Raw genomic sequence first — 258,354 nt, 5'->3', positions numbered from 1 at the left:
CTTCTACATTTTGTTTTGTTACTAAGCCAAGGCGATCCTAGTTTGATTCCCGGCGGAGTCAAACCCTGATTTTTTCACGAGTAGGCAATGAGGCAGACATTGCCGTAGCCTGTAGGTTTTCTCTGGGTTCTCCCGCTTCCTCCACCAATTCATTCCATCGCTGCTACATACCACATCTCACCTTGCGCATTCTTCAGGCTGGCCGGAACGACATGTCTGTCCCTCGGGTAGGACAGCCGGCTCCTGTGAGTGTCAGCCCCGTCCCATCCATGCAGACCCTGTCTCAGGCGGGAAGCTTCACTGTTGCCTATAGAAGCTAGTTTCGAAACACTGCTGTTCTGCTTGCTGTCTCCCATTGGTTTGGCGGCTTAGGTGGAGGGGGGGAGGAGATATCAGTTGACCACTTGCTCTCTGCATGAGTGATGAGACCACCTCATGGCCTGGCTTGGCTCTCACATCCAGTCTCATGACCTACTGCCCTGCATTGTTATAGTCATGTATCATTCATACAAGCATATTAGTCTGAAAGGAATCACCAAGGCCTATCATAAAGATTAGTCCCAGCATTTGCCTGGAATGATTTCAGGAAACTTTGAGAATCCAAATTCAGTTACGGCAGACCCTGATTTTGAACCTGGGTATTCGATTGAAAGTCATGCCAATGTCCTATTTTATTCTGTGCACTGCTGCTTATCAATTAAAAAATATCCTTCTGCGTTTAGGCCTCATTACTGTCAACGTCTAGTTCCTCGTCACCTCCTACTTGTAGTAGCACCCCTCATCATTGTTCTGGGCATCTGTTCTCTGAGAATAGTGTGTGAGATTTGAAGTAATTGTTTGACACGTGCCTGAGGTGGCAGTTGAGAGCTAGAAGGCATCAGGAAAGTAAGCTACAGTCCACTCAATGCAAGTTAAGTATGTGAAGGAGTTCAAGGTTGCTACGGGTATAGAAAACAGGGAAATTAAAATAGTTGGGACATACCTGGAAAAGTCAGGGAAATTGTCAAATATATCTGTAAAATTACAATTTCTGCCAACATTCGGCAGCACCTCAAAAAATGCTCAAACTTTTATTAATCACAAAATTGCATTGATTTCCCTTGTCTTAAAATGCTGGTCTTTTTTACTGTTAACACAAAGGGGGTGAACTTATTTCCAGATGCTTGCATACAAGTTCAATAGCCTACATAAGTGAATCAATACCTAGCAATTGTATACAAACACGTGTATCTATCTAAAATGGTGTTAATTTTACTAAGGTGACACATTTGAAAGCACGTACATCTTTCCCCCAAAAAAAAGCAACATCAAGTTAGCTACGGGATAATTTATGTCTGGAAGGTCAAGGAAACTGGTTGATTCAGATCTGAAAAACCTTTAAACATCAGGGAATTTTGGAATATAAAGCTTTTAGTAACTTTGGAGTGGAGCTTATCTTCCTGAGATGCCCTCTTCCACGTCTCCCCTTTACCATCGTTCTTGAGTAATATGTCACTAGCAGTGAGTGCTTGTATATTGTTTCGTGAATCTAGCTTTCAATGCATTTTAAAAACTAAAAATAAGGAGCATAAAGATTGATGCTAGTTGCGTAGGAGTGGGAAAGGATAGTAAAACCCTCTTAATAGAATTATGGGATAACCAAGCAAAATATTCTTCTTAAGAAGGAAAGAATTATTAAGGTAAATAATTGAAAGTAAATAATAAGTTTCTAATTAAGTGTTTTAATTGAAATTTGGTTGAGAAGAGGGAAATAAAATAAGATGGCTTTTAGAGTCAACTCAGATTAATAAGCCAGTGAAAAAATTGTAGTACAATCATTTGGGGTAACTTTGTACCACAATTCAGCATTATTAGATTACATTTTAAGTAGCAAAGTGTACCTATTTTAACTTATGTTTTGTATAAATTGTTATAAATATTTTGACTAAATAACTTCATATAAATAGTTTAGCAATACATACTAGATTATCATACAAATTAATATATATAGTAGTAAAAAGTTACTCTGTCATGGGAATCTTTGTACCTGTCAGCAAAAATACATTTATTTTTTAGGTTTTGTAATCAGTCAGACTGCTTAACATTCAACAGCGCCGCTAGCGAAGGCAGCACGTGCGAGCGGCACAGCACCAGGTCCCCAACAACAAAAGACTGAGCCTTACGCACATGGTTGTAAGCCGTGGCCACCGCCTTCCGCGCCCTAGCTAGGTTACAACTAACGTCATTACACATGCGGACCAACTCCAACGGCGAGAGAGAAGAATCCAGCGGGGGCAATCCCCACTGATTAAGGAGCGGATGAGACAGCTCCCTTCCCAGGAAAGGAACCGAGGGCTAGAAGCTAGGTGCCGAATGCACGGCTGCATTCAGGCCCAGATTTATGAACTCAAGGTCCAAGTTCCACAACATTTGGTAATCCCAGTAGAAAGACGTAAGGATCCCCTTTAGGACCTTATTAACACGTTCGGATTGATTGCCCTGAGGACAGTACGCAGAGCACATGTCATGATAAAAAGTGCTCTGGAAGTAGCTCGCATTGTCGGACACAAGGATAGAGGGTGCGCCAAAAATTTGCCAAACATGGTTACTTAGGACTCTAACAATGGACAAGGTCTTCATGTTCTTCAGTGGAAAAAGCAAAACAAATTTCGAAAATACGTCTACCAGAACTAACAAACAAACATTGCCCTGACGTGACCGCGTGAGGGGCTCAAAAATGTCCAAATGGGCCGTATGCCATGGCGCGACGGGAGGATTCGCACAATATAAGCCAACTTTAGAAGACTGAGGGGGCTTCGAAATCTGGCAGTCGTGGCAACCACGAACATGTTGACGTACGTTGTTGCGCAATTCCAGCCAGTACAGATGAGCGGAGATTTTGCGGAACGTTTTGTCAATCCCCAGGCGGCCACTGATCAAGGACCCGTGAAAGTATGACAACACCATGGGCCTAAGTTTAAGGGGGACGACGGCCTTGTGTGCTTTTCCCGAGCTCCCCAAAAAATACAAGGTTCCATGCTCCTCAGCAAAAGGGACAGACACGACCCTAAGGTCCCTACGAACCTCTTTGCAAATTTCGTCATCCTGCTGGTAGGACTGAAGACAAGTATGACTCAGGGAATATCTTGCAGACGCCTAAGAACTCGACTCGCTTGGGACTCTCCGGGTTTTCCACAATGAACTCATCAGGTGAGAACATATGTGACAACGCGTCCGCCACCACGTTTTCCACTCCCTTAACATGGTGTATCTCGAAGCGGAAGCGAGACAACCTAAGAATCCACCTCCCAAGCTTGCCGAGCTGGTGTGGGTGGTTATACAACCAACTCAGTGCCTGTATGTCGGTATATAGATCAAATTCCCTGCAATCGAGGTAAGTCTCAAACTTCTCTAGCCCGAACAAGCAGGTGAGCGCTTCCTTCTCGTAGACCCCAAGACGCCGCTCAGAGTCCTGTAAGGTTCGGCTGGCATAAGCAATAGGGCACAATTTACCATCTTCCATGTGCCCTAACACCGCCATAGTGCAAGGGAGGAGGCATCCACCCAAACGGCGAAGCATTTCCCAAAGTCAGGCAAAGTTAAGATCGAAGGGGCTGCCATGTAGAGTCTCTGAAAGGCGGCTTCCTGGTCCTCACCCCAGACGAAGGGAACACCCTTCTTCCTCAAGGCGTTAAGCGGGGCGCAGAAGGCCGCAAAGGTGGGAATGAACTGGGAAAAGTAGCCCAACATCCCCAAGAAACATTGAACTCCCTTAAGGTTCCTGGGCTGAGGAAAATTGACAATGGGCGCAATTTTCTCGGGATCCATTAAAACCTGCCCCTGACTGATGACATACCCTAAAAATGTGACATGATCCTGGGCCAAAAATTTTTATTTGGGTTGACAGTCAGCTCAACCACCCTCAGTCAGTCAAAAACTTTCTTCAGGTGTTCTAAATGCTCATCGAATGACTCGCTGTACAAAATTATGTCATCTATATAATTGAACACTCAGCAGAATTTTAAATCGCTGAGCACGTGGTCCAGCACGCGACTAAGTGCCTGGCTGCCAAAGGAGACACCCATAGGGATACGATTATACTGGAACTGCTCGAACGGTGTAGAAAATGCTGTAAACTTGAGACATCCCTCTTCCAGGAGAATCGTTCAGGTCGATAATGGAATAAATGTGTGCTTTACCTAAGTGCTGAAGCGCACTCTCTACAGTGGGTAACGGCCACAAATCATCCACGATTTTCATGTTCAGGAGGGTGTAATTATAAACCATTCGCCACCCCAATCCGCCCTTTTTTGGTACCAAAAAAGTGGGGGCACAGAAATCTGATTTTGACGGAGAAATTACGATCGCGTTCAACAATCGCTGTATAATGTCACGCATGGCCTGTAGTTTGGGGGGCGAAACTTTATGATACTTGCTTCGCACTGGAACCTCATCCTTAAGGTAAACTTATACGGTAATATGTCACACCTGCCTATTCTGCGCGAAATCACATCCGGATATGAATGCACTAGCTCCCCAATAAGTTGCTTTTGTTCATTGGGCTGCGCTTCGGCACCTAACATGGAGATGGGCATCTGTTTCTCGGGGCGCAAGTGAATCCTAACAGTGGGCGCGAACCCAAAGCCCAATTCATGCCATGACACAATCAACACGCAACGTGTTTTGCTCAAAAAATCCAACCCTAGAATAAGATCCGGTGTGAGTCCACGCAGCACCACAAATTTCCAATTCCAGGAAAATCCTTGAATTTTAACGTGAATAATCACGAACTCATGGGCGCGCATGACGCCGCCATCAGCGACACACACAACATTACACTCGGGCTCGGTAAACACGAAAAAAAGGCAAGCAGGAAACTGGTCAAATAATGAATCAAGAAATTGTTCGCTAATCGCCGAGCGGTAAGCTCTAGTGTCGATTAGATCAGGAAAATGTCTATCCAGAATGCCGACCGGCAAATAATGCAAATACGTGGGAACCAAGGATTTTCTCAGCTGCCGACTAAGGCGACCTCGTTTGCGACCAGTCCGTGTCCGTTTCCTGGACACAGTGCGGAAATGTCCCGGCCTCCTGCAGCAAAAGCATTGTCGCTGGTCGGGAGCTGCACGAAGATGCGGGCAATTGACAGCCACGTGTCCAAAGGTGACACAATTGGAACGGGGTGACTGAAATGCTGCCCCTTGGATGGGCAGCCCTTCAGGATTTTTCTGACAGTGGTTAGTTTGTAATGCGACTGGAAGGACAGCCCTTCCAGTATCTTAAAATGTGTCTATTTTCGTAATTTTATAACCCTGAATTGTTGCCCCTTGGAAGGGCAGCCCTTCAGGATTTTTCTGACATTGGTGTTTTTGAAAGGTTGTCTGAATTGCTGCCCCTTGGAAGGGCAGCCATTCAGGATTTTTCTGACAGTGGTTAGTTTGTAAAGTGACCTGACCTAACCTAACCTAACCTAACTTAACCTAACCTAAACTAACCACTGTCAGAAAAATCCTAAAGGGCTGCCCATCCAAGGGGCAACAATTCAGACAACCCTTTCAAAGACACTACTATCAGAAAAATCCTGAAAGGCTGTCCTTCCAAGGAGCAACAATTCAGACAACCTTTCAAAAACACCACTGTCAGAAAAATCCTGATGGGCTGCCCTTCCAAGGGGCAAGTTTTCAGGATTATTTAAACACTTAAAGAAACATGTTTTCAGAAATTGGATGGGCTGCCCTTCCAGTCGCTGTACAAACAAACCATTGCCAGAAATATCCTGAAGGGCTGCCCTTCCAAGGGGCAACAATTCAGCTCCCCCATTGGAACACCTGCCACTCCCACTAGCGAGAGAGGAGAGCGCGCGACCTTGAACTTCATTCAAGCCGGCAGGCTGGGCGGAAGCAGGACATGTTGCACGAGGCTGAAAACAGCCCCGCGAGCTCTCCGCGCCCTGCCGACCGCGCGAGGCGGGTGACATTGCCCACGCATCCATGTGTTCCCTAGTTCCACTTAATGCCAAAGCCACGAGGGGAGGGGCGGGCATCGCCAAGGTCACCAGAGGGAAGCAGTCAGGGTTAGAGGCCATAGCGTCACTCCGAGCATTATTCACACAACACGGCAACTCGGGCGGGCAGACGGAGGCGCCTCTGTAAACTTGTCACACCCTAGCCTCATACTAGCGCCATTGCACCTCACCGCCCCACTCATGCAACTCCGCAAGAGAGGAAGGCAGGGCCAACATACTGCAATTTTGAAGTACCTCGGGGCTCAAATTTCCCAAAATTACTGGGACAAGTTCGCCCTCTAGGAGGCTTATGCCCAACGCCTCGGCATAGGCAGCTACCTCATTGCAATATTCCACTACGGCTCCTCTGGTCGCTGGAATCGAAAAACTAAGTCACGTTTCAGCCCCTCCAAAACACGTTGGGGGCACACAGAATGCACTAGACGCTGCTTGTATGCCTGAAAATCCAGGCCCTGCCCTATGGCGTCCGACAGGAGCGACACATCCGAGCCGACGCACTTGCTCATAAGTGCCTTCAAAAAGGCAGAAGGGCTCTCTAGTGGGAGCTGGGCCAGGCATTCAGTGGCCATGGCGAACTCCAGCACCGACCTGGGCACATTGTTGTCCAGGAGCGGGAGGAATTTCAGCGAGGAATAAAAGTTTGTGATTAAAAGATGAGCCCTCAGGCTGACTCACGGCACTGGAACCAGAACTCTGCCGCGGATGCTCGGCCCCAGACTTGGAGCACTCGTCCCGAACCAATTGCATCAGATGTGCCCGGAGCTGCATGACAGTCTCCTCAGTGGAGACAGGCAACTCAATGTCCTAGTACGCGACAAGTTCCGCCTTCCGCAAGCAGTAGATCCAAATGGTCACTGGAGCAGCCATGCCTCTGGACAAAACACACAGCACGAAAGTCCTCTGCGCAGCAGATTAGCGCAGAATGTTGTAGTGGCGTGCTAATTGGAAGCAGCCCCACAACACAACCTGCGGACGAATGGGTCCCATTTTGGTAGGGGAGGATTCAATAGGACGGGTGTGTGCGGGCAGGTGTCCCAAAAGGCAGTAAACACCAAAACCAGCAAAACAGAAATAGCGAAAATTACTTTATATTTTTACTATCAATAAGGCTGATGCAACCACACAGCGAGGAACCCACATACTGTTTCCTTTCTTCGTTCGCATTCATATGAGTTTACAATAATCTTTGCAATCTGCCGTCACCCGACCTCTGTGAAAGGCCCGGGGGTACCTGACGGGCGCTACGGGCGTCGCGATGCTCTTGTTGTCCGGAGGGGCGCAAGCCTAGCGGGCTGCTAGGCCATTGATGTTGGGTCGTGGGTACTCTGCCCACACGTGCCCCGCCAGGTACACGACTTGAATCTACCCTGAATATCTCTCCCTTGACTGTGAAAGCCGCTCGGCCGTGTGGAGGACGGGAGACTACGGAAAATTAGTGTACACGAGTTGGTGAGAATTACCTTTAATTCAGTCCCGCTACAAAACACTCTCACCAACACTTGGCGACGTCTAGCCGTTATACAATTAACACAAAAAAAAACAACACTATGCGACACTAATAGTTACCACTGCTGTCTCGCGCGGCGTGGGTCGATGCTCGCTGGAGACGGCCAGTGCCGAAAGTTAACGGGTGCAGGGGGGGGGGGGGGGGTCGATGAGCGGGCTCCTAAGTTCGGCGAAACACTTACGTGAGTGATACGATACGCAGCGCGGTATCACGATGAAGACGGTCGGGATAGGCCCGGTTCCGCAAAATACGCGCCGAGTCGACGTGGGCAGCGATGAATTAATAAAATGATTAAAATTTGAAGGTGTGGTGCAGAATAAAAATAATCGATGAAAGAAACTTGGATGCTGCCTCGGACACACGTCTGTTCCCAGCGCGGAGTGGTTGGAGACTGTAAATTTACTAACATATTGTCCCAATGCGAAAAGTTTTAGAGGGATTTCTCCTAGTCTGACTTGATCATAGTCACGGGCATTTTAATTAAGGCCAGTGGCCGCAGTGACTGTTAATGAGGTTTGTTGTCTGCTCCGTGCGTGGTGTACTCGCCCGGAGTGGCTACGACGCACTTATTACATGTTGGGTAATTAGTAATTTCGCACTAATGGCTTTTCACTTAATTGAATTATGGGTTCGAGCCTCCGGGGTTCCGTACCTTTAAGTTTCATTACGTCTATTGGGGGTACGCCCGAGGCGCTCGCCTGACTCATTCCGGCTGGGAAAAGGGGCGCGCTCCGAAAACGGGATATGGTACTGGCGGTGCGGAGCACGGGCTTAACGGCCATGGTCGGTACGACGTCAAATGCCCCCCCCCCCCCAGTGGAAGCCCGTCACCGCCCTGTGTACCTACTCCCGCGGTACGACGACCCCCTAGCACAGCCGGCACCCTTCGACACGCGATCCCATGGCGCGCGGTGCCTTAGCGCCGGCGGCGCATGAGGTGCTGGCGCAGGCGGACGCCACCTCGGTCGCTGCGTGGGCAGCTGGGCTGGGAGGCGACGCCGCGGCGCGTGGAGTGTTGGTGCAGGAGGACGCCGCCTTGGTCGCTGCGTGGGCAGCTGGGCCAGGAGGCGGTGCCGCTGCGCGTGGAGTGTCGGTGCAGGAGGACGCCGCCTTGGTCGCTGCGTGGGCAGCTTGGCCGGGAGGCGGCGCCGCTGCGCGTGGAGTGTCGGTGCAGGAGGACGCCGCCTTGGTCGCTGCGTGGGCAGCTTGGCCGGGAGGCGGCGCCGCGGTGTGTGATGTGTGGAACGGCGTGACGAGACTGCCCAGGACGTACTCGGCCAGGTGGGCTAGGGGTCGGCGCTCCCGCAGGCTCCTCTTGCCACGGGGAGGGCTTGCTCTCGGGGGCTTCCCCCCGTGTCGGGGCTGCTGTGGAGCAGGGGACCTCGCGGGGGTCATGTTTGGTGTCCGTTTCCGGTCCTCCGGGCGGGTGTGCATCGGGAGGAGTCTCAAGCCCGTCGGCAGCTGTGCTGGCATGTTTGGGGGGCAGGATCTTGTTTACCTCAGCCCGGTGAGCAGGCGGGACGTCGTGGCGCACGTCCACTAGGGCCAGTACCGTGTCCTGGTGGAGGGGCGTCTGTCCTAGGGCGTACACTACACATCTCTCCGCCCGTCCCAGGATGAGGCGGGGAGGTTCCAGCGCTAAGACCGCGTCTTGCTGGGCTAGCCAGGGGAGTCCCAGCACCACCTCCTCGCGCAAATCCTGCACCACCACCGCAGATACACAACTGTCTGATTCTCTGGTACTCACCGCGATCTAGGCGTGTCCCAGCATCCCACCGGTGTGCGTCATGGTGCCAGGCGTAGCTCGCCATTGCCCGGTCGTAACGCGCCTGCGGGCACGAACGATGGCCTCACGAAGACGTCGCTCGCTCCGGTGTCGATGAGCACGGCAGCCGGCCGTCCGTTGACCTCCACGGGGATGCGGAACAAGTTGTCCAGCGGGCGGCCCAGCTGTCCCAAGGTCGGGAGGGCGTGTCCCTCTCCGAGCGCGTGGCTGTGGGCGGGTGCGGGGGGAGGGCGCCCTAATCCTGGGGCCGGCGGGCTGGCGCGTTGCGGCTGGGGTGGTCTCACGTGCGCCTCCTGGCGTGGCGGCGTGGCGAGTCGCGCCGCCCGGAATCCCCGCGGGCACTCACTGTGCCAGTGACGTTCGCCGCGCGGGCACCCCAAGCGACACATAGGGACGTGTTCCCGTGCAGTGGTATCCTGCGGCGGTCCCTCCACCCGCCAAGATGGCGGCGCCTCAAAGGCTCGTTGTCCTCTGGGCTGGTATGGGGGCGTGTCCCGTGGTGCCGTGTTCTGCCGGGCTTCCGGTGGTCTGTCATTACCTCGGGCGTTCGCGGCGGGGCCGCGCTTGCAGGCCCGCTGAAAGTTGCTCTCTGTCTCATGTGCTTCCTGCACGTAATCTGCTACGTCACCGGCGTGGTAGCGGCACAGGAAGGGTTGCAGCTCGTCTCTCATCAAGCTCGTGATGACGGGCAGGGCCTAGACAGATCGGTGCCGGGTGAGATGCGGCGGAACAGTCGAGTTTTCGTGGCTATGAACGCCTCGACTGCTTCGTCGTCCCTCTGCCGTGTCCCATAGAAGTGGGCGGAACACTCGACACGGGGCGATCCGGTGTCGAATCGGTGGCTGAACGCGTTCGCGAATTCGCTCCACGGCATTGCGAATCTGCACCACATGCTCCACCAGCTCCAGGCGGTTCCTCGTAGCTGATCGCTAACCTGCTCTGTCCATTCGGATTGGTGCATCCGGCACCCGATTAGGCGCGCTTCGCACAGCCTCAGGAAATCCCTCGGATCCTCATGCGGGGCTCCGGTGAACTCCAGCAGACTCACTCTGCTGGGTAGCAGGGCTCGTGCCAGGTCCTCCAGGGCGTACCACGCGCATTTGGCCTCGGTCGTCTCCGGCACGTGCGTCGCATGGTCGGTGTGCGAGCTCCAGTCGCTGGCGCAGGTGGTCGGTGGTGCGGGGGTCGCCGGTGTATGGTGGACCAGCAAGGGGGTGTTGTAAACTGGTGGTGTTCTCGCATGTGCCGGCGTCTCCGTGCTGTTGTGCCACAGTTCCATAAGCTCTTCGGTCTTGATCCTGTCCGCCATCACGTTGCACGGGGCTTTGATGTGGATATCTAGTCCGCGCACGTGGCTCTGTTGACAAACAGACTCCTGGCGGTGTTGAATGAAGAGGGGAGTTGGCGTGCGCGCTGATTCGGGCCGCTGGCTGAGAGGCGCCCGGACAGCCGCATAAAGCGGAGAGCGCGAGGATGTGAAGGTTGAAAAGGGGGGTGCTGAAAGGCCAAAGGGGAGGGGTGGGGGTGAAAGTGAAAGTTGGCGAGGGTAGGCGCGGGCTGTGACGCGCTCTTCCAAATGGTCCCTTTGTCACTGCTCCTCCGAGCACCAAATTCCACAGCGCACGTCCAAAATGGCCGTCTTCTGTCCCCTTTGTCTGAACTTGGTGCATTTTTCGTAAATATTGGCTGTAGTTAGGCCCAACGCAAGGGCGCCATTTGCCGTCACCCGACCTCTGTGAAAGGCCCGGAGGGTACCTGACGGGCGCTATGGGCGTCGCAATGCTCTTGTTGTCCGGAGGGGCGCCAGGCTAGCGGGCTGCTAGGCCGCTGATGTTGGGTCGTGGGTACTCTGCCCCCACGTGCCCCGCCAGGTACACGGCTTGAATCTACCCAGAATGGCTCTCCCTTGACTGTGAAGGCCGCTCGGCCATGTGGAGGACGGGAGACTACGGAAAATTAGTGTACACGAGTTGGTGAGAATTACCTTTAATTTAGTCCCGTTACAAAACACTCTCACCAACACTTGGCGACGTCTAGCTGTTATACAATTAACACAAAAAAAACACAACACTACGCGACACTAATGGTTACCGCGGCAGTCTCGCGGGGCGTGGGTCTATGCTCGGGGTGCAGGGGGGGGGGGGTCGATGATTGGGCTCCTAAGTTCGGCGAAACACTTACGTGAGTGATACGATACGCAGCGCGGTATCACGATGAAGACGGTCGGGTTAGGCCCGGTTCCATAAAATACGCGCCGAGTCGACGTGGGCAGCGATGAATTAATAAAATGATTAAAATTTGAAGGTGTGGTGCAGAATAAAAATAATCGATGAAAGAAACTTGGATGCTGCCCACGGACACACGTCTGTTCCCAGCGCGGAGTGGTTGGAGACTGTAAATTTACTAACATATTGTCCCAATGCGAAAAGTTTTAGAGGGATTTCTCCTAGTCTGACTTGATCATAGTCACGGGCATTTTAATTAAGGCCAGTGGCTGCAGTGACTGTTAATGAGGTTTGTTGTCTGCTCCGTGCGTGGTGTACTCGACCGGAATGGCTACGATGCACTTATTACATGTCGAAAAATTAGTAATTTCGTACTAATGGCTTTTCGCTTAATTGAATTATGGGTTCGAGCCTCCGGGGTTCCGTACCTTTAAGTTTCATTACGTCTATTGGGGTCATGCCCAAGGCGCTCGCCTGACTCATTCCGGCTGGGAAAAGGGGCGCGCTCCGAAAACGGGATACGGTACTGGCGGTGCGGAGGACGGGCTTAACGGCCATGGTCGGTACGACGTCAAATCAATTTATTGACATAGGGAACAAGTAAATTTTAATATAAGTTTATATCTGTTAGCGATTAATAATGGGGACAAGCAAAATTAACGTCCTCATATAATATGAAAATCGCCAAAAATCAGCTCTACAATAGGTGGATGTAATACCCAAAAAAATATAATAAAAACAATCCACGCGCGGGTCGTACTACCCCCTCGAACCGCGGCCGCACGGTCAAACAACGCCACTCAGCCCACTGAGATCTGAGACTAAATTAAAATAACAACAAACAACTCAGGTTTGACAAAACCATCCACGACCGTGAGCTAGAGGTGGGTTGTTACAGCAATTTTCGGTATCTGTTCCAACCTTATACTGATACAGTAATGTACCTAGTTACTAGTCTCTGATACTTTTGTATCAGAGAAGTAGCGGTCCCAGGAAGCGACAAGGTATCAGCATTCTCGTTACAGGGTACACATCCTCCGTGCCGTCATCACCAGCGTAAAAAGGTATCGGTGTCTCTGATACATTATTTATCACGCCCGGTAATTCTCTACCTCTGTTACTCTTATGCCCGCCTGATACAGCCAGTATCAATTAGTTCAACATTCACTGCAGTTCGTCCTGGCCGTGTATTATAATTACCACCATGTACATTGTTGCGGGCTGTCATGCTTTGTAGTTAGTATCTTTATAGTGAAATAAGGAATGGATAAGTGCAGGAAAAAGACTTCATTTGTGTGGAATTTTTTTACGGAAAATAATGAGTTTGCTAATTGTAATTTGTGTAAACAAAAACTGAGTTATAAATCATCATCGACTAATCTGAAGAAACATTTGAAACGTAAACATTGATATAGTATGCTCACTAATGTACGTATCTGATTTTGTTTATTTTTAATTTTTGATAAAATCGTAATCTTTTAATGTATGAAAACACTAGTTACTAATTGTTTTCGGAAAAAAAAGTCCATATGTTGATTATATCTGTTATTAGTGTCAACTGAGAATTTATTTGCATTTTCATAGCTGTTAGGTGCACAAATCTAAATATTATATCTTGTATTAATGTACTTTTTAATATTAAAATTTCATTAGTTTTATTATTGAACGAGACTGTGCACGCACTGCGCACTGAGCGTACTTTTATGTGGGACAATAACCAAACGACTCGTAACAATTTCGCTTTGCGCCTCTCCTTTAACGCCTTCCCCTGCGCTTCCTTCCCTACATTATTTCCCTTCTATATCCCTTATTCGTCGTTCCTGCTCCCTCCCCTTTCACAAGCTCCGCCCAAGTGACCGTCATCTGCCATCGGGTTCTGCGCACATTAGCCGTGGTGTTGTTCCAGGCGAATTCTGAACTGATACTAAAGTACTTGATACTTTTCAAGTGTACTCGTTTGCCGTTCCTGATACGGGCGCGTATCAGTGACATAGAATCAGGTTGATACTTTTCGACCCACCTCTACCGTGAGCGGATTCTCAGTGGCAGGCGGAGAACATGGCGGTAGACCGGACAAGAACAGCAAAGATAAGAAGCATAGTCAGCTTGCCATAACGGCCTCAAGGTCCAATCTAATAGGGGTGATCCGGAGTGCACGATGCTTCTCAAGGCAAGGACAAAAATGCAGGTTAAATTTAGATAGTGGCAGCCAAATAATCCATACTAATAAAAAAGGTTTACATGAGAAGGCACCATTTATCTTTAACTTATTATAAACCTGCGGCCACTACACGGACAGCACAATCAAGTCAAGTACACTACAGGTAATGGAGAGACATCACGAGAAGCAGCAGTTGCGACCGCATCCGAGGAAGGTAGCTGGCGAACGACCCCGCGAGAGTACCAAGAGCCGAGCACAGCACCATAGGCGTGCCTACAGGGGGGGCCAGGTGGGCCACGGCCCCCCTAATGCAATCACTCAAGATCGGCATTTTCTCTAATGCGTTTCGTTAATATTCGTATATTCCTGGCACTGTGACACTCAAACTGTGTTTCAGTGTTGCAGCATGCTAATTAACAATATTTTTGAACATTTTATCGTTCTGGAAATACAGTTAAAACATGAGGTCCCTTAAAATGGCCAAGCAAAAAAAAAATATTTTAAGAGGTTTGTTAAAGTTCTGTTGTCTGAATTGCTGTGTTTGCATTCACAAAAAAGAAGTTCATTTCAAGGTAGATATGGACCAAGCTATTGGAAATTCGAGGGGGGTGGGGGGGAAATGTGTAAGTACACTTTAAACATTGTCTATGGAAAAAAAACAACATATTTTCAAGATTGTTAAAATTATACGGATATAAATATTAACTAGCAAGCATATCTCGTTGATACTGCACAAAAATATAAACAAGTCAATGAGCGAATGTATTTAGGCTATTTAAAATTCTAAATTTAGCAGGGCCCCCCCTAATGGAAATGTCTGGACACACCTATGCACAGCACAAACTACGTGGCGGCGCCACCATCGTTAAACAATCGCGTGAGGAGGGTAGGGGGGGGGGAATATGTCACAGCAAACAGAATGAAAAAGGAGGCAGGGGAAAGGGGAAGCCAGGAACGAGCACGCTCGCGGCATTCGAAGTACTGAAGTGATGTTCAGTCCACTTCAGCCTTTACAATTACACTACGGGGCGTTAGTGGCAGGACATGGCTGGTCGTGGGAAGTCAAACATGTAGCACATCGCCGATAGCTGGTCCTGCAAGATTTCTTTGTATAATACTATTTTTGTGGGCAAGTATTGGCCTTCAAAAGTTAGAGTGACCAGTTTAATCGGCACCCTTTCATCCTGACCCTCCCTCCGAATACGTTTAGTCTTACGTTCGGCAGCTATAAGTTTGTGCATAGCACATTCAGAACCCTCCATGACGTCATCCATACTGACATCCAAAGGGATGCCATATATATATATATAATACCCTGCTTTTGTACAAGGCCTACTGGGATGCTGGTGTTTTAGTGTAGTTGACGTGATACATCTGAGTCGAGGAAATGGTTAGCTGCCTCAGCAGTACCTTTGAATATATAAACTGTATAGAAGTCGCCAGCCCAGGTTAAAATTTCTAATACGGTTTGAGGTAGTTGGTTAATTCACCGCCGCAATCGCCACCATCTCTAGGGCATCGACTTGTCCCTAGCGGACAAGTGTCGAACTCTTCAAACACCCCTTCCCCCTCCCGTTGAACGACCTTCAGCTGCAGTGAATGATGGGTGGAGGGTGCGGGGAATGACAGCGGGCGACAGTGCTGCGCTCTAACGTGTAAATAACAACTAAGACGATACAGGGCGTTACGGCAGCACACTGCAGCGGTGAAGTTCCCAAGCTGCTCATCATACACTCCTGAAAAACGTAGAGTAAATCCTATCCACTCGCGACTTCTATACAGTATATATATTCAAAGGCAGTACTAAAATGAATCTTGAGTGGGTAATGTGTCGGTTAGGGTGTAACCTCTTGCCGATCGCAATAGAATGCAGGTTTTCTATGTTCTCATCAGTTGACTCAGCTAATACTATATAAGGACCACTACAGGAGGTAGGATAACGCGTGCTTCCACCCATTACTTACCATTTACCATGTTGACTCCGCTCATGACGATCATCTGCCCCATCCATCGTTTCGTCCTAGGCATGTATTCCATCTTCAAGTCGTATTATCTTATTCATTCGAGCATCTAATTCACTAAAACCCGAATTGGTCTTCCACTTATTGTCTGTTTGCTGTTCAATGTCCATATCACTATCCTGAATATGTTTACCACCTATTGTTTCATTAGTATAGTTCACCAGATGACTATGGGTGTACCCCGATACATGTCTCCACACGCATGCAGTCGTCACCGAACATCTTGGCAACCAATATTGTAGTATTGTAGTGCAATATTTGTTGGCAAGTTTTATTAGAACTTGGAAGTGAAAACTTGACTCTGAGCTTGAAAGTATGGCGATATTTACAGAAACAATACTTCATTATAGCCCTTATAGCCTATATATATAGTAACATCATATTGGGATACAATTAAAACTGGAGTTCCACAAGGAAGTATACTTGGGCCGCTACTCTTTCTTCTGTACATAAATGACCTTCCTTCTCAAAAAATAAATGGAAAGATGATACTCTTTGCTGATGATACAAATATTGTTATAACAGCCCCGAATAACACCGAATTAAATGCGTTAGCCGTAAACACTCTAGATAACATGGAATCTTGGTTTAAAGAAAACAGACTAAAACTAAATCTGAATAAAACAAACTTCCTACACTTCAAGAGAAACACAGTGTTCAATCCCACACACACTTCTTACACTTATAACGGTCAACTAATAGAGGAAATAAATTCAACAAAATTTTTAGGTTTTGAAATAGACACCCACCTAAACTGGCACTCGCATATACACAACACTGTTAAAAGACTAACCCATGCTTGTTATGGTCTTAGGGTGATTCGAATGTTATTGTCTAAAGACTATGTAAGATCTGCATATTTTGCAAATTTTCATTCCATTATGAGTTACGGCATGGAACTTTGGGGACACACAGCAGAAGGAAACAGAATATTTAAGCTTCAGAAAAAAGCAATTCGACTAATTTCCTTTTCGAAACCATCATCATCCTGTAGACACCTATTTCAAGATCTCAAAATTATACCCTTTTACTGTCAATATTTTATCCAGCTAATGATTTTAATGAAAGATAACATACATCTACACAAAACAAATAGTGACATACACCCATATCAAACAAGAACTACACTCAACCTCAGAATACCATCTCACTCCACCAGCCAATATGCCAAAAACTGTAATTATGTGGGAATCTGCTTATATAATAGTCTACCTCGGCATGTTAAAAATATTAATAATAAAAAATTGTTTGCAATAGAGTTAAAAAAAATAGCTGAAAAACAGTTTTTTTATTCTTTCAAAGATGTAGAAGACTTTATAAAAATAAAAAATAATAGAAAAGATTTTATAGGGTAATGTATGTTAACTTATAAGTAAAATGTAATTGTATATTATTATTATTTTTTTTTGTGAAATAGTATATTTTTGTGTTTTTGTTTTTTGTGAAATTATATATTTTGTGCTTTTGTTTTTTGTGAAATTGTATATTTTGTTGTTTTTTTTTGTGAAACTTTATATGTATATATATATATATATATTTTTTCCTATATGTACTTGACATGTATCATACCCCAGAAATGGGGTCAAAGGATATGAAAATAAATAAATAAATAAAAATAAATAAAAATAAATAAAAATCTCTTATTTTTTGTGAGATTGGTACCAGTAAAACTATTTTATGCCCTATAACGTAAGTAATTACTTTAATTTAGCTAATCAGATTTTATTTTTGATATTCTAGTCTTTAAAATTCGAATATTATTTGAGGTTATTAGTTTTTGTTAGATGACTAAAAGAAGTATTCATTTTTTAAATGTTGCTTAACTTGCTTCCATGTCACGGGTTGACCTATGGGCGACAGTGGAGAGTGCGTGCGTATGTACAGCTGTCTGCAGACGTGTGATTTCTGTGATTGAAGGTGTGTAGTTGCTTTGCATGTCGGCCGGTATATTGGGTTTTGGTGTATATTATGTTTAAGTTATACCTGAACTTACATAACCATGACGTTCAGTATTTATCGAGCAATTTGGTATTGTCTCCATCTTTTATATTCAACTGTTCAGTTCGTAGAATACATGTGGATAGTATTGCGGAGAAAATGTGAAGAATTTTTGTATCAAAATAATTTAAAGAATGAGTTTGAATTCATTTCAGAACAAGTGAAGTTACTTGAAAAAATTCCATCTCATTTAGTTGTCATTATAGGGAACGAAACGATATCGTTTAAAGATTTAACAAACATCTCCGTGTGGTGCATTGCTGCAGGAATCTCATTCCTCAGTTTCTATGATCACAAGGGTAAGTGTGATTTGAGCGGCTAAAACATTGCATCATACACTACATCAGCCTTAAACTGATTTTGCTCTGTCACATTTTTCAGGCCTGATAAAGAAAAATGAAGCCAAACTTTATAAAGCCTTTTCACAATACAGAAACAATTTTTTAAACCACATTACACTGCAGAGAAAAGGACTATCAAATGGTGTCATAATCGAAAAAGAGTCAAAAAATGGTAAGTAACGAAATGTACATAGTATTTAAAGCTGGAATCACATGATGCATTATTCATTCAAACCATGAAATATGTCAAACCAATTTGCTATTTCTGAAGAGAGATTCTTTGAATTACCCACACATGGATCTCATGAAATATCAGCTGTAGGTTTAAATATTCAAATATATCAATGGCTAGTGTTTGCACTTGTCAGTTTTAGCTTTGTTCCATTAATGCTAATTGCTAGTAAGCACTGCACAAGCTGCTTAGCAGCATCCTGTGAGATACTATAGTTATAGTGAGATCACGGAACAGCCTGGAGCTGTAGAGGTTGTGTAGTGTAAGTGAAGTCAGGTTAGCCTACTGTGCACTATTCAGATGTGTTCTCTGAACACATGTTTACTTTGGTTGAGTATGGCTGCATTAAATAGAGTATCATTTTACAGCATAATGCATTACATTTTATTATCAAAACAAAATAATCTATAGCGAAAATAGTTCTTTTGATGTATTATTTTTATTTAATTCATCAGCAATAACGGAATCCACTGTAGGTAGTGGAACGTGCTTTATTTTCTTAAAAGACCACGCCTTTTTTTGTCTTTCCTGGCTATGTGACCATCCTTTACATTAAAGGTTAGAGGTGGGAGATAAAAGCGGCAATTTTGTCTGAACTCTAGTAATTTGTTCTTTTGCACTCTTTTCACTATAAATAAACATTTACTACAAAATTTTGGATTTATTAAAAAAAAAAAGTATTAATTTTTTTGTGAGTTCACCTTTTTTAAAGGGCACTTCTGCCAAAAGAAACTTACTGGCAAATATTCTCTGCTAGCAAAACGTGTGTGATTTTGTCTAGTGAGAAAATGGCTTGAGATTCTCCCAACCAAATCTATTTGCACCGTGCATCGTGTGGTTCCAGCTTGAGACAGTGGATTTGGTCAAATAAAGCAGTGAATTCCATTGAGTGCTTGTTGCAGGGTTCAGCGGTCAGAAGAAATTGCATTTAAACCTGTTCTCGCTGACAGATGGCAAGGGAGGTGTTGTAACTGTTGCTCGTAACGTTTGCGAGTGGGTGGAGTCTGGAAAACTGAAAGCTTCAGAAATCTGCCAAGACCTGCTAACAGAACTGATACAAACAGAATTTGACGTTCCTGACCCGGATCTAGCCGTCTACTGCGGGGAAGTGTGCTCCACATTCGGCTTCCTGCCGTGGCAGATCAGGGTTACTGAACTTGCGTAAGTGTTTGTGTGCTTTTTCAGTGGCTTGCTTTATACATTATAGATAATTCCCTTTAACAATACTGTACATTACTAGCAAAATGTGGTGAAAAGCATTCCTTTAAATTTATAACCAATATTTAGGTGTTAAAATAAAAATGAATATATGTGCCTTTGTTAATATTCTTACGTCGCAGCTTTTCCGTAAATTCATAATAAACCTAAAACACTTAATGTTAAGGCATTTCTTTATTTACCATGAAAACAGCATTTCTTATTTCCTACTGGTTTCTGTGAAATTACTGTTTGTAGGTCACATTAGATAGCCTACGCACGAAGCGGCAGTCGCCATGTTGGGCTTAATTGCGTTGCTGATCCAATGGTTTTTCCATGTGTAAGAACTTGTATATTTTGCATTTGGATTTTGTAGTGCAATGTTGGTTAAATAATAAATTTTAAATAAATTACATGTTTCCCTACTGTCATCCAGTCACATTTTTAAATCTAGACAGGGTTTTTTTTTTTTTTAGCAGTATGGAGACGCAAAGCTCCGACTTATGTGCAATAGCACTCAACCTGATGTATAACAGGAATTGTCATTACGCATATCAAACATAATAATTCCTTTGAGCTTCCATAGTGCTAAAAAAAATCCCTTTCAAGGGTTGACGCTTGGGTTTTCATGCACAGTAGGGACTCACAATTTTTTTTTTTTTTTAATAATTATGTAAGTGAAACTTCTTTGGGTGCGATGTGAGTAACATTTCAAGGGTGTATTTTAATGGAAAGTTATTGCGAAACATCTTTGTGAACCTGATGGGGAAAGGTCTGAGAAATAGGTTTTGGACGGTGCAGAGAACTCATTCCCTTGGGCGGGCTCCACGTGGCGGCGTGCGGCTCAGGTTGAACCCCGCCATGCTGCAGGGATAGGCGGGTCATGGCGGTAGGGACCCGCCTGCGCCTGACTTGCTGGCATCTAGTAAGGGAGTGTTTGGGCAGAGGGAAACTCAACGGGGTTTGAGCTTATATTCGTGCACCGTGCCACCATCCATATTTGCTAGAAAATGGTGATCTTTCAAGTACATATTATTTTAATTACTTTTGTTAATTAGTATTGCTAAACAGTTTTATGTATTGTTTTAGATGTGTAACTAAATATTTTTTGATATCCTGAGCAGTTATTTTGAAGTGAGTAATAATTTTGTTAGTTCCATGTTTTATGTAGAAAATTGTCTGTCTTTCTTTCTCTGCCGTTTTACCCCTTATGACTTACTTACGAGTCGAGGTTTGAATTGCCAATGAAGTTTCACTTCTATCAGGTATACTGAGTTACACTCACTCTTTTTTATTTACGTTCCATTGAGTCACAATATCCAAATACAAAATATAGGCCCACACGTGGAGAATTACAGGATCGGCAATGCAATTAAAGCACAAAATGGTGGCGGCAATGTCAACGCACAGGCTTTTTAATATAAATGATGATCAGTAATTTATCATGAATCAGTAGGGATTTATGAACACTGATTTTAAGGTAAAACAAGGAATGTGTGTAGTTCTGAAAAACACCATTTTTATAATTTTATTATTTTATTTACGAAAAAGCTGCAATGTAAGACAATTCCTGTGATTTCTGCTGTAGTGTAGGCCAGCATTAAATGCATCCATTTTTTAAAGTGGAATTGGTATACACGACCCGGTTATAACGTTAAAAGCTATAAACCCTGTTCACTGCACCACACAAAATGGCAGTTGAAATGGCCTTTAAAAAAACTAATATTTTATATGTTAAAAAAGTATGTTCACTAATTTATTGCAGCTGGTCATAGTGTGTTCCTATATAGAAATTGAAAATAATCGTTGTAAGGTAGGATAAGTAAGATAAGGTGTGTAGAGTAGTGTTAGACATCCTTAGAGTTACAATAACTGGGAAGACATATCAGTAGGATTTTGTGAAAACAAAACTTTCTTGTATTTTTTATCATGCAAAGGTGCCCAGTATCTTTGAACAAACTGGCTGCGAGAAACTTTCAGAAAACTAAACTGGAATAGAGCACACACAAAACAAATTAAGAAAGAAAATTTTTGTTTACATTAATTCTGTGTAGTTAAATTTCTAGGCTGGGACATGATTCTAGGATCACTATTTTAGAAAGAAAATCTCAACACCCTAACATTATTTTGTGGATTATTTAAATGATAAATAGAATTATTATCCAGCATTAACTTGATCAAGAAATAATCTTTTCATCAATGCATGACTACGCAGCCATATCAGTCCTTTTCACATTGGTTAGTCTGAATGTTCCCATCAAACTGTTGGATTCAGTGGCATCACATAAATCCCATTGTAAACCTTGAAGATTTAATTGACTCTTAGGTTTACGTATGACTGCTGTGATTTAACCTGAAATAGGTTAATGCAGGTCCATTGTTTTTCACCTATGTATTTCATTTCATTTGAGCCCTATGTCTTCTTCACAGAAAGATCATTTGAGACGGTAATGTATGGCAACACAGACAAGGGATGTTGGAAAGTTATGTGCCATGACCTGTAGTATGGAACCATCCTTAAACATTTTCCTGGAATGGCCAGACAGATATTTAATTTCAGTAGATGAACATCACTGGAATAGAAGCATGTGATGAAAAATTACCCCAAATAAACAACAAGTGTAGATGCTGAGTTTCTCATTGTTAGGTGTGATGAATGAATTGAGCAGTAAACGCCAGGGTGTTCATATAACACCATTGTATGCAACTCAGGCTGCCTTACATGTGAGAATGGCGAGATAAGCCAGTATAAGAGCCTGCTAACAGCCATGCCACCTTTAATGGCAAGGGGGTGGTGGAATAAAAGTTCCAGTATTGAAAAAGAAGCATATTGTTCCATCATGTAGCACACAAACAACTTACTGTATCTGCTGTTTTGTGTGTGTGTGTGTTTATACACACACACACACACACAGAGTTTTGACCCAATTTGTGATGGTATATAATGAATGTTTTATAATGTATAAAAATATTTTAACACAGTAAGGCTTGGAATAATAACCAGATTACTAGCAAATATATAAACAATATTTTATTGTTTTATTTTTAGTCCAATATCAATTTTAAAATGGAGGATTTCAGTGTTTTTTTTTTTTTATTTTATTTTAATAAAAGTTGCTTTGTGACACTGACTCCACCAAAATAATGGTAAAATTGATATGCTGCATTTTTATGACAAAACCCTTTGTTATTCATTGGTCTAAAACAGATAAATTCAGAATAATAAAAATCAATTAGCAGGCAGCTGTATATAAATAAAACAAATGAAATAGGTAAGTGTTTCTGGTCCATGCACTTTGGTAGTTTTTTGTCCAGAAATAACGGCATCCTTGAATTTCAAACATTTCTATGATTTGAATTAAGTTTTGGTTAAGTACCAATTTCATGATATAACTTGCAATTTGGTGCTATATGGTATATTAACATGCATTTTGATGTTATGCTGTGTTATTTCAGTTTTATTGCAATTAACAATATAATCTTGTCCCTATTTATAATCCACTCATTCCATGCTAACATTTAAATGACCTTTATTTGAAATGCAAACAAAGTTTGTGTTAACTGATGACGACATAAAAATATTTACATTATATTAATAGAGTAAAACAAAATATGTGTAGAAGACTATTATATGTTAAAAGGTAAAAGTAAGTTTGAGTATTGACAGTTGGTCAAACTGCAGTCGCCATCTTCAGGAGAACACTTGGTCTTTGTAGATTTTAATATTTGTAGAACATTAATGTGCCTATAAGTGATACTGTTTAATTTTTTTTCCAGGCATTTTGAAACACATCACAATCTCTCTTTAGTTCAGTTTGCATCAGTCCTGAGACAGTATGGACAGTGTCAGCAGAGATTTGGAAAGTGATTGATAATATTGTAGCTACCTCGAGGTGTGTACTATTTGGTGTTGTGCATTCAGCTGGTAAGCGCTGCCGGGACAGTCTTAGCAATCATGTCTGAGAACGCCAAGATAGACTTCAGGAAACTGCTGCTCGCTGCGAACATCAAGCAGGAGCCGGGGGTGGCTCCCGCGCGACAGAACCGCCTCCCCTCCTTCAAGGGGATGCGCGACCTCAACCTCAACTCGGCCACGTCGGCGGACGCCAAGTCGCGCAAGGTGTTCACTCCGAACCTGAACGTGCAGCGCAACAAGAGCCGGGCGGAGGCCGTGGCCGGCGGGCCGCAGGCCCCGGGCAGGCAGCAGCAGGGCCGTGGGAGGGGCGAGGCCCGGGGGAGGGGGCGGGGGCGGGGCAGGGCGGTGCTCATACAGTCCGCGGGGGGAGTGTTCTCGGAGGGAGTGTCGGCGGAGAGCGTCGCGGCGCGGCGGGAGAGGTCCGGCCACGGCAAGAGCGGCGGCGGCGGCGGTGCGGACTACATGCCCAAGCCCAAGCTGAACCTGAACCACAAGGTGGACAAGCAGGAGGAGGAGCTGAAGCTGAACCAGCTGCTCAAGGACGACTTCCTGGACGACCCGGCCCTGGAGCCGGACTCCTCCGACGCTCCGGTCGCGCTCCCCAACCTGCGCCCGGCCCAGCTCAAGGAGGAGGTGCTGCCGGGTGGCGTGAAGGTCAAGAAGGAGGAGGCGGACGTGGACGAGAAGCTGGCGCACCTGCTGGGAGACCCCGGGGCCAGGCTGGTGCTGCTGCAGCTGCCCGACGTGCTGCCGGGGGCGGGGGACGGGGACCAGCCGTGCACGCTGCGCCAGCTGCCGGAGGGCCGTGCCGGCACGCTGCAGGTGCTGCGCTCGGGCAAGCTGCGCCTGCTGCTGGGCAGCACCGCGCTGAGCGTGCACCCCGGCACGGAGGTCAGCTACAGGCAGGTGGCCGTGTCGGTGGACCTGCGCGACGAGCTGCGCAGCGGGGACATGATCAGCCTGGGCCCCGTGGTGGACAGGCTGGTGTGCACGCCCGACTGGGAGAGCCTGCTGGCGCGCTGCAGCATCTGACTCATCTTGGCCTGTGTTTCCAGTGCGTTCAACAAGCAACTTCATTTCAATGTTAACCTGAAATATTTTTTTCTCCTGTGTTTTATTTTGATACGTGCCAGTTTCAAAGTCAAAAATCAAAACATGTTTGACAAATTGCCAACATATTGCAAAATTTCCTTGCGCTGCTTAGAATTTGTATAACATTATGTAATTTTGTAATCTTCATTTGCAAATGTAAAATATGATTTAAGTGTTATGAATTCATGTTAAATGTGTCCAATGGAAATATATGCGTGACTTTGTTGCCCAAGGATTTTTCCGTCTACTGGTGATTCTTCCACATCATCTGCCCATTATGTTGGTAATATTTTACATCTAAAAATGTTTTGATCTTTTATTTTAACTTCTTGTCAACCATTTACAAAAGTAATTGAAAGTGGCCACTTTGATATTATAACTGACTCACCACCAGCCATAATTGACAGACTATGACATGTATGGTTGTGGTTACAGTTTATAAAATGTGTATCTAGTCTGGCCTGGTTCTTGTCAGCACGGTCGAGTGTTCACAGTTTATATTATTTGAAATATTACATAGGAAAGGATAAATTTACATGCAAGTTAAAATAATTTGTGACCACTTTAATAACAGGAATGCATTTTGGTAAATTTTAATTTACTTAAATGCTTTTAATAGTTTGCACAAGGGCACTGACCACCCTTCGGGGTGCATGAGACCAGGGCCGTAGCCAGGATTTTGTGATGGAGGGGGTCCAGCAAATATATTTTTAATGATTAAATGTTCTTGATAATTGAATTTCAGTCTTAGGTAATGTTTTAGAACTCCAACGTTTAAACATATAAATTTAAGTAATGATTTTGCTTGAGAAATAAAAACTGAAAATTTTATAATTCATTTTTTTTTATAGCTCTGATACTTTGTTTTAAGTTAACTGTTTGATGAGTTCATTAAAAAAAAGTCCTAGTATTTGTATGCTATTTAACATTTATGTCAAGTTTGAGGCATGTTGGGCCAATATTGAAAGAAAATACATGTTGTAGCCCACAAATGATTACAATATGTAGTCCTAAAATAATATCCCTGTAACCTTATGTAGATAAGTAGATCTATATTTTAAATTTTGTTTCCACCTGTTCTCCCCCTTTCCCCCTTCTTTGTAATATTGCAAGGGAAGGGTCCCCCTGGCTACGTCTCTGACCAGAGTTGGGGCATGCTCCTTGCGCGAGGGAGGTGAGTGGGTGTACAGCCACCCACTGCAAAAAGGGGTCTGGGGCACCCTGTGGGCTCACCCTGTCACAGCAACATGTTAGTTTCTGACAAACACTTTGAGGAAAGTTTATACCCAGCTGCCAGTTGTACTTGGTCTAGTAATCAAAAAGTAAGGGCAGGTGAACTTAAAAACTGCACACAAGATACATAAATCCTGGTTGATAAAACATCTGATGCCCACTAAGAGTATAAAATAACAATTGCCACTACTCTGAGGTGGCAATTTGAATATCTACAAATTGATTTCCTTGTTAAAGCTAAGTAAATGCAGTAATCTAAACTGTGGCCTATAGTAAGTTTTGGGCTAGTATTCCAATAGCCAAAAATAAGGGTTTGAGTGTTGAATATGCTATAACCTGCCCTAAACGTATTCTTAGTGCATAATAGGACATGGCCAGTCTCTTATTTTTAGGGAATGGATTTCTGTGTCCAATATGTTGCCCAAATTTTGTGCATGTGCAGAGCTCATTTTTCCCTAGATTTAGTCCAGAACCAGATGGCATACCCATTTCTGGCACCATTAACTAGTATATATTCAATTTTGTGAATATCTGGGGATGTACCAAGCTTGTGGGTGTGCCAAATGAAACTTTATGATAGTGGAACTATCCTGAAATATATTTTGTACATTTAAACGGTCATAAGAAATAAGTGCAACTTATAAAATACTTAAGAAAATTAGACCACCACCATTTAACTAGTAAAAATTGTACCAACGGGTGTGAAGCATCTGCTAGAATGGGCATGTTCTGAAATAGGGTCTGCGTAGGTTAGGTGTATCCCAACAAGGTAGTGCTTATTTGCTACCTTACCTGAACATCTTCGAATACTGCCCTTAGTATTGGATTTTTTTGGAGTTTTCATGTCTTAAAGAGAATTTGGTAAGCTTGCTTATTTCTTAAAAAGTTGTTGCATTTTTTGTTTTTGTCAAAAACATGACTTTTATTTAGTAAAATACTGTTTTCTGTAAAGCAAAATTTTTTATTTTGTACATCTCCTTTGTGTAAAGTAAAAAAAGCTCTTAATTGCGGTTATCAAAACTTTCATCTTTTTTTAATTTTTTCTCAAAACTGGGCACCTTGTTGGTGAAAATGTTTTCTGTTTAGTTTTCATTTATTAATGATGTATCTGAAAATAATTTGACTGCCCATCTAAACATTGGCAAGATAAAACATTTTAAACTATTTTACTCCGAAACTAATACAGTATGTGTGACAGTATTTTTTTTATATTTCCCCTTCTTTGGGAACACTATTATCAATTTTCTCAACTCTACTTCAAAGCCTCTGTCCGAGCGAACCTGAAGTCTTGTTTCAAAATCATAGTAATGATCTAATCTGAGGTTAGGCATTGGTAGAGTTGGCTGCAAATGGGACCTCATTAACCTGAAACATTAGGAATTTTTTTTTTTTTAAATCTATGGGGAAAAAAGTGATATATAATTTTAATGTTATGTCAAATTTCAATTGAAGTTGTTTTAAACACGAAATTGAACATACCATTATTTAGCTGGACTGAATGATAAATATTGGTATTATGAGTAAATACATAGTAATGTTAACATCCAATATGGTTAAGGGTTCTACTTAGTTAAAAAAGTGTTGTGTGTGTGGTAATCAGATGACAGGTCAAAAATGTACAGCTGGGATTATGTCAAGCCATAAACAAGTTCGAATTTCAGTATAGTGTAAATATTGTTAAACTTGCACTGCAGTAAAGAAAAAGAACTGATATTAAGTGGTAAAAATTGGAATTATTTTTGTAGAGGAACATATATGTTGGTGAATAAGTGTTCTAATTGGTGACCTGTCTAGCGCTAGTGATGTGTATTTTGTTTTAGTATTAGCATTATTGATTTGTCTTTGGTTTGACAAGTTTAATTTAAGTTAGTCAGGATATAGTTTTATTGTATTCAAGGCAAAATGCAAATGATCATGTCTCGTGCAACAAGCATAGTCATCACTGGCAGTGAGGTGAGAGAAAGCATCAAGACTTCAAACATCACGAGTTGAAAAGTTTATAGTGTGAACAAACCAACACCAGACATTTATCGTGCTACTGCGAACATTGTGGTGGATGTCTTGCAACTGTTGGCATCAGTTTCATGACCTGCATGTGAAAAAAACCTAACTTTCATTAAAGATCATGTTGAAAACATTTCTTGGATTCGATTCATCACCCTGAGAAAATTAAATGTTTTCAGATAATCTTGATAAATTGAGACAAGATTATATGTATCTGAATTTTTAAAATATAAGATTTTGGTGATATTTAAAAATAGTCTGCTCGTTTTCATGCTACATTCAATATGCAAGAGGTACAGTGACTGAAATAGTGCCAGTTTAATTTCTGCAAAACCTCTATCTGAAAGTCACTTCCCCCGTGTATTTTTTTTTACCCATGCAAAACTAATGTCATTGAAGTTAAAATGTTCAAGGAAATACGTACCTAATCTAAGTAAAATTTAGATTGTATTATGTTTAGTTTCATGAATTAACAGTATTTTGGTGCTACACTGTGTTCAAAAACTTCCCAATACACCCATTCCAACCGACTTCGTATTAAGACAAGTAGTTTTATGTCTTAACAGTTTGACTGAACACACACACTTGGCAACAATCAAAAGTGTCCAGTTAAACTTAAATTGACTATAGTAGTAACATTTTGATCACCAAAATTCATTTTATTTGAGAGAAAAAATTATTATTAAAAGTATTAAATATAATTAAAAATGGTTGGGAAGTAAAAAAAAAAAAGGCTTCATACAGTGAAATCTCCATCTGGAAAAATAAAAGTTTTGCTCCTAATGTTGTAGGGTTTTCAAAATATATATCTACATACTTCATGAAAGGTATTTTATAATAAGTTTCTTGGCTTGTGAGATCTAGCAGCATTGGGGGCGAAGGTTTTACAGACATTTGTCGACACCAGTCGCCATCAACATAGGAATGCTACCCTGATGATTGTGACTGCAGTCTAAACTGAAGCATTGGTGAAACCTTCACCCCTAGGAGCGGCTAAATCACAAGCCAAGAAACTTCACACAACTGCTACGAAAGCCTACAATCTTATTACTTTGTAAGGAGATTCCACTGTTATAAATTTACGTAGGTGGCTCAGTTATTTTCTAAGGAATGCAAAATGGAGAGATGGAAAGAGAGAGCGCGCGCGTACTGTACTGTTATCAAATGTCTGCCAGTGATCATTATTCTGACTGAAGTTCCCAGTGACCATGCTGTAGACGTGTGCCACCAGGAGATAAGCAGGGGGAATTGGGGTGAAGGGCCATGACCCTGAGCGAACTCGTCATTAACACACAGCAGCTCGTCCTAACTGGGCACAAGGTTGTGATACCACCACGCCAAAGACCAAGCCACCTTCCAACTTTTATGGATTTGCATGATTATTTTACAATTTTGAATTTCAATTGCTGAAAGCTGAACTCATGAGGTGTGTCATAAATACAAGGAAATATGGAAAATAATAAATTGACCGACTGGAATGACTTAGTTTACAAAGTTGTGCTTGGAGAATACCAGGGAATATTTAAATGTGACATATCAAGAACTGTTTTCTGTAAAAACATTTAATCTTAACTAATATGAGAGACTATATAAAACCACTGAATCACTAAAAAAAAAATCAGACAATTCTAAAAATATTAAAAATAAAATTGAATCTTAAATCATCTATGTACCTACATAGTAGAATCCCGCTGATGCGACCCCTCACGGTTTCCGGAAAAACTGACTTGTAAACGGAATGGTCGCAATAGAGAATTCGGACCAATTCCCCCCCCCCCCCCCCCCAAATATATCTAAATACATAAAAAATCGCCTTTGTTCGCATAGATTTCATATTCAAATAGTCTATGGTGTAAAAAATACAACTTTTTAAATTCATATTACACCTCGGACTCGCATACCCCGAACAATGGGTTCAAAACGTGGCGAAGGAATTTGTGTGGATCAGGTAGAAAACATTTGGCTATAAACGAAAGATATAAGAACAATGCTATCCTGAAAGCTGTGACATGTTTTTGGAGTAGATAATCACAGCGACAAACCGACAGGATGCGCTCCCGCCCTTGCCATCAGCGATGCTTATTTTGACAGCTCAAGCAATTATCTTTTCCACGTCCCTTCGCAGCGTAAAAAAAAGAAAGAAAAAAAACACGGAATGCAGATGGAAAAGTAACTATGCAGTATTCAATAAAATTCGAGGTATTAGTGATTTTTTAGCAGAAACTGATGTGTGACTAATAAACAAGTTGTATCATAATAACTTAAACTTATAAAGTATTTATTAACGGCGAAGGACAGCCGTATAAGCCCATAAAAATATTTATTTTACCGAGAATGGACTATACAACCTGGCTTTTGTCGCACGCGGTGGTAGGGGAGAAGGATGCTGGCCGGATGAGTTTCTTACGCTCTCGCAGCAGCTACCACAGTGGAGGGTAAGATAACATGACAGCTGAGACGGCTTTTCGTGCATAGTGGATGCGCCGAGCTCGGCTAGACTGCGCCGAGCTCGGCTAGACACTGCCGCGTTGACAGTCTAGAGGGGTGGTATCTATTTTTAGCCGTATTTTGTATGCCTGCCTGCTTACAGTACAGCTCTCGCCAAGATAAACGTGAACACATAGCGCCCAACAAAGTGTAACAGACTTGTTTTTCAGCCGATTTTACTCAAATTTTCGACTTTCTCTGCTCAAATTTTTCACGGTTTCTCAAAAAACGGCCGTATAAACGGAATGGACGCATTAGAGGGGGGTCGCATCGACGGGATTCTACTGTAATTACAAAAAAAAAATTCCACCTTCACATTTTACCACTCTCTTTAAGAACTGAACTGCATGCTTGCCTCAGAGGTGGATCCAAACGATCAATGACTTCTGAAGTAATGAACAAGTATTATACAAGATGCCCATAAAAGAATGTCTCAGTTTCAATGGTATATTATAATAGTTGTGCACCTTTAGTTGTATGGCACACATCCAACCTAAGGTCCAATTCTTCCCACACTTTGGTTAACAAGTCCGAAATAACGGAAGCAATAGCCTCTTCAATTCTGTATCCCAACTGTGGCAAATCATTAGGTATCAATCTTTTATAGAATCTCTAAAGGAAAAACTGCATGGCGTTATGTCAGGTTAACGGAGGCTAGAGAAAAAGAGCTCTGTCGTCTCGACCAGTACGACCAATCCAACAGTCAGGGACTTGGAAGTTTAACCACTCTCGTACAAGGAGATTCTAATGGGAAGGGATTCCATCCTGAAAACACAGATTCACTTTTAGCAAATTGCATAACAGAAAATACTTTACGCTCAGGAGTCGCCATTTTGCATAGGTGGCACTGCAAGCGAGAAAACAAAGCAGTACCGATGCATGCGCTTATCTAAAAACTGTTAGTGTTACTCTTTAATTGTGACCTTGAACCTGTGACATCTGTGTCAAGTCACATTTGGTGGCACTTGTTTTTGCGTACCGGTGCGGTGTTACTTACCGTTAACCGTGTGGCGGCGCGAGACATAAACACAGTTATGGTGTCTTGGCCGGTGTGGATCTAGGAGCGCGGGCGCGTTTCCGGTTGTCAGGATCTAGAGCGGCTCGTGCGCGCTTCAAGCTCTGATCGGCAGTTTTCGGTATGCGGTGTCTTTGTATGTCTTTTGTTTTCCTTTTTGGTGGGTTGAGGTTGGCACCTGTGGCACCCTGGGTTGTTGACGTGGTTCTCTGGGGAGTGTCTGCTACGAGCCATGGGCTGAGTGGGTTACAATTTTCGTGCCAACGGAGTGGCTACGTATTAAAATCCATGTTTTTAACTTTGTGTGGAAGTTTGGAAAACTTAAGTTACGGGAGGTTTTGCTCCATCGGTTACCTAATTTTCGATTGCAGCAGCGTTCTACGCAGTTATTACCAATGAGGATAAATATTTTCTTTTTTAGTAAAGTGGAAATTTTATCTTTCTGTCGTGTGAGCCTAGTCGCTAACGTCGTGGGTGTCGAATGCTGCCGTGCGTGCTGCTGATCCTCCTCCTCCAACCCGGTTGAGGCTTAGTGCGAGGAAGTGTAAATGCTTGGTTTTGGGGCTTCTACAAATTTGATTTGCTTCGTGCGATTATTTGATATCTCAGGAAGCAGATGGCAACAGACAAACTGTAAGTGTTGAACTTTACCTTTCGTCAAGATTACGGAATGTCCTACGTCAGACGGACCTTCTGTGATGCTGGGTAGACCTTGTGTGCTACGCCACGCCTGTATTTTCATCTTCGAGATATCGTTTGGATATAACTTTAATATTTTTCATGGAAATTTTTTTTGTTTTGGTTTAGACACAGCAGCAAGTAACTACGTCGTCAAGTCTCGTTATGAGTAGTTACAAATTTGGATAATTATAATTTTGCTATTTCCCAGCTTATTAATTATTGAGTAGTTTGTGGGGACATGGTTTACTTTTGGACTCGAAAAGGAAAAGATTTTGTTTTTCAATGAAGTGTATGGAAAGCTGTGCCAACTTATAAGTAATTTTGAGAAAACTTTTATAATAACATTGATGGAAATTGTTAATATTTTGTACCCTTCATGCGAGTTACGTGCACTGGGTAATATTATTAATAACATTTCATTGTAATTTTTCTGCATTTTTTATAATGTTATAATTTTTAATATAGGTATCTATATCAAATCAAATTAGAAAAGTTTCTAGTTAGGTGCTCAATAGGGTAAAACTTTATTTGGTACGTAATTTGTGAGGCAGAAATTTGGCTGCGAACTATTATAATAATTGTAATTATATTTTCTCTTTGCTGCCTGATGATCATGAACATTCAAACTGGACTAGAAGAGTTTGAGGCAACAAGTAAATAAGTTGCCACAAAAAGAATGAGTAAATTAACTGAAATGAGCAACAAATTTATTGTGGCAAAGGTGGTAAAGGTATAACTTAAATAGATATTTTGTACCTGTGCGTAGATTGTGTATTGCTTAGGTCTGTTGATTATTTAATATTTCTATATACAGTAAACTCTCGATTATCCGTGTTAATTGGGACCTTCCGATGCCCGGATAATTGAATGCCCATAAAAAAACCCGGATAATCCGTTTCACCACTTAAAAATGGTGTATTTACTGGCAAAAGAGTGTCTCTTCAGTAGAATTCTATGAGTACAAGCAAAGGCTTTGTATACCGTGTCCCAGCTTATTGGACCGTAAACAATACTGGCACTGTGTTGCCGCCATCCTTCTCCTGTCCATTGCTACGGGAGGGAGAGCGGCTACAGTCCCAACTCAGTATCTCCCTCAACGACCTAAACCAAACATACAAAGCATTGTCAACATCTGCGTGGGTAGATGTTTTCATGCTTTTACGTTTAGAAGGCCCTGCCACACTGTCTGATCTACTAGCAAACTGCAAAAGTTTTTCTTCACTTTTACTAATGTCTCGCACGGTTTGGATTCCAATTTCATATTCCTGTACTAATTTCGCGGCAGTTTCTCCTTTTTTTAACCTGTCCACAACGTCTAACTTCTCTGCTATTGTCAGCACTTTACGTTTCCTTTTACCAGACATGATTACAAAAACAAATGTGCCGGAGAACTTATGTAAATAACTGCGTGAAAAATGCCTCTTCCAGCCATCAGGAGTGTGAGAAGGTAAAAGAGGTAGAGGGACTTTTTTTTTAGCATGGCGGGGCGCTGTGAAAAGAACGCTTGAAAAGAAAATGAAATGGGGGTGGGGGGTGGGGGGGAGTTGAGCCGGAAGCAGCAGTCAAGGCATTCCTTTTAGGTTTAAAGTGTGACAAATTGACGGGTGAAGGGGCAGGGGAATGAGGGTCTGAAGGGTCAGGTAAATAGCTTTCTGATACAGCAGTAAAAAAAAAAAAAAAAAAAAAAAAGCGCAGTGCAGTCGCGGCAGCTACACCCCGTCATTTTTTTTATAACTTCATAAAAAAATCAGCACGGATAACCTGAAAACCGGATAATCCAGGCCCGGATTGTCATTTTTGTATTTAATATTTATAGTGAAGGTTTTGATTAGGGATGGGGCGAATCCTGATTTCCTCGAATCCGAATCCTAACTCAAATCCTCGACTGGAATTGCCGAATCTCGAACCCGAATCCGAATCTTTTAACAGATGATGTCCACATATCTAATGTAAGTGAGATGTATTCTGCTTGCACTAAAAGTCCCTTGACTTTATCACATGTAGTTTGGTACATTTCTGGTATAGCCTAAGTGTATATAAAGACAAAAAATTTTCTTGAGAAATTTCAGTTTTAGTACAGATTAGCGGTTAGGATTTTTTCTATAAATAAGCTAGAGGTCTGCGAGCCTAAGAATTTTACTTCGAGCCGAGCTCGAGCTTTTGTGGTACAGTTACACTTTTGGGAAATTATTTTTATCTTAAACTTAGTATAATGTTTGAATAAAGTATTAAAATGAAGTGGGCTTATTAATTTTGGGTAAGTATTGACAGTGTGTGTTTACATTTTGCACTGCTAGAAAAAAATAACATTTTTTTTCCATTGAATCTTACCTGTTTCCATTGGTTCATTAGTAACTGATATCATCCAACTAACATAACCAAGTATATGTTTGTGTAAATGTAACATATCTTTGGGAAAATTTCATCCTTGTCAATTTTTCTGGAGTCCTTACTGAGCTTCAACAAACTTAGCACCAAAAATCATGTTGTTTGAAAAGTACATTCACATTGTTTCAACATTTCCACTTTTCAGCACAATAATTCTGAGAGAGATTGTCACAGAGTATTAAATTCTGTTCTTTAATCTATCATGCAGAACAATAATTTGTTCTGCACGTTCAGGAGTTAAATTAGCTCTACGATTGGCGATAGTGTTTCCAGCAGAAGAGAAGCGTCTCTCGCTGGCAACCTGCTTGGCTGGAATGCTTTAGTAAAATTGCTTAACCCCAAAATTAGTGTCATAAATATCTGTAACTGGTCATTAAAGTTTAATCAATTGAAAGTAATAAAAATAAAAGCATTTTACTTCATTCAATTTACACTTGCAAAAAAACATACACACATAAACCTACATGGAAATTAAAGTCTTTTTCAATATCCTGAAATCTGAAATATGTTTACTCATGTCATTAAATGTACAGCTGTATTGAAGAAGCCGATTTTGCCAATATTTAGTTGAATCGGCATTTCTGCCGACTTCCGATACAGTACGCTTGTTAATTTTCGGCCGATATTACTGAAAAACGAAAGAGACTGACATAACCTAAAAATCCACGAGTACCATTTTCACTTTTCGTAGTAGTACTGCATTCTTTCACATCACATTATTTCTTAGCAAAATGTGCCAACCATACATATGAAAGTTTAACATCCTTTTTTTTTCCCAACAATGTTCTTTAATTTAATATGTCATAAATAAATAATACATTACTATCACGGTAAATATACATCTCGGTTGTTACGGTAAATATAGTGCAAATATGGTAGCCATCATGCTTCTGTAGTAATTATGGTATTCTACAAAGAATCTTTAGTTCTTATTATGGTAATTATCTTAACCCTACAGTGCATAATGTATCATGAGTGATACATGAAATAAAAAGCTTCGTTCATATTTATTTTGGCGTTTGTAAGTCGCACTGCATACTGTATCATCGGAGATACATACTGTTCATTCACGCAGTTGCGTGTTTCCACGCTAGATGGCAGCATGTATTCTACATCGAAACGGAACAGTAGAGACTCCCGATTTTGGATCAAAGTATGAAATCGCAATTTCGCCTGATGTGTTTGAAATAGTTAATAATAAATTTATGCTATAAAAAAATTATTTCATCATCGTATTATATTTAAGTTTTTTACTGTTACTTACATTTACACCGACAACAACTACATATTTTACATAAACACGAAAATGTGTTTGTATCTCAGGTGATACAACATGCAGTTATTTTAGATGGCACTACTGCGGCTAATATAGGTGATTGCTGTTATTGTTTTGACTTGTTAGAATATTGTTGGAGCTGTTTGAGTGGAAAAAATTATGAATTGTTTTAGTAATTATTTTATAGTTTACAAATAATATTAACTGTCAGATTAATTTTATGAAAAATAAGCAAATATGTCGATATATTATGTTGACAAAGGTAGTAAAAGGAAGATATCAAATGAAGAGTTTCAGCAGCTTATTACACAGTTTCCTTCGGACAGTGAGGACGATTTTGAAGACAGCAGTGACATTGATGAAGTGAATATAGGTGGAAGAGTTGTAGAAACTTTAAAAAAAGACCACGGTAATAATGCAAGTGTTTCAGAATTAGAAAATCGTAATTTGTGTAAAGTGAATTTGCCTTCGACTTCGTCTTGTTCTATCCATCATTTAACAGAAAGACCAGCTTCTGTTCCAACAACTCTGGCAGTGGGCACAACAGATTCTCTTACAGCAATGGTGAGTACTGATTTTCAAGATACTCTTGCAGTACTTGATGATGAAGTTTTGGACCTCAATTTGCCGGTTACATCTAATGCAGGACTTCCTAGTATGTTTAGCGACTGTAACCCAGAAAGTAGACCAAATCAGCCAGCATCAAGTGTGTCGACTGTAAAAAATGCAAGGCATTCTTCTAACGAGGCAAAAAGTAAAGGAAAAAAGAGGAAATCGTGTGAAAGTGATTAAAATAACTCGGTGTTACCCGGTTCGAGTCCAGACAACATCAGTGATTACAAAAGAATTGTGTGGAGACAAAAAGAATTGTCTTTATCTTTACAGCAAAAAGAGTTTACTGGGACCAGCTCCCTTCCATCCAATGTTACTGATCTTGAGACGCCATACGAATTTTTCAAGTACTTTTTCACTGATGAGCTTATTGGAAAGATAGTTTCAGAAACAAATTTGTATAGTGCTACAAAAGATGTCAACCGCCCAATAAACGTTTCAAAGGATGAAGTTTCTCGGTGGTTAGGCATTGTTATCCTAACTTCTGTCATCACATTACCTAACATTAGGATGTATTGGAATGACACAGTGGGAGTTCAGATTATAAAGGACACAATGACACTGAATGAATTTGAAAAAATTCGATCTAATCTACACTTCAACAGCAATGCAGCTCAAATCACTGATCGCCAATCAGCGGGTTATGACAGTTTACACAAAATAAGACCAATTGTTGATCACCTTGGGGAACGATTTCTGTCAGTTCCATTTGAGGAATGCTTGTCAGTAGATGAGCAAATATGTGCTACTAAGGCACGACATCACTTGAAGCAATATATGCCTGCCAAACCCCACAAGTGGGGGTACAAGTTGTTTTTCCTATGTGGTATGTCTGGTTATGGATATAAATTTGAAGTGTATACGGGGAACGAAAATGATGCTGCCAAAAGATTGCCGGAAGAGCCTGACCTTGGAGCTAGTAGTAATGTGGTTGTCCGCTTGTGTAGGGAGGTCCCACGTCATGTCAACCACAAAGTTTATTGTGACAATTATTTCACCTCCTTGCCACTTGTCACACACTTAGCCAAAGAAGGGATACAGAGTCTCGGTACCATCCGAAGAAACAGGGTGCCAAATTGCAAGTTGTCATCAGATGACCATATGAAGAAAGTTCCCAGAGGAACAACTGAGGAGTACGTTGGGAACATTGATGGTGTAGATGTGTCAAATGTAGGCTGGAAAGATAACAAAACTGTAGTTCTTTTGTCCACATTTGCAGGATCCCAGCCTGTACATACTGTTGAAAGGTATGACCGAAAATTGAAAAAAAATGTGAAAGTAAGTTGCCCTGACATCATTGTTCAGTATAACAAACATATGGGAGGGGTGGATCTACTCGACGGAATCTTGGGCCGATACAAAATCATCATGAGGTCAAAAAAGTGGTATTTTCGGTTGTTTTACCATTTGATTGACTTGTGTTTGATCAATGCATGGCTACTTCTTCGCAGAGTATTGGCAAGCAGAGGAGAAGACACAGGGTACATGAAACTGGCAGAATTTCGCATCCAAACAGCAGTCACATTATGTAAAATTGGAAAAGTCACCATGCCACAGAGGAGAGGAAGGCCCAGCATTGCACAATGCTATGAAATGAAGAAAAAGAAAGGTCCAACTACTGTGATCCCACCTACAAATATTCGGCATGACCAATATGGACATTTACCAGAGTGGACTCCCACAAGACAGCGATGCAAATTACCTACTTGCCACTCTCTAACTTTTGTAATTTGCACGAAATGTAAAGTTCATGTTTGCTTCTGCAAAGAAAGAAATTGCTTTCATAATTTTCATACAAACTAATGTTTATAAGGATTATTTGTTTCCACATTATTTGCCTGGTATTGCAATCATATTCATAAATTGCAGTGCTATTTGATTTATATTTTGCGTAGTAACAACACTCACATGACATTTTACAAGTCTGTTGTATTGTTGCAAACAGATTGTTTGACTATTCTGTACTAGTTATTTGTAATATGAGTCTTGTGTATAGCATTGTAGCCTAATTAGTGTGATGTTTTATTGTAATTTGTTTGATCAAAGTACATATCGTTCAAACATTGCAGTCATATTCACAGTGTGATGGGATTTTAAATTTTTCATATGTCAGTGACAACAATCATTTGACTTTAGAAAAATCAGTGGTATTGTTGGAAACAGACCTACAACTACACGTTTATGTGTGTTTGTAATATGTATTTGTTGTATGCTGTACTTGAAGTATGTAAAATAGTATGATTTTCTATTAAAATACATCTGACTGGTACATAGCCCTATTGTTCCTGCATTCACAGTCCAGGATTATTTATTTTTTTCGCATTGTTATCTCTCAGTGACAACGATCATTTGACTGTACAATGAGTTGAGCCAATGTGTGAAAGAGGTTTCTCAATTTATTGCCAATATCTTATTGCTCTATGTAGGCTGTAAGTATCTGTATGCATTGTACCATAAGATTTTTGGCTTAATGTGTCACTACTAGTGTTTATGCATAATGTATCATGTATGATACAAACCATTTTTTTATTAAAAAAAACTAAAGTTTGTAACCAATATTTTTTAAAATATTTTTCTGATGATAAATAAACATAAATTTACTTTAGAAAATTTTTTCAATTGAATTTAAAATGTCATGCACTGTAGGGTTAAAATATCTATTGGCTTTGTACTGTAGTTATGGTACATCATCCATATTTCTTCGTATATTGTTGTTCATTTGTCTTTTCTTCATATTTACGTTTTACGTGCGCCATAATTTGAGACAGAAAGTTTCAGAAAAAATTTTAACGGGCTTTATATCACACATTTAATGGCGTAAATGATGCGACCTCGGGCAATTTAAACGCTTTATACGGAAAAACCTACCATGCGGGACCTCGTAAGTGAGTTTTACTGTATTTTTTTTCCCGTAAATAGTAAAAAACCGAATCCTTTGACGAATCCTATATCAGACCCGCCGAATCTTCGAATCCCTAGGCTTCGGCGGATTCGGCGGATATTGGATTCGGTCGCCCCATCCCTAGTTTTGATGTTAACTAAGTCAGTAAGGGAACAGGGATATAGTTCATGTGCGACACCCATGGCGCACCAGGGAGGTATAGGTATATTTATTATTTTATTGTGTTATGTACTCTAGTCAAGAGGGGCGAAGCCTGCTGTACCCTGTTCTTAATAGTTTAATTTAATATGTATTGTTTGGCAAGTACTGCTCATGATTTTTCTATGTTTATATAACTTTTGCTTATTCACGAAGGATTGTTCCCTAACCAAAGAATATGTAAAATTAGAAGGATATTTGTTTTTAGGATGTTCTTGGAGAATTACATAACTAACTCACTATTTAGCTGTCAATTCATTGTATCCTGCCTTCAGCAACCTTTTGGTCAAAGCAGGTGAAGGGGTACAAACCAACACACTACAACATTACAGTTGATACTATTGACTTAAATTACCGTATTGGCCCGAATATAAGGCGACCTGCAGTTTCAGGAGGCCAAACAAATGTAAAAGTAATTTTTGGTAGAAATTAATGTGAAAATTCATTAGACATACATTTTGTGTTGATAAATCGTTTTTGAATTTATGTATAACAATTAATTTATATTTATCACATTACTTATTTAAAATAAGTTTGAATGGCCTACCCTAAAAGTCAAAAGAAAACAATTAGAAAATATTTACATTTTTAAGTATTACACTATAAATTTTTTCGTATGTTTACTCTAATGAAGCTGCATAATTGTCATCTTCAGAGCTGTTTATTTGTCTAGACCTCGTTCCCCGCCATTCCACTGATGTGTGATTGTTCATTTTTCACAGTTTACTGTATCTACGAATTTAAAATTTTTACAATGGCTATTAATCACTCTTAAAATACAGCAATTAACTTTCCGTTTGACTTAAGCTACGTATTACCACAGAACAAGGCGTATTACTATTTTGTAGTGTGTTAAACGTAAAAAAAGCAAACAAAGAATGCATCTTGCCGGAACAAAACAAGTGGCTAGCTGACATGATGAAGCATACGGCCAAGAATAACTTCGGTTACGTGACCGCGTATATTTGTCCATATTACTCTCTGACAGAGAGAGTCTGTTCTATGAATTTGAAAGAATAATCTATTATAATTATGAAAGGTTTTTACATAAATAAGGAGTGGATTATTAAAATAGCTTTTGAAGCAACGTACCAAATTCCTGTTAATATGGCGTCTTCGTGCGTGTTCGGCAATGTTCGTTTTACAACAAAGAAATATTGTGGAAAGACAGTTGGCAGCCGTGAATTTCCAAACATTACATCCGAAATGTTTGTAAACGTAAACAATCGTTCTGAAAATAACTGTGATATTTTAGTACAAATATTTCCGTTAAAAATCTGAAGATAAATTACCGTAAATATTAACACGCGGTTGTACACAAAGTACAAATATGAATTGTGAAATAAAAGGTTGCCATTTTGAGATGCTTCAACATTCACGTTTTTACTCAATAACAAATATTTTAATTTTCAACTTCAAACAATTGTGAATTACTGCAATATTAGGTGGATTTATCGTTTTTCTCCGTGTGAGGTAACAAAGTTTTAGTTAATATAAAAAATCGTGAACGTTTTGTTAAACAATGTTTCTACTGTAGCTTTCAGCTTGGAACTAATGTTTGCGGTTCTGGCGTCTTGGGTGCGAAAATAAGGCGACTTCCAATTTTTGCATCTCTCGTTTATGTAAAAATGGTCGCCTTATATTCGGACCAATACGGTATAACTGGGACATTCTACTATGGACATACTGTATTAGGTCCAGACTCCTGGCGCCCCTCCCAGAAGTCCATCCTGGATCCGCCGTTGGCTTGGCCTAGCTTAAAATGACTAACAGCATTTCACAGCAAAAAAATATCACCTGATTTTCGAAGAAAATGTTAGTAAATGGCTACAAGATATTTTCCCCCATGAATTTGAACCCAAAATATAATATGCATAATGAATGGCAAACAGGAAAGAAGATGTGGATAATTTCAGCAACTTTACACTAATTTTGGTATTTACAAACTTTTGTTACACACTATAAAATATAATATAGTAATATGTACCTAATTGTAACCATGTATAAACACAAACTGTTAGCTGAGCTACTGACATCAATTAACTGAGGCCAATGCACATATGTTTGCACCATTTACCAACAATTTTAACACAGCAGTGCTGGTAATCAATTTTCACAGTGGTTGTAGAATAAAACCGTCCTATGAAGTTTGCTGCTTAATAAACATGGATATTTTTACACATTACCAATGTATTGAAATTCCATTTAGTTGAACCATATTTCAGCAGGGTACACCAGTATCTAATACCTTGCCTTTAAACTGCAACATATTCAGAGGAACCATATCATAACCCATAACGTAAAGCATGACAGATACAGGATATGTGATACTTATAATTCTAAAAAAAGGTATAAAACACGCTCAACCTAGTCAATTCATTACACAACAGCAACGTTAAGTATTACCAGATATGCATACTCACTGCAAGTGACATAACATCACCTCAGCCGACTTGGTATGTAAAACAAGTTGCTAATTTAATTTAATCTCTTTAAACTTGCATAAAATTCATGTTGTATGTATACCATACACCAAAAATTATAGTACATAGTTGTCTTACAAATCTGAGTCAAAAAAGAAGGACCTTGCTTATTCTGTAGTCATAAGACAGATGATTAAGAAGATAGTTATTACCCAGGGTTCATATATTTTTGGATATATAAATAATTACAAAGCATTAATAGAATTGAAATTTAATAAACTTTACATAGGAATTGTAAAAAACCAATATTTACGTATTTACACAAGTAGTGGCATCCCTGCCTAGCCTGTTGCGTGTCCTGTAGCACACTTGCAGAGACCCACTAAAATAAACGGCTGAGCACCGAGCTCTTGTCACCCACACAGACAAAGTGGACACACGTTCACATTCTGCACCACACATACACTCAATGTTCCCCTCACTTCACAACAGTTTCTGTTTCGGCACTAATTTATTTCTCAGCATGACCACTGTTAACAAAAAATAAAAGGCTCACTTGCTTTACAGTCTTACCTCACAACATTTCATCTTCAACATAAAAATGCTTTGCAGGTTTATAACTAATATTCTGTGACGTACCCATTATCAATGATTGCAATGCTAGAAAATACAGTGAACAAAAACTGTGAAAGATGTAAAATTATAATAATTTAACCAAAAGTACAAAAAAATTAAAATAAATATTTAAAAAACAAAAGTACAGTTAATTGCTTTGGTCCATATGTTCTATCATAATGACAACATTGATTAAGGGAAGTAATTTTCGACACACATCTCAGGAATGATGGGTCACTCGTAGCGACTGTAGCGCGACCTGCGACCGCTCGAGCTGCTGGACGAGCGCTCGCGGCGACGGTGGTGGCTGCGACGGTGCCGACCGCTCTTCTCGCCGTGGCCAGAGTGGCCGTGTCTGTGCGACCGCCGGCTGTCGTCCTCCCTGCTGCGACTGTGGGACCCCCTGCGCTCGCGTTCGCGCCTCTCCCTGCCGCTCCTCTCGCGCTCCTTGGCCTCCCACTCCCTCTCTCGCGACCTGCGCGAGCGCCTCTGCTCCTCCTTCCCGCTCCGGCGCACGTCTCTTCTGCGCGAGCGCTGGAAGCTCTTCCGCGAGCTGCGGCGACTGCTCTCCGAGCTGGACGAGCTCTTCGACTCCGACGCCCCGTCCTCGCCGGTCGCCGCGTTGTTGTCGGAGCTGACGCTGTTTCGCGACTCCTCCGATTCTCTCTTGGACGACCTCACCTTTCGCCTCTCCCCCTTATCCTCCTCCGACGCCACCCCGTCGTCCTCCCGCGACGACTTCCGAGAGGCGGCGGGAGCTTCCTGCTCGCCGGAATACCGAGGTCTGGCGTCCGCCTCCTCCTCCGAGTCTGCAATTATTGTGCCTGCCACATTAACAAGTGTCTCATACTGCAGTACTTAACAGGAGAGAGAGAAAAAAAAAAACATTATTTAAACCTTCTAAAAAAAATTCAGTACTTACAACTTCAATAAAAGCACAATATTTTTAAAGCTACAACCATTTGTAGTTTGAAAAATGTACTTGAAAGATTGATTGATTACACTGGAATAACATGCAAGTATCTTTCTAGTGTTTAAAAATAATACTTCAACAACAAAAAACCTAAGTAAAATTTTAAAGAATTTGCAAAGATGATAAAGTTTCTGATAATGTTACTGGATGCCAACTGTAGTTAATTTTTCAAATACAGGACAGTTTATATCAAATGCAACAACAAAGTATGTATTTTGATACGGTACTTAATAAATCGTATTTTCTCAACCAAATAATTCATATAATCAAAAAAAATTCCTTTTTATCTAGTCATTCAGTTATAAATTTTTCAATTGCTATCGAAAGACCAATCTCAGTTTTATTACTTACAGACTCAACTAAATTAAAGTTTTTGAACAACTGCCCATTCCTATGGTCTTAGTATAAGTACAATCACATAACTAGTACAGTGAAACGCGTATTTTAGCTATACTTTTTCAAAGACGAAGGCTTATTGTTATAAATTAAATGTACACTACTTACTAAGTGCTACTGTACTAAAATATCTCAAAAATGCCTAACAATGTTTTAGTTTTTCTTAGCAAGCTGTATAATACCATGAGCTTCTGTATCTCTCAAAATGACATCTACAAATGGTACACAGTAAACACTTTTCAGTTCACTGATTTATAAATTAACTAATGGTTGTTAAATTATGTACGAATAGAAATACAAAAACTGACTCAATGAAATTGACGCTTAGCCATAATAAACTAATGCAGCTAACAGTTTTGCAGCAATGGCATTGTTAATAATTTAGAGACAGACAAATTTCAAAATAACGATGAATTCATTCTTATATACTATATATATTTTTCTACAAACATCAAATGTTAACGTTAAAACCCTTAAAAATGTAAAAATAAAAGTTTTCCTTTACTTTTAAGAAAGTTATCTATCAATAAAAGTTAAAATGAATTAATATTTGTTTGATCATACACGTACGGACAAATAATAATATGGTGATCATTAAGTTAACAACTACTATAATTTTTTTTAAATAATCTGCAGTGGGAATAAGTAACTTCTCTTCGTATAAACCACCACTAAAAAACTTCAACCAGTTTGCTGAACATGTGTTGTAGTCAAGGACTGCTTAAAATTGCTGCTGCTGCTAAGTTGCTGTTGAGCCAAACTGCGAAATGTATAACAAAATTAAAAACATGGACAGTTCAGGGAATAAGAGACGGCACTACACACCAAAACTAAAACCACATTACTCAAGTGACAAGTCTCACTGTGCACCATTTTGATGTTTACAGCGATTAACACAACAGGTTTACCAGAGTGGATCACTCACCGTGGTGTGCTGACGGTCGCTTTGTATCTGATTGGTTCTCTACCTGTGTCTCCCCTCTCTTCACCCGCTCGTCGTCGCTCTCCTCTTCCTGTGCGGCCGTGGCGGCCGCTCGCGAGCGCAACTCTTGCCGCTCTCGCTCTTCCTCCTGCGCCAAGTGGGTTTCTATGTCTCGCTCTATCTTGGAGAACTCCTGCTTGCGCCTCAGTATTTGGTCCTGCACACACGCCACACACACCTAGTACGTAGGGAAACAAACACACACACACACACACACACACACACACTGCAAACTACATGCTATAACTTCAGGAAACCCTGCTGGACTCCATGCTTTTCTACACAAACAAGTCAGTGCCATTTGTTTACTGGCTGCCACCACATTCAACTTCTGCCCGGACTGCATATCGTCGGCTTACTTCTAAAACCTCGCAAGTCCAGATTTTCACAGCTTTATATTCCGGATGTGTTTGGTGTATTTTTACATTTTTTCATAGTGCATATACTGATAAAACCTCGTAAGTCAACTCTACTTAGTCTCTTTTCTATTCACAAATTATAAAACCTCGTATGTTTGTCAGTCGTAACCGTGCTCCAAAAGCTCATAAGTTCTCCTGTAAAATTGACTGAAATGGAGTTACGAGGTTTTAGAAGTAAGCCGACAATATGGTTTAAGTATGTTATCAGTGGTTGCTTGTCCTGCAGGGTGTGTCCAACACGACACAGGCCGGGGCGGACGCTCACCTTGAGCTCCTGGTCCGAGTCCACAGCGTTGTCCCTGCGCGAGCCCGGCTCGTCGTCGCTGTCCTCAGACTCCTCCTCGCTGTCTCCGTATATCCCCAGACCTGAGCACGGGGAACGCTTCTGTCTAATCAAACAAGTCGGACCACGCCCACCGAGAAGAGGGCTCTGCTGACCAAGGCAAGTAGTCTTTGGCAAGGATCCAGCCTCTGTGTCGAGTGGCTCGGACTACTCCCCACAGGACTGGTGGGTTCTCCCGTTTCCCCAACCCCTGCACTCGGTCGCTGCTCCGTCTGATGACATCCACCTCGACCAAGTGTTCAATCATAATTCCATTCCATACCATTAACCTAAGTATGTATGGTGGCACAATCATATAAAACTGTGCTGATGTGGTACGAAGGGCAGGAAATGCAGATTTCACCAAGCATGAAAAACTATGTTCCTAAGTAATAATGATATTCCCCCCCCCCTCCCCCATTGTTAGACCTATAATTTCACAATCACGATAATATTGAAAAACGTGATTTTTGGTGCTTTTACATGAATCCTTACAAATATAGGCTCTCAATTTTACGAACTTAACCTTTTCATAACTATCACTGCAAATATATCTATGCCCTGCTTTGTGGACATTTTGTAATTCTTCCAATGTAACTTCAAGTCCTTCCGACCGCATTCAGCTACGGGCAGAGCTTAGCTTAGCTTGAAAAATACACGCTCTGCCTCTAAACTGCATCATAAATAATACTTTAGAATTTGTAGGCTTTGTCCGGGAAAGTCACCCCTCCCCCTTTACATTCTCACATCTCAGTTAACATTTCATTCTTTACTTTTACTTTTTATACGCTTGATATCTGAACAACGGCTTTTCTTCTGCACCGGCAAAACTCAATGTATGTTTATTCGTATCTCCCACTTAACTATTTTAAATGAAGCCATGCAAATCACTCATACTAACAAATGTAGCACCCAAAAAGCTCTTTTAACTACCGCCAAACAACAAAGAATCCATTGCTGAAGTGGTTCCTAACTTGTCTTTTGATGACTAAATTTAATATTGACTGTTAGAATTTTTGTGCACATTAAGTTTTAAATGCAATAAGATGAGAAATTTACGAAACACAATTTGTGAAGTTACTTATAAGCAAAAGGTTATGATTTTTTTTTAAGTATCTAGCATCTTGTAGCAAATAAAAAAACAAAAAAAAAAACACCACTTTTAAGAAAAAACAACTTCCCTTTTCTGTTCTCTAGCTAATGATTTCATCAGAAATATTCTGATTTTCTTAAAAATAACTAAAAATCTTTCCACCAATACCGTTCTACTGAAAAATTTTTACTAGCCACTAATCTAACATTTGTTTGGACCAGAAATGCCTTTGATTTATGTTTCTAAGCTTAATAGAGGTCAGCGAGTAATCTAAGTTAGTCTAAAAATCATGAATAATTTATTATTGAATTCAAAATTTCAAATTGAATGTTTTAAAAAAATTATTTGTTACCGATAGAAAGACCTATACATATAACCTATAACATGTAGGACTGAATCAAACAAAAAAATTATATAAAATTATTAAGATGCATGAGGTTAAGATGATTTACTGATAAATTTAGACTATTTTCTGCAACATTAACACTTAATTTTATGTGTATAATCATGACAGCAGAAAAACTTTCAAACTTAAAATTTACTTAAGAAAATATATTGCCAGGTTTTTTTTATTATCCTTTATTTTACAGTTCTCTATTAAAGTACCTTGTAAATTCCTCTCTTTATTTGAATGTATTTTGGATCATTTTGGACTCCTGAGAAGTGAAATATTGAATATTTGTGAATATTGCGATTATGAAATATTGATTCAAAATATGATTTGAATGGACAAAAAAAATTAAATTTTATTCACAGAAGCCTAAACTTAAGTCCTTAATATTAACTCCTGCACTGTAATGTCAAAATAAAATAATATCATAATGCAAGGCCAATCATTTCTACCGGTATGTGTCCATGACCTCAGATATTTTAAAACTATAATGGTTCCACAAAAAAAAAACTACACCTTTACATCAAGATTCTGCACCACACCAGAATCACTAGGGGATTTTCAATATTTTTGGGCTCAAACCTACTTGAAAATCCAAAACTTTGCTTACAAAAAGCAGCTTGCCTTAGACAGCTGATTAACTCTGGTACAGTCTCCTGACCATATCAGAACGACACTTGGACAAACTTTATTTTTACAATCTATTGTGTGAACAACAATTCAATAGCCATTTCAGTTAGACACCACTTCATTATGATGTTGTGTATGTCCTACAGAAGTATTTGTACAAAGAAACAAAAAAAAAGTTTTATTATCTTAAGTTCACTAAAGCTACTAAGCTTCAACACTGATAACTTGAAAGAGACTATTGAAAAATTCACTCTTTTTCATATTGAGCAGTGAGAGTTTGTCAGTTAAAATATGAATTAATTCTATATATTAATTCTTAACAAGTCACTCATTTTGAAACTGAATCATTTAACATGTTTTGCACTTAACCTTGACATAGCTTAAACATTTTGTGACAACATATCCCTAAATTTACTTAAAGACTTCAGGTGTAAAATACATTGAAGTGCTTTAGGAAAAAACAACCATAGTTCCAAAAATTCAATTCTGCATTTTTTGGTCAATCCTGTGGTGATCCCTTGTGGGCATGCATAGAACCAACTGTTCAAGCAAAAAAAACCTTAGTCCATACGATATGAGGCTCAGAAATATACTACGATCTGCAAAAATAACCATTATCCACATATTTTTCAGCCAAAATAATCACTGTCCTTAGTATTATTAAAAATTTTGATTCATGTCTGCTATCCTACAAATGTTGCCAATCCTTTACTTTACACTTACGCTGTTTACTTGTTGGTTTGCAAATGCTTATCTTGTATCAATAATCAATAAATAAAGAATATTCTTTTCAATTTTGTACACACTGATGAATTTGTTTTGCATATTAATGTTGATGAAAACATCAAAGGGGTGTAAGTAAGTGTTATTTGTGTTACAGAAGGGGAGTAAGTAAGCGTTATTTGTGTTACAGGATAAGTTTCACTTTATTTTTGAACAATAGTTGTTTTTGCCAAGAGCTCTTCCATTGCTCTTGTACAAGCACTTTTCACACACCTGTTATATTAAAAAAAAAAAATATAGTAAGAATGAAAACACATTTTTGATTAAAATGACTAAAACATACTCCACAATAGCTAAAGTGTTCAGAAAATATGGGGGAAAGAAAAAATCATGGGATAGTTTTTCAGTGCTTGCCTGTGATGTGTAAGCATCTGACCTCGGTAACGAGCCAATTCACGTGTTTTCACAATGCTAATGTTGCAAGTAAACGGACACAAAATTTAAGGTAATATTTTTAAAAATTATGCAGTGTGTGAAAAATAAACTAATAAATAAAATAGTCACATTTAAAATTCCAAAATTTCTGGATTTGAATCACACACATACTTTCTGTGCCCGCCGCTACAATTCGCTGCCTGAATTGTAAATGTTGCTTGCCACAATAAAACAACAGGAAATTTAGCCTCTTTGAAATTGTGTAGGAGAATGTGTATTATAATCATTGTAATGCCATTTTTCTAAGGTATTTTAAAACTTGTGATTAATTTTTGCTCTGACTATTTTAGTTTCCAAATTATATCCCAGGATAGTTTCACTATCGTGAAGTTTTATTTGGCACACTAATACGTTTGGTATGTATCTCAGTGCCTACGAAGGTGACTGACTATACGAGTTTATGTTGCTACACGTGGGTCCGCCATCTTTGTGTTACATTTCCATTCATAGACTTCTGTTCCAAATTCATCAAATTACTCCTACCAAATGCTATATACAAAGAGCTAAGATATTTACACATCAATAATACAGAAAGATGAAATTTAATTCTTCTCTATTAAGTTCAGACATCACAACAAATAATATAAAACTTTGCGACGGACACCTTACAGTCGTACAATCTGTAATGTTCAAGTGTTCACTGTATAAGACCACTCTATTAACAAGGAAGTGCAAGCTAACCACATACGGTATTCTTGATAGTACAAGAGACTTCTCTTTGTGGCAAACCATTTGCATCTCTACACAAAAATCATGATAAAAAAGTAGGTCTATTCATCACTTTAAGCTTCCATAAAGACGTAAATGATTTTTTGTCACATTACTACATAAGGAAAAAAAGCAATCAAACATACCTGCCAACTCTACTGTGAATACACAATACATTAAATATATTGAGACAAGGACTATTATCATGTAAATTCTACACCTAAAACAATTACACACAAGTAACTACTTACCACATACACCTCTATGGCTCTTTCCAAAATAATGAGAAATAATTTTTGACTGAAAATATGTATATTTTTTGCTGCTGAATTGAAACAGCCATTGTAATGTTCTAGCATGAAATAAAACATAACTGTCGAGCATTAAAATAAACATAAAAATTAACATTATATAAAGAACTATGGAAAAAAAAAAGAGTTTGATCTCATCCAATCAGTAATACCTCACTCAGAACCATCTCAATCTAATTTTAAGGTTTAAAAGTACTTTATCCATAAAAAAAAAAGTGTCATATATTTTATACCTGCAAGTTACATCTGTGCTTTGCTGATGAACTTCAAACGTTTTTGATAAGTTTTACAATCCAGTTATTGGTGTCAGAATTCATGTAGATATGTAAAGTTCCAACGTACACAACTTTTTATCACTATTAAAAATTAATAGTGCTTAATATTTAATAATTGAAACATTTAATAAATATCTGTTTACTATTAAACTGTATAAGTTAGTAAACGTGCTTTTCTTAGTTTATTGTTTTTTGAAGTTAGTGTCTGCATCATAACGAAAAAAAGAAATCAACAATTTTATTTGTTGATGTGACCACTAACTTGAAAATATAACAAAACTTATGACATGTAAAATTGTAAGTAGAGATGATGGAACAGCATTTAAAAATAATTTTTTAGCTCATATGTTTTATAAATGCTCATATGTTTTAATAGCATTTATAAATCTTTTAAAGTTTTCAGGATTTGATATGATCAAAAAATATCATTGTACTTTAAAAGTGGCTTAAGTAATGCTGTGGAAAAAATGATGCATCTTACATTGCAGTGCCTTTAAATGGTCACCGAATATTTTGGCTAGCCCATTATGAAATATGGTAAGGTAAAAAAAATGAATGTTTGTTCTACTGGAGGAAAGGAAGAAGATTGATATTCTCACGAGAGAATTTTGCCTAGGGGACATTTTGGTCTATAGGTGCTGTATGCATGACATGGAAATATTTTGATTTCCTATTTCTGAATGATAAGTGTGCTGCCATGCTGTCAATACAAAGTTGTTTCAAAGAGTGAAGATACACCACAGAAGCGGGAAGTACATCGGCAACAAGAATTGTAATTCTGACCCTTTCCCGTTTTTCATCAGTCATTCCTTATTTGTACGCTGGTGTGGTGCGAGCAACATGTGTATGTATTTCAAATGTATTTAGAGATATATATTAGTACTGTAAATTGATCTTAACAAGAGAAGTGTCTTGATTAAAATGTTTTGTCAGCAAGCACACTTACCTGATTAGAAAACTAATTATTTTGATTAACATACACTCTTTTGGCAAAAACATAATTGATTAGCACTGTTTTGATTAGCGCACAGTTTTCTTGGAATGAATTAGGGAATTACTTCGAGGGGTGGATGTAATAATTAAATATAAATATTTTAATATAATTGCAGTAAAATTAATTTACACAAGAATCGTGGGAAAAAAGAAACTATAGAGATTGCTAATTAGCAATGGATGCTTTGTTAATTACTTTTTTTTAAAAAATGAGTATGTGGCATTGTATCTTTAAATTTTTACACATAAGGGTTTTAAATAATGAACAAATTAACAACCGTTGAGATCTCCATACTTGAAAAGCTAACTAACTTGCTTAGTATTGCCATTATAAGGTTTAAATAAACCATAGGCATGTGAATTTTGCATCTGATCATTCAGGTGTTTTTCACAATAACATTAAATGTGTTAAAACTCACATCCAAAAAATTTATAATGACTGAATTTTTCCAAGGATTTGCTAATACAATTCATACAGAAACACAAAATAAATAGCAAAAATCATTTAGATAAAACTGTAAGAGAGGAAAAAAACATTGATTGTAGGCAGTACTTATCTATGAAAATAATTTGAGGGGCGGATGTAGTCATGTTGTAAAAGCTTGGCTAGCTGCGGAACATTGATGGACAAAAGAGCAATGGATGGATGTCAGTGTAGTAATTCCAGCTTTATGTTGAATCGACACATGTTCACAATAACAAAATAACCATCATAGAAATATGCACGATAGGTTTGTAAGACATGGTACATGCTGCACAAAATGCAAACTACAATTGATGACGCCATGTCTTTAAACATCCTTTTCCGTAGCAATTGATATATCGCTCACAGAATAAAGCATAGCTTTACTGTGTTTACACGCTATTTTAATGGCTTCAAAATAAACCTACATTGGCCTAATCATTAAAACAAGTGTCACAGATATTTGGTAGTAAGTGATAAGTGTAGCATTTTGTGCTAATAAAAATGTTTATAACATTTAATTTGTAGTTATATCGTTTAAACGATTTTCCTTCATCTATATACTATGTGAAAGGCATGTATGGGACACTTTTATTTTCATTTAAAGTAAGCAGTTAATTAATTCATGAAGATTTAATAATGTTAAAAATGACTCAAAACTTATATTTATGTAAAACAAATATTTATACAAAAATTTGGTAATGCTAATGTTTTGTCTTCATACATAAGAAAGTAATATTAAAAGCAACACTGAGCCAAATATCAGATGGATTGAGCTAAGCTAGCTTCTGATGTGTAAATGTTCATTGCATAATACAGAATTTACTTGATTCTAGGATGTAAAGTTTTTTGTAACTCTTAAAAAATTATTTAGCCTTATGGTTAAATAACAATTTATATAGTTAGCATATGGTGTTCTACATTGATATGCCAAAATTAAGTCATTACTTTATTTCAAGACAAACCTCTCAAAATATAAAAATGAACAATTTAATATTTTAAAAAAATGTAATTAGATATGTGCGAATATCAATTTTAGAGCTTGAATCAAAATCAAACACAAATACATATTTAAATTTTCTTGAATACAAATATTGATTATGAAGAGTTAAGAGCAGAGATAAATTTATGTTTTAACTTCTTTTATTTAAGTTTTAGAGTTATACTAAAAACAAAAACTATAAAAGAGTTTGTGCAATGGCAATAAATATTTCTTGTAATATTATATAAATAATAATAACAAAAAAAGTGTGTTTTGAATTCTTTTTTTGTGACGGCTGCAAGTGTTGATTAATATGAACAATTCATGCCAATGGAGCATCAATATTTTTTGTATGTATATATCTACATGTAGGACGAGGTTTATATTATGGATCATATTGAACATGAATAACAGGAGTAATAATTTTACTACGTAACTGTAATAATAACAGCCTTTATAGGATACATATTACCATGAGGTCATATGATCATTTTAAATCATTATGAATAGGGCAGTTCACTAGTTTACTAATGAGGTGGTAATTCAGAAAGTTAAATCATAACATGTGATAGGTTACAAACTTAGAGAAATTTAAAACTAAATGAGGAGTTAGCCTTACAATAGAGGGCATCTTAGTATCGAGTAAAGTGAGTATTTTACAGATGGTTCGTACCACAAAGTTAAGCATGCTTTCACATGAGCTATTTTTTGCACTATAATGTTGTCCAGTCTACTGTATACCACAGATGTCTCTAATAAAATTATTTCAGCTTTTCCAAAGTAGTGGAAACATTTTAAATTGCTTATGTTACTCTTTCTTAAGCATCACTTGAATTGTTACAGCCTATAAATATACTCATCAGGTAACACATATCACAGCACACAAGAGAAGCTATGCACCAGAGATTTTATATTTCCTTGAGACTGTCCGGCGACCCTTTTTTTGTTGGTCACAAGAAAGTAATTTCTTGAGTTATCAGATGAGTATTGTCTGCGGTATTCACGGCGCTAGAGGGATGAAGGTGAGCATGCATCTGGGCGGTAGACTTTATCTACTCCCAAACCATAGAAACCAATTCAATAAATCACTGCAATGTGCATGTGTATGGCAATGACTTGGGGGGGGGGGGGGGGGGGGGGAAAGATAAAGCATAATTTATATTGCAGTGTAGCCTGCATAGACAATTTGGAATTTAAAACAATAGTAAAATATACACTGCATTTGCCAATAATTAATTTTCTTCTCTACATAACTAAAAAAGTTGAAACTGTTTACCACATGTGTGGCAGATCTAATATTTCCATCCTTATTTTAATAAGATATTAAGCAAACATACTTTACAACTCCGAGCAGTTAAAAGTTTTCCTGAACCATTAAAGTCATATTACACAGTGAGAAAAATGAGTCATCTCTTAACCCATAACTGTTTTCAAACAGCTGACTGAACTGTGCACTGGTTATTTATTTCATTAAACAAACATTATAACTGCCCTTTATGGTTTAAAAACACTAAACTTACAAAGCAGTAATATAAACTAAGTATGTAGTTTGTTAATGGACAATACGCTCCTCGCTAAATGATAAATCATGATTTGAATTATTATGTTTGTATGTGAAAGTATGAGGTTAACAAAATATGAAATTTTGAGATGACTACACAATAATGCTTGAAATTTCTAAGAAGGAAAAAAGTTACACTTAAATAAAATTAACTGCTAACAATAAGAGTAAAACCACCAAATTTTTGGCAATGCACGTAGTATATAGTTACAAGAAAAAATAATAAAATGCACTTTTACAGTTAAAGAACACTAATACATTAAGAGGCCGTGTCACAAATTTGCGCTCCTATCTATATCAATGTTATTTTAAAAGGCAGTTTTTCTTAAAGTCTATAAGAGGTAGGGGCCAGAAATTTTGCCTACTGAAAGTATACAATACATTTAACATAACCGCTTTTTTCAAATTTAGTTATCATATCATATATTATTTCTGTGATGAAAAAAATATAATCAATATTTTGATTTGTCCAGATACAGTGGAATTTTGCTTATATTTATAATTATTTAGCAAAAACTGAAAAGGCCATTGAAATGTATTGTACATCACCTTCCGATCAGTGTCTTCATGATCATGATGGGTTTAAAAACCTGGTTGTAATCAAGTCTTTAACTATTTCATGACAACATTTATACTTAATAATTTGGAGATAGGCCTTTTCTATCCTAAGCCCCTGAGCTTTCACTATCTGGTCTGGCGACCGACCTGACACTCTTCAACCACCCCAAGGGTCTCCGATTGCACATCCGATAAAAAAAAAGCTGTTCGTTCATTTGTTTTTGTGTCACAGACTTCACACATTTATGCCAAGGGAATATTCCGCTGATGTGACGCCATACGAATGTATTATTCGCGACCATACAACTTTTTTGTTTGTCATCGGGAATAAATGTTCATTTTGAATTGAGCATTTTTAAATGTCAGCGTAGAATATGCTTATCTGCCCATTTTGTTTCTTTCCATAATAATGAGTAAAGTTAACATTGTCATAGACATTTTATTATATTCATTTGCCGTCCAAGTAAACCTGTCACTATATCGCACGTAATTATATATTTTACTAATTTGTTAGTTGTCATTTTATTTAAGTTACAAATAACAGTAATCAAAAACTATTACTTAATAGTCCAGAAAAGAGATTGAGTTATTATTCATTTAATAGGGGTTTAAAATATGGTACTACATACATATTATATATATTATATATATTATACATATTATATATATTATACATATATTATCTTGTTGTCTTCTTTGTAACTTTACTGGAAGAATGGCATTTGGTATGTATGTTAACTCACAATGAAAATACTTCAGAAGTACTCAACAGTGAACAACCTAGGCCCTATACTAATTTCATTATGTTCATGGAAATATAATTAAAATTACAAATAATGAACTGTATGTGTTTCACGTAGAGATATCGTACGAACTGTATGTGGTACAGACCAACACTTGCTAAGGCTCTGAAAATACTTAATTTCAGTTAATGTGTGGAGAATATTAAAAGTTAGAAATAATGATATATATAAAACAATGCAAAGTTATCAGCATAAAAATAGAAGTTATTTTTACGTAGCGCCTATTGGAATGAATATTTTGTGTTGAATTATGTGGCATGATTAATATTCTCTTATGGTATGTGTGTTTTGTTAAAATCTTATAAAACATAACTTACTGTTGAAGGATTTTCATTTTTTTTTGTTATGATCTTATTTAAACAAGTTTTAATTATATTACACATGTCTATTTTAAAATCATTTTAATGTATACTTATAGAATTGTAATAGGCTTTATAAGGACTCTCAAAATGCATGTGAGTATCTATAATTATCTACATCACCATTATGGCCGTTTCACAAGATCAAATATTTATTGAATTCAATCAGTTGCATTCATTGTACATGATTTTCAATTTGTACATTGAATTCAATACAAATTGAAGATGTTATTCAACTAAGCTTATTAACTTATAAGTATTTTGTTTGTCCAGTACATAAAAGTAAAGATTCTTTATTATTTAAATAATGAGCATCTATAAGCAATAACGTTTTCTAAATATTTACATAAACATAATGAAATCTAATTTTTCAATACTTTATATCTACGATCACATCAACGGCAGTATTATGTAATCAATGAGGTAATGAAATATCTTTAAAAGATATTTTCTCCTCTGTAAAGTAAATTTGTGATACAGCCCTCTTAATGTTAGTCTAGTGAGTTATTTCGTCTTCTAATATGCTACAACAATATATAAAACTAAGTTTTGTTAGTGTTTTAGTCTTTTGTAATGTTAAAGTGTAATGTAATCAATTCATTTTTTTTGTAAATTCTTATTCATAAAGATACATATCATAATAAGATAAATAGTAATATTTGTAAATTTAGATTCTTTGAAACAACATCGATAAGAGGTTCTCTCTCCTACCTCTGTTAAACTGTATGATGGTGCATTGTAAAAAAATTAGGTAGTCTGACTTAAGTGAGATTGTATTTAGATTGTGTGTAATGCATATGCAATATCTAAGCATAAGAATTTATGTTATTATCCTTTTAAAACGTTACACTATGAATTTCGTATACTTTTTAATGTCAACTACCATTATTTTTCACGGAATATTACATCCAGATAAAGAATAATTACCACATGTTTGAAGATTAATTGTATTCCGATACATTTAAAGTATTAAAATTTTTAGATACGACTCATACTACAGTTGTAAATGTGAGGTTTCTTGATTCTGAATTCCTGCACCGCAATTTCCTAGTGAGCCGCCGGTCAGATTGTCATCCTCTCAGATTGTCGAGGAACCAGATACATTTTTCGTCGAGTAATCTGGCGGTATAGTAGTTTTATCACGCGCTGCGGTTACAGTTACTTCGGTTGAATAAGCCACTAAATCTCACTGTTAAAAGAGAGAACTTCTAGACCAGAATATTGGAAATAAAAATCTACTGACACGGCCTCTTAAGTGATGCACACTTGTCTTGAATACACAAATGATGGCAATTAAGTATGTATACAAAAATTTTCATAACAAAGGCTTTACTCTTCTGAATAATTCAATGCTTTATACCAAGTTTATACCAACTTCAGATATTTGTAAGGCAACCATTAGCATTTTTTTCTTTTACATAAACAGAATATTATTAATTAAAATTCTCAAAAACAGTTTATCAAACAAAACAAATAAAATGTAATGTCTAATGAGTAAATAATTTCAAGCTCAAAATGGTTATAAAATTGGTATGATCTCTTACTTTTATCTAAATTCAATTTAACTGGAAGTGGATTTAATCTAATCTTCTTTCATCATTGGCTTTTACAGTGAAAATACAAGGGATGAGCCAATCAAATCTTTAGTATCTAAAAATATTTGAATTAGAGTAAATAATTCAAAGAAAAATATTTTACAAAGTAACATTAAGAAATGTAAACCCTAGCACCTGTGTAGTTGACAAACAAGACATTATTTATCTCTACAAAATCTATCAACTAAACAAACAATAAGGAAATATTTGCTTAACAATTTAGAAAATGTTTCTGGGAAATTGAAATTGTTTCCATTCCACCCCAAAGCCTAAACATGTAAATTAGCTTTATTTATTTAAAAAATAACTAATTGCTTTTATGTTTCTCCAAAACTTGAATATTTTTGTTATTACTTAAAGAATAAAAGAAAATTTGCCCCATCATTAAACACTAAAGCACAGCTTCACATGGAGGTTTAAGAAAACGGGACTCCCAAGATTATGGTGCCCTATGAGCAAACCCACTATGCTATCAGACTGAGGCATGTCAGGGGCTTGAACTCACGTCCCTGCCACGTGTGCAATGCATTAGTGATCACACACCATACTGGACCAAACTAGTTAATGTGAGGGGACTTCATTTATCCAGGCAAACAAGGCAATAAAACAAAATCAAACCATTTTGCAATTATCTTCAGATATCTTACACTCTAGAAGTTAATATCATTTTCATTTAACTATCAAACAATTTACTTGCTGTACATTAACTTAGCATTAATATACACATGTCAATGATAACTAGAGACAAGATATTATGGTTTCATTTTAAGGCCACATTTTTTTTAAACATGAGATTTCGGTGTTGTTTTTATTTTTTATGAATTTTGTTAAAAAAAAAAATCTTACTAAACAAATTAGATATTTAAATGATCCATGACACTTATTTCTCCAAAAGAGACTCTTTTCAACTGATACATGATGAACTTTTTCAATATGATGATTTGTAATAAGCATGACTAACTTTTCGATACAAATAAAATAAATCTGTTAATTATATCTGTGTTTGAAAAGTGTTCTATGGTCGCAGTATAAAAATGAGTAGGTAACTAATAACAATTGCAAGACTACAAAAAGTAAAGCAAACTTTTTCAAATTTTTTTTAAATTTATTAAATTGTGGTTCTAAAGTCCTGCTAAAAAATGAATTACATTGAATTTAATATTTTAAAGATTAGGTTTTTGTCATAGTGTTAAGTTTTGGTTGAAAATGATGATTAGTTTCATGATTTTAGTTTCATTTCAGTGCTTTGTGGTGTATTAACTTGAATTTCGGTGTTACATGCTTTTCAGTGTTCAATGTTATTTCAGTTTTATCGCAATTCACCATATAATCTTGTCTCTAGTGATCGCACACAAAACACCACGAAACATTTGCCATATTTAGTACTTGGTACTAGCTGTTCTACTGCTTCAAGTGGTATTTATTCGCAAGATCAAATACACTAAAACATACCAACAACCTAACGCAGTAACATTTCTCTCCAGTGCATCTTCCAGAACATCATGTCTGTCTAGAGCAATGCATTCACATATCCCTCCTAGCTTGCAAGGACATCACGACACACAGAGTTGGCAGGTATGCAGAGAGCGAAAACACACCTCAAAGTTAGTAAAAAAACAACTCAGACTCACCAAGCTTCCCAGTCAAAGACGCTAACGCCTGGGTCTTCCTCAGTTGCAACGCTGGAGCTTTGTCATAAAATAATAGAAATTTAGTACATGGCACGCACATGTGTGTTTACAAGGAAGACATGTTCGGGGGTCGGGCAATCGTGCGTGAGGGGGCCAGCAGCAGCCGTCGCTAGCCCCCGGCGATCTGCAAACAACCCACTCAAACACAAGATAATTAAAATCGCCATTCAGTCAGAAGTACCAGCACTTTATTTGTAGAGAATATTTCTGTTCTTGCAGACAACACAACAATTTGGTGCATGGAAAAACTTATTCTTCAATACACCTCACAGAGTTTCATTATACATAGTATTACTGTTCCAGCGAACACCACTTTTCCCCTTTTCCGTTTTCTCTTCCGAAACGATGGAAACTGTGCTCGACGCCTGGGGCCCGTGTTCCAGTGAAATAAGTACACAATAAAAATGTTTATTCAGCCATTGAAACAGCACTTATACCTAATAAATATATTATTATTTTTTTAAATGACATGCATGAGACTTAAATACAATTCTGGACAGAATATAACACATTTCACTTGAATTCCAAGTAAGTAGGCCTTTAGAATTTCCCCACAAAATAGAATGTATCTTAGAATCAGTATTATGAGTTGAATTAAATTTCAAAAAACAATAATAATAACCATTTAGAGAATTCTGACCATAACAACCTCTTTTATTCCAAGTACAAGTTATACTTTCACAGAAACACACAAATAAATTTTACTAACTTATTTCCCCCGAAATAGAACAAAAGAAAAAATACATTTTGTATTTCTTTACCACCTCATGGGAAAAATCAGAGAACCAATAGCATCTATTTTGTCCAAAATTATTATCTACTATTGTGAAATTGGCATTTTTAATGCAACTTAAATAAAAACCCAATATTTACATTTTAAATGTTTGAAAATTAGAAATTCATACATTAAAATACTATCTACAAATAACCCTCTATTTCAGTTTTGTACAGGAAAAAAAAAAAAATATTTTATGGCTTTTTAGACCAAACCTACATTAAAAAACTTTTAGTGCATATATTACTTAAAAAAGAAATTGGTATTGCAATATGCTAGCAATCATTAAATGGCAGGCTTGATTCGTAGAACATTACATAAATCAATTTGAGTAATTGGGTGGGCTTCTATAAAGACAGTATTTCGAATAGATATAACTTGGCGGCATCACAGGGACAAGGCAATATCACGAATTTTGCTGGTCATGAAAAAAATCTGTGGCAAAAGGGTTTGTTTATTAACTGAAGTTCTGATAAGTAGGGATGGGTCGAGTCCACATTTATTCAATTCCGATTCCACAATTTCCTATGATGCCAGGTTCGTTTCCAACTCCAAATTTTACTGTCTCTATGAATGAATGAAATTATGGAAATTCAAGCAGAAAGTTAACTTCATTCATAATATGTACTAAGAAGTCTACCTAAATATACATACATTTGAGCCCTAAATATATCTTCTCTTGTAACAATTTTTTGTGCTTTTTTACTTGCACAATTTACTTACATTACCTCTGAATTTGGTCTTCAGGCATGACAGAATTCAGTGTGCAATAAATTCAACACAATAAATGTACGTATCAACAAATGTGTGTGAAATACATTATTAAAACTCACTGTGAAATACCTCTCTTCTGCCATGATCATTAACAGCCCTGATTGTTGTGTTTCACTTGATTTACACCCATGAACGTTTATATTGTTATTAAAACACTAAATGGTCATGATGTATTTTCTGTTTACTGTGACTGAAATTCACAACAGATTTAATAATAAGTATAACACAAGTTATCGTGGTGACGGCAAATGAACAGTTGATACTAACATGAAAACCGTGCATATAATATAAATGAGACATTTCATTTAATGACATTATATACTACGCATAAATTCTAAATTAACTAACATCTTTTAGGCATACTTATGTAAAAGTATATATATAAAAAAAAATAGCTTCAGTGGAATGAAGACATTAAAAAAATAAAACTACAGGAAAGCTTCACTATAAAGAACATGAAGGGACCAAAAAATAGTTGAGTTTGTTATACTGAAGTTCTTTATACTGAAACATAAGCATTGTTATAAATATGTATACCGATAAACACATGAAACACCTTAAGTGTACTAAGGTTCAGTATCTCAGTCATTAGTCTATGGCCGCTTGAAGAACATGTTCACATACTCTCTGCTGATGCTTTGTCTATGGTCAGGAGACACGTTGTAGGCAGAGCTGCCAACCTCAAATCACACCCAGCAGTAATGACAATTAGATGAAAAAAGTATGCGTAAATCATGCACGATAAATTTTTCCTGAGGAATTATGACACACACAAGATAAAACAAGGACAATAATATGCAAAAAAAAAAAAAATGAAAAATATACGCCTATGTATATGAATACAATGAAAATTAATGAATCAAAGAAAAAAAACTATTTGAACAATACAATTATCTGAATATGTAAGAAATGTCAATAATTTTACAGGAAATTTTCAACCTTCAATTCAAAGTATTCAAAGTTATACTTTTGAACAACTGTCTTTTTATTTGCTTCTTTTATCCTGGTTGGATAAGAACTGTCTTATAAACAAACAACAGAAGACAAACAAAAGAAATTGTAAACAATAACTCTGCGTTTGTTACTTTCGTTTCTTCAGATGTAGCGAAAAAACTACGATATGGATTTATTGCTCGTCATGACTATAAAATGATCCGCATGTTTCTTTGATTCAATATGCCATCTACAGTCATCCCTTCCACCATGTGCAATCGAAAAGTCACAGGTGCATACATTACAAAACGCGTGGTGTTCCAAAACATTTGAAAACGACAAGCATGGCCATTCTTTTGAATAGTTAGGTCTTAGGTCGAAAGTTTTGAAGAATTGTTTTCTTTTTTTTCTCCCCCAGATACACTTTTGTTCTGTCACACGCTTCATTTCTACAACCGGCACTGAAGAACACAACACTATTGAAAAACGTAAAAAAATTTCACGTCTGTAGACACGACAAAAACACTATGATGAAAAAAATGACTTACAAAAAATAAATTAAAACCACACAGGTTAGCCAAAGTACCGTACAAAAAATATCGTGATGTAAGTAGCCAACAAACGAAAAGTCCGAGAATATGTACTAGTTGTATCGTAATACCATCCCATTAATATTTCAAAACACGAGAATTAATCTACTTATTTTGACAGTACATGCTACATGCGCACACATACTAGTTCCGTTATTTGCGCAAACACGTGATGTATTCGAACTGCGTTCACGAAACAGCGCAGCAGAAAATGAATTTTTTCCGTTACCACGCAGCACAAAGCCTTGTTTCCGTAATAAACCAGCGATGCTCCGTAATTCCGTAATTCGGTGTTAAATCCGTAATAATTACAGAAAATCCGTAATGGTTGGCAGCTCTGTGTAGGTTATGTTTTTGTTTACGTACGCGCTGTTACGTTTGAATAAGAAAATTAAAAATAAAGTACAAGTTTTTGGATGGTAATTTTTTTTCAAAATTTGCCTCAAGTTTGTTCGTTCAAGTGAATATTTTTGTTTCAGGAAGAAACAGAACGTCGTAAAATTCGTTAAGATGAAATAAAATTCAAGGTTATTATATACGTTTTTGGCGGGACCAAACAATGAGTTCGGTTAAGAGAAGTGTTCGTTTAACTGAAGTTCGTTGTACTGGTGCTTTCCTGTCTGTCTCGATGTATAATGTTTGCATTTGATCATCAGTAGACACCTGCGAGTACTCGAAATTCGAGTTTCGAGTCGAGTTTTTTAGTAATACTCGAACTCGAGCTCGTGGCTTTTCAACAACTCGAAATTCGAGCGAGCTTTTCTTGCACTGTAGCTATAAAAAAAAAAGACTCTCATCATATCGGAATAAAAGTCTTACAACACTATTATCCTTTACTTTATAATGTAACATGAAAGACCGTATACATGAACACATCATTTTTACGTACCCGGGATTTACGAATTTCCGTGATTAATTTTTTTTACTTCTATAATTTTCCGCATAGCATTAATGTATCACTTTCCTGCTTTATGCGGAAGTATTTCCCGCTTTATGCGAAAACATTTCCCGCATTTTACTGTAAAAAGCGTTTAAATTGTCCGGGGTCTCATCATTTACGCCATTAAATGTGTGATATAAAGTCCCGTTTAAAATATTTATGAAAGTTCCTGCCAGTAATGGCGCACGTAAATATAAATATGAAGAAAAGACAAATGAACAACAACTTACGAAGAAATATGGATGATGTACCATAACTACAGTACAATTCCAATAGTTATCTTAAGATAATTACCATAAAAAGAACTAAAGATTCTTTGTAGATACCATAACTACTGCAGAAGCATGATAGTTACCACATTTGCACTATAGTTGCCGTAATAACCGAGATGTGTATTTACCGTGATGTTAATGTATTTATTTAGGACATATTAAAATTAAAGAACATTATTGAAAAAAAAAAGGATGTTAAATCTTGATATGTACGGTTGGCACATGTTGCTAAGAAATAATGTGATCTGAAAGAATGCAGTACTACTACGAAAAGTGAAAAGGGTACTCGTGGATTTTTAGGTTATGGCAGTCTCTTTCGTTTTTCAGTAATATCGGCCGAAAATTAACAAGAGTATTGGAAGTTGGCAGAAATGCCGATTCAACTAAATATTGGCAAAATCGGCTTCTTCAGTACAGCTCTACATTTGATGACATGAGTAAACATATTTCAGACTACAGGACATTGAAAAAGACTTTAATTTCCATGTAGGTTTATTGTGCGTAAGTTTTTTTTGCAAGTGTATATTGAATTAAGTAAAATGCTTCTATTTTTATTACTTTAAATTGATTAAACTTAATGACAAGTTACAGATATTTGACACTAATTTTGAGGTTAAACAATTTGGTAAATATGTAGAGTAACGGTATATGCGAAAAAAAATGCTAATATTCCGAAAATACTTTTATTCTATGCTCTTTCACTTCCTCTTTTCAAATCAACCGACGGAGATAAGAAATTCCAAATACTTTAGGAGATATCCAACTTTTTAATTTTGAACATGTAGAGTAACGGTATTTGCGAAAAAGAATTCTAAAAATCCGAAATTACTTTTATTATATGCTCTTTCACTTCCTCTTTTCATTAAAACCGGCGGAGATAAGAAATTCCAAATACTTTAGGAGATATAGAATTTTTTAATTTTGCAATACAACACCTGTACAACCATTAGACCGACGCCATTTTTGTTATTTTGTCGTGTGTTCGTGAATGCGTAATAAATAAAATGGTCGATTAGGTCAGGTCAGTTACATTATTAATACTTTCAAACTAAGTGGACATAAAAAATAATGTGAATTAATTTCAATGGTTCTTTAGTTTTAAAGTATTTATAATGTAACTGACCTGACCTAACAAACCCGGACAAATGATGAACATTAACAACTCACGTAAAATATTTTTGTTACTTATTACTTGCGCAACAATATCCAAATAAAAAATAAGACTTTAAAATTAGAAACGTTAAAGACCCACCTAAGTTGGAGGCAGGTACATTTCCTTTGCCATTAGAAGGAAACTATGTAGTCGTTCACCTACGTCGCGATACCTACGACGGAACATTAATAAATAAATAAATAATCACGTATTGGTTCATTTGAATACTGGCCAATCACGGAACTGTCACGTGACAAAATTGTCCAATAAGAAACATAATAGATACTCGTAAACCAGAAACAATGTTGATCGCCGCATGAATACCCAGGTATTGCGATGAAAATTAAAAAATTCGATATTCCTAAAGTATTTGGAATTTCTTATCTCCGCCGGTTGATTTGAAAAGAGGAAGTGAAAGAGCATAGAATAAAAGTATTTTCGGAATTTTAGCATTTTTTTTTTTTCGCATATACCGCGACACTACATATTTACCAAGAATTTTACTAAAGCATTCCAGCCAAGCAGGTTGCCAGCGAGAGACGCTTCTCTTCTGCTGTAAACACCATCTCCAATCGTAGAGCTAATTTAACTCCTGAACGTGCAGAACAAATTATTTTTCTGCATGATAGATTGAAGAACAGAATTTAATACTCTATGACAATCTCTCTCAGAATTTTTGTGCCGAAAAGTGGAAATGTTGAAACAATGTGAATGTACTTTTCAAACAACATGATTTTTGGTGCTCAGTTAGTTGAAGCTCAGTAAGGACTCCAGAAAAATTGACAAGGATGAAATTATTCCAAAGATATGTTACATTTACACAAACATAACTGTAAACTTGCTTGTAAACTGTGGTTATGTTAGTTGGATGATATCAGTTACTAATGAACCAATGGAAACAGGTTAGATTCAATGGAAAACATGTTTTTTTTTCTAGCAGTGCAAATTATAAAAGCACTCTGTAAATAGTTACCCAAAATTAATAAGCCCACTTCATTTTCATACTTTATTCAAACATTATACCTACTAAGTTTAAGGTAAAAATTATTTCCCAAAAGTGTAACTATATCACAAAAGCTCAAGCTTCGAGAACTTTCAAGTAGGCTCGCTCGAGCTCGGCTCAAAGTAAAATTCTTAGGCTCGCAGATCTCTAATGTAGGTCTATCTAGTTAGTAGGCTAACAATGATAATGGTTTCTTTTTTTATTTCCATATTTTTCTCAAAAGTTCTCACATTTTATTACTCCATCACAGTAAATTTATGTGCAATAAACTTAAAAAAAAAACTCGAACTCGACTCGATACTCGCGAGTATTTTAGCAAACTCGCTCGAGCTCGACTCGAAGTGAAAATCTTCTGCTCGCAGACGCCTAATCATCAGCATTTTTACGTTGCGTTACTCATGATCCACATGAATTTATGCGATATAATACATGTGTGTTCTAGTTACCAATATTTGTATTCTTGTTACTATGATATTCCTTTGGTAATCAATTATATACGTAATCACGTGTTTGCACTGCTTACATAAATCTACTACACCAAGAGGACGTATTCCGTATTCCTTAAAGATTACATAATTGTAAAAGTTTATTATCATCTAATATTTTTTCTTACGTATTTTGTAATTCTTATAGATGTTTGATATCAAGCTCTTTACTAGTCCCTGAAGCATACACATATGCTTATGTGCTATCTGTTAAATCACTCACATTTGTATAGCTAAATGTTTCGTCATTTGTCCTTTCGGAGATGCTTATAATTATTTCTTCTTCGATACCTGTACTTGATTACAGAATTGTCAGGTTATCGTACCAGTTTTGAATATATGGTTTGGTTACTAATAAACTTGTTGTTTTGAAAAAGAATATAATTTTTAAACAGGCATTAATTACTCACAGGTGCTGCTACTATAAGGAGCGAAATGTCAGTCTTTAGTAATTTACTTCATACATTTATTAAAAATACTATTTTTCTCCTCATTGGGTTAAGCATTCTCTGATGGAGATATGGTTACAATACCGTATAGTCACTGTACGCTTCAAAATTATTGGCAGACATCAACACCGGTACAGAGCATACTGTAAGTTTATAGGTTTTACAGAAAACCTTAAAGGCAATTTATGGTTTTGAATAACAACCAAGTCCTGAAAAAATTTAAAACAAAATCTGAACATGGTAAAGAGTTGGGTTTTAGAGAGTTTGGCGTCAACCTTATTCTAAACCACAAATATGTTTGGTTATGGTCGAAATAATAGGGGTGCGAGGCTTATTGGAGGCACTGCTTATCCTGGAAAAAATAGTGCTTAAAAACATTTAGGGTTCAAGCCAAATTAAAATGTAAAACAAGGAAATGAAATTTCTAAAACAGGGCTGTACTATGATTTTTCAAAGCACAAATAGTGCTGTGGGTTATAAATTAACTATAATAATGTGAAGAAAAAAAGACTTGCCATGAATACGTAATGCCATATCTGTAGTGAGATGATAAATATGTACTAATACTAATACACAGAAAAAAAAATTGAAAAATATTTATATTCACATACATACATAATTCATGATAGTAGATAACAAAGAGAGCTCTTGGTAGATACCACATGCTATAGTAAATTAATTCAACGTAGAGGAAATGGTGCAGGAAAACCGGACGAAAGGTTATATGCATATGTTACGTATAGCAGTAAATTTAGCATCCAGTTTCATCAACCCCCCACCCCCCCTCCACGGGAAGCACAGTAACCTGCCACTAATTTAAAATTCTCAAGGCATGCAACTTTTCCGATATGCCGCACACTTCGGCATCGATGGAACCGAAAGCAGACAGAACGGACGGCCCCCAACTGGAACACGGCAACCCACAGCGCACGAGCAGCAAGTTCAGCACGCAGCGCGCAAGCATCAAGTTCACGAGGCAGTCGCCGGCCCAGCCAGATATCCCTGCCAAGTCCTTGCGCGCGGCTGGGCAACTTAAGAGACAGGGTGTACCTTTCGCTCTGAACTTGTGCAACACTTGATGGGCGACTTCCTCCAGCTGCTCCGTCGTCACCTCCAGAAGGATTTCCGTCAGCGACCGTCGCACCAGCAGCATCTGCAAGCACAGGCACGGTGACAGACCACAAAATTTTCATTGCCAGTCTGAAATTTCATTAAAATAATAAGGAATTGTTATGTAAACCTTTTATTTATTTTCGTTCCTAAGTGTTTATGTTTTAAGTTTTTAATTACATCTTGAATTTTATTTTTTAATGGTAGTAGACACCTGTAGGAAGGCCCCTAGGTCTATCGACATCATTGCACATTTTTATGTAAAAAAATAAAAACCGGGACAAAATTTGCCTTCTTTGCGTGTAATCATGTAGGCTGTTGTCCCAAGCTCTTTGTACAATGATGCACCCAGGCGGTACACAGATCTAGCGGACAGAGCTAACTTACAGACGTTAACACCAGTACCAAGAATGCTGAGAGACCTCCAATGTGTGGTTTTCAAGGTATCTGTCATAAAAATATTTAAATATTTGTATTTACCAGCAGAAAGGCCCCTCCTCCATATGGTCGCACCCTTAATTTTGGGGCAAAAAAAAGTTAACATTTTCACAGTAAGGGTCTATATCTGTCTTGTCTTCACTAAAGTTCTGTGGATACAAGTGAAGTCTTCCTTTCCTCAGCTTATTGGAAATACCCCACCCATATTTACGACCCATCAAATTCTTGCGTTTCTTAACAAGACAAAGGATGAGACTGCTATTTTTTATACCCTCGTTTCCTTTTCCTCCATTGTATTTTATCTTTACTGCGAGAGAGAAGAAGCAAGAGGTGGCAAGCTACTCTTTTATCAGTTCCATATATAAAAACTTGCACGCTGTTTACTGTAATGCTGGAGGAACATTAAAGGAACACCATACACTTAGTTTTAGTTAGGTTAGGAAAAAAAAATAGCAATGGCTGCACTTTTGTCACATTATGTTTGCTGAAAGCATGGGAAATTTCATTCAAATACAATAATGATTTAGCACAGTTGCATCATGAACACCTATCAAGATAGACACGTTAATTGTTTGGATGCCAGTTCACGGATAAGTTACAAAGAAGAGAGGGAGGGAAAACCATTAACATTGCCACATGGCCTTACACAAGCGCACACTTGCTCCATCTATGGCTGGTTTATTTTTAGACGTCACTTGCCGGCGCCAGACATTGCACACATACAAAGACTGAACTTTATTCGACTGCCAAGATACTTTGATTAAAAAATTTATACTTACTCAAAGAGTTACATTTTTTTAGAGGTGGGACAATACCACACTTTCGATACTCGATTCTGTATTGTTTTTTCAGTTCGATACTTTCGATACTTGGATACTTTCGATACTCCAGTAACAAATATTTTCCCATTAAGTAACAATTATTACAAAAAACATAAAATAGTTTTAAACTATATAAATTCAATCTATCATACCAGCATTATGTCAGATTAAACTTAAATACATAATGTGTAAATAATTGCATTATATTAATGAAAGATATGAATTCATCATTATATATACATATAATAAAACCACCAGAAATGTAAAATACAGTCCATAATCAAGTAAAGCTGACATGAGAAACAGTGGCCTTACAAAATGTTTGAAGTCCTTTCTTGGTGGGAGAGGAAGGGTGGGGGGGGAAAGTCTCCAAGCCTAAATTAGAAATTAAAAAATTAGGCTATTGTAAATAGAAAATCAAAAATTTTTGCTTGTTTGGTTCAATTTACAAACAACTTTATGCAACAGAACAATTTTCAAAAAAATTTTAACTTGAGAAACGTAAAATACAAAACAATACGATCGTAAGAAAACAATAACAAACAGGTATATTCAGTTCAAAGAGTAATGAATTGTTAAAGCACGTCCACCATTTTCATAATCATTGCCAGTTTGCGCCACTAGTCTCGCTTGATGCTGGCCATAGATGCTACTAGCGAAGTGCACAGTCTTCCTGATACTATCCATATCTATGGTGCGATAAAGTTATTTTCTTATGTTTGCAAAGGTAAACAATGAATGTTTTTCAAAATAAAAGCATTAATTAAAACGTAAGTTATCAGGAGGAATATATCTAACAAAAAAATTTGTGAATTTTAGGACTTTCCCGCTTCGTAAAAACGTATGAAACGGGAAATTAATGATTTTATAAGTGTATGTTCCGGGAAAGTAAACCATTGTAAATATAGTAGTACTTTCGGCGGGACCAAAATTAATCGGCGTATGACACGGGAAAATGTATGAAACGGGAACGTATCATCGAGGTTCTACTGTAGTTGTATTTTGTACGATGGCGACTCAAAACTTAATTCAATACAAATGAACAAGCATTCCGGTATCGAAAAAATGTATCGAACTTAAAGTTTCGATACTCGATACTTTTCGATACCGTCAAGTATCGAAGGTATCGAGGTATCGAAGTATCGAAAATCCCATCACTACATTTTTTAAAAAATAACATAGGTCACTTATTTACACTCGTATTCAACCACACAGTACATTAATTTTTGTTTAACCAAAAATTTGCATATAGGTCGCAGTACACTTTTTTACACTAAAAATCTGCATAAAATATGCAATCCATTTGCAGGTAAATTAGGTTATAAAGGCAATATTTACACTTTAAAGAAAGTAAATATTTAATTTCCTTTAGTATTTATTTTGTTTAATTACATTTTATTCCGTATGTTTATATTTGTAATCTATGATTAATTCAGACTGTAAATTTCCTTGGTTATCGTTTTGTCTATGTATTACTCTATGTTAATTTTTATTTTAAAATATTGTCAAGGCTAGCATAGCAGTATTTTTTGAAACCACTATTAATTTAAAGATGAACACGTCAGTAATAGTTAGTAATTTTACTAGTTTTGTTTTATCAACAAACTAAAGACAATCGTTTACTAGTGACGAGGAAAATATTCTTTTAGAACGAATTGAGACTTGATTAAGACAACAGCTAGAACGCAACGATTTTGACATTGATTTATAATTGAATATTTATAGAACATTGAAAATGGTTATTAATGCCAATATTAACTGAAATTTTGAAGAAAATAATAATTTTAATCGACAAAGATAAGACTCAGACATCAAGATTTTAAATAATTACTTAAGAAGAGAAGTCGACAAATATCCATGTTCAAGAGATCGTCAAATGACTTTAATTTGCTTTGAAACTACGAAGATTAAATGCCGTTTACAATTCCGAAGAAAGAAGAATCCTGTCGAAGATTGAAAAGTCACAGTTCGAGCCCGGGAAGGATGACCATCGCGCAGTCCAGCCCAGTTGCAGCCCATAGTTGAAGGATGGAGTCGTGACAGCGCGTATTCCTGCCGCACGCTAGAGGACGGAGGAGCAACACCGACATCGCAGTCCTGAATGAGTCGAACCAAGGAGTCTCCGAGAACCTACACGTCTCGTGGGTATCCTGCAGCAAGGTTTGGTCCCTTACCCCATCACCCGAAGACTCGCTGAATATAGAAGTACCCAAACGAATTACAATTTAAACAAGACGAACATTTTTCGCAGAACTAGAATCTTTTATATAATAGAGAATATTCTTTGAACAGAAAAACCAATTAACTTGTTCATCTTTAGATTTACAAATCAAATTCCGGAATCGCGATCCCGATCTAGATAGTATTAACGAGTATAGATGGAATTTGATATTGGAATAACGTATTGCTATTTTGGTTGACTGGTACTGTAAGTTACGTACCCAGTAGTCCAAGCTCTACCGGACTTAAGTTAGTTAAAATAAATAACATCAAAATAATTAACATTTGATTGTAAAGATAATTCACACAATTGAAAGAATTGTTAGATGCTTTGAAGTTGAGAGTAATAACAAATTCCAACTGTAGTTTAAAATAAATTATTTTAAGTTAAGATTATTTATATAAAGTGTGATTTTGTGCATGTCAAAGTGTATTGTCACCGTCGTCACAAACATTACACACAAATATAAACCGTACAGTTGAATTTGTTTACACTTTATTCCAAGGTCTATTCACGATATTAGTATTTAAATACTTTTGACACACTTTACCTTGACATTCAGACACAAGCTTCTAGATACAATTCTTAAAACTGAGAGAGGTGGGCTAGAGAAACCGAAATTATTAAATACATTAAATAATTTCAATATTTACACTAGCTGACTCCACAAGGTATTATTTAATTTACATGAAATATTGAAGCAGTTGATGAATTATGTACCTAGTATAACATGTGTTTCAATTTTTAATAGGGGTGTGCGAATAGTGGATTTTGATGGTCGAATATTTTTGAATCGAATAGTAAAATTTTCGAATAGAATGCGAATAGCTTCGAAGTCGAATAGTTGTAATATATATATTTTTTTATGTGTTACCACACTGAAAAAAACTATAAATTAACAAATTATGATGTAAAATTTTTAACTGCTAAATCATTTATATATTATTAGTTTTTCACGAGACTTTATAAAGAAATGTTATACTACAGTAACCAACCATATGTTATTCTTTAATGTAGATTAAGAAAATTTTAAATGTACCTATTTTAAAAATCAACTAAACTAACTAACAATGTTAAAAAAGAATGGTTGAACAATTTCCTCAAATATTTTTATATTACGTTATCCACCACTCCAAAATCAGTAGTAGTGATATTGTTGATTATCTTAGTCAAAAAGAGCAGTTCTAAAGGATTAAAAAATTTAAAATTAACGAACATTATAAATAGAGCATTTCCATTGTCTTCACATAAAAAAAAAACACTTAATAGAAAACAATTACTTTCTGCTTCAACGAGAAACTAAGATTATTTTGAAAACTCTTCAAGAACACCTTTTGAATTCAAGAAAAATATGTTTCATGGACAATAGGTTCAGATTTATTAATACAGTTCACACGCTTCAGTTCACTAGAGTGCACTACTTTTTTTTCAAATTCTCATGAAGGAAAATCAATTCTTCAACATGGCTGGAAAGTAATACTTCTCGTCTGCTGCTGACGACATTTCCTCCTGTTGAAAATACTCGTTCACTGCAGACTTGTGTAGCTGGTATAGCCAAAAAAATGCTGCGCCACTTCAGAGAGTAAAGGAAATAGCTGGGAATTTCCTTTCCACCACTGTAGAGGGTTTGCTGATCTGGGAATCCTAGGTATGATTATAAACTTTTCAATGTGATCCTCTACTTCAGTGTCGGCAGTCACTTACTTTTTCTTGATTGGAATGGATTCCAACCATCCCCATACTGACTTTGTGCACGTTTTTGTTTGTGTGTTGGTAACATTCTCGTCGGGTGTCATTACCTGTGAATCTTGTTCAGATGAAGTTTTTACCTTATTTCTCAGTTTTCTTAACTCTTCTTGTAGAAATTGTTTGGCTAGTACTTTACTTTCTTCAGGCATCGCTTCCAGCTTAAATCTTGGATCGACAGCAGTAGCCATAAGGTACAGTTTGTCTTGCTCTACCAAGGGAAATCTTGACTTTAGTGCTTTGCACAAATTTTGTGCAAAGACACTTCCAGGCTTGTGTTGTTGTATATGGTTTTTTAACACATAATGCATTCCCTGCAAAAGTGGTATTACCAGGCTCAACGTTGGATAGCGTTCGGAACTTGTTTCTTCAGTTGCCTGAGCAATTGGTTCCAACACTTCAACCACCCCACCAATGAGCTTCCATTCACTAGCTGATAAACTGTCGATACTACAGTTAGGGTCTGAAGCAAGCTCAGCTGCAATTGCTTCTTTCAAAACTAGAAGTCTTCTTAGCATCAGTAACTTGGAGTTCCATCTTGTTTCCACATCTTGGATGACTTCAAGGACAGACTCGAATCCCACCTGACGCTGCTTCTGTTGAAGACGATATCGTGCTGTAGAGCTTCTTGAGTAATGCCCAACAATTTTGCGGGCTTTCTTGCACATGTTCTCGATTCCTGGCGTCATACTTTCTGCATCATGAATGCTGAGTTGTAAAGAATGAGCAAAACACGACACTGACTTCCATGTCATAGAATTTACTGCAGCACGGATGTTGTGTGCATTGTCAGTTACCACATACACACGCACATTCTGAGGAATCTCCCACTCAGTAAAAAGACTTGTGAGCATAACCTTGATGTTCTCTGCAGTGTGAGATTCTGACATGTAAGAGCAATTAAGCATTTTTGATTTCAACTCGAATTCACCTGTAACATAATGTCCTGTTAAGGAGGCATAACTTTCATTTGCCCTAGAACTCCAAAAGTCAGTGGTCAAGGAAAATGACTGCACATTTTTACCCATGTCTTCCAGAAGTTCTCTCTTCAATTCTGCTCTGGTTGACTGAAATAAACTTGGTACCACATTTCTTGAGAATGTTGTACGGGAAGGTACAGTATATCGTGGATACGCATCTTTAATTAGGTCCCGAAATCCATCTTCCTCAACGATACTGTATGGATGTAAACCAGAAACCACAAATTTTGCAATCTTATTAGTAACTGATTGTGCTTCTTTTGAACTGGCTGTCCACTTTGGCATCAAGTAAGATGTGATTGTTCCTTTGCTTTCTTCGGAAAACTTTTTCTTTTTAGGCTGACCATCAGTGATCTTACTCTGCTCATTGGTGTAAAGGGCATATTCCTTTTTGTGTCTTGCAGATAGGTGGTTGATCAGAGTGGTTGTAGTACCTAAGATAAAAAACGAATGAATCAATATGGGCAAACTAAGCAAAAATAGTTTTCCCTCCTTAAGAAGAAATACTTTCATTTCCAAACATGTTTTACAATCATTCACTTGTTCACTAGTAGTTTGCCATTCAAATAAATGGTTAAGTTAGGTTAGGCTAGGTTTGGTTTATAAATTACAAATCTATGATCTTGTGAAAAACGGTAGGTTTGGTTAGGTTAACTACAGTAAAATATAATTTTACTTGATGTGGAATTACCAATTTAAAATGAAGCTAACTTAACATAAATAATCTGCCTTAGTATGTTATAGTATTTTTACTGTAGGTAACCTAACCAAATAAAATGAAACTTTTCACTGTATTTTCTAATAAAGCTACCATAACCAAAATAAAATCAACAAAATTTTAACTTAACCAATAATTAAAACTAAACTAATTGAAGTATCTCAGAAACCACTTAGAAAAATAAAGAATTCAGAGAATAATAATTAATATTTTTCAGATCGCATTATTTCATTATTATTATTACTACTCATAAATTCACGAAGTGATTTAATGTTGCATTTTACTTATGAGTTACAAAAAACGTGTTCAATAATGCATCAAGTATAATTTAAAATAGGTTACCTGTTGGAGTTTTCAGAATGTAGTGGCACGTTTTGCATTCTGCCATCTGCTTGTTTTTTATGAAGTAGTCCCATATTAAATTAGTCTTTGAAGTGTTTGGTTCGCCACGTTTTAAACTATTAGAACTTGATTCTCCACTTTGCCGGGCATCCATTACGTTGATTAACCAGAATTAATTTTATTAAAAATAATAATTTTGCCTTAATGATTTTTACCAAACACGAAGGTTAAGCCTATCCATGTAGTACTTGGCCAACACGAATGAAAAATGGCGGGTTTTCCTATATTTAGTTTATACAAGATATTTTCTGAGAATGAAAACACAAAAAAAAAATTTCACTCAGTATTTTTAGGAGTTATTGAGAACATGATTTTTTATTTCATATATAATAATATTTAATAATTGTTATTTATTGTTTTTTTTTCTTTCGGTTACCACAATGGAAAAATTTGGATAAATAAATGCGTAGCATCTGAAATTAATTTAATTGTACTTCAAACATATATGACAATAAAAACTTCGTGATTAACTTCAATACTCAAAACGAGTATATAAAAAGGTTATAATGGAATAAAATATTTGAAACAGTTAATTTTAACGGTTTTGTAAACGATGGCAACCGTTCATCAAAAATACGGTAGTCGTTGGCATCCCTGTTAACTTTATTCGTTTGGAAATGGCGTCGTGTTTCGTGTTTACGTTTACCGTCTGGCTTTTGAAACAAATTGGTTTAATGTAGGATTATTTTGGTTTTTTTTCCCTTTAAATAAACCTTAAAAAAATTGTGGTTATGTTAGTAAGAATGTACAGATACTTTGGAAATTAGGTACATTAGAAGCTGGTGAAAAATGAAGCTCTTGCAACCACCACGAGAAATAAAACAGCCATGTAAATATTCACAATTTTAAATTTTGCTATTCGACTTACGAATGCGAATAGTTCGTCAGTTACTATTCGCAACTATTCGTGTTTACGAATATTCGCACACCTCTAATTTTTAATGACGATGAAGATGAAATCCACTACCTTTAATGACAAAATTTGCTTTTTTTTTTTTTTTTTTTACGAAACCATAAAATCTTGGCTCCAGCCATTGTCACTTTATCCATGCCATACAGAGTAATGAGAACTGCACGGAGGAAGGCCGACCTGCTCCTGCAGGATCTCCTCCTGGGAGCGCACGGGCCCCGGCGGCGGGCTGGGCTCACGCTCCACGGCCGGCCGCGGCGATGCCTCGGGGCTGGCAGCGTCGCTGAAGCGGGAGCGGCGACGGCCCGACAGCTGCGAGGGGCTGGGGCTCCTGGCCTCCCGGGGCTGCACCGCCGCCGCCTCCTGCTCCGGCTCGTCCTCCGAGTCGCTGTCCTGCGCGCACCGCGGCCCACAGTCATTACCAACAACTGGTAGCTGCAGCTTTAGGATTGCCATCATCGTCATTTTCACTTGCTCTACAAGACTTTGCTTTCTTTCATATATGCCGGGAACAATATGTACTTACACACCAATTATTTATAAACATATAACATAACAAAAATCTTAAACACGTAAAAAAAAAAAAACGAAATGAACACGAGAGAATAAAGTATCCATATAACAACAGATAAGGAAGCACTTCTTCATTAAATGGTTGCTGGTCAAAAACAAAACACCAGACAGAGAACTCAAAATTTTGAAGCATCTGGCTGCTTGCATTCATGTAGTTTGGCATAGAAGCATATTATCCTTGGTGACGCCGTGTTTTTAGACAGAACAAAGATGTTACCGGTAGGTAAAAACCAAACATACGTTAGAAAAATTCAAGTTTTCTCCCAAACATAGTCTCAATTTGAGTTTGGCAAATGCGATAAAGATCCCCTTCTTGAATGACACATACAAATGAATGTGAGTGGTTTGCTACTCACGAACTTGCTCTTCTTGGGCAGGCCGGGCGCCAGGCCGCTCAGAGCCTCCTCCTCCTCCTGCAGTCGGCGCTGACGCAGCGTCTCGCGCTCACGCAGCTGTCGCTCCAGGTCCAGCTTCTTCTGCTTCTCCCGCTCCATCTTCTCCAGCCCCTCCCGGATCCAGGCCGGCAGCTGGCGGCGCTTGGCGGCGTCTGCGCAGCCACAACACCCCTGTCTCCTCCGACACGTTTCCGTAGCCCCATCGGCAGGCTTCAACATTATTAGGTGAATTGCGATAAAACAGAAATGGCACAGCAAGGAACGTCAGGACAACATACGTACATCGAATGTATCTCTGGGTGTCCATCAAACTTGGATTTTGAAATTCATGCACATTTCCAGGTTTTCAAGGGAAAAAAATTTAGTTTTTCAAGGAATTTTCTTCATCGTGAAATTATGCAAATTTAAGATGTTGATAAAGTTACGTAGCCTTCTAACGAAAAAGGCCCTAGACTTGTATTCCTAAAAAAGACAATATAAACAATTTAATTATTGCTTCAGAGCTGCGAAAACTTAAAAAAAAATTATACTTCAATAGAATATTTCAAAACTAAATACACAACCAAATATTATTTAATGAATACATACATTGTCATGTTAAATTTTCTAAGTGCCTTTATTGGCTTATTACTATAACGTAGGCTATTTATTTTAATACAAAAAAAATGGTTTTCAATGGCACTTTTATTTTTTTAATATATATAGTTTTATTTTGAGATTATAAAGCAACTATAACTTTGCATTATTAGGTTGTATTTATATCTTACATTTCATACCTCACCACAACACTATAAATTGTTGAGAATAAAGATTACAATGGTACGCAAGAACCATTCAAGAAAACTACGCAAAAATTTGTTACGATCCTGTTCTAGTCAATACAGATCCTGAATTCGCGAATAAAGTAAACATTGGATATACCTATTTTTTCAGTGCTCATTAAAATACATGCATATTTTTATTTGTGAATACAAAATTTCATAAAATTGCCAATTCATTAACTAATTGTGGCTCATTTTATGAATAAAAAATATTAATAGGTTCATGTATAAATTCTATCTTATTTAAATATAACATAGTCAAAGAATTAAAAAAGGTAAAAAAATATTTGACAGCAACCTTCTTGTTTATTCTCTCAAACAAATTTCCAGCCATCCAAAGTCTATGAGTAAGCACGTTTTAACTAGACAAAATACTTCGCTTGTTAGTATGTTTGATTTCATGTAATATATATTTTCAATTAACCCAAATAGTGTTTCTTTCACTTTGTACATTGGGTAAACATTCGATTTAGCATATGATATTCATGACGTCACAAAACAATGACGAATGGAATCCACACCCCCTGCCAGCCTGTTGATGAACCCAAAGATTAAAGTTGGCCATCTCGACACGTACAGCAGGCGAGAGTGACGTCACATCCAATAAATTTTCAGAATCAGGTAGCGTTACTTCTGAGGACCGTCCTATCATACAAGGGCTTTAAATCATTTTAGGCTGACAAAAAAATAGTTTGAAGTCTTGAATGTAAATGGTGAGAAAATATTTTTTGATCAATTTATTAATAGAGCCAGTTAAGTAAGCAAGAAACAATTTGTGATAGGAAATAAATTTACTTACATTTTCCCCATGCAAAACCGTAACATAATATTATTGACACATGAGAGAAAATAAACGTCTCATCTTACTATCACGCACAGAAATAGTGTAACTCTTCTGAACAGGATTTTGGCAAAAAAAAAACAACACAATTTTCAAAAATTAGAAATATTTTCCACTGTAGTTGCTCCTCTACTAACTAAAATATAACAGAAAACTTTGGGCATTTTTGACATAATTCATACCATAAAATTGTCGGGAAGCTGTACAAAAAATTCAATCAATAGAAAATAAAAAAAATACTAGGTAAAATTAAAATCTTGTAAGTAATGTCTCAATAAGTTCAGTATTCTGTGTAAGTATTTAAAATTATATTTACTCTTCATCTAAGTGTAAAACCTCCTGTAAAATAACAACACCACCATCTTGATGATGCGAATGCGCAAGGACAATTTTTTGGTGTTCAGCCACCAATTTTTAACATGGAAATGGTCATTAAAATTAAACAAAAAAAAAAAAACTATTACTGATTTTTTTTTTTACATTGAAATGCAATTCCAATATCATCAACAGTTTGACATAACCTGTAAAACAAGCAGGCATATTTTCTGTGAGAGTGATCTATGAAATTCCCGACGAAAACAAGTAATTCAAGCATAATACCAAGTTTTTTCCCCCAAGAATACATATTTCTCACTTTTCCCAGAATTCTAGATTGGTGGCTATTCTGATGACCTATATGGATTGAAAAAAAAAAATTCTAATAAATGGTTTGATCTCACATTTCTTACACTAGTAACACGTTTTTTTCATAAAAGATAGTACATGTTTCGAACACACAAAAATTTTCCAATTTATTTGAATTTTTCTGAGTAGTCCTGTTGTAGAAATTCTTATTAATAATGACTGTATATTATATATTTTGATAAAATAAGAAATATTTTAGTTCAAAATTGGTTGAAAAATAAGATTTTTTACAGGAAATAAAAAAAATCATAAAAATAAAAACAATAACATAAAAAATCTCCTGTTTTAAAACAAAATTGTCCTAACCATAAAATCTTGTCCCTACCCACTGATCTATCTGGCAAGATAACAGATTACAATACACATTATTATCAAAACACATTTAAGCAAACACGCATAATATGCAACAATGAATATAAAATGTTCATTTTCCTGTGCAATACACAGTTGGCCATTTTATCATATATAACAGACTACAAAATTTTCATTGCCAGTCTGAAATTTAATTAAAATAATAAGTAATTGTAATGTAAACCTTTTATTTTTGTTCCTAAGCGTTTATGTTTTAAGTTTTTAATTAGTAAGGACGGCGCAGCGCCCCAGGCGGGCAAACCCGGAACTACCCGCAACTACTTTTTTGAACTTTAACAAATAAATTAAAAATAAGTTAAGTTTGGTAATGATAAATCATTGTGGTCAGTTTTTGCTTAGTGTTAAAGGCGGTTTGTCATGTTATTATGTTACCAGGTGGATACCTGGTAACATAACGGGAACTTAACGCTTCCCGGCGGCCATGATGCCCTGGCCTCGTCAGTCAGCTTCCGTTCGCCGCCCGGGGTAGAAGGCCTGCGCGCGCCTCGTCGACTCCAACTTTAGTTTTCACTGATCTGGTAACATCCGTCGCTCCGTAATTATTTTTTAAACCTTTTTCTTTTCCTCGAGGTCTACCCCGGGAGGTTGGCTCTTTAACATAATTATTTAAATCCAGTTGAATATTTTATTTCGTCTTAATACGTAACGAACTTTCGAGGCCAGGCCATGAGGTGACCTAATCAGCCTTTAAGCCGGTGTAATATTCCTGTTGGCATATTATATAAGTGTATCAATTAATAACTCTCTTTTCACGTGATTACTTATGTAACGTTTTATATCCTTGTGCCGCTCGACATCAATAAAGAGCTTTCCCTAGACTTCTGCGAGATTCACTCAGCAGCCGCATGCGGAATCTTCTGAGTCCCGAGGCTTGTGGGACGCCTTGAGAGCCCACTAGTGCTACTGCGCAAAGGGGGAGTCGAGTCTAGTCCCCACACGGGTCACGTCACGGCCCCGAGCGAGGAGTCTACGGCCGGGTCCACGTGCCCTACACGTGGTGGCACCCAAGTTACACAGTTTCAGTCTATCCGAACCCCCCCCCCCCCCCCCCAAAGACAATAGAATAAAAAGGATCTTAGTACAAATAATAACCGTTATAGTAAACTGATGAAAAATTACACCATAATGTTTTTAGTACTCACTTAAATTAAATGTCTTGAAGGTACTATTTAAAATAGCTTTACTTTACATTCTAACATTTATACATATATATCTTCCTCTGGTTCATCATTTTTATGTTCAGTATAATTTTTTCATTAATTATAATAAAATGTTTTTGGAATACTTGCAATTCTTTATTTGCAACTCAATCTTCATATTGATTGTTAAAACATTACTGAATATCATATACGTAATTTGCCTTTGTTAGTTGGGATTCTCAAGGAAAATCAGTCGGCTGATGTCTGAGACTCTGAGACAGAATGCTGGGGATGTTAACAGGTATTGGCATCCCTAGATCACTTTGTAAAACATCTCACCATGCTTGATTGCACTCTTGTTCTTGCTTCTTGAAATTACAAAAGGTTTACAATTGAAGAGAAGAGAAGAGAAGGAAAAAAAAAAAAAAAAAAAAGCAGTAACTTTGTTTAGGCATCTTTAAGTCTGTATGTACTAGCACTTGTGACTCCATTTTTCTTAACTTTTTTTTCCAAAGAGGCCAAAATTTCTATCAGGAGGAAGTGGTCTCCAGTGGCTGAGCAGTATATTTGAAACTATTTCGCATTACATTGTAAACACTTATGTATCAATTTAGAATTCTTATTTTGTCCTGCAGCCCCATCAGCATACAATTAAAATGTCTGAGTGTCTTCTAAAGGAATGTTTAATAGAGGTGATGTAAAACTGACACAATTTGAGTGGATCCTCTATAATCATCAGATTTGGACCACGTGTAGATGAATGTGTTTTGTTTCGTCTGTGGATGCTTACAAGGACCTTCACAAATTACAGAAATAAAGTTAGCGAGAATAGTAGTTATGTACTCTGATCTGGTAACTTCAGTATTGGAAGTTTCCTCTCAAAGTCAAAAGAAAACTTTTATTACCACTTCCAAGACTTTCATAGACAGCACTTGCTTGTAACTTGTGAATTCTTAACATTGTCATCAAATAGATTTTTTACTATTTCCTACAAAATGGGTAAATTTACACTTTCAAAGAATTATGAGTTTTTAGATAGGAATGCTCAATCTTTTATAAATAGAGAAAAATTAGTGTTTTCTCCAAAAAAATCACTGAAGATCACATTACCATAACTACAATAAATGCACGTCATGCCAATGAACTTCACAAAGAGACAGCATTCTAGAACAAATGATTTGACGTGGTGCCTCACCGATCATGGTGGTGGTGTCTTCTTCGTCGTCAGACTTGGGAGGCAGCTTGGTGCGGTCCTGGGGCCGGCCGATCCCGCCCCGCCGCCATTCCGGCCTGTTCTGGCGGATGAAGGGGGCCGGACCCATCATAACAGGGGCCACCGGGGCCCCAGGGGGGCCGTCCACTGCCCCTGGGGGAGCCCCACCCCAATACCCTCCTGGCAACATCTGTCCACGCCACAACACACGCCCCTATTAACAATTATCCGACACATCATTACACAACCATCTACGACTATACTTCAACTACTTGTATATCCTTAAGAATTCTTGTTAGTGTTAATGTTAAATAAATAATTAATATGATTCTGGTATTATAACTCAAAACATGAAAGATTAAACTCCAAGAAATGTATTAATAACATAGTATAGACAGTGATCTCAAATTTCTACCTACACTACCTCTCGCATTGTTACAATTTATCTATAATAATAAAAAAAAAATGCTATTATGTACTACTATATTTTCACATTTGCAGTCATCACAATACAAAATTTGTGAAATTATGACAATCCTCTGACAAAGAAGCAAGAAAATTTGGTGCTATTGGACAATTGCGTATAAATCTGTACTAATATAATAAAGCTGAAGAGTTTGTTAGTTTGAATGTGATAATCTCTGGAACTACCAGGTAGCCCAAATTTTGAGGATAGTTATAAGCTATTTAAAATCACGCTACGACCCTTAGGAGCCAAAAAAAAAAACGAAAAACTGTCAGAAAGAACGCTAAGCAAAAATTACATAATAGCACAGACGATACTGTGGGAGGTGGTAAACAAAACTGGTAGTTCCATAGAAACAATAGTATAAATATTTTTTTAAACAAAAGAAAGCTGATATTGCTGTATTTAATTTTTTTTTCTCAAGATGTGTTGACAAAATCTTTCTTCTGCCAAGTGAAACCAAGAGCTGACTTTTTTCTGTTTTGATTATTTTGTTTAATTCATCAAAGAGTTAACAGCCTTTTTCGTGAATATTAAACGGAAGATGAGGGTATGAATAGGTTATAGTGTGCTGAAAGTTCTTAGTGTTTGATTATGTTGACAAACTTTAACATTCTTCTGCCAAGATAGTGAAATAAAAAGTTGATTTTTTTTTTTCATTCAAAATGCCTCAAAGAAAATCTCAGCTTTCTCGGTAGTCAGCAACATCACAGTTTCTGAAACTTTTGCGTGAAAATTAAACAGAAGATGAGTGTATGAATAGGTAGGACAGTTAACGTAACATTACTAAACAAAACCGGCTTAGGGAATCAAATACTGAAAGTTCTCAGTGTTTGACTGAACAGATTGTAAGAACTTCTGCAAACTATGCTTGAGAATCAAGCGTTGAACGTTCACAGCGTTTAACCCAATGAGTGACGTCAACGGTTATTAGATTTCTTAGCCAAACCAAATAACTAAATTTGGCATGTGTTTAGGACTCTAATGTAAATTATTCCGAGATACACAATTTTGATATTGACAGAATGAATAATATTTGCAACAAATGGAAAACTGAAGCGCTCGGATTATGTTGCAGAAGTGGTAAAGTAAATATCCCTAAAATTCTGGAACAAAAACCAGTTTTAAAAGAATTATTATTAGGTATACATTCAGACTCAAAACATTTTTTAAGTCATACAAGACAATATTACAATCTATTCCAAATGACTTCATTTGGTGGCTAAGAAATTTGTGCAAGGAATTTGATGCCTACATTTAAGATACACATACAAGTTTACCACTTGATAGGAAATTTACTTCCTGCTGAAAGAGCGTAATCCGAATTTTTGCAAATATATTTTGTTTCCCAAGCTGATCAGCTATCTTTGCGTTCAAATTTAAATCCAAGTCACAAGTTTACTTTATTGAAAGATCTTCACGATCATAATAGTTATATTCAAAGTTTCAAATATAATCTTGAAAACAGACCAGCGCATGATCTAAAACTAATTATCTACGTTGATTTAAAACCTCCCAATGATCACAGCAATAGGTATAATGCACCAACTGTAGACAATATAGCTATTCTTTTGGTAGATGAAGAAAAATATAGGAGAAATATTGTGTTAAATACTAGAGATGGTCGTCTTCAAAGAGTTTCCGAGTTACATAGATTGTTTGACCCACTACAGTAGCCCCTGCTCTTCCAATGAGATGATAGATACTGCATCTACATTCAACAACAAAAAGTGCTGGACAACCTAAGACAGTGTATCATGTATGCAATTTTATGCTTTCAGGCTTATGGTAAGAAAAAATGATGTGAACAGTTTACATTATTTCAGAGGATTGTTTAATCAATATTGTGTCAATATGGCAGCAAAAATGATATCTGAATGGCTTGTATTTATAAGAAGGAATAAAAAAAATTGAGACCTGATGAATTTATGTATACATCTACTAAATGCTGTTGTAAATGATCACAATGTTAATGGTTCTAATATGGGTCAGTATTTTAGAAACTTTGGGAGACCAGATCTTTTTATCACTTTCAACTGTAAACCAAAATGGCCAGAAATTAAAATTGAGTTATTTCCATATCAAAAAATTACAAGATAGACATAATTTGATTTCAAAAGTTTTCCAAAATAAAATAAATGACTTAACAAAAAAAATATATTTTTGGGCCAACTAAGGCCTTTGTTTAGAGCATTGAATGGCAGAAAAAAGGTTTACCGAATGCTCACATTTTGCTATGGCTTACAAACAAAATGCAACCAGATTCCAAGGATGACATACCTAATATGGGCTGAAATTTACAACATAGAAATGAAAACCACGATCCATGCATGGCCCTTGTGAACCAAGTAACCCAACATCACTATTTAAGAAAGAAAACATGTGTTCCAAAAAATACCCAACGAGATATATATCCGAGACACAAACTGGTGATGATGGTTACCCAACCTATAGACGTAGAGTTCCAGATAGCGGGGGAAATATAGGTGTATTGCATGTGAGGGAAACTGAAATGAATCTAGGCAATAGGTGCGTTGACCCTTATAATCCAGTTTTATTACAAATTTTCAATGCACACAATAACGTGGAATTTTGCCAGTCAGTCAAAGCTATAAAATATATATGCAAATACATTCATAAAGGTTCTGATCAAGCCACATTCATTTTGCACAATAATAACCATGAAGTAAAAAATATCTTAATGGTCACTATAAAGCACTTCTGAAGCTATTTGGAGAATTTTTTTGATTTTCTATTCATGAACACTTCCCACCAATCATTCATTTAGCGGTCCATTTGCAAAATGGACAAAATTTTAATGCTAAAAACATTCAAGATTGCATTAATAATCCTCCTGCATCGAATCTCACTGGATATTTCCAGCTCTACAGAAATTATGATTTTGCAAAAACTTTGTTATACTACGAATACCTGGGAAAGAAATAAATTTTCTAGAATAAAACTTGGCCGAGATGTTGATGATTATCCTGGTGTAAAAAAACATGCAGCTTTTAAGCTATGTCTATAATGTTCATCCAAATTGTAAACATTGAGACATGTTTATACTCATTTATGTCTTAGTTATATGTTTACGTCGTCATTTAAATAATAATTTTTTTTCTTCCATGTACTGATTTGTGCATAGTGCGACGACCCAGACTTAGTCCATAGCATTTCAGTTGATATTCACGTTTGGGATTCTATTCTTTGCTGAATATTTATTTGAGATTTATTATTCCATTTATTACTGATTTTGCTTCACAGCACTCGTTAGCTATGGTTTTCGAATATTAACTCACGAGCGAGGTTGCTTAGTCATTCTTCCTAGCCATAATGCTCGCTGGCCAGCGATTTAGAAAGAACCATTACTTAAGTGTAGGGCTTCTGATAGAGATGTCCTCTGTGCGTGGGCCAGTCCTTCGGTCTAGGGATCCAGCGCAGAGAACGAGAAGATACGTGGCTACCGCGAATTTATGTAGCTTTGCATGTATCAAGTCGAGGAAGTCCAGGTACCATAGGTAGTCGTGTTTCACAGTCATTTACAATATAGCGTCGGGCGAATATCCGCCATTGTGCTGCGAGACTTCCAATCATTTCTAAGGCTACAATTCCTGTCTTCATTGAAGAGACAAACCCATTTTAAGGAATTTTCAACCAGGCCTGTGCGGAGCCAAGCTGAGTCGCTGTCATCAATAGTTCTGCTAGGTTGTAGTTCTAGACTTTCTTTCACAGCGAGAGTTGGCACAGGGACAGGTCCAGATGTCGAAGAACAGAGTTATTCAAATTGCCCTCCCCTGGACTTAGTCAAGTCTATTTTATTTAATTATCATGGTTAGAATCATGAGGCTGAACCATCTTCTCTAGACTGAACAAAACATTATCTTCAATCAGTTTCAATGGGTCATCATACACTAAAGAAAATTGCTAAAATATTTTCCAGGGACAGCAGATATTTTGTTTTAAATGATATTGTGTCATTTAAGTACCTTAACTTTAAATATTAGTATGTAATGTGTAACGATGTAAGATACTTACAAATTCGTATGAGCCATATCAAAATATAGTATAATAGTTGAAAAAAAGAAAAATTTTAATTTTTTTAATTTCAATAATTCTGTGGATGTGTTACATCAGACCCATATTAATAGTAAGAATAGTAACGATAATAAGTGTTTATTATGGAACAAAGGCTTTATCAGCCTCAAGGTCGGGCAAACACATTTCTAACACGTTAATAGGATAAATATTTAAACAAAACAGATAGATGTATGTATATATACACCCACCTATATATCTGTAGCTGTAACACAACACACACCACTTCCAAATATCAAACCAATACAAATCAATCAGAATGTTTTTACTGAAGAATATTACTAATGAAATTGCGTGGACTAACTTCTTTTGAACATCTTAGAACTGTTAATGACAATATTTTGGCAATATATCAAAGCACTTGCAAAATATTAGGCTTATTAGAATAAGATGAACATTGGGAAAGTACTCTTTCAGTTGCAGCTATTTCTGAGTCAGCAACAAAACTTAGAGAGTTATTTGCTATCCTAATATTTTGCCATCCATCAGAGCCAACCAAATTATGGAACACAAAATTGCAATAAATTGTGTGAGAACATATTAAATTGAGTTTGAAACGAAGATCATGACCCACTAATGCAATACAATGAAGGGCTTACATTGATAAGAGGATAAAATTCATAAGATATGGGAAAAAAAACTTAGATTTTGGACTCCTGGCACCAATTCACAATAATACAAGTAATATGGACCCTCTAGAAGAAATTTTGCAGAGACCATATGATTTAAATGAATTAAATATATTTCCATAAATGAACCTAAGTTAGCAAGTGATAAATTTTTTGCTTACAATTCTGTTTTAAAAAACATTTTCGCTGATGAAGGCACAACATTTCTTCAGGTGGTACTGTTAAGACCTTTGTGACCTATTTAATATTAGTGAAAGTTAGGTCACAGGGCAAAATAGCCATAGCCATTGCATTTTCAGGTATTGCTGCCACATTAATGACAAGAGGAAGGACACTTTTGAACTACCCCTTACAGCATCACCTGAAAGAGACAGTGTGCTCTACCCGTAAAAATGGCTCACTGGGCAGGGTCCTGCAAGATGCAACCCTAAGAATATGGGATCAGTGCACTTTGACTAATAGAGCTCACAAGGAGGCCTTAAGATACAATTCTCAAAGACATAAGAAGCTCAAATAAAGTTATGGGTGGGTACTTTGATGTTTTCTGGTGATTTCGGACAAACATTGCTTGTAATAGTTAGGGGAACTATGTATTAGTAATATTATTAAATCTTGCTTAAAATCTTCTCCATTGTGGAAGTCTGTTGAATCCTTGAAGCTGAATACCAACATGAGGAGTCACTTAGGTGGAGAAAGCACATATTTCCCAATAAAGCTCCTTTTGATTGGTGACAGGAAAGTACCTGAATCAGACAAAAAATTATTGATAAAGACCTTGGTGAGATAGTGATCAACATTGAAAAACTTATCTCTAAAGTATATCCAGGTGTGGCCAATATCCATGAAAAAAAAATATAAATGGATGTGTGAGAGATCAATTTTAGCTGCCAGGAATACTGTATAAAGGTTGACGCCATCAACGACAAAATAATGTCTAAACTAGCAAGTGACATTGTATACCACCTTGCCACTGATACTGTCATGGATCAAGAAGAAATGTACATTACCCTCAAGAATTTTTAAATTCATTGAATCCATGTGGGCTACCCCCACATTCATCGACTTTAAAAACTGGTATTCCAATTATTTTAATATGTATCCTTAGACCACCAAATTTATGTAACGGAACCAGACTTCCACGCAAAATTGATTAGAAACACTGTCATAGTAGCTATAGTTTTGACTGGACCAGCAGTTGGGAAAACGGTACTAATACATTGCATTCTGATGATACCCACAGATTTACCATTTAGTTTTAAAAGGTTACCATTTTCTGTGAATGTATTGTTTGTAGTCAGTATAAATAAAGCACAGGGACAAACTTTTAAGTATGTCAGAATATATTTGAGAGAATACTGTTTTTCACACGGACAATTATATGTTACCATATCTAGATCAGGTTGCGGAGAAAACCAGTATATAATACCACACGAAAATAAGACTAAAAATATTGTATATGCTGAAGTACTCTAAATACCGTATTTACTCGTGTATAGCGCGCCCTCGTGTATAGCGCGCACCACGATTTTTGCAACAAATTCCAAAGAAAAAAAAATTGAAATTTTTTTTTCCCATAAATAAATTTTACTAAAATTTTGTGGTACCTGATTATTTAAATTTATGTGTGGTGATGCGTCAGGAAAATACTTAAACTCTGCTGTGTAGACGGAAGATAATGAAGCGCTGTATCGTCACAACTGGTACGTGGGAGGGAGGGAGGGAGGCGTGCCGCGCTACGTTGCTAAGCTGGCGCGGAGAACTAGATGACTCACCGGTCGCTGCTGGGACGAGGAATGGTGGAAGCGAAGAAGGTGGCTGGGGGGGGGGGGGGGGACTGGTGACAACATTCTCTCTTTCTCTCTCTCTCTTTTTACTAGCTTCTGAGCTGGCTTTCTGTAAAGGGGGGAGGTCTAAAAATAAACAAGAGACCATGATGTGCGAGCTTGCGCGCGCGCGCGCACGCACGCACGCACGTGTGTGTGTGTGTGTGTGTGTGCGTGTTTGTGTGTGCTGTGAGCGTGTGTGTATGCGAGAGACCAGGTTGTGAGTCTGTGTGTGTGTGAAACAGAGGCCTTGTTGCTTGTGCGTATGTGTGGGGGCTGGCCAGAAACGTCACCCGTCACCCGGCAGTTAACGACTTCCACTCCTCCCCGCCTCCCCCCCCCTAAACTTTTTTTTTCGTGTATAGCGCGCATCCTTATTTTTTTCCTTTACTTGAGGGGAAAAAAGGGCGCGCTATACACGAGTATATACGGTAATTTACAAATAATCTGGTTTCTTTTAAATAATTTAGTATGTGTAAGATATTTGTGTTTACTTAGTAAGATTTTTACTTAAAATAAAAAGAATTTGATAAAAGATAAGTCTTTTAACGTATGCCATTTATACAACAAATATTATTATAAATAAATAACGACCAAAAAAAACCCAGCAAAGCGGGTACTTTCAGTTAGTCCCTAATAAAAAGGTTATGAGTCATTACACTTCTTTAAGGAACACATTTAATGAATTAAAACAAGCAGAAAAAATTGTATAATTTATAAATTTTTTATCCAGCAGTATCAAGCATTACAATAATTTTAAATTCAAGCCTAAATGAAAAAAATAAAGGCTGTCAAATAATTTGCCTACATGTAAGTTACAGATTTTTGAATGTACATATTTGCGAATGTTTGACAGATCTACTTGAAGAAAGTGAACACTTGCTCACAGCCACCCCCCTCCAGTCAGACCTGGTTGTAGTGGTTGGAGCCGGGCGTGTGGTTGTAATCGTACACTCCGGGCGCCGGGCCGTACTGCTGCGGCCCGGGAGGGTACTGGTACGGCTGCATGCCCGCCCCCTTGCTGGGCATCATCGCCGGGGGCGGGGGAGGGGGCGCGGCGGCTCCCGGGGGCATGCCCCCGCCCCAGTTCCACCCCCACTGCTGCCAGCTCGACCAGTTGTTCCAGGACGCTGCGTCTACGCACAGGCAGCACAGAGGACCAACTAAGGTGAAGTCCATTGTCATACAATCTGATAGCAGATCATGTCCTGCTGACAAAGATAATTTATGTGATTGATTGAGCTCCTTTCTTTGACGGAATGAAGGGGTGCAGGGGACGACGGTACCACGAGATAAACTACTGGCTCAGGACGACATGACAAGGACAATAAACCGGATCAAACAATGTAAAGTCATTCTGAGTTTATAGGACCAGTGTCACATGGTGTGTGTTCAGGTTATTGCATGTCCCATATTTTCATAACTTCACATGTTGATTTTAATGTCTGCCACAAGTTTTTTTTTATACAGCTGTGGTGATGATAGAAAAGGGTAATTTTGTTTCAGAACAGAGTCAAATAATTTTAACATGAAAGTATATATACTAGCTTCAAGATAGAATATCAAGACAAAAGGTTCAGCCACACGCATATTTACATTACTGTAAAAAAGCATTTGCAGAGGACTCTCGGAGTCATGTGGTTACTGGAAGACACAACGTGTTACCGATAATAGCAGATTGTGTACTGAGCTCATTCACCCACTAAAAAAATATTACTAGTAGTCAAAAAAGTGTGGGATGTACCATATTTACCCGAAAATAATGTTACTGAATTAGCTGTAAGCCCAAACTTTTTGATAACAAAATTATGAAAAGAAAAAAAAAACCTTATGGAGTGAAAATCCCAATACAAATACGAGCGCTTACAAATTATTTAAATAAGTAATTTTTTTCCTTATTTACTAATCTATTTCTGGTGCCACTTTTGTCACTAGAGTGGTGATACAATGGAGGGAGAAAGAGGAGGGGGGAGAGCTGCCTTCACCCACAGCCACAGTGAAGGGAAGTGGAAGGAACACTGTGACAAATTTCTATTTCCACTCTCTCCCTCATCACACATTCCACGTGTTATCCTCTCTCATCTGTCACACCTGTGCAGAGGTCCAAGAAGCCCCGGGCCAAAAAGGCACAAGTGATGCTATTTACAAGCAGAGCGTGTGTTTTTTCAACTCAGCAGAGGTTCAGGAGGCAGTAATTAACAGCGTCTAAAGTAGCAAAAAAGATGCAGTTAAGAGTAAGAGTTCGCAGTTTTTCAACCAAGCTCTTCTCCCCAATGGCAAGATACAAGTTGATGAAGGGTAGCTTGATATAACATTTGGATAACTTAAGTATGAAACACTAAAATAATTAAAATTTAGAAACAAATCTACAAACTAAACATAACGAAAATCATGGAAACATTCTGAATGGTTACACTGTATATGCATTAATGAGAAATCATGGTATGAAATTATTTTTAACAGCTCTTTGTTAATGAGAAACCAAAATGCTAAACTCATTGATTCCATAAAAATATTGATTGCTGAACAAAAATAAAATTTACTTAGCTGCGTTAATAACGAAAATAAATGAATAACTAGGTTAAAATATTTTAATGAGCTTATTCAAAACTAATTTGGGAATAGACTATTAAAAAAAAAACATGTATTTCATAAAGTAGATTCCTTTGGATTTCACTGTATTTTGCAGTTCGCAAAAATATTCTGGATCAATATGTAGGTTGTGAAAAATAAGGCGAATAGGAACTGAAATGAAAGGTAGGTAGGTAGGTAGGTTGGTTGGTTGGTTGGTTGGTTGTTAAGTTAGATAAGCTGTATAATAATAAAAAAAAAAAAAATAAAAAAAAAACATTTCATAATTTAAATATTTTAACAAACATTTTCCATATAATTATTGCAGTTGACTTAAGTTAATCAACTTTTTTTAACTTTAGTATTATTTGTCTAACTGTCCAGCAGTTTATGATTTAATTTTTTTTTTAAATTTTAATTCTCATTCTTACTATTTGAATCCAATATTAGTATTCATGAATAATTTTATATTCGTATTCATATTGGATTCAAACTAAAAAAACAGATATGCGTACAGACCTAGTTATAAGCCATAAGTAGAGACCTGCAAAATTCACGGATTCATTTTGTGATATGCTACAATTCAAATAATTATACCTTAGCGCTGCTTCTACCACTGGTTCACTGTTAATCTGGAGGACTGAGGGCCAATTAGAGACCCTCACTCATTGAAGTGTCGAATCACAGACACTCAGTCGAGATGACTCACAAGTCAGCAGCCAATGAACAGGTGGCATTTGTAGAGGATATTGGAGTCTATCCTGGAGGTCACTGAATCCGTGAATTTTGCAGGTCTCTAACCATAAGTTATGGCAGTGGAAAAAAGTTGTTCGTGATGAAAACGGAGGTCAGTCTTGTTGGCGGCCGGGAGTGGGGCACGCACCTTGGGAGTTGGAGTTGGAAGCGTTGGAGCTGTCCGGGTCGTCCTTGAGCTCCATGTCCATGGGAGCCTCCCCGGCCTCCGAGCCGGCGCCCTTCTTCGGTGCGGACGTGTCCCCGATGACGGGAGGGGGCGGGGCCGGCGGTACCTGGTCCACGGGACACGTCTCCTTCATCTGGATCCATTGCTGCGCTAGCGCTGCCCAGTCCACTGGCAACACCAACAACCACACGTCACCCTCTCAACATCGCTGTACCTGCACTGCAACACTCAAGATAAAACTACCGTCTGCAACAGTCCAGCATTCATTCACACATTAACTAACAAATTATGCGGTCTTTCAATTTCTGGATATTAATATGGTTCGAAATGTTTGGAAATTATTCTTTTCAGTCATACATTACAAAAGTATACTTCAGAGTAGTTAGCTATTGTAAGTAATGTGAACAAATATATTTAGATAAAGGAAATTTACTGCCCGTATAGTGCATGAATGCCAACTGAATAAAACACTACATTGTTCACACACGACTCATCCTTAAGTGTTAAACGTAATATGGTCTGTAAATTTCTATCTCCCTAATTTTCTATTATTATTTACTATTAAATAAATATCTACATTCACAAAAAAATCTGTATACAATGTGAATAAACTCACAGCATCAGAAATACTGCGATCATTTCGACAAACATTTCTTTTACAGTTAAACATCTTCTAACAATATAAGTTTTAAGTATAGACATAAAGCTGTGCCGCCAAATAATATTTTTGGCACAATTCTAAATTTGAATTTTTGAAATATTCTCTTGCCTGTCATTTTATTTTCTTGCTGCATGAACTTAAAACTTTTTCCTCCTCTTGTATATTCCCGTTTAATCTTTGTCAGACCTTTCTCCCCAATTTCTCCCAGCCCTAGATCTGATTTTGCCGAGTCTTTTGAGAGTCAGTCTGTGTATCATTTTATTCCCGCCTTGGCGCAAGAACGTCGCCTGTAATTCGCCTCCGAGCCGTGAAAAGAAGTGCTATGTCCTGCAAGCTATCATGGCAGGCTGTTTCTAAGACCTCGCCAGACGTGAGCACTCCATGGCATGATCTTGAGTCATTTTCACCAACGTCCAGTCATGCCTCCAGGCTCAGTAGAGCCTTGTTCCCACTGTCATCACAGTTTCCACCCCCCTCTCCAAGTTTTCCTGGGAACACTGCTCAGAGCACTGACCGGCCACTAACCCCGGCCAGGGTCGGCCGGTCCCAAGGCCACTGTTGCAAGCTTACTGTAATGCAGGGCTGTGAAATGATAACAACATTGTTCACTGCAATATTTACTGGGCATCTTTGTGTGCAGTCACACGCAGAGCCTACAGACACACTGTCCCCTCGCGAGCTCTCCCGCTCCCGCTTCACGGCACCCCTCTGTCCGCTACCCTTCAAAACCGGTTTCAATCCTCCCCTGCCTGACCCTCTTCTGCCAGTACAGTCTGTCCATCACCATTATTGATACACAACATCAAACATTCTCCACCCCCTTGAAACCATTGGTTTCAAATTTAAAATGCTAAGTACAAACACAATTTGTTGAGAACAAACTCACAAAAACTAGTCTGTAGGTAAAATCACAAGTTTCTGAACAGGTCGCTTCAAGATGCCACTGGAAGTTTTTACATTCACCACCCTGACTACACCATCAGTTCCAGGAAATGTCTCCTGGACAACTGCTAGTCGCCATCCAAGAGGAGGCATGTTGTCTTCCTTGACAAGGACCACCATTCCTGACTGAATGTTGGCATTCTTAGACTGCCATTTACTTCTTTGTTGTAGTGAGTTCAGATAGTCTTTAGACCAATGGGTCCACAACTGTTGGGATAACCTTTGAACATATTGCCACCTGGATAGCTGCTTCATTGGTAAGTCAGACACATCAGGCTCAGGAAAGGACATGAGTGGACAACCAATTAGGAAATGTCCAGGACTAAGGTAACTAGGGTCATTAGGGTCGTCGCACAACACTGTCAGTGGCCTGGAATTGAGACATGCCTCTATTTGAGCGAGCAATGTAGTCAGCTCTTCAAAGGTAAGAAGGGATTTTCCTGCCACCCTTCTCAAATGATGCTTCAATGATCGCACTCCAGCCTCCCATAGCCCACCAAAATGAGGGGAACTTGGGGGAATAAAGTGCCATGTGATACCCTCTGATGATGCAAACCCATGTAGCATTTGGCTGGATTCATCATTAAAGAAAAGTTTCCGAAGTTGTTGTAGTTCCTTGTTAGCACCAACAAAGTTGGTAGCATTGTCACTATAAAGATTTAACACCTTGCCTCGGCGAGCTATAAACCGCCGGAGTGCCGCAATAAAAGCCTCTGACGTAAGAGAACTGACCAGTTCTAAATGGATCGCTTTTGTTGCCAAGCAGACAAAAACAGCTATGTAGCACTTGACCACAGATTTGCTCCTGATACTACCAGATTTTACTGCCAGGGGTCCTGCATAGTCAATACCAGTGTTCAGAAATGCACGAGCAGGCCGAACCCTTGCTGCTGGTAATTGGCCCATCAGTTGTTGGGTAACAACTCCCTTCAGTTTTGAACATGTCACACACTTGTGGATGACAGAGCGCACATTTTGACGAATTTTTGGTATCCAGAACACCTGGCGCAATGATGCTATCAAAAGTTGAGGCCCCGCATGTAGCAGACGTTTGTGTTCAGCTGTAATTATGAGTCTTGTAATGTGGTGTTTGGGTGGCAGGATGAGTTGGTGCTTGTTACCGAAAGGCAGCTCCGAATGATGTAAACGTCCACCCACACGTAAGCACCCCTTTGTGTCAATGAAGATATTCAAGTCCTTTAACTCACTTTTAGAGTTGACTACATTAATTTCCTTTAAGTCATTTATTTCCTTTAGAAACTCCTCATGTTGTGCAATCTTGATGCAGGTTTGCAAAGATTTCTGTAACTCTTCAGCTGTCAAGAAGCCTGTCTTTTTGTTCACTGTATGTCTTGCATTGTATGCAAATCTTTGGACGTATGCAATTACTCTTTTCAGTCTAGCTAGTGAGGAAAAGTCTCTCAGAGTGTTTTGAAAACAGTTCATGGTTGGTTTTGTTGCCATTGCAGAGATCACTGGCATTCGTTGTTCTGGAGTATTTTTGTCTTGATCCTTGCTGGCTGTACAGGGCCAAGCATCTGGTTGCTGCAGAAGCCATGATGGACCATACCACCACAGATGTAAGTGATGCAATGTCACTGGATCAACTCCTCTAGAGATTAAGTCAGCAGAGTTGTCTTGCGATCTTACATGTCTCCATTGACATCCATTGGTTAAATCCTGAATATGTTCTACTCTGTTTGCAACAAATGATTTCCATCTTGCAGCTGGTGAGTCTAACCAGGACAGGACAATTGTGGAATCCGACCAAAGTGTGATACTGGAAACACTGAGTTCTAGAACTGGCAATGTCCTGCTTAATAGGTCTGCAAGTAGTACTGCACCACATAATTCCAATCGAGGAAGAGTTGTGTGTTTAACTGGAGCAACCCGAGATTTGGAAACCAGTAACTTCACTGCCACGTTACCACAACTGGAAACAGATCTTAGGTACAGACAGGCCCCATATGCTTGTTCGCTGGCATCTGAGAACCCATGAACTTGCACATCACAGTTTAGACCACTGACAAGTACATGTCTATCGATTTCGATGTCTCTGACAGCTGCTAGTCTCACATAGAGCTTTTGCCACTGCAATGTAAATTCTGGTGGAATGATTTCATCCCAACCTAACTGGAGGGACCAAAGTTTTTGTAGAAATATCTTGAAACAAATGACCACTGGACTAATCAGTCCCAAAGGATCAAATATGGATGAAACTGCTGAAGATATCATGCGCTTTGTTGTACCACTTAACTTATCATGTGTCCTCATAGCTGGTCCTATAGTATTCGTTGCTACATGAAATGTGTCAGTCACTGGCTGCCACAATAGACCAAGAGTTCTTACTTCATCTGAAGTTTCAAATGAGTGCAGTGCTTGATTTTCTCTATACTCTGGTGAAATTGCTTCTAGAACAGCTGGGTGATTAGAACAAAATTTTCTTAAGGGAAAGCCACCAGAGTTAAGAAGTTTGATCAGTTGATCTTGTATGCTAAGTGCCTCTTCTACTGTGTTAGCCCCACAGAGTACATCATCTACATAAAAATCCCTCTTCAATATTTTTGCTGCTTTAGGGTACTGGTGACATTCATCTGCAGCAAGCTGCTGCAGGCACCTTGTAGCCAAAAATGGCGCAGAAGCTGTGCCATAAGTTACAGTTTGAAGCTCATAGATCTTGACTAGATCATCTGGAGATTTTCTCCATAAGATTCGCTGAAGTCTGGTGTCATTAGGATGAATGTTGATCTGTCTATACATTTTTTCAATATCTGCTGTAAAGGCTATTGCATGTGTTCTGAATCTCACGATTATTGAATACAAGTCCTGCTGTATGGTTGCACCAACCAGAAGTGTATCATTGAGGGATACACCTGTTGTGGTTCTTGCAGATGCATCGAAAACTACTCGTGTTTTTGTTGTTGAACTTGATGCCTTTACCACTGCATGATGGGGAAGATAATATGCCATATTTTCATTTCTACTCGTATCCTTTATTTCTGACATGTGCCCTAACATCTCATACTCCTCCATAAATTTAATGTATTCAGTACGAAGTTCTGGTTGATGTGTAAACAATGTTCCAATTGCTGCAACCTTCTAAGTGCATGATCATGTGAGTCACCCAATTTAAGTTCATCTTGACAACGTGGTAATCTGACTGTGTACCTGCCATTGGAGTCCCTAGTGGTGTGGTTTATGAAGTGCTCCTCACACTGAATTTCTTCCTTTGAGCCTAGTGCTTGATTAACTTCTTCTATTTCCCAAAATTTTTGAAGTCTCCTGTCAAGTGTTAAGTCACGTCTGGAAAGGAAAGACTTAGAATGTGAAGATGGAACCTTTGTGTTATGTGATTTAACACGTCCAGATAGGATGTAGCCTAGCTCTGTGTTTTGAAGTACTGGATAATAACCTGTCCTGGTTCTTTTATCCCCCTTTAACAAATGACAGAAAAGCTCAGCTCCAATCAGAAGATCAATTCTTCCTGGCTGATCAAACTTATCATCGGCTAGCACAACATCATGAGGAATGTTCCAGCCTTGGGTGTCTATGGATACTGCTGGAACATTGTCAGTTATTTTTTGCAGAATTGCACAGTTGAGATTTGTCCTAAAGTTGCTAGTGTTAGAATGCAGCTCAATGTTTACACTATGAGTTGCTTGAGCCAGGACATTACCGATTCCATGTATGGGCATTCTGTCGTATGACCGCCGTAGATTAAGTAACTTGGCTAATGAGTCTGTTATGAAGTTGCTTTGTGATGCTGAGTCAAGTAGGGCACGGCACAGGTGCAGCTTTCCTGCATACCTTAACTATGGCTGTTGACAGTAAAACATGAGTGCTACTTCTGATTTTCAAGCTACAATAACTTGCTGTTGAGCCCCTTAGGCTATTTGCATTGCCAATGCCAGATTCTTGTGTTGATGCAGTGCTGTTCTCTAGGTATGATATTTTATTGTTATGATTCTGGCGGGTTTCTTGATTTTCTCGATGTAGCAGTGTGTGGTGCCTTTTTGTGCATTTTCCACAATGGCCAGACCAACATTTTGCTTCATGATGAGATGATCTAAGACAATTGAAGCATAAGTTGTGCTGCCTTGCATATTCGTACCTCTCTTCTACACTGGCTTCTGCGAATGAACTACATTTGTAAAGTGAATGATTCTGATTACAGAATGGGCAATTATCAGTGTTAGTTGCCACAAAAATGTTAGTATTTCTAGAAGTGCTAGCATACTTGATTTTGGAATCATTTGAAGTGACACTGGAGGCATTATTGAACCTTGCATTTTGACTTGACTGAATAAGTTCCAGTGCCTGGCATCGCTTTTCCAGAAATCCCAACAGTCTCTCAAGGGAAGGAAATTCACAAGATGCAGTTTCATGTTCCCACTCCCTTCTTGTATTGATATCTGTATGATCAAGCAATATATGTATGAGCAGGGTTTCATGAAGTGGTGTGTCAGTCTTGAGACTAGTTATAGCATTTAGATTACGCCTGACATGGCTAACGAGCTGTCGTAATTGTGGTCCTGACTCTTTGGTTACTTTTGGTGGTGTTAACAGTTCTGTTACATATTTGGCCACAATAAGCTTGGGATTGTTATAACGCTGGTTTAGTAACTGCCATGCCACTTGAAAGTTTTCGTCGGAAATAGTCAAATTTTGCACCATTTCAAGTGCTTCACCTTTCAATGAAGAAATCAAGTAGTGAAGTTTCTGTACTTCTGGGAGAGATTTATTGCCAACGATCAAACCCTTGAATGTGTCCCTGAATTGTACCCATGTTGCAAAATCACCAGAAAATGTAGGCAGATTGACTGCAGGGAGATGTAAATAATTTGGTTTGCCATGGGTAGATTTATCTGTTGAACTGAGTGTCATAAATGTTTCTAAGTGGGCCTTAACATGATAAAACATAGCTTCAAATTCCGCTCTGTGTTCACTATGGTCAGTTTCTTCATCATCCAATTCCAATTTTAATTGTACATCGTCAAACCGTGACCATAAGTCGGGAAGTGCCTGTAATCTACTTAGAATCTCACCAATGTTCTGAGATTCACTGTAATTGGATGCAAAGGTTTGCATACGAGTCAATGAACCCTTGTACACAGCACGTTGTTTCTTAAGTCGTTTGCACTGATCCTCATCCATGGTCGAAAATCGACATACAATATACAATGGATATGAGTAGGAGGATTAGTAGGGACAAGGGAGGCCTGTCATGATGTCTGACTAACCTGTCTCTGTTCAATGTTGATCATGAAGAACCCCAGTAGTAGTCCAAATTATACTTCGTCTGCTGGCATTTGCACTTTATTGCTGGGAATACTTGTCGCGGATGAACGCTAGTTCAGATGCGCGCGTAGTTGCGTTTTTACCGCTCGTGCCTCGCCGGAAACATGCGCGGACGCGACCGGGAATGATTGCGATGACGTAACACGGGAAGCTCCCAAACTGCACCAAGTCTCTTACACAAACACATTGACTGTTCGTTACATTTATATAAATTACGCCACTGTATTGTTAGTCGTGTTTTCATAGTGCGCGGAGCCGGTAAACACTCACTTGTCGTACCGATCCGGCCCGGAGGACCAAAATGTTGCAAGCTTACTGTAATGCAGGGCTGTGAAATGATAACAACATTGTTCACTGCAATATTTACTGGGCATCTTTGTGTGCAGTCACACGCAGAGCCTACAGACACACTGTCCCCTCGCGAGCTCTCCCGCTCCCGCTTCACGGCACCCCTCTGTCCGCTACCCTTCAAAACCGGTTTCAATCCTCCCCTGCCTGACCCTCTTCTGCCAGTACAGTCTGTCCATCACCATTATTGATACACAACATCAAACAGCCACGACTCCAGTCCCAAAAAATATTGCTTATGAACTCTAGTGGCAGTGTTGCTAATCACTTCCCCTGGGTGTTTTAACGCCTGCCAAACGCCTGCCCTCTGGCGTTTTCCGCAACAACCAGTACCCCGTAGTTTCTTCCCAGGCCACCAGAGCGCAGGCCTAGTCCGCTCCATAAGCCCCATGCCTTAACAGCTGCCTCGTGTGAGACGATCTCTACTTGTTTCGGACACCCTTCAGTAGATCGCGCTGACATCGACCAGTACCACCAACTTCGAGATATCGATGTCAGTATTTCTCGACAAGCCCCTCGGTAATCTTTGGAACCTTTTAGTCCGGAAGCCGAAGCCTCTCCCTTTCTTTTGATTAACTTCACATTTTAATTACGGGTTGCTGTCGCCCCAAAGAGACTGCGCGCCGCGACTCCGGACTGACCACACCGTATGTATCTTTGGCATCGAGACGCCATTCCTTTTTTTTTTTTTTTAAAGATGTAATCAGCTAGGCAAGGGATATGATTCCTACAACTTTAGTGATTAGCATTTAGTCAGTCTTGTGTACCTCGTAGGAGTAGTCATGTTTTGTTAATCATAATTTTTTTTTGTTAAATCATGGAAATGTTCGTGACAACCGCGGGATCGCGAGCTCCGCACCGGGCTGATCCTGGAAGCCTGTATGGTGAGTTTTGACAACCTTCATTCTCCGACCATCATCGCGGTTAGAAGGCATTTGTTGCCTATTTTGCCAACTGCCTGTGAACCAGTCCTAAACATGTGTGTTTCGGATCTGTTCACAAACAGAGTCCAAGGACCGGACAGGTTCCAAGGACCAAATCAGTTTCCAAGGGCCAGATGCTCAAGTAACCACTCCACCCTTGAGTCTTTCCTCTAGCAATGGGGACGACTAAAGCACCCTGACACCTCGTCAGCAGCATAACTTTGGCCAGCCATCGTCAAACTTCTAGTTCTTCAGTTTTTTTTTTAGATCTTCAGAATAACATTAAGCCACGACGTTGAAAAGATCTGAACACAGTAAAATTTTTCTTTCAGGACTTTATTCGCTCTAAGTATGCTTATTGTGTTATTGTGAAAGGAACTTAACCTGTTTATTGTTGCGAATTTTATTTAAATTGTGTTAATGATCAATGAAATTGTCTAATAAGGGCCGGCCCATTCTTTTGATCATGTAATTTTAAATCCATGTGATATATATATATATATATATATATATATATTTGTCAATCAATTTATAAAATATCACCTTACTGAGAAAATAATCAAAAGTAAAATAAAAATAGAGGTACTAATATCTAGACAAAATTATTATTTTGCCTTCTGAAACTAAAAGATACACTAGTTACACAAGTCATCAAGAAAGAGTGAAGTGTGACAGTGATAACTGAACTTGGGTGTAAACTGTTATGACTGAGGAATGTAACAAAGCCAACATCTCTTTTCTTATACAATGCTTATTCTTAAACAAATTCATTTTAACATCAGATCTGTTTAAAAAAATTTTTTTAATGGAATTAAATCTATTAGAATCCTATTAAATTAGTTAAGACTATTTGTATAAAGCCATTATATCTTTTCATGTTTCATGGGTAATGTAATTTCTAAACTTTTTTTTAATCATCATACAGTTTCCTGGGACAGGAAAACATTAATGTTGCTATTTTTAATTACAAACAAAAGATTTTGTCAACTCTATTAATTTTCAGCAACAAATCCCATTTAAAAAAAACTGGAATAGACTACCTATACATGTAAAAAAAAATTTTAGTGTAAACCATATTGAAAAATTATTTACAGCATATTAATTGATCCAGGAACACTTAGCTTACCTTCTTCATGAGACACATTCTGGTAGGCAGATGGGTTGAGGGCCCATTGCGAATACTGGGTGTCCCCAGACCACATTGTTCCTGAGCAAGTCTTCTTACAGCATTTAACTACCACATACACCTGAAAATAAAACATCCTAGTTAATACACGCAGTTACAAATCCGGGTGCAACAGAGAAACAAAAATACAAAATGTGCTGGCTGCTTATTTTCTAGTGACATTTATAGCCTACAGTAGGAGTATACAGGGGTGGCGAACCCACTAGGCGAGTTCGGCGACCACCTATGGTGGCAACATATTAGTGTCTGTAATTTGAATTTGCAAAGGTGATCACCTTAGTTATGGGAGGGGTGGCAAATTTAACTTGTGCCTAGGGTGGCCGACCTGGTTGCGCTGCCCCTGGGAGTATCGGCAAATAATTTTGATTTGCGTGGTTTTATACACCAATACGTGCGTCCTGAATTTGCACGGAAGAGCGGCATGGCTCTTGATCCTATGAACTGTAGGTTAGCCACTCAGAGGAAGTGGGTGACTAGCAAGGTACCACTATTGGAATGTAGAGCCAGACTGGAAGATGGGTCTTGAGGAGGGGGTGGGTGGGAGGATGCTGCTATGAGCAAACACGGGAAGGAACATGATGAGGAAGGGAACCAAATGAGGACCTGAAACATGATATTACAATAAAAGGTCTTTAAGCTACAGCTACCGAGAGCGCCATTCTTGCTATGTTCACTATGTGAGTAAAATATAGCCAGCTGCATCTCAGGTGTCACTGGTCACACAAAGCTTTGTTCGCTAAGTTGGTGACATGCCAGGTGTTTGATTCTTTGCTAGTTTTCTAAAACGTCGCTGACTTTGCGCATGCGCAGATAAACAAAATCATCTGCTTTCATGCGGAATTGTGCTGTACTTCTGTGTTTGCTTTGAATTAGTACATGTAGACAGAAAAGGTCATTGAAGAAGAACAAAAATATCCATGTTTATGGAATAATTTGATAGAAGAGGCAGGATATGCAAGATAATGCCTGGGTTTCAAAGGAGGTTCACTAATGCTGTATGTTAAGGAAATAATAATTATTAGTGTGAATTCCCATTCTTCTTTATTTTCCTTTCATTTCATTGATGATTAATCATTACAAAATTATAGTCATGAAATCACTGTTTACTGACTTCAAGCAAACAGTTCATCGTCTTCTAATAAAATGCTTTCCCTATAATTTAGATTTTTTTCTCAATGTAATTTTCAAAGAGAAATAAAATACTATCAATTTGAGTTGTATTTATTCCAAAATAATAAAAAAAAAAATGGCGTAGTCATCAAATGATGAAATTCTCCAAATCATTTTCTTTTTGAGATGACTTCATGAACCCATTTCTTTTTTACGTTTACATACTGCAAGATCATCATCGGAATCATAACTCGAATCCCACGGCATGAGTCTCTCCGACATCGCGAACTAGACTGTCCTGTCTGGCTTCTGGCCACTTGGTGCAGCGAACCTGGTGCAGCGAACCTAGTGCAGCTTGTGTGGCGTTGCCTTTAGTCAAGAATTCTACGGTTCGCCACTTTCTGCCACCTGCCACCAATCAGCCGCTCACTTTCAGATTTTTTCCGGTGGATTTCGACTGCCTCCAGGCCACATTACGGCGCTGCCCGTTATTTCGATCGAATTTTACTGATACTGTGTATTTTCATTTCAATAGAGTTTCCTGTTTTCCAGTGAGTTACTTTCATACTTCAAAGATAAATTTCCATAATGCATTTTTTGATATCTTACTTAATCTCAATCATATACACAATATACCAGAGACTTTTTTTTTTAAACATAACACTCATTATGTTTATTTTTCCTTATAAAGAACAGCTTATTGCAACTTGGTTTGAATTCCAAACTATAAAATACAAATACAAAACTATGTCATCATGACCTTGAACTATATAGTCAGCTGATATATAGCATTACTTTAAAATAAAATTACTGTCGAAAATATCATTTAAAAAAATGGGGAAAGGCAGTGATTTGCAATGCCACAGGTTATATAAGCACTGTACCGTTTGCAAACACTTTATTTTACAGCTTCATGAAACAAAAATACTTATTTTATTCTGTAATTCTAAAGGTACAACATTTGCCTGGGGGGAAAAACTTAATTAAAAATTCCAAAATGCCTCTTTTTTACATCCTGGCATGTTTTACAATCATTCTCTAAGAGAACGTTGTGATATTTAAAGTAGTTTGCTAGGTATTTACCATTTTAACTAGTGGCGAGGTTAGGTTACATATTACAAATACTGAGATATTGTGAGAAATGTCAGTTAGTTTAGCTACATTAAAATTACTTTATAATAATGAGGACAGTTGGTTAGGATAGGTTCGCAACATTTAAAATACTTAAAAATAGTACTGACTGTTAGCTACATGAACAATCCTGTAAAACTGTTTGATAATTTGGTTAGGAATTACCAATATAAAATGTAGCTAACTCAACCTTACCAACCATCCGTACTATTTTATAGTATTTTTATTAAGGCTAACCGACCATTGACACAATTTTAAAATATTTTATACGTCACTAACTTAAGCTAACCAACTGACTAAGCTATTATGAAGTATTTTTAATGAAGCTAACCTAACCTAACTACACATTATCATGATTTTACACCAAGGGCGAATATTATGTGTTAGTATTGAATGCAGTGATTACAGTGTGCTGAACCTAATGCATTCTGAAGGAGCTTGTTGCAATGGTACACACGTTACTACAGAAAGCAAGTAGCCTGCAGAGCTGCCTACTCACCCTCTATCTCTGTGCAGCTAAAATAATGAGAGAGTTTCAATGTGATTTCTGGTGCAAAATTCAGGTCTATTTGTTAGCTTGACATAAAATGGCCAGTTAAAAAAAAAAAAAAAAAAAAAAAAAAAGGAAATGTATCAATAACAATTTGGATGACGAACATTTTTTGCCAGACATTTATATTTTGAAATAACAGACTCAAAGAAAATAAAACATCAATAATGTAGTGATATTGACAGCCTCTACTTCAACGGTATACAAAATTTCCAATAGTTTTTTTTCATTAACAATAACTTCCTGAAAAAATGTTCCAATCCTTGACATGCTCCTACAGACAGTTCTTTGACGTTGCCAGACTGAGTGAACTTTCCGTGATTTATTCTTCAACAAAATTTCATGAGAACAGTGTGGCCTGAGTTACATAAATATTTGTACATATTGAGTGATCTGCACGAAACTCTTCCCAAAGCATGAAAACTTCTTTGTATAGCACTGACGATTCCAACCACTAGTACATCCTCAGAAAGATCTTTCTCTGCCTTGAAAAGAATAAAACCATACCTCCGTAACTAGGCCTTGTCTTTGTTATCAGTTGAAAAAATTTTTTTTGCAGGACCTACGATCAACACATTTGCGAAAAAGAGCAGTCAAATTGAGCTTGTGCTTAAGTAAGTGACGTTTAACACTTAGACAACATTTAATGTTTTAAGAACTAAAGACAGCTTTCACGACGCACTGGAGGACTGATCACCACCAGGCTCATCCAATCTGATGGTGGGTTACATCTGCTACTGTCGTGATAAATTAGTAAAGTAATGTAGTAAGTTATAGAATTATTATTACATAATTTTTAAGTGGTGGAACTTCTTTTCGGAAGCAGGGTTGGGGGGAGGGAGGCTACAATTTCCGAGCGTTATGAAAATTTTGATTGCACGAGGGGAATAGTAAGGTATGTAGTGGGGGAACCCGTAGAAAATAATAGCACAATTGCACACTCACATACTTGAATATCACATACATGAATACTTCCATACTTACACACTTTCACTTCTTACACACTTGCATAATTTCTCACTTGCTTACTTCAGCAATAGAATAATTTAGCACTTGCATACTTGCATAAATTTTCTTTGATCCGTGACCTCAGTCAAAGAGAGTTAGTTATGGTTCCTTTACCTATTATATAATAAGCAAAAAGTATAATTTCTGTCACGCGTGGATTACACGCACACATTTTTTTTTCTTTTCTTGTATGCAACTATTGTAGGCTGCTGAAACTGTATATGCTAGTAGTAAGTATGTAATTTTTTAGTAATTTAAGTACAGATGGTTTGATTCATTGCTTACACATGCACTCAACCCACACCTCACAACTTTTAAATTACATATATTTAATGTACCTAACCTAACCAATCTTCAAAATGAACAATTACTGATAACTACTTGAAGTATCATCACAACACCCTTTTAGATAATGATTGGAAAACATGCCAAGAAGAGAAAAACAAATAATTTTGTAATTTTTATTAGGTATAATTTTTTTTAATGGAAAAATGGCTCTCCCTTTTAAATGATATTTTATTCCATTATTTCAAAATCTAGTGCTATTTTTGATTTCACCACAACTCATTACATGGCAGTTTCTTACCTTCCACAACCCATACTAACTGGAATAACTTCCACAGCCGATAGTAACTGGAATAGCAAGAAAACCTCATTATTGTCTTCCACTGATACCAATGTATGTAACAAACTTTACATTACTTCGGCCATTTCACTTTTCATTGGTCAACTGCCATGATGTCATACATTTCCCTAACAATTTTTTTCACAGCCTTATAAACATCAGTGATACTCTGTATCGAGATGTAAACTCCACGCGGTTTATCGACTACACAATCAATGAAAATAACCTCAGTCTTTATAAAGCTAAAAGTCGCAACATGTCACCAACCTACCACTTAAAATTGTAAAACACTAGAAAACAAATTTCATCCCCTCTGCTTATATTGATAACTCACAGTTACCATGAAAACATATGAAATTGTGGTAGGTTGTAAGAGTAGCTGCTTAACTGTAAAAAAATTTATAGACTTCCAAATGTGTTTTTGACCACTACAGATGTTCTTCTATCTACGCAATTCTAATATTTGATGCTGACCAAGTGCATAAAGTTATTATGTGCAAAAAAAGTAGGGGAAAAGAAGGATGTCATGGAAGTTGGTCAATGATAATTATTTAAGGGTGGAAGAAAGTAAAATATACTATGTAGTATTGGCAACCATGAAAGACAAAACAGCACCGTGGAACAATAGTAGTGGAAGAGGAAGAGTAAATTAAGAAGTTGAATAAATAAATAATTAAATAAATAAGTAAAATAAGCATTAAGTAAGTAATAATAAATTTATAGGATATATATGGGTAATGAGTGTAGTGGTGATGAGAGAGAATGTGTGGTTGTAAATGTAGAAGTGACCAGGGAAGTGACTGTTCATGTTTCATGATATTGAATAAATTAAAAGGAAAGATGGCACATGGTTGTTAGATTAAAGTTAATATCTACAATAGAAATACTGATGGAAAACAATTATTGCCATAATACTAAAGAAAGGTGTTTTTTTAATGGATTTTAAAATTGTGATTTGGAGTTTTATGTGAATTTTGTTTGATGTGTTAAGTGAAAAGTGTGTTGCGTGTGTTCCATTTATGATATTAGGTGAATCATAAAAGTTATATAGTAAAGTAAAAATTGCTAGTTTTCCTGTAGGTTATTTTTTGTGCAATCATTGATGTGATAAAAACAAAGGGAAATGTTTGGTGATGGTAGGTTCGGCTAGGAAAAAACTTTTGAGTATTTCGTTTTAGTAAATTAGTAAATTATAGGTGGAAGGTATTGTAATGAGACTAAAATTCTACAAGGTCTAGATTTTTTGTCCATAGCTGTATTTCATTTGTATATAACAAGAATTTGTTTACTAAAATTTTGTGGTATCATGTAATAGAAAACAGGCCCTCCCAGTCTAGTCTATTTTGCGATTCTGACATTAAAATTATTACCTTAATAAAAATACTAGAGAGTATTTTTATGGGTACCGTGAAGTAGAATACCTGTAAAAATATGAAATATCTCTGTAATATTTTTCTCAGTATCATGATTTAAAGTCCACCTGGTCTTCTCTAGTTTGTGTTAGCGGTAAGTATTTAATTTAGCCTACTGAAAGTGACTTCTTGATATAAGATTTTTGCAGTATTGTGAACTAGAATAAAACCCATCCAGTCAATTATATTTGTGATACCAGTGTTTAATTTTGTTAAAGTGTGACTTCTTGATAAATTTTTTCAGTAAAGTCTATTTTGCGATACCGGTATTTTATTGCTCATAATTTACGATTTTTCATGCATTTTTTAATTTTCATTAAAATTATTTTTTGTAATAAATTGGGCAAGATGTTAATTTTCCCGATACACAATAAATTGTAATGTCTACAGACATAATTTTAATGATAATGGAAAATCAGTATCGCAAAATAGAACACCGCCAGAAAGAGATGGGGGGATTATATTCTAGTTTATATTGGAAAATAATAATATTAAAAAAATGAAATGTGTGAAAAATAGTGTGCTTACTGATCCCTGCCTAAAACCCCCATATTCTCGCACTTGTCCCATTAGAAAGTGGAGTGATAATGACGTCAGCGCCGAAAACATTGATGACGTCATTATTATTGTTATGGTATCTCTATATAGAATAATACATATTTAATTTAAAATAGGTAAAGCTATTTTCTTTTACTGCGCAAAACTTAAACAACTGGAATGATCATGTATGTAACGAGACGTATGACTTTATACACATATCCGCGTCATTAAAAGTATATAAAATAATTTACTCAATTATAGAAGCCGAAAACGTAAGTCGAAACACAAGTTGAAAGTTGTGCGAGGCTTGTATTGTGTTTTTTTTGCCATGCATAATCTATAGACAGGTATTAGAAAACGTTGAATGATTTGCAACATGCGTTTCCTACGTTCTTGCGTAGTTTATAAACCCGGCCTAACACATGTACACAAATACAATGTTACAACCAAATATTTTAAGACCGAAAACTATGATTTCAATTATAAATGTTCCAATTCTACACGAATATCTAGAATTTGCACTGCAAAACCTAATTATAATAATAATTTCTTTAAAAACTTAGCGATTATAGAGTTATGCATAAATTTAACATTTATTAGTTCTTCAGAAAAAATCAAACTAAGTTACTCCACGAAATGAAATACACACCAAAAAGAAAACAAACTGTTGATATTTCGTTACACTTCCATTGTCCATTAAAAATACAATTCTAACACTTCACAAACAACCAACAATTTCATTACAAGCAATAATTGCGTACATGAACCATTAAACAAACAGAAGATCATCAGAATCAGTTTCACCAACGCATAAATTAAAAAGTAGAATTGTGTATTTATATTTATGTTTTAATTTTCCATTGATTTAATTTGTTGGCTATAATCTACATAATACCAACGTGTTATTTATATATTGTTTGAATATTTATTACTATAACTCAGTTCAGGATAATAGTTGCAGGAAAGCACAGGAAAGTACTGGGAATGCTTTCCAAAGGGGCTTTCGGGCTTTTGCAAAATAGCTGCAGTAATATATAATAATTACATTGAACTAATTCTGAAAATCTAAAAATAAAAATAATTCAATAATTTCAATATTAGTTTCCAGATTGAAGATCATACTAAAAGTTAATTTTAAATATTTGAATGCTTCAATAAAACATATACTCAAAATCGAAAGTTTATGTAAGAAATTTTATGTGATAGAGATATAGTGTTGGTTAGCGTGTGTGTTTCCGTTACCGCGTTTGACATCAACAGTTTTTAAAAGTTGATATGATTGTAATTTTTAAAAACTACTTACAATAGACACTTGTTGGGTTGTGCTATTATTTTGTAAAGTAATCTTTGTGTAAAGGGAGAGAGAAATTTGGATGTTTACAATTGTATTCAATTATTTATTTTGTCGAGAATAATTTCATATTTTTTAGGTAAGGGAAAGATTTTTATTTTCGTGATTATATTTTGATTCTATACACATTATTTTAACTTTTTAAAGAAGTATTCCCAGCTGCTTACAATCTCTACATTAGCTTTTTTTAAATTTTAATTAACATAATTGTAATTTAATTATCATTATTGCATAATACATACTAGTCCACAATACTTAACAAGATCCGTAACTTAACTTTGTTCCATTGGCTTATATTAAAAAAATTGAAGTCTTCAAGTTATGAGTACATTTGCTTGTAACTTATGAAAAATTATTTTATTGCTAGGTAATTATTTAGTGTTATGGTACTAATTAAGAAAAGGGGGGAAATACTCGATAATGGATTTATTCAATTCCTTGTTTTATTTCTAATGATTCCATCGTGCACATTTAGATATTTTCGAGAACTTCACTAGTACCATTTGTTTTCTTGTGCATTAGTTCAGCTGTTATCATGCTTGGGTCATGGTAAATGTTTAATACTACTATTCCAGCCTATGTGGAAACAGGTATTTTCAGGGTTAGTGTAAAATTATTGTAAATATTACCTGTAATGTAACACTTAAATTAACTGTTGTGCTTTAACAGCTTAGCAGAGACTGTTTTCCGTGAGAGATTGGCCTAGAATTGGTTTTGCCGCCCTACTGTTTGCTTGATACTACCTGTAACTTGACCCTGTGGTTTTCCAGAGATCCTTAGGAATTTTGTGGAAAGCAATCTTGCCTTTAAATGTAATGTACTGACATTAAACATCCCTGTTTTTAAAACAGCATCTGCTATTCTATAGGCTATTCCTGAGGATCTCTGAAGAATCATAGGATCATGTTGCAGCTAGTATCAAGTAAACAACACAGCAGCAAAAACAGATTCAGGAATATCTCAAAAACAGTCTTAGCTATGCTTGTAAACTACAACACAAATTTAAGTAACTATATTTACATTACAGGTAATATTTACAGTAATTTTACCATATCCTCCCTTAATATGAAAATACCATTAAAAGTTTACCAGGACTGGAACATGGCAATGGCTGATACCGCACAGGTGAATGTAAAATGGTAATTACATGTGAAGTTCTTGAAAATATTTGAATTTGCCTTGTCAGAATCATAGATAAAATAAGGAACTAAATAAATTAATTTCGGATATTTCCCTTTATTTTTATAGTGGCGTCTACATTAGACAATTACCATTTTATTTTGTTTCATTTTGTATAAGTGAAAATTATAGATTTTTTAGGTGGAGTCCAGTTCTTGACTGTGGTTGCCAGTTTGAATTACTACGCTTGCCTGCGTTTTTAGTTCACTATGAGTTTATTTTTTACTGTCTATGGCATGGTAGTGGTAAAATATGCATAAATAAAGGCCTCTGTACTTGGTATGCTTGTAACTATCTGCCTCCGGTCCTGTAAAGATGCCCACCTAGGGCCTTTAACAAGCTATGATGTGACTGATTTCCATCCCTCTCTCCACTTTTCCCCATTTAGTTTCTCTCTTCTGGACCTTCTTTGCCAGCATTCTCTTCTCATCCACATGTTATTGAAGGTGGCCTTCCCTTATGACTGAACGGCATTTCCTTGCCCTGCCTGCCCTATATCCCAGACCTCTATTTGAAACCAGCTTCATGTGGTGACGACACTTGTCTCTCTGACCCCTGTTGCGAGTGATTCCCTGTCGTGACAAGAGCACCGGCCAGCCTAAAACTCGGGGAGTAAACGGGTTCTCACCTTGTGGCTTACAACAGGGGGCCAGGACAACAGCGACCCCTCGAGCTGTCGTCCGCTCGAGACGCCATTTAGTTAGGTCTATGTCGTTAAGGCACTGGCTGCTAAACGGTGAATCACTCAAGCGTCGCTAGCGGCGAAGTGCGGAGCTGCGCTCAGATGCGTCCGTTGCGGATGAGAGGCGAGCCATGACTGACTCCCACGCACCGGCGCATGGCGAGTGGGAAGCAGGGGAGGGGGACGCACGAGATGCGTGAGAGACAGTACGCGGTCCGGGTCAGATTACACTGTTGTTCGTCACACCAGCCGCTGCGCTCGGGTGCGCTTACCGCTCGAAGCACCACCGATAGCACTTTGTTACACTACACTCATGCCAGGGCCCGACAGCTATGGGCAACAGTGGTCCTAGGGACCAGGATGGACACGACAGCTGTCGTCACTGGTATTTATTTCTAATATTTTTTCTTTGTCTGTAGCGGCACTTTCACATGAATTCTCAACAACTCTTTTCTATGCTTTCTGTGCTCAAGAACAATTATCTACTAATACTCTTTGTCTGCATACAATTTTTCCTTCTTCCTTCCTTGTACCTTTTACTTCCCTCTCTTTTACCATCCTGCATTTCATCATTTGAGCATTTATTGATTTCTCAATGTGCTGTTTCTGCCAATATTCTTTAGGTACCTATCTTCTCTGATTCATCAAGATATGGGCTATTTCCTGTCCCAATTTTATTTTCTTTGTCATTTGCCAATCAAACTGATTCAGTTTTTCCATCACTGCATTGCCTATTCTCCTACTTTGTGTTCATACCATTCCATTTCTTTTTTACCTCCGTGTCTCTTTACTGAAGAGTTATTATGATTGTCCACCAATCACCACTGAACTTCAATTTCTCTTTGGAACAGGCAAATCATGTGCCTTTGTTACTAAACCTTTGAGCCCTTTTCCAAAATTGATTTGGCCTTAATGCCATCACTGTCATACTTCGACCTGGTTAGTCCAAAAAGTCTTCTGTGGTGACAAGAGGATTTGCAAGAATATCTGACATGGGCATCCACAATTCTTCATTTAGGTTGCCTTCATCTGTCAGGTCATTTGAGATGGGTGAGTAAGTCATGCCAAATGCAAACTCAGGGACGTCACATGAGGCTCCCTCGCAGTGGCAGCAGCAAACTATGGAGCACTTGAGCCCAGCCTCCCTGCAGCTGCAGACACTGCCGCAGCCTTTTCTACAGCTGCAGGAGATGAGCTCCTGGAGATGTTTAGGCACTTCCACTCTTGTCATGATCTTGGGACCGAGAACTTGAGAGGTGTACAGTCACCCCCAGTCAAGAGACTCCTTGTCAACTCCTAACCACTTCTGGACCTGTGTCAGAAAACCTGTACAAATAAAGTTCAATCTTAGAGTACCAAAGCGAGAAGCTAAATGGTATTCAAAGACTATTGTACCTAGTGGTAGGTGCGCAGGGAGTAAAATCTGATTGAATTCCAGGTGGGAGGCAATCTCGCTAGGTTGAAGTTTGTTTTTCCCGTAGCCTTTGCGAACAAATTGTATCTCAGGTTGTCCAGGTTCTAAATATTGTGCTGTCATCCGTAAAGAGTTTGATATGCTCGTCTGCAGCTGCAGTTTCATCCAGGTTGGTGTTGCTGTCCAAGAAAATCGCAGCTTAGTGATCAAGTCTCTGTGTTTTTTGAAATATGGTGATAATTTTGGTTTTCCCTTGCCCAAAGAATGAAGATGTAGAGTCGCATCCACAGAAGGCGTAAAAGACAAGCATGAGTTGAGGGTTAATACAGTTATATTTGAAAGAGGTGTTGGTGTAAGACACATCACGTTGACCTTGCCCACATTTCGTAAAAAAAAAAAAAAAAAATAAAAAAAAATATATATATATATATATATATATATATATATATATATATATATATATATATATATATATATTCTGATGGTTTGGTGTTGTAATGCCTGCGAGCAAGACTAGCAAGTCCGTATCCTCACCACAATTATGACATTGTGAGTAGTGGTTAAAGAGATCGCTGGTGTTATGATCAGTCTGTCGCATCTTCTGTAGCCTGCAATGTTGGAATATTGTGTTTCCCCATTTGTGTCTTCAAGAAGTCGATGAACCAAGTTTTATTGTTTCCATTGGATAAGAACTCTTTATTGAGACACTTAGGCAATTGTACTGGCGTCAAATAAAATGTTAGGGGATGTAACAGCCTTTGATTCACGAATATGCTCTTAGCTCTTTGTGCTCTTCTCTGCAGCCTCAGTCGGGTAGCCATCGAAAACTACTGTGACTTTGGATCCATAGTGAGTAGTGAGGTATTGGCGGTACGGCCAGGTACACAGGAGGGGAGGTACAGTGGAAGGGAAAAAAGTAGGCCCGGCCCTTTTGTGGGAACAAAAGACCACTCCCTAATGTTACTTCCCTGTACAGATGGCCCATACTTTTTCCATGCATAACACAAATGGTTATTTATAGGTACAGGTAACAAGTACAGTTAATGGTCAGTATTAAAAAATAATACCTAGGTAGCTCTTCTGTTCTGATTTCAACAGACACTCAAATTGCCCAAATATAGGGTTGAGAGGGGGTCACTTTGGGATACCCTGAGATCCCGGTAGAATAAATTGGGAGGGGTAGGGGAGTTTTTTTTTAGAACAATAAACTAGGCCTTCAGAAACAGAAAAGGTACTGAAAAATATGAAATTTTGCTTTAAGAAAAAATAATAATTGTGTAACTTATAACATTGACCAAACTTTAAAAAGCTGTATTTCCAAAACTATTGGTCATATAAAAAACATTCTGATCCCAAAATGTTGCAAATGTTATCTACTTCAAAAGTTCATAGGACACTCATTGCCAAAATTGGTAAAATCGACAAAAACCCAAAAAAGTAGAAATTTTGAGGTTATCCTAATTTTTGATAATGATGCGGTCATCTGCCGACGTCAAAATTTTGTATTTAACATTTCCTTTGCATCATAAACAACATATCAAAAAAGCAAGAATACCTAATTTCCTGCATCATTCTCCCCCTTTTCATGTCTAATTTTACTGTTTTCGTTCTGGAGTTACTCTCACTAACTGCTTCAGCTTATTATTGGTTCTTTTAGTAGCTTTTCTCTGCCTTTAATGATCCTGCTTTCTGCTGCTCTATTTTCAACTTCACTTCTGTTCATCCAGGGCAAGGTAATTCAGGTTTGATTCCTGATGGGGTCAAACCTGAAATTTTGTTACTGTTAATCCCATATTCATTCCGTCCCTCTATTTTCTAGTGGTGTGTACAATCACTGTAATATATTTGAATTTTTCTCTTTGAAGTTTACTTCCCTCTAGTATTTTTAAAGTGAATTTTATTCCCTCATATTTACTCTACTACCACTGTTTTTTTGTTGTCGTTTTTGGTTACTGTTATCTTTTTATAGTGTTCAGATATTTTTATAGATTTCTACAAAACGTTATTTATGTGTACACTTCTCTAGTAATTATGGATTCCTGCTGCTTTTCAGAAAAAGAATATAATTCTTTTTATGCCTACATTTTCTTAAAGGGCTATTTTGAGTTCCTATAATATTTTCAAAAGTGCTGAATATTATGAACTAATAACAGTATTATATGTTTCCAGCCTAGGTACTTGGTGATGTCTCAATTTTCATTCTACAATGACGTGAACAGCTGTGTTCGCATGGATGAACCAATCACCAGAGGTCCGCAACCGCGGTGGCTAAAGAAACCTGATGAAAACTGTAGCTCCACGTAAGATCTGTAATTTGCTTTCTCACTTAGATGCCAAACATTGGCTTTGACTTAAAAATTTATTTTTCATTGATTATTTCACAGCAATATAACCAACAACAGTCTGAACACTTCAAAAAGTTTTCTTTCCCTGTCTATGAACTCGAGTCAGCTGAAGAGTCCGAGCAAAGGTATTTCTGCCCAGCTGAAGAAGACACCCAGAAAGACACCATCCAAAACACCAAAGAAGACACCTAAAAAGTCACCAGGTTGGTCGGTAGCACTTGCACATGCAACAGTGAAATTGTCTTGTGTCGGTGCCAGTATTGTGCTGACGTATATGCACATGCTTGGATGACAGGCAGTTTTATGAGTGATGAAAAATTTATATGGAATGTGTGGGGAACAAAAGTGTTTTTAGTTTTCTAGAATTTTTTTAAATCTATTTTGTCTTTGTTTGGTGCAGTTAAGTCTTATACTGAACCAACATCGAACATATGCAATGTGAATGTGTAAACAAACACAAAATAATTTCAGACAAGAAATTGTATAAGTTCTAATAGATTACAAGATCTCATAAATCTCTAAATGACTTTCTGATCAGTTAATCATACTGAAGTTTACATTAACTTAAACCATATAAAATATACTTAAAAAAAATAAAAAATAAAAATTTTTTTTTTTCAAAAATTGTTAAAATTCTCTTTTGCGACATTGTCATTCACACACACACATTCAATGAATGTTCCCTTGGTTAGCTGTCTGTGAAATTAGGGTGCCAACATTTTAATGTTATTTTTAATTCCTTGAGTTGATCATTCTGGTCAAGATTGTTTCTGAGAGGCAAAATGCAGGAACTCAAGGATTTGGTTTTATGCATGGGTGTTAAAAGTTCATGATTTGATTTTGAATGAGTCCCAAGACTTTGACATGATCTTTCTTCAAATGATTCAATCACTTGGGAATTTTGATTTAATGCAATTTCTTGGACATACGCATGAACATGCCTGGGACAATAGCCATAAAATACTCTGGGACGATACTGCACTGCTCATACAAGAACATTCAATTAAAAGGAAACTAAAAAAATCAGCATTCATTGTCAACAGTTACAATATTATCAGTCAAGAAAGTATTGAATTGATAATAATATGGGTACCTTTAATTTAAAAAAAAAAAAAAACTAATTTACTACAAAAATCACTTGTAAACCAACAATTCTCACAGCAATACACCAGCCTATACCAGCCCTTAGGTGCGCTGCCTATCAGGGGAGCCTTTGCCTGCCATTGGCTGTGCTAGGTGAGGAGGCTGAGCATATATAAACCCCCTGTTTTCTAGCTTACAATATGAGTCTGTGCCTGATAATGGGAACAGATGCCAGTTCCTGAAACGTCGCAACTGTTTTGTCATATGAAACCTACTGTGTTCGTTGGTGTTGTCATCATCGTGTTGTCCATAATTTCTGTTTATCTTTATCGTTGTGTTCGTATATTTGCTGCGTTGTCCAGGTTTTAGTGTCTGCTTGCATTTACTGTTTTTGAAACTGTTTCATCGTTAACCCTCTGTGTTTGTTTGCACTGTTATTTTTTTCAAGACTAAATTCCTACCATGGAATTCTTGTTTTGTATAATATTTAAGTTTGCATGTGTTTGCCTGTGCTGTCGTCATTGTGTTGTCCATAATACCAGTTTAGGTTCATCGTTGGGTTAAAATTTTTGACTACCTTATTTAGGCTGGTTTTCTGTGGGTTTGTGTTTACAGTTATGGTTTCTTATTTTGTATTGGTGAATTTCTCCTGTGACAAACATTATGCCCAAGAAATTGTATTAAATCTAAATATATCTAGGTTTTTACTCTATACAGTGAAATGTCTCGTGCAGTCTATGGCTTGGCACATTATCTAATCCAGCACCAATTGAGCCGCTCGCATTCAAATGTTTATGGATAGGTTTTGGCGAACTTAGCCACCAGGTCTCATTACTGAATTGCTGGCATTTTTTAGTTAACTCAGAGTCATTACTGTTTCAGTTTGGTGTTCCCGCTTTCTAGTGGGTTACAGTCCACATTTTCACACTTGACGTTCAATAATCCAGCTAATTAACTAATCCAGCATGTTCGTGGTTGCAAACGTACCTAATTAAAGACCTTGTAGTGTACTTACATATTTTGTATGTGTGAAGAGTTTTTTTTATTGGTTGTATCTGATTAAACTTAATTAATTTTGTTCCTTCAAAGCAGATGCAATGCTTATTTTTGAAATTTTTTTGTTCTTGAATATTTTTCATAACATATTGTATATACGTTCATTGTTTATTCCTAACTTTTTGTGTGTGTGTTTCTTTATTAGCACCTCACTCATCCTATTACATATCAAGGAAACTTTATATTGTAAAAGAGACATTATATGTTGGTGACAGACTATTTTTTTACCAATGTAAATTTATGTGACATTATGTTAATGCAGAGGTTATTTTATATTATTTCATTTTTTTCTTTTGTTTTTAAGTCAATTGTAGATATTTCATTCTGCATTTATGTATTATTCCTGTACTATTTCAGGAGTCCAAAGGAAAACACCAACAGGTGGAGATCGCTTCATACCTATTCGCTCTGAGAAAAATTTTGAATTGGGACACTTCAAGGTATTGTATTTTTGATAGTCTAATATTTCATGCTGTTATTTGATAACTGGTAAATTCCATTAGCTTGAGTCTCATACTTTTCTTGAAATACAATTATTATATTTTCTAATAATGTAGTAGAGATCCTAGTCCATCTGTAATTTCTGGCATATAAAAGGAACTTAGTTTTAGTTATGAAAAAAAAAAACTTTCTTTTGTATTACAAAAGGAGGGATAAGTTTGTTTGATTTTTAATCCGACAGCATAAAAAAAAGAGATTAAATCACAAAATATAACATGAGAGATTCAGAAAACAACACCTGCATGTGGTAAGTTAGGACACAAAGCAAAAAAATCGGCAGAATAGTCTGTTCAAGCTAATATAAGCTATTCCCCATATTCTGTGCACAGCAGCTTTAAGTATCATCAGACTCCATACAGTTGCAACATAAGTTCTTCTATATAATAAGCCCTGTTATAGAAGGTCAGTGGCAGCTTTAAGCTTGTTATACTTGCTTATAATTCCATTCGTATATGCTGAAAAATATGGTAATAATAAGAAACACTGTTTCAGACATTTAGTAGTGTACCCAACAGGTAGAGACAAGATTTTATGGTTTTATTTTTGGTCCACTTTGGTTTATAAAACAGAGGATTTCGGTGTTATAGGTTTTATTTTTATGAAAGCTGTTTTTTAATACTTACACCAACAAAATAGTATTAAATTTTATATGCAGAATTTTTACAATGTAATTATTTGAAATAAAATGGTTTAAAACAGACACATTCAAAACAATAAAAATAAATTATGAGCATTTGTTTATAAGTGATTGCATTAAGAGATGCACAATAAAACAAATTAAATTAATTTTTCAAGTTTTTAAATGCTACTTAATTACATTATATAACTTGCTATTGGATGCTACTTATTTAGTGATTAACTTGCATTTTAGTGTTATGCTGTGATTTAACATGCTTTTCGGTATTATTTCAGTTTTATCATAATTCATATATGATCTTGTCGCTACTAACAGGGTTTGTATTGCAAATGTTTCTTTCGTGGTTTTTAGAGTGATGCGTAAATGTATTACTTTACCACAATGTGGACACATTTTGTTTGTCATTTCCAGACTACAGTGATGGTTGTGTTCAGTTTTTGCTGTCATTGATTTTTGTCGGGCTTGTAAAGGCATATAAAGTTATTTTTATTTTGAGTATTGGACTTTATTTTAATGGGAAATCGTCTTAACTTGCTACCTTTTCCCAAGATATTCAGGATGCCTACAGAAGGAAAAAAAAAGTAGAAAAATCCAGTTCCAGACTATTGAAGTTAAAATGAAAATGTGAAATTTTCAGAGAAATTGTTAAATAAAAACAGATTTTGTTTTCTACATTTTCTATTAAAAAAAATTGTTAATGGATAAGTAAACTGTAATTGCAGAGTAATTCTGTGCATTCTACAATGCAATAGGCTATACCGTATTTACCTGCAGAAGGATCAACCCTTCGTAAGGGTCGCACCCTTAAATTTGGGCAAAAAAAATCTAAAATTTTCACCGTATGGGTCGCAGTACCATATGTCTGTCTTCACTAGAGTTCCATGGATACAAGTGAAGTGTTCCTTTTCTCAGCTGATTGGCACGTAAGAAATATGACGTGACACTGGCGTTGATCCTCGACTCTTTGTGTACTGCGAGAGGGTGTGAGTTTCCCACTTCCCCCTCCCCCATATTTATGACCCATCCTATTCCCGCACTTCCTAACGTGACAAGACTGCTAATTTTTATACCCTTGTTTCCCTTTCCTCCATTGTATGTAATATTTTTACCCATTCTTTTGCCACGTAGAGAGAAAAATTGGCAACCTACTCTATGTCAGTTCTGTCTATAAAATCTAGGATGCAATTTATAGCGAGACTGGAGGAACATACAAGGTGCTCTTATAAACACCAGCGATGTCTGTGGTTTTGTCACGGTATCATCAGTTGAAAGCATGGGAAATAACATTCAAAAACAATAATGATGATTGGGCACAGTTGCATCATAAACACCTGTCAAGATAGACACGTTAATTGTTTGGATGCCAGTTCACGGATAAGTTACAAAGAAGAGAGGGAGGTAAAACCATTAACATTGCCACATGGCCTCATGCGCACACACTCTTTCTCCCTCTCAGTCTGGTTTATTTTTAGATTTTCCTCTCCCCTCCACACCCTCACAGCGCAGCAGACTCGTCACTTACCGGCACCGCGACAGGTCGAACGGCAGACACGGCACACTGTCAATAAACTGTGCTGTTCACAGAACTTCACGCTACAATTTATACTTACTCATGGAGATATATTTATTAAAAACCAAGAATGGTTACTTATTTACACACATATTCAACAACCAAACAGTTAAATATTATTTTTTTAGCCCAAAATTTCCATATGGATCGCAGAACTTTTTTTTACACTAAAAATCATCATAAAATATGCTACCGATATGCAGGTAAATATGGTATACTCTCTCTCCTCCACCCAAATATTTGAAGGCTAATCAATAAAGCAGTGTTAAGAGTATTTATATATCGTATGTTTACTTTGCTTTTGATAGTTTTTTTTGGTGTTTTTTTCATTCCGTCACCAAGTACTAATCTGAGAGTGCTGGTGCTTGTGCCTTCGTATGTGGAAGAACTTGTGTGATGTCGGGTTGTGCGCCCTGCTGCCGTGCTGAGCCTCGTGCGTGTCGGCAGCTGACCTCGCAGGACCACGAGGACGACGAGATGAAGAGCCCCTCGCAGCTGAAGGTGGAGCGGATAATGCGGGAGAACCTGCTGGGGACGGACGTGCGCACCCTCAAGTTCCTGGCCTTCGAGGACAGCGCGCCGGAGACCACCGAGGTGCGCGAGGGTCTCGCTCTGTCAGCGCAGTCCTTGTCTTGTGTTCTCGGCGTGGTCTGTGCAGGAAGCGTGCTGCTCTCGGCATAGCACTAGTATTGTGCGTGCTGCAGCGAACAAGGCGAACAAACATGTTAGGTGTTACTTCCAAGCTAAGTTGGAAAACACCTGGTTGTTTGGTGTAAACCAGGATTTTTGAGGGTCGAACCAGGTTTTTTTATCACGTTAGTTACTTTGGTTCTCACCATGTTCTAATGAAAGCCATCCAACATCCTGCTTTCTGCCACTCGTGTTAAACCAGAAAAGTTATAACATCAAAGAAGTGAAGTCCAGTAAATCTACACAACTGACTGAGACCTAACCACAAAAAAGTATTTCACCACAGGAGGAAGATTCTCCACAGGATGGGTGTTTCTCGCAGAATTGGTATTAACTATTTAATATTTTTGAATTTTAGAGAAGTATTTAGTAGTTCTTATTTACAACTTTTTCAGTTAATTTAAATGATAAAATCTTAAGTTGTATATAATTTTTGGTTTTTGTAAAATACAAGAAACATTAATGACCAAACTGTTGTTATTAGAGTGGAATTAGACCTTTCATAAAAAATATTAAGTATTATAAAATGCATTATTTAAAAAAAAAAAAACATTTCATTTTTTTATAAAAAATCACTTGGTTTAAATTGTGTTTTAATCCACTGTGGTTTAAATCTGCCAACCTGGCTTCTAAAATAAATTATTTATACTGATACGATACTGTGCAATGTGGGCTTGTAATAAAAGCTACTAAACATTACATAGGCAAGGTTTTATTAATGGGGGGGGGTTCGGATCGGCGTACGTGTAGACCTTGGGCGCCACGACGTGGGCCCGGCTACGTTAGAATTCACTGACCCGCTCTCAGCGGAGGGCACGCTATGTTGTCGGCGAAGATGACTGCTTGTGGAGTTTTGAGGCATCCCACACACCTCCGTCTCTACTGGAAAGCTTTGTCCTGCCGATGTTGATGCGTGGTTGGGTGGTGTCTGAGGGCGCCAACTAACCTTTAACAGGGGTGGTTGCTGTGGGCTAGTTCACAGCACGAGACTCCGTCTCTCGGTGGTCGTGACGTCGCCACGTGGCAGGCAGGAGTGGTTGGACCACACACACGACTAACTTGTCACGTTCTCGGTACGCACACGAACACCGATCGCCAAACTCCGCGAGTCGCACACGACTGCTCGCGCCGAGGGGTGAAGGCCAACTGGCGCGTACTGGCAGGTCCCGTTAGGGCTCGAGTCGATCTCGCTCTCCATGACAATCGACCTACACCCGTTCGAGACACTACCACCGACCACACACGCCGACCGGTGAGGCACAGAGGTGGCATAAAAACCTGTGCGAGCCACGGGAGCACCTGGGACGACGTCAGCTTGTGGTAGAGAATTGAGTGCAACGAGTCAGATGGATATTAAGTTTTATTGCCACCGACACATACACTGACAATGCGTACAAAAAAGACAGCATGTTGTCCAGCTTTCAGGCTATCCAGGACACCGCGTGAACCGGCCCTGAAAATGTAAGTTTGCCGAATGATAAAAAACACTCCCGAGGAGCTTTAATTAGTTAAGTTACACAGTCTGCCGCCAGATTAGGCCTTGAAGGTTTATAAAAAAGAAAGTTTAAAATAATCACGACAGCTGATGATAATGGATCAATAGTTGAAGACGACGAGGTGCTGAGAGGCGTCCTACCCCGCACGCCGAACGGACGAGATTGCCGTGGGCTATGGGTGTCATGGCAGCAGGAAGTGATGAATTTGCTGTTAGTAGATTGATATAACAGAACAATTAAATATAACATATTTAAACCCTTGAAAAATTACACTTTAATTTAGACTTAAGTATTAACGTACCGTATTTACTCGCGTAAAGGCCCCCCTTTTTTTCCCAAATTTTGACTCCAAAAAAGGGGAGGAGGCCTATACGCGAATTTGGAGGAAAAAATAGATTTTTCTTTTCAAGTCGTCCGTCTTTGTTCGAATGAGGTTGGCCGGGGGAGGCAGCGACGCGGCAGGAGGGAGAGAGAGGCAACGACTCCGCAGGGGGGAGAGGCAGCGACACGTCAAGAGGGAGAGAGAGGCATCGACTCCGCAGGGGGGAGAGGCAGCGCTATTACAGGGGGGGGGGGGGAGAGGCAGAGGCAGCGCTGTAGCAGGAGGGGAGAGAGGCAGAGGCGTGGCTTAACCTCCCTCCTGCCAGCTAGCCAGCCAACCAGACAAAGGAGTGTTAGAATCCTTGACCCACTTCCCTTCCTCCTTCACTTCCCCTCTTCTTCTCTGACAACACTCCACATCAACACAGCGGCAGCGCGCGAGTCCAGCTTTCTTTGTCTTTATGTCGTTTGAGATAGAACTAACTGCTTACGTCTGGCATGCCTCACATCGGTCTTACTGAGAACGGACAAACTATAATACCAGTCTCTATCACTGCCGCTTACAAAATCACCTCCCGCCGCTCACAATACATGGCTTGTTGTTTGATGCATGCCAAGCTGCCCTGCCCTCAGATAAACCCAGAAAAACACGGTTTTTAAATTTTTTCTCAAAAATGTTTACAAAACAAGGAGGGGGGCTTATTCGCGGGCGGGGCCTTTACGCGAGTAAATACGGTATTACGTTTATTTAATTATTAAGTACATTATTTAAAAAGATGACTTCTCCACTGCTCAAATTAGGGTGTGCGCTGAAAGGGTCCACGTCGGGTGACCGAACACTCGCTCTTGTTGGCGGGAGGTTTGAAATAGAAGGTGTTGGTCGGGGAGAGGAGGTCGGCAGCGGCATGAGGCACAGCAGGCTTAGGGAGGGCGTAGCCCTGGTCGATGTCAAGGACATTCCCCTGTGGCTTCTTCTCGCCTAGTGGGCGAGAAACAATAACTGTGGAAGTGTTTGGGCACCGGTCGCAGGTTAGCAGCTGTGACCTTTGTTTTGCAGCATTGCGGCTGCTGGATGAACTGGTCCCCTCCCAGCGCTGCCACCACGCCCCTCCTGAATTACTTCTGCGTAAGTCTCCCTGCCCGTGCTTCTGGCCGCTGCTCTCGCTTCCCGGGTTCACGTCGGGTTGTTTCCGTTCGCTTCTTGTGTGTTGCCCTCGGCGTGGCTTCCTTCTGCTCACTTACATTTGTTATTCCAAACCTGCCAGCTTGGTGTGATCCAAGTGTGAGTCTGCGAGGCTGTTCAAAGCTTAGTACCTTTTAAACTGTTTCAATTGCTTGATTTGTAAGCAGCACTTAGCATTTTTTCAGTATCCAAATTCAGTACCAAGGTGTCCACATTTACAAAACCAGAAAATTGGGATTTCGTCAGGAAATTTACTTGAAAACCTGGAAAAGTCATGGAGATTCCCCAGTGTTAAATACCTTGAGCGGAAAATGTCATCCTTTATTCAGTCTGCCACTGCCCAGACTGTGAAGGATATTAGGTATTCTTAAAACTGGTTTTTGTGCATACACACTTTGAATGCAAGGTTCTGTTGGAATTTTTTTTTGTTTTATAATTATATTTTCAAATCAAGCTGTGGAAATGGTAGAGGCTTAATTTAATTTATTTTTCAGAAAATTGCAAAATAGGTAAAATTATTTAAAAAAAAATAAAAGTAGTCAGAGAAATCAAAATTTTTGGTCGGGAAAAATACAGTGAAATTTTTTTTGAGATTTGTGAGGACACCTTGAATACATAATGGGACAAATTTTATTTATGCCCTTTCAGCCTCTGCATGTTCAAGTGAAAATAATTGGAGATCATGAATTTAGCTTTTTTGTTTTATTACTTTGCTTTACTGTACCCAGATGTTTTTCTAATTGATTAAGTAGTTGTTAGGGCTTGGCCACAGTGGATGTGATGAGATGTGGCAAGATACTTGGGTGAAAAACAGTCTCCTTATGAGGGTGGCCACAGTGATTGAGACAAGACGAGACACCTAGCGACAAATATTAGCCCTACCATCTATAAGTTTGCTTAGGAGACTGTCTCGTCACTTGCTTCAAACATGGATGCAGAAAGTTGATAAGTGCAGTTTATGTGAAAAAAATTCTTATTGGACATGAGCTTAAGTTGTTGCACTGCAACAATGTGCACTGTTCATCTACATGTAGTTTGTACATATTTAATGTTCTTATGTAATAGTTAGCTGCAACAATAGAAAATCACTGTGCACTGTTCATTGGCAGCAGTTAGGGTCCCAAAAATGATTTTTGCAGTAAACGTTTTACTTTGATGAAAGTTTGTAACAATGCACATGATATAAAATTTTTCCCTTGATATCTTTACATTAAAATCTGTTGGGGAATTGCTTCTTCTGAAGTGTTGAAGTAGCTAGTAAAGACATCCCCGTGTGCTTGTACGAACTGTGTTGCTCTTCTGTGCTGCAAACGTATATTTTCTCCTTGTGTCGCAGGATAACTTACGTTTATTGTTTCTAGTTATTGTTTTTTGTTGATGCAAATATTATGCAGTAAGCAAATTGTTTTAGTATATAATTATGATTTGTCTGGGAAATTATACACAAAATACACCTAACTACTTTTGTTGACCTAAAATGGCGGTAGTTAAAAACAGTGTAATTATTATCAAGTTGTTTAGGATACAGTCTTTTCATACTATTACACTTTTTGGTTAATATTGAATACAGTAGAACCCCGATTTAATGAAGTGCTATGGTTACCGAAAATGTTTACTCTAAATCGATGTTTCGTTAAATCCGATTTACCGATTTTCAATGACCCCCGCACTCATAATCGCGTCCCTACGTTTCTATATCGTAGACAGGGTCGACGCCAATATCTTGTGCTGCCGTGCTATCTCAGCTCTTGCTCGTACGGCCCCCGGTTCGTACGTACACCTCAGTCGTACGTACAGATTTTCAGAAACCGTGAAAAATTAGGCAAAAAAAAAATGAAAAGTGTAAGAAATACGTTATTATTAAAATAAAGTCGCAACCTGCAGCGTTTATAACAAATTCGAGCTACATACACATTGCGTCACAGTAAAAAATAAAAACAATTGCCGCAAATTGATGGAAATTTACCATCAATAGCGCGCCGTATGCTGAGAAAGGTAATTAATTGTACTTGGTCAGCTGTTGTTACGGCGCGGCGTAGCTGCGGCTCTCTGTTCGCTGAGCTGCGCATGCGCAGTATAACACACTCAACACTTCGCCCAGATTCGTGACCTTCCATCAGCAGCCAGCCAATATACGCGAGCTTAGCAGAAAAAAAAAATAAAAGCTCCACCGCCCGTGTCTCAGTTTTGTCCAGTTATAATACCAGTAACATAAACGAATCGTCAAAAAAAGTAACAAAGCCAATATCCAAAAACAGTAAATAAAGTCATGTAAAGTAAAATCCCGCCGATGCACGCGGCAGTGTCTAGCCGAGCTCGGCGCGTCCACTATCGAACGAAAAGCCGTCACAGCTGTCATGTTATCTTACCCGCCCGCCCGCACGAAAAGCTGCTGTGGTAGCTTTTGCGAGAGCGTAAGAAACACGTCCGGTCAGGCTGGCGGTAGCGGTGGCTTGACGTCATACGTGACGTGACGCTTACCTCTCCCATCCCCTGCTAATTCTTCAAGGCTCATCCCTCCCAGAGCCACAAACCATGTAAAAAAAAACCCCTCCCCTTTTACCAACTAACATTTCAACACATTCCCTCCCTTATTTCAACCTTCTGCGTGAGAAACTGTCAGCATCCTCCTCCCCTCCCACACCGCGTGCGGCAAAAGCCAGGTTGTATAGTCTATTCTCGGTAAAATAAATATTTGTATGGGCTTATACGACTGTCCTTCGCCGTTAGTAAATACTTTATAAGTTTAAGTCATTATGATACAATTTGTTTATTAGTCACACAGCAGTTTCTGCTGGAAAATCACTAATACCTAAAATTTTATTGAATAGAAAAATTTAGCAGGGCCGTAAATATATTTATTTTACTGCATAGTTACTTTTCCAACTGAATCCCAACGTGTTTTTTTTTCTTCTTTTTTTTTTACGCTGTGAAGGGTCGTGGAAAAGATAATTGCTTGAGCTGTCAAAATAAACATCGCTGACGGCAAGGGCGGGAGCGCATCCTGTCGGTCTGTCGCTGTGATTATCTACTCCAAAAACATGTCACAGCATTTCAGGATAGTATTGTTCTTATATCTTTCGTTTATAGCGGAATGTTTTCTACCGGATCCACACAAGTTCCTTCAACACATTTTTTTTGAACGAAAATAACCAGCCGGCTAGCATAGCCGAACTCGCGTGACTCGAATTCATTTAGCGCGAGTATTTTATGTATTTGGATATATTTTCGGGGGGGGGGGGGGGGGGGGGGGGAAGTGGCCCGAAATTTCTAATACGACCATTCCGTTTATAAGTCAGTTTTTCCGGAAACCGTGAGTGGTCGCATCTGCGGGATTCTACTGTACCAATAAAAAAGTTAAGCAGGTAGTGAACAGGCAGTGTAGTCAATTCCAATCGCAATCTGTAGTCAAAATCTAAGAAGAAAAGCATAAAATCGAAGTCCGAACAGCAATTATAAAAAATGTATTCCAAAAACTAAACACTGCGCACAAAGCTCTTACTGAGAATAATGATAATGGCGTATTGGTGTGACGTGGTCACAAGTTGAAAAAACCTGGAGGATGGGAAAGGGAATATTTGGAAACGTGTGATTATTGGCTAGCACTGTTACTATGCGGGCGTCATTGGAAGATAACGTGGTGAGTCAAGCCAAGGATGGAGGAGGGGGAGGGGGATGCGGACAAAGAAACCCTTCATGACGTCATGTGTCGCGGACAGTCTATCTATCCAGGCGCGCGAAATGGTACACACCTACGCAATTCAGTTACAGCGCCCGGAGTTTTTAAGCAATTTGAACTATTTTTTTTATTTTTTCGTGTTTGGACAGATGATGCAAAGGCAAATATTAATATAAAGTACCTCCATTCTATTACTGACACCACAGAGTGTATTTTTTAATAAGTTTCCGTTACAATTTACTTTAATTTTTTGGAAATCTATATTATTATTTTAATAAATTGGTGTTTTTTGATGGTTCCTGAAAACCTTTACGTTAAATCGCTGTTTTCGTTAAATCCGTGTTCGCAAAATCGGGGTTCTACTGTATTCGTTTAGTATAAACTTCCTCTTCAACATCTTCAGCACGTGTCTCGTACGATACTGCGACACTTCAGGATGGTCAGGCGGTTGGAGACGTCTCGTCATATCCAGTGTGGCCAAGCCCTTACATTTTTGCAGTGATGAGCAAAATGTTAAAAAAAAAGTTTTCCAACATTTAATACCCAAGTTTAGTATAATGGTTTTTCTGCTGGCTCAGTTTTTGACTCTTGGGAGTTGCTTATATGGAAAGATTAATTCTGTGGTTGGCTATCTTTGTAGTCTATTCTGGCTTGCTTCTGTTGACAATTCCTTTAGTGTAGCTGAAAGTGGTAGCATTAGTGGAACTGTAACTTGTCAGCTGTTAAAGAAATACTTTTTGAAATCTTTGTCCTAAAAGCTTTGTATTCTTCTCATAAAAGCCACATCATAATGGTTACAAGATTTGTGTATCAGTCACATTAAACTGTGGAAATACTTAATAGGTTTATTACCATTGCACTAATTGTTACTAGTGTTGAATCAATTCCAATCATGGAATTGGCCAAATCAAAAAATTCCAATGGTATCAAAGGATTCAGAACCTAATAGTTATAGATTTAATGCTACCGTATTTACTCGCATATAGGTCGCCATCGCATATAGATTGCACCCATAATTTGAGGTCTTGAATTTGGTATTTAAGATTCCCCCCATATAGGTCGCACCGGTAATTTAATGACACGAACGGCTGGCGCACTGTGCACGAAAGATTAAACGGGTACTGTAAAAATACGCTACTACGAGAGCTGATAATGGCGTGATAAATTGTTGTAACAACAAGTACTCGTAATAACCGAATATAGAAAATTGAAGTCAAGTTAGATTCCTGACTTCTTAAAATGTCTTAATTGTAGACTATAACTCGAAAACAGTGCTTTTTATTGAAAAAATGCACAGAATAAAAGTTGTAGTAAATTACGAATAAAAAAGGTCTGTTATGATTTTTTATATTGTAATGCTTCGGGATCTTCAAATCAAGCCTTGGGTTGGTGGAGTTCTTTTTTTTATTCTTATTCACCACGGAACACAAACATATTAAGCTTCATCATCACTCTTTTCCACCATTGTTATTTCCCTCCTTTGTTTTCCAAAACAAAACAAAAAAAACACATTTGGCCATACCAACCTTCTCAATCTAAATTCTCAACACAAATAAAAATACCTTCCAGGTAAAAATATAACACATCAAAAAACCCTTAGCCCGGGAGTGCAAACACTTTACAACCCCCCAGGTGAACTGACGTACAATTTTACAATGATACTAAATTAAAAATTTACCTGAAGTTTACCTCTAAATTGAACACACTGGATTGCTAGAAACAAAAATCTAGGCCTGCCTTAGTCACTCCCTTCCAGCCATCTCTACTAGTCTTGTTATACATAACAAAAGTTTCAACCTGTCCGTCTAAATTAACATGACATTCTCACACAAACTGAACAACAAGAGTAGAAATGATTGTTACAACACTTTCCCTTAAATTAACATGACATCTTCACACAAACTGAACAACAAGAGTAGCAATGATTGTTACAACACTTTCCCTTAAATTAACATGACATCTTCACACAAACTGAACAACAAGAGTAGCAATGATTGTTACAACACTTCCCTTAAATTAACATGACATCTTCACACAAACTGAACAAGAGTAGCAATGATTGTTACAACACTTACCCAGTTATATAAGGTTTTAACAGAGACTGGTTGAATGTACCCCGAGCACCTCCGCCATCGGTCAAGTGTCCCAGTTCCCAAACATTCTTCCCCGCTTCCCCAATGAGCTTAAAAGGCCCCTCATACAACAAACTCAATTTTTTTGTCTCCTTTAGCAAAAAATCACTCCGCCCACAGACTCTGAGAAGAACTAGGTCACCTAGTTTAAAAATGCTATTACAAAGGTTTTGTTGGGCTCCCCTCCTCAGCGCCGCATGCTTCAATTTAAGTCTGACTATTTCAATTTTGTCCTCTATTTGGGTCTTTTCCTCTTCTGGAAACTCAAACTTTAAAGCTAAGCTATCTTTCTGTGGCTCCCCACTCACTAGCTCATTAGGAGCATAGCCTGTGCTACTGTGAACGTGTTGGTTAAAAAAACTGTTCATTAAAGGTATCATCTCCGCTGTTGGGCGTCTGTGTTTCTTCTGATAACAAAAATTCCCTCTCATCAGTAAACATTGCTGCAGCCATGTGAACAGCATCCCGCTCTTCTGCCTGTCCCTTACCTTGGATCATCCTGGCCTGGCTGCTTAGGCTTGACGATCCCCACCGTTTCCCGAGCAAGTATTGAGTTTGTCATTATTATGCCCTACCTGTCCGACTCCCATGCTTTCCCCCGATCTACTTTCTCCCTGCCCTGTTCCTGCTTCTTTACGCTCTTCCCCCTCAGCCAATCCGCCACCGCTTTTCCCGTTTCTCCAATTTCCTTGCCACCGGCTGTTACCAAAATATGCCCCTCTGCCAGGCCTGTTTCCTGAATAGCTTGGGTTATAATTTGTGCTATTATTACTGTTCCAGTCTTGAGATTTTCCATTTTGATCCTGAAACCCACCTTTCATCTTGTCCTGACTACCACTTCCCCCACTCTGATTCTGTTGGTGCCAAGGGCTTCCCCTTTGGTCCCTCCTCGCATTAATTCTGTCTAGTTCCTTCAGCACCTTCCGCAGTTGTTCCACCGTTGATACATCTTTCCCTACCAACGCCTCCTGCACACTTTCAGGGGTCTGTGAATACACTAAGGTTACAATTTCCTCCTCACTGAACGGTGTGTCGTAGTACTTGCTTCGCTCTACCACATTACTTAGGTGAGCCTCAAGTTTCCCGGCCATACATCTCCCCTGGTATAAGTTTGCCCTATCGATTCCTTGTATTCTTTTCCCCCAATATTCCGTTGTAAATTCTCTTTCGAAATCCTGGAGGTGTGATATTCGAGTTTCAATGAGCCGCAGCCAGTTTTCCCCCACCCCCACTATGGATCTTTTTGCTACTATCACTTGCTCCTCCTCCGAACATCCATATACTGAAAAAAATTCATGTAACCTTTCCAAGTGTTTTCTAGGGTGAGTTCTGTCCTGCCCTGAAAACTTTGGAATGTCCCCGTCATGATACGGCTGTGTAAATCTCATGTTCCGACAACTACTCCCTGCTTTGCACCCCCCAGACCTTTCTCCTTCCAATTTTCCAATTCTCAGATTGAGTTGATTCACCTCTGTCTGGTTGCTGTTGATTTTTTGTTCCCATGTGCTCACATTCGCCTGCACCTGAGCAAAACCTTCTTCCCTGATCTTACGTTCTTTGGGTAATTCTGATTGACTCTTTCCTAGCTCATGCCTTATGAGCGCAATTTCCCCCTGACTATTGGCAATTGCTGACTCTAGCGTGGTTGCCTGCTGCACCAATCTATCTGTTTCCACATCCTGTTTTCTTACTTCTGCCCCCAAACTCTCCATTTGTTCACTTGCCTTAGCTTGCCATACTCCTACTAGGCCTATTGTGTCCTCAATTTTGTTGAGTCGGTTAGCATAGCGAGCCTCAAACGCCCTCTGCTTTTCCCCAAACTCCACAAACTCACCTTTCACTGCTGATCGAAATTCCTCAAATTTCCTACTTTGCTCATCGAATCTTTTGCTCTGCTCGTCAAACATGCCCCTGATGAAGGTCACTAGGTCCACCGTCCCTTCCCCGAGTGGCGGAGGTGTAATACTACTCTCCTCGTCACTTTTGGTTTTTTGCTTCCCCCTGCTCCTCGGTTTCCCTTATTACCTCCACACTTACTACAGGACAATTATTACACATATCAGCTCCAGCTGAGTTTGATGCTGCCGATGCGGCCCTAGTAATTATTGGTGTCATATTTTTTTTTTGAACTCTACACTTACATAACCTTACAACTGAATGCTACTCAATACTTCGTTTTTCCTTTCAAATGGCACACAGGCCTGCAACATAAAATTAATTACTGTAAACAACCTGATTAAGTAGTAGGCTATCACAAATAACCTGGCAGGAGTGACTATGCCATTATTGCTACCCTCCTGTATTCGGCAATGATATAATTTTCTTAACCTTAGTACCCAAAGAAAACGAGAAAAAACAATAACACACACACTCTGGTCATGGGCCTCCTTTCAACATATTAACACTTTAACGTCATTTATCACAGTTTGGGGTTGGATGGAGCTGACCTTATGTCCTTCTGCTGCTGTTATTCCTTGTTGATTACACATTAAGTGCTCCCGCGATGCTTGCCGATTTCAAAAGCCGCCATTTCCTTTTGTTGTACTCGTGGTAGAGGTGTGTCGAAAAGTATCAACATGATACTTTGTCACTGAAACGCGCCTGTATCAGGAACGGCAAACGAGGAGTACACTTGAAAAGTATCAAGTACTTTAGTATCAGTTCAGAATTCGCCTCTAACTCGTGGTCAGCCGCCGCCGCTTCTCCACTCACCACGCCGACTTCAATTTCTTATCCGTTGCTTAAGTTCCCCGAGTACTGCTATTCCTCAGGTCCCTGTTCGGGCGCCAATTATGTAATGCTTCGGGATCTTCAAATCAAGCCTTGGGTTGGTGGAGTTCTTTTTTTTATTCTTATTCACCACGGAACACAAACATATTAAGCTTCATCATCACTCTTTTCCACCATTGTTATTTCCCTCCTTTGTTTTCCAAAACAAAACAAAAAAAAACACATTTGGCCATACCAACCTTCTCAATCTAAATTCTCAACACAAATAAAAATACCTTCCAGGTAAAAATATAACACATCAAAAAACCCTTAGCCCGGGAGTGCAAACACTTTACAATATATATCTACAGCGGTTTTCGTTATGGGTTCCGATAAATACTCATGCTAAGTGAATTCACGTCACGCGAGTTCGGCTATGCTAGCTGGCTGGTTGTTATTTTCGTTCAAAACGTGGCGAAGGAACTTGTGTGGATCAGGTAGAAAACATTCGGCTATAAACGAAAGATATAAGAACAATGCTATCCTGAAAGCTGTGACATGTTTTTGGAGTAGATAATCACAGCGACAGACCGACAGGATGCACTCCCGCCCTTGCCGTCAGCGATGCTTATTTTGACAGCTCAAGCAATTATCTTTTCCACGTCCCTTCGCAGCGTAAAAAAAAAAAAAAGAAAAAAAAAACACGTTGGGATTCAGTTGGAAAAGTAACTATGCAGTAAAATAAATATATTTACGGCCCTGCTAAATTTTTCTATTCAATAAAATTCGAGGTATTAGTGATTTTTCAGCAGAAACTGCTGTGTGACTAATAAACAAATTGTATCATAATAACTTAAACTTATAAAGTATTTACTAACGGCGAAGGACAGTCGTATAAGCCCATAAAAATATTTATTTTACCGAGAATGGACTATACAACCTGGCTTTTGCCGCACGCGGTGTGGGAGGGGAGGAGGATGCTGACAGTTTCTCACGCAGAAGGTTGAAATAAGGGAGGGAATGTGTTGAAATGTTAGTTGGTAAAAGGGGAGGGTTTTTTTTTTTACATGGTTTGTGGCTCTGGGAGGGATGAGCCTTGAAGAATTAGCAGGGGATGGGAGAGGTAAGCGTCACGTCACATATGACGTCAAGCCGCCGCTACCGCCAGCCTGGCCGGACGAGTTTCTTATGCTTTTGCAGAAGCTACCACAGTGGCTTTTCGTGCAGGCGGGTTAAGATAACATGACAGCTGAGACAGCTTTTCGTGCGATAGTGGACGTGCCGAGCTCAGCCGTCTTTTGTATGCCTGCTTACAGTACAGCTCTCGCCAAGATAAACGTGAACACATAGCGCCCAACAAAGTGTAACAGACTTATTTTTCAGCCGATTTTACTCAAATTTTTAACTTTCTCTGCTAAAATTTTTCACGGTTTCTCAAAAAACGGACGTATAAACGGAATGGACGCATCAGAGGGGGGTTGCATCGGCGGGATTCTACTGTATTGCAAAAAAATTCCTCAAAAATTTTAAAAAATTTTTCTTCACATATAGGTCGCACTTCATTTTTTCCCCATCAAATCTGGTAAAATTGCCGCGACCTATATGCGAGTAAATACGGTAGTTGATTCTTCGCCTATAGGCATAGCCAAATCACTAAATTTAGAGTATTGTGTTATTTTTACCCCATTTATAAATAATTTGTTGTTTTTTTAAATTTATTTTTAAATACTTTTCATTACTATTTTAATCCAAATTTTATATATCTTTTTTATTAATTGGGTTTTTATTAATCTGGTTTTTACTAATTAATCATATTTTTGGGCCAATTTTATATCTTGTTCAATAGGAGTTTATTCAATAGGAAGGGATATTGTTTGTAAATGAGAGCTTTCTCTATGAGATTCTAAAAGAGAGTTTTTTCAGTCAATAATAAATCTATTCAATTAATTGGTAATCCTTTCAATTAATCAATGTTTGTCCTGTGAATCATCAAGATTGTCTTTCATTTGATGGAAACTATAACTAGTATAGCAATTTATTTAAATATAGTTGAGTAAAAGTTTTAATTATCAAATAATAAACTTGACTGGTTCAGACTTTAACAGCAAAATGTTTTTATTTATAAGAGACATTAAAGCAACATTTTATACTAAAAATGTCAGTAAAAGGAAATCTATTATTCTAAACGTTGTTATATTCCCTTAATTTACTGACATCTCCATTTGCTTTTTTGTCTCACTATTAAAATATAGCAAATTTATAAACAAAGTATATGTTAAATTATTTTTGTTATATTTTAATTAAGCATAGTACTTAACAAATTAAAGAAATGTCCCTTCAGAAACAGCACTGGCGTATACAAGTTATTTATTTGGAGATTCTAAAGTACCAAACTGAATTTATAGTGTTCTGTCTAATAATGAATTATAATTTGTAAATTAAAATAAACATAATTTGTAATTCCATACGTAAAATAAACTGGTTTTAGTACTTCAGTACATAAACCAGGAGCAGTTTGATGAGTGATCTCTCAAGGATTATAGAGTATCAATATATTTGGAATCCAAAAAATACTAATTTTAGCTAACTATTTTTTTTTATCTTTTAAGACTGTGGACATCTTTTTATTCTCTGATAATTTTATAGTCATAATTTTACTGGATGTTCATTGTACATGTATCAGGAAGTTATTTCAATTGAAATGTGTTTTTTTCAGGCACATGTTTCAAAGGTTTATTTTAAGTGTTCAGGCTCATCAGTGTTAAGTAACGTTTATCAGGCAGCAAGAATTGGAACAAGGCCCTGAATGAACTGTTGTTTTTCCTGGTCGATTATCTTACAATCCTATTGTAGGTTGTGGTAAAGACAGACGTGAATGTTAGAATGAATTCTGCAGATTGCCCTCAGACTGCAGAATAGGGGGTCGTTTTAGGGGATACATTACACTTCATATGGGAAGGTGAGAGTTTCTAACTCTGCACGTGAGCAGTTTTACGCTAGGCTGCTCCTGGCAAAGTTTTGTAGAACCAGGCTGCGGCAGGTGTGTGCCCTTTTTTGCAGAAATAAGGGTACGTTGATCAACCAAATACAGTGTGTTGGTTTGTGAAGATTGCGTGAGTTTACACTGTACTCTTGGATGCACCCTCAGCCCATATTATTTGTAACATGTATTTTATGGTTATGTTGCTGTCAATGCTGACATTGGCTGTCAGTATGTCAATTATTCTCATTTTAAGCATTTTGTGGATTTTGCCAGTGTATCGAATGTCTATATAGGTTTAACGGGAATACAAAAGGTGAAATGCTACATGCTAAAAAACAGGAAAATCACTACTGAAATGAAAACTGACAGTTATAATACTGTGAGGTAACTAAAAATGTTGACAGTGTAGTAATGCAGCCAAGGGGCCATGGTCAACAGCCGAAACCCTCCGGAAAAAATATCTGTAAATGAGTGACTGGATTATGCTGGAGTATAGATAATGCCGAAAATGCAGGATTATTGACCTTTCACTGTTATACTATTCTTGTTGTAACTGGAAGATGAATTGTAGAATCTGTAAAATAAATGTTAAACCATTTTCAGTATTTTAATTTTGTTACAATTTTGTTTTTAGATAATTAGATTTTTTTTTAAGATTTGTAAATTTTTGTAGTTTTTAAAAAAAAAATTGTTTTTACATTTGCAACTTCTTGAACATTTTTGACAGTTTTTGTTTTAATTATAACTTTTCATTTTCTTTGTTTGCTTTCAGGGAGTTCACAATCCTTTGAAAGTTGCATACAGCCATTCAAAAACAAAGTCAGCTTCCAAATCTACAGTACGATTCATACCTCAGGCCCCGGACAAGATCCTGGACGCTCCAGATATATTGGATGATTATTGTGAGTTGGTTTTTGTTAACTTCAATTTTACATTTCTGTCAGTTTATCTTTGTGATGGTTGTATCATGTGTGAACTGCTGTACGTATAGGTTGCTCTAAGCTGCGCAGTTTGCTGCCAGGGTTGGATGGCTAGACATTCTTCAGGCAATAATTCTTATGCTGCTTGAATGGCCAAGGTTTTACTGTCTCATTCTTGCCTTCTCTCTCTATCTCATTCTCACTCTTTTCCCTCCTCTCCCTTGTTCACTCACTCTTCCTTACCTTCTTTCCCTTTCCCCCTTCTATTTCCCCCTCCTTCCCCCCTCTCTTTTTTGTCCAGGACCTTCCTCCCACCATCTTCACCTACCCACACCTCACCCACCTCAGCTTAGACATTTCTTAAGGTATGGTTGTAGATGTAATTTTTTTCTTGCAGAATGTAAATAAAGAGATGACTTTCTCAAAGAGAAACAGTAGTGAAGAACTATTTTAAGTCAGTTACCCTTAATTAAATTCTAACTAATGAATTTAGGGTGACAATTGGTTATACAATTTATGAAAACTAATAGTTTTGTTTTGCAGATGGCTTTTATTATTCTTATTATTTTATTTATTTAATGTGTATGTTAAATATTTTTAAATAGTTTTTATTAGCATCAGCTAATATTAATTAGTAGAGGTACTCGAAATTCGTTAATGACGAAATCGCGAAATTTTACTAACGATTTTGGAACTTCATTCTAAGCACTTACAAATGTGTTTCCAAATGCCTATTTTGATTTTACAGCATTTCATTTTCACGAAATAACCTTCGATGCCGCGATATGAATATTAAGTTTCACAATAATACTTTTGCCGCAAAAGTATTCATTTAGTAAACAAAAACATTGTAAGCCATTTTTTATTATGAGATGCGCCATAGATAAGGTGAAGCAAAATAAATACCAAACACTCGGCCTGAAAGCGGCAACCATTTATCAGCGATCCGAGCGGGATGTGGATGAAGTTAGCCGTTTGGCCATATTCGTTTCCGTTGCAGAGATACTTATCTCTGTTCCATTGTTGTATTGTTTGTAAATAATAACAGAGAGGTTATGGGATTTTAACGTCGCAATACGCCGGTCATGTGAAATGACCAAATGAGGTTTGAAAAGATCCTACGTTCCATGTAAATAGGTAAATGTGAACGAAAATCGGTAGTTGCGGTTTGTTTTGTTTGAAGTTTACTTGATACTTCACAATGCCTAAGGTCGTATCAGTGTTCGAACGAGCAAAGAATATGAGCATGAAGGATTCATTGTTTTTAATAAAGAAAAGCGGATAATGATGTGTAAATTTTGCAATACGGTGGTAGATTGGAAAAGGAAAGATACTTGTGAAAACACTGCAAACAGCGAGCATCTCATTTAGAGAAGAAAAAAAGTCAAACATCACCATCAGGTTGTGGAGTTAAAAGGCAAGTGACACTCGAGGATAATATTGTTCGCCATAAACGAGCAAAGGAAATTAAAGTCAAATTTGCAAGCTATACAGTGCATGCATTTGTTTCTGCAAATATTCCCCTAGAGAAGCTAGATCACCCAGCTATGAGGGAATGGTTAAATGAATACATGAAAGGTTAGTCAAGGAAATGTGTTAAGGTTCTAACGTCCTAATAAACACAATTTGATGGGAAAGAGGCCGGAAAATGTGTAGTACAACAAAATTATAGTAAATTAAAAAAAAAAAAACCTTTGAGCCTGAAATTTTACATGTACTATAGTCATTGTAATTAACTAATTTTTTAGGGAACCCTTTCTTACATGTTTACCTAACTATTTGGCCAAAGTGGCCAATTCTCCTGACAGGAAAAAATTAATTCTATAAAGTTTTGTGCAGGAACATAGCATAGGCCTATTTAATACTCAAAATGTTTAAATACATAAACACAGACTGTAAAATTATAGACACTATTTGTGATGTAATATTTAAGTAATGTGTATATAATCTACTAGATAACATCTCCACTTCTGTAAGGCTTATGCAGGAAACTAGTGATTGCTGTATCAAGTATCATGTACAGCTTTGTGTGTGTATCATGAAATAAAATAATCAGTAGAACAAATGCACTCATTTAACAAAAAAAAAAAAATTACCGAAATATACCACCGAAATACTTTTTTTTACCGAAATATGACACCGAAATCCTATAATTTATTTACCGAAATCAGGCAGTTTTATTCACCATTTTTCATGGGCTCTATTAATTAGTTTTTTCTTTGGCTGAAGCTAGTGTTTGAAAATGCTGAATTTGGGTTGACAAGAAATCTTTTCAGGGCCAGTGGCAAAACGAACCTGAATTTAATGGTTGATAACATCAAGTTCTGGGTGACATATACTCAGCCACTTGTTCTTTTAGCTGTGAAATGTTTTCATTGCCATGTACTGTGCCTACTGCTGTTGTGAGCTGTATGAGAGGAACAAACACAAACCTATGCAAGAACAGTCTGCAATCTTCAAGCCTACACCAACTTAAAGTTCATTTCCACATACAGCAGGGATGCACATTTCACGTGCAGTAGAACCTGGATTATCAGTTACCCGATTAACCGGGCATTCAGTTGAACGGGTTATGGTGGGGACCAAGCTCGCGAAATGTAATTCATTAGGGAAGGGACAAGACAGGAGTAAAACTAAAAACTACGTAGTAAAAGTATAAACAAACGGACTAGAATTGTCCGTGAGAAGAAATAACTAGTTCCGGTTAAGCTGGATTACAAGTACAGAACAACTGCCCTACCTTCCTAGAATCACTTCCTGCCCTTTGTGGAACTCTGCACACTCACACTAGAACCTTCCCAACCCTCGCTGTATTGTATAACCTAAATACATTTGAGTTCAATTATTAGGTTAACTGGATGCAATCACCGGTGAACCTCCAAATTTAACTTAATATTATAGGGAGGCCTGTTCTCTTACAGGCTCTGCCAGATGTTTACTCGCTGAATAAGGTGAAACTAAGTTAAGATAATTACTCAAAGGAGCACATTCATTTTAAGACATCAATCACAACTGATTTAGTACAATAAGATCGACTAAATAAATATACAATTACTAGAACATTATTTCAGCCTCAGGATATACAGAAATAACAAGGGTACTTAGGCCAAATGTCCAGCATCAAGTGTTGGTATGAAACACAGTTCCAATACAGACTTATTTAAAGCTTTCACAGACATGAATATACAAGTTTGATATTCATGATGTACGTATTGTATACGCATAGCATGTGACGTACCTAACCATAATACAATTTACGTTTGGTTTGTAACAAGAATCAACAAAGTTTGATTTATTCCCACAAACACATGAATACATGAGAAATAGGTACTATAAGATTCTCACACATCATTGAAAACACTTAAGGTTTGCGCAAATACATTAGAGAATCAAACGTATATGTTATAACGGATCGTTATATACAAAAATAAAATAGTTCAACGCCGATTGCAAATTTTGATGTTTTTTATTTTTTTTAAATAGAATGTTGCACAGACGATTCCAAACACTTTCAAAAGAGGTTACTCATTCAGTCCACATACATCTGCCCGTCGAAAAACTGCTGGTAGCTCGCATGATGAGAAATTACCGAAAAATAATAGCGTAGATGAAGTCCTTCAGTAATGTTTTACTGCAAGTACACGAAGATGGTGCGACCTGGAACAGGGCCGCACCCAGCGAAAACGAATCTCGCCCCGAGCCAAAACGCCTACGAAAGTGGCCGCAATTTCTAGTTAAGTTATATCCGAAACGAAAAAAAAGAAAATTAGGTTGATTTAATAATAGGCCTGGCTCCGACCACCAACGTGAAATTATCTCTTCGTAGTTACATTATAATTTAGCGAGAAGCCATCGAACGCGGCCTACTCGTCCAGCGTTCGACAGACGACTGGTGATCTCATGAACTCGTCTCCTCCACGCAGGGAGTAGACGTCACATGACCTCACCGACCAATCACACGCACGCTTCATTCATTCTTACAAATACAAGCCAATCAGAGAACAAGTTACACTACATGAAAAAATCTTTTACATACAGAACTCTGGGCTTCCCCTGATCAGTCTCTTTTCAATTTTACATCGAAATCGGGGACTTCCATTCTCGTTCTCTCTCCCACACCGTGAGACAGCAGTTATCACTCGGTTCCCATGCAGGGGGGGAATTACCGTCTTTATCTCGGTTGGCGGGGAAGCACTGTTCCTTTCTCACTCCCACTTACAGGCCTCTCATGCCTCTCTTTCTAACCATCACACCAGCCCAGACACAGTCCCGTGATTTATAATTATATTACAATACGTTAATAAAATTTAAGAACAGCAATCATAATACGAATTACTTTACAAAATTAAACTTATTGAGAAAAACCTGAAAAAGTAGGCCTAAATAGGTAACAATCTAGAACAGCGGCTCATTTGTGAAAAATTACATAAAAAATAGTACTGATTGAAAATGTCTAATAAAATACAAAATATCTTCTTAAAACACAAAGCAAGTGCAAACATCAACCCTAAAATACATGAAAACGGTAACATATAATTAGAAAGATTTTTTAAGAAATATTTACATGCATAAAAATAGTTTAAAAGAAAAATTATTTAATTAGGAGGGCAGGGTTCTGCAACATTACAATGTAAACGTAAACATTCTTACGGGAATCTTGTAACATAGTAGAAATGTGTTCTCAATACAAGGGAGCAATATGATATAACATGAAAGTTACTCTGTTTTAATAATATGAATAAAGTTTACAAGTAAACTGATTATACAAGCTCCAAGTAGTAATATAACCATTCTGCATTAACGCTTCAAACTATCACTAGTTTAAATTAAGGTGCATCAAGGTGACATTAAAGACAAAAGCAAGGGTAAAATGGGTCTGAAAGCAAGCCCAGAAGTGGTGCATGAGGGTCTAAACACAAATACAAATGACACATACAAAGAAGCAGATACGATGATAAACATATTATGTAAATACGTAGCAGAAATGTTCCTCTGCACCCAGGACACAGCCATACCACGCATGTCCCACACACTGTATGTCAGAAATACAACAACCTAAGGAACGTCACAGCACACAGTGCAAAGAAATGGAAATATGTATGTACTTAAATTTAGATGGTGACAGCCGAAATATTGCAAACACAAGGGCCACATAAGCTTTAACGTTTACTGCTTTAGAAAGCAATGATGACTGTTACTCTCAATTGACCTAAACATCCTCGGCCTGGAGTTCCCGTCACAGCAGCGATACAGCACCAACCTCACCTTATGCTACCTATGATCCATGTCAGAGCCGAAATTGGAGTAATACCTAAACAGAGGGAAGACATCCACTCTTACACTCTACGTTTTTGATCTTGGAAACTTGCATTTCAGTTTCCATTCCTGTTTTATTTTATCTTTTCATTCCAGTCTGTGAGGTGTAAGAAAAGGGTTTCATTGTTTGTTTACAAAGAGAAGTTCCTTTATCAATGACTCAATGAGTAGTGTTGTTACTTATATTTGGCAAAATAGTGATTAGATAGCTATATTATTGCCATTAAAATTTTTCTGTCTGTGTAATTGTCACTAAATGAAATGAATATTGTCATTCTCTGTTTGGTTATCTGTGATAAAATAACTCTCTTTCTGCTGCTTACAAGAAAATTAATTTGATGTATATATAAAAAAAGATGAAATTTAAGACAATACACTTATGTCTAAGTGTTTTTACACAGACTGCATTTGTGTAGTCTGAAAGAATGCCATTCCATTGGCTTTCAAAGTGTTTGCTACTGTTCATTAAACACTCAGCTGCGCGAGAGATGTGTAGCCTGTGAAATACCTAATAATGAGCTATGTTGCGGTTGTGAGGACGGGATGAACCCCGTGGCAGAAGTGGTGGCAGCCGCTGCACGGGAGCTGTGACGGGGGCCCGGTGTGTGTCGCAGACCTGAACCTGGTGGACTGGAGCGCCAGCAACCTGCTGGCGGTGGCGCTGGGCAGCGCCGTGTACCTGTGGAACGCCAACACGGGCTCCATCGAGCACCTGCTCACCCTGGACGGCAGCGACTACGTGTGCTCCGTGGCGTGGATGCAGGAGGGGGGAACCCACCTGGCCGTCGGCAACTCCTTCGGCACGGTGCAGGTGGGTCCCGCGTGTGTTTGTGTGCATAACTAGCTGCAGGGAAACCAGGAAAGTGGGGATTTTTGGCATCAGGAAGAAGTCGGGGAATCTCTTAGATGGTCGGGGAATTTAAGGTATTTTTGGCAACAGGAAGAAGTCAGGAAATCTCTTAGATAGAGGGAAAAAATTTTTTTCTGATTAGGTTGCTGAAAAAAATTTTAAGATGTAGCAGAAATTCATTTTGGTTTGGACCTGTTCCATGTAGACATCCTTTCTTTCCCCTTTCCAATGTCCTAAGTGTTACAAAAAGTTTTTCTCCCGTTCCTTTTTGGCCATACATATATCAGCACTTCGACCACGCGCATTGAGTTCAGTGCTATTGACAGTAGTGCGATAAAATAATAGTTCCCGGTTTCAAAGTGAATTGTAGTGTGCTTACAAGTCGAGATTTGGAATTTGAATTTTTTGATAATTATTAGTGGTAGTAATGGGAAAAAAATTTGCAAGCCTGGAAAAATCAGGAAATGTTTTATCAATGGTTTACCAGCTACTATGTATGTCATAGTTCTTATTTGATGTTCCTACAAATTTACTAGGCCTATTTAAATACCGGTTTTTTAGTTCGGATTGAATATGAATACAAATATCTAGAGATGGACGAGTTGAGGTTTTTTGGCGTCGAGTCGAGCCGAGCCGAGTTTAGCAATTCATATTTCGAGTCGAGTCGAGTTCGAGTCACAAAATTTTTGAAGAGGTCGAGTCAGTTCGAGTTTCATAATTTTATAATTTTTTTGCGTCGAATATGATAAATAAAATATTACAACACCCATTGATATAAAAATTGTGTATCCAAGATGCATCTGCATTATTTAAATATTTTAAATGATTAATTAGCAAATCATTATGTTATTAAAATATTTTAAATGATTAATTCAAATCATTATGTTATTTAAATATAAAAAACCAAGCTTTATTTCAACATGATTTCACAGTATCTTTAATGTAGCTATCCTAACCATATCAACCGTCCACAATGTTTTAAAGTATTTATAATGTAGCTAACCTGCAGCCAAACGCCGGAAAACTGCAGTTTGACTACTAGTGCCTCGATTACAAAGAACAAGAATGAGATATTAAAATCCCTTAGCATGGGCCAATTGTTGTGTGTATAACAAAATCTTGTTTATATGGTGCTTCAATAATACATGCGTCTATCATCAATATAAGTTTATTTATATTTACAACCATTAACAGCATCATTTCTTTACATACGAATCTTTACAATGTGGGTATAACCTATATATATATATATCTCTTTATATGCTGTGCATTTACTAAGTACGAATGTTGTACATATTTGATTTACTTTTACGGCACAAGGTAATAGTAACTGCTCTTTAATGTCTTCCTTTACAACAAGCATAAGCAAAACTATGTCCGCCTATGTGTAGAACCAATGCTATACAGCGAAACCCCTTATTTACGTTACCGTTATTTACGTTTTCCCGTTATTTGCACTATATTCTTCAGGTCCCGTTTGGTTCCCATATAGTCCAATACAATACTTTCCCGCGAATTACGTCTCAAAAATCGAATCAATCCCGCTATTTACGTCACGAACAACCATAAACAACCAGAAAATACCGTGGAGCTAGTAGGCAATGAACATTTTAAATAGCAAAATATACATATTTTATAACATGAAAAGTTGCTTTTATTTCTAAACATGTAATAATTTAAGCCTAGGCGTGTAAAAGTACGAGTAATTATAGCAGGAGACAATCTAAAATGCACGAGGGAAAAACGTAAACTCATGAATGTACAAACATGGCTGCTTGTAAGTTCTGATACTGTATTTATGTCACAACTTAGCCGAAATACTGGTACGAGACATAAACTTCACAAGATAAAATGAGCGGTGTCTTGGTAACTGTTTTATACGTCTTTTATAATTTGGGAAGTATTGTACAGTTGACGCCATATTTTTTAAACTAACCATTTATTTCTGGGGATCGTAAATAATTAATTATTGGTATCAAGACATCATGATAAACGTAAACTTGAACATGTCACGGCAGCGAGAAAACTGGTGCGTATACCAATAAACTGGTATTAGAACTGGATAAAATTGGTACACGGGAGGTGGAGCTTATATTTTTTTCCGCTAAGCTCGCATCTATTGGTTGGCGGCTGATGGCGTCATGAGTCTGGGCGGAGCATAGAGTGCGCATGCGCCGCCGCGTCGTTACAGCAGCTGACCGAGTACAATGACCTTTCTCCGCGTTTGGCGCGCTATTGACGGTAAATATTCATCAATTTGCGGCCTTTTCTTAAAAAATTTTTTACTGTGAGCAATGTGTATGTAGCCCGTATTTGTTATAAACCCTGCCGGTTGCAACTGTATTTATAATTTGGAGAGGCAAATAATCTCCTTGAACAGCCAAAAAAGCAAGCAGAAGAAAATTTCAAATTTATTTTTTAGGAAGTAATCAGAAAAACATTTTGGCTTTCATTCTTTTTTTATTTTTGTCAAATGTGGTAAATTAATAATTGATTAAATACTAAAGTAAAATTTGTTGTTAGTGTGTTTGTACCTGCATTGTAGTATGTGCTATTAAACAAAAGGAAAAAAATTCTAAATAAGGTAAACTGTACTCCTTTTTATGCTTTTCCCTTTATTTACACTTTCCCGCTTTTTACACTTTTTTACTTTGTCCCCATGAAAAGTGCAAATAAGGGGTTTTGCTGTATGCATATTGCCTTATGATTTTACGTAACATGTTGCGGAAACGTTCCTAACGTACATAGGGATTGGTTTACAGTGTTCTCGTAAATATGTAAGCGTATATTTTACCTACACCGGCTATGCGCTAACGTCTGAGTAATAACGAAATAGCAAGCTAAATTAAATAGTGCTGGCGCACAACACGCAGTTGTAGAGGGCCGAACTAACAATATAAATTGCATACAAATAATGGCGGGCCCAACACTCAGCAATCGCCGTCACTATTACCAGCATTTACTTTGCAAAATGTTATGCCGCGGATTTACGGTTTCAAGATCTACGTAACACGAATCTAGGTTCATGACGGTCGGAACGTAATCGGGCAGCATGACGACGCTGAGTGTAGACGTAACTCGTTAGCGATAACCGGCGGACTGTCCCCTTAGACCTACTGGGCAGACAGCAACTATAGAGAGCTGAGAGCCCGCTTAAATACTCTAAAAAGAACTAAACTCACAGATGTCGCTAGTGTTGAATCTAGAGGGAAAAAAGGGGAAGGATGAGAGGCGGTGGAGGGGGAACAAGACACCTAGAGTGGGAGATGGGGAAATGAAAGGAGGTGGCGCTGCATCGCGACTGACGGCGACTGAGCGCAGCTACTGCTGCAATCCTAACTTAATTTACCATAGTTATCATGAGTTGTCCAAAATAAACATTCACGGACACACTGCAAACGAAAAATATGGCGGCGTACAAATAAATACCGTTGCCTTGTTTATGGTATTTCCTTTTATCAACACCGCCATATTTATTTACAATTAACAAAAAAAAAAAAACAAAGATGTACGATCGGGAGTTTGGCTCTTTCGTCTGTGGAAAAAAGGCTTCCCGAGGTACGTAACTTTTTTTTTCCGATCCACCGGCAGATCCCCACATGAACAAACAGCTCAATGGATATAGGCCTTGTCACATTGTCACATTCTCAATGTAAATACACTTTCCGCGGCAAGATTATTCGCCCGGAACTTGTTACAACTACAAGAATATCAATATGTTTTTAAATAAATATTTCATGCATTTGATTTGGCGATCAGTAACTGATTGCCAAATAAAATGCATGAGCGTTGTTATTATTATATTTTATTCAAACAAAAAGAAAGTATTTTATCCTAAACGTTATTGTAACGCAGCGCTGCGTAGCGGAGCACAGCTAAATTTAGTTCCAAAATGCAAGTCTGGCTGGCCTAACACGCAGCCATTTTCACGCATCTCGGTTTGGTGTTATTGACTAAATATTACAATATAATTATTTTATGTTTTTATTTTTAGGTTACGGAAATCTCTTGTTTATACGAGTTATTATAAACGGGGCACGATAAACGTGATGATTATTAATATATGTGCGTTTTGCAACAAATTTTTCTTCAGTGAAAATCCATTGACGTATTTTGTAAACAAATGCGGTACCGTATTTGAAGTAAACACAGGAGGATGAAAAACAAAATGAAAACAGTGCACGCTGTTTTCCAAGCATTTTTTTTATATAAAATAGTCATGTGACATAATTTTGTCCTATAAACTGTCGCCACTATCGACAAATTCACGTTACGACGTCACGTTCATAAATGAAGGTAGTGGTAGGCCTAGGTTTGGTTGCACTTGTACCTATTATAACACCGTAGCACGGTAGCGGGCAAGGTTAGGTTTGCACGGGATTTGTTTTGTTTAAAGGTCTTTATCATTTCTTGCTGTATTAATGACTTGGCGAAAACGTCAAGACAACCTATGATAAAGTGCTATAATGTCACGATGCTGGTACTTAACTCGAAACGTGTATCGAGTCTCGAACTTGATAAAATACGTGACTCTGTTTTCGAGTCGAGTCAATCTGACCCAACTCGGCTCGGCTGGACTCGATAAACCAAGACTCGACCCATCTCTACAAATATCAAATTATTCTCAAATAAGAATATGAGAATTGAAATCCCTCAACAACAAAAAAAAAACTTTGGAAAATTAGACAAATAATACTAAAGTGGGCTGGTTAAGTTAAGTAAGTTACAATAATGATATGGAATGTAAAATATTTAAATTATGAAAATATTTTTTTTTATGCAGCTAACCTAACGTAACCTCTCGTTACTTAACCAACCAATCTTTCATTTCAGTTCCTATTCACCTTATTTTCCACAACCTGTTACTCTACATATTGATCTAGAAATTTTTGGTGAACCGCAAAATATCATAAAATCCATTACAGTCTAGTGCAGTTTATGAAAAATGTATAATTTTTTTTAATGCTGCATTCCCAGATTAGTGATTGAATCAGCTCATATTTACCCTCTTTTATCGCATAATCATCGCACGCGCATAATTGTCGCATCTTTATTTTAGGGTGCCAAAATTTGTATAAAAAAAAACCTCTCACGTAAACGTCACATGATGTTTTTGGTCCCGCTATTAGTTTCCTTGCCCTTTGTGTAGATATTTTTTACGTATAAAACAATGTATTTTAAAGTAGAAATCTAATATTAATTCTGACATTATCACTTATTTATTTAACATAAATATGAAGTTGGCTGATGTGCTAATTTTCTTTTAAAGACGTTTTTAAATGCTTTAACCTTTATCTGTTCGTTTGCGTTGCCGCGGTGTACCACTTAAAAAATGTAGCCAGCGCTAGTTGGCATCATTCATGTTTGGTTATGTTGCTTCCCGTATAGAGCGCGCACACGTAATCAAAATATCGATATCTCTCCAATTGCATGCAACTCACGCTCTCTGTCGAGTGCCGAGTTAACTACATTTGCTAACCCGCACTCTTTCATAGTGTGTATTACGACGATAGTTATGCGTTTGTTCAGGCTCGCATTCAGGTCACAGATTTTGTTTTTCTTTTTAAAGTTGAAGAAAGATTTTTGTTTCATGACTTATTAATTTAAATTGTTTGGCGTGCTCTTTAATACTCCACTTGTTAAATAAACGTATGTACTTTCCATGAATTGGTTTTGTGTATATGAATAACTTTACCCAACAAAAAATTTTTTTCGCATAAACGTCGCACCCCTACTTTTCAAACTTGATTTTAGTATAAAATGTGTGGTGATTATGCGATAAAATACGGTATATATTTAAACCCTAGTTATTCACAAGTTTTTGTTGTTAATGGCAGCCAGGTAAATTGTATTGTAGTTCAGACCATTTCTGGTGCCACTTTCATCAGTAGAGGGACTTACCGTGGTCTCTTAAATCACTGAGCTACAGTTTTAAAAAAAAAAATTGTGTTTTATGACTGCAGTTTAAAAGTGTGGCGGTTCAGAAAGTAAAGAATGTGGTGACATTGGTGGTCGTCTTGGTGGGTGAAAAGTGGTGAGAGGGGGGAGGGGGCCTTCCCCAGTAGTCACAGTGAAGAGAAGCAGAAAAGAACCCAGTGACAAACTCCATTTGCACCCTCTCCTTCATCCTGTATCTCTCATTTATCATGTCTGTGCAGTGGTTCAGGAAGCTCTGGACTAAAGGTTTACAGCAAGGGCATGTAGTTTTTCAACTAAGTGTAGCTTCAGGATATGGTAAATAACAGCAGTCTAAAGTGGCATAAGTGACACATTTAAAAGGCAGAGCGTGTAGTTTTTCAACTAAGTCCCGGGTCCTATGGGATTCTGCACAGGAGTCGAAATTACGCATCTACAGTGATGTTAGTTGTTCAGATACAACTACAGTGCAGTCAGGGCTTCTGCATTTTTCTTAATGCAGAATTAGGGAGTACTGTATTTACTCGTGTATAGCACGCCCTCGTGTATAGCGCGCACCACGATTTTTGCAACAAATTCCAAAAGGGAAAAAAAAAAAATTCCTAAAATTTTTTTTCGCATAAATAAATTTTACTAATATTTTGTGGTACCTGTTAAGTAATTACTTATGAAACAAATGATAATTTAAATTGATGTGTGGTGATGCGTCAGGAAAATACTTAAACTCTGCTGTGTAGATGGAAGTTAATGAAGTGCTGTATGGTCACAACTGGTACGAGGCGGGAAGGAGGGAGGCAGGCAGGAACGGGACTATGACCTTCAAGTAACTATGACAGTTAACAGGACTAAACACCACCACTCCCGTCACGCTACGTTGCTAAGCTGGCGCGGAGGACTGGATGACTCACAGGTAGCTGCTGGGAGGAGGAAGCGAAGTGGGAGGGGGAGTGGTGACAACATTCTCTGCCTCTCTCGCTCTCTCTCTTTTATTTTACTAGCTGCTGCGCTGGCTTTCTGTAGAGGGGGAGGTCTAAAAATAAACAAGAGACAGTGATGTGTGAGCTTGCGCGTGCACGTGTGTGTGTGCGAGAGACCAGGTTGTGTGTGTGTGTGTGTGTGTGTGTGTGTGTGTGTGTGTGAAACTCGTCGCTTGTATGTATGTGTGGGGGCTGGCCAGAAACGTCACCCGGCAGTTAACGACTTCCACTCCTCCTCCCCGCCTCCCGCCTCTACCTTTTTTTTCCCGTGTATAGCGCGCATCCTTATTTTTTTCCTTTACTTGAGGGGGGAAAAGGGCGCGCTATACACGAGTATATACGGTAATCACGATAGTTGTGAACTTCTCTGCGTCAGGGTGGTACGTTTTTGTGTGGTTTTCAAGTCCCAGAATTGGAGTCAGCCCTGTCCTGGCGTCTCTTGCCCCACACATTACAACGCTGGTCAGGTTGTTGCCAATAATAATACTTCAAGCATCCTGCAGAACCAGTTGCAGAGTCGTCAAAGGAGTTCCTGTGACTCGGCCATGTATAATGTATTTCCTCTAGCCTCGCCCTCCTGCCAGTTGCAGAGACATCCCATTGGTCCAGCTTGAAACAAAATCTATCATGAGAAAAATAATAACAGGAATTTACTACTTATTGACGTTTAATATTCAAGTAAAATTGCTGATCCAGCTTATGTGGTTTAAAAGTGATTTTGCTGGAGAAAAAGACCTGTCACTGGAGTATCACGTGAGCTGCTGGTAGTTACTAACTAATGAAGATATTTGTGGTCTGTAAACAAAATTTAATGTTGTAGAATCGAGAACAAAAAGTATTAAAATAAATATTTGATGTTGCTGAATAATCTTATATTGGATGCAACAAACATTCAACATTTAAAAACCATACAATTTTTAAAATTATTCCCTTACTATTAGCTACAGCGAGTGGGGCTAATTTGTTCATAATTTTGGATTTGCTTTCATCAACATAGTACATGTATGCTGTTAATATTTAACAAATAAGATTGGATTGTGTTTAAAAATGATTAAAAATGCTTAATTGTTCTGTATTTCAAAGTGACATTTTTCCAACTTCTCTTTATAGTATTTAAAAACTCCAAAGACTCTTAATAATAATAATGATGGTGGTGGTGGTGGTAGGTGGTTATTTGATGGTGTTGTGTTGGTAGCTGTGGGACTGCACCGCGATGAAGCATGTTCGATCCATGGCAAGCCACTCGTCGCGCGTGTCTTAAAGAATAATTAAGTAATTAGATAAAACGATTTGGAAACTCTGAATACTGGGGCCCCTCAATTGATAGCTATAAAAGTCAACAACAGAGGCGACACTAGGAGCAAACAAAGAAAATTTAGAGACTCCCTACGAACACTTGGGAGAAAAAGGATCGTTATTATATATTAAATAAATAAAAACAACTGTTACGTCTATAGACTTCCTTATTTTATTAATCATTGTTCTTTCTTTTTTATAGATTAAATTTTCCTTAAAACATCCGTTTTTCATTGATAAGTGATCTTATTTAAATTCCTCACAATTACAATTATTATATTATATTTTTTTGAACTTATCTCCTATCGGGCCGGCCCTGAATGTTTAACAAAAATAACAATACTTAAGCACATTAATGAAATCAACATTGGTAACTTTAAGGGTTGTACATATAGTCCTTGCAAAACATAATATAAATTTCTTCTCCTCGACTTGCTTTTACTGTCCGCTGTCTTAACTGGGTTACACTTTTTTTTTGTTGAGTTCGTGAATAGAATAATAGAATAATGCGGGTATCACCCGGGGCTGTAGGTAGACGGTGAGCGAGGTAGTTGGCCTAAAGGTGGTGGGTCTGCTCAAGAACCGACTCCAGAGGTTCTGGCAGAGGATTTTGGCTGCCCCAAACTTGGAACCCTGTCTGAAACAGAAGTCCAAATTCCAAAGAATTAGACCTGTTTCCAGACAGTATGCTTAAATGGCGCAAATGCCAATATAAGGAAAATTAAAGGGGGGGATGACGTCAAGACTTACCAAAACAGGGTGTTGGTCCTGGCGATCAGGAGAGGGCGTCTCGTCTCCGAAAACCCGAACCACGATTCGCGGTAGCCACGGAAGTCATCATGTGTAAATAGAATTAAATTTATATAGAAATACTAAGTTTATCTACTTTCAACTAAACTACTGACTGGTTAATAATAATTTTAGATAGGGACTCCATCCCTCTAGTCTGAGCAGACTACATAATATACGGTGCGATGTCGATGATTCGTCGAAGATCGCAGATACAAACGGTACCAGTCAGTCAGGAGGCGCGCACCGAAGTAAGTTCAGAGCGGGATATCACCAGGATATCATAAGCGCGGGGTCTAGAGAATGGGAGGGGGGGTAGGCTCTGAGCCGAAAATGACCGAGTCCACCCGAAGGTGTCCGGCATAAAAAATTTAGATCTTACTGGAGTCACTGCGCGACTGAGGCGCTATCTTTTGGTGGCGAGAAGAAGTACTAATAAATCGACTAGTGACCGACGAGAGTGTCAAGCTAGGGGGTAATGGAGTAACCAGTGGTGCCACCTAGCGGCCTGAGACATAAGGAGGGGAAAGGTTGTCGTTACCTCCGCGCGAGCGCGGTAGTGTCGGCGCCGCCGACGCCCACGAGTGGCGTTTGTTACCACAGCCGTCGCTAGGTGTCGCTAAGGTGCAGAATCGTAACTGCGGCTGTCAAGCCTGAGATGGCCTTGACTCCGGTTAACGTCCCCGTGCGGTCGTCGCTCCTAGCCACACTTCTGAGAAGAAAGTGGTGGGTGAGCAGTAGGGTGATGGCTTCAAAAAACGCATGGTCTGTGGGACACAAGGCCCACGGGATCCTCCTGTCGTGTCTTGCTGCTAGTGAACCTTATACCGATTCGTGACAGAGTTAGCAGGGCTCAGCACTGCTTCACAAGCTGCTATAGGCAAAAGAAGACCCGCGAAGAAATAACGTTACCGGCTCCGACGTGCCTGGAGGCGGGAGAAATATTAGCCAGAATGCTAGCCTAGCATGAGGCTGGGAAAGAAAATCAGCTCGCCTCTGAGAACAGAGGTTGAGGGCCTGGCCGTAAAGAAAATAAGATGAGAGAGAGAAAAAAAAAATATAATATCTCCAAAAATATTTAAGATTACAAAATTTTTTAAATAAAACGTGCCTAAATCCCTAATACATGGCACATACTCCCCCGCGTTAAAGCGGAGCTTAGGGGAAAGCAAAACCAAAAACCAAAAACTTCAATAGGACGAGTTACCAGGTTCGCCTGTATCCTACTACTTACATGCTAACACACAAAAAAAAGATTAAACACTCTTATGAACTAATGTGCACATTCTTAATGACTAACATGATTAAATTCATTAAATTAATTAAAATTACTAACTTAAGTGGCTACTTAAACTAACGCCTTATATTAGGTTTTCTTACAAACTAGTACCGTGGATTTTTATTGTTACTTAATGTTACTACCTAGGTTTTGTATTCTTCAGTTAAACTCCTTATTGAGTCTTACCTACATATATTTATATTTGGCATGCCAAGGCTTAGAGAAAGTAATCGCTCCTATTTTAAATTCGGATGCGCTTTCTTAAGGTGGGAGATGTGCGCTCGTGTCACATACTCTCCGGAACTGGGGTCGGCTAGACTTACAGTCACTGGGGTTAGAAACCGTTGGATCTGTAATGGTCCAGTCCAGCGATACGATAACTTGGCCGATCGCTTATCGATGGCCTTACTCTGCGGATGTGCTTTGCACATTACCGTGTCACCTACCCTGTAGGGGTTAGGGGAGCGGTACCTATTGTACCTTCTCTGACTTGTTTGGTGAGCCAAATTTTAATTCCTACGCGCCTTTCTCCAAATCTCCGCGATGTCCTTGGGATCATCCGGCAGTAGGTCTTCGAGAGACCAAAGATTGGAAAGGGGTGTGTTGGGCTTATAAGTAAACATAATCTCAAATGGGGTGGATTTGTGTCCTTCATGTCGGGCATAATTAAATGCCATCTGTAACCACACCAAATTACTGTCCCATTTTTCCTGCGCATTCGCGTGGAACGCTATGAGCGCCGAACGCAGATTTCTATTAAATCTCTCCGCGTGCGAGGGTTTAGGGTAGTATGGCGATGTTGTCACATGCTGTATACCATGCGAGAAACACATGTTCTTGAAAGTTCTGGATGTAAACTGTGTTCCGTTGTCGGATACAATTATGTTCAGTAACCTGAAGTTTTAAAAATGTGATTTTGTAATGCACGCACAGTGGTGTCAGCTGTAGCCTTACGGAGTGGAATAAGCCAAACAAACTTCGAAAAAGCATCTATGCCCACAAGAAGCATAGAGTGTCCGGATTTGGATCGAGGAAATGGCCCTACAAAATCAATAAAAAGTTTTTGCATAGGTCTTTCGGCTACTTCTGAGGCAAGAAAACCGTACTGTGTATTTTGTGCAGGTTTACTTAGTGCACATAGCTTACATAACTTAACTCGCTGTGTAATGTCCCGGTGCATTCCTTCCCAAATAAAATGGCGTCGGATACCTTGAATGGTTTTATAAATACCTAAATGGGCACCGAGAGGTGAACTATGGTAATATGTGAAAATATTATCACGCAGATTTTGTGGAAGAACAATTTTAAGGTGCCTTGACTGTTGTGTACGTTTTTGTAGGAGACCTTTAGCTAACTTATAAAATTTCGGAGCTGTACCCGCTTTAACTTGTTCAATTATTTTTGCCAAATATGGGTCGGCTTGTTGATGTGTTTGTATGTCCTGAAAAGCTAAGGGGAAATCGGTTAGGAGTGCCTGACACGAAATCTGAGGTTCCTCCTGAGATATTGTTTCGGAGGGGTTCTCGAACATCCGAGAAAGTGTGTCAGCCACAATGTTTTGAGTACCGCGAATATGTTGAATATTAAATTTGAGAGAAGAAATTTTGGTGATCCACCTTCCAAGTTTTCCTAATTGTTTAGGGTGAGCTAACAGCCAAGCGAGTGCCTGATTATCAGTTTCCAATAGAAATTCCCTATGTTCCAGAAACTGTCAGAATTTATCAATACCAAAAACTACTGCTAAACATTCCAATTCATACACTGAAGATGCTTTCCTCTCCTGAAAAGTTAATGTACGTGAGGCAAAGGCAATGGGTTGCCTGGCACCATCTATTTCCTGAGACAATACCGCCCCTATAGCAACACTTGAGGCGTCTGTTTGTAAAATAAAGGGTTTACTAAAATCTGCCATGCGCAGAACAGGTGGATTCGCTATGGCTTCTTTCAAGAAATTAAATGCCTTGTCTTGTTCAGGACCCCAAATATATTGTGTATTTTTCTTACGTAATGCATTCAAAGGTGCCGCATGCTCGGCGAAATTTGGTATGTATTTGGCATAAAAATTAGCCATGCCAATAAAACGAGCTATGCCCTTTGTGTCTTTAGGTGGTTTGAATTCCCTGATCGCCTGTGTTCGTTCTGGATCAATTGTAACACCTTTGTGTGATACCAAATGTCCAAGGAAAGATATTTCGGAAGCAGCAAATTTTACCTTTTTTGTATTTACAGTGAGGCCTGCCTTGCGCAGTCTTTCAAGGACAAGAGTCAGATACTGGATGTGTTCCTCAAAACTTTCTGAATAAATTACAAGATCATCCAAATAATTGTAAACAAATTTAAATTTAAAATCTCCTACTACTTGTTCAAGAAGTCGTGTGAGTACTTGAGCACCTGTGGCCAAGCCAAAAGGTACCACATTATACTGGTAAAGATTCCAAGGTACGCAAAATGTGGTAATAGGTTTTGAGTCTTGCGTGAGTGGGATCTGATGGTACGCCGAATTGAGATCGAACACACTGAAATACCTGGCCTTACTAAACCAATGAAAGGCCGAGTTCAAATCTGGGAGGGGTGTTTGCGGTATTTTAATCTGTTTGTTCAGTTTTCGATAATCAGTGACGAAACGTTGTTCCGTGCCCTTGGGTACTAGAAATGCAGGTGAACTGAAAGGAGAATTAGAAGGTTCTATTACCTTATTATCTAACATTTTCTGTACGTGTTTTCTCATAATTTCCATTTTAGGACCTAAAAGTTGATAAGGATGACTTTTGACTGGCGTTGTATCAGTCAATTCAATTTGATATTCAATTAGGTTAGTTCGACCTAATTTCTTAGTTAGCACATCTGAAAATTCATTACACAAATCTCGAATAGCAACTTGTTTACTGGGCTCGAGATGATCCAGGGACAAAGAATTTCTCTCGTCAGTGTTGGTAGAAACATTAGTAACTTGTCCTGACATTTTATTTTCAGGTTCCACGAATGATATGACAAGATTTTTATTAAATTTAAATACAAAACTTCCTGCTTGTAGATCAATCAAAATACCTGTTTTTGCGATGAAGTCGGAGCCTAGAATAAGCTGCGTGGCTAAGTTTTCTGCCACAAGAAAAGGGAAATTCCAAGTGAATAATTCTATCCTGATTTTCACTATAGCCACTTTGGATATACTAATTGGTTCGTCCGCTGCAGTAAAACAGCGCACATCCGTGACTTCTGTTTTCAGAACCTGCTTGTTCTTCTGTAATTCCCTAAACAAATCGCCTGAAATAAAACTACGAGTAGCTCCTGTATCAATCAGACCAATAATTTGATTTTTGCCAAACATTGTTTTAGTGTATGGTAATACAGTTCGGACGTGACCGAAAATGTTGTGACACTTACGTTTTCCTTGGTTAGTCAGGCTAACACATGTTTTGCAAATTCTTGTGAATTTCTCAGAATTTTCTTTATGATTAATTTGCTGTGTTATAATCTTCTGTTTGTGTTTTCTGTCTTTTTCTGTGTATTTCTTTCTTTTATTTTTCTTGTGTTTTTGTTTTCCTGTGTTATGACTTTTTTGATTTTCATCTTGTTTTTGTGATTCGTTAGTATGCACATTATGCACTGAAAAATTCCTCTCGGATGAAGTTTTAGGTGGACCAGGTAGAAATTTGCCTGGCCACCGCCTTACGCGTTTTTTGCCTTGTTGAAATTTGGTTTGAAATTTTTGTGGTTACATTGCTCAATGTAATGTCCTGTTTGCTTGCAATAATTACAGAAAGGTGTTTGTTGTTGTATGTTCTTGTTTGAATTATACTTATTATTTCTGTAGTAGTTTGTTTTCTGTTGTGGGTGGCTATTTTGTTGTTTCGTGTATGGAAAACTATTTGCAGTTTCTGCCTGAGAATCATGCTTATCCACGGACTTCGCTGACCTGTTTCTCTGAGTGTCTGCATATTCGCAACTCATGGCCTGTATACAGAGTTGATCTAGTTCTACAAAACTCCGTGGCCTAGCCTGGAAAACAGCGCGTGAGCGCTCTGCCTGATTTAGTCCGTCTACTATGCAACTAACTATTTCGCTCTCTGATACGCCCAATCTGAGAACCGCTGCGGCTTCTCTGATTGATGCTACATAGTGTGGCAATGCTTCATTACTTCGCTGTAGCCTGTTGTACCATTCCAAACGGTAATTTGTCAAAAGTCTGGCAGGTATAAAAAAATTCAAAATTTCTTCGTGGTATTTGTCAAAAGAGTAACTATTTTCTATTGCTTGACTCGTTCTTTCACTCAGTGGTGGTTGGGTGTAGGGAAAAACTATCTCCAACAACTGTTTGTCAGGAATTCCCCCTTTCTGTCTGATTTTAAGTAAGTGCCTTATGAATTCGATTAATTTATCTGGGTCAAGACCACTTGTTTCGGGAAAACCAACAAGTAATCTCTCGACTGGATGGGCAATTTTCCCATAACAGCTATACTCAGCCGCCCTTGGCGTAACTGGTAATGTTGTTTCTGGTTGATTCTGCGTTGATGGCGGAGGTGGGGGTGAAGGATGTGCAATTTGCGCGGTGGGGATGGTAGGGATCGGAGTTCCTTGCCCGGATGTCAATAAAGAATGAAACTGGGAATATGGATTAAAATATGACTGGTTTGTGGCGAATGGGAAAAACAAATTTTGCTGTGTTAAAGGATGCGGATTTGCAGGCAAGTTGCCGGAAAATGTGACACTGGTGATGGGAGCTGTAGAAACATGCACGCCTGAGGGAATTTGAGTGGTGGCTGCTGGGATGGGAGGGGTTGAAACTGCGAAGAATGCTTGAGATGTTGATGAAATGGGCGGAACCTGCCTTGTTTGGCACAAAGATACTTGTGTGTCGGGTTACCTTATTTCCTGAGGAAATTCCGGATTTTCACTCTCTACATTTCCTAGTGTTTCCATTCCTAGGTTTTCTGCCTGGGCAATGTTGGCCCGGAGGTCCTGTTGAGTTTCTAATTGGGCTGCCCTAGCTTTCAATTTAATTTGGAAGGCGTTTGTCTGTTGCAGACAACGATTTAGCTCTGTTCGATAAACACCATTGAGCACATCTGCGGAAAGTACCACAAGATTTTCCAGTCGTCTGGTGACATGCTCTAATCGCATAATGTGTCGCTTTACATTGGGCAAATTCTCTTCCACATCTGAATAACTTACGAAAGCAGCTATGTCGTAAAATTTGGAGCAAGCTATGTTGAATTCCTCGAGTATTTCTAAATTTAGATTATGTACTGAGGTAGGTAACTTATCACGTACTGCGGCTCGAAGCCTCTTTCGCAGCTCTTGCGCATTTCCAGAAGTTGGTAAATTACGCAACTGCAACTCGTAACTTAATTCATCTACTAGTAATAGCTCCGGAGTAATCATCCTGTCCGGATTCATAGTATTACACAAAAAAAAACACTACCCTCTTAAAATTATCTCTTAAACTTTAAACTTAGGTATACACTTAAATCTAGCTTATGATTAAAACAATTGCTTTATTGCGTGGGAAGTATGTGCCTTCATAATTTATTATTATTATTACTACCCGCGTCGGGAAATGAACAGTGTACTCGGGTGTAACAAGCTGTCAGGTTAGCTTGCACAACACGGTACCTACAATGAACGTCACGTCAGCCGGCAGGACTGACCTTGGCGCGCAGTGCCTTTAACTAGGGGTGTGGAGGGGAGGGAGTATCTTGTCCAGCGGACACGTCTCTGTTGATAAGCCACGCGCGTGGGTGGGCAGTCAGCTGCCTCTCGGGCGCGCTCCAAATGTAAACACAGAGACTGAAGTGCAGCAAAACTTATGATAATTTTAAAATCCAGGGGTCAATTTAGCTACTACGTGTATCAGCGGACAGTTCACAAATTACTTACTACAAAAAGACTCTAAGTGACAACAAAAAAAAAAATATAATTTTTTTTTATTCAATTTTTTTTTTTTAATTTTAATTTTAGGTATGACCTTTCAACTTAGGTATGCCTATAGACGTAACCACGCTATGCTACCATTTTGTAATACCCCTAGTGTCTTAAAGAATAATTAAGTAATTAGATAAAACGATTTGGAAACTCTGAATACTGGGGCCCCTCAATTGATAGCTATAAAAGTCAACAACAGAGGCGACACTAGGAGCAAGCAAAGAAAATTTAGAGACTCCCTACGAACACTTGGGAGAAAAAGGATCGTTATTATATATTAAATAAATAAAAACAACTGTTACGTCTATAGACTTCCTTATTTTATTAATCATTGTTCTTTCTTTTTTATAGATTAAATTTTCCTTAAAACATCCGTTTTTCATTGATAAGTGATCTTATTTAAATTCCTCACAATTACAATTATTATATTATATTTTTTTGAACTTATCTCCTATCGGGCCGGCCCTGAATGTTTAACAAAAATAACAATACTTAAGCACATTAATGAAATCAACATTGGTAACTTTAAGGGTTGTACATATAGTCCTTGCAAAACATAATATAAATTTCTTCTCCTCGACTTGCTTTTACTGTCCGCTGTCTTAACTGGGTTACACTTTTTTTTTGTTGAGTTCGTGAATAGAATAATAGAATAATGCGGGTATCACCCGGGGCTGTAGGTAGACGGTGAGCGAGGTAGTTGGCCTAAAGGTGGTGGGTCTGCTCAAGAACCGACTCCAGAGGTTCTGGCAGAGGATTTTGGCTGCCCCAAACTTGGAACCCTGTCTGAAACAGAAGTCCAAATTCCAAAGAATTAGACCTGTTTCCAGACAGTATGCTTAAATGGCGCAAAAGGCCAATATAAGGAAAATTAAAGGGGGGGATGACGTCAAGACTTACCAAAACAGGGTGTTGGTCCTGGCGCTCAGGAGAGGGCGTCTCGTCTCCGAAAACCCGAACCACGATTCGCGGTAGCCACGGAAGTCATCATGTGTAAATAGAATTAAATTTATATAGAAATACTAAGTTTATCTACTTTCAACTAAACTACTGACTGGTTAATAATAATTTTAGATAGGGACTCCATCCCTCTAGTCTGAGCAGACTACATAATATACGGTGCGATGTCGATGATTCGTCGAAGATCGCAGATACAAACGGTACCAGTTAGTCAGGAGGCGCGCACCGAAGTAAGTTCAGAGCGGGATATCACCAGGATATCATAAGCGCGGGGTCTAGAGAATGGGAGGGGGGGTAGGCTCTGAGCCGAAAATGACAGAGTCCACCCGAAGGTGTCCGGCATAAAAAATTTAGATCTTACTGGAGTCACTGCGCGACTGAGGCGCTATCTTTTGGTGGCGAGAAGAAGTACTAATAAATCGACTAGTGACCGACGAGAGTGTCAAGCTAGGGGGTAATGGAGTAACCAGTGGTGCCACCTAGCGGCCTGAGACATAAGGAAGGGAAAGGTTGTCGTTACCTCCGCGCGAGCGCGGTAGTGTCGGCGCCGCCGACGCCCACGAGTGGCGTTTGTTACCACAGCCGTCGCTAGGTGTCGCTAAGGTGCAGAATCGTAACTGCGGCTGTCAAGCCTGAGATGGCCTTGACTCCGGTTAACGTCCCCGTGCGGTCTTCGCTCCTAGCCACACTTCTGAGAAGAAAGTGGTGGGTGAGCAGTAGGGGGATGGCTTCAAAAAACACATGGTCTGTGGGATACTAGGCCCACGGGATCCTCCTGTCGTGTCTTGCTGCTAGTGAACCTTATACCGTTTCGTGACAGAGTTAGCAGGGCTCAGCACTGCTTCACAAGCTGCTATAGGCAAAAGAAGACCCGCGAAGAAATAACGTTACCGGCTCCGACGTGCCTGGAGGCGGGAGAAATATTAGCCAGAATGCTAGCCTAGCATGAGGCTGGGAAAGAAAATCAGCTCACCTCTGAGAACAGAGGTTGAGGGCCTGGCCGTAAAGAAAATAAGATGAGAGAGAGAAAAAAATATATAATATCTCCAAAAATATTTAAGATTACAAAAATTTTTAAATAAAACGTGCCTAAATCCCTAATACACGGCACAAAATGATTAAAAATGCTTAATTGTTCTGTATTTCAAAGTGACATTTTTCCAACTTCTCTTTATAGTATTTAAAAACTCCAAAGACTCTTAATAATAATAATGATGGTGGTGGTGGTGGTAGGTGGTTATTTGATGGTGTTGTGTTGGTAGCTGTGGGACTGCACCGCGATGAAGCGTGTTCGATCCATGGCAAGCCACTCGTCGCGCGTGGGCTCCCTCTCCTGGAACTCGTACGTGCTGAGCACGGGCTGTCGCACGGGGCAGATCAGCCACCACGACGTGCGGCAGAGGGAGCATCTCATCTCCTCCGTCACGCACCACACCCAGGAGGTACGTGCTCGGGCGGGAACACATCATGTCGCGCCGTGTGCCGAACCCTCTTCAGCTTGGTTGTGAAAGCAAGGTCTGCCCTTCAATAGACTCTTTGGAAATGTATTCAATTAAGTTTTGTATATCAAAGAGATGCCGTAAAATGTATGTTAACAATAGCTGTTGATGTTCAGTTTGTTCATTAGTAATACTATGGTCTTTTTCAATTTTTCCAAGCATACACCCGTCTATCTGGGCGCACTTACAGTGTGCACAGCTTCAGGAAAAACAGCGCAATTTAAACTGCTCAAGATATCCGGTGGTGTCTGTTTACGAAAAACATGTAAGGATACTTTGAGGGCAGATGTGTAGTTCTGTTCCCATATTTGGTTTTTAAACTGTGTTTTTAGAAGAGTGGAAAACAATTTTTTATAAATGTGAAGAATCCGGTACAGGTTCTTGAAAGCACTAGATGTATTTGCATTTAAACTTTAAGTTCATTTCTCCTCTATGTAATGTTATGGTTGCCACTCCAATAACAAAGTTGTCGTGTGCACGACGAGAAAACTGTGGACCAGTTCATCGTCGATGCTTTATTAGAAGCACCGGCAAGCGTAGCACTTGTCGTTCTGCCTCACTAACACAAATATGTGCACCCTTGACGATCATTTTCTTCCTTCCCACTTTTCCGATCCCTCCCATTGCCCCTTCCATCCTGACATGTTCTCAATGGCGAATCGCCTGATGCAAGTAGAGACGGAAGCAGCGTAACGTGGGTGGCAGGTGTGCGGGCTGAAGTGGTCGCCCGACGGGCGGTTCCTGGCCAGCGGGGGCAACGACAACCTGCTGTGCGTGTGGGCGGCGGCCGCGGGGGAGCGGCACTCCCAGCCCCGGCCGCTGCACGTGTTCGACGCGCATGCGGCGGCCGTGAAGGCCCTCGCCTGGTGTCCCTGGCAGCGCCACGTCCTGGCCAGCGGCGGCGGCACTGCCGACCGCACCATCCGCTTCTGGAACTGCAACACGGGCGTCTGCCTGCAGACCCTCGACACCAAGTCCCAGGTGCCCCGTCTGCCCCCTGTCGCAGCTGTCGCAGCTTTGTTTCACAACTTGTTACTACTTTCAAGCTACATTACTTTTTAAAGAAAAGTTCGTAATTTATATAATGTTAACAGTTTTTTTGATTTTAAGGTCTGTGTTTTACTATTATAATTTCAAATTATAAAATGATCAAATTATATTTAATTTCCAGAGTTACGAAATGACTTTAGTTTAATACTTGAGAAAACTTTATAATGGAGCAAAATGTTGGAAATAAGTATAACTGTGAGAATTTTCAAATTTTCTTATACAAATAATGAATTTGATACGACCTTGAATACTAACACTTCAAAATAACTACCGTATTTACTCGTGTATAACGCGCCCTCGTGTATAGCGCGCACCACGATTTTTGCAACAAATTCCAAAGAAAAAAAATTTTTTTCCCCGTAAATAAATTTTACTAAAATCTTGTGGTAGCTGTTAAGTAATTACGTATGAAACAAATGATATTTTAAATTGATGTGTGGTGATGCGTCAGGAAAATACTTAAACTCTGCTGTGTAGATGGGAGATAATGAAGCGCTGTATCGTCACAACTGGTACGTGGGCAGGAGGGAGGGAGGCAGGCAGGAACGGGACGCGGAGGACTAGATGACTCACCGGTAGCAGCTGCGACGAGGAAGCGAAGGAAGTGGGAGGGGGAATGGCGACAACATTCTCTCTCTCTTTTATTTTACTAGCTGCGCTGGCTTTCTGTAGAGGGGGAGGTCTAAAAATAAACAAGAGACGTGCGAGCTTGTGCGCGCACGTGTGTGTGTGTGTGTGTGTGCTGTGAGCGTGTGTGTGCGAGAGACCAGGTTGTGTGAGTGCGTGCGTGCGTGTGTGTGTGTGTAAAAGAGAGGCCTTGTTGCTTGTGCGTATGTGTGGGGGCTGGCCAGAATCGTCACCCGTCACCCGGCAGTTAACGACTTCCACTCCTCCTCCCCACCTCACCCCATCACTTTTTTTTTTCCGTGTATAGCGCGCATCCTTATGTTTTTCCTTTACTTGAGGGGGAAAAAAGGCCGCGCTATACACGAGTATATACAGTATTTGTTTGTTCACGAATACTTAACATAGCTTACCTCGTCATTTTTGCGATTTAAATACCCTTTATAGATGATTTAATGGGATTTCATAATCAAAAACATGAACAATAAGTAGGGCCTGGAATTTTTTTGCGTTCGCGAAAAATTGTGAATTTCGCATGAAAACACGAAAAGTAAGTACATTCGCGAAAACCACAACATTTATATATTACACTGCGAATATATCCCCGAAAAGTACCATTACAGTAGAATCCCGCCGATGCGACCCCCCTCTGATGCGTCCATTCCGTTTATACGACCGTTTTTAGAGAAACCGTGAAAAATTTGAGCAGAGAAAGTCAAAAATTTGAGTAAAATCGGCTGAAAAACAAGTCTGTTACACTTTGTTGGGCGCTATGTGTTCACGTTTATCTTGGCGAGAGCTGTACTGTAGGAAGGCAGGCATACAAAAGACAGCTAAAAATAGATACCACCCCTCTAGACTGTCCACGCGGCAGTGTCTAGCCGAGCTCGGCGCGTCCACTATCGCACGAAAAGTGGTCTCAGCTGTCATGTTATCTTACCCGCCCGCACGAAAAGCCACTGAGGTAGCTTCTGCGAGAGCGAGAGTATAAGAAACTCGTCCGGCCAGGCTGGCGGTAGCGGCGGCTTGACGTCATACGTGACGTGACGCTTACCTCTCCCATCCCCTGCTAATTCTTCAAGGCTCATCCCTCCCAGAGCCACAAACCATGTAAAAAAAAAACCCTCCCCTTTTACCAACTAACATTTCAACACATTCCCTCCCTTATTTCAACCTTCTGCGTGAGAAACTGTCAGCATCCTCCTCCCCTCCCACACCGCGTGCGGCAAAAGCCAGGTTGTATAGTCCATTCTCGGTAAAATAAATATTTTTATGGGCTTATTCGACTGTCCTTCGCTGTTAATAAATACTTTATAAGTTTAAGTTATTATGATACAATTTGTTTATTGGTCACACAGCAGTTTCTGCTGAAAAATCACTAATACCTCGAATTTTATTGGATAGTAAAATTTAGCAGGGCCGTAAATATATTTATTTTACTGCATAGTTACTTTTCCATCTGCATTCCAGCGTGTTTTTATCTTCTTTTTTTTTTAAGCTGTTAAGGAACATGGACGAGATAATTGATAATAACCACCAGCCGGCTAGCATAGCCGAACTCGCGTGACACGAATTCACTTAGGGCGAGTATTTATCGGAACCCATTGTTCAGGGTATGCGAGTCCGAGGTGTAATATGAATTTAAAAAGTTGTCTTTTTTTTTTCCATAGACTATTTGAATATGAAATCTATGCGAACAAAGGCGATTTTTTATGTATTTGTATATATATTGGGGGGGGGGGGGGGGTGTTATTGGCCCGAATTTTCTATTGCGGCCATTCCGTTTATAAGTCCGTTTTTCCGGGAACCGTGAGGGGTCGCATCAGCGGGATTCTACGTATTTGCAGATCACTTATACTCACTTAGGGTTAAAGTATCATTTAACCCAAAAAAATTCCAATGGCAAACACCTAAATTCGGCTAAGCATGTGGCATCGGCAGCCGAAAAAAAAAAAAAAATTTGTTGTTGCAAACATCTATAGCAACGGGTCTGTTTTGTTTAACTGTTTTGGATTTAATTGGCTGTTGTTATGCATATTAGTCTATTCCTAGTATACATGGATTGTTTATTAAATATGTAAACTATTATACTCAATAACAGCACAATTTAGTCAAAATTTAAAATACCGGTAAAATTTTTATTGCATAACGAAAATACAGACTTTAAACCACCGCTTTTCTAATTTGAAAGTACTGCTTTTTGCATACTGAAAACACCGAAATTTTTCAGGCCCTAACAATAAGCAATATTTTAAACATGCAACAAGTGTACAAAGGTTGTTTTCTCTCGCTACTGTCTTGCTAAACAGTAATGGAAAAAATCACCTAAACAATTCAAACCACGCTATATTTGTTGTCATTTCAAACTTTAAAACGAAGTATTATTCTCTTCATCACACGCACCAGAAGTGGCAAAAATATAAATAAACTTCAACAACCATGGACTACACCACCACAAAACACGGACATTGCATTGAGTTGGACATTAAAATAAGTAATCATCATAGTTTCAATGACGTAAAATCGATAGTCACAATCTAATCCCATGTGAAGTAGCACAATACTTGCTGTATAAATCTATTATAAAACAGATATTGTGACTCAAAAATGTATAATGTAATGTAAATAATGGTTTAATATTCTAGATGAAATTAGCAAAAAATGTGTTTTTAGATATTGCTAAACTAAAATACAATTTACCTGGCAGCTGTTAGCAACTTAACTCGGTAACAACTAGGGTTTAATTATGTAAAATATTAGCTCATTCAGCCACTTATTTTGGGGGGGGGAAATTTTTAGTAAAAAGGCACGTTATTTCACGGTACATACCGTGTTTTTTCGCATAATCGTCTCACATTTTATACTAAAATCAATTTTGAATAGTAGGGGTGCGACGATTATTCGAAGAAAAAAAAAAACTTGTTAGGTAAAGTTATTCATAAAAACAAAACCCGTTCATGGAAAGTACATTTATTTAAAAAAAGGTGGAGTATACAAGAGCACGCGTAACAATTTATATTAATAGTTCATACAACAAAAACCTTTATTCAACTTTAAATAAAACAACAAAATCTGTGACCCGAACGCAAGCCACTTGAATGTGTGACGTGAACTAATGCGTAACTATCAACGTAGTACACATTTACCACGAACGAGTGCGGGCCATCAAATGTAGTTAACTCAGCACTCAACAGAGAGCGCGCGTTGTATGCAATCGGCGAGATATCTATATTCGACTACGTGTGCGTGCTCTATACGGGAAGCAACATAACCAAACATGAATGATGCCAACTAGCGCTGGCTACATTTTTATAAGCGGTACACCGCGGCGACGCAGACGAACAGATAAAGGTTATAACGTTTAAAAAGTCTTTAAATGAAAATTTACATATCAGACAGCTTCGTATTTCCGTTAATTAAATGAGTTTAATAGTTAATTTCCGAATAAATATTAGATTTCTACTTTAAAATACACCGTTTTATACGGAAAAGATACCTACACAAAGCGCTGGGAATCTAATAGCGGGACCAAAAACATCATGCAAAGTTTACGCGATAATAATTTTTATCCAAATTTTGACGCCCTAAAATATGGGTGCAACGATTATGCGAGTGCGATGATTATGCGATAAAAGAGGGTATTTTCTGTATCAATGTGTAGAGTAGCAGGTTGTGGAAAATAATACGAATAGGAACTGAAATTAAATGTTTGTTGGTTAAGTTGGGTTAGCTGCATAATTAATATACCGTATTTACTCCAAAAAAGTGAATTTGGAGGAAAAAATAGATTTTTCTTTTCAAGTCGTGCGTCTTTGTTCTAATGATGAAGGCGGGGGAGGCAGCGACGCGGCAGAAGGAAGAGAGGGGCAACGACTCCGCAGGGGGGAGAGGCAGAGGCAGCGCTGTGGCAGGAGGGGAGAGAGGCAGAGGCGTGGCTTAACCTCCCTCCTGCCAGCTAGCCAGCCAACCAGACAAAGGAGTGTTAGAATCCTTGACCCACTTCCCTTCCTCCTTCACTTCCCCTCTTCTTCGCCGACAACACTCCACATCAACACGGCAGCGCGCGAGTTCAGCTTTCTTTATCTTTATGTCGTTTGAGATAGGACTAACTGCTTACGTCTGGCATGCCTCACGACGGTCCTACTGAGAACGGACAAACTATAATACCAGTCTCTATCACTGCCGCTTACAAAATCACCTCCCGCCGCTCACAATACATGGCTTGTTGTTTGATGCATGCCAAGCTGCCCTGCCCTCAGATAAACCCAGTAAAACACGTTTTTAAATTTTTTCTCAAAAATGTTTACAAAACAAGGAGGGGGGCTTATACGCGGGCGGGGCCTTTACGCGAGTAAATATGATATGTATATATATTTATTTTATAATATAAATAATATAACATTTTCTTTATAATTACTGTAGCTGATTCACATTCTTATTTTATTTTGATATTTGTATTCACGAATAATTTAATATTCATATTCGAACTAAAAGACTGATATTTGCAAGGCTTATAAATAAGTTTTAGGGACAAACTAAGTGTTATAAATGTGAAAGATGTGACAGGCGTCCCCTGTGTTTTGCATCAGGCATCATTAATGGACCAGTCTTCAAATGTTTGAGTTGAATCTAACTGAATTCAGTAATAATAGCTTTGATTAGTGTCAAAACTGGAATATTTTTTAGTTTAGTTCTTAAAAATTAATTTTCATTTAAGTATAATAAGTAATAAAGTAAGATTTTTCGTTGAGTAATATTGACGATGGGCCGAGATTCGAAAACTCGAGAAGAGTCGAGCTAGTGGCTAAAGCTCAAATCAGCCCAAAAGTCAAGTTAATTATACTCAACAGTCCAGACTAAACAGTCTTACTTTTTAACTTTATACATATTTGACACATGCAACTAGGGGTGTGCGAAGCTTCAAGTATTCGAAGTCGAATCGAAGATATTTTTTCCCTTCGACTTTGGCTTGAACAAAAGTAAACTTCGAGTGGAAAAGTCGAAAATTTTTGCCAGAAACGTTTGGCCGACTATTTGTATCTCTCTCTCTCTCTCTCTCTCTCTCTCTCTCTCTCTCTCTCTATATATATATATATATATATATATATATATATATATATATATATATATATATATATATATATATATATAGACACACTCTCTCTCTCTCTCTCTCTCTCTCTCTAAATATATTTTCGGCGGGTAATTTCCCGTTTATGTATACAGCAAATTCTCTCTAGTACGTCCCTCTTGTTAACGTACAATCCAGTACAACTGTATAACTAGAGACCTGAAATTTCCGCAATCGCGGTAACACGAATTTCATTGGTAATCGCGAAATAATACGATTTCGTTTAGTTTTCTGTATACACGTTAAATTTTAAGAAATATGTCTCTAATACTATTGTGTATAGAAGACATCGTCATGGTCAAAAGTACTATCTTTTTCAATATTGCTATGAACAAATCGTGATAGTAATTCTTCAGCTTTTATGCCTCTTCTGCGGTAGGTAATGCCTAATGGTGCTTCCTCGACTTCCTCTTCCCTTTCCCCATCACTTTTGAAGTGTTCCCTAGCATTAATGTTCTGTACAATATTTTCATCGGTGGGTTCTTCGGATGTGAGAAGAGCACTATCGATGTCAACATAATCTTCCCACATTTCCGGTGCTGCTAAAGAATCTGAATTTAGGTTTAGTGACCACAAAGATAAAAAGACGTCATCTTCTTCATCAAATTCAAGTTTTGCTGTTTGAACAGGTAAACCGTCGTGGTTTCCAATGAATCCAGCATGTTTGAAACAGTTGTGAATGGTACTTTGTGACATTTTATTCCAGGCATCATTAACCATCAGAATTGCATCTAGCACCGTTATTTTCGTAGAAGAGTTGTTTTCATTAGCATCAAGACAATTAATCATTTTGAGCACAAGGTTTTTTCTATAATTAGTTTTGAGTGATGGTATTATTTCCTGATCCATTGGCTGTAGTACTGATGTATTCGGCAGAAGGAAAGCAAGTGTTATAGACTTTAAATCAGTAATTTTTGGATGCGCCAGGCAATTATCAACCAGCAATAAAATCTTTTTCTTCTTCACAAAATCACGATCTCACTTGGTTTTTTTTTTACTTTCCAATAACGAGCAATTTTTTTTTTCTCTGTGCCACTCATATTTACTGCTATCATCACAGTTATTCTGTCTTTCGACAACTTGCCTCCACTACAATTTTCACCTTTAAATTTCAAAGTTTTGTCCGGCATTAATTTGTAAAACAGTCCAGTTTCATCAGCATTAAAAAATCTCATCATCCGAAAATTGTCTTCGTAGATTCGGCCACACAGATGTCAACCAGTTTGTTGTTGAATTTTGATCAATAGACAAAGATTCACCGACAATTTTTCCAGCCACAATGTTATGTCGAACTTTAAAACAACTGATCCAGCTTGCAGAACAATTGAAGATGAGAATACCAAAATGTGTGGCAAAAATATTTGCCTTTTCCTGTAGCATAGGGCCCCTGACGGGTATTCCCTTGTTTCTCGTGAATTTAAACCACTGAATTAATGCTTGATCAACATTTTCTTATTGCGTTTTTCGAAGCCTCTTCGGTTTCAAAACATTTGAATTGAACAATTGCTTAATCCGGTTCTTGTTTTTGAAAATCATTGAAATTGTTGAATAACCCATGCTAAATTCCTTTGCGAGAGAAGAGTTTGATTCTCTATTTTCTAATCTGCATATAATTGCACCTTTCTCCTCAATTGTAAATGCTTTACGGCGTTGAGATGACATTTTTTCCACAGGATATCACAAACAACAATTGCGTGACCTTCAACTGTCAATTACTCACCGAGGTTCAAACCAAAAACGAGTCACGTGCCACGTCATCGGGAATTAACGAACATTGCCGAAGGTGTAAAGAATCATGTCGGTCATTATAACCGGACATAATTTATTAAAACTGGGTCGCAATAAGCGACCTTTCACTGTAAGCAAAGTCATTATATCCTACTTACGTATTTACAAAGAATTTTATATGAAAACCAAATTTTGTTGTGTTATTACATCATAATAGGCCGTTCGTCAATATAGGCGGAGTCATAATAAACGGATTCTACTGTAGTTATATTTTACTTATTCATTTGACATATATGAACTTTAATATAATGCTAATTATAAATTAAAATAAAATTATTCCCTGAAATTTCTGCTGTTTCTCGAGCTCAGGTTTTTTTTTTTTTTTTTTTAAAAAAAGACTCAATTCGACTTAAAAACCATTAAGTGTGGACTTGGCTCGACGCAAAGCTTTTATTATTGAACTCTGCTCGACTCAACACAATAATTTGCTGACTGGGCCATCTCTAAATAAAATACTGTACATATGTAAAAACAGATGAAGTTGTGAAGTCACTGGTCCAGGGACAGTTCAGCTCAATGGAAATGTACTGTGCACATTATAGCTTGAGACGTACACAACAATAGTGGTGGTTGTACCTCAGTTGTTGTTACCTTGAGTTATTGTTCTGTTTTGGCAGGTGACCGCCATCCAGTGGTCGCTGACGTACAAAGAACTAGTGTCGGGGCACGGCTTCGCGAACAACCAGTTGATTATATGGAACTACCCAGCTCTTACCAAGGTGCGGCATTTATTATTCTACTGACCAGTTTTTGCTTCAGGGTTACTTTATAGACGCAAGATAATATGGTTTTATTTTTAGGTCTAGGTTTTAAAACGGGGTTTTGGTGTTACTATTTTTATTTTTTATGATTTCTGTTTGTTCAAAAAAATTACATATTATGTAATAACTATAGTTTTGTATACTATATCTTTCTGAGCTATAAATATGTAATAAGATTTAGATTTTTATTATATTTGAGAAATGTCTCAAATAGTGATGGGTCGATACCGATTCCGGAATCGGTCGGTCCCACCGATTCCAGTATAATCGTGGGATTCAGAATACAATGGTTTTGAAATCGACCATGACCGATTCCTGCATTGTTTTTAAGTTTGCAAAATACATCTCCCACGCAACGTAAGAAAATATTATTTGATATAATTTTTAAACTACATAATACAAAATTTTTTTTCGTTACTGATTTACGAATTACGGTGATTAACTTATTTATTTACTTGCACCGCCATTTTCCCTACAGTACAAATGCAGTATCTACTTTCCCGCTTTAAGCGAAAGCATTTTTCGGAAATTACGTTGCAGCAGCACTGCATTTAATAGTAAACCTTAAAAAATAATTAGACAAAACCATAAATGTTAAAAGAAAATTATGTAAATGTAAACGGCAAGTAAAATAATGTAAACGTTAACTATTTGATCATGGCAGCTACATTTGCCATTGTAAACAACCTAATTTTTTTTTATTTGTGCTACCTGCCATGGTAAACCATACGGCCATGAACCAAATCTTTGGTGACGTGAACGTGAAAATTAAGATGTTTCACATCTCTGCACTTTAAACTTTAAAGAATTAAAATGAAATAATTTTTGAATGAGATTTTACCCAAATTCACAGTGGATTACTGCGACCATATTAAAATAAGTTTAACAGCAACATAACCAAATTGCTGTAAATCGGCGTTCTTGTGCGTGTTCAGCGATGCTCGTTTTACGTTAGATATATTTTGGAAAGGCAGTTGGCTAATCTGAATTTCCAAACATTGCTGCTGAAACGTTCGTAAATTTTTATTACCAAACATAAACAATCTTTTGAAAGTAGTTGTGTTAGTTTAACAGAATTGTTTCCGATAAATTTCTGAAATGAATTAAATGTTCACACGCGATTATTTGAAGAGTTTAAATATTTTATGTAAGAAAATCTCACCATAAAATGTGGAAATTTTGAGATGCTAAAACATGCACAGAACTTTCTTACTGAAGAACCGAAAATTTATTTTCTCTTTACGGTTGTGAAGATCTGCAAGACTGGATGGATTTATTCTTTTCACCAAGTGAGATAGTTAAGTTCTAGGTAATATATTAAAACGTAAGCATCTCTGACATTTTATTTAAGTGTGGTGCATATTTGTTTCTTGTCATTTCCATCATAATGAGATAATAAAATTTTATTTTTACTTTTCCCACTTTTTATTTTTTTTCGCCCTGGTACCTTGAAATATGTATAAACGAGGTTATATTGTCATTTTATTTGGATCATTATTTAGTTGTGCTTGAAAATAAAATTCTTAACCTAACCGTACAAACCTCTTATTTTTTTTTTTTTTTTTACAATTAATTAATGTAAGGTATCTAAAGTTGGTTAAGTTATAAAATTATTTACAATTTACATCATAAGACATCTTTGATTATTGGCAGTGTTTGAACACGTGTTTTGTCTAACTATATGCAAGGTTAAAAGGCCAAATTGTGCTAGAAAGTCAAGGTAGCGTAACTTGATGGTAATGAATATACTTTTTAACATTACAGCAAAACCCCTTATTTGCACTTTTCATGGGGACAAAGTAAAAAAGTGTAAAAAGCGGGAAAGTGTAAATAAAGGGAAAAGTATAAAAAGGAGTACAGTTTACCTTATTTAGAATTTTTTTCCTTTTGTTTAATAGCACATACTACAATGCAGGTACAAACACACTAACAACAAATTTTACTTTAGTATTTAATCCATTATTAATTTACCACATTTGACAAAAATAAAAAAAAGAATGAAAGCCAAAATGTTTTTCTGATTACTTCCTAAAAATAAATTTGAAATTTTCTTCTGCTTGCTTTTTTGGCTGTTCAAGATTATTTGCCTCTCCAAATTATAAATACAGTTGCAACCGGCAGGGTTTATAACAAATACGGGCTACATACACATTGCTCACAGTAAAAAATTTTTTAAGAAAAGGCCGCAAATTGTTGAATATTTACCGTCAATAGCGCGCCAAACGCGGAGAAAGGTCATTGTACTCGGTCAGCTGCTGTAACGACGCGGCGGCGCATGCGCACTCTATGCTCCGCCCAGACTCATGACGCCATCAGCCGCCAACCAATAGATGCGAGCTTAGCGGAAAAAAATATAAGCTCCACCTCCCGTGTACCAATTTTATCCAGTTCTAATACCAGTTTATTGGTATACGCACCAGTTTTCTCGCTGCCGTGACATGTTCAAGTTTACGTTTATCATGATGTCTTGATACCAATAATTAATTATTTACGATCCCCAGAAATAAATGGTTAGTTTAAAAAATATGGCGTCAACTGTACAACACTTCCCAAATTATAAAAGACGTATAAAACAGTTACCAAGACACCGCTCATTTTATCTTGTGAAGTTTATGTCTCGTACCAGTATTTCGGCTAAGTTGTGACATAAATACAGTATCAGAACTTACAAGCAGCCATGTTTGTACATTCATGAGTTTACGTTTTTCCCTCGTGCATTTTAGATTGTCTCCTGCTATAATTACTCGTACTTTTACACGCCTAGGCTTAAATTATTACATGTTTAGAAATAAAAGCAACTTTTCATGTTATAAAATATGTATATTTTGCTATTTAAAATGTTCATTGCCTACTAGCTCCACGGTATTTTCTGGTTGTTTATGGTTGTTACGTGACGTAAATAGCGGGATTGATTCGATTTTTGAGACGTAATTCGCGGGAAAGTATTGTATTGGACTATATGGGAACCAAACGGGACCTGAAGAATATAGTGCAAATAACGGGAAAACGTAAATAACGGTAACGTAAATAAGGGGTTTCGCTGTATATAAGCTGTATATAATGCTAATTTCTGCACAGAAAATGAAACACAACGCAATTACATTTTTAAAATCATAAACAACCCATTTTTCTGAGTATATTACATACTCTGTTGAACATTGTCAGATAAAAATTAAGGAATCGGAATCGGATTCGAAGAATCGACCCTTTAATTTAAGAATCGAAAATGGAATCGGAATCGGTATATTTTAGGAATCGGCCCAACACTAGTCTCAAATAGGTAGCTCGGATCCTTTTAATAAAAGTATTTAATTTATGTAAGTTGCAATTACAAGCAACTGACTCTTTCCTCCTCAGACTTTTTTTTCTTTAATTATCTCTTTTTTTTCTCTAAGAATGCCTTTCTCTGTCCTTGTAAAAATAAAAACCTTCCCCTCTTTGCACTTCTCTCTTCTATTCTCCCCTTGCATGCACTTGTGTTGACAGGTGGCCGAACTGACGGGGCACATGTCTCGTGTCCTGCAGCTCGCGATATCCCCGGACGGAAGCACCGTCCTCTCGGCGGGGGCGGACGAGACTCTACGCCTGTGGACGTGCTTCTTGCCGGACCCGGCCAAGAAGAAAGATGTGGCTCCTGCCAAGACCGAGTCTCGTGTGCTGAATTTGCTTCACCGTATTTGAATTTTTTATTTATGTGTGAGAGAGGACAATACCTTGTTGACATTCGTAGTTGTCTATAGGGTTGATAGCAGTTTAGCTCGTTAATGAAGTATTAAATTTTAGTGCTATAACGGTGCACCAATATTTATTGCAGTGTTGTAAGTATCAATTATTAGGTATGCTCTGTCCATTCGGTTTTAATGGTCATCCTTTATCGTGAGTTTTAGTTTGTGCGTAAACATTATTGTCGTGAGTTATATATTAATTTTTTTTACACGCTGCAATTTTTTAATCTGTCCATATTTCTGCCATTATGAATTTTGATCATTTTTATTTGTTATTTGTTAAAAGTTTGGTGATAATAAATGTCATAAAGAGTGATAGTGATGTTATATTTCTGTAGTTATTACAAATTTAATAGAAAGTAATTTATATTTTGGAGAATTCAATTTTTTGCATTAAAATCAATACATATGAGATTTTAGGGTCATATCAATTATGGTTGTGGCATTTAAAAGTAATGAGAAATTATTTTTAACTTTGGAAAAAAAAAAAAAAAGTACAATTGCTGTTTGTAATACGTACTCCACCAAAATTGTGGCAAAACTTATGTGCTGCATTTTTACAATGAAATAATTTATGTTAAAAACATATATTTCGGAACAATTAAATTCAATTAAATTAATGAGATTTTTTGGTTTTAAAGTGAGTCAATGAGAGATGCACAGGAAAACAAATTACATAAATTAATTTTTCTGATCCATGCACTTTGATACAAATTTTGTTCTAAAATAATGACAATCCTTTCATTTCAAACATTATGACAGTACTGTTTTTATGATTTGAATTAAGTTTTGGTTAGATACGTTCCATGATTTAACTTGCACTTCAGTGCTACATGGTGTTATGACTTTTCGGTGTTATTTCCATTTGATCGCAAACCACTATATAATCTTGTCTCTAATTATCAAAAGTAATAAATTTTAGTCTCCCTCTCTCTCTCTCCCTTTCTTCTTCCCTCCTCTTCCCCCCCCCCCCCTTTTCACCCCTCAATAAAATGATAAATTCTAGATACAGTGAACTGTGTATTTGGGTTCACAGGTATTAAGTTTTTTTGCTGTTCAGAACATTTTCTTTAGGCCCCATTTATGTGTTATCAAATGTAATGCACTACTTTCCCTCGAATTACGTAGTGAAGATTAATTTCTTCTTGCTTTTCACATCTCGTATATGATGTAAAAACTGGTTTTTATTTATGTAAAATTGGTTAAAGACCTTCTTGCACAATACAATTTCCCATCAAATACAGTCAAATGTTTTGGTTCTGCCATCTTCTCCATAAGATGTATGGTTTTTCCCATGTGAAAATATATCCAAAAACCGTATAAAATCTTTATGCAGTCAAACCTCTATCTATCGAACTCGCATGTATCGATTGTCCGTGTTTATCGTATACTTTCTACGGTCCCGGCAAAATTGCCATACAACTAAGGTTAAAAAAGTCCGCTTGTACCGATGTTCGAATTATCGTTTTGTCCGCATTGATCGTTCAAAATATGTGGTCCCGTCACTATAAATTATAATAGATGATCGTTTAACCATAAAGATTTTGCAGAAATAACCATTTCTTAGAAAGAAACCGTCATAAAAACAGTAATGATAGTATACAGTAGTAAATATCACCTTAAATCTGCAGCCAAGTAATGGAGCACGTAAATATGAAGAAAAGACAAATGAACAACAACTTACGAAGAAATATGGATGATGTACCATAACTACAGTACAAACCCAATTGTTATCCTAAGATACCGTATAAACCCACGTACCACCCGCACCTTTTTTCAAAAAATCAGGTTCGAAAAAGTAGGGTGCGGGTGTTACACGGGTCTTGGGCCATTTTAGCGCGGTGACGAAATAACGCCGGCGCGACTGGAGGTTGCTGCGATAGGCAAGAGGGGTAGGGGAAAAGGAGGGGAAGGAAGCGGCAGACAGTCAAGGTCACATTCCTCACAGCGTTGTCACGCTGCAGCTTCGCTGGTTACAAATGCGCGCTCCCACGCACTGTCCTATCCTCATTTGCAAAGTACCCAGTGGTTTTACACGTGTGTTGGCTGCAACTATTGTAATGAATCGTAAAAAAGTTGCGTTCTTGCACAGTTGCGGAAAAATTAAAAATAATCAGTGAAGCGGAAGAAATCGGTAACCGTGCTGCTGGGCGAAAATATGTCGACGAATCATGTGTGAGGGATTGGAGGAAAAGTAAAGACAAACTGTTTTCAGCCAGTGGCGATAGACGCGCGTTCCGTGGTGGGGTAGCAAAGTTTCCGGAGATAGAGGAAAAACTCCACGACTACATCAGGACAGATGGCAATTCGGGTGCGCTGTAAGCACGTAAATGTGTTCGCCAAAGGCGCTGTAAATTGCTCGTGAACTTGGCGTGGGTGAAGGCTTTAAAGCAAGTAGGAACTGGATGCGCAGGTTCATGGTAAGAAAGGGTTTGTCCATGAGGCGGCGTACTACAATCTGCCAGCGTTTACCGACAAGCTACGATGAGAAATTAATAGCATTTCAGAGGCTTGTGTCAAAGCTGCGGAAGCTGTAGAATATGCCACATTTAGGCACAAGGTTTTTTATTATTATGTATGCAATAAAAATAGTTTTTATTATGCGTGGCTAGGACTCGCGTGCTTTATCGTTTATTTTTTTGAACGAGGTCATTGCCCAGCGCACGATAATGGACGCGGATGATTGTAACTGTAAACAGCTGGAAGCTGGGCAAGGTCACGCGCACACACAGCGTGTTGTTCTCGATCGCGCGCGGCGATGCCACGTTCTACTCGCGCGATGTTGCCACATTGCAGTTGCCTGCCTTCTGTACACTTTTAACGCAAATGCCGAGGCTGTAATAAGTAGCATAGTACTTTTTTGGTAATTCTTTACGATTTGTTACTGTTTAAAAGGAAAAGAAATCACGACTAAATAATTTTTTTTCCATGCAGATTTACAATAAAAACTTTTTTTCCCACCATGGCATTCTAAAAATAAGGGTGCGGGTCTTACCCGGGGGCGAGTGGTACGTGGGTTTATACGGTAATTACCATAAAAAGAACTAAAGATTCTTTGTCGATACCATAATTACTACAGAAGCACGAAAGCTACCACATTTGCACTACAGTTACCGTAACAACCGAGATGTCTATTTACCGTGACGGTGATGTATTTATTTATGACATATTAAAATTAAAGAACATTATTGAAAAAAAGGATGTTAAATTTTTATATGTACGTTTGGCACATGTTGCGAAGAAATAATGCGATCTGAAATAATGCAGTACTACTACGAAAACTGAAAAGGGTACTCGTGGATTTTTAGGTTATGGCGGTCTCTCTCGTTTTTCAGTAATATCGGCCGAAAATTAACAAGCGTATCGGAAGTCGGCAGAAATGCCGATTCAATTAAATATTGGCAAAATCGGCTTCTTCAGGACAGCTCTACATTTGATGACATGAGTAAACATATTTCAGACTTCAGGATATTGAAAACGACTTTAATTTCCATGTAGATTTATTGTGCTTATGTTTTTTTTTTTTGCAAGTGTAAATTGAATTAAGTAAAATACTTCCATTTTTATTTATTTTTCAACGGATTTAACTTTAATGACAAGTAAATGACATATTTCTGACACTAATTTTGAGGTTAAATATTATTTTTTAAAAATTCTTAAGAGTGAAGTCTACATCTATTGAATGTCCGCATCTACTGAATTTTTTTGTTGGTCCCCTGAAAAACGATAGATAGAGGTTTGACTGTATATAAATAAATATATATATATATAATACCGTATTTACTCGAAAATAGGTCGCCATCGCAGATAGGTCGCACCCATAATTTGAGGTCTTGAATTTGGTATTTAAGATTCCCCCCATACAGGTCGCACTGGTAATTTAATGACGCGAACGGCCGGCGCGCCGTGCACGAAAGAGTTAACGGGTACTGTAAAACTCCGCTACTACGAGAGCTGATAATGGCGTGATAAATTGTTGTAACAACAAGTACTCATAATAACCGAATATAGAAAATTGAAGTCAAGTTAGATTCCTGACTTCTTAAAATGTCTTAATTGTAGACTATAACTCGAAAACAGTGCTTTGTATTGAAAAAATGCACAGAATAAAAGTCGTAGTAAATTTAATTACGAATAAAAAAGGCCTGTTATTATTTTTTATATCTACAGCGGTTTTCGTTTTAAACGTCCGATTGGTCTGACGCGTGAGGAAGTTCCCGACAGATAAGATTGTGGCTGGGGAAACCATTGCTTCTCCCCTTCCCGTTCTCTACTTGTTTGCCATCCAGGTGCAACATCGCCCTTTGTTTACGTTTTTTTTTTTGTGTTTACTGCGTGAACATTTTCAACAGTTTTTTTCCGTTGTTCGAAGATGCCATTTAAATCTTTCGTACTTAAGGAAGGGCCAACAAGGAAGCACTCGTAATTACCAGTTTAATTTAGGTAGTATAATTTACGTAGGCACTCTGAAGGTGCATTACAAAACTCGTAACTACGAATGTCTCGCAACAACCAGCACTCGCAGCAATGAGTTGTTACCGTACAATAAATGGAACAGCGGTAAACAAAATGAAACACCCTGCTTTCATGTGGCGTGTGGTCCAGGTTCCACCATATAGGCACTTATCATTGGTCCGACCTTGAATGGAATGTCCTAATTGGCCGTGTGGGAGGAAGGAATTTGAGCGTCCTGAAGATGCTGTGACGCCATTGTTTTATCTCGTTCAATTGTGTTAAGGTAGTAGAGTGATAACCAGAGTCATTTTTTTTAAGTGATTTGCATTATGGAAAAGCGTAATTTATATTCGGCGGCGTACAAGTTGCGAGTGATTGTTTTTGCAGAAGAGAATGGGAATCGGGCCGCGGAACGGGCATTTTCTGTTAGTGGGAAACTTATTCGTGGCTGGAGGAAACAAAAGGACGACTTGAAAAACACTAATTCTATGAGACGTGCGTTTAGAGGACAGAAACATGGCAAGTTTCCTGAAGTTGACGTGCAAGTGACAGTACATTCGCGAATTACGGAACAATGCCTGCAGCGTTTCGTTAGAAATGATAATGTGCAAGGGGAGAGAGATAGCACGTGCACGGGGCATACCGCACTGCAATTTCAAAGCCAGTCGTGGCTGGGCAACCAGATTCATGCGACGTGAGAATTTTTCTCTTCGAAGGAGAACATCACTCTGCCAAAAATTTCCGAAGGACTTTGAAAACAAAGTGTTAGAATTCCACCACTTCGTTCTGCGGATGCGGCAAACAAATGACTACCTCCTCTTGCAGATTGCAAATGCCGATCAAACGCCAGTTTTTTTCAACATGCCACAGAACACAACAGTCAACGAGAGGGGGCAGTCAAGTGTGACTATCCGCTCTACAGGAAATGAAAGAATGCGTTGTACAGTAATGCTGGCAGTGACGGCCGACGGGCGAAAGTTGCCGCCTTATGTAATTTTTAAGCGCAAGACTCTGCCTAAGGGAGAGAAGTTTCCTCCGGGCATTCATGTCCGTGCTCAGGAGAAAGGTTGGATGGACGCTGAGCTTGTAAAGGATTGGCTTAAAACTGTGTGGGAGCGCCGGCCAGGGGGTCTTCTAAAACAAAAGGCCTTGTTGGTGTGGGATAGCTTCCGCGCGCATTTGGTTGAGGGCGTTAAGGCGAAACTGCAAGAGTCAAGGACAGACATTGCAGTTATCCCGGGTGGCCTGACGTCGATGCTACAACCACTTGACGTCTCTGTGAACAAGCCTTTCAAGAGGCAGCTCCGTCGCCTGTATGGGGAGTGGATGGCCAGCGGAACGCAAGAGTTGACGAAAGGCGGGAAACTGAAAAGACCTTCGTTGCCCATGGTGTGTGAATGGATCACGCGGAGTTGGGCTCTCATCATGCCTGATATAATTGTGAGGATTCTCAAGAAAACTGGAATCTCCTGCGCGATAGACGGTACTGAAGACGAAGCGATCTGGGAACAAGACAGCAAGTCCAACGACGATGTTGATGACCCAGCTGAGTCTAGTGCGTCTGAGTCTGACTCAGATAACGAGTAGATAAACACTTGGTGAGTGTTCAGACTATCATTTTGACTGTGATACTGTGATAATCCTGTAAAAAATGGCATATTTTTGATTGATTTTGTGTGTATTTTTGATTGATTTTGTGCATGCCTTTAATTTTTTTTTGTGTGTTTGATTTCTTGTTATGAAAATTCGCTTCGTTAATTAACTACGTGTACATTGTAAATAAATTTGTCTATACCTATATAAACTTCTTTTTCACATTTTTAAGCAAAATATTGCAAAAAAAATTCCTCAAAAATTATTAAAATTTTTTCTTTACATATAGGTCCCACTTCATTTTTTTCCCATCAAATCTGGTAAAATTGCCGCAACCTATATGCGAGTAAATACGGTACATTGGATTTCCGTGTTTTATGGCATAATCGTCGCATCAATATTTTAGGGCATCAAGATTTGGATAAAAATTCTTCTCACGTAAACGTTGCATAAAATATTGGGTCCCGCTATTAGATTCCAACCCCTTTGTGTAGGTATTTTTTCTGTATAAAACAATGTATTTTAATGTATAAATCTAATAGTTATTCTGATATTACCAACTACTTATTAAAATTAATGGAAATACGAAGTTGTTTGATGATACGAAGTTGTTTGATGTGTAAGTTTTTTTTATAGACTTTTTGAACATTATAATCTTTATCTGCTCGTCTGCGTCGCCGCGGTGTACCGCTTATAATAATGTAGCCAGCGATAGTTGGCATCATTCATGTTTGGTTATGTTGCTTCCCGTATAGAATACGCACACTTAGTCAAATATCTATACTGATATTTCGCCGATTGCATGCAATGCGCGCTCTCTATCGAGAGCTGAGTTAACTACATTTGTTGACCCGCACTCTTTCGTGGTGTGTACTTCGATGCTAGTTATGCGTTAGTTCAGGCTCGCATTTGAGTCACAGATCTTTTTTCTATTGAAAGTTGAAGAAAGGTTGTTTTTCCATGACTTATTAATTTAAATTGTTTAGCGTGCTTATGTATACTATTTTAAAATAAACATACTTTCCATGAATGGGTTTTGTTTTTTTTTTGAATAACTTTACCGAACAAAAAAAAAATTTCGCATAAAAATCACATCCATACTTTTTAAACTTGATTTTAATTAGGGATGGGACGAATCCACATTTTGGTCGAATCCGAATCCTTGTTCGAATCCTCAGTGTTTGTCATCGAATCTCGAATCCCAGTCCCACACTAAACTTCACCACATGTTATTAAAAAAAATCACACATTTATTTTAAAAAATTACATAGGCCTATGTATTAAAAAAAATCACATGTGTATTTATAAAATTATAAAATAAGTGCATAGTGTATACACCTGATATAAAATAGAGACAAATAACCTCAAAAACCACACACGTAAGTTTGCATCTGTCCAATTCTCTGTTAAATTAATCCTTCCTATGTTTTCAATAAAATACGTTTGTATAACAGACACCATTTAAAAAAAGTTACATTTTTTCTGCAATGTTATATTATTGAAGGTTGGAAATGATCAAGTAGTTATACTAATTGACAAAATGCAGCGTAGTTTATCTTATGTTTGTGCTATTTCCATTACCTTTATAATATAGTTTAGGTATACAATTTTCTAGAGCTGGACGAACCTCAGTTCTCTGGTTTCGAACCGAGCCGAGCCGAACCGAACCTCATACAGAAATAATTGTTTTGAATTAAAATGAACCAATGACCAGCATTTTGGTCTTTAACTGAGTGGTGAGAAAGAAAGGTTCTCCAGCAATATGTAAAATTAAAACATTATATAGCTTAGCTTATATATATACCAACTTTTAATTCATGAAGAAGTTACATCTAAATTTCAAAAAGACTATCTTCCTTTTTCAGTGTACACTAACCTTCATTTAAAAAATATATTATAAAGATGACGAACATTCAGCATAAGGCCACATAACATATTTACGTGGTAGACATAACCTAACATTTTTAATAAGTAAAACTTTTTAATAGGACATAAAAAAAAAGGCGAATGTGAATTAAGTTACCTATCTACATATTTTTGTGGTAGACATAACCTAACATTTTTAATAAATAAAACTTTTTAATAGGACATCAAAAAAAAAGCGAATGTGAATTAAGTTACCTATCTACATTACAAAACCCGCTGACTGCAGTTGCTGTTTTCTTGGAAGAATGCTGCTCGTCAGAAGAAACTTTAGACTTTTGTTTTTGGGTGGTTCTGGGTCATCCGGGTCGTCATTATCTTTTCTCCATTTGGAAAACTTAAACGAAGTTAGCCTTCTCATCGCAAATCACCTTAAGAACAATAATATTGTAAACGTAACGTAAAAAGTGTGGTTATAGAAATTTGCGTCGGAAAAAAGAAAACACAAGAAATAATGATGGCTGCCGCGACTACGCTAGTCAATTTAGTACCGTACTGCAAAATTTACTGGACCAGTACTTTTAATACACAAGATTAAATTAATACTTTCATTACCTGACTGTTATAACCAAAAAGGCCAAAGAAAATAAATACATCCCAGTAATTTAAAACATGTAATTTACGTAATCATTTCCTACCGCATTTGTCTTGTGTTAACTTGATCACGTTAGTTTTGCCGAAATACGAGAGTTCTCGTACATGCGCTTTAGTTTAACGCATGGGGTACGCAATATTTGGTGATTTTACAACACTTCTCGTACACGCACTATAGTTAAAGGTATAATATACAATACCTTTGGCATTTGTACGATAGTTTATATTACGTAGTACGACAAATGCATACAAAATTCTCTAAAGTAAACCAAAAACAAAGCGCGCCTATATGCGAGTTATGCGACGATTAATAATTTTTTTATTTTTTATTTTGTCTGCGCTTGAAACTGTTGAGGCGACGATTATGCGATAAAAGTCGGAATATTACAAGTAATAGAATTTTGTTGAGCTGTTTTGTGAATGGCCTGAAATGGGGGTTAGAAAATTAGAAAAATGTAATTTTTTTTAATAAATGAACATTCGGTTTTTCGAATATATTTTAAGAGGTTTCGAACTGAACCGAACGTAAGGGTTCGGTTCGGTTCGAAATTTTCAAACTTCGCCCAGCACTACAATTTTCAATTACTACCTAAAACTCTTAAAAACCCACCTCGAATCCCACCTCGAATCCCACCTCGGATCCTACGAATCCTCGAATCCATAGGATTCGGTATATTCGACGAATCCAAGATTCGAAAATCCCATCCCTAATTTTAATATAAAAAGTATGAAGATTATGCAATCAAACACGGTACATTATTTGTTAGAAAATTAATGTTTATGTATTTAATTAATAGAAATACAAAGTTTTCCAATGTTAAAATTCTGTTTCAATCACATTTTCAATTAATGTAAACCAGGCTAATTGTCATCATGTTTGTTAAGTTTATGCCTGTATAGAGTGCATGCATGTAGTCAAATATTGATGTCAGTAGCTCGCTGATTGCATGCAACGCACAAGCTGTCTTGTGCCAAGTAAATTATATTTGATAGCCTGCACTCTTTCGTGGTTAGTGTGTACTACAACAATGATAGTTATCAGTATGCTACAAAATTTTGAGTCACAGTTTTTGTTGTCAGTATATTTTAAGTGATACAAAATGATATTTTGGTTTTGTAATATTTATTTACTAGTAATGTGGTTTCAAAAAAAAGTGAGATTAAAGGCAAAATTAGAATATGTTTTTGATGTCTTTCGGAAACATTTTTAAACACAATTTTTGTTTGCTTGTAATACATGTATATGTGTGGGTTGTTGGTTTTTTTTTCTCCCTTCTTTCAAAATTAATTTAAACCTTTTGTTGATTTTTGTGTGATGTATTTTAGGAATGGCTTGAGGATTAATGGTTTAGTAATAGTCTACAATAAATTTGATTTTTTTCTACTTTGAAGTACAGTATCTCTCTCTCATTCAGAGATAACTGCTGGCAGATTATTTGTCATTTGCACCTATAAACTATAGTTCACTGTATGAACCTCGAGACACGACCATGACTTGACTTATCCTTTGACCTTGGCATGTTACTCGTTACTCTGCCATATGATGTTACAGTTAGTCACAGCTGCATAGCCTCTTGCACACTTCTTTGATATTGTGATGTGCAGCCCTAAGATTGTGAATATGTGATTGTGCTGTGATGTAACAATAGGTATGTCAAGTGGTGGAGAGAATGTAGTCCTAGATAGTGCCACTGTTATGCCTGTAAGAACATTTTAAACTTCACCATCAAAACCAATACAGTAAAACCCTGTTAAGACGTTTTTCAAGGGACTGTATCCTAAACGCTTCTTAAAAGGATAATACATTCAATATTTAAAATTAAGTTGCTACATAAAAACAAATTTTACTCAAATGACTTACTGTATTAACTCAAAAATTACAATTGCCTATTATTATTATCAGCGTGCTGGATAAAATATACAAGTATATCAGTAAACTGAATTTAATTCAATAACCACAATACAAAAATTTATCAAAACAACAATGGTAAAAAACTAACATTTACTGATTTGATAAAAATATATGTCAGAGTTGTTTTTCTAACACGGTCACGAACCTAGTGATGTTTACGGCGGGTCGGTTCAGATACAATCGTAAGTAGAAGGCACCAGACGTCTGCGGCATGTGCGGGAGCGGGTGCGTCTCTGTTTTTTTTTTTGTGGAATTAACAAGATGGAAACAATAGACGTTCTGTTACAGTGCGTAGTAAAAGCAGAACTACGGCAAATTGAATGGTGCTTCGAAGGTCTGGAAAGCAATTAACGCGAGCGAGTGTATTTGGTCCTCGTTTATCTTTATTAGTCTTGTCTCCCGGCGGCGAGTCCTTTGTCTGACGTCACGTGAACGGATCGCGAACATCAGACTGACGACCCGCCCGGGACACGGTCGACTTTTTTTTTTGGGGGGGGGGGGGGGTTATAAATGATTGAACGACTAGCGGCAACAAAGAAGCGTGAGAAAGGGAAAGTGGTGGAGGGGCGGTAGGGAGGATTGAGTTTAAGGTCAACTCGGAACAGAGGAACCTAAAAAAAAAAAAAGGCCGACTTGACAGCTGTTTACCTGAGGCTTGCGCAGTCAGAAAATCGTCTGCAAAGAGCATCAACTCTTGCAGAGAAGGCTGCATCTGATCCATCTCAACAGAGGCTATTGGAGGCCACCTGCAGGGACGTGGATCAAATACGGAAGGGCTTTGAGGAGGACCATCTCCTAATTGCCACCAGTTCAGGGCAGATCACTGACTTTGATCCAGAGGAGCATAATAATAGGTTTGATACATTCCATGATTTATGCTAGAAGATAAGGTTAATCTCTGATTCCTTTGCAAGGATACCACTACCAGCATATCTCATGCTTTATCATCCACCTCTCATGACTCACCTAGAGTGCACCTTCCAGCCATTAAATTGCCATCATTCAGTTGGTGATATCAAGTCATGGCAAACATTCTCCAACCTATTCGAGACCTTAGTTGCAAAACAGAAGCAACTCACGAATGTGGAATGACTCTCTTAACTGAGAGCTGTCATTGGAAGCAGAACCCTTGTCTTTAATACAGTCCCTCCCTCTAACGGAGGATAACTTCGAGATTGCCTGGAAGCTTCTCCAACGGCGATACAATATAAGTAGGGGCAGGTTGCCGGTTCTGGGACACTATAAACAAAGGACAGGTGGTTGAGCACGTGGGGGTGCGTGGCACCACGTGGTCGGGTGGGCGTTGTCGGGAGACATGTGGAGGGGGTCCGCAGGGGGTTGTTGACGTCACGTGGAGGGCGTGTGTGTATGTTTGTAAATGAGGAAGGCAGGTAGCGCTAGTGTAGCGTGTGCCGGAATTATTTTTACAAGTATAAAAATGTGAGGGCGGGCAGCGGTTGGATTCAAACCTTCGTTTCTGGATCCTAAATCCGCCACGCTAACCACAGTACCATGAGACCATGTTGGAGAAAATAATTTCAGATGTTGTATATATGTTTATAAATTATATTTTTAAAGAAAAGGTATATTTTTTATAGTGCTAAGCGGGAAACTTAAAAAAATATATTGTGTTGGCTGCTAGTCGGCCACCATGTTTTTTTTTATAGTGGTAAGCGGTAAATTTAAACAAGGCGCATGGGCTGCTATGTGGCCGCCATGTTTATTTTTTTATAGTGCTAAGCGGGAAATTTAAAATATATAGTGTCGGCCGCCATGTTTATTTCAACATTGGAAAAAATTATTTCGACTGCAAGGAAGTAACCAGAACAGCCAACATTGAAAAAAAAATTAAATAATATCATATGTATGACAATCGATTGCTGAAATTCGCAATCTTGTAGTACAGCATACCAGGCCGCCATCTTGTAGCATAGCACACCAGGCCGCCATCTTGTAGCACAGCATACCAGGCTGCATCTTTTTTTTCTTCCCATTTATAATCATTGTTTTTTCATTTCTCAAGTTTGAATATAAAAAAAAGTATTATTTCGGCAGCCACTAATCTATGACTATAGCAGTACTATATGCCAAATTTTGAAAAAACACACTGAAGTGTAGCCATGTTTTCTTATAGTACTAGACCAGTATAGTCATATTATGCTTAATTTGTTGTGTAGCATGTCCGTCTATAATAATAAATAAGCTATAGGCATTACTTATGCTTATATCGTGTGACGACAGTCGTCGTACCCTCCCAGATACAGAGGCCGTACCTGGCCACCGACGCGGGCCTGAGGGGGCCTGTTTTCCCCCCCAGTGAACCCCAGTGTGTGCGACGGCCAGGGACGCACCCGCGTGCGCCCTAGCATGCCAACGAGTGTTTTTTCTATGTGACTTTATCTTTTATTTCAGTGTGTATATATTTGTAAACGATTAAGGGATTTGAATGTGTGTAATTAACTTATTTTATTTATTATTCATTGTGCAAGTTCGCTGTGTAATTAATGTCTCGTGTATGTCTTTGTAAATAATTCAATAACTTTTTCTGAAGTGTTTCGCCGTAGTATGTAATTGCAGCCTGGCGCGCCGCGGGACGGAGCTCTCTCCCACGCCGGCCGATTTTCCCCTCCCTCCCCGCCACCCGCGGGCGCCGGCCCGCGGGCGAGCGGGGAGAGGCAGTCGCGTCCTGGTCTCGAGCGGAGACAGACGTGTTTGTTGCTCCGCGAGCCGCGCACGTTGCGCTCGGGATTGAACGTTCGCTCAGTCCGCAGTCGGTCACGGCAGCTGAGCTGCCACCGCGAATCAGCTTAGCATTGTTAACTTACGAGTCATCGGGAGACGTGTCTAGCGGGCAGTTTCTACAACGCGAACGTGGTGCTACGAGTCTCTGAACTTTTCGCCGTCCACGGAACATTACGTAACGGGCCGCGTATGTACAGCGCTCCGTCTTCGGGCCCTCTCTCACTGGGTCAGCCTAGCATTAATAAACTTTACGATTCGCGCCGAAACGTATTTGAGAACCGCCCCGTCATCAGGGAGTCCGTGTCGCCGTGGTAGGGCACTTGTTCCGCGACGGTTCCGCCAGGCTGCGGCAGGACTTTATAAGCGTTAATAAAAGACGGCTCGTGAAATTCGTTAATGCCGTGTTCTGCTTGCGACAACCTACCAACATTCCTCGCAATCACTTCACTCTCCCTCCAGGTCCCGCCTTTCCCGGTCCCGGCCACGTTGGCCTGGACCCACACCTCTCCGACGAGGGCAGTACGGGCATAACAGGACATTTATTTCAACGGGAAAACGGGGACCTGAAGCCGAGGGACGTCATTTGGCGCCCAACTAGTGTGGCCGTAAGCGCACGCAAGCGCGCAGGTGCAGGACAGAACGGAAGCAGGTGCGACCGCGCGGCGTGGGAGCGGCTCGAATTCGAGACGGCGCGCCGGCGCGCCGGCGGGAGATAACGCGGCGCGGGAACGTCGCGAATACGAGTCGTTTTCGGCGAGAGATAACGTGTCGTGGGGGCGACAGAAATACAAGACTGCGGTGCAGCGGTATCCCGGACTGAAGATAACGCGCCGGGGAGGATCGTATTGTATTACTGGGGGAGATTGTGTTCACGATCCGCGGATCAGTAGCACAGGAGGACAGGATGGCGTGGAAACAGGCGGGACAAGAAAGATACGAGCTAATCTGTTTCGAAACGGACTTGTGTGAGGAGGGAGACTCCGCGAAAATGGACGTAAAAAACTAGGTGTGCGGGTCCGGCGGCGCGGCCGAGGGCGCGAACAGCACGGACAGCACAGTTGAGGACAGTAAACGGGAACAGGGGGACAGGCACGCGGACGCAGATGGGCCGGTAGTGCGGTACGTGAGCACGCAGTTTGAGTTGCCAGAGTTTGCGGGGAGAGACAACGAGGACCCGCGGGAGTTTTTGCGGGAGTGTGAACACCTCCTAAAACTGTACGAAGTGCGACGGGCGGAGTGGACGCCGCGAGTGGCGGGACAGCTCCGCGGCGAGGCAAGGAACTGGTGGTCAATGGCCGGGAGTTTTGATACCGAGTGGGGACATTTTGTACGCCAAGTCAAAACTAGGTTTGATAACGATCAGGCGCGGGCAATGTGTTTGCGGACATTTTATTGCCGAAACCAGGAGGAGGGCGAGAGTGCAGAGCAGTTCATTTACGAGAAGTTACGCATGTTCCGCCGATTGGGGACAAGTGGGGACGTGAGTGCGGCGTTGCCAACCATTGTCGAACAATTGCTGCCAGAGTTTCGCCCCTTCATGAGGACGGCTGCTGGTCGTGACACGGAGGAGTTCGTGGCCCTCGCCCGCGTGATCGAACGTGACATGTCGCAGTGGAGGACGGCACTCAGGGGCGCGAGAGCTCCCCGTGCTCGCTCGGGGCCGCGGGGGGTCACCGTCACAGAGGTCACGGACAGTGACTTGGCCGTGGTGAGCTACGCCGGCGGCGCGGGACCGCGCAGGACAACAGACCGCGGTGGCACCAGGGAACGCCCGGAACCAGCTGCGACAGGAGGAGGACGTCACGAGCGGACAGCTACGAGAGAGAGGGACGAACGTCCGCCGCGATGCCATTTTTGCCCGGACGCGTACCATTGGCATCGCCTCTGCCCCACCAGAGCCGCGTGGGAGGAGGCGCGCGAAGGCAACACGTCGCAGGCGGGAAACGCAGGACCGGGGGCGGAGGGACAACTGGGTGCCGCTCCCCGGCCCGCCAGCCACCGGCAGTCCCAGTAACTGACAGAACACGTCGACCACCACCGGCGCCTACCGCACTAACGTCCTGTATGCCGCCGGGAAGCAGGGGACAACGGGACTGCTCCTCATCAGCTGTCCCCACGCCGGGGCAACTGCGGGGACAGCTGACTGCCGGCGCCACCACCGCGGCCCTGTGGCCGGGTATACCAGGGCCGGACCAGCCGCCTCGTCGACACGCCGTCGACGGGGTGGACAATCAGAGCATCAGCGCAGGCATCCCGCCGACCATCTCCGGGCAGGGACAGCTGACTGCCGGCGCCACCACCGCGGCCCTGAGGCCGGGTATACCAGGGCCGGACCAGCCGCCTCGTCGACACGCCGTCGACGGGGCGGACAACCAGAGCATCAGCGCAGGCATCCCGCCGGCCATCTCCGTGCAGGGACAGCTGACTGCCGGCGCCACCACCGCGGCCCTGAGGCCGGTTATACCAGGGCCGGACCAGCCGCCTCGTCGACCTGTCGTCGACGAGGTGGACCACCGGAACGTCAACACGTCGGCGCCGGAGCGAGCCGCGGACCTCGCCGCGAGTTCCCCACGCCCGGACGGCCAGGTGGCCGGGGGCGGTGGGGGACAGACGACTGCACAGCTGGGGCAGGTCGGCCCCGAGGAGCCGGAGCTGCTGCGAATTCCTGTCCGCGCTAACGGGCGGGAGATGCTGGCCCTGGTGGACACCGCCGCCAGCCGAACCTACATCGCGGCCCACCTGGTGGGAGCGGAGGCAGTGACACCGCGGAGGGAGCTGGTGCAGCTGGCCACCAGGGATGCCGTCGTTGCAGCAGGGGGCATCACTCAGGTAACAATGAGCATCGTTGGTCACGTTAGCCACGTCGAGGCCTGGGTGGTCCCCGAGCTCCGCGAGGGGCTGATTCTGGGGGTCCCATGGCTGCACGAGGTCGACGCCACCGTGGAAGTACGAGCTGGCCGGATGCACTTCGGCACCCAGGGGCGCTGGACGGTGTACGGCGTGCACCAGGTTCCCCCCAGTCCCCCTCAGTCAGTCATTCGCCTAGAAGACCTTCAGCACGGTTTTCCAGAGGAGTACGTCGATGTCATCAACCATGTCCTCACCTCTCAGGCACAGGTATTTGCGGCCGCGGACCGGCTACGACGGACAAACGTGACGGAGCACCGGATACCGATGGTACCGCACCGCCCTCCCTTTGAGAAGGTATACGGATTTGGCATCCGGGAACGGGAGGCCATACAGACTCAAATTGACGAGATGTTACGTGACGGGGTAGTGGAACCCAGCACCTCCCCGTATAACTCACGGGTGGTGCTGGCCACCAAGAAAGACGGAAGTCTACGCTTTTGCGTAAACTTCAAGGCGATAAACAAACTGACCATTCCCGCCCCACCCCCGCAGATCAATATCACAGACGCACTGGCAGGACTGGGGGACGCCACTATTTTCACGACACTAGACTTAAAATCAGGCTACTGGCAGGTGCCGGTATGTCTGGAGGACCGCCCTAAGACGGCATTTACGGCACCAGACGGTCGACGTTACCAGTTCTGCGCCATGCCGTTTGGTCTCATGGACGCCCCTGCCACGTTCCAGGCCCTGATGGTACGTGTTCTGGATGGGTACATTGGTGAGTTCGCCAGTGCCCATCTGGACGACGTTATCATCTGGTCCAGGACGTGGGAGGAACACGCGCACCATCTGGCATTGGTGCTAGAACGTATGGCCAGACACGGACTGACGTGCGCCCCAAAGAAATGCCACATTGTTGCCATGGAAATAGAGTTCCTAGGACACATAGTGACGGCGGAGGGGTGCCGCCCCCGACCTGAGCAGTTGGAGCTAATAGAGGGAAAGGGGGCACCGAAGACCAGGAAGCAGCTCCAGAAGCTGCTGGGGCTGCTCAACTGGCTGCGGTCCTTCGTCCCCGACTTCGCCACGGTGACGGCCCCGATGACGGACCTACTGTCGCCGAAGACTAAGTTCCGGTGGACCCCCGCCGCGGACGAGGCCTTGCGACAGGTGAAACGCCGGTTCAGGAACTGTCACACGCTCTCACGCCTGGTGCCCAGCCGCCCCATCTTCATCCAGACGGATGCGAGTCAGGAGGGGATGGGGGCGGTGTTGTACCAGATGGATGACCGGGGCGAGAGGCGCGTGATCGAGTACGCCAGCGCCAAGTTTGGGCAGGCTGAGCGGAAGTATCACGTGAATGAGCAAGAGTGCCTTGCAGTGGTCTGGGCCCTACAGAGGTACCGTCACCACGTCGAGGGCCGCTCATTCACGCTGAGAACCGACAGCCAATGCCTCCGCTGGTTGGACTCCGCTCAGGGCCGGAAGTCTAAGTTCACTCGGTGGGCCATGCTGATCCAGGAATTCTCGTTCACGGTCGAGCACATTCCTGGACGTGAAAATCAGTTGGCCGACGAGTTGTCCCGGAATCCGGACCCTGAGAATGAGTTCCACGACGACCAGGGCTGGGAGGAAGTGCTCCTCCCTGAGCGTGAGCGCGGGGTAGAGGACTCGGTGCCGCGACCGTGCGCGTTGTACGCGCTGACAAGCCCCACTGCTCCTGCACCCGACGCGCGACCCGAGACTATGACTGACCTGCTGGCGTGGGTCCACGCGGCGCAACTCCGGGACCCCGACACCCGGACCCGACTGACAGAGTGTGGGGAGGGGGTGATACCGGGCTGCCGGAGCCTGAACGGGGTGCTCCAGACCAGGGGGGCTCACAGGTCGAGCGGGTGGCGGACCCACGTGCCGCCCGAGGCCAGGCGCTGGGTCCTGAGCTACCTGCATGACCACCCCCTGGCGGGACACCCGGGCGCGGAGCAGACGCTGCGTGAGGTCAGACGGACGTTCCGCTGGCCTGGCGACGCGGCAGAAGTGAGACGCTACGTGCGGGCCTGCCTGCGTTGCCAGGAGCGGAAGTCCAGGCGACCCGACGGCAAGGAGCAGCAGGTCCCACGACGGCCCCGGAATCCCTTCCACACTGTGGCGGTGGATATTATGGGGCCGTATCCTCGCACGTCCCGTGGTCGGCGATTCATTGTTGTGGTCACGGATGTCTTCACCCGCTGGGCGGAGGCGTTCGCAGTACCAAACGTGAAAGCCGGCACCGTGATTGCCCTGCTCGAGCGCGAGTTCTTCCCGCGATACGGGTACCCCGCGGTCCTGCTGACGGACAACGGGGTGCAGTTCACGGGGAGAAGCTAGCGAGTGTCCTGCGCGGGTTGGGGGGTGGAGCATCACACGACGCCCACCTACCATCCGCGCGCGAATCCGACCGAAAGGCGGAATCAGGACATTAAAACTCAGCTGCGCATCCGGTTGGACGAGGACCACACCAAGTGGGACCTGCACCTGCCGACGCTGCTGTTTTGCCTGCGCCGTCGGACGAACGCGGTCACGGGCCATTCCCCCGCTGAACTGGTGCAGGGCCGGAACCTCGCCCTGCCCGGGGAAGCGCGCGCAACCCCCGACTTGCACAACATGACCACGGACGATCTGCGCGAAGACGCCCGACGTCGCCAAGCTGACTACCTGACTAGACGTACGCCGCAGACGCACCAGCCCCCAGCACGACTAGAGCCTGGCCAGCAGGTGTTTGTTAAGTGTCATCACCTGTCGGCTGGCGAGCGGGGCTTTTGCGCCAGTCTGGCTCCTAAGTGGGCGGGGCCACAGGAGATCGTAGACAGACTGGGCACCACCTCGTACCTCGTGCGTCGCGCCGACGGACGGACAACTAAGGTGCACAGGGACGACATTCGACTGATAGGCGACCCGCACGACGAGTACGACCACGACGACAGCGGACCAGTGGACGGTGACGAGGCCGAGGATGACGTCACCGAAGGTGTACTGGCCGACTTCGGCGCCCCTGTGATGGTACCGCCGGAGCCGGACCTGGGACGTCGACGGGGACACGCCCACCCCAGGTCACTGCGGGGGGGTTGGCAGGAACGTTGACAGGGACGACGACACACGGGACGGGACCGATGACAACGTCGCAGTAGGAGTCCTGGTCGACCTCGATGACCCCGTGGTGACGCCACCGGAACCGGATCAGGGACGTCGACGGGGACACGCCTACCCCGGGTCGCGGCGAGTGGCAGGCGAGAACGCTGACGGGGACGGTGACACACGGGACAGGACCGATGACAACGTCGCAGTAGGGGTCCTGGTCGACCTTGGTGACCCCGTGGTGACGCCACCGGAGCCGGATCAGGGACGTCGACGGGGACACGCCCACCCCAGGTCACTGCGGGGGGTGGGCAGGAACGTTGACAGGGACGACGACACACGGGACAGGACCGATGACAACGTCGCAGTAGGAGTCCTGGTCGACCTCGGTGACCCCGTGGTGACGCCACCGGAGCCGGATCTGGGACGTCGACGAGGACACGCCCACCCCAGGTCACTGCGGGGGGTTGGCAGGAACGTTGACAGGGACAACGACACCTGGGGCACGACACATGGACGGGCCCCCACGACGACACCGACTCAGCCTCCTACGGGGGGACAGCAAAAGGGGAACGGTGGTTGGCAACTGGCAAGAGGGGGCGGGGAACGGACGCCCGTCAGAAGGGGCGGAAGGGGTCCGCGTGGCGCAAGCATGGCAGAGCTGGAGCGCTTTGTGGACCGGGTGCTCCCGCCTGATGACGTCAGCGCCTACGCCAACGACACTGATGGACCACTCATCGAGGACGTAACACATGACAACACTGCTCAGGGCGACCTGGTCGACCTGAGTGAACCAGTGGTGACGTTGCCGGAGCCTACCCAGAGACGTGGACGGAGGTACGTCCACTCCTGGGAACGGCGGGTGACGGGGACGGACGTGAGCAAGGACGTGACAGACGGGGTAACGGTCCGGCTCCTCAGTGGGGAGGGCGATGTCGACAGGGCCCAGCAGGTGGTCCTGGACTTGCCTTCCGGGGAGCCGAGGATGACCGCTCACGCGGGGAGGGGACCGGCGTTGCGCCGGTCCACGCGTGAGAAGACGGCCCCCTACTACCTCCGGGACTACGAGTGGGGGAGTCAGCGCAAACCCCGAGACGTAAGACAAACGACCGACGGGGGGTTACGCTGCAGCGTGATGCAGCTCCTGCCCCAGTTTGCCCGACCCGGACGGAATGACGTGACGAGCTCCGACGACCAGACAAGTGGCCGGACGCGGACGCGGCTGCCGGTCTAGGTCGGCGTCGGGGGCCAGGACGGCCTCGGGAGAGGGGGGGCATATGACGACAGTCGTCGTACCCTCCCAGATACAGAGGCCGTACCTGGCCACCGACGCGGGCCTGAGGGGGCCTGTTTTCCCCCCCAGTGAACCCCAGTGTGTGCGACGGCCAGGGACACACCCGCGTGCGCCCTAGCATGCCAACGAGTGTTTTTTCTATGTGACTTTATCTTTTATTTCAGTGTGTATATATTTGTAAACGATTAAGGGATTTGAATGTGTGTAATTAACTTATTTTATTTATTATTCATTGTGCAAGTTCACTGTGTAATTAATGTCTCGTGTATGTCTTTGTAAATAATTCAATAACTTTTTCTGAAGTGTTTCGCCGTAGTATGTAATTGCAGCCTGGCGCGCCGCGGGACGGAGCTCTCTCCCACGCCGGCCGATTTTCCCCTCCCTCCCCGCCACCCGCGGGCGCCGACCCGCGGGCGAGCGGGGAGAGGCAGTCGCGTCCTGGTCTCGAGCGGAGACAGACGTGTTCGTTGCTCCGCGAGCCGCGCACGTTGCGCTCGGGATTGAACGTTCGCTCAGTCCACAGTCGGTCACGGCAGCTGAGCTGCCACCGCGAATCAGCTTAGCATTGTTAACTTACGAGTCATCGGGAGACGTGTCTAGCGGGCAGTTTCTACAACGCGAACGTGGTGCTACGAGTCTCTGAACTTTTCGCCGTCCACGGAACATTACGTAACGGGCCGCGTATGTACAGCGCTCCGTCTTCGGGCCCTCTCTCACTGGGTCAGCCTAGCATTAATAAACTTTACGATTCGCGCCGAAACGTATTTGAGAACCGCCCCGTCATCAGGGAGTCCGTGTCGCCGTGGTAGGGCACTTGTTCCGCGACGGTTCCGCCAGGCTGCGGCAGGACTTTATAAGCGTTAATAAAAGACGGCTCGTGAAATTCGTTAATGCCGTGTTCTGCTTGCGACAACCTACCAACATTCCTCGCAATCACTTCACTCTCCCTCCAGGTCCCGCCTTTCCCGGTCCCGGCCACGTTGGCCTGGACCCACACCTCTCCGACGAGGGCAGTACGGGCATAACAGGACATTTATTTCAACGGGAAAACGGGGACCTGAAGCCGAGGGACGTCACGTGTTAATAAAAAAAATTATACTTTACGTATTTCAGCGAATTCAACGCAGTTTTTTTTTTTGTGTTAAAGACATAATGTTCTCTTGTAGTGTGTATTGTGGAAATGAAATATATAGTAGTATTAATTACTTAAAAATAATATTATTTATAATATATCACCAATTTTATTTAAAAAAAAAGTATTCTTATTACGTCACTTGTAACTTAAAAGAAAATGCATTGTGCATTTATAGACATTATATATTTTAAAAAATAAATATTTTTCCCAAGGGGTGGTAGCTGCAAGGGAATATGCGCCGTCGTGTGCGGTTCCAACCCCTTTCCTTCCTCCCCCATTGTCATTTTTTAAATAATGACCCAGACACTGGCGCCCGCATAGGGAAGCCGCTCGCAGAGGGGTGCACCCGCACACTTGTCGCGGCTCCAAACACTTCCTCACCCATTGTCATTTTTTTAAATAATAACCCTGCCAGATGTCCGGCCGCATAGGGGGAACCCGCCGTCGCGACACGTGTGCGGGAGTCTACACCCCAACCCTTGCAAGGGTCTCCAGAGAGTCGCGATTAGAGTCAGTTAAGGCCGGTTCACTCCATTAGTCTTCCACATCGGTTCTAGAAATCCATGTTTTTACTGATTCTGGGAATCCCTTCCAGCTGACTAGAAGACGTGTAGTAAGTTGCTTGTGGATTTTATTAATTAAATAAGTGTCTATATACTTCGTCACTTGAATAACTTGAGAATAAAAACCGCCCTTGATTTCATTTCCTTCTAGATCAGACAAGTAGTATGTTCTAGGGTAAGTGTTGGTATTTTTATCACCTTAAAAAACTTGTGGGACTAACTTCCGGAATAACCTTTTGCAAATAAATCCTTATTTCTTGAGATACGTACATGATCTCCGACACTAGCTTTAAGTCGCCTGTGATCCATTTTTTCACAACATTGTAAACAGTTTTAAGAAAAGAATTATCTTTCACCTCGTTGGGGCTCATACCTATAGTCCTATAAAATCTGCCATTGTATATTTCCATAACTTTTGGTAAGCGCGGTAGCCATTTATAGTTTCCCTGAGCGCTCATTTCCGTAAACAAAAGCGATTTTAAACTTCTAATGAAGCGTTCAACTACCGAGGCCTTCAGCTCGCTGTTGGTTGAATAATGGTTAATTCCGTGTTCTTTTATCAATGTCTGAAATCTTCTGTTATAAATTTGGGTACTGCGGTCTGAGTGCACGTGAGTGAAACCTCCAGAATCCTTTAGAATATGTTTCATAGCTAAAGCCACAAGCTCCGTCGTTTTTTTCAGTACCGGAACTGCGTTAGCCCGCTTGGAGTAAACATCAATCGCAACCAATATATATCTGAATCTTTATTCGCACGGTGATAAGGTTGCATTTCCACCAAATCGATTTGTAAAATATTGCCGAGACCATTAGTGATTACACGTCTCCGAGGAAAGACTTTGCGTGCGCTTTTGTGAAGTTCAAGCGCAATACCGCGTCTGGCAGTCTTTTTTTTTTACTTAATTTTTCTAATGTAGCCAGATTCAATGAGTTCTTCTAGTATGGCCAACACTTCATTTGAATGGCTCGTGTTCCCGGATTGTTGCGATGCAATTAATAATCTAAGCCGATCACATAATTCATTTACCGTGTTCCAGTAAACATATTCCTTTCGACGATGTAAATCTAGTTTTTCAACTAAACCACTGTTTTCATGGGAAGCAATGACAGGACAAAGATCCTTAATGAGTCCGAACTTTTCATGATCGGTGTTTTTATAACGTTTGGATGATGCATCATTTCTTTTATAACAATCGCTAGTAGACAGCAGCAAGCGTGTGTATTGACGCAATGCAGCTTCTGAATACACCTTAGGTTCTTTCGAAAACAATAGCTCATATAATCCAGGCGAAGGTTGTATTAATTCATCATCTATGCGAAGTAAATTATTAGGTAGAAAAAAAATTTCCGTATTTCCCAAGAACCAGCGATTCTTGCGTTTGTAAATTCCATAGGTCGTTACATTTATTTTAGAATTGAATCCAGTTAGGTAGGACCGGGCTTCCTCACCCAACGGCTCACGTGACGCAGCCGAGCATTTACCGGAATGAACAATCAGTGGTAAATCATCATCATCATCTTCTTCACCTTCGCTAGAGAAAGTCTTAATCTCAGGTTTAGCGATAGGTGTAGCGGATTCTTTTTTCACCTCAGCCGATAATTTATCCGCGGCAGCAGAAGAACTCTCGAGACGCGATGTGATCGGTTTGAATACCTGTTCATTAACTGAATCCCGCGCCAGGCGCGCGCGTTTGGCTAGCAAATATTTTTCACAAACATTTTGTATGACGTGATGGAGCTTTCATGCTTCAGAAGCCTTGACTGACTCATGTGAGCGTAAATACATACTTTTATACATTAAGGATGCTTTTTAAGCGCAGTAGCTGTAGTTGGTATAATGGGAAGCTCAACCGGTACGGTAATACGCGGAAGCGGAGTTGAAGATGGTCTTACACCAGACAAATTCAGCGAAGGACCTCTTTAAACCGGAAGCGATACAGATGGTGACTGTGCCTGCTGGTTTTCAGGTCTGTCCGCTAGCTTCCTTCCCAACAGGTTATACAATAGGTCTAGACGATTTCTCATTGCATTCAAGCTTTGATTAACGATATGTGGAAACAGAGAACTTGAAATAGCTCCACTAACGAGACTATCAACTTTATCCTCAATACTCGATAGAGACTCCTTAATAAATTTAGCATTATCTTCGTGTAGAGAACTCATCAAAGTATTAAATTGAAATTCCATACCGGACACTATTTCATTACTTACAAGCTTCGGTTGCTTGCCCACGAGTGTTAAAAGCTCTGTAAATGTCGCGCGATCCGTGGCATCAACCTGCCGTAGGTATGCAGTCGTATCAGATTGTTTTTTGTTTGTAGACACCAAAGCATTTTTGATTGCTTCAAAGTGTTGTTTGTGTATATATAAACCCTCGTTGTGTTTAGTCAGAAAAATATTCTTTAGCTCGCTAAAGTTCCTATTGCAACCACCACTTGACAGAGCCTTCAACAGCTCTAGAATCTTGGCAAATGACTCGCGCGAATCGCTATCTGCCTGACGCAAGTAACTTCCCATTCCCCTTTGCAAGTCACATGACGAGCTAACGAGATCCTTCACATCCGTAAAAATCACTTTCAGCTCATCACTACTGACAGATACCAGATTTTTCAACTCGTGTAAAACTTCCTTCTCGGGTAAATTTCCTCGAATTTTAAATAAAACATCTGTACTCTTCTTTTCAAACTGATGTTGATACATTAGCAAATTGTTATTAAGATCCTGTGCGTATGAGAGACTGTTTTTTAGTAGACCAAAGTCTTTTTCTAAATTATTCGCCATCGTACTAATTGCATGTGCGGTGGCACCGGAAGCTACATCTACCTAATTCTTTGTGGCAGCATCTGCCGTGTCACGTGGATCGCCTACATCGCGCAAACGTTTCCCGCCAACCTGACAGTGCCCATCTTCTGTAAGAGTCAGACATGACTGTCACTGACGTTTGTTCCCGCCGCTCCCAAATTTGGAGATGCCCAAGTTCATTCTTCACGAAGGTAACACTATGAAGTGATCGAAGCCACAGCGATAATGACCTTTTTGTAGAGGGAAATCCTTACCTATTACTAGGAAACCATAACCATCATTGCTATTCCAACAGCGAGCACAAACATCTTTAAATTTATCGAATGACATGTCGGTTGTGACGTGCTCGTGGTAAACATGTTGAAGATTTAGAAGATCCATTTTAAATAAAATTATCGAATTAGCATTATCCCGAACTAACTGTTTTCGGGTTTGGCTATATGTTTGAATTAAATAAAAACAATCGCACAAGAAATGTCGCCCCATGGAAAAATACTGTTGAACTATTGCCTGTTTTTCACACCCGATGTCATCGAAATTTATGATCGAATATGTTAGCACTTTGCTTGGTGGCACTACCTCTTCATTTTCACAAACTTGAAAAAATGTAATACCTTGAACATGAGTTAACACCTGCGCCAAACGTTTATATTTTGGTTGTTCTATGCTCTTGCTATACAAATAAATATTCTCGAAACGCACTCCCTTAGGATGTTGTATAAGCGAAAGTAAAATACATGTTTTCCCTCTGTTTGAAGGTCCGGCAATTATACATCTTATGGTATTCGGCAACAGCGGTCCGTGGCGTTGTTCTCATTTGCTTATAAAATCATCGCGAATAATTTCGATCGGAAGACTGTCATGTTGAGGGATTACTTCCATCGTTACAACTGAAGCGTAAAAAGTTTAAAACCGTCTTATTTATACCCCCCAAAGTCATTACGCTGATATGCGTCGTGCTGGAAGGAGGGTGAAAGGTAAAGGTCTTATTAACTCTGCCATAAATAAATTACCTTTCGAACTACATTTGCCAACTTATCAGTACTGTGGGACCGGTACAAAACTTGAAAGACATTTAGCACGCGGAGACCCAGAAAATATCAATTAGATAGTGCTTGCAAAGAACACGATATTTCATACGCAAAGAGTAACGATTTGGAGAACAGACATCAAGCGGACCGTATTTTAGTACTTAAAGCTAAACAAATTGCACAGAACCCTCAAACCAAGCTAGGTGAAAAGATCGCGGCTTGGAGCGTAAGTAAAATTATGAGTGTTAAGCGTAAACTAGGAGCCGGCATAAGAGTCGCAAAGAAAAAAAATAAGAAAAATAATTGTGATAAAAAGGGTAGTGTATACCATTTCCATTTCCAGCTCTGGCAGTGCTCGGTTCTTTGATCGGAGGCGCAGCCGGAATCGCAAAGTGCGTGATAACCGCTAATAATCAGACAAAATTGTTGCAACAAAATGCACAAAATCACAGACGTATTCAGGCCTTAACAAATCGAAGCAAATATGGTGCGGGGCTTTTTTTAAAGACCATTCAAAGGCGTGGGAGGACGCCGCCGCCGGAAGCGGAATGGGGGAACGGGAAGGGTGGGACGCTATTAACCCTGCCACACGACCTCACGCGGGGAAGGGGCGCTCTCGCCGCAGCGACTAAGAAAGCAGTAAATAAAAAAATGAGGAAAGGGTGATTTTAGCCTTTCCTCACAGACCGCTAACTACAACGGATTTAGAAAATGCGGTATTCAAGTTGAAAATCAAAAATTTCCGAGGGGTTTTCATGAGAGATAACTTACCTTTAAAACCGAAACAGTACGAGTGCGGGATAATTAATCTAGACGTTTCGACAGGAAAAGGAACTCACTGGGTTGCATATAAAAAGTCTGGCAGCACTGCGCTGTATTATGACAGCTATGGCGACCTCAGACCGCCTCCGGAAGTAAGAAAGTATCTGAAAGGCACAATGTTAAGTTACAATTACGATAGACAACAGACGATCAAATCGTGGAATTGCGGTCATTTATGTTTAAGATTTCTCGTGTCCGCGTATAAGAAGCAAAATAAATAATTTCAAACAGCACAGTTGCACCATCCATTGACGGGTCCAGTCTCTACCAGAGTGCAACCTATCCTGGTGATCCATACTGTAGTGCAAGCTAACCTGAAATGTCAATTTCACTTATATTAACGGGAAAAAATTCGAAATTGTGGTCTGTATATTTTCCACCCCTTGACCTTACGAATGCAGAGTGGCAGATTGGGCTAATCGACTTTCAAACATACCATTCCATTCCGAACGTTGACGAAAAAAACAACAAATCCCGTTTTTCGAAAAACAATGGTCCTGTGTCTCAAATTAATCTTCCCGTCGGAAGTTATGAAATTTCAGATTTGGAAAATTACATCGAAGATCTGTTACCACACGATGCGACATTTATTTTGAGAGGCAACCCTAATACATTGCAATGTAATTATTATTGTAATTACGATATCCATTTTACAGGAAGCGATACGATCGGATTAATGCTCGGTTTTGAACCTAAAATTTACGTGGCAGGTCGAATGCATGAGTCAACACAACCGGTCAATATTTTCCCTGTATCGGTCATACGTATAGATACAAATATCGTGGGCTCCAGCTATTTAAACGGACAACCTAGCTTGAGCATACACGAGTTTTACCCCAGCGTCCCGCCTGGTTATAAGGTCATCGAAGTACCTAAATCCATCATATACGTTCCGGTGATCGTTAAACGAATACACGAGTTGTCTGTGAAGATAGTCGACCAAAATGGAAAGCTCATAGATTTTGGAGTCGAAGAAATAATGTTACGTCTGCATTTAAAAAAAATATGGGAGTGAATTACTTTGGCATTCATAAAGGCTCCGGCGGTTTCGAAGGCAGACCCAGTAGTCAGCGAGACGCCAAGCGGTTAACACGTAAAAATATATGTTTTCTCAAGAAACTAGGATTCAAAGTATTCCAAAATGGATTCTAGCATTCTCCAAGTCGACCTGCCAATTCAATTTGAAAATGATATCACGAAAACGGAAATACATAGCTACCGGCCATTCATTTCGGGTCCTTATGATTTAAATTCCAAAATACGTATCGCAATCCAGAATTCTGATATTTATTGTCTGCCGTGCAAAAGCCTGTTAAGTATCCGTGGAAAATTCGTCAAACCGGATGGCCAAGCCGCTAAATACGCAAAAATTGTCAGAAATGGAATTTTACACATGTTTAACAGAATTGCGTACGAGGTAAATAATTTACGTATAGATGATGTCGCGACATTGGATTAGTGACTACGATTAAAAACTATCTTTCGCTAACGCCCAGTGAAAAAGCCGTTTCCAAGATGGCCGGCTGGGGCTTGTCTGAAGACTATAGTGTACCCATTAATGCAAACGGCGAGTTCGAAATATGCGTGCCTTTCAGTCATCTCATGGGATTTTTCGAAGATTATAAACATGTTTTAGTTAATGTTTGACAAGAATTAGTGTTACTGGTTTCAAACTCTCAGAACAACGCGGTGTTAGACACGGCAGCGCAACTGTTGCATGTGAAACTAACACTCACGAACATCGATTGGCTAATGCCTCATGTAACCGTTTCTACCGCACAGAGGATTCGTTTGCTTAAAATGGTTGAAAAAGGAAAAAAACATAGACATTGCTTTGCGATCCTGGAGCCTCGAAACATATCCGGCCCTGCCGCAATCTCAATCGGTACATTGGTCCATGAAAACATAATTTAATACGGAAAAGCCTAGATATATAATAGTCGCATTTCAAACGGGTAGGCAAAACAACATCGCCGGTGATAAATCAAAGTTTGTTCATGTTGACATTAAGAATGTGAAATTTTTTTGAATTCGGAATCCTATCCGTACACAAACCTTGACGTCGTCCGACCGAAGGCCACCCTAAAGCCCGACCTGCAAACGCCAGTATTTAACCCCGCTAACGGAATTCGCCCCTAGCCATGGCCCACCCGAGTCAGGCGAGCCACCAGCAACCAAGGTAGAACCCGGCCCCACCCAAATAAACAGACCGTCATTTCAACCAACCACGTTATAAAAACAAACACTGATTATTAAACAGTATTACGTATTAATTTAAGTCGGTTGACGAAAGTGCGACGTAGGAGTGCCCGGGCACTCACGTGTGTGATATGTCGATATGTGTGTGAGTGTTCCCCTAGCGGCTTCTGCCTGAATTAGTCAATTAGACCATATGACATAATTATTCATCCCTCGTGTTACGTTATTACCCCTACCAGAGCAATCCGGCAAGAGACGAACAGTCGCTGGTGTGACGTAAAATTTAAATGAAATAATTTCTAACATAATAACTTCAATTTGTAGAAGGGACGAATGACCTTGATTCAGCTTTAATAATTAACGTAAGAATTTAACGCCCTTAAATTATATTATTAACATATCATATCAGAAACTAACGTAATGAGGTCAACCCTGGCGCGAGGGCCACTGAGCCTCGGCAGGGCGCCATGACATGACGCCAGTACAGCGCGACTCGTGGACCGGGGCGGACGCACGTCCCACGGAGAGAAATCATCCTTTGTCCACACCGAGTTCACTTCTGGTAAATATAGTCATTTCTTAAAACCTCTTTTTTAATAATCTCTCCGTGCGTACCCGGTCCAATTTTGGGTCCAGGACCTAATCCGGCCGCATAAATCTAAAAAAACCCTGCACCACACCTGGTCCGCGGGGTAGGTTCAGCATCCGGCACGAGCCGTCTCCCGAGGAACAGAACTTTACTTAAAATCAGTCGCTCCGGCACTGACACCACCCCGTAAGGGAACTTTGAGCGAATTTAGCCGCGGTCCGCGCTCCACGACCGTGGACGCGAGCACTGCCTTGATATGTAGATTTACGGGATTGGCCGCCTCCAATCACCCTCACCCCTCGTTGAGTAACCAGGCTCAGAAACGCCTAGTGCCACGCTAATACGGAATATTTAGTGACTTTGTAACGCACCCTCGTGCAACATTTCTTTTGTAAACTTGTGCAACGCAACTCCACGTAACATTCATAAACTTGTGCAATGCACCCTCGTGTAACATTTCTTTTGTAAACTTGTGCCACGTTTTTATTGAGTAACTTTCAAACTCATTGTTGTGTAATTGTGTAGTTTTTTGTATTTTGATGTCACCTGTTGTACGACGTGGCGTGTAACCAACGGTGTTACACCCAGGCCACAGTCGCCTGAATAAATGACGCACGTCATTTATTGCCTCATTTCAGCGTATGATTATTTCACCCTACGATTCCCAACCACCGCCGAGTAGGGAATTTCTCAAACCCATGCAACATCGCCGACGGTCCTAGTGGGCCACGCAGGGCAATCGACCCCACGACCCACCTACCGACTAGCACCAGAGCTAGTCTGGCGCCCATCCAGATACATTCCATTCACAGCAGCCACTCCCGCTAGGAACCGCACCGGGACTCGAGCCCGAGATTGCGGACGACGGCAACCTGGATAGTAATTTTCCTAATGATAGCTATCTGCTGGTGTATAACATGTACGCGGAATTTCAAGACTCATATTACGGTCGTCAATCATCACCACTTCTCGACCCGGAGAAATTTAAAGATATGGCTCCTCTCTTTGTGTTTGATGTGTCTAAACAGAACGATAAGATGATTGGAGGTGTCGTGGATTGGAGAATAGAAATTACCACAACGAGAAATATTCCCATCGGCACTGAAGCATTCGCACTAATTCTGCACGATCGATTGGTTTCGAAAAACCGGAGAGACAAATCTATTAAAATTCTAATGTAATTTAAGTGATAACGCAGTATTCCCTGGGATGTCATGCTGTATGCCAACCTCCAGGGATGCTATTCTCAGCACGGTTTCATCTTAAAAGAGATAAGCCTGGCTAATGACAAAGGGGAGATAATTACGAGAACATTTCAGCCTCCATACTCGTGGAAATACCTCCACAGAAATTACCAGAGAACAAATTCTTGGTTAACTAGACATTTCCACGGCATCCATTGGGATGACGGTCTGTTTCCGTATACTTCGTTGCAAAACATCCTGTCAGGACACATCAACGGAACCGTAATGGTGGCAGGCGTAGAGCAAAAAAGGTGGCTTGCAAAGTTGTGTAAAAAACATGTTAATATTCAGGATGCTCAGACCGAGCTCGGATGTCCGTCACTGAAAGAACTGAATAAAATGTATACGCAAGATAATAGCTGTGCACGGCCCGTAACGTCACGACATAACGCCGCGCTGCTTAGGGCTTGGGCGTTGGAGCATTGCCAAGCGACGCCAGACCCTGGTTGCTCCCCCGATGCTATAAATTGAACGCGTCCCTCATAGGGAGGGGGAGCCTGGTGGGGTTGCCACCCTCGGTGCTATATATGGTACGCGTCGTTCGTAGGGGAGCCTAGTCACTCTCCAAGCCACTCTTCGTGCCAATGCAGTTCAATCCGGCAACTTCGTATCGGGATGTGTCGCTCGGCTACGGTCGGGTGATATTCGAGACGGCGGACGGTCGGCAATGGTTGCACGTGTGCACAACGTTGGGACACCTGGTTCGCGACGACTCAGACGACGAACTGATAGAGCTGTCTTGCACTCAGCAAAACTGCAGCGTAAGACTCCTACGGCTGGACACACACCTCCCATGCTCTCCGGAAGCTCTGCTCGTCGAGGCCGCAGATGAGGTGGTGCAGGTATGGCCTGGCCAGGTGCAAGGTTTTGTTGAGTTCGAGCTGCATCGTCCCAATGGCACAGTGGTTGCCTGGAGTGAATCGTGTGATTCGTTCACACATTCAACATTCCTCGACGGGGGCAATCACTCGTGCCGTTGGGACGATGCAGCTCGAACTCAACATAAACCTTGCTCCTGGCGGGGCCACACCTGCATTACCTCATCTGCGGCCTCGACGAGCAGAGCTTCCGGAGAGCATGGGAGGTGTGTGTCCAGCCGTAGGAGTCTTACGCTGCAGTTTTGCTGAGTGCAAGGCAGCTCTATCAGTTCGTCGTCTGCATCGTCGCGAACCAGGTATCCCAAAGTTGTGCACACGTGCAATCACTGCCGACAGTCCGCCGTCTCGATTATCACCTGACCGTAGCCGAGCGACACATCCCGATACGAAGTTGCCAGATTGTACTGCATTGGCACGAAAAGTGTCTTGGAGAGTGACAAGGCTCCCCTACGAACGACGCGTACCATTTATAGCACCGAGGGTGGCAACCCCACCAGGCTCCCCCTCCCTACGAGGGACGCGTTCAATTTATAGCATTGGGGGAGCAACCAGGGTCTGGCGTCGCTTGGCAATGCTCCAACGCCCAAGCCCTAAGCAGCGCGGCGTTATGTTGTGACGTAACGGGCCGTGCACGGCTATTATCTTGCATATACATTTTATTCAGTTCTTTCAGTGACGGACATCCGAGCTCGGTCTAAGCATCCTGAATATTAACATGTTTTTTACACAACTTTGCAAGCCACCTTTATTGCTCTACGCCTGCCACCATTACGGTTCCGCTGATGTGTCCTGACAGGATGTTTTGTAACGAAGTATACGGAAACAGACCGTCATCCCAATGGATGCTGTGGAAATGTCTAGTTAACCAAGAATTTGTTCTCTGGTAATTTCTGTGGAGGTATTTCCACGAGTATGGCGGCTAAAATGTTCTCGTAATTATCTCCCCTTTGTCATTAGCCAGGCTTATCTCTTTTAAGAGGAAACCGTGCTGAGAATAGCATCCCTGGAGGTTGGCATACAGCATGACATCCCAGGGAATACTGCATTATCACTTACATTACATTAGAATTTTAATAGATTTGTCTCTTGGGTTATATGAAACCAATCGATCGTGCAGATTTAGTGCGAATGCTTGAGTGCCGATGGGAATATTTCTCGTTGTGGTAATTTCTATTCTCCAATCCACGACACCTCCAATCATCTTATTGTTCTGTTTAAACACATCAAACACAAAGAGAGGAGCCATATCTTTAAATTTCTCCGGGTCGAGAAGTGGTGATGATTGACGACCGTAATATGAGTCTTGAAATTCCGCGTACATGTTATACACCAGCAGATAGCTATCATTAGGAAAATTACTATCCAGGTTTGTGAACGGATAGGATTCCGAATTCAAAAAAACTTTAATATTCTTAATGTCAACATGATCAAACTTTGATTTATCACCGGCGATGTTGTTTTGCCTACCCGTTTGAAATGCGACTATTATATATCTAGGCTTTTCCGTATTAAATGATGTTTTCACGGACCAATGTACCGATTGAGATTGCGGCAGGGCCAGATATGTATCGAGGCTCCAGGATCGGAAAGCAATGTCTATGTTTTTTTCCTTTTTCAACCATTTTAAGCAAACGAATCCTCTGTGCGGTAGAAACGGTTACATGAGGCATTAGCCAATCGATGTTCGTGAGTGTTAGTTTCACATGCAACAGTTGCGCTGCCGTGTCTAACACCGCGTTGTTCTGAGAGTTTGAAACCAGTAACACTAATTCTTGTCGAACATTAACTAAAACATGTTTATAATCTTCGAAAAATCCCATGAGATGACTGAAAGGCACGCATATTTCGAACTCGCCGTTTGCATTAATGGGTACACTATAGTCTTCAGACAAGCCCCAGCCGGCCATCTTGGAAACGGCTTTTTCACTGGGCGTTAGCGAAAGATAGTTTTTAATCGTAGTCACTAATCGAATGTCGCGACATCATCTATATGTAAATTATTTACCTCGTACGCAATTCTGTTAAACATGTGTAAAATTCCATTTCTGACAATTTTTGCGTATTTAGCGGCTTGGCCAACCGGTTTGACGAATTTTCCACGGATACTTAACAGGCTTTTGCACGGCAGACAATAAATATCAGAATTCTGGATTGCGATACGTATTTTGGAATTTAAATCATAAGGACCCGAAATGAATGGCCGGTAGCTATGTATTTCCGTTTTCGTGATATCATTTTCAAATTGAATTGGCAGGTCGACTTGGAGAATGCTAGAATCCATTTTGGAATACTTTGAATCCTAGTTTCTTGAGAAAACATATATTTTTACGTGTTAACCGCTTGGCGTCTCGCTGACTACTGGGTCTGCCTTCGAAACCGCCGGAGCCTTTATGAATGCCAAAGTAATTCACTCCCATATTTTTTTTTAAATGCAGACGTAACGTTATTTCTTCGCCTCTAAAATCTATGAGATTTCCATTTTGGTCGACTATCCTCACAGACAACTCGTGTATTCGTTTAATGATCACCGGTACGTATATATGACGGATTTAGGTACTTCGATGACCTTATAACCAGGCGGGATGCTGGGGTAAAACACGTGTATGCTCAAGCTAGGTTGTCTGTTTAAATAGCTGGAGCCCACGATATTTGTATCTATACGTATGACCGATACAGGGAAAATATTGACCGGTTGTGTTGACTCATGCATTCGACCTGCCACGTAAATTTTAGGTTCAAAACCGAGCATTTTTCCTATCGTATCGCTTCCTGTAAAATGGATATCGTAATTACAATGATAATTACATTGCAATGTATTAGGGTTGCCTCTCAAAATAAATGTCGCATTGTGTGGTAACAGATCTCCGATGTAATTTTCCAAATCTGAAATTTCATAACTTCCGACAGGAAGATTAATTTGAGACACAGGACCATTGTTTTTCGAAAAACGGGATTTGTTGTTTTTTTCATCAACGTTCGGAATGGAATGGTATGTTTGAAAGTCGATTAGCCCAATCTGCCACTCTGCATTCGTAAGGTCAAGGGGTGGAAAATATACAGACCACAATTTCGAATTTTTTCCCGTTAATATAAGTGAAATTGACATTTCAGGTTAGCTTGCACTACAGTATGGATCACCAGGATAGGTTGCACTCTGGTATAGACTGGACGCGTCAATGGCTGGTGCAACTGTGCTGTTTGAAATTATTTCTTTTGCTTCTTATACGCGGACACGAGAAATCTTAAACATAAATGACCGCAATTCCACGATTTGATCGTCTGTTGTCTATCGTAATTGTAACTTAACATTGTGCCTTTCAGATACTTTCTTACTTCCGGAGGCGGTCTGAGGTTGCCATAGCTGTCATAATACAGCGCAGTGCTGCCAGACTTTTTATATGCAACCCAGTGAGTTCCTTTTCCTGTCGAAACGTCTAGATTAATTATCCCGCACACGTACTGTTTCGGTTTTAAAGGTAAGTTATCTCTCATGAAAACGCCTCGGAAATTTTTGATTTCCAACTTGAATACCGCATTTTCTAAATCCGTTGTAGTTAGCGGTCTGTGAGCCAAGGCTAAAATCACCCTTTTCTCATTTTTTTTTTACTGCTTTCTTAGTCGCTGCGGCGAGAGCGCCCCTTCCCCGCGTGAGGTCGTGTAACAGGGTTAATAGCGTCCACCCTTCCCTGTCCCCCCTTCCGCTTCCGGCGGCGGCGTCCTCCCACACCTTTGAATGTTCTTAAAAAAAGCCCCGCACCATTTTTGCTACGATTTGTTAAGGCCTGAATACGTCTGTGATGTTGTGCATTTTGTTGCAACAATTTTGTCTGATTATTAGCGGTTGTCACGCTCTTTGCGATTCCGGTTGCGCCTCTGATCAAAGAACCGAGCGCTGCCAGAGCTGGAAATAGAAATGGTATAACACCACCCTTTTTATCACATTTATTTTTCTTATTTTTTTTCTTTGCGACTCTTATGCCGGCTCCTAGTTTACGCTTAACACTCATAATTTTACTTACGCTCCAAGCCGCGATCTTTTCACCTAGCCTAATTTGAGGGTTCTGTGCAATTGGTTTAGCTTTAAGTGCTAAAATACGGTCCGCTTGATGTCTGTTCTCCAAATCTATACACTTTGCGTATGAAATATCGTGTTCTTTGCACGCTCTATCTAATTTATTTTTTTCCTGGGTCTTCGCGTGCTAAACGTTTTTAAGTTTTGTACCAGGCCCACATTACTGATAAGTTGGCAAATGTAGCTCGAAAGGTAATTTATTTATGGCAGAGTTAATAAGACCTTTACCTTTCACCCTCCTTCCAGCACGACGCATATCAGCGTAATGACTTTGGTGGGTATAAATAAGACAGTTTTATACTTTAAATGCTTCAGTTGTAACGATGGAAGTAATTCCTCAACCTGACAGTCTTCCGATCGAAATTATTCACGATGATTTTATAAGTAAACGAGAACAACGCCACGGACCGCTGTTGCAGAATACCATAAGATGTATAATTGCCGGACCTTCAAACAGCGGGAAAACATTTGTTTTACTTTTGCTTATACAACATTCTAACGGAGTGCGTTTCGAGAATTTTTATTTGTATAGCAAGAGCATAGAACAACCAAAATATAAACGTTTGGCGCAGGTGTTGTCTCATGTTCAAGGTATTACATTTTTTCAAGTTTGTGAAAATGAAGAGGTAGTGCCACCAAGCAAAGTGCTAACAAATTCGATCATAAATTTCGATGACATCGGGTGTGAAAAACAGGCAATAGTTCAACAGTATTTTTCCATGGGGCGACATTTCTTGTGCGATTGTTTTTATTTAATTCAAACATATAGCCAAACCCGAAAACAGTTAGTTCGGGATAATGCTAATTCGATAATTTTATTTAAAATGGATCTTCTAAATCTTCAACATGTTTACCACGAGCACGTCACAACCGACATGTCATTCGATAAATTTAAAGATGTTTGTGCTCGCTGTTGGAATAGCAATGATGGTTATGGTTTCCTAGTAATAGGTAAGGATTTCCCTCTACAAAAAGGTCATTATCGCTGTGGCTTCGATCACTTCATAGTGTTACCTTTGTGAAGAATGAACTTGGGCATCTCCAAATTTGGGAGCGGCGGGAACAAACGTCAGTGACAGTCATGTCTGACTCTTACAGAAGATGGGCACTGTCAGGTTGGCGGGAAACGTTTGCGCGATGTAGGCGATCCACGTGACGCGGCAGATGCTGCCACAAAGAATTAGGTAGATGTAGCTTCCGGTGCCACCGCACATGCAATTAGTACGATGGCGAATAATTTAGAAAAAGACTTTGGTCTACTAAAAAACAGTCTCTCATACGCACAGGATCTTAATAACAATTTGCTAATGTATCAACATCAGTTTGAAAAGAAGAGTACAGATGTTTTATTTAAAATTCGAGGAAATTTACCCGAGAAGGAAGTTTTACACGAGTTGAAAAATCTGGTATCTGTCAGTAGTGATGAGCTGAAAGTGATTTTTACGGATGTGAAGGATCTCGTTAGCTCGTCATGTGACTTGCAAAGGGGAATGGGAAGTTACTTGCGTCAGGCAGATAGCGATTCGCGCGAGTCATTTGCCAAGATTCTAGAGCTGTTGAAGGCTCTGTCAAGTGGTGGTTGCAATAGGAACTTTAGCGAGCTAAAGAATATTTTTCTGACTAAACACAACGAGGGTTTATATATACACAAACAACACTTTGAAGCAATCAAAAATGCTTTGGTGTCTACAAACGAAAAACAATTTGATACGACTGCGTACCTACGGCAGGTTGATGCCACAGATCGCGCGACATTTACAGAGCTTTTAACACTCGTGGGCGAGCAACCGAAGCTTGTAAGTAATGAAATAGTGTCCGGTATGGAATTTCAATTTAATACTTTGATGAGTTCTCTACACGAAGATAATGCTAAATTTATTAAGGAGTCTCTATCGAGTATTGAGGATAAATTTGATAGTCTCGTTAGTGGAGCTACTTCAAGTTCTCAGTTTCCACATATCGTTAATCAAAGCTTGAATGCAATGAGAAATCGTCTAGACCTATTGTATAACCTATTGGGAAGGAAGCTAGCGGACAGACCTGAAACCAGCAGGCACAGTCACCATCTGTATCGCTTCCGGTTTAAAGAGGTCCTTCGCTGAATTTGTCTGGTGTAAGACCATCTTCAACTCCGCTTCCGCGTATTACCGTACCGGTTGAGCTTCCCATTATACCAACTACAGCTACTGCGCTTAAAAGGCATCCTTAATGTATAAAAGTATCTATTTACGCTCACATGAGTCAGTCATGGCTTCAGAATCAAGAAAGCTCCATCACATCACACAAAACGTTCGTGAAAAATATTTGTTAGCCAAATGCGCGCGCCTGGTGCGGGATTCAGTTAATGAACAGGTATTCAAACCGATCACATCGCGTCTCGAGAGTTCTTCTGCTGCCGCGGATAATTTATCGGCTGAGATTAAGACTTTCTCTAGCGAAGGTGAAGAAGATGATGATGATGATTTACCACTGATTGTTCATTCCGGTAAACGCTCGGCTGCGTCACGTGAGCCGTTGTGTGAGGAAGCCCGGTCCTACCTAACCAGATTCAATTCTAAAATAAATGTAACGACCTACGGAATTTACAAACGCAAGAATCGCTGGTTCTTGGGAAATACGGAAGATTTTTTTCTACCTAATAATTTACTTCGCATAGATGATGAACTAATACAACCTTCGCCGGGATTATATGAGCTATTGTTTTCGAAAGAACCTAAGGTGTATTCAGAAGCTGCATTGCGTCAATACACACGCTTGCTGCGGTCTACTAGCGCATGTTATAAAAGAAATGATGCGTCATCCAAACGTTATAAAAACACCGATCATGAAAAGTTCGGGCTCATTAAGGATCTTTGTCCTGTCATTGCTTCCCATGAAGGCAGTGGTTTAGTTGAAAAACTAGATTTACATCGTCGAAAGGAATATGTTTACTGGAACTCGGTAAATGAATTATGTGATGGGCTTAGATTATTACTTGCATCGCAACAATCCAGGAACACGAGCCATTCAAATGAAGTGTTGGCCATACTAGAAGAACTCATTAAATCTGGCTACTTTAAAAAAAATTAAGTAAAAAAAAAATGACTGCCAGACGCGGTATTGCACTTGAACTTCACAAAAGCGCACGCAAAGTTTTTCTTTAGGAACGTGTAATCACTAATGGTTTCCGCGATCTTTTACAGATCGATTTGGTGGAAATGCAACCTTATCACCGTGCGAATAAAGGATTCAGATATATATTGGTTGCGATTATGTTTACTCCAAGCGGGCTAACGCGGTTCCGGTACTGAAAAAAACTGCGGAGCTTGTAGCTTTAGCTATGAAACATATTCTAAAGGATTCTGGAGGTTTCACTCACGTGCACTCAGACCGCAGTACCGAATTTTATAACAGAAGATTTCAGACATTGATGAAAGAACACGGAATTAACCATTATTCAACCAACAGCGAGCTGAAGGCCTTGGTAGTTGAACGCTTCATTAGAAGTTTAAAATCACTTTTGTTTACGGATATGAGTGCTCAGGGAAACTATAAATGGCTACCGCTCTTACCAAAAGTTATGGAAATATACAATGGCAGATTTCATAGGACTATCGGTATGAGCCCCAACAAGGTGAAAGATAATTCTCTTTTTAAAATGGTTTACAATGTTGTGAAAAAAATAGATCACAGGCGACTTAAAGCTAGTGTCGGAGATCATGTACGTATCTCAAGAAATAAGGATTTATTTGCAAAAGGTTATTCCGTAAATTGGTACCACGAGATTTTTAAGGTGATTAAAATACCAACACTTACCCTAGAACATACTACTTGTCTGATATAGATGAAAATGAAATAAAGGGCAGTTTTTATTCTCAAGAAATTCAATTGTTGAAGTATATAGACACTTATTTAATTAATAAAATCCACAAGCAACTTACTACACATCTTCTAGTCAGCTGGAAGGGATTCCCAGAATCAGTAAAAACATGGATTTCTAGAACCGATGTGGAAGACTAATGGAGTGAACCGGCCTTAACAGACTCTAATCGCGACTGTCTGGAGACCCTTGCAAGGGTTGGGGTGTAGACTCCTGCACACGAGTCGCGACGGCGCGTTCCCCCTATGCGGTCGGACATCTGGCAGGGTTATTATTTTAAAAAATGACAATGGGGGAGGAAGGGTTTGGAGCCGCGACACATGTGCGGGTGCACCCCTCTGCGAGCGGCTTCCCTATGTGGGCGCCAGTGTCTGGGTCATTATTTAAAAAATGACAATGGGGGAGGAAGGAAAGGGGTTGGAGCCGCAGATGTCGGCGCGTACTCCCTCGCAGCTACCACCCCTTGGGAAAAATTTTTACTTTTTAGAATATATAATTACTATAAATGCACAATACATTTTCTTTTAAATGACAAGTGACGTAATAAGAATACTTTTTTTTTAAATAAAATTGGTGATATATTATAAATAATATTATTTTTAAGTAATAAATGTTACTGTATATTTCATTTCCACAATACACACTACAAGAGAACATTATGTCTTTAACACATAAAAAAACTGTGTTTGAATTCGCTGAAATACGTAAAGTATAATTTTTTTTATTAACACGCTATAAGCATAAGTAATGCCTATAGCTTTTTTATTATTAGAGACAGACATGCTACACAACAAATTAAGCATAATATGACTATACTGTTCTAGTACTATAAGAAAACATGGCTGCACTTCAGTGTGTGTTTTCAAAATTTGGCATCTAGAACTACTACTACTACTACTATAGTCATAGAGTAGTGGCTGCCGAAATAATACTTTTTTTATATTCAAACTTGAGAAATAAAAAACAATGACTATAAATGGGGAAGAAAAAAAAAGATGGCGGCCTGGTATACTGTGCTACAATATGGCGGCCTGGTGTGCTATGCTACAAGACGGCGGCCTGGTATGCTATACGACAAGATGGCGACTTTCAGCAATCGATTGTCATACATATAATATTATTTAATTTTTTTCAAAGTTGGCTGTTCTGGTTACTTCCTAGCAGTAGAAATTATTATTATTTTTTATAATGTTGAAATAAACATGGCGGCCGACTAGCAGCTGACACTATATATTTTAAATTTCCCGCTTAGCACTATAAAAAAATAAACATTTCGGCTGCATAGCAGCCGATGCGCCTCGTTTAAATTGACCGCTTACTACTATAAAAAAAATAACTATGGCGGCCGCATAGCAGCCGACACTATATATTTTTTTAAATTTCCCTCTTAGCACTATAAAAAAATATACCTTTTCTTTAAAAATGTAATTTATAAGCATATATACAACATCTGAAATTATTTTCTCCAACATGGTTTTCGTGGTCCTGTGATTAGCGTGATGGACTAACGATCCAGAAACAAAGGTTCGAATCCAACCGCCGCCTGCCCTCACATTTTTATACTTGTAAAAATAATTCCGGCGCGCGTGACACTAGCGCTACCTGCCTTCCTCATTTACAAACATACACACACGCCCTCCACGTGACGTCAACAACCCCCTGCGGACCCCCTCCACGTGGCTCCCGGCAACGCCCACCCGACCACGTGGTGCCACGCCCCCCCCCCACGTGCTCAGACAACCACCTGTCCTTTGTTTATAGTGTCCCAGAAGCGGCACGCTGCCCCTACTAATATATATGAGGCTCATTATTAATCGCCACGATGAGGCACTAGTCAATGCCCCATCTGTCACTGGAAGTTCATCTACCCTAGTACAGCGGTTATCAGCTATCCAGGAAAATGTTGGTGCCCTCAAGGTATTCAGCATATCTGTGAATACTTGGGATCCCCTGTTACTCTATCTATTAGAGAGGAATTGGATTCGACTCTTACAAGGAGACCACCAAGTATGTTACAAACGGATTTTAATGGGTCTTATATATGTTGTGGAGATAGGCCCCCAGAGTACTAAGCTAAAAGGGTTTTGTCCAATGCGCCTTAGTTATCGCGACGGTTAAAGTTTTATACGAACATTTTAGACTGGTACATTTTCCGTCGCGCCAGGCGAGCCAGCCTATATAGAATTTACCAATTTTCGGGTGAATTCTTTAACTTCCGTAGTCAAGGAACCAGGGGCGAAGCCAGGGGGGGGGGTTAGGGGTTCAAACCCCCCCCCCCCCCCTTAGCACAAAATCTTTAAGTAATTTCTTATTCATCATTCAAACAAATTTCATATTAAAATTAATAAAAATTTTACCATTACAATATTTAAATTTAATAACCGAAAACTGCTAAATAGCATTATTTTACACCTTAAAATCCAAATTTTCCCGGGGGAGGACCCCCCCACCGCCCGCTTTAATACGGGGTGGCCATGCTTCTTAACACCCCCCATACACAAATCCTGGCTACGCCACTGCACTGAACAGTAGGTACTAAAGGATTTGCATCAACTTCCGATATTAATATGTTCAGTTTTTCTTCAAACGATAAGGCCTTCCATTTAATGGGTCCTCCACTTATTGTAGATGCCATTATGCACTGTTTATCACGACACTAAATGTTTATTATGCTTGATAACATTAAAATCACCCCTAAAATGATTGCAAACTATAAGGGTTATCAATTACTGTTTGCTTGCAAAAATTTAAAAAAAAAAAAAAGCCATTAAGTTAGGTAACGAATATTGGCTGGTGGTAATCTGGTTTGCTGTCACTTGGTATAACTAAAATAGGGAAAATGGAACATCCTCTCAGTTTATACGAATGCAAGCAGATGATTGGTCGAAAAATTCACTTTCAACAGCGTGCGGCACAGTATTCGACGGTTGTGTGCATTTATCATTAGTCAGATGTTATGTCTTAAATGGGAAAAACAGTGTGCAGATGAAACAGCCTCTGAGTCTATACAAATGTAAGCAGATAATTGGTTGAAAAATATCGAGACATATTTACATGGTATGTTTATAATCATTTTTGTCTCATAGTAGTTATATGTTAACTTTGTTATTTAAATAAGAATAAATATTTTTTTCTTCATGTATTTAAGTAGTACTGAGTTATGCATATTGCGATGACCCAGGCTTATTTCATAGCATATCAGATAATATTCATGTTTGGGATTCTATTCTTCTTTGCTGAATATTTATTTGAGATTTATTATTTAATTTGTTTTACTGATTTTGCTTCACTGCATTCATTAGCTACGGTCTTCGAGTATTAACTCTCGCGCCAAGTTGGAAGCAAGGTCGCTTAGTCATTGAGATTGGATTGAGAAGACGTCTGTCTGTGCATGGGGTGGTCCCTCGGTCGACGGATCCCGCACAGAGAACGAGAAGATGCGTGGCTACCGCGAATTTATGTAGCGTTGCAACTATTAAGTCGAGGAAGTCTGGGTTTGTACCATATGGACCATAGAGAGTCGTGTTTCGCAATTATTTATAATACCGCGTCGGGCGAATATCCGCCATTGTGCTGCGAGACTTCCAGTCATTTTTACAGCTACCACTCCTATCTGCACTGGTGAAACACCCATTTTAAGGAATCTTCAACCAATCCTGTGCGGAGCCATCTGAGTCGCCATCATCAATAGTTCTGTTGGGTCATAGTTCTAGACTTTCTTTCACACCTAGAGTTGGCGCATATCCTGAACCGGCTAGGGATAAGACCAGAGGTCCTAGAAGAACTGAGTTTTCAATTGTCTTACACCGAACTCAGTCGAGTATATTTTATCTAATTATCGTGTCTAGAATCATGAGGCTGATCCATATTCTCTATACTGGACATAACATTATCTTCAAACAGTTTCAATTGGTCGTCATACACTAAAGAAAATTGCATAAATTGTTTTCAGAGCTAGCAGATATTCTGTTTTTAAGTGATGTTGTTTCATGTAAGTCCTACATTAACTTTAAATGGTAGTGATGTGTAGTGATTTCCGATTCTCACAAAGTCATGTGAGCTACCCAGGGGGGCAACAACTAAATTTCCAAAGGGGGGGGGGGGGGGCAATATACCTTTTTATAAAGAATCATCAATCCCCCTATTGAACCGGGGTGTCCCCCGGGAAAATATGTATTTCAAGGTGGAAAATAGTGCTATTTAAGCAGTTTTATTATCTTAAAATTGATTACACAACACTTTCTTTGCCCCCGTTTGCCCCCACTTCAAGGTTTCAGAGGGGGGGGGGGGAAATACCCTTGCCCCCCCCCCCTGTTTTTGCGCCCCTGGAGCTACCTATATCGAAATATAGAATAATATTTGAAAAAGGAAAAAAAAAAAAGATTTTTTTTTCAATAATTCTGTGGATGTGTCACGTCAGACCCAAATTTATAACAAGAATATTAAAGAGAATAAATGTTTACTATGGAATATATTTGTTAACAGTCTCAAAGTCGGGCAAACACTTTTATAAACAGGTTAAGAGGATAAGAATTCATACAAAACACACACACACACATATATATTATATATATATATAATATATATATATAATATATATATATATATACAGGTGTACGCACGCGAAAAACACCACAGTATTTTAAGTGTAATGAAGCATATCACTCCGGTCACTTTTTCCTTTAATATAATAATATTACAGTAACGCCAATTTGTTTCAGTAAAAATGCCCAAGAAGGATTTGAAATAGCGAAATCAATCTTGACAGCACTACAAAACCCATTAATTCAGGCAGATTTTTTGTTTCTGGCTTTTATTCTGCGGACAGTAATTAATTTAAATTTAGATTATCAAGGTACTGAATATCGTCTTCATGTCCTGATTTCATCACTGGGAGAGAAAAAATGATAATTAAATATCACATGAAACCTCAATATGTTTTGTGGCAAACCCCCCTTATACCGGGGTAGTTGCACACGTCCGCACTCGCCACGCCAGTCCCGTATACGCGTCACCACTGCCATGCTGATATTGAAATTGTAGTAAAATTAAATTCAACAGACGCGCATGGACTGGTGTAACATTTGGGCAGTGCGCAAAATAAATCATTAGCATGCTAAATTTACCGACAGTCCTGCATAACCTATTGTGATAATTATAATAATGAATTACCAAAAATAACATGCTCAAAATTGAGTACTGTAATAGGGTAAAGGGATCTAAAAGGTTAATACGAGATATCATTTAAATTGCTATAATTGAATTCAACACACGTAGGGACATATGTATACAGACACTCTTACACTAAACTTAATTATATTCCAAAGTCCCACAAAGTCTCTTACGGGGGAGGGGGGGGGGGGAAACGAAATAGTGACGTCCTTCAGTCTAGATAAATTCAACCAGCAATTCCCGTCGCCGCACTCTGTCTTTCAAACACGTCTTCCATAAGTCATACCAGCCGGGAAAAAAGTACAAAATCCAGTTCTCGCACTTACTTGTTGCTGAAGCATACCTCTGTAGTTGGTGACTGCCGGGGTGGGGTGTAAACCCCACTCACTTTTTAGCGCCTCTTGCATCGCGCTGTATCGGTGACCCGTGCACTAGGCCCCCCAAATATCGCGTTCTCGTATACCACCACTTATGTTGCTTCGCCCAAGGTGTCGAGGCGTTACCGTCATATTAAATCTTATTCACGTAACGTAACACCAGTTACTCATCGCTGGGATGCAAATTCTACTCTCCACCGAGTAGTTCCGTGGCCGGCGGTCAAACACACACTCCCGCTGCAAACAGCTGGCCGTCGCCTCCCCTTCTCACGTCAGCTGACGTCACCCCCCTCCTCTACTACCACCCCTCACTCCGCTAGATCGTTCTGGTTATTTCTTGCAAGTCCCACTCCAGAATAAGGGTACTTAACGTAAAATAAAAAAGGTATACGATTAAAAAGTTACAATAAATAAATAATAACATACACCATTAAATAATATAAACACATAAATAATGTTATTGAAAAAATTAACTCATCTTAAAATAAACTTTACGCAAAATAAAGGTAATAGTAATAACCAAGACGACTGAGGCCGCCACAAGTGGCCTCAACCACCCCGACAAAAAAAAATAAAAGAAAATATAGATAACTTCCTTGAGCCCTTTAACTATCAGGTCCGCGACACGTAAAGCCACCCAAAGAAACACGTACAAGAGAAGAAAGAAACGCGAAAAGACTAGGAAAGAAAACTAGAAAAACTCGCAAACAGTAAGTAGACTCGAAAGCACAAAGAAAGGGCAAAAATCACGACCTACAGCCAAAGTCTCAAAAAGGTTTTACATCACCCAAAAACTAAATTGAAATTTTAAACGAGGAAAATACTAAACAAATTAATTATTACAGAATAAGAACTTACAGTTTATAAAATCTGGAATAACATTAAAAGCTTTAAAGCTACGATCCTAAAGGGTACTTACTTCCAAAAAATCCATTCGGAAAACAAACCCTTTTAAACAAGGGCTGTAGCAATCCAAAAAATCTTATCAAAAATATACGTATATAAAATGGCTAATGCAAATATAAATGCAAAAGGCAAAACGTATCCTAAACATTACATACTAAAAATCTAAAATTTTAAAACACCAAAAAAGGATAACAATAAGCTTATGCCACATAGTTCCTTAACTTATTAAAGCAAACATTACAATGTGGATGTTTTAACAATTGAAGATACAGCGAAACTCAATTTACTGCCTTTAGATGGCTAATGTTAGCCTTCTTTACTCTTAAGTTCTCACCTACTTTCTGTAATAAGACCGTCACTGGCCCCAAAAATTTGATTATCCGATAAGGCCCACCAAAGGCAAATTCCAACTTGGCAGTACAAAATTTACTTTTATCACTCAAATGATGTTCACGACACCACACCTCCTCCCCCACCGCGAAAGGATTTGGAGTCCGACCTTGGTTATACTGCGAGCAAATTTTCTTTCTAGCCTTTTCTAAATTCATCGCTACATCTGTCCATACCTCTTCCAAACGTCTAGGACTATGAATACTCAAAGTTTCCGGGTTAATTCCCCATACATTTAACAGAGTATGGCTCAAATCTCTCCCTAAAAACACCTCCGCGAGTATGTTGGGTGGAGTCGTGTTTATTCAAATTAAAGGCCATGTTCAAAAATTGCAGATTTTCATCCCATCTCCTATGCTCCTTTTGACTAAAAATAGTTAAAGCAATCTTAATATTTTTATTTACCCTTTCCACCTGGTTCGGATTGGGGTAATAAGGGCTCGTAGTGAAGTGTTTGATACCCCAACTAAAGCACATTTGCTCAAAAACCTGGCTTGTAAAATAGGTGGCATTATCAGTCACTAAACTTTCAGGAGCACCAAACAAACCCCATACTCTCTCAATTAAGGCACTGACTACACGGCCACTAGAAGTACCACCCAAAGGTAAAAAAAAAAAAAAAACCTACTAAACCCATCAACCAAGTTCATCAAGTATACATTTCCTTTTAACGACGTGGGTAAAGGCCCAAAGATATCTAGAAAGACACGTTCCCATGGACGTTCAACCCTTTCCACCGCATATTCCCCAATTTTAGTGGTAGGTGGCTGTTTTGCGGCCTGACAGACCCGATAACTTTTGACATACTTCTCCACATCTTCCTTCATATCGGGCCAATATAAGGACTCGGAAATCTTCACTAAGGTTTTCTGTATTCCCCCATGTCCTCCTACCACAGAATCATGATAATACCGTAGAACTAAATTTACTACTGATTGGGGCACAAAGGCCTTCCTCTTACCATCTTTCACATAATATAACAATCCCTTAAAAAAAACAAAATTCTTATACCGTGATTCTAATATTCCTTTCTTAATTTTCTTTACTTCCCCATTCTCCTCTTGCCACTTGCGTAAGTCTACAAAACTTTCAGGAAATTGCCCCAATACATTGCAACATTCATCATCTACTACCCCTTCTTCCTCATCCTCATTCTGAATAGGCTCATTCGATTCCTCCTCTGGCAGTCCTTCAGCCTCATACATACGAGATAAGGCATCGGCGACAGGATTCTCGTTTCCTTTAATGTGCTTAATCTTAAATCTGAATCTTGTTAACCGCATTACCCATCGACCTATTTTTCCTAGTTGACGAGGATGGGTAAAAAACCATGTGATAGCTTGATTATCGGTACACAGATCAAATTCGTCATGCTCAATAAAATTTTCAAAACGCTCTAGGGCGTAAATGCATGCCAATGCCTCTTTCTCGTATACACTATATTTCTGCTCGTGTTTATTGAGCGTACGGCTTATATACATCACAGGTTGTAATCCTTTCTCCCCTTCTTGTAAAAGCACCCCCCCTAAGGCAAGGCTCGAAGCGTCTACCTGTACTACAAACCTTTTGCTAAAATCGGGCAATATCAAAACCAGTGGATTAGAGATAGCTCTTTTTAACTCTCTGAAGGCGTGATCCTGCTCTTTACCCCATTCAAATACAACTCCTTTCTTTTTTAGGTGATTTAGAGCACTGCTTAATTCAGCAAAATAGGAGATGAAACGACTAAAAAACCCAATCATTCCAAGAAACCTCATCACCCCCTTTACATTTTTAGGTGGGGGAAATTTCACAATTGGGGCTATTTTTTGGGGGTCCATCTCCATCTTTCCATCTCCTGCGATAAAACCTAGAAAGTGTATTTTCTTTTGCGCCCAACAAATTTTTTCGGGGTTCAAGGTGAAACCTGCTTCCCTTAGTATACCAAGTACGACACGCAAATGTTCCATGTGTTCATCAAGGGAATTTGAATATATGCATATATCATCCAAAAAGTTCATGGCAAACTCATATTGTACATTCTGAAGTAATTTCCCCAATATTATAGATAAGCATTGCGCACCAAAATTCACCCCAAAAGGGACCCTCTTCCACTCATAGTGCCCCCATAGGGTTACGAAACCTGTGTACTTTTGACTAGCGGGTTGCAGCAAACATTGATGAAAGGCGGCATTCAAATCTAGAATGGTAAAATATTTGGCTTGGCTTAAATACTGGAAAATAACCTCAATTTTAGGCATGGGGAAAGGATCTACCCGGATCTTTTGGTTCAACATTCTATAATCAAGAACCAAACGATATTCACCAGGTGTTATCTTTTTCACTAAAAAGGCGGGAGAAGCATAGGCGGAGTTAGATTCGGTTATGATATCTTGTTTAAGCAAGTCCTTAATTATAGCCTTTAAAGGCTTGCATTTTAGGTGGGGCGCATTGGTAAGGGGCACACTTTACTGGGACTTCATCGGTGACTTTAATTTCATAAGGCTCCATAACACACTTTCCTACTTTCTTGGTAATAACGTCCTGAAACTCATTAATAATTCCCTGAATTTTCTCAATTTCTTTTTCACTAAGCCTTTCTCTCGCCCCTTCAATTCCACCACAAATCACCTTTCTTTTCCCCAAGGGTTTCACTAAACCTACTTTAAACCGGGGCTCAAAACCAAAACACAACTGTTGTTTCTTACAATCGATTACAGTTCGGGTGTCGCTTAAAAAATCCAAACCTAAAATCATCTTACAAATAAGGTCGGGGATTACATAAAATTCACGATCCCACGAAAATTTCTGAATTTTAATATGCAATTTAACCCTTCTATTACTTTCTCGGACTTTCCCATCAGCTAGTTGAATGGTTATCCCCTCCTCAATAAGGTCACTTCCTTTTTTAACTAATTTTTTTTGTTTACAATGCTGATAAAACTCCCAACTTATGAAACTCTTACTCGCTCCCGTATCGACTAAGGCCTTTATTGACTCTGGGCCCACTTTAACAGAGGCATAGAAATTGTTGGATTCCCGCATGACCATTACTCTATGCTTATCTTTAAATCTAAAAAGATTATCCTGCCGTTTTAGCCTACACTTCGGCGACCTATGGCCGCTTTTCCCACAATAGCCACATAATTCACATTTCCGCCGCTGTTTACTACATTCTTTACGAAAATGTCCAAATTCTCCACAATAATAACAAATAACCTCTTTATTAGTATTGTTACTGTTATTCTTAATATCCCCGTGCCCCATAGATCCCTTTGAACGCCGCCAACAAAACTGTACCAAATGCCCTTTTTTCATACAAAAGACACATTCTTTTTTACTGCTCTCCCCATCTCTGTAATGATTATTGCCTTTAATCACTTCAACCTGATTTTTAATCCCTCCCATACAAACCATAGGATCAGGAACCGACTTGGAGTAAGGATCCTGACCTGTCACTCTCGCATACTCTTCCTGTACAAATTTTATATTATCGACCTCTACAGCCCATTCATGTAATTCTTCTAAATTCCGTGGCCTCTTAATAAAAGCACATTCTCTCCTTATATCCGGACGCATGTTTTCAATAATCATATCAATGATTTCCACTTCAGAAAATTCTACCCCAAACAATTTTATATTTTGTAACACATCCAACATAAATACAGCCACCTTCTCATCGGGTTTCTGAAAACGTCCAACCCGTTTGTGTATTAATCCCAACTTGACCCGCTTAGGACATAAATTCCGCCATAATAACTCTTTAACCTTTTCCCAACATAACTTATCTTTTACGCCGCGAGTAATGATATGACGCGCTAACCCATAGCTTTTACCAATTACGCTCCTCAACAACTGCGAATCATTTTCAAAAATATAACTTTCTTGCACCCGATCCACTTCCCAGAAAAACCTAATTAATTCATCAATCGTATTTTCTTTCAACACCGGAAACTTATCTAAGTCTTTACCAAAATAATCACACACAATCCGGCCAGCCAAATCCTCCGCGGGGGGTTCTACCGCACATGCAGACACCAACATATCTCGCTCCTTTTTTAAATTATACTCCGCCCATAGCAATTCTAAAAACGGTACATCATCATCAGCTGTTACATTTAATCCCGCTTCCCGTAAACATACCACCAAATGTTCGCGTTCCAAACTTGAATTCAAAGGTTTATTTAAGGTATCCATTATGCTTAAAAACGTAATTCTCGCTATCACTGCAAAAACTAATAACAAGACTGCCGAAGCAGAGTGGTGCACCTGTGGCAAACCCCCCTTATACCGGGGTAGTTGCACACGTCCGCACTCGCCACACCAGTCCCGTATACACGTCACCACTGCCATGCTGATATTGAAATTGTAGTAAAATTAAATTCAACAGACGCGCATGGACTGGTGTAACATTTGGCCAGTGCGCAAAATAAATCATTAGCATGCTAAATTTACCGACAGTCCTGCATAACCTATTGTGATAATTATAATAATGAATTACCAAAAATAACATGCTCAAAATTGAGTACTGTAATAGGGTAAAGGGATCTAAAAGGTTAATTCGAGATATCATTTAAATTGCTATAATTGAATTCAACACACGTAGGGACATTTGTATACAGACACTCTTACACTAAACTTAATTATATTCCAAAGTCCCACAAAGTCTCTTACGGGGGAGGGGGGGGGGGGGAAACGAAATAGTGACGTCCTTCAGTCTAGATAAATTCAACCAGCAATTCCCGTCGCCGCACTCTGTCTTTCAAACACGTCTTCCATAAGTCATACCAGCCGGGCAAAAAGTACAAAATCCAGTTCTCGCACTTACTTGTTACTGAAGCATACCTCTGTAGTTGGTGACTGCCGGGGTGGGGTGTAAACCCCACTCACTTTTTAGCGCCTCTTGCATCGCGCTGTATCGGTGGCCCGTGCACTAGGCCCCCCAAATATCGCGTTCTCGTATACCACCACTTATGTTGCTTCGCCCAAGGTGTCGAGGCGTTACCGTCATATTAAATCTTATTCACGTAACGTAACACCAGTTACTCATCGCTGGGATGCAAATTCTACTCTCCACCGAGTAGTTCCGTGGCCGGCGGTCAAACACACACTCCCGCTGCAAACAGCTGGCCGTCGCCTCCCCTTCTCACGTCAGCTGACGTCACCCCCCTCCTCTACTACCACCCCTCACTCCGCTAGATCGTTCTGGTTATTTCTTGCAAGTCCCACTCCAGAATAAGGGTACTTAACGTAAAATAAAAAAGGTATACGATTAAAAAGTTACAATAAATAAATAATAACATACACCATTAAATAATATAAACACATAAATAATGTTATTGAAAAAAATAACTTATCTTAAAATAAACTTTACGCAAAATAAAGGTAATAGTAATAACCAAGACGACTGAGGCCGCCACAAGTGGCCTCAGTTTTAAATAATCCAATTTTAAAAAAATCCAGCTGACAACGGCCAGTTTTTAGACATAAGCAAAGTTTATCTAAGAGCGAGAGTGGAAGCCCTTTTGATGGGATTAAACAAGAACATAGTTCCACCAAGTGATGCAACACAATTGAAAGTTAACTGTTTGGCCTTCTTTGTTGAATTTTGCTTCCAAGTTTTAAAATGAATCAATTTTAACGACTCTGTTCTAAAAGGTTTGGCAATGCTGAGTCCAGAAAAGTGCAAATCAGACGACAATCACAGTATAATGCCACTAGCCAAACATTTTCCTAATTTTATTGAAGAAAAAAAATTACGAAAACCTAGATAGGGAATGGGGTTTATTGAAGACTAGAAGAACTGAAAAAGACAACGCATTTATGGATTTTTGGAATACAGCTTTTAAAATGAAAAAATGCGGTAGGAGACCAAATGTTCCCTTCTTTAACAGTGTTCATTAAATATTTTCAGCCGTAACATTGAACAAAAATAAAGTTAGAAACAAAAAAAAATGCCACTGGTAAATGCACTTCTTTTGGTAAAAGAAAAATTGAAGAACACATCAGCTGCAGAGTTTGCTGTTTCAGAACTGATTAAGTTAGCAAGATCTGCTAGAAAAAAAAAATTATATTTCCTGTGGTTTATTTTGTGAGTGGGAACTCGGTAAATGTGTTAAATATAATATTTAGTAAATGCAAGTTTAATGCATAATTATTTCAAAAACAAAACTATTTTTTGCAAATTCTAAACATTAAATCTAATCACATGTACGTAGTATGTTATGTGCAGGATTAATACATGGGGCATCATAGTTTCTATGTAACAGCAACTCCAAATGCATGCTGGTGATAAAATGCATGGTTATTTTAAAAATTCATTTTATTTTTTATCTTTGCATGTGTTATTTTATTTACTGTTTATTTTCAATTCATTAATTGTTAGAGCGTTGCAATGTCATAATAACTCCCTAAATTAGTAAAACGATAACAAATTATAATTTAGTACTTTTTTTCAAATCTAGTACTTTTTTCTCGCCTAAGTTGGTACGAAATATGTTTTCCTTGTGGACACCCTGGCCAGTAGAGCTCAGCCCTCCGGGAGGGACGCACGCGCCGGGACACGTGAAGCCGTCGCCAGCAACTCGACGCGCGCCAGACGAGCTTCCCTCATGCACCGGACAGGTCAGCTACTGGAGCAGCACCATGTACGAGAGTGGTTAGTAGTATGTAAATGACGGACCTGGGACAGGCGCCAGGCGGTGGTGCTTGGTGCCGACCGCCATCTTGGATTGTGACGTCACGGCGGCCATCTTGGATAAGCGTAACGGGACACAGTGTAACGGGACACAGCGTAACGGGACATATCGTAACGGGACATATCGTAACGGGACAAGTAGATCACGGCGGCCATTTTGGATCCGCCATCTTGGATCCGCCATTTTGGATGACGTCATTGTGTTCTAGAAAATTCCGGTGATGTGTTTTCCGCCATATTGGATGATGACGTCACCGTTGCAATTTTTGTTACGGCCGCCATCTTGAAATTTGGACGCCATCTTGAAAATCTTTAATTATTATCCGATTTTAATGAAAAAAATTCCAAAATTCATCAAAAAATTAACTTATTCGAATTATGATTGATTATATCGATCACCGTCCTCGGTTCAAACCCGGTGAGTCCAAAAAAAACTAAAAATGGTGACAGGCTCCTTCCTCAACGGTGGATGCAGGCAGACTGACTCCTAGCACTTTTTTTCAAAACATATATATCGTCAGCTGGTATGACGACATGTCCGCCATCTTGTCTTCATCCGCTGGAGACCACCATCTTGTTTTCGGCCGCTAGAGTACGCTGATGCCATGTTAGTTTAACTCTTACCCGCTAGAGTGCAGTAATCATTTATTATTGCTGTGACACCCGCCATCTTGTCATTTGGCCGCCATCTTGAAAATCTGTAATTATTTAGCTAGAAATTCGGGAAAAGTTCCAAAATTCATTAAATAAATCACTCATTAATTTACATATTGATTCGATGGATTCCTGTCCTCGGTTCGATACCCGATCGATGCAATAATGTTTAATTTTATGAAAAAATAATAATTTCAATAAACCATGTTCAACATTCTTAAAGAGACTTTAAATCCTCTACTACCATCATCCTATAAGCCATCAAGACCAACATATCGGAAATTCGTTATTTTAATGCTAGAGATTCGGGAAAAAGTTCAAAATTCATTAAATAAATTTGTAATCTATATACTGATTGAATAGATCGACTAAGCTCCTTGGTTCGATCCCTGGATGATACAAAACAACTTTAATTTTAAAAAAGTACCACTAATGTGCAAGGTTTGAGAAAATAAAAACACCGCAAGTTCTATTAAAAAAAACTTTTATTACATACATACTACACTACTACAAGTACAAAAAAAATACACAGACAAATTACTAAAGCCTTGTGGATTTCTCGACGTCTGCATCTGCCACCCACGAATTGAAGCGAGGTGGAAAGCCCCACCACTTGACGTAGGACAGTCCACTTCTTCGTTTTATAATCTTCTCCACCAAGTACGTATCGGGATACAACGTAGGCTGAATCTCTTCGGCATAGAAGCCGCCATGGATAGGTTTGTGGTCCAAATCTTCGAGGTAGTAGGTCCTAGGCTCTGATTCACGAACATGTGTCACACGGAAAAGTTCGGGACTCCAGTTCGCAGTGAAACCTTTCTCGAAGATACCTTTCTGCTTGGAGATTCGCACAATGTCACCGACGTTAGCTTTACGCTTTCGTGGATCTTTCTTCTTCGTGTTGGAAAACACTGTTTGAAGCAGGCGATTGTCCGTTACGTCCTTTGGCTTCATTTTCGTGGTAGAATGCACAGTGGAATTATACTCGCTTATTAGTTTCGGCAAGATGTCAAGCCACTTGTAATTTCCGTTAGCCGTGAACTGCCGCCACATCTTGGAACGCAAAGTTCTGTTAAACCTTTCGACAACGGAGGCTTTGACGTTACTAAATGTAGAGTAGTGTTTGATGCCATACTTCTTCATCAAAGCCTTGAAGGTCGCATTGTAGAATTCTTTCCCGAGGTCCGTTTGCAGTTGCGACGGTACACGTCCATCATGCAAAATATTGTTCATGGCCTTGGCTACGTCAGTTGCAGTTTTTGATTTGACAGGTCTAGCCCAAGCGAACTTGCTATAAACATCGATGACTGTCAACATGTACTTGAAACCTTTATTCAATCGGGAATACGGTACCATCTCAACAAGGTCCGCCTGGAATAAATCATCAATTCCACGAACTATGACTTTGCGACGAAGGTATTTTCGTCTAGCAGGAGCATGAAGTTCGCGAGCGATTCCGGTTCGACTCATTGTATGTAGCCGGCTTCCTTCAGTTCTTCAAGTATGGAGACTATTTCGTTGATGTGCGAATAGTTTCCTACACTAAGCGAAGCATGTAGAATTCTAAGGCGATCAACTAATTCATTAGGGTCGTCCCAATATACATAGTCAAATGTCTGACCACTTTCTAGCCTTTTTAAACCTTCTCCGTGTATTGTTAGTTCACTGAAGAGATTAGCGAGAATGTCCATTTTTTCATGATCTACATCTTTATATACACCACTATCTGGATCGTTATCGCGAAAATGTGCATTGGTTAGCTCTAGCAGTTTTTTGTACTCTTGTAAGTCGTTGTGAGAATATCCTTTAGGTTCCCTGCGAAACAGCAATTCGTACAGACCCGGAGTCCCGCGCGTTTTGAACTCTGCTACGCGCACGATGTTTCCTGGTAGAAAGTCTATTTCTTTAGCACCGAGGAACCACTTATTATGTTTTCTGTACACTCCGTAGGTCGTGTCATTATTCCGGCTCGTAAACGATGTCAGGTATGGTCGGACCATTGCATTAACTTGATGTCCCTTTTTCGGTATTTTTTTCTTGTGCATGGACTCTGTACTTGTTAAGTCCTCTTCTTCTCGATCTGGTTCATACTTTCTCTTCTTTACAGTCGGCATTTCATCTTCAACTTCTGTCTTCACAATGAAGGCTGGTTCTTCCTTGTTTTTAAGTTCGTCGAGGCGACTAGTGATTGGTTTAAATATCTCCTCATTTTCCATCTCACGTGCAAGTCTGGTTCGTCTAGCAAGTAAATATTTTTCACGAACAGACTGTATATCTCGATGAAGGTCACTGGCCAGGTCCGACATTGTACTGGCTGAAAACTTATTGCAAGACCTCCTTATATACTTTTTTATTCGTTCGCAGAAACTTCTTTCTTGTGTTTGGCCAAATCTGAATTTGTTGACGATTGAGATAGTGATGCTTTCAGACTACTTTGAAAAGTCCTCAGATCGTCACGTCTTTGTGCATTCGATACTTCGATCATGTCGCGAATGCGAGAATCCGAAGCTTCCACGCGCTGGTCTATGGCTATAAGGTACTCAAGAAATTCCTTTTTCACCCCGTCTACTTTTTGAGCCAGTAGCGAAATGTATTTGCGGATAACGTCGTCATGAGACTTGAGAGCAGTACGTAAGTCTCGACTGCTACGACCGAATTTCGAAATGCTATGACTCATGTTTGGTGATAAACTGATCGAAACCTCGTCTGTACCTGCCCTTATATAGAGGCCAGTCTTTGACTATAACTAGGAATCCGTGTTCTTCTTTCCAACACAAGGAGCACATGTCTTTGAATTCCTGGAATGTCATGTCGGTGTTTACGTGATCATCATAAGCGTGGCGTAAATTAAGTTCGTCCATGCGAAACAAAACTATGACATTTGCGTTGTCTCGTAGGAGATGTTTTGGAATACGACTGTACGTCTGACACAGGTAAACGCAGTCTACCTTGGCGTGTCTGTCCATGGAAAAGTACTCTTGTATTATGCCTTGTTTCTCGCACATTACATCGTCGAAAACAAACACGGAATTGGCTTTTGCTTCGCTTGGAGGTGCAACATCGGTATTATCGCTAAACGGAAAATACTCCAGACCATCCACAGATCGTAGAACAGTTGCTAGGCGCTGGTACTTTGGCTGTTGCAACGACTTGGAATACAAGTAAACGTTCTCGAACCGAAGACCATTTGGTTCCTCCAGTAAACTCAGTAAAACACACGTCTTGCCACAGTTGGACGGACCCGCCATTATGCATCGTACAGCAGAAGGCAACAGTAAGCCATGTCGTGATTCACGCGCACTAAATACATCGTCTTGCGTAATGCGCACGGGCAAACACACGTCTTGCTTGACGACCTGCATTGTACTAAAGTAATTGTATAAAATCAAACACATTTATACTTTCTGGTCAGTTGTGCGTAATGACTCGAAGAGGTAAGAACAAAAAACACATCGGTGCGGGACTCGTAAACTCGCTGATAAACAACCTACCATTCGAGCTACACATTCCCGGCTACAGATTCTGCGGCCCCGGCACTAAACTAGCGAAAAGGTTAGCTCGCGGTGACGTGGGCATTAATTCTCTCGACGAAAAGTGCAAGCAGCACGATATCGCATATTCATTAAGCAAGGATCTGGAATCCAGGCACCGGGCCGACGAGACATTGGCACAGGAAGCCGAAGATATAAGTAAATCGTCGAACGCGGGACTAGGAGAGAAAATCGCAGCGTGGGGCGTATCCAAGATCATGAAGGCAAAGACGAAATTAGGACTGGGCGCTCGTCGAGCCGGCTTTATCAAGTCAAAGACTAACTCGCGCAAGACCAAACGCAAGATCGGTGCAGGTGTGCAAAAAGCCAAGCAAAAATTACAGACTCTCGACAAGAAGATTATAGGAGGATTTCTTCCTTTGCTTTTGCCTGCATTGGGTGTTCTCGGCGGCCTCATCGGTGCAACGAGCGGTATAGTGCGGGCAGTCAACACTTCGAAGAATGAGCGCAAGCAGTTAAAAGAAGCACAGCGACACAATGCCAGCATGGAAGCCATTGCCATCGGTAAAAAAAACGGCGCAGGACTGTACTTACGACCTCACAAGACAGGCCGAGGCATGAAAAAGAAACGAATGAAAAAATCCTAAGTTCTTTGCCGAAACGTCCGCTCACCAACGTAGATTTAATAAAGTACGCACGCAAACTTAAAATAGCAAATTTCCGCGGCGTGTTTATGCGAGACACTTTGCCCAGCAAGCCAAAGACACGTGAGTGCGCCATAATTAATTTAGACACGTCGGCGGGTCGAGGCACGCACTGGGTAGCCTATGTAAAGACTGGAAACATGGCCGAGTACTACGACAGTTTCGGTAATTTACGCCCTCCGCCAGAACTTAGGTTGTACCTGGGCCGGTCCACTACGTTGTTTTACAATTACGAAACGGAACAGAGACCAAATCAAACAAACTGCGGACACTTGTGTCTTCGCTTTTTAACAAACAAAAATTAGCTGACCAATAAAAATTGCTACTTAAAGGTTGTGCAGTGACGATTATTTATTAGTCATGTCGATAACACTTACCTTGACAGGTCACGCATCTGAGCTGCGGGCGGTTCATTTCCCGCCTCTGGATTTAGACGGAGAATGGTGTATCGGACTCGTAGATTTTCAAACGTATAATGCCATACCGAACATCGACGAGGAAAACTGCAAGATATGCTTCCTGAAAAGCGATGGGACCGCTCATGAAATACAGTTACCTGTTGGCTCTTACGAAATAGATGACATTGCAAATTACATCAGGGATATGTTACCACAGGATGTAGACTTTCAACTGCGTGGAAATCCAAACACTCAAAAAAGCATTCTAACATGCAGTGAAAATGTCGACTTTACGAAACCTGGGACCATAGGTACGATGCTCGGATTCGAATCAAAGGTGTATGGTACAGGAAGAACGTACGAATCTACGCGCGCAGTAAACATTTTGCCTGTGAATGTCATAAGAATAAACTGTAATTTGACAAGTGGAACGTATCTCAACGGAAGACTAAGCAACATGATTCACGAGTTTTCGCCGATGGTCCCGCCAGGATATAAACTGGTAGAAGTACCGCAAAGTATCATTTACGTTCCAGTCGTCGTGAAGTGCGCACACGAAGTCGTCGTCCGAATCGTTGACCAGCGAGGACGATTGGTGAATTTTCAAGACGAAGAAATTACATTACGTCTGCACTTGAAGCGATGGGCATAAAGTTCGTAACACCGAACAGTTATAAAAGAAATCGTATTGTCGTGAATAAGAACAGTTCTCTACCAGACATCGGTGCGTTAACACCTGACAACATAAAGTATCTCCTCAGTATTGGACAAGTGCCGAATAAATATGGAAGACGAAATCCTCAACGTGGAAGATCCGGTCATTTTTGATGACAGCATTACGAAAATGGAATTGCACGAGTACCAGCCTTTCCTGCTCGGACCGTACGCACTACCATCGGAAGTACGCATTGCTGTACAGCACCAAGATATTTGTACTTTACCTTCGCAGTCATTTCTACGTATAAGAGGCACGCTTACAAAAGCGGATGGTACGCATCCGACAATGACATCAATATCCTGCAATGGTATTCTTCACCTAATCGAGCGCATTACTTATGTACTCAATGGTGTCGAGGTAGACCAGACGAGAGATGTAGGCATAACATCTGCTATGAAAAATTACCTTTCGCTCACGCCAAATGAACTGTCTGCTGCAAAGATGGCCGGTTGGGCTCTCGAGGATGAATATAAGCTTCCGGTTTATGCCGAAGGAAAGTTCGAAGTTTGTGTTCCTCTGTCCATGCTTCTCGGATTCGCTGAGGACTACAAGCATATAATCATTAATTCGAAACAAGAGCTCGTACTGCTTCTAGCCAACACGCACATTAATGCAATTGTCGCCGCTGCTGAAAACCCTCAAGATGTTTCGCTAACACTTCAGTCTATCGAGTGGATGCTGCCCCACATCCAAGTGAGCACCGTTGAGCGAGTCAAGATGTTGAAGAACATAGAAAATGGCAAGAACTTCGATGTGCCATTCCGATCCTGGAGCCTGGAAACTTATCCTGGCTTGCCTCATAGTCAGCGTATCAATTGGATAGTAAAGTCCAGCTTCGCTACGGAAAAACCAAGATACATCATCGTCGGACTTCAGACCGGAAGACAGCTTAATGCAGGAGTAAGTCGCTCCATATTCGATAACTGTCAAATACGTAATGTAAAAATATTTTTAAACAGCGAAAGTTATCCGTACGTTGACATGAACATGGATTTTGAAGTGGAAGATTTCTTCTAGCATATCAAATGTATGCCAAGTTTCAGCAAGCTTACTACGGTCGGATACAGTCACCGATACTGAGTCCCGACAGTTTCAAGAACAAGGCACCGTTAATGGTGTTTGACGTTTCCAAACAGGATGATCGTATAAATTCAAACATCATCGACTGTAGGATCGAGATAACGACTAGCGGAAATATTCCGCCAAACACCTATGCTTTTTGTCTGATACTTCACGATCGGCTTGCTTCGTACAATTGTCGAGACAAACTTGTGAAAATTCTGACATAAATACCGTTTCGTTTTCTATGATAATTTAGTTACGACCGAGCATTGCTAGCGACAAGATGTACTGCAACCTGCAAGGTTTCCAGAGCCAAAACGGATTCGTGCTCAAGGAAATTAGCGTCACCTCTGGAGACAAGACTCGAACCCGCAGCTTCCGACCTCCGTATCCGTGGAAACTACTAGACGAAAAAAGTAAACGGTCGAATGAATGGTTATGTAAATATTATCATGGACTAGAGTGGGACGAAGGAAAAATTCCGTACCACCAAGTGAAAAACACTATTGAAGATTTACTACTGCAAAACGAAATAATCTACGTCGCTGGACCTGAACAGAAGAAATGGCTACGAGAACTGTGTGACGTCGGAGCAGCTGAAATTGTGGATATATAGACCGACTACGGCTGTCCTTCCCTGCGCAAGCTTAGTGCAATATACGCCGTGCAGCTACGTGACAAGTTTGAACGTGTCTGTGCCTGTACAAACTCGCAGTTAATGCAGAAATGGCACACACAGTGTTAGTAGGAGCCTGCATATATAAATGGCGTACATACGTACGTGCCTTCAGTTGTCGTTCGACCTGCAAGAAGATGTTTACGTTTCATCCTGCTAACGTGTACGTGAGCGCAAGACCTAGCTTCAGCAGTGTCGAGTACAGCTACTGGGATTCCGGGTATCTACGTACATATACAGAAACCTGTGATGGAGGCGCTCAGCATTGGCGGTTTGCGCACTTTCCTGTGTCCTACGAACCGACCCAGCAGCTGGTAGATTGTTGCGAACCTGGAAACTGTGCCGTCTATCACATGAGAACACACACAATCCTTCCTGCCAGCATCGCTGAGGTTGTCGCCTCGTCTGCATGTGCAACACCAAACATGGACGTGTTGCAACCTGTTGCGACCTGTGATGCTTCTACGCAGACGTCCAAACGGTGTGCGTCTCGTCGTCGCAGTTCAGGCAGTGAATCTGTCCCGACTAGCACTGAGCCAAAGCCCAGGCGTAGACGTGGTCACAGACGTCATCGACCATGTCTTGTCGGAGTTGTCAACGTCACAGAAGATGACCAGCTGGAAACCTGTGTTCCTGATCCTGTGGCCTGCGAACCAGTTGGAACCGGAGTCAACGAACCAGTTGGAACCGGAGTCGACGTGTCAGTTCGTGCGGCATTAAAGACTTTGCTTGTGAAAATGCTTGATTCCTTAACCTAATATGTATTTGTGTACTCTTTATAAATAAATGTGTAAAACTTGAACTCGTATGCTTTTTATTTCTACAATTTTTAGGTACCTAATAAAAAAATAATTTTAAATACAGACATTATTTTGACTCATGAGGTATACCAGTAGACCGCGGGTATATAAGCGAGGTTCGGACGACTGGACCCGCAGTTCACCTCTGGTCGCGGTGCAGTACGGACGTGCTCTCTCCATTAAGTTTCGTGAGATTTAGTTATGTCGAGCGGAATAGAATGTTTACCGACAGCAGCTGGGACCTCGATGGCAGCAACGATGATGGAGTCGGAGATCCCGATACCATTAGCAGAGGAGACCATGGCAGCGGAGGGCTCAATGGCTGAGGTGACGACAGCTGTGAAGATCCCGATACCTGCTGCAGAGGAGACAACGATACGTGCTGTTCCATCATCAGCTGAAGTTTCACCATCTGCATTCCAGACTTCAATTAATGAAGAGCATACATCGCATCAATGCAAATATTGTGGTGCATCATTTACTAGAACTTCAAATGCGCGCAGACATGAAAGAAGCAGCTGTCAGAATAATGCTCAAAGAATACTGTTTCAGTGCAATAAGTGCAAAAAACTAATTTCACGTCTTGATAGCTTACATCTACATTATAAAAAATGCTCCGAGAAGTATAATGAACATGGTTATTGATTTGACTCATGTGTTGAACAAGCAAATGAGACTATATAAGTGAGACCCCAGGTGATATGTACTTCAGTCTGTCTCTGACTGCGGTGATGAACGGCTCGGATAGTTAGACTTGATTAATAGACCAGTATCTAGCTATTCTTGAGAACTCGATGGCATCATTACCAGTATCAACACCAACCTGGATCGAAGGTCTACCATCATCAGTGCAGAGCACGATGACATCGACGTCTACAGCTACACCTGCTCTCTCAGCACAGCAGGAGATTTCGACGCGTGCAACATCTTCCGCAGAGCAGACCTCAACGGCTTCAGAAGTTAACATGTCAGCAGTGTTACAATGGTTGTCAACAGTTCCAGTGGCATTGATGAAGGAAGGTGCATCCAACGGTGTTCCATCATCCGGCTGCACGTACTGCGAGAAGATCAAAAACTTGAAATTACGTGATTATGTAATACACAATTGTAGTGATAACTCTGAACGCATTAAATATCAGTGCAACAGATGTTTAAGCAAGTTTGTACAATATGGAAGATTAAAACGACACCTCAGGAATTGTAATAGACTGGCTGTACATTCATCAGAATCAAGCTGTATATTTTGTAACAAAACATTAGCAACTATTCGAAGTGCAAAACAACATGAAATATATCACTGTCCTTTTAATGAAGTCGATAATTCTGCTTTGTGTGCAAATTGTGGTGTACCAATATGTCGACCTGATAAACTGAATAGACATTTAAAGTCATGTAAAGGACTTAGTCTGTATAGTAAGAAGACTGTTTCAATAGAGAAATCCACAAGGCTTTAGTAATTTGTCTGTGTATTTTTTTTGTACTTGCAGTAGTGTAGTATGTATGTAATAAAAGTTTTTTTTGATAGAACTTGCGGTGTTTTTATTTTCTCAAACCTTGCACATTAGTGGTACTTTTTTAAAATTAAAGTTGTTTTGTATCATCCAGGGATCGAACCAAGGAGCTTAGTCGATCTATTCAATCAGTATATAGATTACAAATTTATTTAATGAATTTTGAACTTTTTCCCGAATCTCTAGCATTAAAATAACGAATTTCCGATATGTTGGTCTTGATGGCTTATAGGATGATGGTAGTAGAGGATTTAAAGTCTCTTTAAGAATGTTGAACATGGTTTATTGAAATTATTATTTTTTCATAAAATTAAACATTATTGCATCGATCGGGTATCGAACCGAGGACAGGAATCCATCGAATCAATATGTAAATTAATGAGTGATTTATTTAATGAATTTTGGAACTTTTCCCGAATTTCTAGCTAAATAATTACGGATTTTCAAGATGGCGGCCAAATGACAAGATGGCGGGTGTCACAGCAATAATAAATGATTACTGCACTCTAGCGGGTAAGAGTTAAACTAACATGGCGTCAGCGTACTCTAGCGGCCGAAAACAAGATGGTGATCTCCAGCGGATGAAGACAAGATGGCGGACATGTCGTCATACCAGCTGACGATATATATGTTTTGAAAAAAAGTGCTAGGAGTCAGTCTGCCTGCATCCACCGTTGAGGAAGGAGCCTGTCACCATTTTTAGTTTTTTTTGGACTCACCGGGTTTGAACCGAGGACGGTGATCGATATAATCAATCAGAATTCGAATAAGTTAATTTTTTGATGAATTTTGGAATTTTTTTCATTAAAATCGGATAATAATTAAAGATTTTCAATATGGCGTCCAAATTTCAAGATGGCGGCCGTAACAAAAATTGCAACGGTGACGTCATCATCCAATATGGCGGAAAACACATCACCGGAATTTTCTAGAACACAATGACGTCATCCAAAATGGCGGATCCAAGATGGCGGATCCAAAATGGCCGCCGTGATCTACTTGTCCCGTTACGTTATGTCCCGTTACGATATGTCCCGTTACGCTGTGTCCCGTTACGCTGTGTCCCGTTACGCTTATCCAAGATGGCCGCCGTGACGTCACAATCCAAGATGGCGGTCGGCACCAAGCACCACCGCCTGGCGCCTGTCCCAGGTCCGTCATTTACATACTACTGTGGTTTGTAGAATAAACCCCGCTAGTGTACTCCATCGTTTATTTCCGTACTCTGTGAGCATTCCCGTAGTGACTAATTACTGTGTGTGTGGCGCCTGAGACGGCCAGTAAGGGCACAAGAAGTCGACTCTGCCGACGTACCGCTGCCTCCCGCCACGTGGCCAACATACCCCCTGATATAGTCTAGTGTATCAGTGTACGTAATCACTGATTGGCGCCGGGCACAACCGCAATCATTCAATATCAATCCGCGAGGCAGTGGGTTAGACGTCAACTTCTTATAACAATGGATATTGAATTTGAGGTTAAGGGTCACGTATATACAATATAAATTTGCATGTACACAGTAAGGGGCTTATTGTTAATATTTGTCCCACTTGGAAACTCAAAACTATAATGCAAATTATTATAAAAAAAATTTATGTCACCAACATGTTTGTCGGCAATTTTCAAATTGTAACTGAGAATTAAACTGAAAAGAAATAGTTATTCCTCGGATGTAAGACAAAAGCCTGTATTCTGCTGGGGAAAAAAAAAAAAATCTTGTCATTCACAGCGTATGGATTTGACATCGATAAGCATGAAGATTCCCTCCTAAACAGAACACAATGTTTATCTCAATATACTAAGGAGTTATAGAATTTACCATTCGAATCTCATTACAGTATTTAAATATTTTAACTAAGGAAACCATTGAATCTCATATGAATTATTCGCGTTAAATAATATTTATTACTAACATATATTGTTAAATGCAAGCAAACCTAATTTGGCTAGTTGCAGCAGAGCAGTGTATGCAATTCTTATCTCCCAAAGGTACTCTAATACGTGTATTGATACATACAAAAACAAATGTACGCTTTCGTTAAAACTATGCAATGAATAATGAATTTAAAAAATACGTTACGTTTATAATAATATGTAAAATAAGCATAGCAATTTGTAGTTGGAATTATTATGCAAATAATAACAATTTACAAACGTAATTACACAATACCTTGAAACTACGTTACATAGGTAGGTACCATGTTAGTCCAGGTTAGACCGGAGTAAAAGCTCTGGAAGGTAGTCTGACTCATGCAGAACCTGGAGCATAAATGAGGCTCCTGTCCGATCATCTTCAGCTGTGTGGCGAATAAAACTTAAAAAAAAAAAAAAAAAAAAAAAATTTAACTTGTGATACTTCCGGTCAATTTTAACTTATAAAATTTTTCCGCTCATTTTTAACTTGTGATTTGTCCGTTCATTTTTAACTTGTGATTTTTCCGGTCATATTAACTTTGAAATGTTTCCAGTCCAGTCCCGCTGCATCCTTCACGCAGTCAGCTCCAGCCAGGGCCGGTCCTAGGCTCAAGAGAAGGGATGGATGGACCATGCAATGGTTGTGAACTGGATTAAATGTGTGTGGGTATGACGACCCGGTGCTTTGTTGAAATTACGAAGCATGCTGGTGTTGGACAACTTTCGCGGTCATTTAACCGAAGAAACGAAGAATCGTCTGAAAGATAGGCGAACAGATCAGGTCGTAATACCTGGAGGATTAACTTCAGTTTTGCAGCCCCTAGACGTCTGTATCAATAGGTCGTTTAAAACGCATCTGAAGCGGCAATACTCCGAGTGGATGGCGAGCGAAAACCACGAAATGACACCGACCGGGCGGTGCGACCGCACCTGGCGCCATCAAGGGAGGGGCGCCGAAATCAACCGACACGTGAGACGAACGACGGCGACGATCGGTCGAGTCTCACGGGAAAATGGACGACTTGAGGTACCCGCCCTTTGACGTCACGGTGTCACGTCATCAAATTGAATGAATCCAAATTAATAATGATTATGTGTACGACAGCTCTTTTAACGTGGCTCATTCGTATTACATTACTAGCAATTGTTTATTTACATCCTGTGTCCCACAGTTTCAGTGGCGCTTCACCCGGCTGTTACTTGAACTGCTTGGCTCCTCCCCATTTCAATTAGTCGATTGCAAGGAGTGGGGCGCGGGGTAATAATTTCGTCCTTTACTTGTATCGCTAGGCAAGCATTGTCTATTGAATTGTCAAGTAGTTCAAACGCGCGCTTGTGTTGATCTGTGTTGTACAGTGTGTGTGTGGTTAACGGCTGAAAGTTACATACTTAGATTATTATAGAAGAATTCGAAATAGAAAACAGAAGTAGTATTGTTTATATAAGTTCCTTTCTAGTGTATTCTGTGGCACTGCAATGAGACATTTTCCACTTATCCACGAACGAAACCACACGGCGAGATTATACACGTTGTCTTAGACATTTAATGATTACGCGCGTTTGTCGAATACGTTTCTCCTTGCAGCCCGATGTACTGCGCTTTTGTATGGTATTATAGCGTATGTATTGTAGCTTTTGTATGGAAGTGATGTACTTGTTACGTAGTAACTATTATTTAATCTTTGCCTATACTGCGTTTTGTATAAGGCGGTAAAGGTGTAGGTACTAGTTTGTTTTAACGGATTCTATATATGTATATCACACTTGTTGTTAAAGTTATTTCACTTATTTTATGTCCAATAACTTTTAAATAACGCTTTGCCTAAGGGCCTTTTTTACTGCATTTATTTAAGTGGCAATTAGCATAACTAAGTTTTGATGTATTCTGAATGGAAAATAAATGAAAAATCATTAAGTTATACTAACTGCCAATTAAATAAAGGTGGTAAAACAGGTTCCTAATAAATTAAAAGTGCAAAAAAAAAAAACAGGTTTTTAAGTAGTCACTGAACTTAAATAAAGGAAAAAGTTAATTTAATTATTTTATAACTGGCTTCTGCCGGCGATTTCGTTCGCGTGGGAATCGATTATCGCACATCATAATTATTAAAGTCTTTAACTCAAGTAGGTATGTCCTATTCTATATCCCTGATATCATGTATGTAACGAGTGATGGTTAAATGTGTATTTTACAGATTAAAAAACATGTCACCCCCTTCAAAAAATTTATCTGGTGCACAAAACTTAAAAATAAAACGGATAAAGCAAGCCGAAAGTGAAAACTCTCCAAATTTGCTAGCAAAATTTTTGAGAGTCGAAAAGTTATCTGACCATCACCAGAACTTCAATATCAACAAGCAATAGAAGACCCGCTTGAAAAAAGTTCTGATCATGAAGATACAGAGCACCATTTTCAAGAAGATTAAGCTGTTCCTGGAATCTCGTCTGCATCTCAAAATATTACAGAAGTTGTAACAGATAAATCGTTATCATCATCTTAAAAAAAAATTCAAAATGGCTGCTTATTATTGACTCTGCAACAAAAAATGAAATCCTTCTTCGAGGTCGTGTTAGTAATGAAATGAACAACGAAAATTACCCTAAGAATTGTGACAGCTGTCATTTTTAAAAAGTAATGCCAAATGGGGAGATTTTTAGAAGAAGATGGCTTGTGTACTCTAAATCTGCAGATAAAGTATATTGTTTTTGCTGTCGTTTACTTAACACAAACCCCAACTCTAATTTGGGAAAAGAAGGATTTGACGACTGGAGGCACTTATCAACGCGTCTGAAAACACACGAAACATCCTCAGATCACCGACGTGTTATAAACAGTTGGATACAAGCATCGATTAGGTTGAAGAACTTCAGCCGAATAGACAAACAATTACAAAAACAGATTGAAGATGAGAAATCGAGATGGGTTGTTATCCTCGAAAAAATAATGTCGATAGTGTTCTTCTTGGCAGGCAATGATTTGGCGTTTAGAGGGAGCTCTGAAATGTTATACACCCCTAATAATGGCTACTTCTTGGGTTTGATGAAATTATTAGGAAAATTTGATAATGTGATTATGGAGCACCTCCGCAGTGTTGTAAATAAGTAACGAGACTAATGTCCACTATTTCAGCAAACGCATTCAAAACGAATTAATTGGCTTACTTGGAAGTGAAGTTCTAAATAATATTGTGAATATGGTAAAGTCTCATCATTATGGACTGCACTCCTGATGTAAGCCACAGTGAACAAATGTCACTAACATTCCGTTTCGTTGACGTTAATGAAGAAGGAGTCGAAGTGGGAGAGTATTTTGTTGCTTACAAGCCAGTAAGTGACTCTTCGGGAGCTTGGTGGCTTGGTATGATATATTGTTTCAAGTAAACATTGTAAGTATAGCTATGCAGTCTGAAACTATGGACGTACCAAATGCATCTCAATGACTGAAAAACTGTTCGGAATTCGTGAAACAGTGCCGTAGCTTTTCCTCAACTCTAATTACAGCTAAGAAAAAAGCATCTCTAGCCGAAATAAATCCAGTTTTTAAGGCAGTCCGATTGCGAAGAAAGAAAGTTATTTGAATACGAAGCCTTAGATGAAACACCAACTGATCAGGAGGAATTATATAAAATGAACGTTTTTTACCCGATGATAGATACAATTGAGAATACATTGGTTACACGTTTTCAACAAATGTCAAAATTCAATGATACATGGTCTTTTTTATACGACATAAAAATAATTCCAGAAAAATCCATATTGCGGAAAAAGCCTGTGCTGATTTGCAAATCACTTTTATCGATAGAGAAAAATGTGACATATCTGGTAATAAATTGGTTGAAGAACTTGTGAGCCTGAACCCATTACTAACTATGTGTCAGGAAAGACTGTCCGATCTTGGAATTTTGTCTATAGAAAACGCTATTGCCCAAAAGTTAAATTATTCTGACTTGATAAAAAATTTGCAAGCGCTGAAGCTAGAAAAGTTAGTATCTAGGTATTTTTTTATATTTTTACTACATACTCCTTTGATTTTATTACCTAATGTTTGCATGGAACACAGAATAAATTAAAGTTGACAATCATCATATTTATTGTTATTATTTTTCACTCTCCACTACATCACATATAAATACTCGCACCAACTGGTCAAAGGAACTTTTCTACGATTTGACATTTTTGACAGCAGTAATTCGGCTTAATAATTGGAGACGACTGCTTTTTCTGGTGGAAAATAAAGCAACTGCTTTAACAATATTTTTTTTTTTATTTAGAGGGGTGCCACGTTTAGATATCGCACCAACTAAAAATGTCGATAGAACCGGCACTGGCGATTTTGTTTTGCCTAGCCTAAGTTATTCTAAGTGTGTAAGGGGAGGGTCCAGGTTAGAGGAGGACCTAAGTGTGTCTCAGGCCTAAGCCTATACACTCTACCATGCGGGTTTTTAACCATGCAGAACAAGGGCTCCAGCTGTTGCGAAGGGTTTGCAAGGCGTGCAGATAGATAATACAGGCCCGCCGCGAGGTGCGCAAGGCCACAGGGGAAAAAAAACTGGCTTACGCACGGCCCTTTCTCGACTCGCTAGTTTCGTTGCGCAAAAAATAATGGAAGTTAACATGTTTTAATCATGTCTATAAAATTGTAAAGCTTTGTAGCGTGATTAGTTTCATAACTTAGTAGGATTTTAAAAAAAAATTATTTGGTGCGTATTATTCAGTCATCATCTCATAAAACCACCTAGTGCGATTATGTTCGATTAAAAAAAAAATACTGTTGGAAGTTATTTTGCTAGGTTAGTTTCAGTGTGCGAAATTACGTCAGTCATACGGCTGGTATCTTTCAAATGTTAGAATTTTGGTATAAACTTTAATTCGTCCGCGACTAAGTATAAAAAAATTTGTACGGAATAGATAAATTTATTTTAGTCTACAACTTGTTTTTATAAAGACTCTTAAATTACTGTTTTTCCGCGATAGCTTTAATTACTTACATTTTTTAAGTTGATAATCCAAGGCTCGCGAGTTATGTTAATGGTTAACACTTCAGCATCGAATATATATCGATGTTTTTCATTCGATGCATCAAATAAGTAAATTAAAACCAAAACAACAATATGGCCTACCGAGTTTCTGCTGTGTAATAATGGTCCATGTTGTTAACCGTACCTTAAAATATATTTTTTTTAACTTTCAGGTATAATGAGACCTAAGAAATAAAGTTCAATTTGGCAGTTCTTTAATAAAATTGATGATAAGAAATCGAAATGCAAACTATATCAAAAGGGTATCAAGTCTGCCGGAAATACGACGAACTTAATTGGGCATATTCGTAATGTTCATAAGGCTGCTTATCTCGAAATTCAGCCCAAACAAAATACATTGAATTCAGTTAATAAAACAGAAGAAATACCGGTATCTAATCCTCCAAATGCCAAGATTTGCCTAATAATCAAATTGATGATGGTGTACTTCAATCTAAACCAATTCCTTCTACAAGTGGCAGTGGCAGTCAAAATTCATGTAAGCCGTTAAAGGAAACCTTAAATGAAACTATTGATTCGGACTTACGAAAACGTCATCCCTTTGAAACGCCAAAAAACAATACAGGCCACCTTTAAAGATATTTCCTCTTACTCCGAATCTGGAGCGAAGATAAGGAAACTGAACAACTGTTTATTATTCATGATATGCAAAGACCATCAGCCTTTCTCAATTATTGGAAACGAAGGCTTCAGAACTCTAATGAAAACAGTTGCTCCTCAATATAAACTCCCGAGTTGAACAACTCTATAAGATGCTGGCTGGACAAAAAATATGAAGCAATTTCAGAAACAATTTAAAAAATGCTGTCCTCTATAGAAGACATAACCTTAACAATGGATATTTGGTCGGATATCTTAAACATAAAAAATTTTTTGGGCATCACAGCGCATTTCGGAATAGACATTGAACTATATTCGGTCACTTTAGGCATGTACGAATTGGATGAAAAACATACATCATATTATCTTGCTGAAATTCTGTTAAAGGCTTGCCAAGACTGGAAAATAGACCAAGAGAATGTGACAGCTGTTGTTACTGGCAATACAGCGAATATAGTTAAGGCGGTCTACTTAGCGTTCGGTAGAAGGAAACACATCCAATGTTTCGCCCATACTTTGAATTTGGTGGCTGAGAGCACAATGATATGTACTGAGTGGAGAAACATTGTTTCTAATGTAAAAACAATAGTAACTTGGTTCAAACAGAGTTGCATTGCTAGTGATGAGTTGCGTAAAGCTACTGCTGCGACTGCGGAGTCTCCTGCTGGGACAAAATTAATACAAAGCGTGGACACTCATTGGAACAGTACATATTACATGTTACAAAGATTTTTAGAACTCCGTAGTGTCATAAATGATATTCTCTTCCGCTACCCTAGAGCACCTTCAATGCTCAGTGCATCAGAAATATTTACTGTATCATCTGTCATCGTGGTACTGCGACCCTTGGAGGCGGCTACAAAATAAATTTCGGGTGATTACAAGTAGTAAAATTATTCCCTTAGTTCGCTGCATGCTCTCTAAAATAACTTCAGCCATTATAGAATATCCCGTAGGTAGGTAGCGAAAGATGTGCAGAAACTTGCTATTAATGAATTAAATAAAAGAATGGGTCCAATAGAACATGTGACTGCTCTTGCTATCGCAAGTATTTTAGATCCACGGTTTAAAAATATGCACTTCAATGATGCGATAGCTTGTTCGATTGCTGTATCGAAAATTAAAGATTTATTGAAAAAGAATTTGCAAAGCAGTGAAGAAACTGAATCCGATTCTGACAAGTCCGATAAAAATGAACATAACGTTTCATTATGGAGTGATCACCATAAGTTAGTGCATCATAACTGGAAAGTTAACAAATCTGAAGATGTTTTGTCTGACGAACTTTTAGTTTATCTCAGAACTCCTTTTGGAACACTGAACGAAAATCCGTTAGAAATCTGGAGGGATTATAAAATACAATTCTCAAAGCTGTACAAAATGGCTTTTAATTATTTAACAATCGTTGGCACATCTGTCCCTTCAGAAAGACTCTTTTCACAGGCAGGGCTAGTTTTGACTGAGCAGAGAAACCGATTAAAGGGAAAAAATATTAAGTAAACTTTTGTTTTTACATAGCATTGAAAAAAAATATTGGAATATGTAAAGAAAATAAAGCTGTGTTGGCTGTGTGATTGTGAATTTTAATACATATGTTTCCTTGTACTTACCTAGTTTTCTTTAAGGCCTAAGCATGTCATTGCGAAAACAATCGATGTTTTAGAAACATCGATGTAAGTATTTCTCAATACATCGTATTAACATCGATGCAACTGATTGATGCATTACATCGGAAAATACATCGATGTATAGGTATTTTAAATGTCCATCCCTACGCTACGCCCGGCTCTGCCGACTGACTTAGTTCCTAAGCATGCCGCATGCCGCATGCCGCGCTACTGTTGCATGCCTCCTCCCCCTATTTAGCTTCTCGGCAACATCGCTCACGGCCCTTAGCACGTAAAGTTTCTAGGCTCGCGCTGTTCTAACATAAATAATGTAGAATGTTTCAATGCTGATATTTTATACACGTAATTAATTCTGACTGTACAATAAATAAAACTATTTTTAATACGATACATTTTTTCCTGTAGGATATTTCATCTTAATATTTTTAACACATAATTCGTTTGTTATCACTGCAAGTTTAATTTTTACAGTAAAGCTTTAGTTAAAAGCAGTACTTTTTTGTAGCACAATTTAAAAACATTAAAGAAATTATCATTTGCTATCTGAAATGTTTAACTAGTCCACACACGAAATATACGTACACGAACATTTATTGTTTTCTATGGTACATTATTTAACGAATTATTATTGTTTTACAGGTTTTTAGTTTGACATCTTCACGTCGAGCCGCCTTATGCGTGAACCGTGAAGAGAGTTCCTGTTTGTCCCCTGAACATCAGCACCGATCTACATCGTTTCCGGTCAGTTCACGAAAAAAATATATATATTACCATTTTGACAAAAAAAGTGAACAGATGTACTTAGCCAGGTGGTTCCTGTTTTCCATGTCTAAGGCTTCTGCGTCCAGTGTGTGCTGTACGTCGTCCCCTTCCTTCTTCGAGTGTGCAGTACACGTAACCACATCAGTCTATTCATGTTGACTTGATGCGCGCGCACGCGAATGAGCGTATGTACAATGGAGCGTATGATTGTATGTATCTGTGCATCTGTATTTGTATGCTTGGTTATTTATTTCTGTGTGTGTTTATGCTTGATGAGACACTGACGCTAATAAAATTAGAGAAACCATCTTTCTTGACCGCTCTATATATGCGGCATCAATGTATGGATTCCATTATGACATCATGAAACAGAAATACAAGGATGACATCTCGCTGGCGTACATGGACACGGACAGTTTTATATATGAAATCAAGGCGCGCGATTTATAGCAGGACCTGGCCGACGACGCTGCGCTCCTGGACGAGTTCGACACCAGCAGCTACCACATTGACCACCCCTGATACTCACTCACCAACAAGAAAGTAGTGGGAAATTTCAAGAACGAGTGCAGTGGAGTGGCAATGGAGGAGTTCGTCAGCCTAAGGGCAAAACTGTATACATACAGATGCGGCAATAATGCAACTAAAAGAGTGAAAGGCATCCAGAAGTGTGTGGTGAAGAACAAAATTACTTTCGAATATTTTCTTGAGGTCCTGGAGCACCACACGGTGATAAGATCACACCATATGACATTATATACAGAATGTAATAATAAATTAGCACTCAGGTGGTACGATGATAAAATAATTATTTGTGAAGATGAAATTCATACATTACCATACGGATACATATACATATATGTTTGTGTGAATATAAGAGAATACTATATGAAAGTCATGAAGACTGAATAGTTTTTAACGAGGGTACTGTTTGAACCTTGCGTCTGTGCTCGTACGTTTCGCGCAGGATTCTCTGTCGGGGTCCCAGGCTGCTGTGGTAGCCGAGAAGTAGGCCCTGTCGGGAATATGAACCAGAATGTGCGAGTACACAGCCGGTGTTTGCCACTTGCTAGCCACTCATGTCCCTGTTCATGGTGGTGTACATAGCCTTCATCGTTGGGTTTTCCTGTGTTCGTTGATTCTATGCACCCTGGTTGTTCAAGCTGTCATTCTTTTCTTCGTTTTTTATGCACTTACATTTTATTTGGTGTTATGTTTTTTTTTAGAATTTATGCACCAGTTTTATTTATGGTACTGCATTTGTATTGGTTGGATGGTTGGTTTTATGCACACTCGTTGTTTTCTGGTGTTTTCTTGGTTGGTTGGTTGGTAGTCTGTCCATGGTGGGGGCTGATATCACTAGAGTATGACAGCTTCGCTGCGATAAAGCATTTATGGACAACAATAATTTTTTTTGGTTGGCTGGCTGTTAGTGGAGATGGTTGTGTGCCCTAGTTGTTTGTGGTTCACTGCATTTTTTTTTTCACTGATGTGTTTCATACTGATGCGTTTTACATTAATGCGTTATACACTGATGCGTTATGCACTTATGCGTTATACATGGATGCGTTTTACACTGTTGCGTTTTACACTGTTGAGTATTTTTTTACATCGCTGAAGTTTTTCTTTTTACATAGATGGGCTTTGACATCGGTGGGGTTCTTACATCGATGGGCTTTGACATCGGTGGGGTTCTTACATCGATGGGCTTTGACACCAGTGGGGTTCTTACATCGATACATATTTTACATCGCGGGGTTTTCCAAGTCGCTGTTATACAAGATTTCGGCGTTGATACACCGTTGTTACTGGGCAATTTCAGCATTGTTATGTACAATGTATAATATGATAGTTTAGTTGTTTTTTTTCCTGGTAAGCTTGCATCGTTTTAATGGGCCACTGCTAAATAAAAGACATTGTTCATAAGTACTTTGCCTACATATGTGTAGTATACTGCATATGAAGGAAAGGGCTTGTGCGTGACTAGTCTGTTTAGCGGTGACGGTCTCCAGCCCGTACAAAACTCAGAGAGCTTCGAAGCAAGCTTTTTGTTTAAGTGTCTAACATGCTGTTTAAGTATTTAGCAGGTGAGCAGTTGCTGAGATGGAGGCCTGGTGTGATGGGAGCCAGGGGACGGGGCCTACGTTCGCGAGAGAGATGAAGAATGTGCCGTTTTAATGTTGGTGGCACTTGCTCAACTTATTTATTTATAATTTTTTTTCTTTTTTTTTTTTGGGCGAACTGGTTTCCACACGTTTTCAGTGTTCTATATTGGTATTTGTTAATGGTAATATGTTATTTAAAGATTTAAAGGTTAATTTTGAATGAAGTTGTAATAATTTTAATTATGTGTAATTTAAATGTTTGAACATCAAGTTTTTTTTATTGTGTCAATGTATTTTTTTTGAATCTATTATGAATAATGTGTTTACAATTTAATTATTATGGTAAATATGTGAAGGTATATTTAAGACTTTATAAGTCAATCCTTTTGTAATAGAATTAATGCTCCATTAATAATCGATATGTTGTTGTTTTATAAAAAAGGTACTCTCTACGAGTGCCATGTTCAATGTCCTTCTTCGTCTTGCACTTACTGACCACAAACGGTCTTTTCCAGCACTTTGACGCCATGATGTAGTAACTCAAAAAATTCGTTCTTGTGTGATTTAAAGTTTTCAAGATGCATTAAGCATCTACAACCGCACTAAGTGGTAAGTTTTGTTGTATTATTTCTCAAGAACGTAGGGAAATGTTTGTAACACCGGGCGTGTTAATATTCTTTGTTATTTTTATGTTAATTAGCGGTTCCACGATACCGGCCATGCGGTACACTTGAACCAACTTGTGCTGTGGTGTTGGGGGCCTGTCCCCGGCAGCCCGGAAGCAAAATGATGTGACCGCACCTAATTCAGGAAAGCCGACGACTATTTCATTATTTTTGGCATGAACTACTAACCTTTTTTAATCAACTCTACATAATGTGAAAATTTCGTGGACTTAACCTCATCGGACTTCTCGTCAAACTTTGTCTTCTCTTCTATCTTAAAGAATTTTTTTTGAACCAATGTAACGTCTTATTTAAAATATGTAATTTACAAGCAACGAAACAATGTAACATGGACTAAAGATATTTTGATAAACAAAAAATTTGTTTTGTAAGGAATTCATCATGTAATTATTAATTTGTTTTAATAGTAAACAAAAAATTTTTTATTCGTTTTTGTAAGGGGCCCCAAATCAGATAAAACTTAAACATAGTAAAATCAGTATCATGTAAGAAATAATTTAAAATACTAGTGATATTAATAATATGGTCAGGGTGTTGAGATTTAAAAAATAATTTACATAAAAAATAAATTATTTATCTGAAATTGTCCTTTTTATTTAATCATTGAATAATACTCTTATAGTTTATTGTGAGTGTGCATGACCAGTCAGCCCTGTTGATACTCTAACTAACCCCTCCGCACATCAAAACACTTCATGAGCCTTGGTCCACGAGCTTTCAGCATCCGCCTGCCTCTGTACATAACCTCAAAAATTTATGAATGGAGGTAAGGTGTGGTGCAAGAAAGATACTACTACTACTACTACTGTCTATGCTTCTATATGCAAAAAAAATTTGAAATGTATATTTCTGTCACAATATATGTATTGAACGAAATCGTGAGTTTTATTTATTTATATTGTTATTAAAAAAATTAATATATATTTTTTAATAATTTAACTTGATTTGCTTTACCAATTTTAAAAAAAATTAGGTATATACTTTAAAAGAGTCAACAAAAACTTAGAAAGAGCAAAATAAAATACTTTACAATACTTTTTTTATATACACTTCACTTTTTTTAATACATGTTAAAAAAAAAGACATTTGATGTGAAAATCAGAAGAAAAATGAATAAAAAGACAATGACATTGGTATATATATATTTATTTACATCATTTCATCACCCCCATACCACCCAATATCAAAGGAAACATTATTTGCAATTACAAATAATAATTAAACATCCCTGTAGTAATAAGGATGCTCCTACAACCAACATTTAAGAACTTGAGTGGCACAGTGGAAACCTTTATAATATTTTTCACACTTTTCAATTTGGTTTCCATAAGTCTTTAACAGTTTTTTGAAGAAAGGATAGTTTCATTGTTCACGTAAATAAATGACATTGGCACTGCACAGTTCTTTCACAACATGTTTCTGTTTGTCTCCGAGGACGTAGACCACTACTGTACGTCGTCTTCAGGCCCGACGAGGTCACATAGCACTGAGTTCACTAGGTCATAGATCACTTCACCTTCATTCCACGAGAGTCCGTTCACTTCATACGTAAGTTTACGATTCTCGCTTTGTGACTTTCTGTCTTGCTCAGCCCAGTCACACGGCGGTTTGAAAATGTATACACCAGTCTTGGCTTCTACGCCACCAACGACTGATATTTCTGCTAGTTGCTTAATTATATAGCCCTGTTGGGGCGTGAGACACTGAACGTTGACAAAGAAGAGCGATGTATTGATAGTATTCGAGTGTTTGACGAGCGAGGCTGACCTCCTACGTGACGTCGCTGCTGCTGCTGGAGCATCTGTGATGTATCTGCAAGGCTCGAGAGTGCTGACTCTGCAAGGCTGGCGCTGCGAGGCTGGCCTTGACGGAGGCCGGGACGACTGGATGCTCGCAGCTGTGTCCTCACTGCAGGCTTCTCGACGACGGCTCCTGCACCATGACCTCATGCGGGGCGTGTCGGGCACGGAAGACGTACCCCTGTCACACTCGGTGCATGGTAGACAGTCTTGGATGTCTGGGTCTTGCTGTAGGTAGCGTATTTCGTGTGGAGCGTACACGAGAATGAACTCATTTGCTAGATAAGGTACCTCCGTCTCCTCGTCCAGTCCTCCTAGAGTACGGACTTTACCGTACCCCACGATTGCTGAAATCATCTTGGCGCCGCTCGCACGACAGGCAAACACTACCTCCTCTGTAGTCGGTCGGTGCGGGGACGAGGAACTGACGAAGGACCCCGGGGGTCGGCAGCCAGTAGTTAGGCCTGCAGGCTACAAGGAGGCTTAGGGGGTAGTGATGGTGGGTTCATTGCAAGAAGAAAAAATAATCATTTTTATAAAGGGGGAAAAATTTCAAGAAATTTTTTTTTGTAAGGGGAAGGTGGGAGAAGAGGTGAGAGGGGGAAATTTGAGAAACGGATATTTAGGGGGAGGGGGAATTTCTAAGAAAAAAAATTGGGATATTGTAGGGTGGGGGAGGGGGTTGTTAATATATGCATTGGTCAAAGTGGTGGGGGTTCAGTCTAATGGTAGCCTACGTTGGGGAAGGACCTGTTGCCATCTTTATTTTGACCCGCCGGGTTCGAACCGCGGACTCCGAGCTCCATGGCTTAAGTGCTTTTTTATTAAAATATTTTTAAATAATTTTCCATTATTTTTTATAAAATTTGATTACTTAAATTTTTTTATAGTTTTTAAATTTTTTCCAAATATCTAGCATAAAAATTACTGATTTCCATGATGGTGGCCGTAACGAAAATTGCAACAGTGACGTCATAATTCAAAATGGCCTCCAAAGTCAAGGTCATCCAAGATGGCCGCCGTGACGTCACAATGGCGGTCGACACCACAGCACCACACCCTGAATTCTGCGCCAGGAGCCCCATTTTCTATATATATATATATATATATATATATATATATATATATATATATATATATATATATATATATATATACATACATACATACATACATACATACACACACACACATAATACTTAATGCGAAGTATGGATTGAAATAACTCCTTAAAATTTGTACAATAAGCTCTTGCTATAATCCAAATAAAATCAACTTCTTAACAATATTAATTCAAAGCGATTATGGTTAATTCTCATAAAAAATAGAAAATGACTTTATCGAGTTGATCAGTTTTTTTAAACTCACTATCTAATTTTTTTTTTTGCTCAAGTCGTAGTATATGTCTTGTTTGAGAAAAATATTATAAAGGTACCCAACTTTTTTGAGTTTGAATTGAATATAAAAATTTAAAAAAAATTCGATAATGAGGGAATGACATATTCGTGAGGGAATGATTTTTAATATGATTCTACAATAATTAAAAACCTATAATTCACCAATTATTTATTTTATTGCAAAACTATAATAATTAAATAATTGTATTGCAAAACCAAAATAATTAATTAATTGTATTGCAAAACTATAATAATTTAATAATTATTGTATTGCAAAACTATAATAATTAATTCCATAATGTAATGTTAATTAATTGTTACAAACAAAACACATTGACTTATAAAAGTAATATTAAATATAATTTAGTTAAAATAATTTAAAGAACGGATTTAAGTAGTACTATATAATCAGTCTAAAATTTGACTTATGTTTTAATATAGTATTGTCACGATCCACTTTCAGAGGGGGGAGAGAATCGTAGCTCTTTACATAGAAACAACTCGCTTGGCATCAACTAGTCTTAACTTCATAAAATACTTTACTGTACCTAGGATCATAGGTTCGTCATCCCGTACAGGATGTCTGGTGAGAGCTGAACTAAGGAGATTTTGCAAAATAACATAATACTTAATTAAAATTATTTTATTCTTAAAGTCAAATACTCAACATCATTTTAAAGAACATTTAAATAGCGGGATTACAATTTAAAACAATAATCTCTTTACTTCCTTAACGATTGAACGACCTTACAAGAGAGAGAATGAGAGAACTTCACTAAACACTTCCCTAGTCCTTCCGAATACCTCAAATCATAATTAATACTTAAAATTAAAACAAAGATAAGTCCATACTCACATTTTCCGAAAAGCCTTTCTTGATCGATTACTTTAAAAAAATAACGTAGGGGCCTCTCCTGCCCTTGAAATCCCGAACGAACATTACATTTTAAAAACTATGACGCGTGACCCCTGACGAGGGCCATAGCCTCCGCCCGAAAGCTTGACGACTACATTATGACCTAACTTAAATTAAACGACTCGTGGCCTCTGGCGTCGACCATAGCTTCCGCCCGAAAGCTTGAATTCCTACATCACGAACGAACTAACAACTCGTGACCACAGGTGAGACGCATAGCCTCCGCCTGAGTGAGCCTGAATTCCTACATCACGAACGAACTAACAACTCGTGACCACAGGTGAGACGCATAGCCTCCGCCTGAGTGAGCCCCGAGTCACCACTCACTTGCGCTTAAATTCGCGCGCCCTGCCGCGCCTACCATAACAAAAGCTCGTTATTCAAGTCAAATTTACTAAACAACTAACTAGAACATCTGGGAAGACTACCCCCCCTCTACCCCAATGTGCAGGCCACACCGCGCGGCTTGTTACGACAGCGCGCCCCAGTAACTGCGGCCCGTGGCTGCGCCAGCGCGCGGCCAAACAAACAAACAAAATTCTGCAAGCCCGCAGCGCGCCGCGCCGGCCCCGTGCCCCAATTACATGGTCACGCCACTTGCGCTGACGAGTGAACAGAGCAGCCAGCCCAGAGTCCCGTCAGTAAAGTCCCTAAATTTGATTTCAACAACCCTGCAAAATTTCAACCCGCGACATAACCCTCCCCTCACAGAGCTCGAGCCCCATCGAGCTACCTCAAAATTACAAATTGTCTTTTTCCATTAAACCATAACTATAAATTCCTCATTTCACAAAAATAATAATTTTCTTAGTTCCTTGCTGTCTGAACATACATCTAGATTCTGCATAAGAGTTATTTTAAAACAACAAGTATTCATAAAATTAAATGTAAAACTTTTATCTGGTTTGTTCTCACAGGAACCTTCAGAGGCTCGAGTTCTCAATTCTAAAAAAATTGTTCTGTTAGTGAAGCTCTCTTTACAAATTAAATTACTGTTCTTAGTTTCTCAGTATTCGTTAAACAATGTGCAAATTCTTGATAATTATTATTATTTTTTTTTTTTCGGTTTCCGTTTATTACCATACTTCTTTCGTTCTTCAAAAAAAATTAAGTGTCCTTACAGTGTTTCAATTAATTAAACTCTTATCTCGTGAAGGTTGGTGCAACTCCTCGAAGTCAGTGTTGTCGAGAAGAGTAGCTCCCTGGGCTGGCCATCAGCAAACACCACTCAACTCCAACAGCTACTGGACTGGCTTCCAGGGCAGCTCACAACTTCTCCCCACATCTGCTTCGGAGTTGTGCCATCCTCATCACGAACAGATTACAATTCTGAAACATCATCAACAGGCATTACCATCACGCCTGACAAATACAAAACTAACTACTAAACTGCAATCGATGGGCAAGGATGCAAACACACAAAAAAATAAAATTAATTAATTCAACTGCTAACATAAAGTATCCCACCCTTAGCATAATCTAATCAGGCAAATAATTTGATAGGAAAAACTTAAGGAAGGGAAACATGACCTCCAATGATTTTCCCTACCTCTTGAGTCTTGATCTTCTCTATACAGCAAATAGTCCCCACGAAGTAACTGGGTTGAAGGTCAGTTCACATGACCCACCCATAACCTCTTCTACTCTTCTTTTCTTCTGGGGGCAACCACAATGCCCACCAATCTCTCTCCATGGTGCCGAACCAGCTATCCCATGAGAGTAAACAACGTAGTCAATAGAAGCGCAGAGGGGAAACACCAATCTCTGGCTTGTCGAGTCATAAAACTGCTTTATCTTCTTCTTCTTCTGAGTAAAAATATCTGACTAACCTTGCTTCTATTCTTCCAAACAGTAAAAGTTCATCAGGTATCTTCATGAAAGAAACATTCTAACTAATAATTCTTCATTTTTCTTCTTCTTTATTTCTGTTAGTTGTAATAGAAGGCCATGTTAGGGAGGTTATAGGGAAAAAGAGTGGCCAATTCCCACCCCATCACCCACCTAGATCATGACTAATTAACTTTTAAATTTTCTATTTCAAACAAATAAAAAAAACATTTTTTTATTCAAACTTTTAAATTATAATTACTTTTACTTCATAACCTCAAAAGCTAATCAATAATTCTAAATGAAATTGTGATTTACTGCATCCTTGTTCCATCCGATCTGTTTGTTTATAACCTTTCTTGTAAAGTATAAAATTTTCAAACATTACTAATTAAAAAAAAAATTAAATTCTGGTGTCCTTTGAGTTACAATTAACTTTACTATTTCTTAGCTTGAAATAATTTAAGTTTTCAGAACTATTTCATTGTCTAATTCACAACACTTAAAAATCAACTCAAAACAACAAATCATCAAAATCAATAAGATCATCTGACCTACCTATCAGTACTGTGAACTTGAACTGTTCGTACACATTTATAATAAGCTATTGTATTTAAATTCCAACCTAAATAAGGTTTAAAAAAAACTACTAATCCCTCTGTACATTAAGAAAATTAACTTTAAAAATTAAACTTAAGGTATTAGTTCTTTTTGACAGCTACCACAACTCACTAGTTCCATTACATTACTATAACCTAAAAAGTTCTGTAAATAATGTTTATAACAAAAAAAAACTCCAGTTACTGTCTTCCATAAAAAAAATAAAACTTTACATGACCTTATTAATCTCCACTTGTAAGTCCATGGCTGCCAGCTTTCTCTTCTCTTGAATCTTCAGTCTTGGCTCTTGTTTCAGTGATCTTGTATCTTGTCTCTCAAACTCTTGTCATCTTGTAAACTGGACTGCTGCTCAGCTCATCTTAAGGAATCTGTAACAGTTTCAAAAATACATGTTAATTTAAATTACATAATTCCTGTTCTTTGGTCCTAAAAAAAAATTGTATTATTAGTACACATTACCCTGAAACAACATTATTATTCATTGTTTATTACTTAAAAAAAATGCTTTACCATAAAATCCTTTTTTGTTCTTTTCATTAGGCCTATTTATTTTCCTTCTTCTTAATTAAATTCTGCTTCAAATGTTAATCCTAACTTAAGACCTACCATCTATTTATTATTCATTACCTACATTATTTATGTTACCCTAAAATTCCCATAAGTTTCTAATACTTCCTATCAAAGACATTCTCTCTAAAAAAAAATTTACTTGTGACTCTTAACTTAACAAACTTAAAAAAAACTTTTACACTAGACTTAACTTATTATTCATTCTTAGTTACTAAATTTCTATATGTAAACTTTAGTACTTACAAACAAAAACTGCCTATTTCTCTCTACCTCTTAATCTCTTTCAATTATTACAATAATAATGTTACCTTGCATCTTTAAACTTTCTTCTTTTCAATTAAATTAGACATCTCATAACAATAAAAATTCTGCCTATACTCTTCTTATGGGTGTACAAACCAACAACAAAATTTCAAATTCTCAAGTTTCCTTATATTTAAATTATGCAATGCACATAACCTCTGTGGTGCCTGTACCCTTTTAGGCCTACCACCTTCTCCTCTCACAGCATAACTCTTATTCCTCGGGGTCTGTATTCACTGTTCCAAATCAAATATCTCAAATAAATTAAAAACAAATTTATTATTTTAAGAAAACAAAAATTTACATTGAATTTACTATGGAGCCTGGAAATCTTAATGTCTCACAGCAGCTAACATGACTAAATCCCATGGAACCCCAGGTTTACATAACCTGTGCCCAAAAATTTAAGCATACCAGGCTTTCTCTGCACTGGTTTTACAGCATCACACACTATTTAGGGCCCCTGATCTGCCATCAGTCCCAAGGAGTTTTCCCACAACCCCTCTCTACACAAGCGCCTACCGCATTCCTCTCAATTGGCTATCGGTTTTACGGCATTCTTTTGGGATCCGACCATCAAGTTAGGGCTAATCGAACATTAAACCTCCATACTTCCAAACTAATGTAAATCAATTAAATTTTCTCTGTAAATTCTAAAAATCAAAAAAAAATTATTCCAACATGCCAAAGAAACTTCCAAAAAAAATTCATAATCTTATCTTCAAACCATTAAAATAAAAATAAATAGATTACTCTGTTTTCTCCTTAATAACTGTAAACTGTCAACAAATATCATGTCGTAAATTTTAACTATGCTTACTGACTCTTAATCAAAAAATCTCATTTGTCCTAATTAATAAACAACCGATTTCCTTAAAATCTCACTGTATCTCTCACACTCAAACTTCACTGGCTGAATATCTCAATAAATTCAAAAACAATTATCTAAACTCTTAAAGAAACTCCTCCCCAATTATTCAAATTACTTCACCTTATTTTATTTCATTACTTAAAACACCTTACTCAAAAAAAATTAATTAATTATCTAGCTATCTTCCATTATTATTTATTTACCGAACAAAACTTTCTCCTAAATTAATTTAGTAAAATTCAATTTCACATTAGGCAG

At 39.3% G+C, this 258,354-nt stretch overlaps 4 protein-coding genes and 1 long non-coding RNA gene across 10 annotated transcripts; 4 read left to right on the top strand and 1 right to left on the bottom strand.

Moving 5' to 3' along the window:
• Positions 1 to 17,536: 17,536 nt before the first annotated feature.
• Positions 17,537 to 23,355, top strand: LOC134541730 (dehydrodolichyl diphosphate synthase complex subunit Nus1). The gene is made up of 4 exons (XM_063385378.1): positions 17,537 to 17,621; positions 18,084 to 18,215; positions 19,178 to 19,436; positions 23,250 to 23,355. The coding sequence occupies exons 1-4, from the start codon at positions 17,537 to 17,539 to the stop codon at positions 23,338 to 23,340; spliced, it is 567 nt and encodes a 188-aa protein (XP_063241448.1). The 3' UTR covers positions 23,341 to 23,355.
• A 72-nt stretch (positions 23,356 to 23,427) lies between these two features.
• Positions 23,428 to 27,850, top strand: LOC134541593 (DNA-directed RNA polymerase III subunit RPC4). The gene has a single exon (XM_063385134.1). The coding sequence runs from the start codon at positions 23,428 to 23,430 to the stop codon at positions 24,418 to 24,420; it is 993 nt and encodes a 330-aa protein (XP_063241204.1). The 3' UTR covers positions 24,421 to 27,850.
• A 14,104-nt stretch (positions 27,851 to 41,954) lies between these two features.
• Positions 41,955 to 108,846, bottom strand: LOC134541592 (arginine/serine-rich protein PNISR). Of its 5 annotated transcripts, XM_063385131.1 has the most exons (13): positions 108,685 to 108,846; positions 106,045 to 106,091; positions 101,600 to 101,720; positions 92,263 to 92,469; positions 89,718 to 89,944; positions 81,778 to 81,985; positions 76,687 to 76,877; positions 75,938 to 76,150; positions 67,462 to 67,564; positions 58,978 to 59,034; positions 45,350 to 45,450; positions 44,609 to 44,822; positions 41,955 to 43,138 (listed from the first exon to the last, which is right to left on the bottom strand). In XM_063385131.1, exons 3-13 carry the CDS (start codon positions 101,673 to 101,675, stop codon positions 42,549 to 42,551), a joined length of 2,187 nt encoding a protein of 728 aa, XP_063241201.1. In that variant the 5' UTR covers positions 101,676 to 101,720; positions 106,045 to 106,091; positions 108,685 to 108,846; the 3' UTR covers positions 41,955 to 42,548. The 5 variants fall into 5 exon arrangements, with proteins under 5 accessions (XP_063241201.1, XP_063241198.1, XP_063241199.1 ...); XM_063385128.1 differs by lacking the exon at positions 106,045 to 106,091; XM_063385129.1 differs by lacking the exon at positions 106,045 to 106,091 and having other exon boundaries at positions 41,955 to 43,123; positions 108,685 to 108,845.
• Positions 108,847 to 109,257: 411 nt separating this feature from the next.
• Positions 109,258 to 174,165, top strand: LOC134541591 (cell division cycle protein 20 homolog). Of its 2 annotated transcripts, XM_063385126.1 has the most exons (12): positions 109,258 to 109,465; positions 114,831 to 114,961; positions 115,046 to 115,209; positions 117,503 to 117,585; positions 120,301 to 120,447; positions 123,418 to 123,486; positions 135,819 to 135,948; positions 141,897 to 142,093; positions 160,534 to 160,713; positions 161,476 to 161,751; positions 169,981 to 170,082; positions 173,611 to 174,165. In XM_063385126.1, the coding sequence occupies exons 2-12, from the start codon at positions 114,846 to 114,848 to the stop codon at positions 173,803 to 173,805; spliced, it is 1,659 nt and encodes a 552-aa protein (XP_063241196.1). In that variant the 5' UTR covers positions 109,258 to 109,465; positions 114,831 to 114,845; the 3' UTR covers positions 173,806 to 174,165. The 2 variants fall into 2 exon arrangements, with proteins under 2 accessions (XP_063241196.1, XP_063241197.1); XM_063385127.1 differs by lacking the exon at positions 123,418 to 123,486 and having other exon boundaries at positions 109,267 to 109,465.
• A 75,384-nt stretch (positions 174,166 to 249,549) lies between these two features.
• LOC134541633 (uncharacterized) lies at positions 249,550 to 250,668 on the top strand. The gene is made up of 2 exons (XR_010076670.1): positions 249,550 to 249,715; positions 249,807 to 250,668. It is a non-coding gene; the product is annotated as an uncharacterized LOC134541633 (long non-coding RNA).
• Positions 250,669 to 258,354: the final 7,686 nt, after the last annotated feature.

The sequence above is a fragment of the Bacillus rossius genome (genome assembly GCF_032445375.1).
Source record: "Bacillus rossius redtenbacheri isolate Brsri chromosome 4 unlocalized genomic scaffold, Brsri_v3 Brsri_v3_scf4_1, whole genome shotgun sequence".
NCBI classification, from domain to species: Eukaryota; Metazoa; Arthropoda; class Insecta; order Phasmatodea; family Bacillidae; genus Bacillus; species Bacillus rossius.
The sequence above is the reverse complement of the archived record's forward strand: the minus strand, read 5'-3'. Positions and strand labels throughout refer to the sequence as shown.

Excerpts from the sequence above, each read along its gene's own strand:
- LOC134541730 (XM_063385378.1), top strand. The coding sequence starts at position 17,537 with ATGTCACGGGTTGACCTATGGGCGACAGTGGAGAGTGCGTGCGTATGT. Across the intron at positions 17,622-18,083 it reads TGTGATTTCTGTGATTGAAG|GCCTGATAAAGAAAAATGAA; the intron begins GTGTGTAGTTGC and ends CACATTTTTCAG. Across the intron at positions 19,437-23,249 it reads ATCAGGGTTACTGAACTTGC|GCATTTTGAAACACATCACA; the intron begins GTAAGTGTTTGT and ends TTTTTTTTCCAG.
- LOC134541593 (XM_063385134.1), top strand. The coding sequence starts at position 23,428 with ATGTCTGAGAACGCCAAGATAGACTTCAGGAAACTGCTGCTCGCTGCG.
- LOC134541592 (XM_063385128.1), bottom strand. The coding sequence starts at position 108,732 with ATGGACAATGGAAGTGTAACGAAATATCAACAGTTTGTTTTCTTTTTG. Across the intron at positions 59,035-67,461 it reads GCACAAGTTCAGAGCGAAAG|CTCCAGCGTTGCAACTGAGG; the intron begins GTACACCCTGTC and ends TTTATGACAAAG. Across the intron at positions 44,823-45,349 it reads ACTCGGACCAGGAGCTCAAG|GACCAAATACTGAGGCGCAA; the intron begins GTGAGCGTCCGC and ends GCGTGTGTGCAG.
- LOC134541591 (XM_063385126.1), top strand. The coding sequence starts at position 114,846 with ATGTCTCAATTTTCATTCTACAATGACGTGAACAGCTGTGTTCGCATG. Across the intron at positions 160,714-161,475 it reads TCACGCACCACACCCAGGAG|GTGTGCGGGCTGAAGTGGTC; the intron begins GTACGTGCTCGG and ends CGTGGGTGGCAG. Across the intron at positions 170,083-173,610 it reads ACTACCCAGCTCTTACCAAG|GTGGCCGAACTGACGGGGCA; the intron begins GTGCGGCATTTA and ends TTGTGTTGACAG.